General features: G+C 48.9%; 1 protein-coding gene across 2 annotated transcripts; it reads right to left on the bottom strand.

The window, feature by feature from the left end:
* Positions 1-85,062: 85,062 nt before the first annotated feature.
* LOC144728641 (homeobox protein PKNOX2-like) lies at positions 85,063-257,507 on the bottom strand. Of its 2 annotated transcripts, XM_078608205.1 has the most exons (13): positions 257,385-257,507; positions 156,766-156,870; positions 136,951-137,072; positions 134,199-134,358; positions 130,928-131,149; positions 119,286-119,418; positions 115,679-115,773; positions 111,780-111,917; positions 104,652-104,762; positions 97,604-97,680; positions 96,343-96,513; positions 93,909-93,997; positions 85,063-91,997 (listed from the first exon to the last, which is right to left on the bottom strand). In XM_078608205.1, the coding sequence occupies exons 2-13, from the start codon at positions 156,847-156,849 to the stop codon at positions 91,789-91,791; spliced, it is 1,611 nt and encodes a 536-aa protein (XP_078464331.1). In that variant the 5' UTR covers positions 156,850-156,870; positions 257,385-257,507; the 3' UTR covers positions 85,063-91,788. The 2 variants fall into 2 exon arrangements, with proteins under 2 accessions (XP_078464331.1, XP_078464332.1); XM_078608206.1 differs by lacking the exons at positions 156,766-156,870; positions 257,385-257,507 and adding an exon at positions 150,418-150,808.
* Positions 257,508-288,358: the final 30,851 nt, after the last annotated feature.

Genomic DNA, 288,358 nt, shown 5'->3' with positions numbered 1-288,358 from the left:
CCATCGGGGCGGGTCAGAAAGTTACAACAATACAAATACATTACAGGAGTGCAAAGTATAGGAAAGGTAATAAAATGACCAATATCCAAGCTTGAGAAAGGCAGCAAACAACAGCAAAAACAGTCCCAGACCACACCAAGATAACACGCAGTTCCTCCATAAAATCTCAGGTTTAAATGTTAAGCACTGTACAGTAGCATACAGAGTGCAATACAACTCAAAAGAATGCGTGAACAAAAAAAACACGTTCTGTGCAAACAAGAGTACAGGACAGGCGGTAGTCCACATTAATACAACAGATTTTTATTTTTTGGGGGAAGGGGGGGGGGCAAAAAAACCGCAACCCACCCTAAAAATATTTCAGGCTGCATACTTTCCAAACAACTACAATACAGTGCAAAATAAACAGTCGGCTTTTGGTCGACGCTCAGGCTAGCCTTTCGCGTTGCACGCACGCTGCGCTGGAAGGAATTAATAACGCGCTGAAAAGCATTACCCCCGGTTCTCCAAACGCTTCGGACTATCGCACAGACGTACGGCGCGACCTTTGGCCTTCATGGACGAGGCATGAAATCAAATCGGAGCTGAGAATTTGTGATCACACGGACGGCCTTAATGAATACGTACACCGCCGCCGTGGAAGGAGCGGTGTTCCTGACGGTGTTCTTCAGCGATACTGTTCCCACAAAACCCTCTCCAGTGCGATCCAAAGAGCCTCTCTCTCTCTCTCTCACGCGACCGGACAAAATACTCAGGGCCACGCAGCGCCTAAACCAACACAGACAACAGCTAGATTTGAAGCTTTCGTGACTGCAAGGATTCATATTCTTAGGTTTTTTCGGTAAAATCACGTAGGTAAAAAATTAAAATTATTAAAAGTAAAATAAAAATAAAATAAAAATCACGACGTTTCGGAGGCAACACGGTTCCACCTGAAGACGGAAGCTTGTGTTGCCTCCGAAACGTCGTGATTTTTAATATTAATTTTTTACCTACGTGACTTTAACGGAAAAAACCTAAGAATACAGACAACAGCATCAGCCACGGTCGATTCACTGCTGAATGAAGGCCTACTCAAGCCGCTGTTAACTCTCACGATCCTACGGTGGAATAAATCCACCCGGTGCCTGCATCGTCATCATCACGATCCATGGGCAGATAGCCCGTGAGTGTCCACTGCACATTTCGTCATTGGTTCTCCACTTTCCTCTCTGTCTTGTGCCAATATGCTCAAGTAGTGGCCACATCGTGGCTGGCACCAATCTCTTCTTATGTCGTCGTCAGGCCGTTCTCTGTTAGGTCTTCCTCTCTTTCCGGTTCCTTCCATTTTTCCCAAACCAGCACACACTTCGACGTACTCGCTGACACGTTCCACCCCTTGGCTGCTGCTCCATTATAATTCTTGACCTGCGTCTACCATCCCTTCCAGCGGCCGCGTCCCACCCAAGCTACCGCTTGCTTTTCTTAACAGTTTGAGTGATACTCTTAGGTTTTTTTCGGTAAAGTCACGTAGGTAAAGAAACAAAATAAAAAATTTCTAAAAGTAATAATATTTTTATTACTTTATTATTTCCATTCTACGTGACTTTACAGAAAGAACCAAGAAGATGAATCCCTGCAGTCACGAAAGCTTTAAATCGAAAAGTAATAATAGAAATAAAATAAAATAATAAATCACGACGCTTCGGAGGCAACACAAGTCTCCGTCATCAGGTGGGACCATCACAGCTAGATTTGCAGGCCTCACTTGATACAGCAAATCTAGCTGTGACGGTCCCACCTGATGACGGAGACTTGTGTTGCCTCCGAAACGTCGTGATTTATTATTTTACTTTATTTCTATTATTACTTTTAGTAATTTTTAATTAATTTGTTTACCTACGTGACTTTACCGAAAAAACCTAAGAGTATGAATCCTTGCAGTCACGAAAGCTTCGAATCTAGTTTGAGTGATGTCACTGACCTGCATGTGTTTCTGTAATCCATGTGTTCCTTGTTCTGTCCGTCAGTGTAATTTGAAACATGCATCTCCCCGTGGTTCTTTGCCCGTCGCAGACGTACATACACAAATTACAATTACTCTCACAATAAACAAGGTCCGCATACTTGGAGCACGCGAGTAAACTGTGTATGCCACATGCAACATTCCGGCATTCGTGCTTAAAGTGACACTAACAGTGTTAAACTCTGGACAAATAAACTGGAACAAAGTTATCAAATTGAAACCAAATATGCAACAAATATAGTGTGCTCTGTCATGCACAGCAGAATGATCAAATTCAATGGCCCCGAGCATATCAAACACTGATGTTTAGGAGTGGTGCAAAAATTGGCTTCGTGTGGTACAATCCAGGCAGGTAAAAATGCAATAAAAAGCTGGAGCTTATAATGCACCGCCTTAAAACACAACACTGGTGTATCAACGTTGCGTAGAGCACTGGCATTTTCAACTGTGCTGCTCAATATAGAAGACGCGTTTTTCTTATTAAGCCGGCAGAAGAGGGGGGGGGGAGAGGCGGGTGACATTTTGTTTGCTTACAACACCGTAAACCTTGTCATTATTTAAACAAAACAAAAAATGGGGCTCGAACAAGCGTGATGCCACATCCTTTCAGTGTTCGTTGCCAGGCGCTAAGTTTGGTCGAGGGATTTTACGGCGAGCATCAAGGGCAACGCGAGTCCCGCCTCGCCCTCTTTGATGTGTGGGGCTTTCACATCGTCCGCCTCGACGGGTCTGAGATGACCAAAGCATTCGTGTTTCACGCGAGCCGATTCTACAGGTGACGACTTCATCACCATCACCACGTCCGCCATCCTTGGGATGTTATTTTTTTTCCTTCTGATTTTGTATTTATCACGATTGTGCCGTCACAGCGTCACGTCCCTAGAAGACAGGCCGATACGCACATATTCTTAGGTTTTTTCGGTAAAGTCACGTAGGTAAAAAAATTTAAAATAAATTATTATTTTTATTTTACTTTTATTAATTTTTTTTTAAATTACCTACGTGACTTTACCGAAAAACCTAAGAATATGAATCCTTGCAGTCACGAAAACTTCAAATCTAGAATCGATACACACATCTCTTTCGTGAATGGAAATTAAAGACACGAGCCACACTGGTGCAAGTTGTGAACATCAAACCCAAACTAAGGATCGTATAGTAAACGCAGAGACTCACGGAGATGCTTAGAGACTCAATGAGACAGACAACCATAGAGATACAGTCAAGACAAACCACAGCAGTGTGATTGTGGCCATACAACCCAAACTATGGACCATACAGTAAACCACTGTAGCATGCACTCAGCTTACAGTCAAAACCGATGGGGTTTTGTCCTCGATTTTCCGAGCTGGAGTTTAACAAAATTTCAGTGCGGAAGCAAATTTTGAGTGTGACGATTTTTTTTGCATGTGCGGTCATTGGTGACTGGGCTGAAACCACGATGAACTCATCACACTTGGATGCAAACCAAGCGTTGGGATTTAAAGCAGCATAATCACAGCTGACGAAGAGCAGAGGCTACCCCTTTCAAACAAACTTTACCCACCGCCAAACAGGGTTGGCAAACATTAAGAAATTACGACGTTAAGCATGCGCGGCAACCGACATCATTACTACGCGCATACGGTGCATCGTTTTAATCAACCGAAAGCGATAAGGCGGAACATATTATTTTTAAAATGAAAATATTGCGGAATTGTTGTGACGTGTGTGCCCCTAACCAGATCACTCGGAAGCTAGGCCAAGCTTCATCTTGGACAAGGCTTGGATGGGCCGACCACCATGCTAGCCAGGTTGTCACAGTCGACTGTTCGGCTGTGTTCTGAGGTGGGCAGTGCAATACCCACGGTCGTACCATCCTTCTATGCTTCCGTGTCTACGATCCCCGCCTTCACCAACGCACGCTACCCATCGGCGTGGTCAACATACGGCCAAATAACCATCCCAGTGACCCGCACGGTGCGGGGGGAGGGCCCTCATCTGACATTGGCTCGACAAAAGGGCCGCAGACAAACGCGCGTGTGCACACCGCGACGTGCGCACACCGCGTGTCAATGGAGAGCCTCTTTCCCCGCTGAATGAACGGCTACTCCACAGGGGGCAGCGGGCCGCTGCGACTCTCTTCGCACCTCGCAAGCACCACCGACGGGGGCCACACGACTCTTACTTTTCCAAGGGCTGTAACCTGCTAACCGCAGCAATGACTGATAAGTGCAATGCATTGGGGGCTAAGGAGGGTGACACTTTTATCCCAGCGCCCCCTCCCACCCCACCCCTGGGCGACATAAACGAGCGACAGGTGCGACGTTTCGGTCGACACGTGCCACTCCCAGCATCCCCAGGATTCAAGGGAATCGCTCCAGACAGGGCACCCTCCCCCCCCCTGCTATACGAACCGAGGGATGGGGGGGGTCGGCCAGGATCAAAGGTCGAGGTTAGGAAGGCTGTTGCTAGTGCTGACGGCGTGCGAATGGGGCGCCGAATCCTCTGGGGACCGACGACCAACAGCTGACCCGGGGCTGGTGAGAAGCCTGAAACCGAAACCTCTCAAAGTGGGTCTACACGACCAAAGCCAACAGCTTAAAGTGTGTGTTACCGTATTCTCCGAATTATAAGGCACGTGTGTCCCCCGCCTGTATTTCAAGACAACGGTTTAGGCGTGCATCTCATAGCCCGGCGAGATGTGGGAGGAAACCAGAGAAGATTTTCATGCAGACGGGAGGATAACGCTCAAAAATAATTCACTGCGCTTCTGCCATCTCCAAGTTACCGATAATACCCGGTATGCCGAGGCAGCCTACGATTCAAGTACTAACCAGGCTTTTACCTGCTTAGCTTGAGATCTGATGAGAATGGTGAACAAATGCAAAACATGTATACATCAGTACAAACATTGCTAAATATTGCACATTTTAAGTCAGTTTCTCTCTGACATGACCCCTGATTGTGTTCACTGCAGAGGGAAGCTGGGCTGAGTACAGACGGCCTAGGATTTCAAACTTACCATATTATCTGGATTATGAGGATCTATTTTTTTTAACCCTGTATTTTAAAACAAACGTTGGGCGTGCGTCTCATAATATGGAGAATAAATGTTATCTTCCAGAAGACGCGCTTTAACTTTAGAACAATATTCCGGAAGTTTGTACTCCATAGCAAATCGGTGACCAGCGCAGAGAACCAGGCATTCAGAATCAACATTGAGAAAACCAAATCTCAATATTTTTAAGCAACCCATTCATTCTAGATTTGAAGCTTTCGTGACTGCAAGGATTCATATTATTAAGTTTTTTCGGTAAAGTCACATAGGTAAAAAAATGTAAATTTAAATTAATAAAAGTAAAATATTTTTATTTTATTAATTTAAAAATATATATTTTTTATTTTTTTACCTACGTGACTTTACCGAAAAAACCTAATAATATCAACCCATTCATAATGATCTTCAGGAAGACGACTCTCCATATAATACTGCATTCTGTTTAACACGTAAGCTTTCGCGACCAATATTATCCATAATAGAGGTTTTCGGGTTAGATTGCGTAAATATAAATGTGTCGTTAAACCCGCCACCACCCGACACAGGCAATTAGTAAGGTTTGTGACGTAAACAACGTGGCCAATTTGTTACTAGTACAACACTCCGGTGTGTTGGAAAGCAAATCCACAACATTTACAATCTGAGTAAAACGTTTCGCCAGTAATTAGAACTAGAAACACAAGGCGACAGCCAGATTTGTGGAGAAATCCTCCTGTTTCAGTCGAATTGCATTGTCAATTATAAGATGCACTTTTATTCAAAATGCCTCCAACGTCTAGGGTATGTCTTCCTTTCCAAAGGGGTCTGATCATCTGGAGAATACAATGATTCCTTTCGGCCATAACTCCACACTGTTTGACCAGGTGACCTATCCCAGCCATCGAAATGCTTAGAATAGTGTAAACTGTGTACAGTATATAATGCACCCCAGAATACAATTAAGTTAATTCCTCATAAAATCAAAGGTGTTGCACATGTGACATACCCTTTGATGTTCCTAAAAGCAAAATAACAGTCAGGGGACATGCATAAAAATGCATATAATTTGATTACAGTTTATGCTACTTGAATTATTCATATTTTCACCATTTAAAAAAAATAATTCCACCAATGACCTAAACAGATGGTGTTAAAATAAATTAATCCGCACCTTTCAAATAACTATCAAATCGAACTGTTAATTAAGAGAAATTTAAAACAAAATGACTTGGCATAAAACTACCACACTTCAGAATACATATATAATTTTCCGCAAAAAAAGGTTCAAAAGTTATTAGACATTTCAAGTAGTTTATGATCTATGATCAAGGCTAAATTGTTTCTCTATGATTGTGCCATTTGTTTTATGGAATTTTGTTCATCCACTGCTGGATGAAGGCTTTCCCACTCGCATACTTCACGTGAGTCAGTGAGTTAGTGCAGAAGGGAGTGACAAATCTTGCTTGTAAACATTCTGATATGCCCCCCCCCCCTCAAATTTAGACCCCATTGTGCTTATTGGCATCATGTCACGATACGAAGAATCCAGTCGGATCACTCGCCGAGCAATGCCAACAATAAAAGTGGATATCGCAGAGTTACCACTGAGATCCTGCCAAGCGGTCCACACAGTGGAGGCAGCATTCTCCTGCCCCATTCTACCACCAGAGTAGTAATATTCGTCGCACGACAGTCCACCTGCTGTGTTTGATACTCAGAGCTCGAAGTTTGGTCAAATTAAGCGCAGAATCAAATTAAATGTGATGGGCTATTTTTTGTGTGCAGTCACTCATAACTGCAGAGACCCTCCACTCACTACCCTTGAGAATCTGGTTTAATTACAGGCTGTATACAGAACTTAAACAAGCTGAAATATTGGATTCCTCAATTCATTGCTACAATGGAATTAAATATCACAGCACGAGTTGCACATACAAAATCAATGGAGTTCATTTCATTATCTAGGGCATTTTTTACGACGAATGTTCACATTGAATTGTTTTTCACATCTAGAATACATAACATTACTGTAATTCATCTTGATTTGAAGCTTTCGTGACTGCAGGAATCAATGCTCTTTGGTTCTTTCGGTAAAGTCACGTGGGTATGAAAATAAAACAATTATTTTTTTGCTTTATTTTTATACCTACGTGACTTTACCGAAAGACCAAAGAATATTACTGTAATTAAACAATAAACTGCATGGCACTGCAATCGTATAGTTTCTTTTATAATTATTCCGTGTCAAAACAATAAAAGTTAGCACTTGGTAGATACCTAAACTTTCTTTTATTTGTTTGCCTCTACAAGTTTACAACAGGATAAACGAGCATTTGTTGACATCACCGCCAATTCACGTCAACATCACTGGCACACGGACGCACGCACACACTCACTCGGTAAAGCCAATGGTCACCCCACCACAAATCCTGGATCAGTCGCACGTTCTCTCTCGCATCTCAAAAACAAAGATCTCCCATATAGCATGTAAGGACTGTTGGAGCATCAAGTGCTGTTATCGAGCATCTGTGAAGGCCGGCACGGCACATGAGGGGTTGGGTGGCCAACACCACGCTCGGCCGCCTTTGTCTCCCCAGTGGTGATGTTTAACACTGCACCAGGTTTCAGGTTGAGTCGACCTAGGGGAGGCCCATGACCACTTCAGATAATCGTCGCTGGTGTTGGCCATGATTGGGAATCGAACTCGGGTCACAAGGTTCGTAGCGCGGAGCGCCAACTGCTACACTACCGCTCCCGCATCTCGCACGCGTACACGAAGACAAATATGTCTCGTATAGCCCCTTCCCCTGCCGCGGCAAAAGCGGGCAGCGCCACACTAGACCACGAGCACAACACACATCCGCCACCCACCTTTGTATCCCCGGCGCTGAAGTGCGCACATCCAGGCATTCATGTATGGCCGAGTCAGACGAGAGGGGCCATACGCAGGAGCAGGCTCAGGACCACTCACCACGCATGTGGGAATATGGTCAAGAATCGAACTGGGGTCACCCAGGCTTGTAGGGGCAGCATGTGAACCATTGCCACCCCCAGCACTCCACACAGACGCACGAGCTGTACCTACAATGGTGGACAGTGCTCTTTAAAACTCACTGAAACTCAACGATTATATATTTTAGCAGGTAAGGCCCACTGAGCTATATAGCTCGTTTTCAGAAGTGACCTAGCCACAAATTACTGCTCAACGAAGTGGCTTATTACGTGGAAAGTTATATTAGCCAAATACTCGAAACGCATGTTGTTTCTAAATGTGGAGGGAAAAAACCGGAGGACCCAGAGAAAATGTCACGTGACCACGGGGAGAACATGCAACTCCAAATATACAGGTGTCAGGGTCGGGATCAAACCCAAGACCTCCTGTATACCTGGTGAAGTAGTTAATATCTCGGCACCAAAAGCCAGCTTCTATCGCAATAGCATCATGAGAGGGGCGCGAAAGATATACAGCAGAAATGCCAAAGGTGTATTATTAATCGATGTTTGCATATTACAGTTACTTCAAGTTTCAGGCGGAGCGGTGGCACAGTGGTTAGCGCACTGCTGCATGAACCTGAAGACCTGGGTGAGTTCCATTCCCAGCCACGGCCACCATCAGTGGCGACTGATATCCGAATGGGTCCTGCCACCCCTCCCTCTTTGACCAACCCGCAAAGACTAGCGTAGTGAAGTATGTTCAAACAACTCTGATCAACACGGTATGGGGAGGGAGGCCTTCATCCAGCATTTCATTGTTGAAGGGCTCAAAAAAAATGAAATGTTCAGCACACATGTCTATAAATCATATGCAATGGCAATGTTACTACTGGTATCCAAGATTGGACAGGAAGACATACACCATGCATTGACATGCACCACTGAGCGAGTGCACAAAGTGCCAATTCATGTTAGTGCCCTTTTCATCCAGGTTAGAGATCTCCGAGATCCATTATCTCTTTTGCAAGAGACCTGGGGTGACCATATTATTGTAAGGCAGAGGGGCTTTTGCGGTTTTATGTTGTCTACGTTGCTATGAACAGGTTTTTTTGAATATGAAACGTGGGAACTCATGATACAGTAGTTGACAAACGCCCACTTCTGACGAATGATTCACAGGTGCGGGTGTTAAGTCACGAATTAAGTAACATGCGTTTAGGATAGAAGTCGATTATAATTCGTATTTGGCTCGCGTAGCGTCACCACTAGTATGTTGACATTGGAGGAAAACACCTCTCGTCTGAGGTTGTAATACCCGTGTGATTCATATTATCTACAGCAACAAAAACGTCATCTAGAATTCCGATAACCCACCACACAAACACTTCCCGTCATCGGCGACTATTCACATACAGTATTTCACGTCGCGTTTTTTTGACGAACAGCATTCTGTTTTCGCAGATTGGAGGAGTGGATCGTCAAATTATTACCCGCGGGGTTATCCGGTACAACGCTCAAGCTTCCGGATAATTTAAATTGTTGTCTCCGTATCTTTTTTGCGGATAAGAGGAGCCGATCAGTAAATGTATCCTTTCATTGATTGGAAAAAAATCCTAAATTCAAAGTGGTCTCATCTGAAACTCGTACACATTTCTTCATATCCCATGAACTTCATTCATAGACCAAAACAACTTCCATGCGTTCTGTGAAATTCAAATTCGAATGAACTCTTTTTTCCGTAATTTTTTTGTTAACAATATGAATCTATGGGAAAATTCATCCCATTACCAAGTATGTATGCGTATAATTTTTTTCACTCATAAAGTGAAGCCAATTTCACGGATAACCCAGCAGATAACCCAGCAGATAATAAGATCCTCCATATTTGGCTCTCAAATCACTGCGGACAAGAGGAGCTCTGTATTCCAATTGCAAAATAAACCGGGACACACATGATTAAACCACTGTACTTATTTGCCTAACGTTATGTAGTTCGCAAAGCAAGCACTGTACTCTGGTGGTATAAATTGATTGGAAAAAAATATATGTATATAACAGTTGAGTAGCTTACTTGTACAATTCGCGCAGCCGAAAAGGAGCCATTGGCAGCTAAACATCTGTGTAAACACAGTCGCTCATCCCAAAAGGAGTTCCAAAGGACAGCGGCGCTCGCCAAACCAAATGAGCTGAGCGTTTCCCATTGGTCCAAGTGCCTCTGCCCAGCTCAAGTAAACAGTACATTGCACCTTATCCCCCCCACCACCAACTTCGTTCCAAATGCACCCCACCTCCACAACAACACTCACTCACTCTGCCACAAAAAACAAAGATCCCACGTATAGCCTTAACAGACTGTTGGGGCAAGTGCTGTTAGCGAGCACCTATGAAGGCCAGCATGGCACACAAGGGGGTGGGTGGTCAGCACCACGCCCGACCGCCTTTGTCTTCCCAGTGGCGATGTTTTAACACACCGTACCAGGCATTTGAGCCCGAGTCAGCCTAGGGGAGGCCCAGCATCGGTTCAGATAATCGTCACTGGTGTTGGCCGCGAGCGGGAATCGAACTCAGCTCGCCGAGTTCGTAGTGCAGAGCACTAACCGCTACACTGCCACTCCCCACACACACCCACACGCATTACAGTGCAGTACAACGCGTACAAACTCCTGCACACCAGAGGTCGCAACCGGGTACCCGATACACGTACCCTACCCGATACCCGGCTACCTGTACCCGGCCGAGTACGGGTACGGGTACCCGTTTGCGACCCTGGTGCGGCCGGGTACGGATAGCCGTGAGTCACTGGTGAGTCACCGTTTGTCACTCATTTCCCAACGTCTTATCTCTTCTCACAATTCAAGTTCCTAGAATCAACCCACCCGCGCCTGCAACATGGCTTCATCCCAGAGGTCGCAATCAGGTACCCGATACCCGTACCCTACCCGTACCCGGCCGGGTACGGGTAGAGTACGGGTATGGCCGGGTACGGGTACCCGTTTCCGACCCTGGTGCATCCGGGTACGGGTACGGGTAAGGAATCAAAACCCGTTTGCGACCTCTGCTGCACACAGAACCAATGCCAGTGTGTGTGTGCGCGAAAGGGCCTCCCCTCCTATCGTGAGTTATTTATCCAATTTTGGCAAGCAAGCCAGACGAGCTTGGAGAGACGTGGGATTCACCCACGCTTTGCCCCACCAAAAGCGAGCCACCAACAGACCCGTGCAACGTGCCCATGGGTGGCAGCAGGTGAACCGGTGGAAAATGCGGGCGAAGAAACCCGCCGATGACTTCACAGGAGGAATTAAAGCCGACGGTTCCCATATTCCTACACCATGGGGGCTTGCGCACACACACACGCACGATAGGGCTGCCGATAACATTCGCAGCGTGCGCTTACGTTAAAAGCTTGGTGAAATATGGTCATACAAGCCCCCCCCACTCCCACATTGACAAAATCTGGAATGGGGAGGCATTCATTCATGAGGTGAGCGATCTTTTCCTGTACTTTTCAAGTTGTATTCAACAGGGCAAGGCACACTAAGGGTGGGGGATAAGTGGCGCACTGGTTAGTACGATGTGCACTAAAACCCGGTGACCCGGTGTTCAATTCCTGGCCGAGGCCAACAACAACGGAAAGTGATGTCTGACCGCCCCCACCGACTCCCCCCATCACCAACCCGCACTGGACAGCAGTGAACTTGCAAAAGGTTTCTTGGTTCTTTTGGTAAAGTCACGTCGAATGGAAATAATAAAATAATACAAATAAAACATAATAAAATAATTCTCACGACGTTTCGGCCACAACGCAAGCAGCCGTCCTCAGGTGGAGAACAGGTCTGCTTGCGTTGTGGCCGAAACGTCGTGAGAATTATTTTATTATGTTTTATTTGTATTATTTTATTATTTCCATTCTACGTGACTTTACCGAAAGAACCAAGAAGATGAATCCCTGCAGTCACGAAAGCTTTAAATCGAAATTTGCAAAAGGCTGTCAATTATGAATCCACATCATCTCCTCTGTTATGATAAAACCATGCGTGGATTGAGGCAAGATCACATGAGTTTGGTCGAATATTTGTTTGTGTTATCTTGCCCTGGAAAAACAATCGACCGCTTAAGCAATGTAAAACGTTCACCGCATTCTCTGGATTTTAAAAGACGCTCAGTAAAGTAAGAGCCACCCCACCCCAAACTCGTGGCCGGTGTCAAAACATTATACAAATCTGGTCGTGTACTCTACGTCCACACACGCTACCCCGATTGTAAGATGCTCCCCAAATGTTTTTAAACACGATAATAGGGTTTTCCCCTTTTATCTGCCAACAAAACAGGTGTTAAGATGTTAAAACACCAAACTGAAACCTTTTACAAGGAATCATGTCTGCATTAACCACTATGCTTGTGGTCAGAATGCAAACAAAAAAGCACTCTGATGATATATGCATTGTTCTTGAAACGGATTGGTCCACACCAGAGACAGCTTTCTTTTGAGCCTCTTCTCAAAGGGTTTTAGGCCAGAGGACGCCAAAAGGCGTACAGCCCAAAGACAATGCACTATCAGAGTAATGAGAGCTCGGGGTGAGGATCTACATCATAGGATCTCCTTTGCCAGTACCAAAAACACCTCTGAAAACAGCCCGTCATCCAGACAATACGATAATGATTTAACACAGCGCCATGTGCTACTGCACGTAACATTATACATCGCATATCACTCGTCGTGAACGCTTACCAACCCAAACGTTACTTTTGCTGTTACATGAAGATGCTACACTGGAATTATGAAATCATGGGGCTTCTACACAGCCGACCAATGCGCTTGTCAGGAGAAGCAACCCATGGATCATCTCCCCAAGATGTCCTGCAGCACCCACAATGCACTCCTCAACATTTGGCATGCCAACAGCAGAAGCGGTGGCCTGTGCAGAATATTTGGAGAAGACCCATATAGGTTGGATAGGAGACACGACGACGAAAAGGGACTGGATTTAATTTCTCGAAACATCGCGTGTTTCCCGTCCCTAACAGCTCCACGTTGATGATGACAAAAATAAGGAAACCTACACAAGTGTGAAAGGAGCTGTGCGAACCACAATAGGAGTGCAATCAAGCGCGACGACAAGACAAAGATCCACCGTATAGCCTCAACAGAGAGTAGGGGCAAGTGCTCTTAACGAGCACCTGTGAAGGACGGCACACGAGGGGGTGGGTGGTCAGCACCACGCCCGACCGCCTTTGTCTCCCCAGTGGCGATGTTTTAACAAACCGCACTAGGTACTCATTTGAGGCCGATCGGTACAAATAATTGTCACTGGTGTTGGCCACGAGCGAGAAGCGAACTCGGCTCGCCGGGTTTCGTAACGCAGCACGCTAACCGCTACAATGCGGCTCCCCACACACAAGACATACACACACAAGGAACCAGGTTGCGGAGCTTACAGCTGTCACGCCGGCTATAATGCAGTCGCGGCACAGCCGGAGTGAATCAATGCGGGTGGGTGTACAACACCTGGTTTAATAAGCTCGCCGAATGAGATAATGTTTAATTTTGTAGCGTGGCCTAATTGAGTAATAGTTGTCCGTATTAGGCCTGTGACCTTACCGTGCCACCAGCGGCTATATACGCGGTATATAGATCAGCGCCAAGCAACAAACGCAGAGTGGCACTGCGGTTTGCACAGCATTGGTCACGTCACAGCTGGCAGTGCTGCTCCTGAGGATGGTCACATCCAAGTTCAAATCCTAACCAGGGATGACACTGCGGTTAATCCGCCCCACCCACCCACCCACTCACCCACTGCTGCTAGAGTTGGTATAAAATGAGTACCACCTTGTTGATTTGAAGCTTTCGTAACTGCAGGAATCCACACTCTTTGGTTTTTTCGGTAAAGTCACGTAGGTATAAAATAAAATCAATCACGACGTTTCGCGCGCAACATCAGGTGGGAAAGCATGGTCTGCTGCTGAGGCAGACTGTTTTAAAAGGTTTGAAATGGGTGTAGCTCAAGGGTTATAAAGAAGTGGCCGGGGCTAGTGATGTTACATTGCTAATTTCTCACATTAGCATCACTAGCCCGGTCACCTCTTTATAACCCTTGGGCTACACCCATTTCAAACCTTTTAAAACAGTCTGCCTCAGCAGCAGACCATGCTTTCCCACCTGATGATGGACGCTTGTGTTGCGCCCGAAACGTCGCGATTGATTTTATTTGATACCTACGTGACTTTACCGAAAGAACCAAAGAGTACCACCTTGTTAACCACAAAACAGGAAATAATCGTCGAGCGTCGTTTGTGAAGAATGTAAACAAATAAATAAGCAGCCAGAGAGCATGCTTCCTTCCCATATTTGTCTACGGCCTTATGAGAGTGCATCTCATCAGCAACACTGGTTCCATGCAAGCAAACTCTGGACAAGCCTCGACATTCAACGTCTCATCAGCAGATTCAAGCTTGCTGAAACCAATGCGGAATACATGTCTGATGTGTATTAAAGCAAAGACCCTTTCTGTTAGAAACGGGTATTAAACCAATGCTTCTGACAGTCGAGGCAAGTCTCTTAAATACTCCGCCTTTGTTAACACGTAAGACTGAACGGGTACATCACACTTAGTTGATCAGTAGGTTAGTGGAGACCCTTCTGCTAAGAGTGGCGTGAGCAAGGCATTGCAGGGCTGCACCTTTACCAGCTTAAACCCGACACTGTTAAATGTTAAATTAACATTTTCATATTACAGTACATCCTGTCAAGTCACATATTGTGTCTTAGTCATCTCCTATGGTCGGGACATAATGTTACAGAATACATTCTCTCCTGCAGGTCACATAAGCCAGCAGAAAATCATCATCTTCAACATTAGCCATGGTCAATCCACTGCTGCATGAAGGCTCCTTCAAGTCACCACCATCTCTCACGATTCTCTTAAAAACCTCATCTTCCTGACCGTGTCTTTGAGGGTTTGGGACAATTTTATCCGTTTGCTTCGAATAACCCATCCCTCACTGCCACTAATGTAACTCTCCATGAATCCATTAACGTGCTCGTTACATCCCTCATTGAAAACGGTGACATCGACCGAATCAATTTGATCCCACACGCATTTGAATCTGGCGTGACACAAGCCGCGCTTCAAAACAGCCAAAGGAAGAGGGCTAAAAAAAACGAAGTGCCAGGCAAAACCAAAATAGTTCGCGTCAAAAAAATCAAGGTCAGCGGGCCCAGCTCGTTTTAGACTAAACTCTAAGCAGATGATCCGATTGGTTTGGTATTGCATCTATCTACACCATCATCTCATGAAACTTTAAATACCGACGATAATTATCTTGAGCAGCAGTGTACGAAAAATGTTGCGTTCACAAAAACAGACATTTTGCCTTCGGGTCCTCGTGTTCAACTGCCGTATTCGTAAACGTCCCTGACGCTATGGCGGTTTATAGCGCAAATTCAGTGGCGTCTACAGTTACAAAATCCTCATTTGCACAGCCTCCAATAGACCTCGGTCGAATAGTGCAACGGTAATCTGTGATCCGCAGTAAATTCACAAATCCAGCCATTAAAAAAAAAGTCCCTGGCAGCCAACGCAATCACCATCAAACCATTATTATTTCCGCGGCGATATTTCAGCACTGCATCAAAAGAACATTTCACAATCTTCTCCAAGTGTCAAACGAACGTGGCACTTTTTATCCCCCCCTCCCAACCCGACATGCACATTCCCTTCTAAATCAATTTAATTTACGGCACTTGCCTTATCTATGTTTCCGTGCGGCAAACAACATCTGTCTGGTAAAGGTCCAATAAGATTTACAAATTCAGGCTCTGTATTTTTAAATATAAACCAAGCAGTTTTTATTCCTCCTACAGTGTTATCGGAGTATCGGTAAGAGTGGTGTTTGGCTTAAGAGTTCTAATGTTCGGCTCATAAAAGGTTAGGGGGGAAAAAACGTTGCACTTTTTCTGTGAGAATTGGGCTCCGCTATTATCGGCGAGGTACTCGGCACAAGCGTGATCATTTATTTAAAAAAAACCTTAGTTTTCTTGAGTGCGTTTTCAGAAATATCTACTGGACCAACTATCTGTTCAGCAAAAACGGAAAGACCTATTTCCTCTTTTTGCTAGCCATCGAACAAAGACGGTCACTGCATCACGCGCTCAGATTCTGCGGCTGTCCGGAACGCTCTTCCGTCCGATATTAGGAAGCCACTGGAGTTATGTACTTTTAAATCTAAATTGAAAACTAATGTCTAGTAACTTCTTTTTGTGTTCAGATTGTTGTCCTTCCCCGATTAGCACGGTTGGCTACGTACGGTGCGAAAGAAGTTCAACGTACACGCATGCATATACGTCGTGTTGATATTCATCGCATTGTGCAGTTACTCGACCAAAATATCATCAAACCGACCGTCGGAAAGCGGTGCGACATCGTGCCACCACGTCGGGTGAGATGGCTTCAAAGGATTGAACGTCGAGCACTCATCCTCCAATAGATTCACCAACTCCCCATCCCCGCCAGTCTCCGATGTGCCCAAAAAAATTACAGGCGACCACCACCTTTACGTGGCACAAAAAAAACGCATTCTTCTCTTAAACAACGCTTACCCCCCATGTATATTACTTCTGCCGGGGCCTCGACGCACAGCAGCGTATCGCCTTACAGGGGTTATTTTAGGCTATAAAAACAAGAAGCCACATTTCTCGCTTTAAAACAAAGGACGGGCAAAATATAAAAAAAATGAAATGTAACTGCTGGTCGGTTAGACAAAGTGATTATTGCTGCACACCCGGGGCGCTTAAACCCAGTGTTCGAAAACGAGATTTCACAGCTTGCTGCAAAGTTGTTACTTCTATATTACGCATACATTTGCTGCTGCTGCTGCTGTCACCCTGAAAGCCGGACGCTCTTCTTTGTTTATGAATTGCATTTATTTTCCTGCACACTGTATTACGGAGTGTCGCACTATCACTGTGGAAAACCTGCTAAATAAACTACTAACCCAGAGGCAGACCGTCAACACGAGCAGCAGCAGCAGCATAGAAAAAGTACAAACCCAACATGTTTACATGGCTTGTAAGTGCCACACACTTTGCGCCAATGCGTGGTGTCTGTGTGGCCTGTAACAATAAGTCGGGGGCATTATTTCTGTAATGCGATTCATCCACACGGCACTTCAGAACACCCAGCAACTGAGAAAACGGGCGACCCCAAGGGTGTCAATTTGGCCACTTTATTTCGCTGGGATAAGAGTACCATCCTCAAGAGACACAGAGGCAGGGGGAGACATCGCTAACAAAAGACACAGACAAAGCTCCCCCGTATAGCCTTAACAGACTGTTAGGGCAAGTGTTGTTAGCCAGCACCTATGAAGGCCGGCACGGCACACGAGGGGGTGAGTGGGCGGCCAGCACCACGCCCGGCCGCCTTTGTCTCCCCAGTGGCAATATTTACACACCGCACCAGCTACTAATTTGAGGCAGAGTCAACCTAGGGGAGGCCCAAGACCAGTACAGATAATCGTCACTGGTGTTGGCCGTGAGCGGGAATTGAACTCGGGTCCCCCTGGTTAGAAGCGCTAACCGCTACACCACCGGAATGGAATTATTACCGAACGTGCGGTAACTGCCTTCTCACGATCAAACCACAACAAAAAAGCGCCTCACCCTAGAATTTCTCGCGTTGCTAGCACGCACGTTTCTTGAGAAGCAGCCACTCAAACAGGGTGTGTGGCGGGCACCCCCATGACCCGAAATGCCTCACAGATGCAGCCCTCCACAGCCCGCAAGAGGTGCTGCTTGCTGGCTTCCATGTCAAGCTGAACGCGTGTTCATACACGAACAGGGCAACATACATAGTGCGCATTGGGCACGTCTCTAGTTTGGCTCACTTGCAAAGTTTAGTGCGTGCGGTAATGTTGAAGGGCCACCATAACGTAAGAATTGTCTATATATGGGGCGTAAAGGAATTTACTTGCAGCGGCGCGGTATGGTGGAGATGAAATGCTTAATCTCAATCGTGGAATACAGACCCTAATCATTCTGATTTTCACAACGAGAGCAAAAAAAACGGATTTGAAGAATTTCTGAACAATTAGCCTCTTAACACGAACATCAAAATCATGATCTTTATTTAGACTGGAGGAATCCAATGATAAGCATAGAAAAGAAGACCTACACAGTGTATTAAATGCATGTGTTTTGTGTATGTATTGAATTAAGGTTACCTTTGTATATTTCTTCATTGCTGTACTATTATTGTACTATTCTGTATATTTATGTTCGCAAGCATAATGTGGAACTGAATAACGTGCATTCCGAATGCAAATCAATCACGTAAGATTCAGAAAAGAAAGTTGTGTCTACCATTGAACAGATATATACTCTCAATCCAGACAAATGGACATCAATGATTCCTGACGTTTATAGACGATGAAAAGGCGTTTTCATTCAGTTGAAACCGAAGCTGTGTGCCGAGCTCTCGCAAATCCGAGGGCATGAGTAAAAAAACACGTAGAAATTATCAAACTCATTTAAAAACATGGAGAAAGTATCGAAACCCATTTGTAGGCGTTGAACCGGTACACTGAAAACATCAGGATAAAAGTGGTATAACACAAATCAGAGGAGGAGTAATAGCACAGGAACATTAGCGGACATTATACAAAAATTTGATTGGAGAAGTTAAGGCATGAACCTAGTATTAACCATCTCATTTCCCGATGGTATAATCATTATAACAACAAATGAAAGCGAAATACAGCGATTGATTCAACAATTGAACAAAGGGTATGAAGTTGGCTTCAAGATAAAGTGTATGAACCCAAGACAAAAGTAATTTACAAGTTTGCTCAGTTAAAGGGTTATAGTTGTTGTGAGGTCACTGTAAGACAACAGAGAATGTGTTGTATAGCTAGGGCAATCATGGATGGAGGATTGAGTTCACATTGATCAAACAGAGGTGAACTTGAACAGGATAGCGTTTTTTTGTAAAACTGCTTTTGAACATAAAAACACCATATCAATGTGAAGACCATTTTAAATCGGTACATATAATCCATTATAACATGAATCAGAGATATGGAGAGAGTGACAAGTAATATGGAACAAAATATTGTTTTTCAGTGCACAAAGTGTGGAGTAATGCATGATCGGAATGACAATGAAATATGAGCAAGTGGATCAGGAAACAAACCCAAATCAGAAACATCGACTGGTAAGGAAGGTAAGTCGGCTTGAGCAGGACACAATGCTAGGGACAAGGCTGGCCATGGGACGACACTGGTGATGGAATGGCAACCAAAGGAGATAATGAACTCAACGGGAAGACCACCGTAGAGATGGAGCGATGAGATCAGCTCACAAACAGCAGCAACGGCGAGAAAGATTGTGGCATTGCAAGTGGCCACGCGGGGGAGGGCCCTTCATCCAACTGTGGATAAATATCCGATAATAGCTTTAAACAGTACATAGCGTAGCATTATTTAAGTATGTAAAAAAATCGTAAGTGGGATTAAGTTATGCATATATTTTTAGAGATTCAAATTATGTTTGCATTCATATCTATAGCAGTGCCTTAAACTACAGGATTTTATTTTCTTAAAAAAAAAATACGAATCTGTGTCCTTTATTAAATCAGGTGAAAAGCCCTCCGAGAAGCGATATCACTTTTGACAAAGGACATGCCCAGGCTGGCAGTGGTGGTTGCCAGTCCACTCGTGAAGGCCCTAAGCATAAATTATATTTGCGTGCATCACATCACTACAAACATCACAAGCTTGACAAGATACGTTACGTGTTTACATCACAATTGTGTTCAATAATTAAGTGAACACACCGAGAACTATTACTTTAATGCGTGGTGTTATTAGTATTATGAGCTCTTGATGTGTACTGAATTCAGTTCTACATTTCCAGCTGATGACAGTAATTATTTGGTGCACTCACGATTTTTTTGCCACGAGTTCACTTGGGGAACCCCAAGGGCCTTCTTTAGTGCTTAATTTCTCATGCCGGACGGTGATGACGACTAAACATTACAGAATTATAAACAACACCACCGATGGACAACGCGCCAGCTTGCTTGAGCAGCTCGAAGTCGTGAAACGTTGGACAACATGGAGAGGAGGGGGGGAGGTGGAGGTGGAAACCCTCGGTGGCTACGCAGAAGCAAAAAGAAGAAGACAGCCAAGCCAGTGGCATAAATGTCCTGGTCTAAAACCAAAATACACGCCACTTATCTCCTGGCCGAGTGGACTTTGGTCTAATGGTGTAAACAGATACAACGTTAAGCTCTCGACGGGTTCCATTTGTCGAAGCGAAGCGCACTGTTTGGGGGGAGTCCCATGTGCATCTTGCCAGTCGCAATCTCTTGGCTCGTAACGAGAGCGGGCAGGAGAAACGAAATGCTTGAGCGTGCACTGCGTGGTGTCGTATGTTCTTCATGTCAAATGGAGAAATCACAATGAATTCAACAACCACAACAACAACAAAGGCCACACACACAAACAAAGTTGTCACGGTTTTCAAACTCTCGCTAGTCAATTTAGGGAGTGTAATGTTTTAGGAGTTTAAGCGGCGGGCACGGCACTCACTAACTAACCCTGCTGCCAAAATGTAACGTTTTAGTGTCCGGTTGTATTATTATAAATACAATGGAACATTTGTGTCGCAAGTTAGTGCTAATAACTTCCCTTTACCACGAATACACAGTATATACGAGCCGTGTGTAAACAAGCAAGATGTAAGCACACAGTATATTACAAAGACACACAAACTATGCACACAGTGTGGACTGTACTTTAAAGACAACATTTAAATCGTGGATGTACAGCCAAGACATTGTGAAAATCCACTGCTGGATGAGTGCCTACCCACGCCGTTGTGGCTTAGTAGCAATGTTTGACCATACTTCACCACGCTGGTCAATGGGGGGGGTGGGGGGTAGGTGAAAACACACTGTCTTGAACAGGATATGAATACTTGCAACACACGATATACCCCCAGTATATAAACATAGATTTAATGAGCGTTTAATAAACAAACGCTCACAATTAGCAGCACACAGACTTAGCAGCAGAGGGAGGTGCCTTTCAATGCGTTGTCTCTCGGTGCCGTTCCCGTACTGCGATTGTCATGAGCAATTATTGACAACATTCCAACATTACTGTACATTAGTGGCATTGGCACGGCTTCGCAAAGTTTTAAATAACAACAATGATGATGATGCTACGTGGAGATTCTATGACCTTTCGTGAAATTATCCACGTGTCCTGCTTAATTCGTGGCATTACAGCACCGAGATGACCCATACGGAGTCAGTCATCTGACACGCCACGGACATCATTACAATCATTACAAATAATCTCATTAAACATCAGCCCGAGCAAAACAATCATCTCCTTTATAAAACAAAAACACTTTGTTTGCTGCTGTTGATGTGTGAGCGAGAGACGAGCAAATATCCCAACATTGTTAACGTCAATAGCTAAGGGGATGATGATGGTGGTGGTGGTGATGATGATGGTGGTGGTGATGATGGTGGTGGTGATGATGATGGTGGTGATGATGATGATGGTGGTGGTGATGATGGTGGTGGTGATGATGATGATGGTGGTGATGATGATGATGGTGGTGATGATGATGGTGATGATGATGATGGTGGTGGTGATGATGATGGTGGTGATGATGATGATGATGGTGGTGATGATGATGATGGTGATGATGATGATGGTGATGATGATGATGGTGGTGATGATGATGATGGTGGTGATGATGATGGTGGTGATGATGATGGTGGTGGTGATGATGATGGTGGTGATGATGATGGTGGTGATGATGATGGTGGTGGTGTTACTCACAGACTCCCAGTGCACTGCTGGAGGGCAGCAGCAGCAGCACTTCACATGACGCAGGGCAGCTCCTATCCCTGCTGCCCCCCTCACCCTCAGGGCTCGCTGTCCTTCTTCCCCTGTGTGCCTTGCTGCCCTATATATAGAGACGACCATACACACACACGCGCGCTCCTTCCTATATAGACTGTACGTATAGACCCGTGCCTATAGGTTATAACATGAGGGCTACTACGCCGCTGTAAACACGACACCAACACTAATAATGTCCTAGCCCTACTATAACTACTACTGCTACATATGGGGGTGGTGGGCAACCTTTCTCCTTCAGTTGAGAGGGCTGTCGGTAAGCAAGCTCGGCTCGATAGCTTGCCCCACACACTCGGGGGCCCGAGACGACTGTGTCAGTGGTACGAGTGTGGAGAGAGAATCGCCTTCCGCCCTCAAAGCGTGCGTCTGAAGCTCTCTCTCCAATCCCCTCTCTCCCTCACTCTCTGGGAGGTTTCACGCCCCGCCCACTCTCAGACACGCCCCGCCCCCTCTCTCACACGCACCGCCCCCTCTCTAACACGCCCCGCCCCCTTTCTATCACGCCCCGCCCCCTCTCTCTCACACGCCCCCGCCCACTCACCACACACGCCCCGCCCCCTCTCTCACACGCCCCGCCCACTCTCTCACACGCCCCGCCCCCTCTTCCACACGCCCCGCCCCCTCCCTCACACGCCCCGCCCTCTCCTCCACACACGCCACCGCCCATCGCGTACACGCCGCGACCCTTTCTTTTTAGCCCCTCCCCCTCATTCCCCTCTAGTCCCGCCCCCTTCTCGTTAGCCCCGCCCCCTTCTCATTAGCCCCGCCCCTTATCATTAGCCCCACCCTCTTCGTGTTTAGACTCCGCCCACCCTCGGCAGTCTGGCCCCGCCTCTTCCCTATTGTCTTGCCACTTGGAGAATCACACGGATCGGTAACTAACTCACGACCCTCCTGTATTCTTATGCCAATTATACAAACAAATGTTCATCGGAAGGGAAACATAACTGCAGTATTAATTACTATCCGCCCCCCCGACCTCACGTTTAGTGTAAAGTCTCCAACTCTTAGTACCCACACGGTCTCACTGGCTTAATGTGTGTGCTCTGAAGAAGGGCCAATTGCCCGAAACGTCGTGCCAGTTATACATTTCCCCGTGTTAAGTCCACGGTCTCATTGCCACGGAACGTGTTGAGTTGAATGTGGGGTGAGAGGTGGGGGGGGGTATATGTGCTTGTGCATCACCGACTGCCACGCAGTGTCACCAAATCACTGCCAAACGAGTATCGTCTTTGCATCTCACCGTGGGAATAACCCTCCCTGCTCATCATCACCATCCTCCTTGGGAAGCCGCCCCGTAGCTTCTCCTCGCTTCAATCTCCCCCCCAGCCCCCCAAAAAAATATGCAAAAAATTCTTCATCAATAACTAACTGCCTTTTAAATATATATAATTGGCGACGTTTCGGGTAACAGCCCTTAATTACCACGTAAGATTCACAGCTGCTCTTGATCTCCGGACCCCAGCCCGCATCCCAGGCACGCCCCGTGGCCACGCAAGCCTCGGCGGACCCGCTTCAGCCCGTCCGTCTTTGTCTTCCCGTCTCGCCGGAGAGGCGTTGTTGTGGTCGTTGGAGCACGGGGCTGGACAGCCTTGTCCATTAACCCCACCCTCATCCTCCTCCTACTCCACGCGTGTGCGTGCGTGTGGTTTGGTGTTCGTGTGGACGGATGGTTGAGTGAATGTTGATGGGGGGGGGTGGGTGTGCGTTTCGTGGATTAATGGGTGTGTGTGTGTGTCTCTCGATACACTGGTCGGGTATGTGGTTGCGTGGCTCTGTGGGTGTTACTGTATGTGTATGGGTAGGTGTGTGTGTGTGGGTGTATTCTCGCTCACGGCCAATACCAAATACGATTGTCTAAACCGGTCCTGGGCCTCCCTCTAGGTCGACTCAGCCTCAAATGAGTTCCTGGTGCGCTGTGTAAACATCGCCACTGGGGAGACAAAGGCGGCCGGGCGTGGTGCTGGCCACCCACCCCCTCGTGTGCTGTGCCGGCCTTCACAGGTGCTCGCTAACAGCACTTGCCCCCAACACTTTGATCAGGCAATACGGAGTGATCTTTGTTTGTTCCACGAGTATGCACAATTGAGGCTCTGTATATGCGGATGACCGGTTGTGTCTGCGTGTGGGTGTGCGTTACATGAAAGCCACCGTGTGTGTATTGAACATGCGGATGTCTGGGTGTAATGTGAATGAGTGTGCGTTGTTGGGTAAGTGTGTGCGTGGGTTAGTATGTATTTTTGTGGATGGGTGGTTGTGTGCGTGTGGGTGGTGATAGGACGTGAGTGTGATGGGGGGGGTGATGGAGGGGAGTGGAGTTGTGTCGTCACTGAAGTGGGATTGGAGGCTTTGAGGAAGGCATTCATTACCACGTATACACTCAATACAGCTTGACGTATCCTATGGATGTACTTGCTACACAACATACAGTATTTACCACGTCTTATACAAGCATTTTAAGTGCACTCAATATTTCATATCGGATGTAATGAGGTCTTCCACGTCATGTTAAATACTGCATAATTCTCGTGTGATTATACCCTTTGTATAATATGAAGATGCACGTGTACACACGTGCCTTGCTGCTACGAATGCCGTATTTTTAAGTTACTGCACGTGCCAGTCATTCACATTATGACAGTCATGTGTATAGAGTGCGGCATATGCAAACAGCACACGTGCATTACGTGCAATTTATGCGTACAATTTGTACGCAAGCAGCAAATATGCGCTTGCAATTATTCTTATTTTTTAACCAAAGCTACAACAAATGCACGCGTACTCCGTCGGTGCATTAATCGTCTAATAACAACACGCGCTTATAAAGTGCGACTGTGTGCACTGAAATATTCATCTAATACGACACTAAATGCAAAGCGAGCTTTAACAAACCCCTTTGAATGCCATTCCCACCCCGCGCGCGTGCAATACCTATCGAATATGTATGCTGTTTATGGGCCCCAGCCTTGCTTTGCTCATTTGGAGTGGACGAGAGTGATGTCTGGGTTCCTTGTGGCTGTGTCGAAGTACCTCACGGCTGGCTGGCTGGCTGACTGGCTGCTTGTGATCGCTTGCGGTTCTGTGGTGACATTCCATGGAAGCCAGCCACGTCAAGCTGCTGAGCTGTCTTTATATTTGCATCCCTGTAAGCCCCGTGTATACTGTATTGCACACAGTTATACAATGGTTGTTTAGGGCGGGTGTGTGCAGATTTATTATAATAAAAAAAATACAGGATTGAGGTGCCTGGTTTACAGAATGAACGGCACTTCGATGTTACCAATTTTAATTTCTTGTTTAATTCGGTGGCAGCCGAGTGCATCGGGAATTGGTGAACGTGTGAAACGCCAATCACAATCACATGGCATGGCAAACCGAGGCATTATTACCGGAGATGTTGGTGGCAGGCTGCCTCTTTGGCGAGGCAGGGATATAAATCAAATGACATACAACCCGAGGAAATGCAACAGCTGTATCACGCCACGAATTGCGATACGTGGGGTACAGTGTATTATTATTATTAAATGCATGGCTCAGGATTGCCATGTTGACTTGCTGCGGTCTTTGCATTTCGCTTGTGCTCCCCGCCAATTAAAGCTAAACGTGTGCTTATAACCGCGTTGTGAAATACGTGGCAGGCTCGTGAGAGAGCTCAGCCCCACAGTGTGTGGGTGAAAAGTCAATAGTGTGCGAGAGAGATAAACGCAGAAATTTAGAATGCATGCGAATTAGGACGTAGTGTTGGTTCAAAGAACAGGGCATGTAAACTTATTTCATTCTTTGTTACAATGTGGGGTCGGTGGAACGGGTGGTGGGGTGGGGGGCGGTTTCCAAGTCTGGCGTTTCAGGGAAGCATGATGGTTTGGCTTCAACATTCACTTCTCTTTGCTCACCAACAAAAACACAATGAAACTGTACGACTTAAGTGTTATTGCTCCTTTCTGCAATATTCATTCCCGCTGCTGCAGCAGCAGCAGCCGCAGTATCAGGGAGACATCCATTTAATGTGTTACAGTGCCGTGTGGACTGCGTTTCACTGGGCTTGCCACCTCTGATTTACACAGGGTGGTCCAGTTGTCATGTGACCTCCCCCGCCCCCCCCCCCCACATTTAATTGTCTAAAACGTAATATTTGTTTAAAGTAAGGTTTATTTAAAAATACAACAGAATATGCAAAGGGAAGTCAATGTTAGGGGTCAATTAATTCGGGGGTCACAAGATATCTGGATCGCCCTGTACAACCACAAATTGGGACATATGACGGGAAGAATAATATCTCGCGATGCGAATATTGTACATTACTCGACTTGCGTGTTGGTGTATTATTATTATTATTTAACGCGACTGCCAAAACAATGTGACTTTTAACGGCCCTGCGAAGACTCAACGATTTCCCAGGACAGCGACCTCAAATAGAGAGCCATCCGAGGGAAAATCATTACAAAATGTAAAAGTCTACTACAGAATGTACCCTGCGCTTGTAAACAGTGGGCAGACTATATGTGTGAGTGCATCATCCGTGCAGTGCTAAACGCACACTCCGTAGTCCATAAGGCGAATGCGTTGTTACTCTGTGGAATGGCATTCTTTATTTGCATAAGTGACAGCGAATAAATGCTACTAATGGTGTTTAGACATCGTGCAGCGGGCACTAATCTGATAACAACAACAAAAGTGTATAAGCATACTTTACAGAATTAGAATAGTACAGAAATACACATTTTCTATGGTAGCAATTAAGTACGTAATTGCGAGGCTGATAAAAAAAACGTTGTGGGTTCTAACATAAACTGGTGGTTACGATTACTTCATCGTTATATGCATGTACCGTAACTGTCCATCACACGAACGCTATTTCTTGGATCCTCAGACACTCTTCTTACTGTTGTCTTTAAATAAAATATTGGGGGGGGGGAGGGGGTGCATCTTATAATCCGACACGTGTGTGAGAGATAGAAAGACAAAGGCGGTCGGGACGTGGTCCTGGCCACCCACCCTTCTCGTGTACCGTTCCGGTCTTCATAGGTGCTCGCTAACAGCACTTGCCCCAACAGTCTATAGTAAAGGCTACACGGGGGTCTTTTGTCTAGAGCGAAAGACAGCGGATTTGTACAACTTTATTATTGACACCGGGCAAACGTTTGGGGTGTGTCTTGCTTTTTGCACAGCGTCTTATAATCCGCATTGTACGGTATCACATCACACTCCTGCCAAATGCAACCCCCCCCCCCGATGCCTTGTTTGAGTGTGGATCATATACCAGTGCCTACCTGATTACAGGCCAATTCAGACCTTATGGGTCACCCCGTGCCCTTATAAATCTCAACGTTCGTCCTACAAAGTCCCATAGCAAGGCAGAAACACAAACAAGTAGGCAAACAAAACACGTTGCCCGAATTGAAACGGCTGTGCGCCGTATGGACCTGAAAACTCAATTTCCCTGGACAAGAATACGGGCTAAACCGTATGGGTTGACAGGTATGGGATCGTGTACCTACGGCGGATGTATCCCGGGCTTCGTCGCATCTTAAATGCTAAGCAGCGCTTGGGCCTGTGGTTTAGCACTTGAATTGGGGCAGGCTGCCTGGGGAACATTTCAGGGTCGATTTGAAGCTTTCGTGACTGCAAGGATTCATACTCTTAGTTTTTTTCGGTAAAGTCACGTAGGTAAAAAAATAATAAATAAATAAAAATGTATTTTTTTCATTCATTATTCTTTTTTACCTACGTGACTTTACTGAAAAAACCTAAGAGTATTCATATTCTTGTTTATTTCGGTAAAGTCAAGTAGAAGGGAAATAATAACATAATAAAAATAATAAAATAATACAATTCTCACGACGTTTCGGCCACAACGCAAGCAGACGGTTGCTTGCGTTGTGGCCGAAACGTCGTGAGAATTGTATTATTTAATTTTTATTATTGTATTATTTCCCTTCTACGTGACTTTACCGAAAGAACCAAGAATAGTTGAGGGTCGGTTTGAGCTGTCGGAAAGGCCCAGGAGATATCAGCCGTACGGCAACGTTATTCATGAATTTATCTGTGTGGAGATGTGAGCGTTAGTTATCCCCCCCTTTGCATGCCCTGTTTTTTTGGTTGTTGCTGGTCCTCCGGTTTCCTCCCCACGTGAGGGCTGGTTGACGGAAATGACCAAACATTCCACAATGCAGGAGCCTGTCTAAAAGGAGCTTTTGAGGCTCGGTGAGGCTTTTTGTGGGCATTAACATTGTTGTTTTATGACAAAGTCATTACAAATGTTCTTTACATTTCAACTCAACTCGGGGGGGAAAATGGGATTAGCCATATACAAACAAAACATTGTACACGGTAAACTCGATACTCTGCATATGTACAACCACATAAAGCAGTGATGTTAAAATAGAGAGTTAAATACCGTGTATTTTTTGATTAATAAGAAAATAAAAACTTGACATTTGGGCCAGTTGATATTTCCAATAACATGCCTCGTGTTTAACAGAGTTGAGGCTTCAGAGCGTGAGCGGTCTAGTGGGCTGCTGTCTTTACGATAGAGAGGAGGCAGGCGGCGTTTCGAGATTGGTATCGGAAAAATGATCCGGTCATGACACCAATGCCGCTCAACCATTCAATAAGTTAACAACGGGGTATTTTCACAGTAGTGGCTCTGGTTTTAAGCCGTTATTTTCCTTCACCTCCGCGCAATCTTGAACGGCAGCACTTTAAACATGTACACACACACACAGAGAGAGAGTAAAACGTCGTATATAAACAAAGACACAGACCACACCGTGTCCTTTTTTTCAGCCTGTTCTATTTGCGAGCACCTATTAAAGCCGCCACGGCGCGCGTACGAAAGGGGTGGTGTGGCCGGGTTAAAAACAAAAAACCTCGCCCAGCCGCCTTTGTCTTCCTCCAATGCTGACACAGTAATTACACACACCGCGCCAGCTACTCAATTAGACGCTGAGTCGACCTTGGGATTGGGCCCAGCGGCCCCCAGGCACTGCTTTGAAATATTCGTCACCCATAGTTGGCCGTGAGCCGGAATCTAACTCGGCGACCGAATACATTTGTGGCGCAGCGCGTTAACCACTGCGCCACCGCTACATACAAGTTATAGAGATACCCCGCGTAGCCTGAACAGACTGTTGGGGCAAGTGCTGTGAGCGAGCAGCACCTATGAAGGCTGGCAGCGGCACACGAGGGGGTGGGTGGCCAGCACCATGCCCGGTCGCCTTTGTCTCCCCAGTGGCGATGTTTTACACACCGCACCAGGTACTCATTTTAGGCTGAGTAGACCTAGGGGGGCACCGAGACCGGTTCAGATACTCGTCACTGATGTCGGTGGCCGTGAGCGGGAATCGAACTCGGGCAGCCGGGTTTCGTAGCGCTAACCGCGGCACCACCGCTCCCCACACACACGCACACAAAGACCCACCCACACACAGTTGTAGCCACCTATGTAGTTCTAGGACAATCCCAGCCCAAGGGCGCTGTGTCGCCGCTGAGCAGTTTATTTACATGGCAGGGCTGACAGAGAGGCACCACACGCCTCAAAGCGGCGGTGGGCTGGCTGGCTAAGGAGATGGTGGAGGGCGCGGGGGGGGGGGTCCTGTCGGAGGAAGGGGAGGTGACGGGAGAAAGTGGGCAGCCGTGCGGGGTATAAGGGCTTGGTGGCGGCGATGGTGGTGGGGATGGGGTGATGGGGATGGGTGATGTGATGGAGGGGCGGCGGCAGCGGGAGAGAGAGAGGGGGGGGGTGCTCACGTTCTGTGCAGGAGCGCCCACGACGAGCATGACAACAAGCGTGCGCACGCACGCGCGCGCACGCATGCTCCCATAGTAGGCAGCTCACACCACTTATGTATGCGATGTGCAACCCCGGTTTGGTTGTGGTGGTGGTGGTGGGGGAGGTTTGTGGTGGTGGTGGTGGGGGGGGGAAGGTTGGCTGGTTGAGGATGGAGAGAAGGGTGGGAGTCGGGGAGGATGGGGGATGGGGCACGAGGTGGATTGATTGGAATAAGAGGGTCGTGGGATTCGAGTGGGGCTAAGCTTCGATGCTGAGCAACATTCATCGGACCCCTGCTTGCCTAGGTCTATGGAAACTATACAGTGTCTTTGTGTCTCCGAGTGTAAATATTCCCGGGCAAGTCCCAGGATAATATGGGGGAGGGGGAGCGTTTATGTTTTCGGTAATCCTATATTGCAAGAGTTCGGAGATTTCAATCGCGCCTTTGTTGTGTTGGCATTACCAAGCTGTGCTCGCTGCCGTGGAGTCAATGGTCTAAAGACCTTGCGGTGAGCACTCAGCGGACCTGTTGGCATTGCCCCACTGCCGTGACCGTGCAGATTTTGGTATCGAAGAAAAGAAAAAAAAACGTCAACCGCAGTTGCTAAAATTAGTCAACCCTAAATAATAATATTATTCATCCGTCGTACGCTGAGTGGGATAAGAAGCAATTGAGTAGTCTCTGTGAGCAGACTGCGCGCGGGTATAATTGGTGCAGAGATGAAGAACGCGTTCGTATGAATCCCCAACAATGCACGTTTCTGTTTTGCTGCGAGGCTTAACCCAGACGCTCGGCTGTTTTAATGGGAATGAAAAAATGATATCACAGCGCAGTACGGATTAAACGATCAGACATCGGCCTGTGCGTTCACAGCCCTGCCACGCGCGAAACGATTTTCAAATCGACATCAGAGGGTCAGTCGGTCGGTGGCTTATTTGGGTGGGTGGAAACAATGTGAACCCTTGTTTTTGTTTTGTGTGTGTCATGGAACAGAGTGCATTGGTGCTCTTTGAATCGACTGATCAGGGATAGGTTCCTGTGTTATCGGGTGCTAACCTTGAATGAAGAAGAGATCCACAGTAAATATGCTTGTGTCAAAATCAAGAAGGCTCCCCAGTCAATAGTTAACATGGAAGGGTAAATATAATTATAGATTGTACAGTTTATATATGCGTATGTCACGCGTGTGTATTTACAGCATATTAAATTGTGAATTCCACCAATGGTTGTTTAAGAGTCAAATTGCTCCTTTGCTGAGCTCAGAGGGTCTCCGAATCTGAGTTATTATTTAAGTGACTTTAAATCTCGGTCGGCAACCTGACGTTTGCGGGAGGAAAATGATTGCCTAATTTGTGTGGACGTAAAATATTTCGCGGGCGTGATGTTCGCAAAGATGCAGAAATCGTGCGGGAGAGGCTGCGTGTGAATACGGCACGACCGCCTCGCCACGGAGACAAAGTTTTCGCTCGCGATGCGTTCCGATGTCGTCCGCTCGGTCACGAACGAACTTGCAAAAGACACGAACCTTCCCGTGACTTAACTGTGCCTTCTTCTTGGTTCTTTCGGTAAAGTCACGTAGAAGGGAAATAATAAAATAATAAAAATAAAACATAATAAAATACAATTCTCACGACGTTTTGACCACAACTCAGGTGAAGAACAGGTCTGTCGGAAAGACAGCGACAGACCTGTTCTTCACCTGAGGACGGCTTCTTGCGTTGTGGCCGAAACGTCGTGAGAATTGTATTTTATTATGTTTAATTTGTATTATTTTATTATTTCCCTTCTACGTGACTTTACCGAAAGAACCAAGAAGATGAATCCCTGCAGTCACGAAAGCTTTAAATCAAAATTTAACTGTGCCTTTAAATTGGCCGTTCGCAGGTTTCCGAGGGCTCGTTCTGAACTGCAAGCCCGTGTTGCCTCTGAAACGTCGTGATTTATTATTTTATTTTTGTTATTACTTTTAATAATTTTTAATTTAATTTTTTTACCTACGTGACTTTACCGAAAAAAACCTAAGAGTATGAATCCTTGCAGTCACGAAAGCTTCAAATCTAGAACTCTATCCTGAGGTTGTCGTCTTGAAACAAATTATTCGTTTAGATTCTTGCGCTCTCCGACCGTACCGCGTGCCGTTCGGCAGGATGTCAGACGTTTCGCTTTATTCGGGAACTAAAATTGGTAATCCGATATTGCAAGAGTTTAGAGATTTCAATCGCTGCCTTTGTTGTGTTGGCATTGCCAAGCTGAGCTCTCTGTCGTGGAGTCAATGTCTTGGTTCCCGCTCATGACCAACACCGGTGAATATTGTCTGAACCGGTTCCCTGGCCTCCCTTAGGTCGGCTCAGCCTCAAATGAATACCTGGCACGATGTGTACACGTCTGCACTTGGGAAGACAAAGCAGGTCGGGCGTGGTGCTGGCCACCGACCCCCTCGTGTACAACGCCAGCCTTCATAGGTGCTCGCGAACTGCACTTGCCCCAACAGTCTGTTAGAAAGGGCTACACGGGGGATCTTTATCTGTGTGCGTCAATTCCGTTGCTGAAGCGAAACTTGGGGCATTATCCCAGCTACAAACACATCACAGAGAGATAAATATATATGGCAGCGTGACCTCTAAAACCTATGCAGCAGTTCGGTGTGGTACTCTTCTTATAGATACGCCAAAAGAACATCAATCTCAATGTATCTGGAACACGGTAGGCACGTAAAGGAAAACAAACGTCAGACTGCCATCTGGTATTGTTTTCATACAAATGAACATTATTGGAAAAATGTTATTTGTAAGTCAGAGCTGCGTTAAGAGGAGAGATACTGAGGATAATGCAGTAAATACCGAGATATACGATGTCAATGCCTTCATGGAGCTTCGTATTTAGAAACTTCGTATATTGAATCACTTGTAACATTAGTACTATGAGGATGCGTTCCCAGCCGTCGTAACTCACGACTTCATACTATAAACACTTCACAACTTAGCATTCGTATTGTACACAAAGACAATTTATATTGAAAATAATATTGTATTGTATACTGTACAGTATTAAAATTAAAAGCTGACGTAAGGTAAATGAAACGTAGTGAAAAAACGTCGTTTAATTCTTCTTTATATATCGCACCAGACATCGATACATGTATTAATCATTAAGTAATTTCCGTTTTCATTTATTATTTTACTTAATTTGTATTACCATTAAAATAATGGTGATCAATCCAAAGTTCGTTCTACTCTCAAACTACTGATATCGAATGTTCGCATGTCGAAGTATTACTGTATAGTGAAATGAGAGAGTATATTCTTAGGTTTTTTCGGTAAAGTCACGTAGGTAAAAAAATTAAATTAATAAAAGTAAAATAAAATAAAAATCACGACGTTTCGGAGGCAACACAAGCTTCCGTCTTCAGGTGGAATCGTCACAGCCCGACAGCTGTATCAAGTAAATGAGAGATTCCACCTGAAGACGGAAGCTTGTGTTGCCTCCGAAACGTCGTGATTTTTATTTTATTTTACTTTTATTAATTTAAATTTTTTACCTACGTGACTTTACCGAAAAAAACCTAAGAATATGAATCCTTGCAGTCACGAAAGCTTCAAATCTAGAATTAAATGAGAGAGGTTAATTTCGACAGGAGATAAAAATGTGGAGTTCGTTGAGAGAACCCATATTAATTATATATTTTTCCATATCAACGATCACTGTCATATTTATTAGGGTTTGAATTCCGAGCTGATATTTGCTTTGGCCCTATTATTTTGTATGGATCCGTCATACCCCCTCGGCAGCCGCTTTGGGAACCCGTAGAACGTGGCTTCGGTTTGTCCGTGGCGAGACACTGACACGGATTGCGGCCTCTGCCGGCGACCGGGAGCACGTGCAGACGGACAAGATCAATAGGCCGGAGCCAAATCTGCGGTGAGAGAGAGAAGAGTCAGAGGTCGCAAACGGGTTTTGATTCCTTGCCCGTACCCGGCCGCACCAGGGTCGCAAATTGGTACCCGTACCCGGCCGGGTACGGGTAGGGTACGGGTATCGGGTACCTGATTGCGACATCTGGGATGAAGCCATGTTGCAGGCGCGGGTGGGTTGATTCTAGGAACTTGAATTGTGAGAAGAGACAAGACGTTGGGAAATGAGTGACAAACGGTTACTCACCAGTGACTCACGGTCTACCCGTACCCGGCCGCACCAGGGTCGCAAACGGCTACCCGTACCCGGCCGGGTACGGGTAGCCGGGTATCGGGTACCCGGTTGCGACCTCTGGGAGAGTGTGGGTGGTGATCTTTGGGAAGAGAATGCGGAGACAGCAGCAATTCACGGGGGCTTCACTCCAGGGCACCCGGGTCTCACGGAGCCACTCACTGACTCAGCCGCGTCTGCAGAACGCTCCGCGCACCCACAGACAAAGATCCCCCGTATAGCCTTAACAGACTTTTGGGGGCAAGTGCTGTGCGCGAGCACCTATGAAGGCCGGTACGGCACACGAGGGGGTGGGTGGCCAGCACCACGCCCGGCCGCCTTTGTCACCCCAGTGGCGATGTTTACACAGCGCACCGATGGGTGAGTGGGTGGGTGAGTTGTGTTGTGACCTGCAGTGTGGTTGTTGGTGGGTTGAGTGAGCGAGAAGGTGAGTGGGTGGGTGGGTGAGTGTGTCGTGACCTGCAGTATGGTGGTTGGTGGGTGGTTGAGTGAGCGAAGGGTGAGTTGGTCGGTGAGTGAGTGTGTTGTGACCTGCAGTGTGGTGGTTGAGTGAGCGATGGGTGAGTGGGTGGGTTGTGACCTGCAGTATGGTGGTTGAGTGAGCGATGGGTGAGTTGTGTTGTGACCTGCAGTGTGGTTGTTGGTGGGTTAAGTGAGCGAGAAGGTGAGTGGGTGGGTGGGTGAGTGTGTTGTGACCTGCAGTGTGGTGGTTCGTGGGTGGTTGAGTGAGCGATGGGTGAGTGGGTGGGTGGGTGAGTGTGTTGTGACCTGCAGTGTGGTGGTTGAGTGAGCAATGGGTGAGTGGTGTTGTGACCTGCAGTGTGGTGGTTGAGTGAGCGATGGGTGAGTGGTGTTGTGACCTGCAGTGTGGTCCTAGATTTGAAGCTTTCGTGACTGCAAGGATTCATACTCTTAGTTTTTTCGGTAAAGTCACGTAGGTAAAAAATGAAATAAAAATTAATAAAAATAAAATAATAAAATCACGACGTTTCGGAGGCAACACAAGCTTCCGAGTATGCAGTGTGGTCGTCGGTGGGTGTTTGAGTGAGCGATGGGTGAGTGTGTGGGTTGGTGAGTGTGTTGTGACCTACACTGTGGTTGTTGGTGGGTGGTTGAGTGAGCGATGGGTGAGTGAGTGGGTGAGTGTGTTGTGACCTGCAGTGTGGTTGGTGGGTGAGTGTGTTGTGACCTGCAATGTGGTGGTTGAGTGAGCGATGGGTGAGTGGGTGGGTGAGTGTGTTGTGACCTGCAGTGTGGTTGTTGTACACACTGTGTATGAGACGAAACAGTCGATCTGACAAACCGAGTTCTCAACACGGGTGCGTGAATTCATGAGTGAATCAATGATGGTGCTACTGAGCATTACTGCTTGTATGGATATTGGATTCAAAATGACTCAGTTACGTTCTCACTTAGATATAAAGTAAACACATTTAAGACCGTTCAACTAAAATAAATTAGAGGAATGAGAAGATAGTTAGGTATTTTTTAAACCCCACTAAGACATTGTAATCAAGTTTCTGTTTGGTCTGTCAGCCTATTGGTTTTCCAGAACAATACTCATCACACAGCATTTGCTTAAGGATACAACCTTTGAACCTGTTTCGACTTTTCTTGGGTTTATTTTACAGAGTCAGCCTTGTTAAACAAATGCCAGCACCTATCTGTGAAAACAAATATATATAGAATTTCGTGGCTGTTAAGAGTTCACGGAAGGTGAGATGACGATGAAAATAAGACGCAACCAAAACATATCAGGAGGACTTAGAACTTGAAGGTGCATTGAAAAATTATAATACTCCGATTGATGCTCCTGCTGTTGTGGAGTGACTCATGCAGCCAGCTATGGCTGCAGGGTTTTGGTAGTAAATGTTGTTTGTCGTTTATTGTGAAAATTCCGTCACAGTTCCCATGATCACTGTTTCATTGCTTTATTTTGGTGATTTAGAAAAGTTTACTGGTTTGGCCATGTTTGTTTGTTCTAGTACGAAGTAAGACTGATGGCCTTAATTTAAGTTGTCTTGTGGTTGTTGTTGTTGTTGTTTGACTTGCATCCCACTGGGATTTTTGCACACAGCGTTGGTGTACGGTGTTTTTTTCCTGCAATATTTTGCTGTCTTTTCTTGGATTTTCTGTTTGCACTTAGTCACATATTCACTTGAAGATGTTTTCTTGTTCATGTTTTTGTTTTTTGTTTGTTGCGGTTGCACCCGATTCAAGAGCCGAATGGCTCACAGGGCTATACCTCCTAATAAATGAACTTGAACTTGAAGACTCAGCTCAAAGTGGCGACGTGCTGGAGGCATGACCACAGCGAGGTGGTATTCAAGGGTAGAATGATGACATTAACATCACCACGGCAACACGAGCACCACCACAGTTTAAAGAAAACACAGAATGCTGAATCAATATGCCTGTTTCCCCGCGTGCGTTTCCTGAATCGCACCTCTGCGGGGTTGCAGCTTTCTGCCCGTGGCAGACAACGGTACATTCATGAGCATCCTTGGCACTGACGGGAGCTTAGTCGAGGTCTGTAAGCGACCGAGCCATCGTAGCTCCGAGCTAGGCAAGTCACCACATCGGGTGAGACAGCATCTACGGCACTGGTAGCGTCGCTGGCGAGCAGAAGGCATGACCGGCCCCTCTAGACATGTTCTTCCCTGCGTGAGTGGCTCCTCTGAAAGGTCATTGTGAGCGATCAAATTAGCACACGGTACGAAATACAATGTCTACGGTGTATCTGTGAAGCCGCATCTCGAGATAATTTACAATGAAATAAAAATTGAGAAGACTAAATGCATAGTGTACAATAAACCGAATACAGTGGTGGGATTTCTACATTCAAATGGTAGGGGCAGGTACCTAAATAGTACAACCACACGACAAAGTGGTACCCCATCTTCTTGGTTCTTTCGGTAAAGTCACGTAGAAGGGAAATAATAAATATAAAACATAATAAAATAATTTTCACGACGTTTCGGCCACAACAAGCAGCCGTCCTCAGGTGAAGAACAGGTCTGTCGGGAAGATGAATCCCTGCAGTCACGAAAGCTTTAAATCGAAAAGTGGTACCCGTTATATCGACCCCGAAAGGGATGATGGGCTAAAGTCACCCCACAACGAGGATTACGCTCCACTGGTCCGACCGCTGAGCGACTTGGCGAGGCGGTAGTACATCAAGGTGTGCTGATAAGTGGAGTTTGTGATGCACTGTTCTACGAGTGTTTTACACAAACACGTGGGGTGGGTTAATGGGTCAATTGATTAATTGGACTGCAATTTCGATGTTTAATTTACTGCGGCTTCACTGGGTCCTCACAAGCAGCAGGATCTTCGGAACAGCTGCCTGACTTTCAATTAAAAGGCTCATCCCGGCAGTGATCCAGCTGTGATGAAACTACCGCTATCGCTATTCCCTGTCCCTAACCTTTTAACCCAGACTCAATTTTCTCCTTGGCCAGGCTTTCAGAAACATTGGATTGATTGGGCAATTTATTTTTTCCCACCCGCTGGCAGCGGCTGTGATTGGGCCAGATTCTAGCGACTCTAATTATTCGTCATATCTCGACACTTCATAACCCTTCTAAAAACACACACACACACACACACAAAACCTGGGCAGAGGCTTTAAGCTAATCAAATAATTTTACTCGAATTGGAATTTCATGAGGCACGGGTGCATGTAAACAAGCTGTCATTGGGTTTGCAATTGTTGATTATGTGCATAAATATGGTCTCATTTTTTAGCCATGTCTGCATGGCTAAAAACAATCTTATATTTTTAAAAGTGCACAGCGTATCTTCTTGGTTCTTTCGGTAAAGTCACGTAGAAGGGAAGTAATAAAATAATTAAAATAATACATAATAAAATAATTCTCACGACGTTTCGGCCACAACGAAAGAACCAAGAAGATGAATCCCTGCAGTCACGAAAGCTTTAAATCGAAATGCACAGCGTATCTCGCGCAATGCCAGAAAATATATTTTAAACGTCCCTTTTTATCCCCCTGAATAAATGCATTTAAAATGCAGTGAATGAGAATATAATTAAGTCCCAATTACTGCATAAAATTACACCAGTTGTGATTTTTGTTTTGTTTGCAGGTATTAACATTCTTTCTTTATTGGCTCGGTATAATTAATTTTGGTTCAATACCAGCCGTGCGTTTATATCTGCCGTGGTTTCTCTGTTCCTGTCCACTTCACTCATCGATTCCTCTACCCTCTTAGCCGGTGATGAGGAGTCGGCCAACCACCGCACTGCAGGTCACCTCACTTCCCTTTGAGCTTCTTCCATCCCTCACAACTGCTCCACTCTGGAATTCCCCACAATCGTCCCTATCCCATTCCAAGCTCTCGCGACAACAATAATGTTGCTCAATTCAACAAACGTGCTACACTCTTTCGATTTAAAGCTTTCGTGACTGCAGGGATTCATCTTCTTGGTTCTTTCGGTAAAGTTACGTAGAAGGAAAATAATAAAATAATACAAATTAAACAATAAAATTCTTCCATCCCTCGCAACTGCTTCACTCTGGAATTCTCCACAATCATCCCTATCCCATTCCAAGCTCTCGCGACAACAATAACGTTGCTCAATTCAACAAACGTGCTACACTCTTGTTCGTGACAACTTTGACAGTGCTCCAAAATAAATATAAATGTGTCGTTAACTCACTTACCACCCGACTCAGCCAATTAGTAAGGTTCCGTCACGTAAACAGAATGTGCCAATTAGTTACTCATTCAGCACACCGGCGTGTTGGAGAGTAAACGTACAATTTGAGTACGACGTTTCGCTGGCGATTACAACCAGCTTCATCAGGCGATTTTCCAGAATTGTGAAGAAGTCCTCCTGTTTAGGTCTTAAATAGAGCAATGGTGATGTCATCGCTGTCAGCCTATCAGGTGCGAATACTAGAGTGGGGGGTTAATGCAGTCATGTACATTACAATGCATTATATTAATCTATACCTACAATTATTATCGTTTGGGTTATCGGTTGGGTTAGTCACATAACAGTTTGTTGTCCTTCCCCCGCACCTCCGATTAGCACGGTCGGCTACGTACGGTGCGAAAGAAGTTCAACATACATACGGACAACCCCTGTTGAATCCCCCACAAAGCGGTACCTATTTTAGCGACCCCCCTGGGGGAATGATGTTGCTGGCCATTTCACATTTTGGGCCTTTTGGCCTTTGGGACTTTGCTCGGTAAATGTGTTTTTTTTTAATCCATCGAATATTGCTGCGATTTTGTTGTTGTTGTTAAATGTTGACGTTGAAGCGCTAGAATAAAAAAACAACCCTCCCTCCTTCCTGCTATCACGATTACCAAAGTGGCACGCATTGCGGAGTTGGTGCACAATGGGCAACGGTTCCCCATCACCCCATGCAATGGGAACCACGTTCCTGCGGAGGGCGCTGGTAGGAACGTTGGGTTGCTCGGTCAATGGCCAGGGTCAACGGCGGCGTGGTGTATTCCGCAAATATGCCCGACTGTGAGGGCGGGCACAAGCCGGCGTGAGTAGGTTAAACGTTGAGTTTTATAAGGGCACCACGGGGTGACCAGCCCCTCCCCACCCAGCCCCCACCCCTCCCACCCCCCACCGAGCCCCACCCTCCCCACCCAGCCCCTCCCCACCCAGCCCCTCCCCACCCAGCCCCTCCCTGCACGACGGACGGACACAATAATCCCATGTGGGCTGGTGTAACCAGGAGGTCCCTACCAGTATAAAGTGTCGTCGGTTACCGCGGTGATATTACGATGGCCGTCGTCGGAATGCCATTGGTATTCGGTGACCATGTTGGAAAAATGAACATGCATATGTTGACTGGGTTCCCAATTTTGAAGGGGAAATTACTCCCCTGCTAAGAGGATGGCGACGGATTGGATGAGGCCTTTCATCCAGCAGTGGATGTAGGACGGCGAGGATGACGATACAGAGTGCAGTCAACAAAACTGCGATGAAAGCGGCACGGCGATTACACACGGCAGTGCTAATATCGCACACGATAGACGCTCATTTAGTTTCAATAAACATTACAGCTTCATACTTGGATTGTGTATTCCACTGTTATACAGCTTTACTAGGCTGACAATACATCATGTACTTCATAATGCAGTCCTGCACTTGACTGTGAGTGATTGCTCGACTAGGCAGTCACCAAATGGCAGAGACACTATATGTTATTGGTATTTGATTAATGATGGAACATACATAAAGTCACGCCGTTGATGATAAAGTGTGCATGAAGACTTAATTTGGCACACCGCTCTATTGATTTTTATTTGACGCGTATGAAAGGAGAAACATGAAAAGATTTGTACTCTGCCACTGAGCACACACACTCGCTCACGCCGCCTCTAATCCGGCTATTAGCATGGATAATGAATTAAAGATTTCTCATCTATAATGTGGATTTATTCCATTGTTATCCCACATATTAGCCACTATTATTTAGGTATACCAGGTGCCTTCCCTTTTCACGGATACAGTGAAACAGATGCTGGGCTCAGATTGAAATTCTGTTCATTAATTCGGAATCCTTTGCATGTGTAGTGAGTCCAATTGAGTCGCAGACGTTGTCTCGGGAGCAACACTATTTATGACATCAACTCAACACACAACATCACGTGACCTACACTCGGGTGTTGAACGCCCATCGAACCACGCTACGGCAGAACTAGACACGGTTCGCTATCCCGGTCTGGACCACGAGCTGGGTCCCGGACCACGTGGCTACAGGCTTCTTCAACCCGACGTGGATCTTCACTCACCAACAGTCAAGAACCCCGAGCCCCACACGGGGCCCCCCTTATATCGGCCCAGGCTGGGGCTGGCCCCGCCTCTCGCTCCGCCCACCTTCTAGATCTCTCTGGCCCTTTCCCGAAGGCTCCCGAGAGCTCTTCTATACCACGTGACCACCCAGCGGCCCCCGTCCACCGGTGGCCCCCCTCCAATATCATCCGGTCACGTGTCGGCAGGTCAACCAGCGTATCATGCCCCAACGTAACCCTGGATGGCTGACGCTCCCTCTCGCTCCCTCACTGGGAGCCCGCACCGCACACTGTACGTGGTGCCTCTGCGCTGACCAGCGCTCACCCAAGCCCCGCTAGGGCTGGTACTACACCCAGTAACCGGGCAGTACATGACAACATATTATCCGCCGTGGCCTCGCAAGCCCGGCACCACACAGTGACATGCACAGTCACTACACGTGTAAGTGTGGCGGTCTCGGTTAGACAAAAACAACGGCGGAAAAGGCAGTATGAGAGTAAATCATAAAAATCATCGGCCTTGGTCAATCCACTGCTGGATGACGCCCTCCCCAAGCCACCACCACCTCTCACAGTGGCACGATGCAACGATGCAACGCAGCCACCTGCACGAGAGTTGATTCCATCGCTCCATCTCCGCGGTGGTTCATCACCTCGGAGCCGTTCCGTTCCTTGGGGCCGACACTCCGTTATCATTCTCGACCATGTGTTCCAGCTATGAGCGTTGATAATGAATTGAAGATTCATATTTTGTGAGGGGGGGGGCGAGAAAGCGAATATATAAAGTGAGGCTGCGTTGATTGGCGGTGGTGAGTGCACGTCGCCGTGAACGCAGTGACAAACAAAAAACACAGCTCGGATAATGTATGCACTGTCCTTGAAGTTGATTGGTCCAATACCTGCATTATTGCTGCAGGTATTATGGTCTATGCAAACATGACTCCTTGTAAAAAAGGTGTCAGTTTTGTTGCCAGATAAAAAGGTAAAAAACCAATTATCATATTTTTTCTTCTGGAAAATGAGGTTCCAATGGTGCAGTGACAAACGTTCAATTCCACGCCGTTGCCGACATTGATGGCAAGTGGTATCTGAACCGGTCCTGCGGTACCTATTTCGACAACCCACTCTGACCATGGTGGCGAAGTGTGGTCAGATTATCCCTCCCCCAAATCGACACTGCATTGGGAGGTCTTTTAGCCAGCGGTTGATTGACAAATGGCAAAAAAAAATTGTGGGTTTACTCTCCAATATCCCGGTGTGCTGAAGTAGTAACTAATCGACACGTTTTGTTTTTTCGTGACAAACCTTAATAATTGACTTTGTCGGGTGGTAGTGGGTTTAATTACACATTTATATATACGTGATCTAACCCCAAAAAAAATCTTTGTTATTGATAGAGACCCATAGACTAACCTAGATACCCACAGACTAACATAGAGGTCTATAGACTAACATAGAGACCCACAGACTAACACAGAGACCCACAGACTAACACAGAGACCCACAGACTAACATAGAGACCCACGGACTAATATAGAGACTCACGGACTAACACAGAGACCCACAGACTCACATAGAGACCCACGGACTCACATAGAGACCCACGGACTCACATAGAGACCTATAGATTAACATAGAGACCCACGGACTAACGTAGAGACCCACAGACTAACATAGAGACCCATGGACTCACATAGAGACTCATGGACTCACATAGAGACCCACGGACTCACATAGAGACCCACGGACTCACATAGAGACCTATATATTAACATAGATACCCACGGACTAACGTAGAGACCCACAGACTAACATAGAGACCCATGGACTCACATAGAGACTCATGGACTCACATAGAGACCCACGGACTCACATAGAGACCCACGGACTCACATAGAGACCTATATATTAACATAGATACCCACGGACTAACGTAGAGACCCACAGACTAACACAGAGACCCACAGACTAACATAGAGACCCACGGACTAATATAGAGACCCATGGACTCACATAGAGACCTATAGATTAACACAGCTCACGGAGTTTCCACCAATGGTGGAGCAGCAGATCTTGGGGGCGAGGAGGAGGAGTCTGTGGAGCGGAGGGAGCGGAGGGACTGGGCTGCAGGGACGCGAGAGTGGAGATGGTTAAACTAAACAATTAAACTAGATTTTTTATTTTTTACCAGGTAAGGCCCACTCAGCTCTATATAGCCCTTTTTCAGAAGCGGCCTGTCCACAAATGATAGCTCCACATAATGGCTTATCGTGTGGAAATTAATAGCAGCCGAGTATTCTTAACACACGTTGATTCTAGATGTGGAGGGGGAAAAAACCGAAGGGCCTGGAGAAAAATCCACGCGACCACGGGGAGAGACACGGAGACTCCAAATACACAGCAGGCATCAGGGTCGGGATCGAACCCATGACCTCCTGTATACCAGGCGAGGTAGTTAACATCTCCTAGCCACCGTGATGATGATGAGAGACAGAGACATACACAAACTCCAAATATACAGCGGGCGTCAGGGTCGGGATCGAACCCACGACCTCCTGTATACCCGGCGAGGTAGTTAACATCTCCTAGCCACCGTGATGATGAGAGAGACAGAGACACACACAAACTCCAAATACACAGCAGGCGTCAGGGTCGGGATCGAACCCACGACCTCCTGTATACCAGGCGAGGTAGTTAACATCTCCTAGCCACCGTGATGATGATGAGAGACAGAGACACACACAAACTCCAAATATACAGCGGGCGTCAGGGTCGGGATCTAACCCACGACCTCCTGTATACCAGGCGAGGTTGTTAACATCTCCTAGCCACCGTGGTTTCAGAGGTTGGGAGGAGGATAGGCAAGGCCGGGCCGGGTGGATTTGAATGCCACGTCATAGAAAGGGACATCTTGATTATTGGCACTTTAAACAACAATAGATAATGCAATCTCAGCGATATGATGTCAATGGCACTGGTAAACGCCTCTGCAGTGAGAAACGCCGCCGTCTTAAAGTGTTTTCTCACCCCAACTCTATCTTCTTAACGTGCTCCAGTTACAGCACTAAATGCGTGCTTTTAAAATGTACATGGCGACTAGCCTTTGTTTAATCGATGATATGAAGCACGGAGTTAGTGCTACAGAGCACACATCACAAGTTACAGTATTTTGCAGTGGTGAAAATACATTTTTGCACATTAATATTTAACATGCGTTTGTTTTACACACGGTCGATTGTACTAAACTGTGCTCGCAAGGACAGAAAAGAAAACGTCTAACGAGGTTTTATATATATATGTTTTTTATTCATGCTGCATTATAATAAAAAAAAAATTCTCGAATTCTATTAGCCTTCGGCAAAGCAGATTGGATTAATGTGACATGTGTTGGAATTACTGTGAGTATGTTTGCATGCCCTACATGGAGTACTACTTGTGTAACAGTTTATTCACAGAAAGCCTTCCAGGATAGAATGGATGCCAAGCGAATTGTCGGGCAGCAACAGGGCATTGTGTTCATTCTCGTCGTTTCAGTGGCAGCCTTTACAAGCAAACAAGTAAAAAATTTTTTTAACCATTACTTATTCTCTTGGATTATAAGACGCACCTTTGCCACGGCAGGTGAGTGCGTGTGTGTAGTAGCGGGCGGCAGTGTAGCGGTGAACGGAGTTCGATTCCCACTCACGGCCAACACCAGTGACGATTATCTGAACTGGTCCAGGGCTTCACCTAGGTCGACTCAGCCTCAAATGAGTACCTGGTGCACTGTGTAAACATCGCCACTGGGGAGACAAAGGCGGCCGGGCGTGGTGTTGGTCACCCACCCCTCGTGTGCCATTCTGGCCTTCATATGCGCTCGCCAAACAGCACTTGCCCCAAAAGTCTGTTGAGGCTATACGGGGAATCTTTATATTTGTAGTCGGGGGCACAGCTGGTGCCATCTGCCAATCATCTCAGTCGCTCAACTTATGGCACCTGGGTCTGTCCCGTGCACCTGGCCTGGCACAGGCGCCGTGATGACGTCACTGCCACTTAGTGCGTAGGTCGACTCAGCCTCAAATGAGTACCTGGTTCGGTTCGTGTTAACATCGCTACGAGGGAGACTAAGGCAATGCTGGTCATCTACCCCCTCACGTGCCGTGCCAGCCTTCATAGATGCTAGGGAAGGCGTTCATCCAGCAGCAGATCGACCATGGCTGATGATTATGACAGCGCTGTGATATGGCTAATACAAGTGATGATTATGCGGTAATTCGGATCTGCAGCCGCCGAGATTGTAACAGTAATGTCCGGCACGTATCCATTTCCCAGAAAGTTCATTGTCTACGCGCAGGCCTCTGTCAGTCCACTGCTGGATGAGGGCCTCTCAAAGCCACGCAGCTCCTGGGGTTGTTTGCTTTTTGTTCACTACCGCAACCCACCGCGGTTGGCGCAGGCTGGAAACACAGAGAGATGGGAGCTTAGAAGTACAGTCCAACAAGGCAGGCGGCTCATTGCTGCACCGCCCTCTGCTGACCACAGCATAGCCCCTCGGCTTTAGCAATATGTCGTGCAAAGTGCTAACCCATCCAAGCACCTATCATCCTGGCTCAACACCTGCTGAATCTACGAAACCTGACGGCATCGGGCACAGCCTTGCAGGTGATTTGGTCAAATACGACGATGAGCAACAGTGCTTATTCGACTCAGCCCATTTAGCCCATAGACCAGGGGTCGGCAACCAAAATAACAAGAAGAGCCATTTCTTTCCAATTCGGTACAAAATTCAGTATTTCAAGAGCCGCAATGCATCTGAGTACATACTGTACATACGTACTCATCGTCAAGAAGCAGCCCGTAAAGAGCCGCATGCGGCTCCGGAGCCGTAGGTTGCCGACCCCTGCCATAGACGGTCAACTGCATTGCGAGCTTAATTCAGATGCGTTTCTGCGGCCGTCTCGAACGCTCTTCCTTAAGATATCAGTGAAGGCACTGGGAGCTATGCACTGTTAAATCATCGAGATTTAAAACTCATTTCTTTAGGACTGTTTTTTTTTGCGTTTAGTTTGATGTCCTTCCCCTGCACCTCCGATTAGCACGGTTGGCCATGTACGGTGCGAAAGAAGTTCAACACACGTAACATACATTATGAAGCCACTATAAGCAAACTCATCTACATTGAAAACTAATCCGTCAGAACTGCTTTGTGTGTGTTTAGTTTGCTGTCCGTCCCCCGCACCTCCGACAAGCACGCTTGGCTACGTACGGCGCGAAAGAAGTTCAACATACAGACAACACAAACATAACCCCGTCTCAGTTGTCCATCCGTCCAAGCGTCGGGGCCAAATCTGAGCCCCTGGCCGTCGTCGGAGAGGCGATGGAGCGCTCGCTGCAGGCCTCCGAATGACAACACCGGCACCTGCCACGCGCTAACGTTGAGGGTGCAGGGGGACCAGTTCCCATTCGGCGCGAGGGTGATTATTGTGAAATTAACCCGGCACGAATCGGCCCGCACGTGGTCTCGTCCGTGAATTGTCAGGAGATGGGAAGCGACGCTTCGGACGCGAGGTGACTTTCAAGCGGCTCTGCCCTGGGCGGCTCAACGTTGCCTGGGAGTCATATTCTTGGGTTTTGTCGGTAAAGTCACGTAGGTAAAAAACTTAAATTAATAAAAGTAAAATAAAAATAAAATAAAAATCACAACGTTTCGGAGGCAACACAAACTTCCGTCTTCAGGTGGAACCGTCACAGCACGATAGCTGTAGCTCTTACTTGATACATCTCTTACTTGATACAGCTATCGTGCTGTGACGGTTCCACCTGAAGACGGAAGCTTGTGTTGCCTCCGAAACGTCGTGATTTTTATTTTATTTTTATTTTACTTTTATTCATTTAAAATTTTTACCTACGTGACTTTACCGGAAAAAGCCTATGAATATGAATCCTTGCAGTCACGAAAGCTTCAAATCTAGAGTTGCCTGGGAGCTCTGACGGTTCGAGCCCCCCGTCACCGCGCAGATATTGAAGTGAAATTGAGCGGATCGCTAAGTGACAAAATATTTATCATTCTCCGAAGTGAGCGAGAGAAAAAAATGGCCTGAGCAAAAAAAGGCTCGTATTAAACCGGCAAATCAAAACGTGGGCAAAAAAGTGCCGGTCGAAATGAATTGTTTTAATTACGTTACTTTTAAATTGAAATGCGTGTCATTTGTCCATAAAAGTCGGGATTAAAATGCATTAAAATAAGCTTTCGTTAAGTCATCTGAACAGGCGGTATACAATAAGACTGCTGCGGGCTCAAACAGCATGAGCGAGGGAGAGATAAATCAGCACCACTCCGTGGGCATTTGACGCTGTTCAACCCATGGCAATAATGCTGACCCGTCACGAAAATGTGGAATTTTCACCATTGGACATCAACAGAAGGTCACCAACGAAACTCATCACTGCCCTTGTTGTTCGGCGCCGACAGTGGAGATAATGAGACTCTTTTTGTTTCAAGATAAGCTCACAACGCCACGTGTTATTTTGTCTCTTGATTTGAAAACATCTCGAACCAGACATTGTACATTCAACAACAAAAAAACACCGTTTTGTGCAAGGCTCAAACAGTTTGGAGAATGCAAATGGTTTACAAGGAATCTGCGTGGAGGAGGGGGGGGGAGTTTCTTCCATCTATGGAGTCGAATGCTGGTGGGAAAAAAAAATCTATCAAATGTTAAACAACTCGATGGTGGAATTCAAAAAATCCAAGGGCCCGCATTTTCCTCAGGAAATACGTCTCGTCTGTTTTCTACCTCTTCTCCTGCTCGTAAGGCACGGAGAGCTGCTCGTGCTTGACTCTGCGCAAGGAATTTTTCCACAACAAGGGCGGGGAGGCATAACAGGAATAAGCAGTTTTTTGTTGTTGTTGTTATAAAAACGCGATTACGCAATGCATGCGTTCATATTTATTTTGCGGTGCAAGTTATTTTCATCGCGCTTATTAATGTTCGTCACGTGCCAAAGTGTTGCGTGGTTTTGTTTTGAACGCCTCAATCAATCTGTGCGTCATCTGTCAATTAATCAATTAGTGGAAATTAATTAGGTCCAAATTAATTCCTCGTTTGTTTTCGTTTTCCAAGGGGGGGGCACTCGGATGTCAATGGTAGTTTGCGGCTCTTCATCAACGTCAGCCGTTTGGAAAATATATTTTTTTCCGTGTATTTTGAGGCGACAATTTGGTCGACGACACCCCCGGCATTGAATGACTCTTGACAGTATGGTTTCAACGACAAACTAAATAAGACACGATGAATAATTGGCAAATAAATAATTTATCTGACCGTGCTCGCTGGAATGCGATGGGCACTCACGCAGTTGGTGAAGTCATCAGCCAGTCGGGGCACTGTCTGCTCAGTTATATTATTTATATATTTTTTTTTTGGGGAAGCGATGTTACGTACATTTTTACAATATTACATAAAACGTCGTCGGCCCGACATTTTGATGGAGCCACGGGCTGCTCTTTTGTGCCACGTGGCATTGGGTCCACATCTACCGCCATCACCGTGGTATCGTAACTCACCTGACGCTATTTCACCTCCGTATGACCAAGCGCTCTCGTGCTTGTGTGCTCCACTGCAGGATTGGAGGCATCGTTCCAAATTATTGAGATGTCTTCTCGCGGCAATGATCCATTAAGATTCGAGCACCCGATTGGCCATGTTTCAGTGGCCATGCTCCCCCCCCCCCCGAGCCAAAACGTAAACGCAATGGAGCAAAACACAACCACTACGTTGATAAAATTACTATTATTGTTATTAATTATTTGAAGTTCACATTAGCCATATTTGTTCACTCGCTTCACTGTGATGTTGGGACGCGTTGTTAGAGCTCGCATTGATTTTTTTTTAGGCGATAATAACGTCAACATTAGTTTTATGACTCAAATATATTATAAAGGTCACGTAAAAAATATACACCACGTGTGAATTAACTGGGTTCTCGTGTGCGGTGAGCTGATGGTGGTCTCAGCTCGGTCACCAATGGCCGTGCAAAGAAAATAAAATAATTTGGTTCCATTTCTGAGAATGACATTTGTTAGTCTCACGACACGATGCCGATGGCACGATCAGGATTAAAATTGAGGATTTATTTTCAACTTGTCATAAATACAGCAAGTATCAAAGATCAAAGATCCCCCATATAGCCTGAACAGACTGTAGGGGCAAGTGCTGTTAGCGAGCACCTATGAAGGCCGGAACGGTACACGAGGGGGGTGGGTGGCCAGCACCACGCCCGACCGCCTTTGTCTCCCTAGTGGCAATGTTTACACACCTCACCAGATACTCATTTGAGGCTGAGTCGACCTAGGGGAGGCCCGGGACCGGTTCAGATAATCGTCACTGGTGTTGGCCGTGAGCGGGAATCGAACTCGTGTCGCCGGGTTCATAGCGCAGCGTAGCGCTAACCGCTACACTAGCGCTCCCCACAACAGCAAATATGAACACACACACACACGCACAACATATGCAGGGTAACAGCTAAAGGTGCAGCCCTGCAAATGCTTGATCGTGCCACTGCTAGCCTCCACTGGAGAGAGCAGAGAGCCTGCCAATCATCCAACTGCGGTGTACATATTTATACTGGCTGGGTGGACAGAGGCTCGGGTGGTGTAAGAAACTGCCGCACCGCAGATCGAATTGGAGTGGCAACCTGTGGGTTCATATTCTTAGGTTTTTTCGGTAAAGTCACGTAGGTAAAAAATTAAAATTAAAATTTATAAAAGTAAAATAAAAATAAAAAATAACGACGTTTCGGAGGCAACACAAGCTTCCGTCTTCAGGTGGAACCGTCACAGCCCGACAGCTGTATCAAGTAAATGAGAAACTTTTGGGTTGCAAGTCCGACGTGCTCACCACGACACCGCGGCAGCGTCCCTGCGTGCATCGCGCGCGTATAAAACGTGACGCGCGGTGTATGCTGTCTTCCATTAGGGAGAGACTAAAATTGAACTAATGGTTCTCCCCCAAAGGCATGCAAATCTGTCAGCCACCAGGGTCATAGTGGAAGGGGGGGGGGAAGTAAATTTATTTTAAATAAATAATTAAATGCATATTATTTCCCCCCCCCCCCCCCCGGCGGGAGAGGCCGAGTGGAGGATTCCGAAAAGGAGACCTTTAGGATCCCATTAGGATGTTAACATTCACACGAGATGACCGACCGTCCTTTGAGCAATTCAGGATTTGCCTCCATTTTTTTTGTCGAATCGCATCCCGTGGTGTCATTTTTAATAACCTTAATGCACACATAGAATCCCGTGGGATTTTTTTCTGATTATTATTCTTCATAAGGGATTGTGCGTAACTTAACCTTGTCCAACCCGGGATCGCGTTTGAGAGCGGATGTTGATCCACTGCTCGGAACGGGCTTCAACGCGTGGGGATAGCCGCAAGCCCAATGTGGCTTAATAACAGCGCGAAAGGGATAGGTTAATCTGCCACGTCTAGCTTGAGCGGTTCATTATACTGGTAGGAACGAAGTGGACCAGACCACCAATAGATTAATGTGTCCGTCCGTCCGTCCGTCCGACTGTCCGTCTGTCCGACAAGATGGCCGCCCGCTCCCCCTGCGATCCGTGAACTAAATGAACTAAACAAGATGGCCGTCGCATCCGGCGCAGCCAATGACATCGCCTGTTGCAATCCTTGCTCTGTGGGCGCGCGGGTCAGTGGGGAGGGGGGTGTGGACGTCATCGCTCACCCCCCATGCACAAATCATTTTCTTTTTAACTCCTCTATACCCGGTCGATATCCCTGTACCGGTATTAGTATTATTCCTACCAGCCCACCCCGCAGGGTCCTGTTCGCTCACGCCCCACAGCTACAGCCCACGTTCAAAAACAACCACTGGCTTGGCAGAAAGCGCCCCACGGTACTCAAGAAATTGTTGCTGAGTAATTGAAAGCCCCCCCCCCCCCAGTCCGTTAGGCTGTATCTTTAAAGGCGCCATGATGGCAAGATGTTAACTACCTCGCCTGGTATGCAGGAAGTCGTGGATTCGATCCCGACCCTGACGCCTGCTGCTGTATATTTGGAGTTTGCGTGTCTCTTTCTCACCGTGGTCGCGTGGATTTTTCTCCGGGTCCTCCGGTTTTTTTTTCCCGCTACACGTTTAGAATCAACAACACGCGTTGAAGAGTATTTGGCCGCTATAAATGTTCACACGATGATATGCAACTTTAGCTGAGCTGTCATTTGTGGTGGCCAGGTCGCTTCTGAAAACCAGCTGTATAGCTCAGTGGGACTTACCTGGTAAAAAAATTTGGAAAAGTTTAGTTTTAGTTTAAAGGGCAATGCTCCGACTCCTTTTTTGCTTTAATTTATTTACTCGTAGACCAACTACAGAGAGTTTATTAAACAGCCAGCAATATATTTAATTTATTATTTTGGTTCTGCTTCGTCTGTTTAATTTATTTGTTTGTTTCCGTTAGATTTTTTTGGGGGGGATATTTCCCAATACCACGTGCCCCCATAGTTACGCCGCTAATGACGTCTCAGATCGGACGTTCACGGCACGGCTAAACGCTCTGTACATAAGACTTCGAATTGTATTTAAACAAAAAAATATATTATTGCCGCACTCGCAAAATGCAGCTTTTATAACTGTACGATAAAAAGGAATGCGTACGTACGCGGGTTATGTAACTCTTTCCAACGTGCGTGTATTGTCAGATTTATTTAGTCGGCAATAAAAACGACGTTACCTTTGCTAGACGCGCAAGGGAGTTGGTGCCTTGGCCGTAGAGACTTGATCCGTACGACGATGGCTTTTTTTTTGGGTTGTTATCGGAAAGTTTCTGGCAAACAATTTGGTCAATGTGCCTGGATTTCTGTAGGCGAAGTCCCCAATTGTAACGCGATTTATTCAAAAGTTTAACTCATATTGGATCGTTGCTACGAGAGTTATAGTGACCCCACGTTCTAGACGGACGCAGCTAACGCATTAGCGCTCTCAGCTTTAGTCGGATGGCATTTTTTTGGGAGGACCCCTCAAAATATTATCCACAATAAAGGGTGGTTTGGAGTTAGTTCGGGTAAATAAAAATGTGCCGTTAAATCCGCCAATTAGTAATGTTTTTCTCTCCTTTTTTTCAACTGACAGCTCCCCTCGTATTGTTTTTCTTTACACGTTCCTTAGCGCGAATGCTCTCGATCTAATAAGGGGCCGTCCATAAATGACGTCACGCACCTAGGGGGAGGGGGTCAGACATTTGTGACGATGTGTGACGATGGGGGGGGGGGAGAAATGTGACGTCACATAAAAATGTGCAACTTTAAATAAATATAGACAACACGTTCTATTTTATTAAATAGACTTTAAAATAAATATTTTCTCCTACAACATCAGAGTGCAGCGCCACATTAAATACGCACTACAATGACAATAGTTTTTTTTTTGGGGGGGGGGGTAGAGCTTTGTGACGTCATACTTGAGGGGGGGGGTCTGACTTTTTGTGACGCCGTGTGACGAAGGAGGGGGGGGGTCAAAAATCGTCCAAAATCGCGTGACGTCATTTATGGACGGCCCCTAACTCCCACGGACAACGAAGAGCCGAGCCGAGGCCCCTTTTGTCTTCTCGTTCGGCTGCTACTTTGCAATGCCCCCCGGAGGCAGGCGATGACATCACGTGATGTACGGTTGCCATGGCGATGGAAATCGGAGCCCCAGATTTTTTTTTTTAACGCGGTTGAGAGGCCAATTTGTGTTTGTGGCCGTCTCTTGATTGCAAACCCGTCCAATGCGAGCGATAAATTAATGCGATTATTAATCGGGATTTTTTTGTTTGTTAAAATGTATTAATGAGGAATGGGCTCTCCCGATGCAATTGTCGTCAACGTCTAAACTTTATATTGAACCCGGTGAGGATCCACTGAGATAATAAGATCGTTTTTATTACAGGGAAGGAATGGTGCATTGTAAACGGAGGAAACACGCCTTCGTCAAATTTGCCCTTAACCTTTGATTTGTACGATAACAAAACAAACACATTTGTGCGATACGTAATCGATGGTGGTGAGCAAAACAACCACAATAACAGTCATGACGGGAACACCCTCCCCCCTCCCCCCGCGCAAATGTCATTATCGACAATTTAATTCGCCACGGAATCCCATTGCGACACTAAAACACACTCGCGCACACGCGCGCGCACACACACGCGCACACGCGCGCACACATATGACCCAGATTATTGAAACAATCGTGTCGGAGGCCCTTTCTCCCGATTTCCCTGCCCGCAAACAACAGCCTCGTCGTTTTCAGTCCCAATAAGCCAACGAGAGACCCGTTCGGCGGCACCAGCCATCGACTTGGCAGCAGCCAATTGAATGAACATCAAAAAACACACAGAAGTATGGCTGCCTCGACGTGTGATAAAGTGAAATTGTGTCAACAGTGACACATTGTGAGTGCGTGCGATGTTGCGTGTGTTCATCCCCCTCTGTGCCTAAGCAGTTTCCCTTCGGCGCCTTGTGCACGTGTAGTGGTGGTGCGGACGCGCGCCCGCAGTGAGAGATCACGGGGCGGCGCGGGGTGCGTGGTTGTGCGCGCTGACACAAGGTGGGAAAGAGGATCGTGGGCAGCGCGCAGTGATTGGTCAACTGGGGTGGGTGCTCTCAGCGACGTCCGCATGAAGGACTATAAAGGGGGACGCGCGGGAGCACTCGGGGAGTTGTTAACCAGTCGAAGACCGAAGACGGAGTTCAGAGGTAGGCCCTGAGACCCCTAGTCCCGCTGTCCTTGTGAGGGCCGGGGCCCTGTGTGGCTCAGAGGCGAGACTGTTGGACCCGTGGTCTGACGTCCCTGTGGACCGAGACTGTGGGACCCAGAGTCGAGACGGACACCCCGGCTGGGTGTGTTCCGAGAGGCTACGGGGCGTAAGAGCCCGTGTGGGTGTAGCCGGGGGAACCCTGTGGGTTAAGGCTGGAGTTAGCCACCCGTGTAATATAAGTTGGTGTTAATAAAAGAGTGCGCTACCCGTAAGGTTGTCTCCCGCCAAGTTCCTACATTACACACGCACCACCCCCCAGCCCGTAAGAAACACGTGGAGGGTTTTGTTTTTCTTAACCCGGTCAAGAATTCAGGAAAGAGGCAGCTGAAAGAGAGAAACAGGAACGAGAGAGGGAAGAGCCTAGCAGAGAATGGCTTCATATTCTTGGGTCTTTCGGTAAAGTCACGTCGATAGGTTCAAAGAGAATAACAAAAAAAAAACTACGACGTTTCGATCGCAACGCAAGAATTCGAATTCCTGCAGTCACGAAAGCTTTAAGTCAAGAGAGAGACATCGCAGATGTGTGGTCGGAAAGATGTGGCCGCTACTTGAGCATATTGGCACTACAAGACAGAGAGGAAAGTGGAGAACTAATGACGAAATGTGCAGTGGACACCCACGAGCTATCTGTCCATGGATCGTGATGATGACGATGCAGGCACCGGGTGGATTTATTACACCGTAGGAGAGTTAACAGCGGCTTGAGTGGGCCTTCATTCAGCAGTAGATCGACCGTGGCTGATGCTGTTGTCTGTATTCTTAGGGTTTTTTCGGTAAAGTCACGTAGGTAAAACATTTTAATTAATAAAAATAAAATAAAAATCACGACGTTTCGGAGGCAACACAAGCTTCCGTCTTCAGGTGGAACCGTGTTGCCTCCGAAACGTCGTGATTTTTATTTTATTTGTATTAATTTTAATTTTTTACCTACGTGACTTTACCGAAAAAACCTAAGAATATGAATCCTTGCAGTCACGAAAGCTTCAAATCTAGCTGTTGTCTGTGTTGGTTTAGGCGCTGCGCGGCCCTGGGTATTTTGTCCTGTCGCGTGAGAGAGAGAGAGGCTCTTTGGATCGCACCGGAGAGGGTTTTGTGGGAACAGTTTCGCTGAAGAACACCGTCAGGAACACCGCCCCTTCCACAGCGGCGGTGTTCGTATTCATTAAGGCCGTCCGTGTGATCACAAATTCTCAGCTCCGATTTGATTTCATGCCTCGTCCATGAAGGCCAAAGGTCGCCGTCCGTGCGATTGTCCGAAGCGGAAACAAAGTGGAAACAAGTGACGAAATGTGATACTGCTATCGTGCTGTGACGGTTCCACCTGAAGACGGAAGCTTGTGTTGCCTCCGAAACGTCGTGATTTTTATTTTATTTTATTTTACTTTTATTAATTTAAATGTTTTACCTACGTGACTTTACCGAAAAAACCTAAGAATAAAAATGTGCAGTGGACACCCACGGGCTCTCTGCACATGGATCGTGATGATGATGATGAGGGATTGTTACTGAAAACGTGCGCCCTCTGTAATCGCTTGCTCGCAGCACTGATGGCAAAACGACTCCAACTAGAAGGAGCTGTGAATAACCTCCCTCACGTGGTATTTGTGAGCTACGGATGGAATCACTATGGGTGCACCCTATATAGATTTGAAGCTTTCGTGACTGCAAGGATTCATACTCTTAGGGTTTTCGGAAAAGTCACGTTGGTAAAAAATAAAAAAATAATAGAAATAATAATAGAAATTAAATAATTTTCTTTATTATTTTATTTCTATAATTTGTATTATTATCTTGTAGTGCCAATATGCTCAAGCAGCGGCCACATCTTTCCGGCCACAAATCTGCGATATCTCTCTCTTGACTTGAAGCTTTCGTGACTGCAGGAATTCAAATTCTTGCGTTGTGATCGAAACGTCGTAGTTTTTTTTGTTATTCTCTTTGAACCTATCTATATATATATTTTTTTTTTACCAGGTAAAGCCCACTGAGCTATACTGCTCTTTTTCAGAAGCGACCTGGTTACAAATGATTGCTCAACGAAGTGGCTTATCACGTGGAAATGTATAGCAGCCAGACACTCTAAACGCGTGTTTCTACATGTGGAGGGAAAAACCGGAGGACCCGGAGAAAAATCCACGCGACCACGGCGAGATAGACACGCAAACTCCAAATATGCAGGCATCCTTCAGGGTCGGGATCGAACCCACGACCTCCTGTATGCCAGGCGAGGGAGTTAACATCTCGCTTCCGTGTTGGGTGGAGTTAAGCCCCCGGGAGATGGAATCGAACCCGCTACCTCTGGATCGCAAGTCCAGTGCGCCGATCATTCGCTGTTGTCCTTCCCCGCACCTCCGATTAGTACGGTTGGCTACATACATGCATACGTCTCACCACTGTGGCAGTGTCCCTCGTTATTGTATAACGAGTTGAATTTGCTCGGTTATGAGCACGGAATGCCCTTCCCGCTGAGCCCTTTAGCCTTGAATGAATTTGAAGGTTTCAAATCCAGGAATGTCTGTCTGGCTAAATGTGAGGCATTATATTGCAGTGGAATATAAACCATTTGTTTCATGTATCAAGTTGATGGCTTGGCTCAGTCACCAAAGAATGCACACACAAATCACATTAAACTTTGTTTACAAATAAATGCTGGCATCAATTTGAGCTACGAGACTAAAACACTTCATCAACACGGCAATGAACATCAGTATGTCACGACGAGTCTCTGTGAGGCATTCACGCGCCTGTGCGCCAGATGTAGTTCTGCAACATAATCTTCCGTAGCTGCTTTCTGAGACACAGGGTGATGCACTGCTAGCTGCAGCGTTTGAACATCTAAATACAGTCGCCCCAACGGTGTGATGACGGCAGGACAAAAGGATTACAATGAGCAAAGATCAAAACTTTTTGTTGCCCTGACATATTGAAAACATTTTCTGAGCAGGACTAGGCCATAAAAGAAAATTGAGGTAAATTAAATTAAACATTTTAAAATTACCTGGAACAAGATAGGAGAGTATACTCTTAGGTTTTTTCGGTACCCGTTTTTGGGGGAAATAATAAAAGTAATAAAAGTAATAATAATGTATTATTAATTTTAATTTTATAATGTTTTTACCTACGTGACTTTACCGAAAAAAACATAAGAGTATGAATCCTTGCAGTCACGAAAGCTTAAGATAAAGATAGGAGTTGCAACATCAATGGCCACCCCTAAGCGAAATACCATTTACGCAAGTCTCCCTCACCAATAGGACAATGAATCTCAATGGGCTCTCACCTGGCATCATAAAGGGACATCGCTCGGCGAACGCGGTTCACTTTAGTACACAGGGGACATAATCGCGGCGCGCGCGCGTGTGTGTGGCCTGCTTGTCCGCGTCGATGTCACGTGGGCCTTTGATTGAGCACGCAGCAACTTCATGCGCGTCGTTACAATTCGACCAGGTGGCTGCTCAGATGTCGCAGGGAGCGGGCTCGCGATCGGGAGGTTGCGAGTTCAAAAATCCTGGTTGGGAAGTCGGCTCGACCCATCATCCCTCCGAGGTCGATAAAACGGGCACCACTTTGCGGGGAAGTCAACAGCGGCTGTGCTATGGATAGAAAGCTAAATGAAACTACTTTTTTTTATTTACCAGGTAAGGCTCACTTTTAGGTGGAGCTATTTTTCAGACGCGACCTGGCCACAAACGATAACTCAACCAAGTGGCTTATCACGTGGAAATGTATAGTAGTAAAATACTCTAAACGATACGTTGATTACAAGTGTGGAGGGAACAATGTGAGGACACGGAGAAAAATCCACGTGACCACGGGGAGAGACTGTTTGACTTTTAAACAACTTTTATTGCCGCCAGCAGCAACAGCACTGGAGGCGATTCCGATACGAAATACACAAAGTCACCAGCAAACAAATGAAAATAAACGCTACAAATCCACGCGCTGTGGCGCTAAAAGCACCGCGCACAACACAAAATAAAAGTCACGTGGTGGTTGTGGTGGTCATCGCGCACGCCACGGTGACGAGCGAGCGCTTCAGAAGGTGAACACGAGGGTGCCGTCTCGAGAGAGAGACGGAAACTCCGAATATACAGCGGGATTGAATCCACGACCTCCTTGCATACCACACTCACTCACCTCTGTCACAGAAATGCGGAATTTCCACCACTGGCTCAGGGCTGTAAAATGGAGATGAACACCAGTGCCTCAATGTTCATTGAAGCAGCACATCGCCGTGAAATCGAGTCAGGGACGGGAGTCGAACGAATGAATTCGAGCCGTGTGGTGACCCCCTCCATCAGCAAAGGCCACCAGGGGGCTGTACAGTCGCGCCCGCATTATACAACACGAACAACATGCTTTATTTATCCTCAATGTCTCCTTTTAATATTCGACGCGTTCATCTGTAAGACTGCCCGAAGAGGACTTTGTCCATCCCCTGTTCAAACTCCACACGAAAGAGAGGAGGAGGGGGGGGTCTGTCAGTGGTCTTCTGCGTGTCCTCTCTACCATGAACGTTTGCCATCACCCCCCCCCCCACTCTCCAAGATGCTGCGTATTACGTACATCAGTGGTTCTTCATCTTTATTGCAGCCTTGCAACCCGTTTGATTCTCAATCGTAGAAAAAAAAGTATGTTAAAAAATACGTAGAGTTTGATGAAGCAAATAAGTTGTCATTGCGTGCCCGTGCTAAAAATGTTTTACCTTCTAACAAAATTCTGGCCATGTCTCGTACCCCCAGAAAGGGCATCTCGCACCCCCAGGGAGTGCATGCACCCCCCAGGTTAAGAGCCACTGATGGATATACATATACAGGGTTCACTCGTTATTCGCGAAGGATACGTTTCGGAGATGCTCGCGAATAGCAAACTTGTCAGATAGTGATATTGGCCGAATGAATTACGTTAAATTAATGCGTAAATAGGCTATTCAATACGTAAGAATCATAACACGAATTTTTTTTTAATAATAAACATCAATTTAATACATATTCACGTATTGAATATAATCGTTTATTAATGAACTTACCTTCAATTATGATGATGTTGTGCATCACCTTTTTATCCCATCGCTTTATCTCATCACCTTTTTCGCATCACATTCTCTCTCATCACTTGATCTCATCGGTTTCTTTCTGTCTCTTTCCCTCTCGATGCAGCCGTGAAGAGTTCCAGATACAATTAGCGGACAGCAAGCTCGTGATTAACGAGGGAGCACCGTACAGTATGTAATTGTTTTCACTTTAGGGCAGTGTTGTTGATAAATGTAAATACATTTTTATTTGTGCTTGTGCACCGGTGCCGACATAGTGCCACATATTTTTAGTTTTGCGTTTACTTTTGAAATTACTTTATTTCGCGTCTTAAACACTCTTGCCTGGAGCATTGTTATATTTTATGTAACTTATTTGTGTTGATGTAACTTGCCCACTCACCCCTACTGGACATGTAAAAAAAAACTTCATAGCTCATCAGATTCCTCCAGGATAAATACATATTATGATTCTGCTCATGCTATACTTATATAGCCTATGTTTTCAAAAATGCTGTGAACAGGTTTATAAACAAATATGTTATAAATTATAACGTCAAAATTATTCCCGGAAACAGTGTTCCAGAGCACTAGCACTGTTCCAGCTGATATTAAGCAATTATGCATATAGCCACAATCTTACACTGGGCCAAACAGGCACCAGGCAACACTTGGCACAATGACTGCGTCGACTACATATTTGCATGCGCGTCCCTTTGCGAATCCCAAACTCATAATACGCGTTTAACATTCTTGGCTTCACATCCTGTTCACAATGCCAATACCAATACAACCGCCATTCACCACTAAGCGACGGTAATGTCACCACGGCGCCTGTGCCAGGCCAGGTGCACTTTGAGGCCACCACGTGAAGTTTCGAAGGCTCGCGGCTGACAGGAGGAGGTCTCGGGACAGACCCAGCAGGTACCATGGGCTGCTTGGTCCCATGCTGACAACACAACGGCCCAGACCATTATTTGATGCGGCAATTTACACGATCTGAGTGAATTGCACTAACACAGCGTTATGCTACTCGACGAAAGGAAACGCTGTGATGCGATTGTACGAAAAGTCGGCGCGGTCGTTTTTATCTGCACCCCTCTCGGCCCATTCAGCCGTCGTCACCGGCGTCGCAATCTACGTGGGCCAAACAGTCAACAAATTCGTTCGTACGGTATTTGAAAAGCACCTGGCAGAACGTTAGAACTGCACGGTGAATCTGGTTATTCGTCCGACGGCGTTCCTGGGCAGTGGTCGGCTATGCGATGAACACAGAGCAGAGATCACAAGTCGCAATAAGACCGCTCAAACAGTTAATTAATAACTGTAATAATATACGACTTGGCTAAGTGACGTAAAACACTTAACACCACCGCTAACTCGGGGTAATGTCTCAATAAATAAAGTACATTAATACTCGTACCAATAAACTCGGCGAGGTAATTCCGTGGATGTTTTCACTGCCATTTCACCGCCTCGAGTGCATAATCGCAATGTCGTCTTTCTTTCCTCCAGAGATCCTTGCAAAACAATCTGAAGGTAATTACTTTGTTCCCTCACTAATTAGCCATTCGCCTAAATTATCACTAATTATCTTCTTGGTTCTTTCGGTAAAGTCACGTAGAAGGAAAGTAATAAAATAATACAAATAAAAATAAAAAAATTATTCTCACGACGTTTCGGCCACAACGCAAGTAGCCGTCCTCAGGTGAAAACCAGGTCTGTCGAGGCGACAGCGTCTGAATGTTTTATTTTTACAGTCACGAAAGCTTTAAATCGAAATATCACTAATTAATCTAGCATGTCCTACTTTTTGGGAATGCGTTACACCTCATCCGTCGAAAATACAACGTGCATGTACAAAAGACGAAGATTTCCCACCCCCTCCCACCACCCGTATAGCCTGAACAGACTGTGGGGGGCAAGTGCTGTTTGCGAGCACCTATGAAGGCCGGAGCATCACACGAGGGGGGTAGGTGGCCAGCACCACGCCCGGCCGCCTTTGTCTCCCCAGTGGCGATGTTTACACACCACACCAGGTACTCATTTGAGGCGGAGTCGACCTAGGGGAGGCCCAGGACCGGTTCAGATAGTCGTCACCGGTGTTGTCCGTGAGCGGGAGTTGAACTCGGGTGGCCAGGTTCGTAGCGCTCCCCACCATGTATGCAATAAACAATTCAATTAATGACTTGTACGTTCTGTCTGTTCTAGTTCCTTCCCCTGGCAGAATGACAGATCTGGACAGGGTCTCATTTCTCACTCAATATTTTCCGGAACACTGCTCGGCTGTTTTGGAGTCGGGATTGTCGGCCCAAGGCACTGTCATTGGAATACCAAGGCACCTCGATCATTAATAACACTGTGTCACTTACACTTTGGGTAGCAAGTGTTATTTCCTAATTGCGTATGCCTCAAAAGTACAGAAAATGGCTATTATTCCCCACAAACTTTGCTTTTGTGACCAGGACAGTGATATTTTGAAATTTACTTATTTATAATGAGAAAGCGTGGTGTGCATTTGTGTCATTCCTACACATAAAGTCCTGGTCACAAAGCCAAATTTTGTGGGGAATAATAGCCATTTTGTATACTTTTTAGGCATAAGCTATTAAAAAATAACACTTTCTACCCAGGGACAAAAATCGTGTTACATAGTGTAATCCTGTACGATCGCACTCTATGACGCCATGCAGTGTTATTGTACAATCTGGCAAATGATGCCGTGCCAACATTTCGCAGACCAACCATCCGGACTGTACCGGCTGGGATTAAACCCCGACTTTCACTGTGTGTTGTGTGAGTGCGCGACTTTTGTGAACGGTGGCAAACGACACAACGGCTTAACCCGCTCACAGGATCGAATCAATGCTTACGATCTGAATGAAAGGCGACTTTCAGAGTCCAAGGGTCCTTCTTTAACGATTTTTTAAATCTAATAGCAGTAAGGTTTATTTTTCCTCTTACCAAAGTCATCCTCCGTGCCACGATCAGCCCAAACGTCGAAAATGATGGAGCCCCTTGTCTCTCCTCTCTGCTGGGCGCTGCCGCCAGAAATAAACAATTGCATTGGTTTGTTTTAACACCCGGCACTCGCCCTGCACACATACACACACACACTCGCGAAATGGAGCACGTTCAAACAACATAACGATGGTCCCTGCGAGTGTCGGAAGGAGCGTAAACAATTGACAATCTCTCGAAGCGAAATGATTCGGTTTGATTGTGAGCAAAGCAAAGGAGTGGGGGGCACATTTAGCCCGCAGATAACCCACTCCTGGAGCCCCCCCCCCCCCCATCGCATCAGATCTCAGTAAAATAGACACGGCTCTGACTGGGGTCTCTCTCGCCGGCATCAGTTTTAGTGTCCGTGTCTTGTCCAGAATCTCATTACGCGATAATAAAACACCCCAAAGTCCCGGCGACATTCACCGCTCGCGGAATTAATTCTCAAACCGACGTGCCTCCCCCTACAAATGAGAGGGCTCGGTGTGCGCCCTTAAGAGCGCTTCACGTGAAGTGTAGCGGAGAAATCAATTTGGGGTTACTTTCGAGAAAGAAATAAAAACAAGGCAGCTAGCCACGCGATGGCCTGGGCCGTTTCTCCTCCTGCAATTACACTCGTCTAAAGGCTGCCTGAGTGTGGCTATTTGAGCGTTGGTATTACCCATTGATTGGTAAATGTCTTGGTTTGGCCCAGTCAAATTGTGGTGACTCATGGCTCTTTAAAACACCACGGCTGGAGACGGTCACATTTTATGCATTGTATTTGTTTTTATATCCAAATTTTTTTTTTTCAAATCGTGCTTTTGTCGTGACGACATCAAATGACAAATACATGCGTTATGGATTCGTCGGTACGATGCGATTGTAATGGCGACTTGACACACTTCTCTTGAGATGGCACTTTATTGAAGACACGTTCACTTAACATCAGGCTGAGATCACCACTGCAACAGCCCCGAGTCTCCCGCGCATCTCGCTTTTATATACCGACACGAGGCCACGCCCCCTTCTCCATCATTCTCACTGACTCTGGACGCTCGCTCCACCGGCAGACTCCACCGTCCTCTTCCGTCACCTGACCACGCCCCTTCTCCAACATTCCCGTGGCCACCAGTCCCTTAGCACTTACAACTGACTCCCCTGTGATTACCTCCCATGGCCACCAGTCCCTTCACACTCACAAATGACTCCCCTGTCATTACCCCCCGTGGCCACCAGTCCCTTCGCACTCACAACTGACTCCCCTGTCATTACCTCCCGTAGCCACTCGTCCATTCGCACTGCACGCTGACTCCCCTGTCATTACCTCCCGTGGCCACCAGTCCCTTCGCACTCACAACTGACTCCCCTGTCATTACCCCCCGTGGCCACCAGTCACTTCGCACTCACAACTGATACCCGTCATTATCTCCTGTGGCCACCAGTCCCTTCCCACTCACGACTGACTCCCCTGTTATTACCTCCCGTGGCCACCAGTCCCTTCGCACTCACAACTGACTCCCCTGTCATTACCTCTCGTAGCCACCAGTCCCTTCGCACTCACAACTGACTCCCCTGTTTTTACCTCCCGTGGCCACTAGTGCATTCACTCGTGGCCACTAGTGAATGAAGAGTCCTACTATGTTTATTCTCTCGCCTGGTATCCAGGAGGTCGTGGGTTCAATCCCGACCCTGACACCTGCTATATATTTGGAGTTTGCATGTCTCTCCCTGTGGTCGCGTGGATTTATCTCCGGGTCCTCGAATTTTTCCTTCCACGTTTAGAATCGACACGCGTTTGGAGTGTTTGGCCGCTCTACATTTCCACGCGATGATGAGCCACTTCGTCGAGCTATCATTTGCGATGGCCCGGTCGCTTCTTTATTTTACCAGGTAAAATTAAAAAAATAGTTTAGTTGAGTTTAACTGTGGACATCATAAAATAAGCGAGACCAGGATGGAACAAAACGAGCGGGCTTGTTCATTGAAACAAAACGTCCACACAAAAGTTAAATACTCACGACAAAACAATAACATATTAATACACAAGTGACAAGGGGAAAATTCCGTCACATGGGGACGACGCAGGAGAGGCGATGGCCGCTGGTTTTGAAATTGCCACGAACGGACCGCGGAAGGAGGGCACAATTGGTGACGCGCGGTTGGCTACGTACGGCGGTGCGAAAGAAGTTCAACTGCTCTAGAGGAGTTGTACACCTCTAGCTGCCAGTGCTATTCAGTGGCCTAAAATAAAATGTTTCGCTCCGGATGATCGCTACAAAGTATGACCTGTGTTTTGATTTAGTGTACTGATCTTAAAGGTGCGCCTCTGAGTTGCGGCCACTACGTTTGCAAATTTGCGCGCGTTACAAATTGAACTATTATTATTATTGAAAAATTATAATACTCCGATTGATGCTCCTGTTGTTGTGAAGTGACTCATGCAGCCAGCTATGGCTGCCGGGTTTTGGTAGTACATGTTGTTTATGCCATTTATTGTGAAAATTCTGTCACAGTTCCTATGATTGCTTTTTCATTGCTTTCATGGCTTTATTTTGGTGATTTCGAAAAGTGTATTGGTTTAGCCATGTTTGTTTGTTGTAGTACAGAGTTAGACTGATGGCCTTAATCTAAGTTGTCTTGTGGTTGTTGTTGTTGTTTGACTTGCATCCCACTGGGATTTTTGCACACAGCGTTGGTGTACGGTGTTTTTTTTTGCAATATTTTGCTGTCTTTTCTTGGATTTTCTGTTTGCACTTAGTCACATATTCACTTTAAGATGTTTTTTGTTCATGTTTTTTGTTTGTTGCGGTTGCACCCGATTCAAGAGCCGAGTGGCTCACAGGGCTATCTAACCTATATAATTCATTTTTTGTCTGTCTGTCCGTCCGTCTGTCCGTCTGCGTACGCTCTCTACCGGGGGATCTAGCTCTCGGACCGTGGGGTTCGCCGAGATTAAATTTTGCAGGTGGGCACGCCCCCGGCCCTGCGGTAAACTTAGGCATTTCCGATTTTTCGTCTCTAAACTTTAAATCGGACCGATTATCTATTTAGTGCGATTTCTCTTTATTTATTTATTTACTATTGCCGACCAGCACGTAACGAAACACGCCGTTGCGCATGTGGGAAGGCGGTTGCCCCTGGCAACGGTCAGCAACGCTGTCGCTGCGGGGTGGACGCCATTTTTTATTCCCGTTAAAAATATGCGCACGCATTAACACGCGACTCTGAGGTAAATCCTCTTCACTCCCCCCCACCCCAATGTGTGCAATTACTATTATAGGGTCGGTAGATAATACAATTATAGCGATTAGACAGTATTATTGTAGCGCGGGGGGGGGGGTAACGGCCCCAGTACCCAGCCTCAGCCGAGTGGGCAATCTAGGCGAGGCCGGAGGCTCTGCACGGTACTAGGCCTCGACACGCAACTCTGTCAGGCGACGACTTTGTGGTATAAACTCGATTTACCCAGCGTTGCCCGGGGGAAAAATACATTTAAATTCTTCTGAAAACTTTAAAACATAACATACCAATGAAAATACAACTGTGTAATTAAAATTCTAAACCCGACCGCGCCAAGAATCGATTCTCTGAATTTGCGAAAAGGAATCGAAGGTTGTAGATTAATTTAGAATCGCCCTGTTCCAGTTTAATATAAGTTTGTTATAGAGTCGATGTAAACTACTACGAATGGGAAATATCCGGCGTTGACCGGGGCAAAAATATAATTAAAAACTCCTGAAAACTTTAAAACATAACATACCAATGAAAATAAAACTCTGTAATTAAATATGGAAACCTCCTACGCGCCAGGAATCGATTCTTTGAATCGCGCAAAGGAATCATCGAAGGTTGTAGATTCCTTTAGAATCGCCCTATTCCTGCCACGTTTGCTTAACATTTCCCACACACACATTCACACATTTAGCTTTTACATTTAACATACAAAACGTCAGCATGTACTGCTGTCATCATAGGTAAAAATATATACACCTTCACCACTCTCCCTCACCACTCTCCCTCACTCACCATCACCACTCACCCTCAACACTCACTATCACTCACTATCACTCACCACTCACTATCACTGACCACTCACCATTCACACTCACCCTCACCACTTACCCTCACAACTCACCCTCACCACTATTCCTCACTACTTACCCTCACCACTCTCCCTCACCAATCACCAATCACCCTCAAGCATACTTGGTGACACGTAAGTAAGTTTTTAAAACGGGAATAGGGTGAGTGGTGGTGGTGAGGGTGAGTGTTGAGGGTGAGTGGTGAGTGGTTAGGGTGAGTAGTGAGGATGAGTGGTGAGCGTGAGTGGTGAGCGTGACTGGTGAGGGTGAGTGGTGAGGAAGAGTGGTGAGGGAGAGTGGTGAGGGAGAGTGGTGAGGGAGAGTGGTGATTGGTGAGGGTGAGTGGTGAGGGTGTGATTGGTGAGGATGAGTGGTGAGGGTGAGTAGTGAGGGTGAGTGGTTGTTGTGAGGGTGAGTGGTTGTTGTGAGGGTGAGTGGTGAGGGTGAGTGATAAGAGTGAGTGGTGAGGGTGAGTGACGGTTGTGAGAGGTGATTAGTGAGTGGTGAGGGTGAGTGGTGATTGTTGAGGGTGTGATTGGTGAGAATGAGTGGTGACGGTGAGTGGTGAGGGTGAGTGGCGGTTGTGAGTGGTGATTAGTGAGGGGTGAGTGGTGAGGGTGAGCGTGAGTGGTGAGGGTGAGTGGTGAGGGTGAGCAGTGAGGGTGAGCAGTGAGGGTGAGTGGTGATTGGTGAGGGTGTGATTGGTGAGGATGAGTGGTGAGTGGTCAGGGAGAGTGGTGAGGGAGAGTGGTGAGGGAGAGTGGTGAGGGTGAATGGTGAGGGTGAGTGGTGAGGGTGAATGGTGAGGGTGAGTGGTGAGGGTGAGTAGTGAGTGGTGAGGGTGAGTGGTGAGGGTGAGTGGTGAGGGTGAGTGGTGATTGGTGAGGGTGAGTGGTGAGGGTAAGTGGTGATTGGTGAGGATAAGTGGTGAGGGTGAGTAGTGAGGGTGAGTGGTAAGAGTGAGTGGTGAGGGTGAGTGGCGGTTGTGAGTGGTGATTAGTGAGGGGTGAGGGTGAGCGTGAGTGGTGAGGGTGAGTGGTGAGGGTGAGCAGTGAGGGTGAGTGGTGATTGGTGAGGGTGTGATTGGTGAGGATGAGTGGTCAGGGTGAGTGGTGAGGGTGAGTGGTGAGCGGTGAGGGTGAGTGTTGAGGGTGAGTGGTGAGTAGTGATGGTGAGTGGTGAGCATGACTGGTGAGTGGTGAGGGAGAGTGGTGAGGGAGAGTGGTGAGGGTAAATGGTGAGGGTGAGTGGTGAGTGGTGAGGGTGAGTGGCAAGTGGTGAGGGTGAGTGGTGATTGGTGAGGGTGTGATTGGTGAGGATGAGTGGTGAGTAGTGAGGGTGAGTGGGGAGGGTGAGTGGTGAGGGTGAGTGGTGAGTGGTGATTGGTGAGGGTGAGTGGTGAGGGTGAGTGGTGATTGGTGAGGATAAGTAGTGAGGGTGAGTAGTGAGGGTGAGTGGTTGTTGTGAGGGTGAGTGGTGAGGGTGAGTGGTAAGAGTGAGTGGTGAGGGTGAGTGGCGGTTGTGAGTGGTGATTAGTGAGGGGTGAGTGGTGAGGGTGAGCGTGAGTGGTGAGGGTGAGTGGTGAGGGTGAGCAGTGAGGGTGAGTGGTGATTGGTGAGGGTGTGATTGGTGAGGATGAGTGGTGAGTGGTCAGGGTGAGTGGTGAGGGTGAGTGGTGAGCGGTGAGGGTGAGTGTTGAGGGTGAGTAGTGATGGTGAGTGGTGAGCATGACTGGTGAGTGGTGAGGGAAAGTGGTGAGGGAGAGTGGTGAGGGTGAATGGCAAGTGGTGAGGGTGAGTGGTGATTGGTGAGGGTGTGATTGGTGAGGATGAGTGGTGAGTAGTGAGGGTGAGTGGGGAGGGTGAGTGGCGGTTGTGAGTGGTGATTAGTGAGGGGTGAGTGGTGAGGGTGAGGTTGAGTGGTGAGGGGAGGTTGAGTGGTGAGGGTGAGTGGTGAGCGGTGAGGGTGAGCAGTGAGGGTGAGTGGTAATTGGTGAGGGTGTGATTGGTGAGGATGAGTGGTGAGTGGTGAGGGTGAGAAGTGAGGGTGAGTGGTGAGCGGTGAGGGTGAGTGGTTGTTATGAGGGTGAGTGGTGAGAGTGAGTGGTGAGGGTGAGTGGTGAGCGTGAGTGGTGAGGGTGAGTGGTGATTGTTGAGGGTGTGATTGGTGAGGATGAGTGGTGAGTAGTGAGGGTGAGTGGTGAGGGTGAGTGGTGAGTGGTCAGGGTGAGTGGTGAGCGGTGAGGGTGAGTGGTTGTTGTGAGGGTGAGTGGTGAGGGTGAGTGGTGAGGGTAAGTGGCGGTTGTGAGTGGTGATGGGTGAGTGGTGAGGGGTGAGGGGTGAGTGGTGAGCGTGAGTGGTGAGGATGAGTGGTGAGGGTTAGTGCTGAGTGGTGAGGGTGAGTGGTGAGAGTGGTTAGTTTTGAGGGTGAGTGGTGAGGTTGAGTGGTGAGGGTTAGTGGAGAGTGGTGAGTGGTGATTGGTCAGTAGTGATTGGTGAGGATGAATGGTGAGTAGTGAGGGTGATGTTGTGTGGTGAGGGTGAGTGGTGGTTGTGACGGTGAGTGGTGAGGGTGAGTGGTGAGGCTGAATGGTGAGGGTGAATGGTGAGAGTGAGTGGTGAGTGGTGAGGGAGAGTGGTGAGGGAGAGTGGTGAGGGAGAGTGGTGAGGGTTAGTGGTGAGGGTTAGTGGTGAGGGTGAGTGGTGAGGGAGATTGGTGAGGGAGATTGGTGAGTGGTGAGTTGTGAGGGTGAATGGTGAATAGTGAGTGGGAGTGGTGAGTGGTGAGGATGAGTGGTAAGGGTGAGTTGTAAGTGGTGAATGGTGAGGGTGAATGTGTGTTGAACTTCTTTCGCGCCGTACATAGTCAACCGCGCTAATCCGAGGTGCGGGGGAAGAACAACAAACTGAACACAAAAAGTAATTCCGAACAAATACGTTTGTGACGATTTTAAAGTGCACAGCTCCAGCGGAAGAGCGTTCCAGACGGCCGCAGGAGCGCGTCTTCGTTCGGACTTGTCGTGATGACGGGTCATGATCCTTGATGAGATTCAGCACTTGTTGCGTAATGAGTGTGAGCCGATGACAACGTGTTCGTTCAGCAATGCAGCTCGGCGAGCACGGGACGGACACGGTCGGATCTTGCAGTGCCCGTCACGACGCGTGCCAGAGAACGTTGTCCATGTAGCCACCGATGTTCCAAGACTTTAGTCTTTGTATTCTTAAGTTTTTTCGGTAAAGTCACGTAGGTAAAACATTAAAATTAATGAAAGTAAAATAAAACAAAATAAAAATAAAAATCACGACGTTTCGGAGGCAACACAAGTCTCCGTCATCAGGTGGGACCGTCACAGCCGAATTAGCTGCATCAAGTGAAGCAATGATTCAAGATGTAATCCCTTATAAGCAAGTTGAAGGGAGGTGGAGAGGGGGGGTTTGGAGAGCTTATCAGACTGTGGTAGCCAATGAATGGAAACGAATTGGGAGGGAGGAGGAGCGGTGATCAAAGACTGCACGTAGTGCTCAACACAATGAATGGACACGTGTCGGGAGGGAGGAGGAGCGGTGATCAAAGACTGCACGTAGTGTTCAACACAATGAATGGAGACGTGTCGGGACGGAGGGTGAGCGGTGATCAAAGACTGCACGTAGTGCTCAACACAATGAATGGAGACGTGTCGGGACGGAGGGTGAGCGGTGATCAAAGACATCACGTAGTGCTCAACACAATGAATGGAAACGTGTCGGGACGGAGGGTGAGCGGTGATCAAAGACTGCACGTAGTGCTAAACACAATGAATGGAGACGTGTCGGGACGGAGGGTGAGCGGTGATCAAAGAACAATGAAGAGATTACTGTTAAACACTGGGGATGTTAACATTCGGTGAAGTAAATTAAAATAGTGCCTGTCAGATAAGATGGTCCAAAAAGTGTAATTAAGTCTTTTTTGCGTGGTTAATAACATCTTTCCAGTGATTACTAAGTTTGTACCCATCATCACGGTTGAAATTGTGTCTGTGTTTGTATATTTGTATGGCTTCGTGTACAAACCTTTGATGGTAGCCAGTAGGTTTGCAGAGAACCTTGGTATCGGAAAAGACAATTTCATGAGAGCCCACAGAGTTGTAGCAATGATCGGCAACGGCCGAAGAATCAGTTCTGCCGTGTTTCAGATCTGACTTGTGCTCGCGGACACGATCAGAAACATGACGTTTCGTTTCTCCAATGTAGCAATCACCACAAATGCAACTCAATTTGTAGACTCCAGGATACTGTAAGTCAGGAACGACATCCTTCACAGATGGAATCAGATCACGGATTTTATGCACTGTACTGAATCGGACTTGGATCTTATGTTTGTTTAGAATTTTGGAGATCTTTTTGGTCACGCCTGCTATGTATGGTAACGTGATAGTTTTGGTCAGAGTTTCATGTGGTTGTTTCTGTGTGGTGGGAGAGACAGCTTGGCGGATAGTACGGTCAGAGTATCCGTTCATCCTGAGGGCCCGATGTACATGTCTTAATTCATCAGTCAGGTGGTGTTGGTCAGAAATGCCATGGGCTCTGTGGTATAGCGTTTTGATGAGAGAATTCTTTTGAGATGGGTGGTGGTGGGAATCCGGTTTCAAGTAGGAATCTGTGTGGGTGGCTTTCCTGTAGACAGAATGTCCCAAGGATCCGTCAAGCCTCCTCTTAAACAGAATATCCAAGAATGGTAGTTTACCGTCTTTCTCCACTTCCATGGTGAATCTGATAGATGGGTGTCTAGAATTGATGTGGTCCAAGAAGTGGTTCAATGCTGGGAGGCCATGTGGCCAGATGACGAAAGTGTCATCCACATATCTCTTCCACAGGGAAGGACGCAGGGTGGATGTCTGGATGGCGTCTGATTCAAACTTTTCCATGAACATGTTGGCTATAACTGGTGACAAGGGGGAGCCCATAGGGGTACCCTCATTCTGTTTGTAGAAGGTGCCATTCCAGGTAAAATAGGTGTTGGTGAGGCAATGCCTAACCAGCGCAGGTACATCAGAATTCAATCCATGTTGGACTAAGTCCTCAATTATTGTTAGGGTGTCCGGTACTGGGACTTTGGTAAACAAAGATACTACATCAAAGCTGACGAGGATGTCATCAGGAGATAGTACCATGTCCTTAACCATAGAGACTAATTGGGTTGAGTTGAGTACTGCCGAAGAGGTCTTGCCTGTGAAGGGGAGCAGAGTATCTGATAGAAAACGGGCTAGTTTGTACGTCGGAGAGTTTATCGTCGACACGATGGGTCGTAGCGGGGTGCCTTCTTTATGGATTTTGGGAAGACCATAGAGTCTGGGAGGTCTTGCCGCCGATGGTTTTAGAGAGGGACGTTTGCTTGGTACATAGCTGGCGTGACCAAAAAGATCTCCAAAATTCTAAACAAACATAAGATCCAAGTCCGATTCAGTACAGTGCATAAAATCCGTGATCTGATTCCATCTGTGAAGGATGTCGTTCCTGACTTACAGTATCCTGGAGTCTACAAATTGAGTTGCATTTGTGGTGATTGCTACATTGGAGAAACGAAACGTCATGTTTCTGATCGTGTCCGCGAGCACAAGTCAGATCTGAAACACGGCAGAACTGATTCTTCGGCCGTTGCCGATCATTGCTACAACTCTGTGGGCTCTCATGAAATTGTCTTTTCCGATACCAAGGTTCTCTGCAAACCTACTGGCTACCATCAAAGGTTTGTACACGAAGCCATACAAATATACAAACACAGACACAATTTCAACCGTGATGATGGGTACAAACTTAGTAATCACTGGAAAGATGTTATTAACCACGCAAAAAAGACTTAATTACACTTTTTGGACCATCTTATCTGACAGGCACTATTTTAATTTACTTCACCGAATGTTAACATCCCCAGTGTTTAACAGTAATCTCTTCATTGTTCTTTGATCACCGCTCACCCTCCGTCCCGACACGTCTCCATTCATTGTGTTTAGCACTACGTGCAGTCTTTGATCACCGCTCACCCTCCGTCCCGACACGTTTCCATTCATTGTGTTGAGCACTACGTGATGTCTTTGATCACCGCTCACCCTCCGTCCCGACACGTCTCCATTCATTGTGTTGAGCACTACGTGATGTCTTTGATCACCGCTCACCCTCCGTCCCGACACGTCTCCATTCATTGTGTTGAGCACTGCGTGCAGTCTTTGATCACCGCTCACCCTCCGTCCCGACACGTCTCCATTCATTGTGTTGAACACTACGTGCAGTCTTTGATCACCGCTCCTCCTCCCTCCCGACACGTGTCCATTCATTGTGTTGAGCACTACGTGCAGTCTTTGATCACCGCTCCTCCTCCCTCCCAATTCGTTTCCATTCATTGGCTACCACAGTCTGATAAGTTCTCCAAACCCCCCCTCTCCACCTCCCTTCAACTTGCTTATAAGGGATTACATCTTGAATCATTGCTTCACTTGATGCAGCTAATTCGGCTGTGACGGTCCCACCTGATGACGGAGACTTGTGTTGCCTCCGAAACGTCGTGATTTTTATTTTTATTTTGTTTTATTTTACTTTCATTAATTTTAATGTTTTACCTACGTGACTTTACCGAAAAAACCTAAGAATATGAATCATTGCAGTCACGAAAGCTTCAAATCTAGAACTTTAGTCTTTGCCCAACGCAATGTTTAGCCTCGCCCATCAGTTTCGCGTGCACTGTGCGCTATGAAGAAGCGCCGTTGGCCCCCAAAGAGGTCGCCTGTTATATCATTTTCTCTTTAGGCCACAGTGTTATTATTGACGAATGTGTTGAGCCGTTCTTGTTGTTGTTGTTGTTGCTAATTATGAGGGCGCATATCGGTCGCGTACAATCACACTCAACAAATGAAGGCCGCGGAAAGTGTTTGACCCATTCGCTAATGTTACAAAATAAATCCCTTAGTGGTCGTCATCGTTACCGACAGACGTGTCGCGTTTTGCATTACAAGGGTGCTCTTGCTCTTGCTGCATTCCACAGTCCGCGCTGTGCCTATCACTCGCATTGGCTCCACGGCCAAAAGGGAAATCGATGTGGTTCATTATATCGGATCGATATCTTTCTCCCGACGACGCGGTGGAAATTTTCTGAATCGCATTCAAATAACTAAATCACACCACGAGCGGCGAAACTGCATTGGCAATGGCGTATCCAGTGCGCCCTGGCTTTGGACGGGAATAATCCAACTCTTGATTCGTGTTTCTTTTAAAGACGGCTCATCTTGCGCAGGGCTCTCATCTCTCTCCTGGACGTCTGTGACAAAGAGCTTCATAGCTCATCGGATTTGGGATTAATAAATACTGATTCTGATGTTTCAAATATAATCACAGATGGTCGCGTTTAAACAAAAAAAGCCATGTAAATGTGTTAATGTCCGTTAAGTTTCAGATTGTTTTTTTGTTTGTTTGTCGGCAGTTGGTGCACAAGCACAATAACAACAACATCAACACAAACTCAGCACATCCGTCAACAACACCCCGCGTGCGTGCGCGTGTGTGGCCTGAAAATAGAATATATAAAATCGACGACGTTTCGGGAAATTACCCTTCTGCATGTTTTTATATATATATATAACTTGGGATCGTTTACATCGCGTGCCGTACTTCACGCACAATGTCCTCGCGATTATGACCATCGTGTCGTCCTATTTGGACGGGACGAAAAAAAGTTACCCGTGAAAGTGACCTCACAGCAGCCCTGTTCTCGGATCAATCCGATCAACAACAACAACAACAAAAAGCACCCCTTTATTGCCCATCTGGGTGTGTAATGATATTATCTGAGAGTATATTTTGGATTAATCTAAAGAATCCGGAGCACGTCCCCATGCGAGCGTCAATCACTTCACAAGCAGGCGCCGCATGTATTTGTGTTTTGTTGTTGTTGTTTAATCCACAGCGACGAATCGCGATTGTGAGTCAATCCCGCGCGCTGGGTTAAATTCTGCGTTTCAAACTTTAATCCCACGACATTGAATCAAATCGACTCGCAGGCCAAGTTTGTTAAGGCCATAAGCAGCCAAGTCTCCACGGGTCAAATTAAATAAAAACAATTGATTTTTTTTTTTACCACGTCTGCTGATGGTTCTCACCTGCTGAATGCTGAAATAAAGCATCTATTGATTTTATTGTTTGGGAGGCGAGATTGTTCGACGTCGTAGAACGGGATTCGTGCGCACACACAGCCAAAGATCCCCCGCATAGCCTTGAAGAGGCCGATGGGGGCAAGTGTTGTTAGCGAGCACCTATTAAGGCCGCTACGGCACATGATCGAGGGGGGGGGGTTGTGTGACCAACGCCACACACAGACACACCGCACCGGGTACTCATATGAGGCTGAGTAGATCTAGGGGGGGGGGGCACAGGACTTGCATGGGGAAAATCGTCACCAGTGGTTGTTTGTGAGCGAGGGAGTCGAACTCGGGTTGCCAGCCGTGGCACTCAACCGCTCTCCACACACACGCGGGGCACTCGCATGAAAGACAACACAGAGAGAGAGTTAGAGACGAAACCGCACCATAAATTTTGCCATCCGTAAACAACAAACAAAAAATCGTCCTCACCTCTATTGTCACCACCGTAGCGTTGAATTGTGTGTGCCCGCCAGGGCGCTGTGATATACTGGGGGTCGCGTTCACACTCGCCGATGGAACCTAACGTCGGAGAAGTGCCACGGGTGGTAAACATTCGAGTGCCTTTTCTGCGCGGCGAGTCCGCTGGGCTGCCTCCAAAACAAGTTGGGGGGGTCCCAAGGACGTCCCGTGCACCGCTACCGCTCTGCCTTGCACCACACTGCAGGTCACAACAACTCACCCACTCACTCATCCCACTCAACCACTCATCCCACTCATCCCACTCAACCACCACACTGCAGGTCACAACAACTCACCCACTCATCCCACTCAACCACTCATCCCACTCAACCACCACACTGCAGGTCAAAACAACTCACCCACTCACTCATCCCACTCAACCACTCATCCCACTCATCCCACTCAACCACCACACTGCAGGTCACAACAACTCACCCACTCACTCATCCCACTCAACCACTCATCCCACTCATCCCACTCAACCACCACACTGCAGGTCAAAACAACTCACCCACTCACTCATCCCACTCAACCACTCATCCCACTCATCCCACTCAACCACCACACTGCAGGTCACAACAACTCACCCACTCACTCATCCCACTCAACCACTCATCCCACTCATCCCACTCAACCACCACACTGCAGGTCACAACAACTCACCCACTCACTCATCCCACTCAACCACTCATCCCACTCATCCCACTCAACCACCACACTGCAGGTCACAACAACTCACCCACTCATCCCACTCAACCACTCATCCCACTCATCCCACTCAACCACCACACTGCAGGTCACAACAACTCACCCACTCACTCATCCCACTCAACCACTCATCCCACTCATCCCACTCAACCACCACACTGCAGGTCACAACAACTCACCCACTCACTCATCCCACTCAACCACTCATCCCACTCATCCCACTCAACCACCACACTGCAGGTCACAACAACTCACCCACTCACTCATCCCACTCAACCACTCATCCCACTCATCCCACTCAACCACCACACTGCAGGTCACAACAACTCACCCACTCATCCCACTCAACCACTCATCCCACTCATCCCACTCAACCACTACACTGCAGGTCACAACAACTCACTCACCCACTCATCCCACTCAACCACTCATCCCACTCATCCCACTCAACCACCACACTGCAGGTCACAACAACTCACCCACTCACTCATCCCACTCAACCACTCATCCCACTCATCCCACTCAACCACCACACTGCAGGTCACAACAACTCACCCACTCATCCCACTCAACCACTCATCCCACTCATCCCACTCAACCACCACACTGCTGGTCACAACAACTCACTCACCCACTCATCCCACTCAACCACTCATCCCACTCATCCCACTCAACCACCACACTGCAGGTCACAACAACTCACCCACTCACTCATCCCACTCAACCACTCATCCCACTCATCCCACTCAACCACCACACTGCAGGTCACAACAACTCACCCACTCACTCATCCCACTCAACCACTCATCCCACTCATCCCACTCAACCACCACACTGCAGGTCACAACAACTCACCCACTCACTCATCCCACTCAACCACTCATCCCACTCATCCCACTCAACCACCACACTGCAGGTCACAACAACTCACTCACCCACTCATCTCACTCAACCACTCATCCCACTCATCCCACTCAACCACCACACTGCAGGTCACAACAACTCACCCACTCTCTCATCCCACTCAACCACTCATCCCACTCATCCCACTCAACCACCACACTGCAGGTCACAACAACTCACCCACTCACTCATCCCACTCAACCACTCATCCCACTCATCCCACTCAACCACCACACTGCAGGTCACAACAACTCACCCACTCATCCCACTCAACCACTCATCCCACTCATCCCACTCAACCACCACACTGCAGGTCACAACAACTCACTCACCCACTCATCCCACTCAACCACTCATCCCACTCATCCCACTCAACCACCACACTGCAGGTCACAACAACTCACCCACTCACTCATCCCACTCAACCACTCATCCCACTCATCCCACTCAACCACCACACTGCAGGTCACAACAACTCACCCACTCACTCATCCCACTCAACCACTCATCCCACTCATCCCACTCAACCACCACACTGCAGGTCACAACAACTCACCCACTCATCCCACTCAACCACTCATCCCACTCAACCACCACACTGCAGGTCACAACAACTCACCCACTCACTCATCCCACTCAACCACTCATCCCACTCATCCCACTCAACCACCACACTGCAGGTCACAACAACTCACCCACTCACTCATCCCACTCAACCACTCATCCCACTCATCCCACTCAACCACCACACTGCAGGTCACAACAACTCACCCACTCACTCATCCCACTCAACCACTCATCCCACTCATCCCACTCAACCACCACACTGCAGGTCACAACAACTCACCCACTCACTCATCCCACTCAACCACTCATCCCACTCATCCCACTCAACCACCACACTGCAGGTCACAACAACTCACCCACTCTCTCATCCCACTCAACCACTCATCCCACTCATCCCACTCAACCACCACACTGCAGGTCACAACAACTCACCCACTCACTCATCCCACTCAACCACTCATCCCACTCATCCCACTCAACCACCACACTGCAGGTCACAACAACTCACCCACTCACTCATCCCACTCAACCACTCATCCCACTCATCCCACTCAACCACCACACTGCAGGTCACAACAACTCACCCACTCATCCCACTCAACCACTCATCCCACTCATCCCACCACACTGCAGGTCACAACAACTCACTCACCCACTCATCCACCACACTGCAGGTCACAACAACTCACTCACTCACTCACCCACCACACTGCAGGTCACAACAACTCACTCACCCACTCACCCACCACACTGCAGGTAACAACAACTCACTCACCCACTCATCCACCCAACCACCACACTGCAGGTCACAACAACTCACCCACTCACTCACCCACCACACTGCAGGTCACAACAACTCACCCACTCACTCACCCACCACACTGCAGGTCACAACAACTCACCCACTCACTCACCCACCACACTGCAGGTCACAACAACTCACCCACTCACTCACCCACCACACTGCAGGTCACAACAACTCACCCACTCACTCACCCACCACACTGCAGGTCACAACAACTCACCCACTCACTCACCCACCACACTGCAGGTCACAACAACTCACTCACTCACCCACCCACTCACCCACCACACTGCAGGTCACAACAACTCACTCACTCACTCACCCACCCACCCACCACACTGCAGGTCACAACAACTCACTCACCCACTCACCCACTCACCACACTGCAGGTTACAACAACTCACTCACCCACTCATCCACCCACCCACCACACTGCAGGTCACAACAACTCACTCACTCACTCACCCACCACACTGCAGGTCACAACAACTCACTCACCCACTCATCCACCCACCCACCACACTGCAGGTCACAACAACTCACTCACCCACTCACCCACCACACTGCAGGTCACAACAACTCACTCATCCACTCACCCACCCACCACACTGCAGGTCACAACAACTCACTCACTCACTCACCCACCACACTGCAGGTCACAACAACTCACTCACCCACTCATCCACCCACCCACCACACTGCAGGTCACAACAACTCACTCACCCACCCACCCACCACACTGCAGGTCACAACAACTCACTCACCCACTCACCCACCCACCACACTGCAGGTCACAACAACTCACTCACTCACTCACCCACCACACTGCAGGTCACAACAACTCACTCACCCACTCATCCACCCACCCACCACACTGCAGGTCACAACAACTCACTCACTCACTCACCCACCACACTGCAGGTCACAACAACTCACTCACCCACTCACCCACCACACTGCAGGTCACAACAACTCACTCACCCACTCACTCATCCCACTCAACCACCACACTGCAGATCACAACAACTCACTCACTCACTCGCTCACTCACCCACTCACCCACCACACTGCAGGTCACAACAACTCACTCACTCACTCACCCACTCACCCACCACACTGCAGGTCACAACAACTCACTCACCCACTCACCCACTCACCCACCACACTGCAGGTCACAACAACTCACTCACCCACTCACCCACCACACTGCAGGTCACAACAACTCAACCACCCACTCACTCATCCCACTCAACTACCACACTGCAGATCACAACAACTCACTCACCCACTCACTCACTCATCCCACCCAACCACCACACTGCAGGTCACAACAACTCACTCACTCACTCACCCACCACACTGCAGGTCACAACAACTCACTCACTCACTTGCTCACTCATCCCACCCAACCACCACACTGCAGGCCACGACCCTTCTCTTTCCGCTCCCTCCCTCCACTTTGGAATTCCCTCTCATCGTCTCTTTTGCCAATACGTTGTTACAACCTCGTTCAATTCAAGCAAACGTGTTAACTCCCATCACAACCTTAAACCGTGCTGTTAGCTGTTGGCCACTTGGCGTATTGGACCGTGCGCCTTGCAACCACGATTCTAACAATACCGCATTGCATGAGCCTCGCTTCTCCACTGCCGATAAATCATTTTCTGAAATTGATCCCACTTATTGTACTGTTGTGTTTATCCTCCTTCCAGACTTGTACAAACATAATCATTCACAGCCATTGGGTCAGTCGACTGCTTAAAGGAAGCTTCATGGATTTACGTTGAACTTCTTTCGCACCGTACGTAGCCAAACGTGCCAATCATCATGCCGTGTTTGTTTCGAGGACTCTTTGACCATACTTCACCACGCTGGCCATTGTCGATTGGTGGCGAGTGTTGGAGGAGGAGGAGGTGGGAATGTTTGGGTCAAATAGCGAGCTTCACGTACGCTGGGTCCACACAGCGCAGCACGTTAACCACCGCACCACCACTCCACCATCGACAGTGTTGTGTACAACAAAAACAACAACCCCCTAATGGCCGCGTATAATTACAATCCACGGCTCTCTCAGCGCTGTGACGTTCCTTCGTTTGTTTACCCCTCGGTTGTAAAGAGTCTTCAAGCGAGCTTGTGAGTGGACGCTTCATATAAAGGCAACGTGGAGTCGAGCAGAACATCCGAGCGCATCCTCATCGGCGGTCCCTTTCAGAGCTCATAATGGAATTCCTAAATGAGAGACTCGCAAGTACCAAACCGAGGGCACCTAAATAATGCGTGTTTTTGTTGCAATACCTCGGCTTCAAAAATAAATAAAGCCACGCGCCTCTGAGACCGTGCAGTCCTAACAGCTCTTCGTCGGCAACAAAAATCAATGTCACGGGTGAAAGCGCAGCCCTGCAATGGCTCGCTCACGCTGCTGCTGGTGGAAAGGCCTCGACTAGAGGGCAGCTCTCCAGAGCCCATCTAGGAGGGGATTTTTTGGCTCTACTATTCGAAAACATTAATTTTTTATTTTACCAGGCAAGGCCCACTGAGCTGTACATCTCTTTTTTCAGAAGGGGTCTGGTCACAAATGATAACTCAACGAAGTGGCTTATCACGTGGAAATGTACAACATCCAAATACTGTACACGCGTGTTTCCAAATGTGGAGGGGGAAAAAAAACCGGAGGACGCGGAGAAAAATCCACGCGACCACGGGGAGAGAGACACGCAAACTTCACACATGCAGGCGTCTGGGTCGGGATTGAATGCACGACCTCCTGTATACCAGGCGAGGTAGTTAACATCTCGCCGACAGCACTATCCGTCATCTCTTGTTATCTGTCGCCCTCGGCTTTAGCCTCCACCGAGCCTGTACATGTATTTGGTTTACATCATTTCGATATTCGTTGTCGCACCTTGCAGGAACGCATCCCCAACGTAAACCGAGATGTTGTTGTAACTCGCCGCGGACAGGGGGTTGTTTGGGGTTGCACAGCCCCGTGGTGCCGTTGCACTCTCGTCGATTGCCTTCGCGAAGGACGCGTGTGTGACCGGACTTGGCCAAGAAACCTTTCCCCCATTCAAATTACTTCATCTCTTTCTCTCTCTCTCTCGCTCGCTTTCCCTCTCAAGTCAGCCGAGTCGCTCGACACTGTGATGTTCTAGAATCAAACAACTGTTTGGCCGGTTAAGGGTGCACAAGCACAATTATTTGGAACAAAATAAAGATTTTAATATTTCTAACGCATTCATCAATGGCACAGGCGGTGGAACGAGCGACTCGCAGTCGGAATTGCCGAGTTCGAATGCTGGATGAGAGTCGATTCAGCCCACCATCTCACGAGGGTCGATACAATCCGTACCACTGAGGTGGGGAAGTCAAAAGTGGTCGCCTTATCGATACTGGCCCCCGCCACGGGAATCAGGAATTTCCAATATCGGCTCAGGACCTGGAAACAGGAGATGGATGGCCATCACCACAACGATTGTCACGCATGCAAATCCCGTTGACGATGAACAAGAAAGCACCACCTAGTAGCAAACGTTTCAGGCGATGACCCTAGTTTAACACATTCCTGCGGAAAGAGCTGGTAGGAACGTTGGGTTGCTCGGTCAATGGCCAGGGTCAACGGCGGCGTGGTGTATTCCGCAAATATGGCCGACTGTAAGGGCGGGCACAAGCCGGCGTGAGTAGGTTAAACGTTGAGTTTCATAAGGGCACCACGGGGTGACCAGCCCCTCCCCACCCAACCCAACCCCACCCCTCCCACCCCCCACCCAGCCCCACCCTCCCCACCCAGCCCCTCCCCACCCTCCCCTCCCCACCAGCCCCTCCCCACCCTCCCCTCCCCACCCAGCCCCTCCCCACCCTCCCCTCTCCACCCAGCCCCACCCATCCTATTTTTTGATGCACGACGGACGGGCACAATAATCCCTTGTGGGCTGGTGGAACCAGGTGGTTACTACCAGTATGAGTGTCTCTCGCCAGACTGTGCTCCCATTGATAACGAGACAGCTTGAAATCCTGGAGAGGTCCATGAAACAACAAACGGCGTCAAGGCAGACATCGCCACTGATAAGAGCGAAGCATGTCGATTTGATAGTGGAACCACGTAACATAACCATCCTGCACACTGCAACTAATACTGCCGATACCTTAATTAAAAAAAAGTAGTTTCCTGCCCAAATGAACATTGAGGCAGTGCTCATCGATTTACGGACTTAAACCGGCGGTGGAAATTCCACAGTCCTCTTGTCAGGGGCGAGTTTGGTCTAGCAAACTCTCAGGCAGTCTTCTTCACTAAGCATTAAGGGAGGGAGGCCACTTTCAGTGTGACGACTGCCACACATTTGTAACCCCATTGGGGGTTTGACAGCACGATGATGATGATGATGGGGGGTGTTGTCACGTGTTGTGTATTGTCGGGGGCCACACTAAAGGCCACTAGTAGTGGCTCGCGGACCTTGCGATGAAGAACGCTGCGATAGAGGGGAGTTAAACAAACCATCACGAAGCACCGACACCAGGGTTTACTAAACTCGAGTCCTCGAGAGCCACCACGCTTCGTCTTGCCGCGTTTGACAATTCACTCCTCCCAATTCAAATCAACTCGTTCTACGCGACCGATGATTGTTAAACACGACTCACGTGATGCGGTAAGCGATTAAGAGTCTGCGTTTGGGATCTCAGTGTGCGTGTGCACCAAGGGTGGCACAGTCGGGTTTTTTTTACAATCGGGTTTAATTGTCTTTTTATATTAAACCCGATCATCTGAGATTGGGAGAAATCCGGTTTAATTGGTTCTAATTGCAGAACCGCACTTCGCCAACTTCTCAACGATGGGCTTCATCCATTCCAAGCGAAGGAACTCACTGGCGGCGCCCACGATTGTGGAGGAGAAGCTCGTGTTCATCAAGACCAACCTGCCCGCCGCATTCTACGACTACCCCGTGCCCGACGGCCCCCCGAGTACGATAGCAGCACCGACGAGGAAGCAGCCTAAGCCTTGGATCAGAGTTTCATATTCATTAAACCAGGTTCTAATTCCCCGAAATCGGGTTTAATTGTATTAAAGAAAAAACCCGATGCCTGCCGCTGGAAAAATCGGGGTTTTTTCCCACCCATGGTAGATGCACGCGTTCAACGCGACGCAGGCGACAATTGCTTACGGCGTCACGTGGTACGTGTTTAACAATCATAGGGCGCGTGCCGCGTGGAACCAGTTAATTTATATTTGGATGGGAGGGGCGGAAAAGTTACGAGGACTGGAGTTTCGCGGAACCTTTGAGACCAATGGCGTAACGGTGGTGAGATGGTAACTACCTCGCCTGGTATGCAGGAGGTCGTGGGTTCGATCCCGACCCTGACGCCTGCTGTATAGTTGGAGTTTGCATGTTCTCCCCGTGGTCGCGTGGATTTTCCCTCCGGATCCTCCGGTTTTTTCCCTCCACATTTAGAATCGACACGCGTTTTTTCGAGTATTTGGCTGCTATACATTTTCACGAGATGATGAGGCACTTCGTTGAGCTATCATTTGTGATAACCAGGTCGCTTCTGAAAAAGAGCTGTATCGCGCTCCGTGGACCTTACCTGGTAAAATAAAACAATTAGTAAAACAACTAAAAGCTCGATGCCATGACTTGTACGCACAACGCAGAGCACCAGAGCCATCTGCTGGTGTCACACGAGACGTTGGTGTACCAACCTTTCCAGAAAGCGGAGAGAGAAGGAAAATGTAGAGAAAAACAATATATATAATTGTTTTTTTACCCTTTTATCTGGCAACAAAACTGACACCTTTTTTACAAGGAGTCATGTTTGCATAGACCACAATACCTGCAGCCATAATGCAAACAAAAAACATAACTCTGATAATATATGCACCGTCATTGAAGTTGATTGGTCCACACCTGAGACAATCAACTTCATGTTATGTTTTTTGTTTGCATTATGGCTGTAGGTATTGTGGTCTATGCAAACATGGCTCCTCGTAAAAAAAGGTGTCAGTTTTGTTGCCAGATAGAAGGATAAAAAACCAATTATCATATTTTTTACTGGCAAATGAGGTTCCAATAATATATATAGGCAGGGCAATCGTGAGCATAATTTATTTCAGCTGTCAATTAAACAAATCGCCATGGCAACCCCCCGCAATATGTGTCGACTTCACCAGCAGCCACGACTGGCAAAGGGCGAGGCATTTTTGCATGTCCAGTCTCAGGTGGACAGAGTCCGCGTCTTGGCGTCTCTCACTTCGACAATGTCCAGTTAACGTGCAGCATCCAACGCTAGACCCTCGCTGTCCACCCTCGGTGTCACCCACCTTCGCTGTCGCCCACCCTCGGCGTCACTCACCTTCTCGTTGGCGCTGTTCACTGGCTTGCAATTAAAAGTCTCAACGAATTAGGTGAAAATGAAAAACAAGACACGGAGCCCAGACGTCTGGCTCCAAAATAACACGTTTGTCTACACTGGGTCTGGATCCAATTTGGACTCATTCTCTCTGGAGCAGTTCCCAATCTCGCTCTTCCCTTTAGAAACAACATAATGCCGCCACCACCCCACCCCCGTCTCTCTCTCTCTCTCTTATAGTCGCTCCAATCTCACAATTCACAGTAATTCACGGCTCTGTGAGTTTAATAACTTTAAATATACATTTTTATGGTGTAATTATGCTGTTGTGCCTCCCTTAGTCTGCTACAGCGGCATCTGCCAAATATGTCTCTTCGAGAACTGGGGGGTTGACGTCTCACACGCAGCGAAAGTCAGAGATTCTCAAGAGTTTATCAAACAGGGGAAATGTACGTATCAGAGTGTAACCTTTACCCTTTGACACCTGCCGTCTGCCATTCTTTTCACCGTGCCCGGTTTGGTAAGTTGTGTAGCAAAACGAAGTCCATGGGCCAAAGCAGAGATCATTGCCACCCAGAGCCGGCCCAGCCACTAAGCGACCCTTGCAATTGCAAAGGGCCCCGTGGCCAGCAGAGGGCCCCCTAGAGTCACTGCTAGCTAGTAGGTGAAAAAAAATCATACATCAAAGGGGCCTCCAACCAAATTTTGCTTAGGGCCCCCAAAGGTCTAGGGCCGGTTCTGTTACCACCTAAGGCATCCAAACGCTTCAGGCGTGTCGATGTATTTGTATGGCTAATGAGTGGCTTATCCGATAGCCCACTCATTTGAGATGGCAATCACCCATTCTAGATTTGAAGCTTTCGTGACTGCAATGATTCATACTCTTAGTTCTTTCGGTAAAGTCACCATGTAGGTAAAAAAAATGAAATTAAATTTACTTCACCGAGTGTTAACATCCCCAGCGTTTAACAGAACTCTACTGTCAGCCAACACTGGTATAAACATGGGCATTTTCGTTTCTTTTCTATCATGTGTATCCACAGTGATTTGCGCACAAACACGTCCACGTCGACGACGCCCACGAGTACCTCGTGCCCTTTTTTAGCCCCGCCTCCCCTCCCGATACGTTCCATTCATTGGCTACCACATTCTGATAAGCTCCTCCCCCCCTTAACTTGTATTTAAGAGCTTGCATCTTGAATCCCTGCCTCACTTGATGCAGCAAATCTGGCTGTGACGGTCCCACCTGATGACAGAGACTTGTGTTGCCTCCGAAACGTCGTGATTTTATTGTTTTATTTGTATTAATTTTTATTTCATTTTTCGACCTACGTGACTTTACCGAAAAAACTAAGAGTATGGCCATCACCCAATTTGTGTGCTGTTGGCCGTGAAGATTTTGAAACCTCTTCAGTCATGCCACGAGTACCGACAAAGTGAAATATCTGGTCTGGGGCTCACGGACCAAACGGGCACTTACAGGCCGAGTGTCAGGTCGAAGGATGGTGAGAGTGAGTGTCATCGGAAGAAGGCATGACAGACCGAGGAGTCGTCTCACCAGATCAGCGGAAAACAACAAGTTTCGGGGGTGGAAAGCGCGTTTACCAAAAAACGGAAGCCATTTGAACGATCCACTCCCATGAGATCATAGTCTCACGCCCGCGTTACAAATAGACAAATCATCAAGACCAGCATCGAGTTTGGTTCCTGATAACAGTAACAGTAGAGTACTTGCCGTATTTATTTTTATCTGGATCTTAAGGTGGGGAGGGGGGGGGGGGTGCTGGGATTTGCGAACATACCAAGTTACTGAGAACCATAGCATATACGGGAATGAAATCGGTCAAAATATATATTTACTGCGTATATATGTAAACTTTTGTAAACAAATTTTATTTTACCTTTTTGCACTTTGCAATTTTAAAACTTTACATGCTGCAAGTGCAAAACGCGTTTTTTAAATTTTCTTTCGCAAAACTCGAAGAAGTTTTCACATTTTAAATGTGTGCTTGGAAAATGAGCGTGACACGGGCACCAGGAGATTACTTGTACAGCATATCGAAACAAGTCTCAGAAAACACCAAAACTTTTGACAGTACACCATCGTCAAGCGAACACGAAGATTATTTTTGTAATCGTAAGATCAGCCGCTTACCCTTTTTTTCTGTTCTGGCTATCGTTTGTAAATGAACGTTAGGCCCAAGATGGCTGCATGTTGGAGCGCCACTCCACTGTTTGATTTCCTAACCCCACCGCAAAGTAGTGCAAGCAACAAAACCAAACACGCCAACACATTTCTCTGATCACACTTTTTTTTCTGAGCAGAGCACAGCAGATTTTTTTCCTCGCTCAAATTTAGCTCAACCTCTCTCCAACGGAACGGGAACCAGACCCCGATCACTTTGTGCTTATCCTCAGCCTCTTGCGTTTTATTTTCGTCCCTTCATCGCGTGGAGGACTGCTCCGTCGTTTAACTTTTCACGTGGAAAACACATTTTTACGGCGACTTATCCATTAACATCGCGGTCCAATCGGATGGAATTCCAAAACATCTTTATCAAACAGGGGAAATGAAATCGTTCAAAAGCACAAAGCATTTCGCCTCTCGAATCCACCGTTAATTAACGATACGGACGAACAATCATTTACATTTTTTGTTAAAAAAAATTGGTAAAGTTGATCTATTCTCCACATTGCAACACAACTTCGGAAAGTAAGACTCTCCCCAAAATATCTTGTACTCATTTTGAAAACAAAGCGTGTGTGTTTTATATTTCGGGAAGAATGCACGCGACACTGCTACCAGGGGGCTCTGCCATCCAGAGGATGATGGACAAACGCGCCGCTTTAACATGGGGAGATGGTGATATCTTATGGAAGATGATTTCGAACGGCCAGCGAGCGGGCGGTCCTTCTGCACCCGGGGCTGGCCACGGATTGAGTTGGAGAAAACGTCTTCAGGCAGGACGATCCTCATAACCAAAATACGACAGATCTTGCGGGAAGATGATTTTTGACGAGAATAAAGCGGCACACACCGCCCTGGAAGACGCAAGTGTCCTTCCCCGGACTATGAGACGCAAGCCCAACAATGTTTTTACTTAAAAATTCGGGGAGGGCTTCGGCACAGCCGCACGCGGCTCTTTAAAAAGGACCGTCTCGTGACCGTTATTTATTAAGGACCAACGCCTCTCGTATGCACACGCATTGCGGGACTTGAAATATTAATAAAAAAATGTTTTTACCGAATTCGAAAATAATGTTTATCTTGTTATTTTGGTCACCGACTCCCCCCCTTCGCCCGGAGATCGCTACGGCGATTGTGGCTGCGTTGGTTCCCATTTGGTGAGCAAGGCTGCCCCGACTGCGCAAAGTTGGAAAGACGAGGCACTGAGCCCACTGCATTCCCGGTGGCTTTTGCGAATGCCTGGAATCAACAAGGGTGTTGAAGGCCATAGAGCAGAGGTCGCAAACGGGTTTTGATTCCTTACCCGTACCCGGCCGCACCAGGGTCGCAAATGGGTACCCGTACCCGGCTGGGTACGGGTAGCCGTTCCATACCCGAACCCGTACCCTACCCGAAATGAGTGACAAATGGTTACTCACCAGTGACTCACGGCCTACCCGTACCCGTACCCGGCCGCACCAGGGTCGCAAATGGCTACCCGGGTATCGGGTAGGATACGGGTATCAGGTATTGGGTACCCGGTTGCGACCTCTGCCATAGGGTAGGATACGGGTATCAGGTATTGGGTACCCGGTTGCGACCTCTGCCATCGGGTAGGATACGGGTATCAGGTATTGGGTACCCGGTTGCGACCTCTGCCATCGAGGGAGGGAGGGAGAGGGGGTTGTGGCAGCTCCAAGGACAACAAATTAAAAACCGAACCAGACCGTATGGGCAGGCGTAACACACAAAAAGAAAACCATTCACACATTTTTCTACAAACTTAGAAAATTGGCGACAAAATAAATACTCAACGTAACATCATTACAAGCCCAACTTAACGACTTATAATATATGTGTGTGTAAAAAAAAACAAGAATGCTCTCATGTTTCCACGTGTCACCCACGTGGCACACAGTAAATTATAAAAGCGGCAAATCAAACCAATTAAAGCTGTTGAGCTTACACGACTGAGAATCATTACAGCATTGGCAGCTCATGGTGGCCCAGCGGGGCAGATGCTGCACATTTGGAAAGTTGTGTGCAATTTGTCTCCATGCAATTGTCCTTGTAATAGCACGAGGAAACGTTTTCTGACCACGGGGAAACGTTGGATTCCGAGAATGTCTTCAAACACGAATAACTGTCAACGTACAGGACGAGACTGTAACATGTGGTGGGGGCACAGATTGGAGGTGTGCAGCAAAATACACAACTGTACTGTACTTCTATGCTCCCATTTCCACATGCTCCCCCGCCTTTCACCAACCCGCGTGCCGACCAGTCCGGCGAAGTATGCTCGTATATTCCCAAAACGTTCGTGATGCTGTGACGCCTGACAAAGGAGCTGCATGCACGTACGTGTCCGTAATGGCAGTGCACGAGATTTGCACACCGATTATCGTGCACAGAAGCACAACGCTATCATTCGCGAAAAAGAAAAACTGGAGCGCGCACGATCTCGACGCTCTCAATTTTCCATCCGAGTATTTCGCCACGCTGCCTCTTCGCGGCTGTGTTGCATCGCATCGCCCGCCGCGGTTTTGTCGCGTCGCGCCGCCCGTCCGTCGTTTCGGCGGCGGCGTCCGACGTTTCGCCCCCGCGCGCCGGGAGCTTCTTGGGCGTCCGAAGCGGAGAAGACGTTCCCCCCCCCCCCCCCGCCGAGAAGTTCCCTGGCACTCGGAGGAATCATCGGATGCAACGGCGAAGCGAGTGGTGCTCGGCAACACCGGAAAAAAAACATGTCGTGTTGTTTTTTTTTTAAACCAAAAGAGACGAGCGGCTTTCTTCGCGCGAGCCTCGCGGGGCACACGAAACGTCTTCTTGTGCGGAAAGAAAAACCACAACAACAAGGCGCGTTAAGTCAGCGGTCACAAAAATCTGGCTATTGCCTGATGAAGCAAATCTGGTTGTTGCCTGAAGCGAGTTGTAACTACTGGAAACACGTCGTACTTAGATTGTAAACCTTGTGGCTTGGCTCTCCAACAAACCAGTGTGCTGTACTAGTAACGAATTGGCCACGTTCTGTTGACGTGACAACCCTTACTAGTTGGCTGTGTCGGGTGGTGGCGGGTTTAAACGACGCATTTATATATTTACGCGATCGAACCCCCAAAAAACCTCTATGATGAATTACGGGTCACAGAATCTCCGTCGGATGCGCCTTGACGCACCAGGCAGAGCCACGTCGCGTTTCCAAATGACACCGCAATCTCGCCGCGTGGGGTCTTCCAAGTGACACACGTGCGTCCGCGTTGCGTCAGCGTCGTTTTGTCGCGTCAACGCCATCTCGTCCTTTCCAACTACAGACGGGACGTAGTTCTGAGGGATCCCATTTTGCTCCCAAAGGAGTTCTCTAGATTTGCTGAATGCCGCATCATCTTGTGCCAACGTATCTTACACCAGTTATACATACACATATCAAAAAAAGAAACGTCTAATTTGTCGTAGAAAAGAAAAAACCAAGCACAGCATGTTACATCGCACATCCCACCATAGCATGCATAGTCTCTTCATCCCTTCAGCCGACACGATGTCAAATGCGTCTCTCGAACCTTCCGAAACATCCGCCATTCTTCATCGTCAAACAACAAGTGCTGGGGGTGGCCACTCGCGCTTTCGCAACAGTTCACCGGTGGGGGGCGGGGGGCTGGCGCGTCTCTCGTCTCTCTATGTACATCAAAAGTTGAGAGATGCGCGGAGGAGTCGTCCGACCCCTTCTCCCTCCACTCCCCGCACGAGTTTAAATCTCCCCCACCCCCGCCGCGTCGTCACGAATGCCGCGAGTTCGAGCGCTTTCTCGGGGAGCGTTGCGCGAGCGGACGGACAGACGTCCGGTCAGGGCGGAGAACGGCGGAAAGCGACGGTTCCACTGAACGCGAAGGTCGTCGCAGCCGCTCTCGCGTTCGTTCCGTTCGTGGCCGCGCGTTTTTCCTTCGGTGCGGATGTCCCGGACGTTTCGGGAGGAGCTTCTTCGGTTCCTGAACTTAAAAAAAAGTTTCCCAAGAGGATGCCGTGACGTGGGGCGAAACGCCGGACGTCGTCGCGCCTAACAACACGAAATGCAACCAGGAAACGCATCGGAGATAGGCCGTTAAAATGTGGCCTTCCCCCCACAAATCCGAGTGTGGTTTTCCAGGTCAGGCTGCAAGTTGACCATTTCTTCTCTCGAGCTTTTGCCACGCGCTATTGTGGGTATCTCCAGGAGTTAAACTAAACTTTTTTTTTTACCAGCTAAGGCCCACTGGGCTATGGAGCTATTTTTCAGAAGCGACCTGGCCACAAATAATACCTCAACGAAGTGGCTATTCACGTTGACATTTATAGCGGCGTGTCGATTCTAAATGTGGAGGGAAACACCGGGGGACTTGGAGAAAAATCCACGCGACCACAGGGAGAACACACAAACTCCAAATATACAGTCGTCCGGGTCGGGATTTAAACCCACGACCTCCTGCATACTCGGCGAGGGAGTTAACATCTCGCCACCGCTGCAAGAAGTTACCTTCAAGTTGACCTGAAAGGTGCCCCGCAGTGGTGCGTCGCGAAAGCTCCAGAGAAGAGATGTTCAACTCGCAGCCTGACCCAGACCACCGCACTTGGACAACCAATTCCGTTTGCCCATGAGCCAAGGAGGTTGGTCGGTACCACCTGAGGTGACAAGTACTACCGGTATCCAGCTGAGCAGATGTAAGTGTTCTTCATTGCAAGGCCCGCGGGCCACTGGCGGCCCCTGATGGCCTTTAGTGCGGCCCCCGACAACAAATGTGTAAACACATCCCATCATCTTCTTGGTTCTTTCAGTAAAGTCACGTAGAAAGGAAATAATAAAATAATACAAATAAAACATAATCAAATAATTCTCACGACGTTTCGGCCACAACGCAAGCAGCCGTCCTCAGGTGAAGAACAGGTCTGTCGGGAAGACAGCGTCTGAAGACGCGTCTGAATTATTTTATTATGTTTTATTTTTATTATTTTATTTCCCGTCTACGTGACTTTACCGAAAGAACCAAGAAGATGAATCCCTGCAGTCACGAAAGCTTTAAATCGAAATTTACACCCCATCATCATCGTGCTGCTGTCAAAACCCCCCAGTGGTTTCAAATGGTGTGGCGGCCCTCGCACTGATGATGTCTTATCAGCGACAGTGGGCCCCTCCCCCCCCTCTGAAAATGAGTGAAGAACACTGATGTATAACGTTTGTTTTATATGCACATGCTTCGTGTTAATATTCCATAGATGCTTTATATATATTAAAACAAATATTCTCCAAAACAATGTTCTCTGCCAAACATACTAGGATACCTCTCCTTAATGACCTTTTTTATATCATAAACAGCTACCATGGTGACCTTACTATTAGATGCATTTGTAATGTAGAGATACAACTCTTCACGAAAATCAAAGTCAGCATTTGCCACCCTGAGTGTCACTGAAAAGCCAAATTTGGGCCAATGGCTCAAGGGCTAAGTTCGAACCCACTACACAACTCCCAAAACATGGGCAAAGGTCACAAGGTCAGGATCACACGCACGGCCAATCAGGCGGCAGGGCACCCATTTGTGACCACGTGACATACCTGAGCCAATCAGACTCGTCATAAAAAATATATAAATCATGCACATTATCCTGCATTTCGTTACAGAACATGTTTACAAAGCAACATATTTATAAAGCACAAAAAGCTTGCATGTGATTGACGGAGGAGTCCATTATGTACAAACCAATGGTCAATTCTTCAATGACCACTGTAGCGTGCTAGGTACCTCATAAATGTGTCAAAGATGCTAAACGCTGGGGGTCACGAACCCTCGAAACAAAAGAAGCTTCAAACGTTTCATTTTACACACTTTTCTCTCTCGCAATGTACATACTTCAACATGACACTGGCCGTCGCCGTGACTACTGCCGAGTAACATCCGCCCGTGCTGACATCAGAGCGGCGTCACACTGGCTGGGGCTAATTAAGGAGCCCCTCATTTTTTTTGAAGCTCAAATTTAAATAAACAAAATTGGAAATGAGGCCCACCCCTCCTCTCCCCGCCGCCACTTCCGGGAGTACTATCTTGACTCGTTGCGGCAATGGGGGGGGGAGTGGGAGGAGTTGGGTGGTGGTGGAGGGTACAGGCAGAGGGCGCTAATCGGGGGACGGGCAGCCGGCAAGCGTGAGGTCGTGAGCGGTGCCGCTGCTGCCCTCGTCGTCGTCGTCGTCGTCGTCGTCGCCGCCGCCGCCGCCGTCATCGTCGGTGCCGTCCTGGGAGTCGTCGGCACCGTACCCGACGCTGGAGCCTGGGCGTGGGAAGGGGGGCTCGCTCGGGTCGCCCCCCGTGGCGTGCCCGTCGCCACCTGGGCACAACGCGCGCAGCGGCAAAGCATGGGAAAGGGTAAGCGAATCAATTAGAATGTGTACGTAAAAAAACCTTAAACTATTCTTTTTCTTCTAGATTTGAAGCTTTCGTGACTGCAAGGATTCATATTCTTACGTTTTTTCGGTAAAGTCACGTAGGTAAAACATTAAATTTTAATAAAAGTAAAATAAAATAAAAATCACGACGTTTCGGAGGCAACACAGCTGTCGTGGCTGTGACGGTTTCACCTGAAGACGGAAGCTTGTGTTGCCTCCGAAACGTCGTGATTTTTATTTTATTTTACTTTTATTAATTTTAATGTTTTAACTACGTGACTTTACCGAAAAAACCTAAGAATATTCTTTTTCTATCTTACCAGGTTTAAATAGTTTCTCCGATTCTGATTGTGAACGCCAAGAGATGCCTGCAGTTGTGCGAGAGCTTGAGAGAAGATACGCTCATCACGCAGCCCCGACACGGAAAAAAAAAAAAAACTCGGCGGCCACGGGAAACGTCCACGTGTTGCATTGGCGCGTTCTTAGAAATGAAACGATTCGTGGAGAATTGATTATATCTAACGCAGCTTCTCTCCAAGATTAATATTTCCGTTTAAGGATAAACATGTAATGTCCATGAGTATCAATTTGCACGGTCATTATCGTTGAAATTTCAATCGATATAAACACCATTTTTGTAACCGAGAACTCATGTGAGACCGCGAGTCTTTTTTTTTTTTGCAACAGATTGCACACACCAGTGATTAAATCTATATTATTTAATATCGCTATGAGAGTAAATGGTACGGGGAGTAAGTTTTCACAAGTAGAGGTGCCCTATAAAGATTGAATCGCCGTTCTTAAAACTGTTCTGCTGCAACCCCACGGTAGGCAATGAAGCACGATGGGAAAGTAAGGGAATCGGGATTCAGCCATGCTAGATCCACGGCTGGATGAAGGCCTCCCGAAGCCACCGTCACATCCTCACAATTCTGCGTTGTAATAATCTACCCGGCACCCGCGCACGAAGTGATGTCATTGCTCCATCTCCCCAGTGCACCCGGTCTGTTCCTTGGGTGCCACTCCGTCACCTTTCTAAAGAAATTGGGATTACGTCGCACTCCCCATGGTACGGCACCCCAGGGCTGTTTAAGTTAAATTAAATAAAAACACTTGTCTGCACAATAACTAAATACAATAAGGCAAATACACTGGCCAACCCATTCCCACTCAAGGATAAAACACATTCCTGCAGAGGGAGCTGGTAGGAACGTTGGGTTGCTCGGTCAATGGCCAGGGTCAACGGCGGCGTGGTGTATTCCGCAAATATGCCCGACTGTGAGGGCGGGCACAAGCCGGCGTGAGTAGGTTAAACGTTGAGTTTTATAAGGGCACCACGGGGTGACCAGTCCCTCCCGACCCAGCCCCACCCCTCCCACCCCCCACCCAGCCCCACCCTCCCCACCCACCCAGCCCCTCCCCACCCAGCCCCTCCCCACCCTCCTCACCCTACCCACCCAGCCCCTCCCCACCCTCCCCTCCCCACCCAGCCTCTCCCCACCCTCCCCTCCCTCCCCTTCGGCACACTCCCCACCCAGCCCCTCCCTCCCCACCCCCTCCCTGCACGACGGACGGACACAATAATCCCCTGTGGGCTGGTGTAACCAGGAGGTTCCTACCAGTACCAATGCAAACAAACGTGTGTTCACATTGGACTTCAAAAGATTCGAGTTGCAGGAGCTGGCAACTATACGTTGAAATCGCGGAACACAGAGGAGCCCCCCGGAGGATGTGTCGGTCTCCAGCGAGGGCTCGCCGCACGGGAACGGACGTGGGGGCCTGCTGGGTGGGTGTTGCCCCCCCCCCCGCCCCCAGCCACCCACACCCCCTACGCCCCGCGTCCCCGTCGGTACCGTCAGCGTTCGATCCCGACCGCTGAAGGAGTCTCCTCGCCTCCGCTTCTCCCGTCGCTCCCGTCGACGCCAGCTGCTCCGGCCAGAACCTGGTTGGGGGGGGGGGGGAGAGACCGACGTGAATAGGAAGCGTCGCAGCGCCACGTCGGCAGCCGGCGGCAGCTGGTGGTGTGGGCCCCCCAAAAAGGCCCCCCTCTCCCTCCCCGCCGTTCCTATAAATTACTTTTGGAGGGACCCCGACTCCCCGTCCCCCCCCCCACCTCTCTCCCTGTGAGATGAGAGATACCGACGAGGGATAGAGATGTAGTGAGATGGGAAGGGAGATACAAATGAGACAGATGCGGTAAGATGAGATGCGGACAAGGGAGAGATGAAGTTAGATGAGAGGAATGCTGCACAGACAAGACAGGGATGAGAGATACATGAATTTGTGTGTTTATTCGGATTGGAATTAGAACTTATTTTGTACACTCATATTATTTTAGGATTACTCGATACTCTACCATGCTATTATATCATCATTCCCTCACTATTATACCACACTATATAAGAACAAATATTAGAGGGAGGTGAGAGTGGGAGATAGAGGAAGGAGCAGGAGATGGAGAGTAGACAGGTGGGGGAGAGAGAGTGAAAGGGCATGGCACGGAGAGGAAAGAGAGAGCAAAACGGAAAGAGAGAGACAGAGAGGGAGGGCAAGCGACAACCAAGAGAGATTAGCGGGAAAGGGAGAGATGAGAGAATAAGGAGAGCGAGGGCGAAAGGTGAGAGATGCGGGGAGAGGGGTGGGGAGAGGGAAGAGGGTCAGAAGCATTGGAGGGACATGATGGGTCAGAGGAATTGAGAAACGGATAGAAACAGAGACAAAGTGAGAAATAGCGATAAATTGCGATATATAGCACAGAGAAGGCAATTTAAAGGTGGAAAGATAGAGGGCTCTTTAAACAAATAAAACAAGAAAGTTTTGCCGGCTGGCTGGGATGTACGGGTTTGAGATTTTGAGAAAAATACAGTTTCTAATTGCTCTTGACAATATACTCCCAGGGTGGGTGTGCAAATTATTCGATCGGTCTCAGGGTTTTGCGGAATTCTCCGTTTTAAAACCTCACCACCCCCATTCCCCCCCACCCCCCCTCTGGCCGGCAACGAGCGCCGTGCACCGCATTTCAAAGCGAACGCCGTTATTCAGCGAAGACGTACGGCCGACTCTGCCGACCGGTCCGAAACCCAATGGGGAAAAAAATCCACGGGAATCACGGTCGCATTAAGCGCGCGCGATAAAACACTTTTTTCTCTGGAGCTCGTAAGCGCAGATGAAAAGCGCTCCGTGGAATTGCGGACCTTCCTGCGACCAGTGCGTTTCGCAGTACGCGCATATTCTAGTTTAGTAATTTAACCAATTATTTTAAAAAGAAAAATATATACCTCAAGCAAACCGAGCGTGTCCCATAAATGATGAACGTGCAGAGACATCACTCAGAGCAATACTGAAGGGTACCATATACATGAATAAAAAAGACCAGTCCTTCCATAAATAGTTCACATAAATAAATTATAGTTTTTTCTTGGCAAGTATATACGAGTGTGTGCGAGATATGTTTGGCGGAGCGGTAGTGCAGCGGTTAGCGCACTGCGCTACAAACCCAGTGACCTGAGTTCGATTCCTGCTCACAGGCAGCACCAGTGACGATTATCTGAACTGGCCTTGGGCCTCCCCTAGGTCAACTCAGCCTCAAATGAGGACAGTACTTGGTCCGGTGTGTAAACATCGCCACTGTGGAGACTAAGATTGCCGGGCATGGTGCTGGCCACCCATCCCCCTCATGTCCCGTGCCGACCTTCATAGGTGCTCGCTAACAGCACTTGCCCTGAAAGGACACTTATTATTAAATCGACACCGAAGTCTTGGGGTGAGGTCTTACTTTCCGTGAGCTTCGCATCATCCGAAGAATACAGCACAAGAATGAGCCGCTGTGCACACGGTAACCGTCCCCTTCTTCACACGGCCGCAATGGGTGGAGGGCGCCGTGGTAGCCGATAATGCGTGGCAGGGTGTGGCTATTCATGAATCCCATTAATCAGTATATTGACTCTTTCCCGATCCGATGACATACGTGTACATTATATCAGTTTTCCTTCTGGTTCCGAATCGGGGAAAAAAAACTTTTCTTCCGATTCCAGAAGAAAAACTGAAATAAAATAATTGTATCGGTACCGAGGCTCCCACAAGGCCGTGCGGGAGGGCGTGTGGCACAGTTTGACCCCAGCTATCAAAGGATGCGGTTGTGTCATTATAGTTTTCTGCGGTGAATACAATGTTTTGAAAAAATAACGGCGCTATGCCTATCATAATAAAAGAAACGCTAACCGTTTGCGCGTTCCGTGATTCGGCGGATGTCTTTGAACGGGAAAGGGTTCATCGTCAACCACCCACCTGAGCAAGGCTCTGGGTGCCGCCTTGCCTCTCCTCCCTCTCCCGCACCCGGCGGAACCTCCCTCTGGATTTCCGGTGGCATTCCCGACGGAATTCCCAGTCGGATTTCCGCCGCTTGTGTTGCCAGCATCGAGCATCGGCTGCAGGATCCGCCGGCGAGCGTTGATAAACCTGCCGCGACGGGAGGTTGGGGGTTCAGGTCGGGGCGACGCGCGTCCACGTAGAACGACGGCGAGAGGCGGGTGGAGAGGAGAGCAAAGTTGGAGATACCGGCGATTCAGGAAAAATGAGTAGGGGGTGGGGGGCTCAGGCAGAACGCGTTGTTGTGGGGGGGCAGGGGGGGGGGGGAGCGATGGCCGGTGGTCGGGACGTACGACGGAGCGGTGGCCAAACGATGGAAGACGCGGAGGATGGAGCGGTCGGATCAGCTCGTGCGCAGGACCTCAGCTTTCAAAGGCCTCCATCCAGCAGTGGGTTTATCACGGCGGACGACGACAGATGCAATGCACACCCTCACGCTTGATTATCACCAAATACATACGTTTCGGAGCGCGGTTTTTCGGGTGATTGAAGGATCAGATGTATGTGGGGCGTATGCGTTGCAAGTGAGGGGTTTGGCGCAAATTGTGGAGGATGTTGCTGGGACGCTGAAGGCAGCCACCTGTCACAATGAGCAGAGCGCCGGGTGGCACGGTGTGGAGAAACAGGTGGGGCATCTACCAGTCAAGCCATTCAGTTAAACCAGAACAACTGCACACCTGTATCGTGACCTTCTGCCAGCAAACCTTCGACACTACAAAATATTTAAACTATTTTTATTGATCCAGGTAAGGCCGACTGAGTGAGACAGCTCTTTTTCAGAAGCGACCTGACCACAAATGATAGCTCAACTAAGTGGCTTATCATGATGAAACTTATAGCAGCCAAATATTCAAAACGCACGTTGATTGTAAATGTGCAGCGAAAAACTGGAGGAGCCGGAGAAAAATCCATGTAACCACAGGGAGAGAGACACCGCAAACTCCAAATATACAGCAGGCGTCAGGGTCGGGATCGAAGCCACGACCTCCTGTATACCACGCGAGGTAGTTCACATCTCGTCACCGTAGCGGCATGGTTTACAACATCTTGACGTGGACCTAGCCTGGCACAAGCGAAGCCAAACTCTCTCGTTCGTCTCGACCACTGCCCATCGGGGTGACGAGTCACTTAGTGGTGAATGACGATGACCCGATGCTGTGTGTGTGATTGCGGAATTCACCAGTTGTTGACCTGGAGGAGGGTGAGGTTCGTCTGGGCGGCAATCTGCCTCTTCTCGTCCTCTGTGGGGTATGGGTGCTGAGAAAACGACAAAGACAAATATCCCCCACATAGGTTACAAAGGCTTTTGGGGCAAGTGCTGTGAGCAAACACCTTTGAAGGCCGGCACGACGCACGAGGGAATGGGTGGCCAACATCACACCCGGTTGCCTTCGTCTCCCCAGTGGCAATGTTTACACAAGTTCATCAGGTACTCATTTAAGGCTGAGTCGACCTAGGGGAGTCCCAGGACAGGTTTAAATATTCAACACTATTATTGGTCACGAGCGGGAATCGAACTTGGTGTCGCCGGGTTCGCAGCGCAGTTCGCTAACCGCTACACTTTGTTGCTGACAGCTCGCACACACACAAAGACAAAGATCCACCGCGTAGCCTTAACAGACTGTAGGAGCAAGTGCTGTTGGCGAGCACCTATGAAGGCCGGCACGGCACACGAAGGGGGTGGGTGGCCAACACCACGCCCGGCCGCCTTTGTCTCCCTAGCGGGGATGTTTACACATCGCACCAGGTACTCATTTGAGGCTGAGTCGACCTAGGGGAGGCCCAGGACATGTTCAGATCATCATCACTGATGTTGGCCGTGAGCGGGAATCGAATCTGGGTCGCCAGGTTCGTAGCGCAGCGTAGCGCTAATCGCTACACCACCACTCCCACGAATACACAAGCAGACGCATACCGGACAGATATACAAAATGCACCGTTCAAGTTGAATTGCTTGCTTGAACAATTTCTGTTCGATAACATTGGTCCGAAAAGCCAAAAGATAGGCTGGTCTCTACTATTATTATTTTTTATAGGTGAACACGCATGGTAAAGTTCCACTTATGTTCACTTATGCACATATATGAACACAGTGGATACAAATTTTGATTTAAAGCTTTCGTGACTGCAGGGATTCATATTCTTGGTTATTTCGGTAAAGTCACGTAGAAGAGAAATAATAAAGTAAAATAAAAATATTTATTTTATTATTTCCCTTCTACGTGATTTTACCGAAAGAACCAAGAATACAGTGGATACAAATTGAAATTATTAAATCAAATAAAACTTCGGGATAAAAAAAAATGAACGCAAACCTTTTTACGCGGTCACAGCATTTAGCGCGGGGCCCTTGAAAGTACTGGGCCCGTAGCTACTACACATGTAGTAGCAACTTTTGCCACTAGGATAATCCGGCACTGCCGCATCTCCGATTAAGCAGTCTGGCTACCTTACGCTACGAAAGAGGTGAACGTACTACTACATATATGTAGTAGCTACTACATATATGTAGTAGCTACTACATATATGTACTAGGATAATAACCTTACGCTGCGAAAGAGGTGAACGTACATGCAACACAAATACATTATAGGAAGCCACTGGAGCTACGTACTTTTAAATGCTCCAGATTGACGAAGCCATTTCTTTAAAACTGCGTTTTTTTTTATTTGTTGCCCCCCCCCCTCCTACGTACGGTGCGAAAGAAGTTCTACATTATTGGAACCTCATTTGCCAGTAAAAAATATGATAATTGGGTTTTTACCCTTTTATCTGGCAACAAAACTGACACCTTTTTTACGAGGAGTCATGTTTGCATAGACCACAATACCTGCAGTCATAATGCAAACAAAAAAGATAACTCTGATAATGTATGCCCTGTCCTTGGCGTCATCTGGTCCAACACAATGTGAGACTAGGCTCTGAGGAAAGCTGTCTCGGGTGTGGACCAATCAACTTCAAGGACAGTGCATACATTATCAGAGTTATCTTTTTTGTTTGCATTATGACTGCAGGTATTGTGGTATATGCAAACATGACTCCTCGTAAAAAAAGGTGTCAGTTTTGTTGCCAGATAAAAGGGTAAAAAAACAATTATCAAGTTCAACATTGTGCAAGTTCACGCGTGCAAACGGCGTTCTCGTCGCGAGGACGACGGCTCACGGAGGGGGCGCCACCGCGTGGCCACTGCCCGCCAATGTCAAGCCCTGCGACTCGAGTGGCAAACCAGCAGAGGGCAGTGCCACCCCGGGGGAGACAGCAGAGGCGAGCCCAGCTCCTCCTGATCCTCCTCCTGCTGCTGATGATGATGCCACTCTCTCTCTCAATACGGTATGGCTTACAACACAAATAAGCAAACAATAATCCTACCCGCATCCCGCCCCCCACGCACCCATATCTGTTCCACTTCGGAATGCCCTCTCCCACCGTCTCCTCTCCAAAGCTCTTATAACAACAATAATAAAAGCCGTGCTCAAATTCGAGAAACGTGTCAACGCTGATCTAGCTAGAGGTGGGAGGACGGGGGTGGGGGGGGCATTTTCCCCGCAAGAACGCAACGTTGGGTCAACGTTGACATGTGGTTGGAACCGTTGGGCCAATTTTTCGATTTAAAGCTTTCGTGACTGCAGGGATTCATCTTCTTGGTTCTTTCCGTAAAGTCACCGAAAGAACCAAGAAGACGTTGGGCCAATGTTGGCCCAACGGTTTTCTATGTTTCAGTGGGTCGGCCCTCGCACTTGCAAGCTGGCCCGGCCATCAACGACGAGGTGGGGGTGCCCACACTTTACCCCCGTCGCGTGCCGGTCGACCCACCGTGGGGCGAACGCATCGTGTACCGCTTGGGCGGACGAATCGAACTGGCGACCTCTGCATTGCGAGTCCGGCGTGGTGCCCACTGCAACAACGACAGCACGAATTGAGTAGCAATTATAAATATATATAGGACGCCACGGTGGCTCGGAGATGTTAACTAGCTCGCATGGTATACAGGAGGTCGTGGCTTCGATACCGACCCTGACGCCTGCTGTATATTCGGAGTTTGCGTGTCTCTCTCTCTCATCATCATCAATGTGGCGAGATGTTAAATACCTCGCCTGGTATGGAGGAGGTTGTGGGTTCAATCCCGACCCTGACGCCTGCTTCTGCTGTATATTCGGAGTTTGCGTGTCTCTTTCTCTCCCCGTGGTCGCGTGGATTTTTCTCCAGGGTCCTCGGGTTTTTTCCCACCAGATTTAGAATCAACGTGCGTTCATAGAGTATTTGGCCGAGATCAATTTCCACGTGATAAGCTACTTCGTTGAAACACCATTTGTGGCCACGTTGCTTCTAAAAAAGAGCTCTATAGCTGAGTGGCCCTTACACTGGTAAAAAAAAATACACACATCCACGTCCAAGTTGTAAATCCAGCTGCTGGCTAAGAACACATTGAGTAATTGTACATTTCCATAATATTTTAAAGCGCAAATGAATGGGGTTTTTCTTTCCTATTTTGAATGGACATTTGTTTTAATTAAAGTACATTTTCTTCCCATGAATAAAATAAAAACGTGCTTTCTTTTTACGGCCCAAATCTGACAAGCGGGGAAAGTGTTCCAATATGATGCCATTCATTCGTTAGTTTTTTGTTGTTCTTCCCTTTATCTTGTCGTATAAAGTGTTTGAACCATTACCCTCGGATTAATTGCGACACATTAACTCCTAAATAATTCGCCTATTAGGAAACGGTAACAATTTCTATCCAAACTTCGCTGTCACTTTACGAAACAGGGAACACATTCATGTGGACACTGTGATGAATGGGAACTACACACAATACCTTTCTGGACATTCCCTCCGCTAACTCCCACGATTTATTCCCATTCCGCCTTTGCAGACGCACTTATTTTTAAGGGCTTTTTCTATTTATGTTGAATAATTTCGTTTTTGATGGTTGGTTTTAGTTGGTGCGAGCCCGCACGCTTTTCTGTTTTTCACTCCATAACGCCGCCTCGTGACCCTCCGGATGAAAGGCGCTTTAGAAGTGTCAATTATTATGATTGTTAACACGTACGACAGGCATTGTTTCGTGCAAACGGCACTTATTCCTCGCACGGAAAAGTTTTCTTCAAGCAAATCACCTGCCGACAGCGTTTGCGATACGAGCACCGCCGCGGTGTTTCTTCGCTCGACGATGCGACGGCCACGAAATAATAAGAACAATGCACAAAAGAGCCGCCGTAACGCGAACGTATTTTTCACGAGGCCGTCTTGCAAACGCAGCGGCGGGTCGCACTCGCAGCGACCGCACCGGCAAGACGCGGCGATTCGTTGTGATTACGGCGCACAAGTTAACGACGACAGCCCCCCCCCTCCGCCTCCTCCTCCTCCTCCCCCCCACCCGCGCAACGCCGCTCTGTTCAAAAGACGCATTTTATGAACAATTTATCTGAAAGAATCGGCACGCCGCTGTGCGGTAGCCAAAAGCAGGCGCTTCATTATATATGTAAATGTTCTGTTCTCTCCGGGGGAAGCCAGGCAAAAGATGCGGAGAGGAGGGAGGAGGAGGAGGGAGTGGGGGATGGGGGGGAGGGTGTGAGATGTGGGGGGGAGCCAGGGGGGGGTGAAATGTGATGGGGGGGAGAGAGACAGAGCACTTGGCAAATGCACAATGCCACAAACAACACATTAGAGTTAATTAAAATCACAAACCATGCACGGCCCGGCACGGCACGCTTTCTCAGCTGTTACAAACACACATTATGCTTTGCGATGTCTACTGAGCTGGTAAATGAAATAACAAATGTCTTAATTGCACCCTCGTCATTTTGCCGGCGACGGCGTAATTTGTGAAACCGCCGCGCCGTAAACTCCCACGCCGCCTCGCGCTCCCCTCGCTGTCGATCTTGACGCGGCCGTCGGCGCGGTCACTCCATCAACATCGCGTCTTAATGTTCACTGTCGAAGAGCTTTTTTATTTATTTTTTTACTCGCGGGCTCGACGACACACGCACAAAACACCGGGCAATGTGTTGTCGTACAGCCTTCCTCAACCATACGTGGCCGATAAAGAGAAGCAGACGTGCCAATGTTTTTTTTATCGCTTCAGCAAACGCGCAACAACGCTGGTTGCAGCTACCGCCGAAACGTCGTTTTGGGTTCGGTCTCCGGCAGTCCGCCGTGCTGAAGCAACGCTAAAGTGCCGCGTCAGTTCACGCGACGGCGTTGATTCATTGGCCCATGTTGGGTGGAGGAGGGTGTATGACACACATTGCATTTTGCGCGATCCGACACGAACAATAAATTACCAACGAATGTGCATTTCGTTCTTAAAACACCACCCGGCGCCTCCATTTCAAGTCACCCAGCGTGCGACTGTGCACGTGGTTATTTTTGTTTTAGTCGCGTGCACGTGACCTAGCAGGGACCCTCTCTTTTAAGTTGACAGATGTGTCAGAAAAATAAATGGCAAATACAAAGCACAATCGTCAAGACACCGCCCTAAAAGGGGAATTTTTTCCAAATAATTTTTGCGTAGAGCTCCTTCTTTAAGTCTGTGCGATGAATAAGGGTTATTGCATGAAACGTTGTCCATTGAGGATTTATTGTGCGTGCCTGTGACGGAGTTTTGTTTTTGTATAATTTCGTCCGAAAAAACAGGGAAATCTTTCAAAATGCAGCAAAGGCCATCACTTTGAATGAATGCAGATCACGTAAAAAATTGCAACATCTCAATTTATTTTTTGTTTGTAAAAACAAAAAAAACCGACCAACAAAAGAATAATGTAAGGATCCTTGTTCACTTTCATCTCTCTCCGCCCTCAAAAACAAAAACAGCGACAGCTTGAAAATGAAGGCGGCCGGATGAAGCAAACAAAATTAAGCTTCACAGGCAACGGAGAGCAAAAATATCCCTCTGTTCAACGGGCACGGATCGCTCAGGAAAGAGGTGATGCATCAACAACTACGTCTCGAACGACACAAGCACAGCCCACATGCTTTTCTGGATTTCCTTTCTAAACTCAGCAATATTTCCAACTGAATATTTTTTTTATTTTACCAAATGAAGGCCCACCGAGCTGGATAGCTCTTTTTCAGAAGCGTCCTGGCCACAAATGATAGCCCAGCAAAGTGGCTTATCCGCACCTCCGATTAGCACGATTGGCTACGTACGGTGAGAAAGAAGTGCCACGTACATACATCATGTAGAAATGTATAGCAGCCAGATACTCTAAACGCGTGACGTTGATTCTTCCAGATGGAGGGAAAAACCGGAGGACCCAGAGAAAAATCCACATGACCACAGGGAGAGAGAGAACATGCAAACTCCAAATATATAGCTGGCATCAAGGGTTGGGATCGAACCCACGACCTCATGCATACCAGCACATTCATGCCCTCCCCCCCGCCGCCCCCCAACCCTCTCCTCCTTCACTTGCGTCGGCATTCCCGACGGCTTGACCTCACACCGTGGCTACCCGCCGCCCTTCCCTCTACGCCAGCGCTTCTCAAGCCGTGGGTCACGGGCCCCTCGGAGCCTCTCACAAAGAGCGGGGCGGGCACGGACGCACGCAGACTGCCGGCGTGGCATGGCGGGGTCACGAAGCCTGGGGTTTGCTATTCGACCGCACAAGCTGGGCCCCCCCCCCCCCCCGTGCCCCCCAAGTGGTGTACGACTCGCGGGCGTGTGGAGGCGACGCCGCCCACGCTGACCGCGTTAGTTGCACCGACTGACATCAACGTGGCTGTCCGTCTGATGAAGCTGGTTGCAATTACTGGCGAAACGTTGTACTCAGATTGTAAGTGTTGTAGCTTGGCTCTCCAACACACCGGTGTTGCTGTACTAGTGACGAATTGGCCACGTTCTGTTTACGTGACAAACCTTACCAATTAGCTGTGTCGGGTGTTGGCGGGTTTGACTACGCATTTATATTTACGCGATCTAACCCAAAAAAACCTGTATTATGGATGACGTTACACGGCACTGCACGCACATTGCAACACCCCCCGCCCCCTTGCTTGGGCCAGATTCAGACGCGTTGCGAGTCCACCGTCGCACGGCTCCGATCCGGCTCGGCTCGGCAAATAGCCGGTGGGGGGGAAACAACCACCCGGGGTGCGCCGGCCCCCCACGCTGCCTCGGATGCGGCAGGCGGGGAAAAAAAATTTGTGTACGTCAGGTGCGGCCCGCATACGCGAGCGAGTCCCCGCCGGAGCCGGCGTGGACGAGAGGAGAGGGGAGGGTGCCTCACCACAATGTGCTGGAAGAGCCAGGAGCGCATGATGCCCGTGGCGTGCTTGGGCAGCACTCCGCGCTTGCTCTTCATCTTGCGGTCGTCGCTCTCCGAGAGATCGCACTCCGCCTGCGCGCCCACCCACGGACGAACACACGTGCAGCAGAGACAACAACAACGCCCCCCGCGTGACCACGGCTTGTTAGCAGGCTCGAGCACCGGCGGTGGCGCTGCTTCGCTCGTCCTCTAGTCCAGCGCCGTGATGACGGTGAGGGATCGGTGGATCGCAATCACTCGCGGAAACTCCCGATCCCGCGGGCGTCGAGGTCGCCATCGCCAGCTTTGCCAGCGTAGGGCGACCCAGGCGATGTGCAGGGAGCGTTACACAAAGCTACCCCGGTTCCCTCCCAAACTTCCCAAGATAGGACCGCAGAGCTTAGGCAATTGTCGGCACTTTTGTCCGTGGTTTCCAGCGCCTCCGAATATAAATGTCTCCCTCCGAGAGTGAACGAAAACTGTGCGCGTTACAAATTATAATATTTTCTATCTTTTTTTTATCGTTGTGCCGCTGACCGTTGGGAAATTTTCGTTAAGAAACAACTGTTAAGGGCCGGCACGGCACACGGACAAAGACAAAGATCCCCCGTATAGCCTTAACAAACTGTTGGGGGAAGAGCACCTATAAAGGCCGGCAAAGCACACGAGGGGGTGGGTGGCCAGCACCACGCCCTGGCCGCCTTTGACTACCCGGTGGTGATGTTTACACATCGCACCAGTTACTCATTTCAGTCTGAGTCGACCCAGGGGAAGCCCAGGACCGGTTCAGATAATCGTCACTGGTGTTGGCCGTGAGCGGGAATTGAACTCGGGTTGCCGGGTTCGTAGCGGAGCGCAAGAACCACGACACACCCGCTCCCCAAACGCACACACACATGCGCGCGAATCGTGGGGAGGTAAACGTTGTATTTACTCAATGCTGTGCGTTTTGGACATGAACGGTGTGCGATGCGGGATGGGATGCTGGCCTGCTCGACGTGGCCTCAAGTTACGCGCCCGCACCAAAAACGCCCGCAAGATTCCTGGAGCACGGGAATTAAACGAGGACGCTAATCCCGACAGTGACGTCCGCCACGCGTGGAGTCTGCGCGTGGAGTCCGCGCGGCGCTTCAAGGCCGACCGCTCGGCCTGAGGGCCGGCGTTAAGGAGATATGCGTCAACAAAATCGAGCCGATCCTTCCGCGTTCCGAAATAAGCCGGCCGGGGATTTGGAATGAGCGCGGCGAAATGTCAGAAACGGGCCCGCTTTAGACGGGCCTGCCTCCGCGCAGATTAACGGCGCACAACGGCGAGCGGAGCGCGCGAGGAGCAAAAAAAAAGAGACGACTTGTCTTGTCGACGGTCAAAGACGACGGGGGGTGGGGGGACATCAAAGGCTCCTTCTCGGCTGCACGTCGACTCGCGCCGACGGGAAATGTTTAGATTCCGATGAAAATTCCCGAGCGGAGCACCCTGCCGGCCGGCCGGCCGCCTTCAAAGCCGGAGCTATTCGCAGCGCGCGGGGGGGGGGGGACACAGTGTTTGTTGTAGAATTAACTCCTTTTGCGGGACCAAAAAACGCGGCCGTGATGTTTCTTTTCCGAAGAGCGCCTCGCGTTGCCGTCCGTCACCGTTTGTCCGTTTCAGGCCGCGGGATTGACGTTCCTGCGACGGTCAAAATCCGCGAGGGCGTTCCCCCCGTGGCTGATGGTGAAACGGGCTTCCCGTGAAGGAGCTTTAAGCGAGTGGCAGTTAGGCTTTGTGTTTTGTTCGGTTGTTAAAATAAAAAACAAGTGAATTGGTAATAAAGGCGATGGTGGTAAAGTATGTTGTCCAGACGTAACAAATCGCGTGTGGGATGGCTTAACCCGCCGCAGCCCAAATGCCAAGATATCATGAGCAACGAAAGCCTGCCCACACAGTGCCATTACAGTCCAAAAAACTCAACACATTCGTCAAAACCACAGCCGCGAAGAGGAAAGATAACACGATAGACAAGACGTCGGTCAATGATCCTTCTTCATAACAGGTAATAACAAAATAACTTTCTTTACCGAGAAGGTAAATTGCCCAAAATATCACCCATTATATATTTTGTTCCTCTTGAGGGCAGCGTAATTGACAATCGTTTCGTGTCGTTGCTAACATTGCTTGTGCACCACTGCCAAAGCCAGTGTGACGAGGCTTTCCATTACAGATCGAGACATTTTATTTCGGCACTTGAATCACGCATTATACTTTCACTGCCATTGCTCCTTGTCGACTAGAATAACATCCTCACTGACTCATCACGTGATGACAGAAGCTGCATTTTTTTTTGCCTGCAGAAACGTAAGAAAAAGGAACCTTGAAAATGTTGACTTGGCTTGCCTTCTTCGGTGAAGGGAGAAATAAATGTTTTAAAAAAATCAAGGAAAAACCCTCCTTTTTCTACTTCCGTCTAATCGAAACCGTGTACGATCACCGATGCGACAACTTTTCAAATCGTTGACACAATATCCTCGGCAGACAATATAATCAACGTCGTGCTCAGGATTTGTCATCGCCGTTGAAAGCTTCGTTGCTCAAGGAGGTCGTCGGCGCCTCTCAGGGACAACGCGGCCTTGGCCAACCCCGACGCGAGATTAAACCACGAGTGGGCCCGTCGTCGCAGCTAGGAGCTCCTCCGTCATGTTCTCCGCATTCACAAAACAAAATAGAAGGGAACTCGCCCAACCAAATTCGTGAATTCGTTAGACACGGGCGCGACGCCACTTCAACGGTACGTTATGTATGTACGTTGAACTTCTTTCGCACTGCACATAGCCAACCGTGCTAAATATCTATCTTTATTTTATCAGCTAAGGCCCACTGAGCTATGTCGCTCTGTTTCAGAAGCAACCTGGCTATCACAAATGATAGCCCGATGAGGTGGCTTATCATGTGGACGTTTATAGCAGCCAAATACTCCAAATGCACGTTGATTCTAAACGTGGAGGGGAAAACCGGAGGACCCGGAGAAAAATGCACGCTAACACGGGGAGAACATGCAAACTCCAAAAATACAGGTATCAGGGTCGGGATGGAACCCACTACCTCCTGCATAGCAGGCGAGGTAGTTAACATCTCACCACCCTGGCGCCCCTAGTCAAAGGTGCGATGGCCGAGAAATCCCGTCGCCGCTTGGCCCCTCGCCTTTCGCGATTTACCTCTGCCGCGTTCGTGTAAAAACCGGGCTGTGTGCGGGTGACCGTACGCAAATGGAGCTGAGTCCATGCTCTGCCGCGGTGTAACGGTGAGCCGCCACGGGCTTTGCCGGTTCGGTCCAATCTCCCGGCGGGCCAGGTGAAACCCTTTTGGGTTTCGTCAACCCCCTCCCTGCCCCAACAACTCTTCCCCAATCTCTGTCCATACCGTAAGTGGGTACACCGCAGGGAGTTGCAGTGCGAAGGTCACGTGTGGTGTCCGACCACCACGGAAGAGTCGGCTCTCCAGTTGAGTGGTGCGAGCAAGCGATCGCAGGGATGCAACTCAATCTGTGCCACCTTAACACCGAGTCTAAAACTATGAATACACATCTTTACAAAATAATAAATTAAAACTCGATTTTCTTTTTTCTTTTCGTAAAAGCGTCACTTTGATGCAGAGCCGCACGCTCCGGTGTGAAAAACCTCTATCTTAAAAATGGCACTACGTGGGCAGAGGTGGCCAATTATCACCCGATTAATGACCCTTAATCAAGCCTGTCAAGACGAGTCTGACGAGCAGCCTGCCGCTATTGCGAACTGTGGCCGCCACGTTCCTGCCGCCGCCGCCGCCGCTGCCGCCTCCGTGAGAATTTTCGGGCGCCTCTCGGATGGGATTGTGTCGACGCTCAGTTGACGCCCGTGGCAACGGCTCGACTCATTAATTTTGGTATCTATTTTATTTAGAGAGAAATGGGACTCGCGCGTGGCCATCAGCAGCTGGGTTACAGCGAGCCACCCGACCCCGCAGGGGACCGGGGGGATGGGGTTAAGAGTTGCGGCAAAATGGGAAAAATGCTGAAACGGGAAGTTAAAAACGGCGACGCTATCGTAATTCGCACCTGCGCATCCCCGCAGCAGCAACGGTGCTTGTGGGAGGGCGAGCGACGGTAATTAGCGGAGGATGGCTGACGCTCCCCGTCACTGTAAGATGTTTTTTGTTCATGTTTTTGTTTTTTGTTTGTTGCGGTTGCACCCGATTCAAGAGCCGAATGGCTCACAGGGCTATACCTAATAAATTAACTTGAACTTGAAGAGCGGCGAGCTTGGATCTCGAAGGCTCCGTTTTTCCCAGTTCCTCCGTGCCACTCGCAACAGCCTCTCGGCTTCACTTAACCACGCGGATTACGACTCTCCAGCCACTTGCGAAGGATAATTTTCTGTTCCTGTGCGTTGCAATTAACGTGACGAAATCCCCCACCCTTCCTCTTCTTGTACAGAAAGCATAAAGTAATCATCGTAATTGCTTACCGACTCCTACTTGGCAAGCTCATTAAAACGCATTATTCTCTCGCGCGCTCTCTCGCTCTCTCTCTCGACGCAAGCGGCCGTTGGTACGGGCGTAGTTTGGTGCTAAGCTTTGCACAGCGCTCCACGGTACGTGTAGCCTGCGAACACGTCAGCGTCAGTGCCGTACACACACTCGTTACGTTGACAACATCGCCGCAACAGGTACTCATCTTAGGCCAAGTCAACCTAGAGATTGCCCACAACCACGTGAGGACAGCAGCTGCCACTGATTTTTGTGCCAGGAATTAAAACTGGAACGCTGCGATCTTCATGGCAGTCCACAAACGACAGACAGTTGGGGCAGGTGCTGTGAGCGAGCGCTGATGAGGGTCGACACGGCACACACGAGGGGTGGGACGCCTTTGTATCCCGAGTGCTCACGTTTACACACCGCTGGTTCCAATATTCGCCGCTGTATTAGTCGCGAGTGGGAATCGAACTCGGGTCGCCGGCTTTTTGTGTGCAGTGCCGCAAACCATTGCTCCACCGCTCTTCAAACACACACACACGTTCACGTACGTACGTACGTACACACGGAGCAATGCGCACACAGATACAGAGCAATACTAATACTAACAAGTCCGCATAGCTCATAGAAGAAGCACTCGCTCGATACAGCGGTCAACACGACACCGGGAAGATTCAGTGCTCAGCGCGATCATTTCCTCGCAGAGTCAGAGTCTGGGCATTAAAACGTTCATCACGGAGGGACAGGGCACCCGTGCCAGTGGTTGCCTGGAGACCGAACGCCTGCCATTCTAACACTAATGAAAAGCCGCGATCGGGAAATCTGGGGGATTTGGGGCTAAAATCTCGCGTAATTAAAGGTCCTGCACCCACAGTGACCTCCCCAGTTTCGGCAATAAAAAACGTGCCAGAATATATTCTTCGCGCTTTGCGAGTTTGGTGAATTAATATCGGCGAGGGTTTATTAGGGCAATAAGGGGGGGGGGGGGGGGGGAGGACGCGGTTATGAAAATTGACGACGACCGAGGACGACAAAAAACAAAGGCGTCGACGGGACGCCGGCAGGGGTAAGTGGCCTCTAACAGCGGGATTTTGATTGTTTAGTTTAATTAATGGAAGATTGACACGGGCTCAATCAGAAACAACAAATGTTTCCACCGCCAAGTTGGGCTGGGCTAATTATCGCCAGCAGAGTCGCTTCGTCGTCCCGAACGAGTGTCGGGGGGGGGGGGCAGTGGATCGCAGGAGCCGATATTAAAAGCGCGACACCGCAGGGGCGCCAATCAGCAGCACGCAAGGAGCGTGCCCCGTTGCTCTTTTTAAAAATAATAATTATTGTTGTTGCTGTTGTTGTTACGAGAACAACGTTATTACTATTATATTTTACCCAGGGAAAGCATCGCCGAATCTCCGGACTCAATTTTCGGGAGGGCCTCGCGAAAGCGTGTCGCCTCAGAGGACGACGGTGGGCGCACGCGTTTTCTAAACGGAGGCAATTCTTTTTTTTCTCTCCCATGTTTGGCAAAACTCGGGAGCGCGACGCCGGCACGCGGCTTCTACCCTCGTACGGAACGACGTTGCGGCAACCGCGGTGAAACGGACAACGCGCCCGCGTTGGTGAATGCGCGCTGCACGCAGGACAAGTGTGGCACAGCAGCTCTGTGAGTTAGTAACTCAAAACAAACTCACGTCCTGTTTACAGCCCCGAAGCAGCGTTGGGAAATACACATTCCTATGGCGGGGCCGAGTCTTTCCAATAGGACAACCTGCGATTACATCCCTAAAAAAAGTGGTAACTATTTTATCGCCCCACTACTCTGCGAGAGTTCCAAACGGATTCTTGGTCTCGTTACATGGTGCCCAGAGCACAATCAAGATATAACTGGGCCATAAAGACAATAATGCCATTAAGCAGTATTTGTTAACTGAGCCCGACACTGCCGATGAGACGCAGAAAGTCGAAACCATATCCAGAGTTTTCTCACTTCAACAAATGCTGTCTGGAAAACCAACGGTCTCATGGAATCCAACGTATTTATTTTTACTTACACGGGCCCACTGAAACGCCTCCTGCATGTATATCCTCTACCCACGTGTACACGTACAGGGATACCCCACCCCCCCCCCCCCCCCTTGATTTACGTCTCCCTATTTTACATAGTATCGCAAAATAACACCGTCGTTTCATTAACACCGCAACCCGATTTGTGTCGCCTCAACCCACACTCTCTCCACGCCGACAGCATTGATGCACCGCGTTTTGATGTACGTGTTAAACTTCTTTCGCACCATACGTAGCCAACCGTGCTAGTTGGAGGTGCGGGGGAAGGACAACAAACTAAACACAAAAAGCATCCCCAGACACAAACCGGCGCATTACTCTGCCTATGTAAATACACTTTACGCAGTTGATGGGTGCAGGGCCCCAAAAGGTACGAAACTCCAAGTGCCTCCCAGCAAACCGCACGATCGAAGCTGCAGCAACGATCGACAAGTGCGTAAAGCGTTTCCCTCTGCGTCGAGCGAGGCAAATTTACGAGAGAGCGCGGCAACGCGGACGACGCTCCGCGGACACGGGAGGAGCGCTGCGCGTGTGTTGCCGCGTGTTGCTGCGTGTTGCCGTGCCAACCTGGTGAGCCGTGGGCGAGGGGAGGTGGCCGAGGTGGTTGAACGCCTCGAACCTCTCCTGCGGGGAGCGCGTGCGATCGCCCGTCATGCCGCACTGGGGGCCCAGCGACAGAGGCTGGAAGCAGGAACGGGAGCCCCCCTGAAAAACAAAATGGAGATGCCCGCCCCCGTTGACCCCACCAATTAATGATTATATTACATGCATTGGAGAGGTTTCCACGTGTCCCAAAAAGCCTAGCAAAGCCAGATTGGTGGGATAGCGTTGGGGGCAAGATCTTGGAGGTCGCTGCGTATCTGCTGGACAGACGCTGGTGGATCTGGTGGAGGAGAGAACGCGTTGGCAATGGAGGTGCGGTCGGTGGTGGTGGTGGTGGTGGCGGCGGCGGTGATTGTGGTGGTGTTGGTGGCTTCAACGGCTTTGGCCACGATATCATCTTGATCCGATGTTTCTGTTCAGAGCATCTCTCCACGTGGACATTACTTGGTGGTGGGCGTGTCTGAAAACACCACCCAAGTACCACCCCCTCGGATCGCCATGGTTACTCCCCATCAATTTTTTTCGTTGATTCCTCCAAGCACTTTGAGGACTCGGTCCACCAGACACCGACTGTTTAGTCTCGTCCTGCACACCGCGTTCAACCACCACCACCGCCGCACCGCAGGTCACAAGGCTTCTCTCTCTGCATTTCCTTAGCAGCACTACGCTTTGGAATTCCCTCTCATTGCCTCCTTTTCGAAGTTCTTATAATAACCTCGCTCAATTCGAGAAATGCGGAACTCTTATCTGCTGCAGCAATGGATAAACAACGGTTGACGATAATGATGATTGATAAAGGTGGCGGAGTGATGACGCAGTTAAATTTCGATTTAAAGCTTTCGTGACTGCAGGGATTCATCTTCTTGGTTATTTTGGTCAAGTCACGGTGAATGGAAATAATAAAATAATAAAAATAAAACATAATAAAATAATTCTCACGACGTTTCGGCCACAACGCAAGCAGCCGTCCTCAGGTGGAGAGCAGGTCTGTCGAGAAGACAGTCTGAATGACACACCCCAGGCTTGGAGCGACTATTTAAGCTGGGATGGAGGGGGGAAGAGCGCCTTGACAAAATAATTTGCATATCAAGATATGCAAACTCTGTCTTCTCGACAGACCTGTTCTCCACCTGAGGACGGCTGCTTGCATTGTGGCCGAAACGTCGTGAGAATTATTTTATTATGTTTTATTTTTATTATTTTATTATTTACATTCTACGTGACTTTACCGAAAGAACCAAGAAGATTACGCAGTTGTCAGCGCATGACGCCCAATTACTGGTCCCGGGCATCCCCAGCCGCTTCACAAACCCGTGATCGCCAAAATGGTGAAGTATGGCCAAACAATCCCCCCACCGCGACTGACGAATCCTGGGGAGGGGCCTCATCCAGCAGTGGATTGACAAAAGGGCCATTGCACAAACCGAGCGAGACGGAGATGAAAAATTGATCTTCTTGGTTCTTTCGGTAAAGTCACGTAGAAGGAAATAATAAAATAATACAAATAAAACATAATAAAATAATTCTCACGACGTTTCGGCCACAACGCACCAACGGACGCAGCGCGCCTCGAACAAGTCGAGGCAATGTACGTTGAAATTCCTGCGCACCGTACGTAGGCGACCGTGCCCATCAGAGGTTGCGGAAGAAGGTTTTGGGTTGTGGTCGTGTCCGATTCTCGGCCCGCTCCCGGAGCGTTGGTGGAGTTTTGTCTGTATCCAAGGAGACGCTTCCTTGCGTCTGTATTCAGGGCAGCCGCATCGGTGCGCGCGTGTGTGTGAATCTTTGTACGCGTACAGCCGCGATTGCTAATCACTGCTAGGCGAGGGACTCCCCACGCCACGTGGGTTCAACGAAGAGAGGGGGCGTAAACCGGGCAGCAGGATAAAGCAAGATAAATGAGGAAGCCACTTGAGCAATGGACTTTTAAATCTATATTAAAGTAATTTCTTTCGAACTGCTTTTTGCATTTAGTTTGTTCCCCTTCCCCCGCATCTCCGATTAGCGCAGTTGGCTACGTACAGCGCAAAAAAAGTTGAACATCCACACATACAGAAAAAAGTTCAACATCCACACATACAGAAAAAAGTTCAACATCCACACATACAGAAAAAAGTTGAACATCCACACATACAGAAAAAAGTTCAACATCCACACATACAGAAAAAAGTTCAACATCCACACATACAGAAAAAAGTTCAACATCCACACATACAGAAAAAAGTTGAACATCCACACATACAGAAAAAAGTTCAACATCCACACATACAGAAAAAAGTTGAACATCCACACATACAGAAAAAAGTTCAACATCCACACATACAGAAAAAAGTTCAACATCCACACATACAGAAAAAAGTTCAACATCCACACATACAGAAAAAAGTTCAACATCCACACATACAGAAAAAAGTTCAACATCCACACATACAGAAAAAAGTTGAACATCCACACATACAGAAAAAAGTTCAACATCCACACATACAGAAAAAAGTTCAACATCCACACATACAGAAAAAAGTTCAACATCCACACATACAGAAAAAAGTTCAACATCCACACATACAGAAAAAAGTTCAACATCCACACATACAGAAAAAAGTTCAACATCCACACATACAGAAAAAAGTTCAACATCCACACATACAGAAAAAAGTTCAACATCCACACATACAGAAAAAAGTTCAACATCCACACATACAGAAAAAAGTTCAACATCCACACATACAGAAAAAAGTTCAACATCCACACATACAGAAAAAAGTTCAACATCCACACATACAGAAAAAAGTTCAACATCCACACATACAGAAAAAAGTTCAACATCCACACATACAGAAAAAAGTTCAACATCCACACATACAGAAAAAAGTTCAACATCCACACATACAGAAAAAAGTTCAACATCCACACATACAAAAAAAAGTTCAACATCCACACATACAGAAAAAAGTTCAACATCCACACATACAGAAAAAAGTTCAACATCCACACATACAGAAAAAAGTTCAACATCCACACATACAGAAAAAAGTTCAACATCCACACATACAGAAAAAAGTTCAACATCCACACATACAGAAAAAAGTTCAACATCCACACATACAGAAAAAAGTTCAACATCCACACATACAGAAAAAAGTTCAACATCCACACATACAGAAAAAAGTTCAACATCCACACATACAGAAAAAAGTTCAACATCCACACATACAGAAAAAAGTTCAACATCCACACATACAGAAAAAAGTTCAACATCCACACATACAGAAAAAAGTTCAACATCCACACATACAGAAAAAAGTTCAACATCCACACATACAGAAAAAAGTTCAACATCCACACATACAGAAAAAAGTTCAACATCCACACATACAGAAAAAAGTTCAACATCCACACATACAGAAAAAAGTTCAACATCCACACATACAGAAAAAAGTTCAACATCCACACATACAGAAAAAAGTTCAACATCCACACATACAGAAAAAAGTTCAACATCCACACATACAGAAAAAAGTTCAACATCCACACATACAGAAAAAAGTTGAACATCCACACATACAGAAAAAAGTTGAACATCCACACATACAGAAAAAAGTTCAACATCCACACATACAGATGGCGATGTTACCATACGCAATCCAAATTGAGTAATCTTTTGCATCGGGATGTTTTGGCCGATGCCAATTAAGACTGCAAGAGTTGTCTTATCTATGGCAGGAAACCAGAGGAAACCCACACAGAACAGAGAGGTTAGAACATACAAACTCCACGCACAAAAGCAACCTAGTAGGATATAATCGAACCCAGAAAACTCTTGGCGGGGAGGCGCAGGTCTTACGGGAACACGAACGTCTCACCGTGGAGTGTTGCCGTCGACTCGCTCCTCCGCCGGCCGGGGTGGCGGGGCTCTGCAGGGTGAGCACCAGCGACGTCGGGAAGCCCCCGTCTCCTCCTGCGCACATGGCACAGCGCCGGCCGTTACTCGCTCGCTCGCTCCGACGGTCCTTAACTAATGACGTCACGAAACAGCCCTGCAGCTCCGGAGCCGCAGGTGACCGACCCCTGGTCTACCCGTAGACAAACCGCCAGAGGTGGGACAAAGTCATTGTTATGCAAGTCCAAGTCGAGTCGCAAGTCATCAAATTCATGACTCGAGTCTGACTCGAGTCCAAGTCACATGACTCGAGTCCACATCTCATAGGTGGGACAAAGTCATTGTTATGCAAGTCCAAGTCGAGTCGCAAGTCATCAAATTCATGACTCGAGTCTGACTCGAGTCCAAGTCACATGACTCGAGTCCACACCTCTGCAAACCGCTGTTGTAAACCCTCTATCGGGCAGGGGGGGGGTGGGCGAGTTGCACCCCAACTTGGATGTAAACTTGCGACCTTCCGATTGCGAGCCACCAGGCAGGATTAAAGAGAGGCGCAACATATTTCAGGTGCTATGAGACATCTCCTTTACCAGTGGCAAAATATAGTAGTAGGTTTTTACCCTTTCAACTGTACCAACTGTACCAGTTGAAAGGGTAAAAACCAACTACTATATTTTGCCACTGGTAAAGATGTCTCAGTGTAAATGCTTACCCCGAGCTCTCAATACTCTGATAGTGCGCTGTCTTTGAGTTGTACGCCTTTTGGCGTCATCTGGTCCAACACCAATGGAGACTAGGCTCTAAGAAAAGCTGTCTCGGGTGTGGACCAATAAACTTCAAGGACAGTGCATATCATTACCATCATCAGAGTTGTTTCTTTTTGTTTGCATTTTGACTGCTTGTGTTGTGGTTATTGCAAACATGATGCCTTGTATAAAGGTGTCAGTTTTTGTACCAGTTGAAAAGGTAAAAACCTACTACTATATTTCAGGTGATTTATGCAAAAGGGTTGTATCATCATGAGAAACACGTCGCACAGAGCTGAATCCGTCTACGCTTGATGATCGAAGCAGCCATGATGGCAAGATGTTATCTCCCTCGCCTGGTATGCAGGAGGTCGTGGATTCGATTTCAACCCTGACGCTGTATATTCAAATCTAGATTGTATATTTGGCGTTTGCATGTTCTCCCCGTGGTCACGTGGAATTTTCTCCGGGTCCTCGGGTTTTTTCCCTCCACATTTATAATCAACGTGCGTTTAAGAGTATTCCTCTGCAATACATTTCCACGTGATAAGCCACTTCGTTGAGCTATCGTTTGTGATAGCCAGGTCGCCTCTGAAAACGAGCTACATAGCTCAGTGGGTCTTACCTGGTGAAAATTCAAAAAATAGTCTAGTTCATAGCTCAGTTTAGCCGAGCCAATCGCTGGCGAAAAACCAAAACGACGAACTCCACAAAAAAACGAGCGTAGCTTTATTGACGCTCGTTTTTCCGGGCGGTACGCGAGGTTTGGCCAAAGAACGACCCCCCCCCCATCCCTGCTGTGACCATTTAGTTGCCACATTGTATGGTGCAGCCATTAGCCATGCACCGCTTATTACCATGATCTAAACATTCCCTTCTTAATTACTTTGCTCGCAGCGTCCACAGTCTGTGCAAGAAGTTCACCTCCTCGATTACCCCCGTATAACCACGGCTCGACGTCTCGCCTGAGATCTCCCGGAGTGCCGCTCGCGTTGGCTTGGAGTGGGGATTATCGGTGTTCTTAGGTTCTTTCGGTAAAGTCATGTAGGTAAAAAAAATATTAAAATTAATAAAAGTAAAATAAAAAAATAATAAAATAAAAATCAGGACGTTTCGGAGGCAACACAAGCTTCCGTCTTCAGGTGGAACCGTCACAGCACGATAGCTGTATTTACTTGATACAGCTATCACAACACTTGATACAGCTATCACAACACTTGATACAGCTATCGTGCTGTGACGGTTCCACCTGAAGACGGAAGCTTGTGTTGCCTTCGAAACGTCGTGATTTTTTATTTTATTTTTATTTTACTTTTATTAATTTTAATATATTTTACCTACGTGACTTTACCTCAAGAACCTAAGAATATGAATACTTGCAGTCACGAAAGCTTCAAATCTGGGATTATCAGTGTTCGGCACTGCCACTGCAGAGTAACAAGGCACGTGTCTATCTGTCGTCACTTTTGTTTTTGCTGTTGTACCCTATATTCCTATAATGCCATGAACAGGTTTATTACAGTCACAATGTATTTTATTTTTATTTCATTTTTCCTTGCAGTCACGAAAGCTTCAAATCTAGAATTTCCACCTATCTGTTAGAATTTTTAACAGACGAGACAAGAAGTCACAGCTTCTCAGCAAATCTGGCTGTGACGGCCCCACCTGATGACGAAGACTTGTGTTGTCTCCGAAACGTCGTGATTTTTTCTTTTTTTTTTTCCTTGCAGTCACGAAAGCTTCAAATCTAGAATTAGTCACAATGTAGTGCGTGAGGGATCTGGCTGGGCGCTGAAATAATTCCCGGAACAGCGTTCCGGACTGTCCCGGATGAAATTAAGGCACTGGGCAAAACCGCACACGGTTTATGAGCTTCACCCGTGGTCCATATACTTCTGGACGAAGGCCTCCCGCGTAAAGCTGCCATCCCCGACGGTTCGGCAGTGCCCATCATCGACCTCGTTCCCCCGCGCGTGGGCCGATCTCGCCGCTTCACGTCTGCGAAAGCCACACCCTTGGGAAAGTTCGGTCCTTTCGGCCCCCGATCCCATCACCGGTGTTCTTCAGCGGCCATCACACCTGATCTCGCCGCGTCTTGCCCAAGCCCGCTTTTACTTTCCGTCGCAGTCATTACGAATAAAACTAGGGCAGCAACACAGCCCAAACAAACAAAAAAACTGGGTCGATGCAACTGCAACATTAAAACGAGGGCGATTCGGGGGGAAAAAAAAAAGATTGAAACTGAGAAATTAAGAGGAACGCGTGACGTGCGCTCAAGTTGTACTCACGGACACAGCAGCATGTGACGAAAATAAATGGTTAAGCTCGCCCCTGGCCTTGCTTGACTACCAAAGTCAGATTCAGATGTCTTGGAAGGCCAGAGTTTCATGGTTTGCTTCTGCCGTGGCACGGCAAAATAGCCGCGGTGGAAACCCACCTGTATGTATTCAGGGCCGGTGCACCGGCTCGGTTGTGCCAGTGGAAAAGGACTTGATGAGAAACTAAAACTAAACTATAAACTATTTTTTATTTTCGTAGGCAAGGCCCATTGAGGTAGATATCTCTTTTTCAGAAGCAACCTGGCTATCACAAATGATCACTCAATGAAGTGGCTGATCACGTGGAGATGTACAGCAGACACATACTCTCAATGCACGTTGATTCTAAATGTGGAGGGAAAAAGCGGAAGACCCGGAGAAAATTCCACGCGACCACGGGGAGAACGTGCAAATTCTAAATGTACAGGTGTCAGGGTTGGGATCGAACCCACGACCTCCTGTACACCAGGCGAGGTAGTTAACATCTCGCCACCGTGCCGGCCACACCTGCCATTGGAAACCACACCTGCCATCGCCGCTTGCGCTGGACTCATCTTCGCATTCCCATGATGCATCGCGGCTCCCACGACTCCCTGGCGGTGTGGAGGACCGAGGCGGCATTCGTTGGAGCTGGCGAGGTTGGCCAGAACGTTGACCGGCTGGACGCACACACAACACACACACACAACACACACAACACACACACACAACACACACACAACACAACACACAGCATGCAACATGCAACACACACTACACAAGTGCAAGGATCGCCACCTGTCCCGGGTTTGACCCGGTACAGTCTGGGAATCGGCATCCGTGTTCGGGCGGCCGAAATGTATTGGTACCGAGATCTGGTACCGGAATTACGATAGTGGATCGCACAGTTTTGACAATAGACCTGGTGCGACTGAAAAATAATTCCGGTTTGGTCTACAGTGAAAAAGGTGGCAGCCCTACACACCCCACAACACACACATCAGAGCTCGGGCTATTGGTCAACCAAGTCGATTCATTGACTCACAATCGTAATCAACTACTTCTTTTGTGGTCGCTTTTCGGGCCAATATAAAATGGAGGCCACCCCCAACCGACCTGCCTCCTGAAGGCAGGAAACCCCCAACAAGCCACGGCCAATGGTGACGCATTTGATGATGCCGGTGAGGTCGACCAAGCCCCACCCATCACCTCCCGTCCAGCAACACGCACTGGTAGGAAACGAGGAGAGACATTTTCTTCTTCAACCATTCTTGTGTTCCCTGATAAGTAAAGTCATCAATCTGATTATCAAGAGAATAATCCACGAGTTCAAGAATCGGATGGCCCAGCTCCTCTGGGTAAGTGTATGAAATAAGGGTAACCGTAGAGTCAATATGGCAAAGCACAGCAAAACGTACGGCGAATACCGTGTGTGCGTGCACGCGCGCGCTTTAAATACGAACTGCTGATGGTGGGCGTTTTCTTACTACGGTACTTTATTATCCCAGAACATACTCTCCCCCTCGCACCACACGCCCCATTCATCACAGTTTTACTTTTAAACCCGAGACATTAAATCTGCAAAACAATTCTCGTTGAATCACCCGAACCGTTTTTATTTTAAATACAAATTCATTGCCTCCGAGCTGCACGTTATAGATTCATACTGGGCATTCCACTCTTATAAAGTATTCCAAACTGAAATCTTTCAATCTACATCGCGATCAACTTCACACCCGTAGGCCCACAGCTTGCCCAGGGGCTTCGAGTATAATTTACAGGCCCGAACAGCTTAACCCTTTGCCGTTACAAGACATCTACAAGTGGCAGGGTGAGAGTCCCCTTCACCTCTGAATCTCGGAACGCGCAAACGGTTCAGTGCCATTGTTTTTAAAGACATTGCGCTCACCGCAGAGAACTGTAGTGACACGACCGCACTCTACCTGCGTCAAAACTGTGCCACACGCCCTCCCCGCATGGCCTTCTGGGAGCCTCGGTACCGATAAAGAAAAACTGATGACGTACACGAACGTCATCGAAATGGGAAAAGGGTTAACAGACTGACACAGCCACCCCACCCCAGCACTCCCCCCCCGCCCCTCTCCAAATACCTCGCGCGAGGCTTTGAACACACGACCAAGGTTCTTAAGCCCTCTTCTGGGCGCGGTGGCAGCCTCCCCACACTTCATTTTGAATATTCGCCAAACCCCAGGCCCCTTGAAAGGTGAACCGTGAGACGACCTCCGTCGTGGGTGCTGACCCCTCACCCCGTGGGTCACCTCCGAGGTCACGGCTACTGCCCGACGGCAACTCTGCGCTCGTACGGTCCCGGCGCGGCAAACGACACGCGCTGACGATTTGCGCGCGCAACTCCTTCCCGATGCCGCCTCATGTTTTAAAGGGCCCCAGACACACAACCCGGCGACGTCCAACAAACTTAAATTTTTATTTTTTATTTTACCAGGTAAGGCCGACTGAGTTGTGGCTCTTTTTCAAGAAGCGACCTGGGCTCAAATGAGAGCTCAACGAAGTGGCTCATCGTGGGGAAATTTACCGCAAACAAATACAGTAAAACCTTGGATTGCGAGTAACTTGGTCTGCTAGTGTTTTGCAAGACGAGCAAATTTTTTAAATTAATATTAATTTGATAAATGAGCGAGGTCTTGCAATACGAGTAGTACGTGAATACGCTTTGTCTGCCGAGCGTCACGTGATCACAACTGATATACGAGTGCTTTGATATACAAGTGCTTTGGATTACAAACACGTTTCTGGAACGAATTATGCTCGCAATTCAAGGTTTTACTGTACTTTGGAGGGAAAAAGGAAGGACCCGGAGAAACATCCGTGCGACCACAGGGAGAACAGGTAAACACCAAATATATCTAGCCGTCAGGGTCAGGATGGAACCCACGACCTGTATACCAGGCGAGGTAGCTGACATCTCACCACCATGGTACCATGACGAGCTCTCGTGTGTAACTCTGTTTCACAAAGTATATTTTGAAAAGGTGTCATTTAGAAACGCATTTCTCTGGATTACAAGATGCAGTTTTTTTCCAATAGTTTTTTAAGCAAAAGTTTGGGGTTGCGGCTCATAATCTGCTGTGTGGCCTGCAACCTGGAACCTGGCCACGAAGGTTACCACTGCGCTCAATGGACACGCCACTCAGTTCTACACGCCACTCAGCCTTCGTACGAGCCAGACCGCGCGTCATCACCCGGCCTACGTACCACCGCTCATTCCGCCCAGCGGATTTTATCAGGTGGCTGGAGAGAAAACTGTTTGGCTGGTACGCGACACAAACTCATTACAATTTAATTAATTTATTTACACGTGGAGACAGAACGGAGTTCCGCTTATACCTGCTTTGACCGGCAGTGTCGCGGTGTTGAGACGAGCGGCGTTGTGCATCATCCGTGAGACAATACAACGTTGCTGCTATATTTCGATTTAAAGCTTCTTTCGTGACTGCAGGGATTCATCTTCTTGGTTCTTTCGGTAAAGTCACGTAGAAGGGAAATAATAAAATAATAAATCATAATAAAATACAAAAATAAAACATAATAAAATACAATTCTCAAACATAATAAAATACAATTGTGAGAATTGTATTTTATTTCGATTTCAAGCTTTCGGACTGCAGGGATTCATCTTCTTGGTTCTTTCGGTAAAGTCACGTAGAATGGAAATAATAAAATAATAAAAATAAAACATAATAAAATAATTCTCACGACGTTTCGGCCACAACGCAAGCAGCCGTCCTCAGGTGGAGAACAGGTCTGTCTTTACCGAAAGAGCCAAGAAGTTGCTGCTATATTTTGTCCTGGCAACTGTATTCCACTCGGTCCCGAGTGATGATACTGCAAATTTACCCGCGCCGTATTTGCGCGTATTTAACGTTCTAAGTGCTTTCAAAAGGACCCGAGGGTTGTGGGGCGCGTCTTACTTTGCGGTGCGTCCTTTAATCCGCACGGTAGGCAAATGAAACGGCGACAAGAGAAGACCGATGAACTGCGAAACAAACACTCCTGCCGAGAGAGTGTCAAAAAAGGTCGCTTTCCGATATTAATCTCTACAAAGTAAATTTCACGGCCCAATAGAATCAATCGATCGGTTGTCCTCACCACACCTCGCATGAGGATTTCAGAAAAACCCAGGCCGCAATATTTCTCCCCACCGAGTGACGTTTGCACAAGTGAACGCAAGGCCCGATTAACCGTTAATAACACAGCTCGCCTCCCACGTGGGGCCGTGGGAGATGGTGGCAGCCTCAGGGAGGACTCGTTACACACAAAGCGCTTTTCCCAAATGAACCACAATACCTTGCTGATCTCGTCAAGGAGCGTAAACCATCACACGAACTCCGGTCGTCCTCGCAGCAGCGGCTTTTGGCGAGCCGTCGAACAAAGACGGTCGCTGCATCGCGCGGCGCTTTCAGATGCGCTTCTGCAGCCATCCGAAACGCTCTTCCTTCCGATATTAGAATGCCGCTAGAGCTATGTAATTTTAAAGACAGCAAAACCTTGGATTGCGAGCATAATTCGTTCCGGAAACGTGCTTGTAATCCAAAGCACTCGTGTATCAAAGCACTCGTATATCAGTTGTGATCACGTGACGCTCGGCAGACAAAGCGTATACACGTACTACTCGTATTGCAAGACCTCGCTCGTTTATCAAATTCATATTTATTTTAAAAAATTGCTCGTCTTGCAAAACACTCGCAGACCAAGTTATTCGCAATCCAAGGTTTGACTGTATAGGTTGAAAACTAATTTCTTTAGAACTGCTTTTTGTGTATAGTTTGTTGCCCTTCCCTCCGATTAGCACGGTTAGCTACGTATGGTGTGAAAGAAGTTCAACATACATACATCCAGCAGCGGACTGATAACGGCTCACGATTATTCAAATTCACGTGCAGTGTTTGGTTCAACTTATTCAATTCGATGTCGATTATGGGCCATAGCCGGAGCCAGGGGAAGAGGCATGGAAATGTTAATCCACACCTGCCAGAGCAAGCGACGTTCGGCCAATTCTCTGGTGTGGCAACGCTCGTGTCTGCCCTAATCAAGGACAGAATGAGTGCGGCAAAAAGTTAATTTTCAATTTCGAGAAATTCTAATAAGCAGTCTTAAAAAAAAATCACTTGAGTGCGAAAGTTAATTATAAATTATAGCCCTTGATTGTCTTAAGTTTCACAATTACAATGTGGCACAAAAGGAGACGCTTGCAATTTCGTGGTGTCTTCCACAGAGCAAAGCCCCCTTTTAAAAGAAACGTTTTGCAGAAAGCCATAAAACAATTACACAAAACTGCATCTTAAAGGAAACGCGTGAAATCAAACTGTTTGGCAAATCACCGTAATGAGTTTGTTTATTAAATCTGTCCGCACGGCTTTTTCTTTAAGTTGCATCCAATCTAGGCAAACTCAACTAAAACTTAATTATTGTATTATTCTACAGTACCAGGTAAGCTGTGTAGCTCTTCTTCAGAAGCAACCTGGTCTCAAATGATAGCTCAATGAGGTGGCTTATCATGTGGAAATTTACAGCAGACAAAAACTCTTAACACGTAAGGATTCTAAATGTGGAAGGAAAAACTGGAAGACCCGGAGAAAAATTAACGCAACCACAGTGAGACAAAGACACGAAAACTCTAAATATACAGCAGGCGTCAGGGTCGGGATCGCACCCACGACCTCCTGCATACCAGGCGAGGCAGTAAACATCTCACCACCCTGGCACCCCTAATCGGAGGTGCGGTGGCCGAGAAATCCCGTCGGTGCTTGGCCCCTCGCCTTCCGTGATTTACCGCTGCCGCAAATACTCTCTAAACGCGTGATTCTAAATGTGGAGGGAAAGACCGAAGGACCCGGAGAAAGATCCACATCACCACGGGGAGAGAGACACCACACACTCCAAATATACCAGGCGTGAAGGTCGGGATCGAACCCACACCCTTCTGCATACCAGGCGAGGGAGTCAACATCTCGCCACCGCAGCGCCCTTGGCTTCAGACCAGCGCACGCTGACACCACAAACCACGAATTTAGTGCAAGCATTTTAATTGCCTCGAATAAAAAAAAATGCCGATAATTAAAGGAGCCCTGACTGAGTGCATCCCTCCTGGGTAAAACAAAGCCACGTCGCCACTGAATGAAAATTCCTCGGAAGCAAAAGCTCTAACAAATTGCTGGTCGAGAGAATGATTTTTCAATGTATATGCTTGAGATTAAAAACTAAGGGAAAGAAAACACATTAGATGTGCAATTTGTTCATTTTCCACCGGTGCACAACATGTACCGTAGCCGTAAGTGGGCATCACCCTGTATGCCACTTGTGTTTGAGACGAAGTAATTTTTCAAAAGGCTCGATTGAATCAACTGCCGTCAGCTCCGCAATGTGACACCACGTGAGGTTTCTGGCACAGAGGGGATCGGCACACGGAGAACATATCATTACTACTACTACTCTGTGCCCAAATGCTGAGAGCACAACCAAGTAAACACCAAATCCTTTTTGATAAAGCGTTCAAGAAGTGTTCGTAATGAATGCCGAGCGGTATACAAGATCGCGCAGGCAGCCGAGAGCCCGAGCCTAATCGAGGGAACAACCACAACCGCTGACATCGCCACCTGCACTGCCATCGTGACCACCGGCCACCAAGATCGCCACCGCCACTCGTACTATCACTGCGTTGGCCATAACCACTGCCACCACGACTAACACCGTCACCGCCACTGCTAGCACCAATACCGTGACCACCACCATGACCGCCACCGTAAACACCACCATCACCAACGGCATCATGACCATCACCATGAGCACTGCCAACAACAACAGCACCACCACCTCTACGAGAACCATCCCCAGAGCCGTCACCACCACTGACACTGTCACCATCACCACTACCACAAGGATCCCCCATATAGCCTTTAACAGACTGTTGGGGCAAGTGCTGTTAGCGAGCATCTATGAAGGCTGTCATGGTACACAAGGGGGTGGGAAGCCAGCACCACACCCGGCCACCTTTGTCTCCCCAAAGGCGATGTTTACACACCACACCAGGACCGGTTCAGATAATCGTCACTGGTGTTGGCCGAGAGTGGGAATCGAACTCGGGTCGCCGGGTTCATCGCGCAACGCGTTAACCGCTACACTTCCACTCCCCACACCACGGTTACCACCACGAATACCACCATCGTTACCATCACTACCCCAATCACCACTCCATCACCGCCACCAGCGCTGTCACCACCACAATCACCGTCGTCACCCCCACCACTGCCACCATCACTACCACCGCCACCACCACCGCCGCCGCCACCCTTCAATACGGAGTCCGCATGATAAACGGCGGAACAATTTTGAAAGCCGGGGGGGGGGGGGGGGCGAAAAAAAAACGCAGCGCGCATTTCACGGCGATGGCCGCAGCGGCTCGCGGCTCGCGACGGTGCCGTCAAGTAAACAAGGCGTAATGATTCGGAGCGAGGGGAGCGGAGGGACCCCTCCTCCTCCTCCTCACGCCCGCCGCGAGGACAGTGGCCTGCCTCCGCACCTCCCGGGAGCGGCGCAAGGAGTCGGGGGGAGGAGGAGTGAGGGGGACGGTCGCGTTCCCGTGGCGACGAGACATTAGCGGGCTCAACCCCCAGCACCTTGCCTCCTCCGCGTGCCCACCGCCCATGGGCAACCGGCGGCACCCCGCAAGCATCCCCCCCCCCTTCCTAATGTCCTCTAATGTACGAAAGCGAAACTGCGGGGACGTCGGCGTCGCAGGTCACGTATGGAAAGTTCAAAACATTATATTACACTGCGGTGACCAAACGGGTGGTAGCAATTGAACGCGCTCCGTGATGGAACGCGCACGATCTTGCTCGCTGGGCTGGACGGGCCCTCCCGCCATGGCAGGCTGCAACGAGTGCTACTGCCTGTAACGTCCGGGAACAAACCCAGCGGCAGTTGTTTATTAGCAAGGCCGACTCTGCCGATGAGACCCAAGAACGTTGAAACCCCGTCCAGACCATGCTTACTGTTAATTTAACAGTGACAGCAAGAATGGTGGAAAAAAAAAAACTTTATTATGCATGCTTACTGTGTTTACGTTATTTGAAATGACATAAGTTCGTGAACAAATCACCAGGAATGTCCCCAATATTGTGAGATCAGGGAAGCCAAGCCGGTTCCGAGCCTGGCGAGTATCTTACTTGCACGAGTGATGCTCGCGAGGTGACCAGGAGATGACAGCACAAAAATGTAGTCTTGAATCTATCTATAAGGAGCCTGGCATGTTACTACTTGGCATACGGGGGGGGGGGTAGGTTTCCTCAAGGTACTGCGGTGTCCTCCCACATGTCACGGAATCTGTACAAACATCCCAACACTGGCTCCTAAAGAGGAATCCCGGGACTCGGCCAGTGTTTCCTGTGAATATAATTGGCATCGCGATGAAAATAATTCAGGGGTATATCTCCCAAGATCAATGGGGGACTAGTCTATGACACGCAAGTCACGGCTTTGAATTAAACCTGAAATTAAGAGTCACGCGCAACCTTTTGAATTTAATTTAAGCACTTTTCACAACTGCCTCTTCGAATAGGTACACATGCGCTACACTTTTAAAGCGCTATTTTTTTTTTAGTATTTTTTTTCCGCTGTGTTGGGACGCGTGCTGTGTGTGTACGGGAGCCGTAGTGCAGCGGTTAAGAGAGCTCCGCTACAAACGCGGAGACACGAGTTCGATTCCTGCTTAAGGACAACACACGTGACAATTATCTGAACCCGTCCTGGGCCTCTCCTAGGTCGTCTCAGCCTCAAATGAGTACCCGGTGCTGTGTGTAAACATCGCAAAAGAGACAAAAGCGGCCGGACGTGGTGCTTGCCACCCTAAACTATTTTTTATTTGATCAGATAAGGCCCACTGAGCTGTATAGCTCTTTTTCAGAAACAACCTGGCTACCCCAAACGATAGCTCAACGAAGTGGCTTATCACGTGGAGATTTATAGCAGCCAAATACTCTGAACGCCCAACCCAACCCTTCGTGTGCCGTGCCGGCCTTCACTGGTGCTCGCTAACAGCACTTGCCACAACAGTCTGTTAAGCCTACATGGGGGATCTTTGTCTTCGTGTGTGTTGGGAGCAGCCATTTGCCGAATTTTTCCGTGAATGCGTAACAACTCCTCGCCCTCAAAAGTTTGCGTGCCCATCACTAATGCACTCGCAAACTTAATGCACTTTTAATGCCCCTCACGCTAATGGCTTTTTTTTTGTCCGAGTAATTAATATGCAAATCCCAACGATTCTATTTTCATCAAGGCAACCGTTTTAATTGCCTTTTGCCGAAAATGGTGTAGCGTTAGTCCGAAGTGATTTCACATGTCATTGACCCGCGATTGGTAAAATCGAGCCCAACACGCTGACACGAGCCTTCGCCACAAGACAGCCTCATTTGCATATGCATATCGCGTGTGCGGCGGGATAAATCACCGCCCTGCCCGGGCCCCCGAGAATGCTAATTTTCGACTAATTCATGCAAATTGGCGCACGCACCGCGGCGTTTTACACACGCGCCGGGGGTGGGGGTCAGCCGGGGTCACGTAGTCCTTTCACTCATCCTCCTATCCCTCACCTTTATCCCGACGAAAAGTCAAACCACTTACACGACGCCATCCGGGCTCCTTGCCCGCGGGTGACGGCTGCCCCCCCCCCCCCCCGTGCTTTACACGAACACGCGACGCCGCGTCCTGCCTGCCCCCCATCCCAAACAGCCCCCGCCCCCCCCCCCCCCCGCTAGCGCGGCGTGTCTCGCTGTCGCCGAAAGATGCGCGCAGCAACGTGTCGCACTCGCGCCACGCTCGGGGATACGCGAGCGGTCCGCAACTTTGCCGTCGGACGACGAGAGCGACGTGTAACTTATTTCTGCGCTCCCTGTAGTCCGTGAGCCCCCCACAACCGGGTGTCTCTCATGTCGCTACCACCACCTGAGTTGGCATGGCGAACCGGCGGGTTACAATGTCTCCCTGTGGCCAACAACAGTTAATTATTTTGAATGGCAATTTAAAAGGAGCGTTGGGGTTATCAAATCATAAAACACGTAAATAAATGGGCACCACTAAAGATGTGCCCTGCCAACCATGGGTGGTGCTAATTTCTCTGCGAGCGGCTCGCAACTGAAAGGTCACAAATTGAAATCCGGGTTGGGGCTGGGGTTGGCTCTCTGCCCGTGCGTCGATCCAATGTCGAACACGTTCGCCACGGTGCCCAGAAGAAGGAACGGAGACGGCCAAGAGAGAGCGCAACCGCATCTTTAGCACAAAATGAGGGTTCAACGTGAATCTCCCCCCTCCGGCGTCAAAAATAAAACGACGCGACCAAAAAAAGCGCTTCCCCCATTTCTATCGCGGCAAAAAAATTGCCGCGTCGCAACGTGCAGCGTGAGTTTCACTCGAGCGGGCGAGTTGGTCTGTGATGCAGGGGAGATGTGTGCCGCACACAGAACGTGATTCGCCGGTTTTAATACCACCAACTTTTGAGTTAATTAAAAAAATATTTTCGCATCAAACGGCACGGCGAGATAATACTCGCGGCGATGTTTGATGAACCCCAAACGTTTGGGCGATAACCAAAATGTTTTAACTCGCTAACAGATTCCCCCCCGCCCCCCACCTTTATTGAATGAGTTTGTTATGTAATTTATTAATTAACCAATTTAACGCCTTTCATTTATGGATTGATAGAGGAACACACATGTGGAAATTACACACGAGCACTTTGCACAATTAGACTTCCAAGCAAAAGGTCATTAAACACAACTGTACTTCCGGTTCTATTGGACAGTTTACTTTGAAATGTCGTCTAATTAACAGTGTTGGATAGACTGAAAGCGCTGGCATACACAATCCACACCAAATGGTTGCAGCGCATCTTCAGCAGTACCAATTCATCAAGCCGTTGAAACTCGCAAATTCGTCAGCTGTGCGATGCGTTTTCCGATTGGTACCGCTGTGTTTGCCCGGCACGACGTCCGAAGTTTAGCTCTAGGTGCCGCCGAGATTCTTCAGGAGCACAAGACAGCCCCAGCATCACCAGGTAGCAGAGCCCGCCCCCTATCTAGAGATCTAGCGGACAGAGACCTTTTTTTTTTACGATCAGTGGAAACAAGAAGATGCTCGGTGTAGTCGGCACTTTGCTTCGTTCATCATTTCGTTGTTTTTTAAAAATATAATTTGCTTCATGTAAACCCCCCTCTCTGTCGAGACTCCGCTGCCTCTGGGCCAACACCCCTCGACCCAGTCTAATTCAGACATTTAGGCACATTCCCCAAGACACACCCCAGCCCCCCAGGTCACTCTTATCCTCCCCGTCCCGTAGCCCGGCCAATCTCACAGTTGTAGACGGCATGCATTTTCATTCCTATGCAATAACAACGCGCTATGTGGACTCATAAAGCGAGCGAACGTGATCCCAATTCTTAAGACACACGATTTGACGCATGCATCTTGAGCGCAAGAACAGAACCATCAATCGACTGATGCATTGTTACATGCCTAAAATTTACTCCACAGAAACCGATATTGTCACTCGATCTCCCAAGTTGACGTCCTCCCCGACACGTCCCATTTCCTCGGCTGCCACTCCCTTGCTCTTCCTGATCATCGGCCATCATCATCCATCTCGCGGCGCGTCCTGCCCAAGCCCAGCTAAAATGTTCTTAACAATCTGAACGACGTCACGAACCTGCACACGTTTTCCGATCCACGGGTTCTCCTCTTCCCGTCCCTCAACGCAATTCCAAGCACACACTTCTCCACGCTTCTTCACACACCTCCCAGCGTAGGTTTTTTTGTTCATGCTTCCGAACCACGTGCATCACATAGCAGGTTGCATACGTGAATAACATTGATGTGGTTTCGTTACTTATGTTCCTCTTCCCTTAACTCCCCCCCCCCCATACAAACACACCTATGTTCCCGCTCGCAGTCCCTACACGAGTGGGGCGGTGAGCCCAATCTTCTCCCCTTGTCCGTGGAGTTTCTGTGGCGCCCTCCCCTTGTTACGGTTTGTTCTTTGTACCGGGCTCTTAAGTAAAAATGTTATAAAAATAATTATTTTGGTTTTGGCATATCGTGCCCTAAGCTACAGGGATGTCTTAAAAGCGTCGACAAACAAAAAACACGCGCACAGCTCCTCACCTGAGCCCGGTCCTGTCGCATGTCGTTGCCAGGCGAGTGCAGGGCGTAGAAGGCCTGCTCCAGCTGCGAGCTGGCGGGCCCCGCGTCGCCCCGCAGGAGGTTGTCGGAGCTGAGCTTGCCACGCAGGCAGGCGATGTACCGCTCGCAGAAGTCCTGGCAGAGCTCGCGCACCTTCTCCAGCTCCAGCAGGTGGATGCGGAGCACCTGCACGGCCTTGAGCATCTGAGGCGCCACGCACGCACGGGACAGCGAGTCAGGCACGAGGGTGTCACGCGAGAAGGCGCCGTTGTTGCACGGATGTGTCGAGAACTTCTCTCGCACCGTACTTAGCAAGCCGTGCTAATCAGAGGGTACGGTCTGCGGTAGTTTTTACAGTCGGGGGCGATGTTGCCATTTTACATTTTCATGGTGTAATTCGCCGTAATACACTGCGCGCCGGTGTGTTACGTCACAGAAACATTTTGCAATAAATGCAGCATGTGCCAAGTCTCGCGTGTGGAACCCAACACGCAGACACTTAAGCTGAAGGGTGTGTAACCAGGATGCGGCGTCAAGCATAGGTAGGGCTTAGGTGTGGTCAAGCCTCTGTGAGTGGAGCCCTTACTAGAACCAACTTCATTTTGTACTTTGTGGTTATATACACCCAGATAGTTGGTGCAAGTGCTGTTAGCGAGCAACTATGAAGGCCTGCACGGTACACGGGGCGTGGGCAAGCAGCACGCCCGACCGTCTTTGTCTTCGCAGTGGCGATGTTTACACACCGCACCAGGTACTCATCTGAGGCTGGGTCGACCTATGGGAGAGACCCACGACCAGCGCACATAATCATCGCTGGTGATGGCCGTGAGCAGGAATCGACTCGGGTCGCCGGGTTCGCATCGCAGCACGCTAACCGTTTGCACTACCACTCCCCCTCACACACACACGCACACTCTCTCACGCAATTAAATGCCACACATTAGGAGAGAATGCGCTTACTTTTTCCGTGAACCGTTGCTCACGGAACAACACGGGAGAATAAATCCGCCACAGGTGCACACAAGTACCTGCCCACATCGCCGGCCGAATAGCCGGGCCGCGTAATTGTGGACTGGTGACACGCTCACATTATGCTCTCTTACGCAGAGCCGTCAATTATGATAACTGGGGTCATGCCGTCTCCATGGTTACACAACGTTACCCTGGTGGGGGGGGGGTCAAGCCCTCTGTGTCATTACACGTGGCCCCTGCCGTCGCAGAAGGGCCTGGCGCAACCAATTTTGCTGGCTGGAGGAAATACGGCACCAATAATTAGGCTTCCAGCATCACCTACATCATTATTATTATTATACACGTTTTCATGAATGTCCTGTAGGACCTGGTGAGGATTTAAATTTCCGTGAGGCCCCCTGTGTACTTTGCAGTCGGTGCAGCCCTCCCGCCTTGCCACAAACCCCGACATTCTATTGCAATTCAAATGGGGGGGGGGGGGGGAGGCTGGGGTTGGGATTTTTGGTTCTGGTTTCGAAACGCGTCGACTGCGGTTGTACGACGGCGCAAGCCGTGATTTAGTTTAATTGGCTTTGTTAAAATAATTGCAAACTAATTTGGAGCGTAAGTTTATGGGGAGTATCTAGAAATGGAGTTGAAATCTTAAATGGTTTTATTTCAATTTCATAAAAAAAATTACTTTTCTTTTTATGAATTACCACCACACATTTTTTAAACACTCCGAAAATATGCGCTCGTAATATTGCGAGGAATAGTGAACGCAGCCTTGCGCACTGGCAAGCCACGGACTTGTGGTTTCAAAGGGCATCTTAGCCGATGTACAGTATGCATATCGCAGAAGAATGCAAAGGATTAACTACAACGATGCCCATAGTTTGGCACTGGACACTTCAGGATGGAATAACTTAATTAGCATTCAATAAATCATGATGGCCTGCTCACTAGAGACACCTAATGAGATGAGATTGGAGGATGAGACAGACGATTGGTGCCCAATTACTGCCTTGCCAACGAAAATTAATGGCAAAAATAAAAGGGCAAATATATTACACCTTACATACATCACCCGTGCTCAATCAACTGGTGGGTGAATGCCTCCTCATAGCAATTAGGGTTGGTTTGCTTAAATTGTATTTATTCCAATTCTGCTACTGGCATCATGTCATGAGATGAGACTCCACTTGGAAATCTTACAGAGTCAGTGCGTCAACCCGCATGTCAGAGAGAAGGGATTTTTCGTCACGGGACAATGTGGAGGAGAGTCACAACAGAGGTTGGTTGCCCTCGGCAGAAACTGGACCCACCATGGAAACGTGATATTCCGTCTTCGGCTGCAAGCTTTCCGAACGTGGATGATCAACTTTTTACTTTCTTTAAAGCCGAAGGAGTCACGGAAAGATTTGCATACGCCGCCAAAAAACGACAGCAAGATGGACCCGCACAAAGAGTCTAAAGGACAAGACAAGCGGGGACGACAGCTACCCCCACACACTTTGACATTGGACTTTTAAATTGACTCCACTCATCAGTCGGGCGCCACGGTGGCGAGATGTTAACTACCTCGCTTTGTATACAGGACGTCACACTTCGTTGAGCCATCATTTTTGGCCAGGTCGCTTCAGTGAGCCTTACGTGCGGTAAAATAACAATAGCTTAAATGTCAAATCTTGACTTAAAGCTTTCGTCACTGCAGGAATTCATATTCTTTGGGTCTTTCGTATATAGAAAAAAAAATAACAATATCACGACGTTTCGATCGCAACACAAGCAATCGTCATCAGGTGAAAAATAGGGGGCGAGGCAGCTAATGTTAATGTTCATCTTCTTGGTTCTTTCGGTAAAGTCACTTAGAAGGAAAATAATAAAATTAAACATTATAAAATATGATAATTGGTTTTTTACCCTTCTATCTGGCAACAAAACTGACACCTTTTTACAAGGAGTCATGTTTGCATAGACCACAATACCTGCAGTCATAATGCAAACAAAAAACATAACTCTGATAATGTATGCACTGTCCTTGAAGTTGATTGGTCCACACCCGAGACAGCTTTCCTTAGAGCCTAGTCTCACATGGTGTTGGACCAGATGACGCAAATGAGGTTCCAATGGCATAATAAAATTGAGAATTATTTAATTATATTATTTTATTACCGAAAGAACCAAGAAGATGAATCCCTGCAGTCACGAAAGCTTTAAATCGAAATTTAATGTTAATGTTGTTTTGTTTGGTTCAGTCATGGAACCGCGAGATCCCAAGCAGCAGCACCCGGGTTCCTACCAGGCTGTCCGTGTCTCCGTTGCCACTGAAGAGCTCGCTCTGCGTACCCAGCATGGCCTGGATTTCGGCGGAGAGGCCTGCCGACGTGATGCCCTCGGCCCCCTGCGTGGCTTCCTCGCAACGCAGCATCATGAGCCGCAGCAGCGGGAAGAGAGGGTGGCTGGAGTGGGGGGGTGGGGGGCACGGAGACACAGCCACTCGATCGCTGCATCCATTGTCCATCCGTCAATTCGTCTGTCGATCTACTCGAGTATCCTATGGTGTATCTAGCCATCAAGTCTGTCTGTCTGCAGCATCTATCGATATGTCAGTCTTTCTGCAGGGACTGACGAGACTACATCTCCTCTAATTTTGTATTTATAGAGGGCGGCCTTCACCCCAACGAGGCACTTGATATAGTTGGAAAAAATGGTGACCGAATAGAATATTTTTCATACGCTTTGGTTTTTTCGGTATAGTCACGTAGGTAAAAAATTAAATTAAATAAATGTAATTTTGTTGTTTTCATTTATTTTATTTTATTTTTTACCTACATGGCTTTACCGAAAAAACCAAAGAGTATGAATCCTTGCAGTCACGAAAACTTCAAATCTAGAAAGAATATTTTTCGTTTAGATGACAGGGGCGTGCAACGACTGAGGAATGAGCGGATTTTTACAAAAATATGAATTCATGAATTAATTGTATAATCCCGTGAGATAGTTAATCTTGTTATGTCAGGGTGTTCACGATGTCACATGACACAGCAAACACTCAATGACACATATTACAAACATTTTAAAATCTACAACATACGCAGTACAGATGTGAACGATGCCAAATACGTGTATGCAGTGACAAGCGCAGCACCAAGACAAGCCAAGGCAGTGCGCATCAACATCACACAGCATTCACACAAATCGTTATTATTATCACAAAACTTGATTACCCAGGAAAGCCTCACCGGGTCTCAAGAGGACCCTGCCAGGTTTTTGCATTAGGGGGCAACGTTGCTCTGTGTAATCCCAATTGAGTAAATTGCAGGTCATTTTTCAGCATTGGGATGTTTAACCAATACCAGTTTAGTTTATTTTTGTAATTTTAACCATGGGAGGAAACCGGATAACCCAGGGCAGGAGTCGGCAAACCTGCGATTCCGGAGCGCAATGCGGCTCTTTAAGGAAGGCTTCGCGACGTCGTTTATTCAGGCCCACCAGTCTCGTGGTCACCCCCACAATGCATCGCTGCGGGCTCTTGAAATACTGAGGGTTTTGTTAACCGAATTCGAACACAAAAAAATGGCTCTTCTTGTTATTTTGGTTGCCCGACCCCTGCGCCAGGGCAAACCGACAGAACAGGTGGAGAGCATACAGACTGCCCGAGTCGGCAACCGAACCGAGGCACGTCTTGCGGTGAGGCACGAGTTGGTACAACTGTGCCTCCCTGCCGCCCTCCGAGATCCCTTAAAGCAGAAATCGCAAACGGGTTTTGATTCCTTACCCATACCCGTACCCGGCCGCGCCAGGGTCGCAAATGAGTACCCGTACCCGTACCCGGCCGGGTACGGGTACCCATTCCCTACCCGTACCCTACCCGAAATGAGTGACAAACGGTTTCTCACCAGTGACTCACAGCCTACCCGTACCCGTACCCGGCCGCACAAGGGTCGCAAACGGCTACCCGTACCCGTACCCGGCTGGGTACGGGTAGCCGGGTATCAGGTAGGGTACGGGTATCGGGTACCCGGTTGCGACCTCTGCCTTAAAGTGACCTCTGGCCCACGCAGTAGAGGGCGGCACGTTCCCACCTGCTCTACACGTGACGGTCACGTTCGTTGCATGGACAGTCAAAGTCACGTGTTTAATTCTCATAGGGATGGAATTAGCCAAATTAAGTGCATAAGCAAATCTAATGTCAGGAGTTTTTTTTTTACGAGCAGTCATTGGGTGACGATGGCTGAGTCCATCAACTCACTGCACTTGAGAACAGAATTTCGGAATCAGCATGTTTATTTCTACTGGAGAAATGCGATGGGCTACAATAAGCTATCTTTCACAGATGTCCAGTAATCACAGGCGCCTTGGCCGTCTTGGACCTGTTCTTGTCTCTGTGTACACATATCACAGGCGGCTGAAACCTCAGGATCTCAGTGGTGCCATCTCGGTGTATAATTGGAGAACCATGAGCAATCCTCCACAGGGACCGTGGTACCTTACGGTTTGCAATGGCCAGGTCACAAACGGCAGGAGATTCATCACGTCTCAAAGTTAGCAGTTTTGGGCGTCCTATCACATTTGCAAGACGCATCGTTAATTGAACTGCGTGTGGTTCATAGCGGTCACGACCTCAGTTTGTCAACATTAATTAGACATTAATTGAATTATTCACATTAAAACAGCTGCACATGACCCTTACTATCTATGAGACCGGCTCTAACCCTCCTTCTTTAAGGAATCAATAAGGTGTTTTGCTTCAAATGAATTATTGATTTTTGAGGAATATTACGATCTTTTAAACGTGCAGCAAGGGCTGCGATTGTAATGGAAGACATTACCGCACACACACCATGGTAACACCTTCCACAAATGGTGCCACCGCATCTATTTATATCAAGGTGAAATACGAGGTGCGTAACAGTGTCTGACTTATCGATTCAAAAAAAACCTTACAGCTGAACCTTGACCTGAGGACCTGACCTCGACAGATTAAGTGACTGTTTCTCATCTGCAGAGTCAGGAAATCTCGCGGAGCTTCATCGCCACTCACCGGTTACCTGTAAATTGAGTTCTTGTCTGCGTCCATCTGAGCTTTTGGGTCCAAAGGCTTGGTGGAGTCCTCGCTCCTGCCCAACATCAAAGGCGCGTCACTCGCCGACTCCTCCATTCGCGTTGCGTCCTGCCACGCAGCGGGCCAACGGGAGGGCATCAAGCGGGGCACCACAGCTCGCCATCACTGCTCATCCTACGCTAGTAAGATGGCGCCACCATGGCGAGACGTTAACTACCTCGCCTGGTATGCAGGAGTTCGTGGGTTCGATCCCGTCCCCGATGCCTGCATATTGGGAGTTTGCATGTTACTCTCCCTGTGGTCACGTGGATTTTTCTCCGGGTCCTCCGGTTTTCCCCTCCACATTTAGAATCAACGTTGCGTTTAGAGTATTTGCCTGCTATAAATGTCTACGTTATAAGCCACTTGGCTGTCATTACATGTGGCCAGGTGGCTTCTGAAAAATAGTTAGAAAAGCTCAGTGGGCCTTACCTGGAAAAATAAAAAAAGTAGTTTGGTTTAGCTTCAGTGGTGGCCAATACGCCAAGCACTGTGATCCATTGTGGTGGATCATCTCAACGGGTACCACGATCCACCAAAAAGCTACGACCAAAATTAGCCCGATTGAACCCTATAGTGCCCATGGCACGCTACTTTGTTCAATGAGATTCCTTTTCTTTTACAAAAAAGTTTTCCCCCTCCTGCTCTGCCACACAATGCACGGCGTTATGTAACAAACGTGCAATTGAAGCGTGTGACGCAGAAACCCGCCGTCACTTTTGACAAGTATTGAAACCTGCTAACGAGTTGCCCATGAACAATCTATAATTATTATTTAAAATAAACTCAGTCATTGCAAACACGTGTCCTGTGTTTGTGTTCCTTAAAAGTTTTTTTTTATCCGAATGCAAAAAGAAAAAAGTGAAAGAACATCAGGGATGCATCGTGTTTTATTGACATTCAGTGCATCATTAGCTGGGCCTGACTTAGGCTTCACCCTGTGCATGATAAACTCTTTCCCATTCCGTACACGTATGTACACGTACGTCATCATAACAGAATCGTAAGAACACATAAAATAAAATAACTTTATTGGGACGTCTTCAGGTCCCACAAGGCCATGCGAGAGAGAGTGCGACACAATTTGTCGTGCCGCTACGGTTCTCTGCGGTGAGTACAATGTATTTAAAAGCAATGGTGCTATGCCTCTCTGAATAAAATTAACACGAACCAATTGCACGTTCCGAGATTTAGCGGCGAACGGGACCTACCCTGCAACTTACAGATGTCTCGGAACGGGAAAGGGTTAATTATGCCCGGGTGCAGGCCCGACCATGTGCATGACTAGCTAGGCCCGACACGAAGGCTCGACACCACTCAGGACCGACTAGGCCCTGGCACAGGTCACGACAAGGCCCCCAGATACAGCACGCCTTCTTCCCCACTCCATAACAAAGGTCTACTCAGCCTTGTGTTGTGAATGTTAAACTGTTCTACATACTTAAAATCGTCATTATCAAATTCAGCAAATAATTAACATTTTGGCTTTAGCAACTCTAGGTTTATGTTGTAGAAGACAGATATGTGATTTGAGGTACAGATGACAATGGATAATTCAAATATCTGAGCTCCACGGTACACACATCTCACCGCTCGGCACATTACACAGCAATCCACACGTTGGCCACCATTGTCTTATGCCGTATTGACTGGCATAGCCCAGATATGAGCCGGCACGAGGCTCACTTGGCACAGGTGGTTTTCCACTGCTACTTGCTGTGCTCGGCCAAAAATCTAAACCATGATAGCTGGCCTCACAAGACATCTGTATCTGGCTTGGTGCCAAGCAAGGTTAAGGGGCCAGGTTAAATTTTTTTGTAATTACCTGCAACGTCAAACGGTGCACTTGAACGAGAGATGCCGACATTGTACGTGCATCACGTGCGACATTACAGTAGCACGGCTTCGGTTCTGAAGTGGGAAAAACAACCTGATGCATTCTGAGACATTTTTTACTGGCTTAATCAACATGGCCCTGGCACGCCTTGGTTGCCGTGGAAAAAAAGAGACATTCCAGGTTTGGTCCGGCCTCAAGTCTGTAGATCATTTGAATAGCAAGCCAAAGGGGTTGGTGTGCCGCTACCACATCATAAATCTGGCGGGCATGCCCTAAGAGTGACGGACGTCTTTTTGAAATCTCAGTTCCAATGTTGGGAAATCCCGTCGGATTCTCTGCGGCTTTGTAAGTGATGCTCATACCATCGCACCGACATCAGAGCTTAGGTACAAACACAGCTTCTCACGTGCAGCGAGCTTGATAATCTCAGCCCAGCCTCTGATGAATGCATGGCGCCCTCGGCTGCTCCCAGATTCAAAGGGGTCATTAATCTGTGTCAGATTCCCAACAAGCCAAATGCTCACGCGCGCAGATATAATTCAAGTTTTAATACAGTCCCAAATTTAATATTGCATTACGATCATTTACATTTGACATCAATGGAGGCTTTATTTTAATATTTATATAGTCCTGTAATGAAACTGATGGCACAAGCCTCGGATGTGAATTTCTCCAAGCGTCAACCATTGCTTAAGTCTCCGTGATAATTCGTCGAATTGAAATTTTCCACCTCTGTGGCTGCTCTGTGTCTTTTAAAAGAAGCGTCGCTTTACGTCTTTTCGCAACAGCAACCCCTTTTTTCCATGGACGGGAGAATTGTCTGCACGGAGCAGTGCCACCTCGTGACACATCGGTGCAGGAAAGTGAAGGGGGAGAACGCCTGATGTCACCTCGGGCGCAGTCGGGAATTTGAGGAAAGGTTCCCTTTTTAAATCCTTTATATTAAGTTCACTTGCTTGCTTGCTTGCGCGCTTACGACCGTGCAAATCTTTCGGTCGTTTTTTTAACCCACTTCCCATGATCCAATCGAGCTGACATTTTGCACACAGACTCGTTGTGCGTGACAATTTATTTTCGTGAAAAAAAAATTCCAAAATTTTCCACTTTTTAGGAAAAATGTTTTTTCATATTTAATTTAAAATACTAATGTGATAAAAATGAAACTCTTACTCAAAAAAAACAGAAATGAATAATAAAATAAAACCGATGCCACGCATATAAAGGATTTATAGTGAAAAACTTTGTTTTTACGGGTTAATTTTTAAACTCTCGTGCGACACCTGCGATGCTACGAAACCGACCCACTCAGCGTTAAGACTTTTGAAACGTTGTTCTGTGCGGCGTAAAACATTCTCACGCCCAGTGCTCCCTATTAACCAGTCAAATTAGTAATTCGCTGCTCAAATGAGTACTGCATCGAGGTGGTGCCACTAGCAGAAGTTCCACGTTACCATGACGGGAACATGTCTCTCCATCAGACGACAGGTTCACTTCTCCCCCAACAACGTGGCGCTCATTTTAGTCACGAGTCAACTGCCACAAAAACCAGGACTTGAATTCGCAACGTCGCTTCCCCTTTCCTATTGACAATATACACAGATTCGACCTTCAACGATCTATCCGATGCGTCACAATTCAGAAGGTTTTTTTAGTTACCCACATTACACCCCACCACAGGCGAACCTGCTAAATTGCATCAGGAGCGGTCTCATGGAGCAGGTACGCGCAGAACGGTAACCACGTGGATATGCTCCGGACTGCAACTCTTAGTGAGGCAATTGATTAATTGACGGGGCCAACCTGACGCATCTCACTTGTTCACTTAAACTAAGCCGCTGCGTTTATTTTCCAATCGCTGGGAGGTCTGCGCCGTCACAACGAATTGGACAGGCATCAGATCAACACGACGACGTAACGTTAAAAAAGGACGACGGTTTTAGACGCCGGGGAGAGTTCGGGTGCGTGTGTATGCGCATGTGTGTGGGGAGCGATAGTGTAGCGGTTAGCACACTGCGCTATGAACCCGGCGACACGAGTTCGATTCCCGCTCACGACCAACACCAGTGACGATTATTTGAACCGGTCCCGGGCCTCCCCTAGGTCGACTCAGCCCCAAATGAGTGCCTGGTGCGGAGCGTAAAAACATCGCCACTAGGGAGACAAAGGCGGCTGGGTGTGGAGCTGGCCACCCACCCCCTCCTGCGCCGTTCTGGCCTTCAAAGGTGCTCGCAAACAGTCCATGCCCCAACAGTATGTTAGGTATATACGGGGGATCTTTGTTTCTGCGTGTACGACACACAACACACATATTGACAACACGTTCTACGTTCTCCTTTGCAGCGCAGCGGTAGAGAAACGTGGCCATTAAAACTTAAAGGTGCGCCAAGAAGCGTGGAGAGATGCACGCATGCTTGGAATTACGTTGAGAGCCAGGAAGATGTCGATAATTATAAAACATGTGCAGGCTAATGGCTTCAATCAAACTGTTCGTAAAGTAAGTGGGCTCGGGCAGGACGTGTCATTGGAAGGGACGATGTTCCAGTGGTGAAGAATAATCGTGGAGTGGAAGCCACAGAACGGAACGTGTTCCAAAGAACGCTCACCGCAGAGAGATGGAGCGACGACGTCGGTTCCTGTGCAGGTGCTCGGTGAATTTTTGGACATCGCAGGATCGTTAGAGGTGGCGGCAAGGGGAGGCCTTCATTCAGCAGTGGATTGACCATGGTTGATGTGTTCATGAATTGATAACAACTTGATAGTTCTGTAATTGCTTTCGTGTGCACAAACTACGTTTTTAAGTTATGCATTTTCTAATATCGTGAAAAACACTGCGCTGCATTTGCGCTACAACACGCATTATACTTAGCTAATGGATTTCTCATTTCATGTGTAGATTGAATGTCCACTTAGCAGTCGCATGCGTGCATTCGCGTGCGAGTTTTTAAAGCGTCGTTCGCATTAGGACGCCCGACGCCCGAGCATCAAACACGGAAGCAACACGGCGCTCGCGTCTGCGAATTCCGTTTGATGGCGCGTAAATATAATGACTCATTTCTCCGTGTCTCAAAAGTCGCCCACAAATGGGGCTTAATGGCGTAAATGAGGGGCGCTTAACACGCGACCAGTGACCTCAATTAATGGATGGGCCACGCCGGTTCACTCTCGCATGGCAGATTGATTACAGCTCACGCACAATGGCGACGGTCAAATCTGCCGAAGGGGTAAAAACAAAACGAAAAACCAATGCGGCTTTGATCGCAGCCCCGCCACAGTCATTAGAACCCAACCATGCATCGGCCCCACGCGGCCGGTGCATGGCTGGGCCTCGCAGTTCAGCGCGCACCGCCAAAACATTCGATTCGGCAAGCAAAGAGAAAGGTTTGCCCGCCTCGTGGTAGCGTGAAGCCGTGGCTGGGCGAAACAATTGTTCGGAGCGCTGCGTTGGCGATCGCCGAGGTCCTGGGTTCGAATCCTGGCAGCCGCCCGCGATAAAACCGGACCTCAAGCTTTGATGAGCCGATGGTTTCAGCCCCATTTTCAATTATTGCGGAAAAAAAAAAAATTCGTCGAGAGAAATGCGGTTCTGCAATTACTTTGGCTGAATTCCAGCACCGGGGAATGAAAATATTGGTTTGACCGTCGTGCAACGGGATCCTCACTGTTTTATAGGGCGGACTGGGTGGGAAAATGCTGCCCCCTCTACCATGTGTATGTGTGGACCAGAAGTCACTGAAAGGGAAACTCGGAGGTAGATCGGCGATATCCACTTCCGTGGGCTGTTTGTTTCCTCCAGCACGACGGGTCGCGCTCCTCTGCGAGAGATTCAAACGGATGCTTCGCCTCGTGACGACGTGATGCCGATTAAGAAGTAAAAACATTGCTCAACAGCGTGTAGGGGATGCCTGTAAATTGGTAACTTTTTTCTCCAAAGCAGTCACACTCGCGAATCATCCAATTAAATGTTGATTTTTTTTTTCTCCCCCACTCCCCCCAACTTGCATTTCGTTGCAGGGCTTGTTACAAAATGTCTGCAACATGCACGTTGTTATGAATGCTGTTGGGGTCTTTGCACACCACTTCATTAAAAAGAAATGTTTACATTTACGCTTTGCATGCGTATTGCAGCACGTGTCTACATACCCGTACACGCACGCGCGTATCACGACAAAGGGATTTATTTGATCGACTTAGACCAATATTTCGAATAACAAAAGCGTTCGCCACGAACACTGCCTCCAAAAGGAAAAATAAATATGTATAAAATACTGTGATAGGCGTCGTTGTGGGCAATGCCCCTTCTCCATAGCACAGACAGCAATCAAGACTGCTGAGTTTTTGTTATCTGTGCCTGTGCACCACTGCCGATGCAGCATCACAAATCTGTATTTTAAATATTTCGCTTATATATAATATACTAATTCTATATTTTGAAGGGTTATGAAAAGTGACATATATATAAAGAGATATGCGATAGTATTTATTTCAATGGGAATGCACTGCAGGGAATAAACCTAATGGAACAAGATGGCTGCAAGAGTTGGGCTTCAGATAAATACAGTGATACCTCGGTTCACGAACGCTTCTGTTCACGAACAACTTGGTTCACGAACAGAAAAGTTCATAAAAATCTGCTCCGGTTCACGAACTCCGCTTCTGTTCACGAACAACTCGGTTCACGAACAGAAAAGTTCATAAAAATATGCTCCGGTTCACGAACTCCGCTTCTGTTCACGAACAACTCGGTTCACGAACAGAAAAGTTCATAAAAATCTGCTCCGGTTCACGAACTCCGCTTCTGTTCACGAACAACTCGGTTCACGAACAGAAAAGTTCATAAAAATATGCTCCGGTTCACGAACTCCGCTTCGGTTCACGAACAACTCGGTCCACGAACAGAAAAGTTCATAAAAATATGCTCCGGTTCACGAACTCCGCTCCGGTTCACGAACAACTCGGTCCACGAACAGAAAAGTTCATAAAAATATGCTCCGGTTCACGAACTCCGCTCCGGTTCACGAACAACTTGGTTCACGAACAGAAAAGTTCATAACAATATGCTCCGCTTCACGAACTCCGCTTCGGTTCACGAACAACTCGGTTCACGAACAGAAAAGTTCATAACAATCTGCTCTGGTTCACGAACTCCGCTTCGGTTCACGAACAGGAGCCGCGGCCATTGTAATGCTATTTCCAGGCTGTCACATGGTCGTGACTTCCTGTAGGAAGATCGTGGAGAGAAGAAGAGACACAGAAAGAAGTACTGTGAGTACTGTGAAGACACTTTCAGTGACTTTTAGCTTTTTGGTGTACTTTTTAGCACATACAGTACTGTACTGTACTACTGTACTGTACAATACTGTACTTACTGTATTGTACAGTTCACCCGTTTGAGTGCTTACTGAAGTCATCTCAAGCAAGGTTAGTGTTCTCTCTTTATACATTACTATACTGTACAGTACTAATGTGTATTGTAATTTGTTTCATATTTTTGTGCTTCAAAAACTAAAAAAAAAGGTCCGAACGGATGAACCGGATTTACATTGAACCCTATGGGAAAATGTGCCTCGGTTCACGACCAATTCGGTTCACGACCAGAGTCAGTTCACGAATTAAGTTCGTGAACCGAGGTATCACTGTAGGTGCAAAAACAACGGCCATATCCCAATAAGTTCGCTGAACAAAGAAACATATCTGGAGGGACGTAACTGGGAAGCGCAACTGACCGAATTCGTCTAGGGCAGGGGTCTGCAACCTTTAAGACATAAAGAGCCACTTGGACCCGTTTCCGAAGGAAAAAATAAACTGGGAGCCGCAAAACCATTGCAACTATTAAAACAAATATAACACTGCATATATTGTTTCTTACCTTATTGCTATATACAGGATCGTGCAGTCAGCTGTCAATCTGAATAAAAAAGGACTTTTTCACTTAACAATGTAAAATATATTTTTGCAAATTAATAGCTAAATTACCTGGTTAATGGGATTTTTGCTCCTGAACCTCAGTGCACAGTGTCTGCACATCAGGGCTGTAAGACGTCACCTTCATTTTCACACAGGCTTGCAAGCTGTCATCTGTGAGGCGTGATCGATGTTTGTTTTTAATATAGTTCATGTTGGAGAAGACCTGCTCACATACATATGTGGAGCCGAAGATCGACAGGACTCCAAATGCATACTTTTTCATGTTTATATAAGTGTTGGGGATGGCATTCCATGTTTCGAATACAAGTTTGTCCTGTTTGGGAAGGTTTTCAATATCACTCCATTTATGATTCTGAGCCAGAATGGCCTTCTGACGGGCAACATCCTCAAGAGTAGCGGTCAAGCATTTGAACTTGGACACCCATATATCTTTGTCGGCTATATCGGCCAGTTCCATCTCAAGATCAGGTTGACTTACACCTGCAAATGCAGTCATATTCAATAGGGATGGATCGATCGCCAGGGGAGTGACAGGGAAGGATAATGTCGTTTTTTCCTCTCTGCACTCACAGAATCGTTTCCCAAACGAACTTTGCATTGTGGTGATTGCAGACTTGAAATATTCCAAATTTATCGTATCATGACTTTGTTTGAACTCTCTCAAAGAGGGAAAGTGAGACAGTGTACCTCTCTGTAAATCTTTGACAAACACTGTCAACTTGCGCTCGAATGCCAAAACCTCCTCCAGCATGTGCAGGGCTGTGCCTCCTTTCCCCTGAAGGGTTGTATTTAGCGTGTTTAGATGTGCTGTCATGTCTACCATAAAATGTAATTTTTCCAGCCACTCTGGCTGTTCCAGCTCAGCAAAGGTGAGCTCTTTGCTGCCCAGGAAGGTTTTTACTTCTTCCAAACATGTGACAAAGCAACGGCAACGTTATTGCCTGTCACCGGGCGGGCAGTGTGGAGCGGAGCGGCGACCTGTCAGCAGCGGCAACGCCAGAGCAGGTGTCACAGTGCACCTCCTCCCCTCGCTAGCATCCGCCCCGGAGCCGCGGTCAAGGTTCAAAAGAGCCGCATGCGGCTCCGGAGCCGCAGGTTGCCGACCCCTGGTCTAGGGCAATCGCTAAACGGCAATATGCGATGAATGTGATGACGCAAAGAGGTAACAGCAGTGTTAGAAAATGTTAATGTGATCCTGTAGGCAACACACCAATGGGCCTAAACAAGAACGGTTTCAATCAGTGCCGATTGCCTGCGATGGAGACATGGATCAGAAACATGTACAGTACTCTGACAGAAAGGTTTTTTTCTAGCGACCTGCAAACGATTGTTTAAGGACGCTTTATAAATGATCATTATTGTTAACACACATTGAAGAGAACAAAGAATCGTGGAGAAGTGCATGCTGGAAATTACACGGAGATACACGGAGGAACACAAATGTCAATTAGCGACGACACATTCACTGATAATTGTTTTTTTACCCTTCTATCTGGCAACAAAACTGACACCTTTTTTACGAGGAGTCATGTTTGCATAGACCACAATACCTGCAGTCATAATACAAACAAAAAACATAACTCTGATAATGTCTGCACTGTCCTTGAAGTTGATTGGTCCACACCCGAGACAGCTTTCCTTAGAGCCTAGTCTCACATGGGTTGGACCAGATGACGCCTTTTGGCGTCATACATTATCAGAGTTATGTTTTTAGTTTGTTTGCATTATGACTGCAGGTATTGTGGTCTATGCAAACATGACTCCTTGTAAAAAAAGGTGTCAGTTTTGTTGCCAGATAGAAGGGTAAAAAAACAATTATCATATTTTTTACTGGCAAATGAGGTTCCAATGGTGACACATTCACTGTTTAGATAAGTGGGGCTTGGAGGACGGGACGCGTCGCTGGAATGGACGATGGCTGACGTGAGAGGCTGGTGATGGAGCGGCATCCAAACGATGGAACACAACCGAGCCCAGAGCCGACGGTACCAGGTCACGCACGCAGGAGCGAGATGGATTGTGCTGTTATTGCAAGACTGCGAGGATGGCGATAACGTGAGGAGGCTTTTTTGTATCCAGAAGAAATAATGAATCATCGCTAATTATGATGATGAACATGCTCGTTGCATTTCACCGCTTTATTTTCACAGCCGAAATCAGCGCGTTAACTCTTCACGAAGAATACTGCGCACACCACCCACGGACCTGCCGATCGACTAATAGCGACGAATCCGGTTGCAGTGCTAGCCAGGAGATCGGGTCGAACCGGTGACCTCCGGATCGCGAGCCCGGCACGCTGAACCACGACGCCGCGGGAGCACGCCGTGCATCGTCCGAATCATCTGAACATTTTCGGATTCCAATGACCGCATGCCAACGCTGCGCCAACGCTGGCATGCGGTTGGAACCCTTGGCCCAGTGTCTGTCCCAGAGTTCACGTTTTACTGCGTGGGAAGACTGCATCGTCAGCCGCAGCCTTCTTTTCTCCCTCGCTCTCTCTCCTCCAATCCTCCTCGTGGAATTTCCATCCCAGGACCCGCACGGCGGTCACCGAAAGCCCTCTGCGGCGCAAACCCACAATGCACCGTGGCTCGCCAAGCCGTGCGCGGCCTTGGCTTGGTATCGGTTCAACAACCCGTGCAAAGCAATCATTCCCCAAACTTCAGCCTAATAGGGGGCCAGTGCTGGGGCTGATGAATTCACACCCCATTAATCAGCAGCTAATGGCTTATAGCAAGTCTTCTCCACTCTCCAAAACCGCCCATCACCCACCCTTCTCACGCCCCCTCCACCCACACCCCACACGCCCCCCCTGCCCACCCCACAACCCCCACCCCTCACGCCCCCCCCCCTACCCACCCCACCACCCCAGTCTCGCTCTAACGAGCAGTGGAGGTGACTCGATCCACTTAGACTCTTCTCTGCCACGACTGGAGACACCCGTGCGCACACACACGTGTGTGTACACACACACACACACACGTGCACACACACGTGTACACACACACACGTGCACACACACACACACGTGCGCACACAAACGTGCACACACAAACGTGTACACACAAAGACAAAGATCCCCCGTATAGCCTTAACAGACTGTAGGGGCAAGTGCTGTTAGCAAGCACCTATGAAGGCCGGAACGGTACACGAGGGGGTGGGTGGCCAGCACCACGCCCGACCGCCTTTGTCTCCCCAGTGGCGATGTTTACACTGCGCACCAGGTACTCATTTGCGGCTGAGTCGACCTAGGTGTGTGTGTCCTTGTCACGGTGTGTGTGTGTCACGGTGTGTTTGTATCCCGGTGTGTGTCACGGTATGTGTGTATCACGGTGTGTGTGTGTCACGGTGTGTGTGTGTCACGGTGTGTGTGTCACGGTGTGTGTCACGGTGTGTGTGTGTCACGGTGTGTGTGTCACGGTGTGTGTGTCACGGTGTGTGTGTGTCACGGTGTGTGTGTGTCACGGTGTGTGTGTCACGGTGTGTGTGTGTCACGATGTGTGTGTGTCACGGTGTGTGTGTCACGGTGTGTGTCACGGTGTGTGTGTGTCACGGTGTGTGTGTGTGTCACGGTGTGTGTCACAGTGTGTGTGTGTCACGGTGTGTGTGTGTCACGGTGTGTGTGTGTCACAGTGTGTGTGTCACAGTGTGTGTGTCACGGTGTGTGTGTGTCACGGTGTGTTTGTATCCCGGTGTGTGTCACGGTATGTGTGTATCACGGTGTGTGTGTCACGGTGTGTGTGTGTCACGGTGTGTGTGTCACAGTGTGTGTGTGTCACGGTGTGTGTGTGTCACGGTGTGTGTGTGTCACGGTGTGTGTGTGTCACGGTGTGTGTCACGGTGTGTGTGTGTCACGGTGTGTGTGTGTCACGGTGTGTGTGTCACGGTGTGTGTGTCACGGTGTGTGTGTGTCACGGTGTGTGTGTGTGTCACGGTGTGTGTGTGTCACGGTGTGTGTGTGTCACAGTGTGTGTGTGTCACGGTGTGTGTGTGTCACGGTGTGTGTGTGTCACGATGTGTGTGTGTGTCACGGTGTGTGTGTCACGGTGTGTGTCACGGTGTGTGTGTGTCACGGTGTGTGTGTGTGTCACGGTGTGTGTGTGTCACGGTGTGTGTGTGTCACGGTGTGTGTCACAGTGTGTGTGTGTCACGGTGTGTGTGTGTCACAGTGTGTGTGTCACAGTGTGTGTGTCACGGTGTGTGTGTGTCACGGTGTGTGTGTGTCACGGTGTGTGTGTGTGGTGGGGAGCGGTGGGGTAGTGGTTAGCGCGCTGATCTACGAACCTGGCGACCCGGGTTCGATTCCCGCTCACGACAAACACAGCCAGTGACGATTATCTGAACCGGTCCTGGGCCTTCCCTAGGTCGACTCAGCCTCAAATGAGTACCTTGTGCGGTGTGTAAACATCCCCGCTAGGGAGACAAAGGCGGCCCGGCGTGGTGTTGGCCACCCACCCCCTCGTGTGCCGTACTGGCCTTCATAGGTGCTCGCTAACAGCACTTGCCCCTACAGTCTGTTAAGGCTATACGGGGGATCTTTGTCTTTGTATGTGGTGGCGCTTACACAACGCGCAAATGTCTCCCCCCCCCACCCCGTTTGGAACAATGTATCAGCAATGTTGATTTGAAGCTTTCGATAAAGTCACATAGGTAGAAAAAATAATCGATCACGACGTTTTGATCGCAACGCAAGCGATCGTCATCAGGTGGGACAATCGTCATCAGCAGTTTTAGTTCTTGCTGTGGTTGTCCCACCTGATGACGATTGCTTGCGTTGCGATCGAAACGTCGTGATCGATTATTTTTTTCTACCGACGTGACTTTACCCAAAGAACCAAATGTGAGGTTCATGATGCTATCAAGCGACTAAGCGAGGCACCGTAAATAAGTTGGTTAGCGAGCCAGAAGTTAATTAATTGCACGTGGCCACCGCCCCCCTAATGGGGCTTTCTGGCTCGATAATGAACTCACATTTGATTTCATCTTCTCGGTTCTTTCGGTAAAGTCACGTAGAAGGGAAATAATAAAATAATACAATCAAAATTCTCACGTTTTTCGGCCACAACGCAAGCAGCCGTCCTCAGGTGAAGAACAGGTCTGTCGGCCTGAGGACACGGGCTGCTTGCGTTGTGGCCGAAACGTCGTGAGAATTTTTATTTTATTTTCTATTATTTTATTATTTCCCTTCTCCGTGACTTTACCGAAAGAAACAAGAAGATGAATCCCTGCAGTCACGAAAGCTTTAAATCGCAATTTTATTTCATGTTTTTTTTTTGAGTGGCGAAACAGACCCCACACCTCTATATTTCATTGTTTCCTGAATATATGACCCACCAGGACGGCACGTACCACGCACAAGTATGATACAGTATAATTGCCAGCTCCCAATTAAAGCCGAGAATTAACGCAAATATATTGAGCCAGGCAACCAGTAATTGCATAAATCCCAGACAATTGAGAGATGACACTATTCAAACCAAAGACATTTTCAGCTTTGAATGTGCAAATTTTTTTTCAAAACTTTTCTGAAATAATTAGCTAAAAACATGAATTTATATCAATCCCAGTTCAATTCCTCCACAATTGCTTATCTGGCAACAACAAAATAAGTAATATTTTTTTTAACTTTTTAAAAAATGAAATGTACCGTACGAGTAATGGCAGAACTCCACGACTCCAGGAAGTGACCACGAGGCTTGCCACAACGTAAGGGACCGTGGTGATTTACAGCCAACGTCAGTTGAGCGTGGACAATTAGACCCAAGTCGAAACATAAGATATAAAAAATAATCTCAAATTTTTTTAAAACTATTTTTATGATAGAATATAGTATTGTCATCAGTATGACATAAGCAGAGGTGGGACAAAGTCATTGTTATGCAAGTCCAAGTCGAGTCGCAAGTCATCAAATTCACGACTCGAGTCTGACTCGAGTCCAAGTCACATGACTCGAGTCCACACCTCTGGTCACATAAGTTTACCAAGTTTGCAGTCGATACCACATTGAGAAGTGGGTTAAAATTGAGTTACAAGATTTGAGGATACAACAACAATAACAGACAGAGTTAAATAAAAGCGTGTAAATAAAAAAAAACACGCGACTGTGGGAGGCTGCATCACCGACTGTGGTCCATACAGATCCACCCACACACAACCACAGTGCTCACATTACCGACAACTACAGCTCCCAGGCCTTCGTGTGTCCCCTCGACATTGTCTCGAATGCTGCTAGGCTGGCTTGCAGTAGAGATTATGTGAACATTATCCTGGTAGGAACCCACCTGGTTCCACCAGCCCACAGGGGATTATTGTGTCCGTCCGTCCATCGTGCATCCAAAAATAGGAGGGGTCTGGCTGGGTGGGGAGGGGCTGGGTGGGGAGGGTGGAGAGAGGCTGGGTGGGGAGGGGCTGGGTGGGGGGTGGGAGGGGTGGGGCTGGGTGGGGAGGGGCTGGTCACCCCGTGGTGCCCTTATAAAACTCAACGTTTAACCTACTCACGCCGGCTTGTGCCCGCCCTCACAGTCGGCCATATTTGCGGAATACACCACGCCGCCGTTGACCCTGGCCATTGACCGAGCAACCCAACGTTCCTACCAGCTCCCTCCGCAGGAATGTGTTTAATTGCCCGATAACACACTGATATACAGAGAGGATCACAGAGCTTTGGCAAATGTTGGCGCCGGATCACCGCGTGGCTGCCTTCCCCAATCGTCTGTGGTTCCTTCTCGCCACTCAAGTCGTTCTCTCTCAACGAGAGTGAGCGGATGCTGTGCGCGTTACAAGATGAACATTATTATCGGCATAAGGCACTACCACTAGAGATCAAAGCATGCTTATCCATAATAACCTCACATCATTGTTACTGTGCCGTATATTCCCAAGCATGATCCTCGGGGGACGTGTGGTTACCTTGAGAGCTATTCGTGGCGTTGTCTCGCACACCACCGCACACACCCAACAGAGTATCAGGAGAACAGAATACGGCACCGTGATGGTTGTCGTTGGGCCAAAACATTTGCCTGAACAGCATTTTCCACTGTTCCGGCTGAAATTAAGCACAGGCAGTCCAGCGCACGCGATTCCGACGGCAGCCTACCGCAACCGAGAAACAGGCCAGGTGTAGACCATGCCTTGTGGGCTTGTAAGTGTAATGCCTTTCAAAACCACGATTGATCGTTTTTCCTTCGTGCTCTGTGGGGCGGACAGATCTATATGGCCAAAAGTCACGGCTAGCCAAGTTTTAGCTTTGGCATTCACCACGCGAGCGATCTCTAGCCACAAAACAACCAACCGCTGGCAGTCCTGCATAACTTAGGCCAGTGGCGGCTCCTGCAAAATCTCTCAGGGGGGGCAAATGTCTGGATGATTGATAAGGATAAGGTCCACCCATGCAATGGATAAATTAACAGCTTAAGCATGTAAAGGCAACTTCACTTCTTTAATATTAATGAAAAATAAAGTGACTCTTACAATACATCTTGTTTGTTTCTATACTCACTATTAAAACAAACCACTCAAATTTATTTTATTAAAGATTCCACTAAGTGGCGACAAATTATATTGTTGGATGAAACGTGCTTACGTATGATGACGTAAGCACGTATGATGACGTAAGCACGTTAGGGCGAGCCCTCCCGGAAGCCATAGAGAATGCATTGCAGTGCCCCCGTTCGAAAAAAAACATAGTTGAATGTAAGTCTATGGGGCTACTCGGGGCGATTCTCAGCCGGAGTGAAATCGCCCAAAAAGAGGCGGTACTCCACAGAACGTAGCATGACGCTGATTGGACTATATCCAGAGGCACAGTGACGGCTAGCGTGACTCTGTGGTTGAATGACATTGGTGGTGCGTCGCCCAATCGCCCTAATGAAGAAACCGCCCCTGACTTCGGCGTATATTCAGCAGCGAGGCTTCTTGCTCATAACCCATCTGGCAGTTGACCAGCATTGCTTTAAGCAAGTCTCACTCTGCTGATCGTGACGATGAATGTCGAAATGGGTCCCACCAGGGTTTTCTTTGTCACAGGCCCGTGCCTGGCCCAGACATCACGGAGCGAAAGAGCAAAATGTGCCGAGCTCCGTGCCAGCGGGCTGGCGAGCGTCACTGGGGCTCCCCCCCCCGCCCGTGAGCTCCTCTCAATGAGAATCTTTATTGAGACATGGAGGAGGAATCCGATGAGCCACGTGTGCAAAAATAGAGACCAATCGTAAGCGAGTTCTGAGATATAAATTAATTAAATACGAATCAATTTTTACCAAGATTGGGAAAGGCGGAAAAAAACAACAACAAAGCAGTCCGAGACCACACCAAGATAACATCACACAGGAGTAGTCCCTCAACAGCATGGCCACGTGAACATTGGACTATCGACAAACAGGTAATGGTCAAAGTTACAAAATCACATTTGCAAATGTGACCGATGCATCCAGCGCTAATCTTCTGCTTGATGATATTTTTTTTTTCAAGGTGGGTTTACGATCTTAAGGGTATCGAAAACAAGGTTGTTCCAATCAAGCACAGATATAATCAACCAATGTGGCATCATGATCCAACAAACAGCCCTCCACTTGCACTAATGGCCATTACGTTAACAAGAACGGCAACAAACAAACCCAATAGATCCTTCATAGACCGCTGTGGGGCAAGCACTGTCAGAAGGGTTGCCACCTTTTGCACTATAGGACCAAACCCAGATAGATGTCAGTCGGTCTAGCCCAGGGGTCGGCAACCTACGGCTCCGGAGCCGCATGCGGCTCTTTACGGGCTGCTTCTTGACAATATGTACGTGAGTACAGTATGTACTCAGATGCATTGCGGCTCTTGAAATACTGAATTTTGTACCGAATTGGAAAGAAATGGCTCTTCTTGTTATTTTGGTTGCCGACCCCTGGTCTAGCCTATGAGGTCGCACTCATTACACACAAAGGGCTTGCCACAAATGAACCGCAGTGCCTTGCTGATCTCGTCAAGGAGCATAAACCACCATCACACGAACTGCGGTCATCCTCGCAGCAGCAGCGGCTGGCTTTTGGCTAGCCATCGAACAAAGACGGTGATTGAATCATCACGCGCCTTCAGATGCGCTTCTGTGGCCGTCTGGAACGCTCTGCCGTCGGATATTAGGAAGCCGCTGGAGCTTTGCACTTTTAAATCTAGGTTGAAAACTATTTTCTTGACAACTGATTTTTGTGTTTAGTTTGTTGTCCTTCCTCCGCACCTCTGATTAGCACGGTTGGCTACATATGGTGAGAAAGAAATTCAACATACCTACATATATAACAAACGCTGTGCAGTCTACTGCAATAAAATTCAACACAATAATGGTACCGGATCGCAGTACAAATACATATTTCTGTGAACCAGACACAGATTCCAATCCTAGGAAAGCTGGCGATCCTAGGTGTGAGGAACTATTAAGGCCATCGCAGTACCATACTCGACTTGAAGGGGTGGCGATGTTTACACACTGCACCAGCTGCGGTACCCATTTATGGCTGAGTGGACGTAGGGGAGGGCCCAGGACCAGTTAAAACATACGTGACTGGTGCTGACCCGAGAGCGGGAATATAAAACGGGTGACCAGGTCCGTAGTGCAGTGTCGCTACCGCGCTTTAGGAAATGCGTACGGTGCAGGGAAGAGTTAAGGCGCAAAAAGGTAAAAGTTTAGGCTTTTTTGAAGTGGCAATAAAAAAAGTATTAAAACGTTTGTGGGTGCTTCCTCAACCCTAGCCTGGGATAATTAAGCAAGCCATACCGCGCTTTGCTCAGGAGGCGGGATATTTAATCTTGATCTGACGCGGAGCGACCGGCAGCGAGGGCAAAGACTTCCCCATCCCTCCTTCTCCATCCCCATCCCTCCATCTTCATCCTCACCCGTACCCCCCCCCCATTACCACTCTTGGCAAACACCCCCCAATGTATACAGTATCTGAACTGGCTCTGGGCCTGTACTTTGTGCGGTGTGTCTACATCGGCACCCATTGAGAGTACAGTAGTGTGATGGCCTTCTTAGGTTCAACAACAACAACAGCAGCGCTTCACCACTGAGTGGCGGTGACTTCACCACGGTGCTTGTGCAAGGCTAGATGCACTTTCAGGCCATGGGAATTGTGGAAAGCTCGCTGGCAGGAGATCAAGGGCCAGACCTAGGTGCCATGGGTTGACTAACAAAGACAAAGATCCCCCGTGTAGCCTTAACAGACTGTTGGGGCAATGCTGTTAGCAAGGGCCTACGAAGGCCGGCACGGCACACAAGGGGGTAGCTGGCCAGCACCAGATCAGCTTTGTCTCCCTAGCGGCGATGTTTACACACCGCACCAGGTACTCATTTGAGGCTGAGTCGACCTAGGGGAGGCCCAGGACCAGTTCAGATAATCGTCACTGGTGGTGGCCCATGAGCGGGAATCGAACCCGGGCTACCGGGTTTCGTAGCGAGCTAGCTTTCTTTGTGCCACCAAGTCCCAGACTTGGCATCTCCCCGTGCCCCTTTTTGGAGGGCAGTTGTTTTGGGAGCGACGCTCCTGCGTGGAGCTCGGAGGCTCTCTTCGGGAGCCCAGTTGAGCATCTCACTTTCTCTCACCCTCGATGACAGAGCGTGCGTCCCCCGAAACGTCGGACGCCGTGCGCAAAAGGGACACGCGGTGGGACCCAAAAACACATTCGATGGCTCGGCTCTGACACCGCACCCGCGAAAACTTCCGTAGCTTTAGAAAGGCGCGTATTTATTTAATTACTTATTCAATGACATTACAATATTTCTTTGCCACCTCACCAAGCTATATTGACAGAGCCATTGAGGCCTATGACCAAAGCGCCTGGGATGCACCGAGTTTTCCCAGGATCGTCCTTCACCGAGGCAGCTGCTGTCTTCCTAGAGCAATTCTATGCCATCACATTTACGCTCCCAGCGTTCACCGACCAGCACGGTGAAGTATGGTCAGATAACATCTACGACCCACACGGCAATGGGCAGGCCCCTAATCCAGCAGTGGATTAATGGACGAACACGGGAGTACCAATGAGGCGTGGACTGTGGATACAGCGATATCGCTCGGTGGTGCATTGTTGTAAATTTCGAGAATCCGCAATAATGTTCAGTTGCACTACAATGCGGGCTACTTGAAAAAAAATACAGAATTGTATTGTTTCAGATTTACTTTCATTGCACGTTTACTGTACAGCTCAAGTTACAGCTAACCGTGCTATCAGGATTCATCAAAATTCCAGATTTGTTTTTACGTAAAATATCACTGCAGTATACATTATTAAGACTACTCTGCTTGTTTACCCGGGAAATCCTCACGGAGTCTCAAGACTTTTTTTTCTAGCAGAATTTACAAAATGAGCTACAATCCAGTACTGTATTATTGTACCCTGTATTATTGTGAAACTTTCAGCAGTCACACATATTCAAACAATCATCTAGTTGAGGGATACTATTTTTAAGAGTTTTGTTTTTAGCTCCAATTAAGTTTTTGGTGATTTCTCAGTTTCTAACGGAAGCATTAATTTCCTATTACAAGATCATATTGGTTTCCTTAAAACTTCAACATCATGAATCTGAACGGTGGTGGTGGTGGTGGCTGGCCAATTGGGTGCGCCAAAGCAGAAATCATATTAGGGGGCCTCCCCTTTCATTTTGTAACTGCGAGTGAGATGACAGCAGAGATGTGGGCAAGAGATAGAGATGTGGGGCAATGAGAGAAACATGGAACATTTTAGAGAAATGTAGACATAAGATACAGCTGTAGTGCATTTAAAGAACATAGATATAAATGAGACAAATGTATGTGCAATGAGAGAGAGATAGACACGAGACAAATATTAAATTAGATGAGAGACGACTGACAGACAAGATAGGGAATTGAGAGATGAAGTAACTTTTGATGTTAATTAGCTTTTGTTGTTGCGTTGGATTCAATTTTTTTCATGAACTCAGCGTTTGCTGATGCCTCGCGCTGCTGTTGGATGTGGAAGATGGATGACCGAATGCAAGCCCACCTCTGGTCGCTCTTGATTGGACGAATGAGCCATGCCCTGCTGTGACATCACTTCCTGTACTGCCAGGCATGAGGCATGTTGCATTGTGGGATATCTTTCAGAACCCTGGAAAGCACATACATTCACGACAAGGTTAATCACACGACAAAGACATTCATCCCATCCACATGCGTGGTCATGAAGAGGCATAGAATTATACGATATGTTACCAGATTCTCTGGATTATAAGATGGACTTTTTTTGCCTGTATTTTAAAGCAAAAGTTGTGGGGTGGTGTACTTTAAAATCCAGAGTATCTGATAACCTGGAGAATGTGTTACAGTATAGTTGTGAGCACAAATACATTTTAAATGAGTAACATCGGGCAAATGGTGCAAAAAATCTGGAAAACATATAACATTGTTCTTAAAAATACGAAATAAAAAAATATTTTTTTTATCCGAAACTCACCGCTACTCTCAGTAGATATTTATAATAATGAAAAACAACCAGAAGCAGGCGTACATAAGAAGGCCACCACTAGACGTATCTATAACTGTGTCAGCCCCTGGACATGTCAGTGGTGTATAGTGGCTTGCCGACTCAGTGGTATTTCAGATATGTTGAGAATTGTGCCAATGGTAGGAGGCAAATGGAAATAAATTTCAGTCTTATGATGAGTAAAACAAATATACATGTAGTATTGCGCTTGCTTAGTCAGCCAACAAGATCAAGTTTCACCCAACTCAATGCAATCAAACATAACAGAAAATTACGGCAAATAGTTTATTTTTTTTACAATAACATCCACTTCTTCAAGCGGTGATTTACATCTTCATGCAGTGGTTCTGCAAGGCATTGAAAAAAACTAAGCGAAGCGTATGGCCCCAAGTAGCTCATGGGGGTCCCCCCCTCCCCTGATTTCAGTTGAGCAGCCAAAGTCGCCCAACTTAATCATTGCCCCTTGCAACTACGTTGGCTACACCGAGGAAACTGAAATGGCGTATTCAGAGGATTGTAACGACCAATCGCGTGACGAAAGACTCCGCCGCCACACGTGTCGCCGAGCAGATCGACGCTCTCTACTGTGAACAACCAGTTGCGCAACTGCCTCGCAACCGGTTGCAGAGACGTCCACACACGAGCGATTCACAGCTGCGTTGCGACTTACGCACACGCCTCGCCGGTGCGCCGACCGGCGCTCGGGATGCTGGCTACTAAACCAGGCTCAAACGTAGCCCAACGCTGGCGGCGTAGAGTCCACGCACAAACATCCTCCGAACGCGCGTGGTTCTTCTTGTCGGAGTGTTTATTGGCCGTGTAAAAAAAGCCCTCGCTGTAACAAGTAGGCCTTAAGCCAATTTTCTGCAAAAAAGGGGGTTATTTTTCAACTAAAGCAGGAACGCCGGCTTTAATAAGGCCTATCTGTATTTTAACCGTGCAACCATTATGCCATTAGGTCGGCTCTCGCTGCTGTGCACCGTAGTGCCGGGGCGAAAGTAATTGAAGAAATCTCACAGCAATGAAGTGACCACACTGTGGCTCACACGTATGGGCGGGCGGTCCATCACCAGCCTGCTCAATACTTGTAAATAATGACCCAGTGCTTATATACGTTTTGGGGGGGTTTTTGGGGGGAGGTTGAGAGGGGGAGGGGGAGGGATTCTGAATTCCAAGTGTTTTTTCTTCTCCGAAAACCACTGAGCAAAGCAGCCTCGGCATCATATCAACAGCCACGCACACCAGCGACATCTCCTCGCCATTCATCACTTAACCGATTTCTCCCGAATTTATCTTGCTTACATCATTACCTTTGCTGTTCATTCACTTAATGGTAACAATTAAATGCCACCTCCATTCATTTTAATTCTTCTTTCATACGTTCTCACAGCTGGCGCGTTAACGGCTTGTTCGCAATTCTTGGCATGGCAACGTGCGTGAATGGTACTCGTCAACGTGTTCGACTACTTTTCCTATTCAGGATCACCCTTGACACGCTGGCCACAAAATGACATCGTTCATTAACGCAACACGGTAATTAAATTCGATACCCCAGCGATGGAGCAGTTATTTCCCTAACTGGAGACAAATTGACCACGCCAGCAAAATGCCTCTCGTGTTTCATAGCAAAGCTGCCACTCGGCTACATCAGAATCAGAAAGGGTTTTATTCGCCATGAAAGTTCGCACAGACAAGGAATTTACTTTGGCAGGAAGGTGCATACATTCAACATATAGGAATCTTAAATCTTAAATAAGTGGTGTACAAGTCTAACTATACTAAAGGTACAAAGTCTAACTAATACTAAGGAACTAAAGTATGTAATAATTGAATTTTAAAAAATATTAAAATATACAATAGCTATAATATGCAATATAAAATAACAAAAATGCAAATAGGGTAACAAAGTGCAAATATGGCAGGGTGTCATTGTACAGATATATTGTTAAAGTCAGTTTGAGTGTCAAAGTCAGTTTGAGCCCCTGGCCTTGTTGAAGAGGCCAGCAGCGGATGGGAGGAAACTGTTTTTGCAATCACAAATAGCCGACCCGACCTCAGGGAATACTAGGACCGGTTCAGATACCACTGAACTGGTCCTAGTTTTCCCAGCCACAACAGTCTGGTAGAAGAAATAATAGATCACGACGTTTCGATCGCAACACAAGCAACCGTCTTAAGGTGAAAAACAAGAAGACGGTTGCTTGCAATAGATCACGATCAAAACGTCGTGATCGATTATTTTTTCTACCCACGTGACTTTACCGAAAGAACCAAAGAGTATGGATTCCTGCGGTCACGAAAGTATCAAATCAAGATTTGTCTGGAACAATGTTTTCCGAAAAATTATTTCGCCACACCGCATTCGTCAATTCTCATTTCATCCTCGCGACACCACACTTCGCCCTCACAGGTTTATAGGGCACATGACGGATCGGCGTATGTCGTACCCCGCAGCGGTAGTGCCGCATGCAGGTAATCCCTGCACCAGTGCTGCCCCCGGCAGACCTTCCGGAAAATATCGAGAGTGAGAAATGAAGGGCAATGTCCAGCGGCCGTTGGCTCGCGCACTGCGATTGTGTCGGTGCACCTCCGTGAAACGTCAAACTGCGACACTGACACCCTCCAGTAATGTGTTTTTTTAATTCTTCTTCAACTTATTCTTCCAGATAACCAATACAGAAGAAGACAACCTGATGATGCAGGCAGTGATGAGAAGGAAACTGGCACTGTTTGGACACACGTGTAGGATGGACAAGAACAGGAAAATGTAAAGTGAGTTGTTTCGGAAAAATGGAAGGAACCGGAAAGAGAGGAAGACCTAACAGAGAACGGCTTGACGTCGACATAAGAAAAGATCGGTGCCAGAAAGAAGTGGTCACTACTTGAGCATATTGGCACAAGACAAGAGGAGAGTGAAAACAAATGTAGAAATGTGCAGTGAACACCTATGGGCTCTCTGCGCATGGATCATGATGATGATGACTACATTGTAGGAATCGAGTTGCGATTGAAATCCGTTATTATATGGAGGAATCGATCCTGGTGAGAAAGGATTAGAATGTATATTTATACTGGGAGAAATACGATGAGCTATGAGGCTCACAGATGCTGTAACAGATTCTGGGACACACGGCAGTAAAACTTTGCACACACATGTGGTTGCGTGCGTTAAGAGCCGATAAAGTTGTTGTTCCTGCAGGTTTGCATTTGTAAATTCATTCCAGTCGTCCCACAACGCTCAACATTACGGGGGGGGGGGGGGGGGCTTTAACCTCACAGATTTCCCTTAACGCTACGGCATCGAAAAAAATTCGGGCGAATTCTTTCAACGATGGGCGCTTTATTTTTGGGGGGGGCCCGTAACCACCGATCGCCGTGGGTTGCTCGTCGCAAACCTCCCCCCAACTCGCGGAGGCAGGGTGAAGGTCCATCAACGGTGGCGTTATTGTATTTTAATCTGTTTTCCTATTGGGGGGGGGGGGGGGGCGGAAGGGGACGCGTGACAGAAGCGCAAGAATAAATTGACTAGAATCATACGAAGACAATGAGGCATATAATGGTCTGCTTGAGTCCAGGTGAAAAACACACGCGCGCGCTATACTGTGGCGCACACTCAATGCTCACCGTTCACTTACACTCATATCTACCCAACAGAGACAATGGGCAGCTCACCAGCATTGATATGAACCAGCCTGACTCTGCTGATGAGACGATAACATGTCGAAATTTCGATTTAAAGCTTTCGTGACTGCAGGGATTCATCTTCTTGGTTCTTTCGGTAAAGTCACGTAGAAGGGAAATAATAAAATAATAAAAATAAAATATAATAAAATAATTCTCACAGCCCATTCAGACGCTGTCTTTCCGACAGACCTGTTCTTCACCTGAGGACGGCTGCTTGCGTTGTGGCCGAAACGTGGTGAGAATTGTATTTTATTATGTTTTAGTTTTATTATTTTATTATTTTCCTTCTACGTGACTTTACCGAAAGAACCAAGAAGAACATGTCGAAACGTGTCCAGATTTTGCTTGTTGTTGAAATGAACGCCGCTGGAATTATGCACTCCCAGAAGGCCCTGTGGCCAACGTAACGTGCGCAAATAAAAACCTCCTCTTCTTCTTTTTTTAAGTAGACAGACGGATATGTGGAGGTGTATTGTTTACGTGAGACTGCTTGTTCAAATCATCATCAGGGTTTAACCCAGCCCATCATCATTAGTGACCCTCAAGCAAGAGTAAAACAAGTACCACAAAGCGATGACCATAGCACTCTGTGGGAATATAGAAGTGGATGTTCTATCATCTGTTCCCTGCCGTGGGAATGTGACATTTGCATCATTTGCTGCTCAGCACCACAGAATGCTTGCTTGAGCATGGGACCACTTTGATTGACAGTCTGATTTAAAAAAAAATCCATTTAACTTGTTTGAATAAGACACATGCCGTTATTAGCACCGTATTGAGTGTATTATTATTTTATTATTATTGTTTGGCTGGCTTTCTACGGGTAATCCATGCAGCTGCTCATTCGCATGCCCGTGCCAGTTCATCACTCACCCAACGGCCCCCCACAATTCAATACCGTCCGCACTGCGGTGGACACCGACGCACCGAGAAAATGAATTTAGAATCTTGGTTTAAACGTGCATAACTCCAGCGGCTTCCTAATATCGGCAGGAAGAGCGTTCCTCCAGATAGCCGCGTAAGCGCGTCCGAAAGCGCCACGTGATGCGGTGAGCGTCTTTGTTCGATGGCGAGCCAAAAGCCGCCGCTGCGACGGTGACCGGAGTGCACGTGACGGTTTATGCTCCTTGACGAGAGATCAGCGAGGGATTGTGGTTAATTGGTGGCCAGCGCTTTGCACGACAACGGACGGCACGGCAGAAGCTCAACGTACGTACGATGCACCACCGATTAGCACAGTTGGCCATGTACGGTGGTGCGAAAGAAGTTCAACATACCTACATATATATAACAAACGCTGTGCAGTCTACTGCAATAAAGTTCAACACAATAATGGTACCGGATCACAGTACAAGTACATTTCTGCGACGAACGTCTCGATCGTCGACCCCGACCGGATTGTTCCGTGGAGCCACGCGAAGGCCCAGCAGAGCACCTGACCGATCGTCGACGTCATCCTCGAACCCGAGGCATGGGAACGGGAGACCCCGGGGGCGGGGGGGGGGGCAAAAAGGGCATTTTAAGCCCTGCTTTGCCCGTTTTGTTCGAAAAAGTGTTGCTGTAATCTCGGTGATGTAAGTATATGATAACAAATAGCATTTTTTTTGTTACATCGAATCATTTTGATGAAGGTTTCAACTTAGGGGCCATCCCTTTAGTACGTACGCAGAGAGGGGGGAGGGGGGTAACCCAAATGCGTACGCTTGCGTATGGGGGGTCTACTGCCAATGTACGTACGCATAGGAAACGGGGGGGGGTGGGGGGTGAAGCCTCGATAATAATTTTTGGCCTTCAAATGAGTCAGAGAGTCCTGCGGTGGACTATCTGTTTGCTTAAACAGGTTAATATTACTGAAGTATTGGAAATGACGGCAGGAAACTCCTTGACGGGAACACACTTCTTTTATTAAATCTTGACTTGTAACAATACAACGCGTGGCCTCTCTTCTTCACAATGCGCTTCTCTTGACTCTGGATTCTGTGCTGCTGGCTCTCTGTGCCTCGTGTAGACTCCGCGCCTCGGCTACACTCCTCTCTCGCCTCGTGTAGACTCTGCGCCTCTGCTACACTCTCCACTCGCCTCGTGTAGACTTTGCACCTCTCTCGCTGGCTACACCGTACACATTACTCAGCTCGTGTAGACCGTTCTATCTCGCTGGCTACACACTATACATTACTCAGCTCGTGTAGACCGTTCTATCTCGCTGGCTACACACTATACATTACTCAGCTCGTGTAGACCGTTCTCTCTCGCTGGCTACACACTATACATTACTCAGCTCGTGTAGACCGTTCTCTCTCTCTGGCTACACACTATACCGTACTCTCCTCTACTCTCCATTACTCTCCTCTCCGGGCTCTATCTCTGCACCTTCGTCTTCATTCTTAGATGGTTCCACTTCTGCCCCCTGCTCCTCTGTGCATCACCTTATATACCCCTTCTTCCCGGGAGACGGAGCGGATGCGGACCTCAACGTCGGCACCGCTCCTCAGTTACCCAATCCCCACGCGCTATCCCTACGATCCGGTTCCGCTCAGCGCGTGTTTCCACTCCCCGACCAATCACACCGCGCTGCTACCCGATCACTCCTTCTGGGCGCGTCACCGGCACACAGCCAATCAGCAGCACTACCCCCACCCGCGCACTGACGCCTGCTCCTCCCCGTCAGCGCGCGTCACCACACACACACCCGTACATACGCGCTGGCACACGACATATACACCCAGCGCGTATCACCACTACATTACTAATCCTTGATCGTTTCTGCGTGGATTAAATATCGGCCGTTCTATAGGATTTGGGGGGGGGGGTGCGTCAAGCGTACGTAAGCAGGTAGTGGTGGGGGGTAAAAAGTCCGCGTGCGTACAGGGAGGGGGAGAGGGGTCAGGTTTTGACAGATTTTTGCGGACCTACTCAATGGATGGGCCCTTAGTGGCTTGGTGGTAATTACCCGCCACCCCCACCGCCCCCCACTCGCGCACGGCCATGAGGCATTCTGACCTCGAGGAGTCCCTGGGCGGCCCTGACGAGAGGGCACAGCGGCGGCGCACACCGAGGCCCGGTGCTCACATCGATTAAACAAAAAAAAATTCAGCAGGTAAGGCCCACTGAGCTATGAAAGCTCTTTTTTTCAGAAGCAACCTGGCCAGCACAATTGATATCTCAACGAAGTGGCTCATCACGTGGAAATATCTAGCGGCCAAACAGTCTGAACGCGTGGTGCCGATTCTAAATGTGGAGAGGAAGACCGGAGGACCCAGAGAGAAAATCCACGTGACCACAAGGGGAGAGAGAGACACGCAAACTCGAAATACACAGCAGGCATCAGGGTCGGGAGCGAACCCACGACCTCCTGCATACCAGGCGAGGTAGTTAACATCTCCTAGCCACCGTGATGATGATGAGAGAGAGAGAGAGAGATGCACAAACTTCAAATACACAGCAGGCGTCAGGGTCGAAAACGAACCCATGACCTCCTGCATACCAGGCGAGGTAGTTAACATCTCGCCGCCGCCTTCATCCTGGAAGGGAGCCGCGGCATCGTCACTTCTCACACCCAAGCGCGGACCACTCTCCCCGCGGGGGTCCATCGATTATGTGCTCGCTCTCTCTCGATCTTGCGGCCGCTGCTATGTAATGACCATCGCTAAACCCGCCGTCAAGCGCGCCGCAACGCCAAGCCACACCTTTGATCTTTAATCCGTCCGGCGGACCGCTGCCGCGGCTCACTTCAAAACCAATATCACGCAAGTCCCCCCCCCCCTCCTTCACTTCTCCACACAGAGCGTAATCCATAAAACGGCGGGGGGTTGCCTCCGAGGGGTTTTTGTCTGTATGAACATTTCTCGTCGTGGCAGTCTGCAAACAGCCCAGATCATTATTGTGCTTTAATCCCGTCAATCTAAATTTCACCAGTCACCGCGGCAGACGTACATCCCGCCGAGTTAACCCCTCGGCTGTAACCCACGACGGACGGACGGCTTTTGCTCCAGTGACACTGCAAGGAAGAGGAATTGCTGGAATGTTTCCGGTAAAACATACACAAGGCGTTCGCACAACCCAGAAAACGGCTGTTACACGACGATTTCTTCCTCCGGCGCCCGGACACAAGGGTCAGCGAATCGCGGCGGAGGGTACAGAGAATTTGCGACGATTCTGAAATTAGCCGGCACAATAACAGTAAAACATTCGAAATCCTCATTAGCTCCAGCATGATGACATAGTTTATTAAAAGTGCGCTCCGCCTTTATTAAAACTTCGCGGGTTCTTTACGACCTGCGCGACCGCGTGCTCGTTATTCAAACGAGCAAGCCGCCTCCACCACCACCCTGACTGCGACCGCGGGGATTGCGCTCGCTTGAGACCCCGAGGTCCAGTGGGCCAGTCGGGACAATGACAAGAGGGCCCTGCCCCGATAAACACTTGGCCTACGTCCTCTCGAAACCACTCCGTGGCTATCGCCGATTGTCGCCCCCAAATGGGTTAATGTCCGAGCAGTGTTTGGCAGAGAGTCCGCGGGATTAATTGCGGGCAGGACCCGCCAATGTTCAGTGCGTTTAACGCATCTCGTATTGCGTGGCGGGCGCGCGCAAACCCGTCCGAGCCGTAATATTGGACGCGAGCCAGAGCGAAAAGTGGCACTCGAGTTTGGAGAAGGGAGTTCTCGTCGCATCGAGAGATGAACCGAGACGGCCGTGCCGCCACCATCGTCACGCGCGCTGCCACTCACCGCGACGCTAAGTGAACACAGTCTGGCCTCGCATGGCGCAGTCAGTGGTAGTTGCGTTACTGAAGACCACCAAGTCATGGAGAGATCGCGTGGTAATTAACAAACATTGATTCAATGTGAATCAAGGGGTTAGGGGTAGTCGAGTTTAGAAAACGTCGCTGACATTTTTCGTGATAATTTGTTGTGTTATTGATTTTTACGTGTTCTTTTATAATTATTACAAAGCGAGATAAATAACAGATATAGGCACGTGGTTAGCATCCCGGAGCATCCAGCAGCATCCCGCCTTGCGTGATGCTACGCCGAGGCAGCCGCCCGACTGTTTATTAATGCTCGCGCGATGTAGTTCTGTTCACTCAATCGCGTTATGTATCCAATTCGCATCCGTGCTGTAAAAAAAAAAAGTGTTCCCTAATACATTCAATTGCGTTCTATCAAATTCGCGTCATGAGAACGCGATGATTCATGGGATGGCTGGAAGGTGAATCTCGTTCCACTTCCATTGTCTATGAACAATTTCGTGTGCAGATATGAAACCCATTTGTGTTTGTATAACAAGAGCCACATTTCAGGTGTTTTAGCATTGAAAGAGTTTGTATCCAATGATTAAGAATCCTCCAATGGAATAAATGTTTTTAAAATATGTATGAAGAGTAACGGAGTGGCAAGCCAAGGATTCAGAATCATAATCTTGAATGAAACTGGATGAATCTGATGAGCTACAAAGCTCTTTTACACAGATGGTCAAGTAGGGGTGGGTCAGAACGTTACAACAACAAACCAATACAAAAACACGATAGGATTTCAAAGTATAGGACTAGAATGCATTTCAGAGCCCGTCCACCGAGAAGATGGAGCGAAAAATGCTTAAAAGCTCATGTGCAGGTGCTTATTGTATCGCGGGATCATGAGGGATGGTGGCGGCCTTGGGGTGAGGCTTCATCCAGCAGTGGATTGACCATGGGCGTGGCGACGATGAAAAACTTCAAAACAATCCGCGAAAATGAGCTGCGCTCGGACACCGTAAACATCGCGAGACGGATCATGAATCTTGACGGCCCTGCTCCCGCCGATTATACAACACACGCTGAAGTGGACATTCATTTTAATTATCATCTAAATGTCAAACATCATTGCTTTGCGCCAGTTTTGCTCGGCTCTGTGTGTGTGTGTGCGCGCGCCGAAGGATATCTCCCAGCTCGCAAGCCAAGCGCAAAGAATAACGGACCCCCGCCGCTTGATATGCTAACCCGTCCAACGACAGCCCGAAATTAAGCCACGTGGTAACTTTATGTTTAGGCTAAGGGTTAATGTCCGTGTGCTGGGGTTAGCATTAGGTTAGTAAACCCATTTAGAATAAGCGTTTGGGTTCAGTGTGGAGGGGGGGGGGGTGGTTGCTCGCCGTACCCAATGAAAGAGAATGGGTGTTGGGGGGGCGCGTACGGACCGCAACAGCGCAAAAAAGCAGCCACTTGTCTTCTTGGTTCTTTCGGTAAAGTCACGTAGAAGGGAAGTAATACAATAATAATAATATGTTTTTTAAATTATTTTATTACTTAATAATAATATGTTTTTTAAATTATTTTATTACTTCCCTTCTACGTGACTTTACCGAAAGAACCAAGAAGATGAATCCCTGTAGTCACGAAAGCTTTAAATCGAAAAGCAGCCACTTGGTTAAGCGTGAATATTTCCGGCATCAGAATGCAGCCGGAGGCGGCGTTTCCCTTTTCAAACGAGCAATGGAGTGACAGCCATCTGTCCCCGCCACTGGAGGCCCTTGAAGACTGCTAGGGGTGCCAGACTCTGGCTCGAGAGGAGAAGGCAGCGCGGCAAGTGGACTTATCTGTACGGGGGATGTAGCGTTGGCCCTTGTGTGCGGTCCTCCCCCCCCCCCCCCCACGTGTGACAAGCACTCGTCATTAATTAGGTGGAAGAAAAAAAACATCTAAAAATGAAAACCCAATCAATGTAGGCAGGAACCTCCTGAAAAAGAGTCCTTGGGTCTCAAGTGTGGATTTCCTGGATAGCTAATTAATTACTAACTGGATAAACAAACAGGTTTAGCAATTCAAAGACACACCAACCCATTCTTACAATTGTACATCGCAGCACAAAGCTTTCTCGGGTACAGAACGTGAAACTGAACTCTCGTGATTCAGGGTCGCGATTCCACTCAAGAATCGACGGCTCTTAAACATTGTGATGCACCGTGGCACCTGCCATGGCTGCAGAGATTGTTGTACGCAGATGACAGACGGCATGTACGCGAACTGGAAAACATCGATGATTAAGCAGTGCGGTCGGACGCATGTGCCCGCTCAGCTCAAGAAATTTTACGAATCAATGACTCGGTGCATTGTTCGACCGCTAATGTAGTTTAACAATTCATAATGACTGACTTTACCTGCTTACCTGCTGTTAAAAAAAAAACACATTTAAAACTCAATGTGATTTCCCTACTCAAACGAGCATTGAGTGGTGAAATTCCACATTCCCACGGCGGAAAAAATGGAGTCTATCTACAGGACAACGCCCTGTTGACTTAACCCCCCACAAAGTGGTCCTCGTTTTAGCGACCCCGCAAGGATGATTGGCCAAGCCCACCAAGAGGATATGAACTCGCAAGCCGCTCACTCTCTCGCCGAGTCATTCGGCCAGGTTTTAATGAAGCCAGCAGCCCGACAATCGGGCGCTTGAGTATCTCGCATACGCAAAACACTTTTGTTTTTTAAATGGGGCTATAAATTGAATGAAAATATATGCAAGCGCGGCATATGGTTTTTAATTCTATTTTATTGTCGTTGAAGTGTAAGCGGGGGGGGGGGGGTTATTTGTATTTTCTCCAACGCCGATTCTTTACAATGTTTACAAGTGGAGCCCCGCAATGAAATTAAAAGTCTCGCGAAAATGCAAACACCCAAACATTTTTTACGGACAACATTACGCATAAGCACCGTGCATGCCCTTATTTCGCAGCCGGTGCCTTATTAACCCCCTGGAAATTAAAGCAGTAAACATCGGGGCTCGCGAGCACTGCCAACGGCGGCGCGAGAGGCGCGGACATTAGCGAATATTTTCACGCGAACGCTTCGGTCGTGACGCGCGCTCACGAGGACGCTTTATACCGAGAGGCGCAAAAATGTGCGGCATCAAAAGAAAACCTCTCCCCGTCCAGGCGCGAGCACCTTTGTCGTGCCATTCTTTGTAACTGGTCCTGCCCCATCGGCCATCGCCTCCCTCCTGCAATCCATCCTGGCAAGGCGCGCTAACTTTTCATTCTGGAAATATGTGCCGTTTTCAATTTACATTTGCTCCTTTGTCTGAAGAATCCATCCATCCCTCCACGCTGCTTTGTGCGTTCTTCAGTTTTTGTTCCGTTTTTTTGTGTTAATGACCTCGTTTCTGAACTAGAAACGCGGCAATAAGATCTCTCTTATTTTCCGCACACACACCGACGCGCACACACACACACACGCGCAAAAAAGACAAAGATCCCCCGTATAGCCTTAATAGACTGTTGGGGCAAGTGCTGTTAGCGAGTCGCACCTGTGAAGGCCGGCACGGCACACGAGGGGGTGGGTGGCCAGCACCACGCACAGCCGCCTTTATCTTCCTAGTGGCTATGTTTTTACGCACCGCACCAGGTACCCATTTGAGGCCGAGTCTACCTATGGGAGGCCCAGGACCGGTTCAGACAATTGTCACCGATGTTGGCCGTGAGCGAGAAGCAAACCAGGCTCTCCAGGTCCATACCGCACCACCGCACACACACCACTGCCACACACACACACAAAACACCACCGCAACACACACACCACTACGATGTGGCTGGGCGCCAAATTAATTCCCGAAACAGCATCGCAGCGATAAACTAAGCACCGTGTCCAGCAAATCTAGGCCCCCCATCTCTGAGCGATCCACCATCTCTATCTAATGTCGCCACCGTACGCCCAGGCAACTGTAAAAACGAATTTTTTTTTTTGCACTCGAAGGCATCACAACCAAACAAAGAACACGATCCAATAAACAAGTGAATCAACTATAAAACACGCGCATCCTCCTCCCCGCAGACACCCTCCGCCCCCTCGTGTCTGTTTCATTAAATAAAATCTTTAATTAGGGTCTCTCCTCCCACGTACGTTTAGAGATTTCAAATCACTTAAACCTATTGTTCCCAATGCTCTCATACCGCATTATGATGCATTATCTGCTCTTACAAGTCTATGCCCCACAAGCCTATCGGAGGTTACATTCACAACGCCGTGCAGCCTCAACAGACTGTTGGGGAACATTGCTGTTAGCGAGCACCGCGCCCGACCACCTTTGTCTCCCCAGTGCCGACGTTTCACACATCAAACCAGGTACTCGTTTTGAGGCCGAATCGACCTAGGGGAGTAGGACCAGGGCCGGTTCAAGCAATCGTCACCGGTGTTGGCCGTGAGCGGGAATCGAACTCGGGTCGCCGGGTTCGTAGCGCGGCGTAGCGCTAACCGCTGCACCACCGCTCCCCACGATGTCCGTCAAGCGTTGTAACGGACACGATCACCGTCGCCTCACGGAATCAGCGACCCGAGTTCAGTTCCCGGGCGCGGCCGACATCAGCGGCGAGTGATACGCAGGCCGCTGCTGGGATCCAGCTTCACCAACCCACGCGGGTGAGCGTGGCGAAGTATGGCCAAAACGATCACCGTGGCCGAAGCGGCCGTGGGGGAGGAACAGCGGATTGACCAACGGGCTGAAAGCTCGTGAACATCACACCGTGGATGTCTATTTGTGAAGAGGAGACTTGAGATGGTGCAAGCAGGGTCTTTCTTCTCGAGGCAACTGGCACCGTGCTTCCACCCACCATCGAAAACCAACCGACCTCGAACCCTCCAAATCCCGTCTCCCGCCCGTTTTAAACACTCATTCCCTTAATTCTAGATTTAAAGCTTTCGTGACTGCAAGGATTCATATTCTTAGGTTTTTTTCGGTAAAGTCACGTAGGTAAAAAATTAAAATTAATAAAAGTAAAATAATAATAAAATAAAAATCACGACGTTTCGGAGGCAACACGGTTCCACCTGAAGACGGAAGCTTGTGTTGCCTCCGAAACGTCGTGATTTTTATTTTATTTTTATTTTACTTTTATTAATTTAAAATTTTTACCTACGTGACTTTACCGAAAAACCGAAGAATACTCATTCCCTTCTCGGGTTTGCTGCTAATCCTCCTGGGGGCAAATCCGTTCAGTGTCCTCCCCTCAGCAATCGGATTGGGTGGCGTACAGGGCAGCGCCACCGTGACCCCTAACCCGCGCTCCCGTGACCCTTAACCCGTGGTTGTGTGGCATTTGTGTGCGAGGATGTCCCGAACATACTCGACATATGTATGCTGAACTTCTTTCACACCGTGCGTAGCCAACCGTGCTCATCGGAGGTGCGGGGGAAGGACGACAACAAACTAAAACACAAAAATCAGTTTTAAATCTAGATCTAAAAGTGCCCAGCTCCAGTTGCTTCGTAATATCGAAAGAGCGTTCCAGACGGCCGCGGAAGCACAACCAAAAGCGCGCGACGCGGTGCCCGTCTTTGTTCGATGGCCAGCCAAAAAGCCGCTGCTGCCGCTGCGAGGGTGAGCCGAGTTTGTGTGATGCTCCTTGGCAAGATCCCCAAGTTGGTTCATTTGCGGCAAGCACTTTTGTGTGTGTAACGTACGGTGCGCAACAGAAGTTCAACCTACGTGCATGCCAGGCACCTCCGATTAGCACGGTTGGCTGCGTAGGGTGCGGAGGCAGTTCAACGTCTGTACGACACGTTACATCTCCGCAGAGCGTCTGCGAAGATGCTAGCGCTGGGACCAAGGGTGCAAAGCGTGTGCTGTGACGTTCAGGGCGCGAATTAAACGCTTTTACTTGGGGTTTATTTTTTTATTTTAAGCTCGTTTCACGTAAAAACGCTTTTTTTTCGCAGACGTAAGAAGATGAAAGGAGCGACGATTCACTCAGGATGTACGGGAATGCTGCTCTGCGGCACGACCCTCTGGGCCAAATTTCGCACGTTAATTACCTTTCCCAGCGCACGGAGCCACACGCAACGCAGACGGGCACACGCACCAACAACAGCCGCAATTCGCCCCTAAGCGACGGCGACGTCACCGCAGCGCTTGTGCCAGGCTAGGTGCACTTTGAAGCCGTCGCGTGAAGTGTCGGAGGCTCGCTGCTGGCAAGAGGTCACGGGGACTGACCCAGGTGCACCGCCTGCGCTCCCCTACTGCGCGAACTCGCTGCGTTTTATCCGCCTGGCGTGCCACTCGTTGTTGCGAGCATCGCTCCCCCTATACCCTTCATTGCTGAAGGGCGACTGCCTCCAAATACCCAGTCGTGTCCTCTAAGAGCCTCCGCCGCAACGGCTGATCTTGACACCACGGGTATCGGTCATTGCCGTAGTGTAGCGGTTAGTGCGCTGCACTATGAACCCGGCGGCATGAGTTTGATTCCCACTTACGGCCATAACCAGTGACGATTATCTGAATCGGTCCTGGGCCTCCCCCCTACGTCAACTCAGCCTCAAATGAATACCTCGGTGTGGTGTGTAAACTACGCTACGAGGGAGACAAAGGCGGCCGGCCGTGGTGCTGGCCACCCACCCCCTTGTGTGCCGTGCCGGCCTACATAGGTGCTCGCTAATGGCACTTGCCCCAACAGTTTGTTAAGACTATACGGGGGATCTTTGTCTTTGCCGTCGCTACACACACACACCGACATACGTGTGTGATGGCTCCCCTGGTTCAATTGAGGAGCCTCGCCTTCAGATGCCACGTGTTCCCTTCTCTCTTTCCCTGTAGGCATCAGGACACTGGTTTTAATTTGGCCCGCGGAAGTGGATATCACAGATCCCTTCCAGTGACATCTGGTCCACAAAGTAGAGGTCAGCTCGTTGCCACCCGCTCTGCGTATGACAGCAATGTCCGTCGCACGACATTTCATTCCCAGAGCTATTGGGAGGAGCTGCCAAGCTCACCAACGTGCTCCGGTTGAGCCTCCGAGAAATGCCACTTCACAATCGCACCGCCCGACATCATCGATTCACATCCACACGGGAGGTCTACCTCCAACGTCGGTGAAGTCACTTAAACGCCGCTTCATTAACTAAGCCTCATACACTCGGAGCGCTGTGCCGCAATGGATGCGAGCTGCAATCGGCAGCAGGATACGATGATGAGCGACAATAAGGAATGCACACACGGCAGCTCTGACAAATCCCACCGCCCCCCGCCTCCACCGATCGCTCATACCCCTCCGGCTAACGTCTTGAGAGAGCGTGCGTGTTTATCTAACACCCAAGGGCTGTGTGCACCTTCCTCCGCAGGGCGGGCAGCCGGCAACGCGCACTCCCCGTGTGTGTGGGTGGCACGCGGGCATTGTGGAATATCTCAGTGGCAGGCACTACGTCAATGGCCTCCCTACGAATGTAAACAGAATTGACGAGATCCAGATGAATGGATCCCTCTGTAGGACGTGCAATGTTCCACCGAGCTGATGTGTATTATTATTAATAGAGCCGTGTTTTTGTCTTCATTTCGGCCTTCATTGCCTTGTTGAAGCTGCTGAGTTTTTGAAAAGAAAAAACCCTTCCTGGCTTTCACATTGGGTGAGCGCTGCACGTGAGAATGGTTGTGGATGGGGAGCGGTGGTGTAGCAGTTAGCGCTACGCTGCGCTACGAACCTGGCGACCCGGGTTCGATTCCCGCTCACGGCCAACACCAGTGACGATTATCTGAACCCGTCCTGGGCCTCCCCTAGGTCGACCCAGCCTCAAATGAGTACCCTGTGCGGTGTGTAAACATCGCAACTAGAGAGACAAAGGAGGCCGGGCGTGGTGTTGGCCACCCACCCCCTCGTGTGCAGTGCCGGCCTTCATAGGTGCTCGCTAACAACACTTGCCCCAACAGCCTGTTAAGTCTATACGGGGGATCTTTATCTTTGGACCCCCTCCACCCCCCCCCCCCCCCCCGTGAAATCTTAGAACTCCGTCCTCATTTCGGTTATCCCAAATGTCAGAATTCCTTCCCGAATTTAGGCGGGCAATGGGATGACGACGCGGCGGCGTAAGGGTGCGCTACAACAGGGGGCTTGCGATGCAGAGGCCAGCCAGCTCGAATCGAGCTCCCAGCCCAGCGGTTGAAGCAACGGTGTAAACTCACCCACTCATGCACCCAGCCACTCACAGAGCCATCACTCACTCACTCACCCACCGACTCCCTTCACCCCCTAAACCAGGGGCGGGGAACCTTTTTTCTGCCAAGGGCCATTTTGATATGTATAACATAATTCGCGGGCCATACAACATTATCAACTTAGAAAATTAGCCTGTTATATTTGGTCAAACATTTAATTAACTCACCCCTAATGTGATGGCTGGAACTGCTTCTCTTTGGCGAGGCGTGTGATGTTAGCTGGCATTGATGATGTTGCTACTCGCAACTGCTTCTCCAGGTTTGCTCCTAGATTTATAGAATTTCGAGTCCCGCCTGCGGTTGCCTTGGCAGGGTCAGAGCAAATGATTTTGCGGGCCTTGTACGGCCCGCGGGCCGGACGTTCCCCACCCCTGGTATAAACAATGGGGTACAAATCACAGTTGGGTTGACCGGCAGATCCACGTGTGGTGGTGGGGTAAAGTGTGGGTACTCCAAACCTCTCCCAAGACATCAGGCCGGTGGTGGCAAAGTGGGCCACACACAAATACAGAGGAGCCCTCTAGAGCTCACGTTAGTGGAGGCACCTTCTACCAGCAGTGGCGTGAGCGGGCAATTGCAGGGCTGCGCTTTGTGCCTTTCCATTTTAATGTATATATGTATTTTCCCAATGTAACACTTGAGGCACACACCACAGCACGATTGGTAGACGCACCGAGCTCAAGTAAATTTATCCCCCCCCCCCACTACGCTGGGAGAAATGCACGTGAATGATGACACCTCTGTTGATGACAATCCAATTCACAATTATCCCCGGAACGACCTGGCCGACTTTCTCAACTCGGAGCTCGGCCGAGTGGATGTTCTTGCCGGTTCCGTGGCGCGTGCAAGTAAAGCGGAGCGCCCGGAGGAAGCTCCCCCCGGACAGGTACGAGAGCGCGACGCCGTCTCTCTTGGGATCGCGAGCTTCACAAATATCTGTGGGGGACCCAGTGCCGGATTATCCGAGTAGCAAAAGTAGCTACATGTGCTACGGGCCCCGCACTTTCAAGGGCCCCGCGCTAAATTCTTTCAAGCTGTCAATTCTGGTTCAGTGATTCTGCACTTGCTCTATTACTATAGCACTATACTGCCTTTTATGAACGACTGGGTGTTTAAGGTTAGCGGTTTGTCGTATTATCTGGCTGTATAGCAAATGAAAAAATACAATAACTTTACTGTAAAAAATGTTTGTTTTAATATTTACGTGGTTTTTTTTTATTCAGGGTTCCTTTATAACATCATGCTACAGGCCCCGCACTAGCTTCATCCGGCACTGGGGGGACACCACCGTGCCCCCCCCCCCCATCTCCAACATCTGCATCAGAAAGGCCTTCACACCGCCAGCTTGCACCGTCTGCGATCGAATCAGCCGCAATGAGTCCCCATCTCCTGAGATCTCGGGTGGCGGTGGTATGTACATTGAACTTCTTTCACACCGTACGTTGGACAACTGTGCTAATCGAACGGGTGACAGGGTGTTACGGGCTGTGCAGGGGGGGGGGGGGCTATGTGCTGGACAACAAACGGCAGAGCACGTCGTCATCTACTGCTGGACAGTACTTCTACGCCGACATCATTGTCCGTGCGTCTCGCCTTCACCGACCCGGGCTACTCAAGTGTGAAGTGTGGCCAGGAAAAACCCAGCACAGCGGCAAATTTCTCAGATAAGGATGTCAACCTATTGAATGGCCTTAAAACAAATACGTAAATAAGCTATTAAATACACGAGTATCATACTAACATGAACAAAAAAACTCGTAGATCAAAGCAAATATTAAATATGAAAGTATCTCATCACATTATCTCCCATCACTTTCTCTTTTAATCTCGATGCAGTCGTTGTAGAGTTCCAGATGCGGTTCGTGGTTAGCAACTATCGCGAAGAACGAGGGCGCACTGTACACCGTGCAGTATTGTCACCGCGACCCCGACGCTCCCGCAAGCACGTTCACATTTCTCCTGCACGGTGCGCGTACCGCAGCCTTATCACGCAGCTTAAGAACCAGAGCTCGCAACCGGGTACACGATACCCGTACCCTACCCGATACCTGGCTATTCGTACCCGGCCGGGTACGGGTACCCGGCCAGGTACGGGTACCCGTTTGCGACCCCGGTGCGGCCGGGTACGGGTACGGGTAGACCGTGAGTCACTGGTGAGTAATCGTTTGTCACTCATTTCCCAACGTCTTGTCTCTTCTCACAATTCAAGTTCCTAGAATCAACCCACCCGCGCCTGCAACATGGCTTCATCCCAGAGGTCGCAATCGGGTACCCGATACCCGTACCCTACCCGTACCCGGCCGAGTACGGGTAGGGTATGGGTACGGCCGGGTACGGGTACGGGTACCCGTTTGCGACCCTGGTGCGGCCGGGTATTGGTACGGGTAAGGAATCAAACGGTGACGAAGAAGTTTGCGGGACAGAGACACGGCGTTATTCCCCCCCAGGGGGATTTCTGTCCCTTGCTTTGCTCAAATCTGAGCTCGTTCGTTCAAAAACAGGGAGCGCGTGTGGAGGCTTGGGAGACTTGCGAGATTTCTCAATGGGACCGTGTAAATATTTATACTTTTGTGACATTGAATTGTACATCATCCGAAGTTCAACACCGAGCCAAAACGTGATCCAAAGCATGCAGCAGCAGCAGCGCCAAAACAAAGTTAAGATGTTCTATCTGCCCTTGTTAGGTTAGGTATATAGTTTGGATTGCCGCGATGTAAATTTGTCACAATATGTCACAAATAATCACGTTCACAGTTGACACCAACAGCAACTTATGGCTTTATACCGCGCCAAATAACGTGACAAATGACTCGGAGCGCATGTCGCCATGTCGGTTTCCCGTAACTTTGCCATCGCCATTCACAACGCGATTGTATTTTGTTTGCGCTTTGCTGTGAAAATCCAGGCTGCTTAAAGAGAGTTCTTCAACCGCAGTTCGATTGAAAGAGGCCTCCTGCCTGAAGTCGTCCCATCACTGTAACTGTGCAACGCGACAGTGTTTGTGCCGCACATGCTTCGTCTGCGAGACTGAACGTAACGAATCAAATGACATCAACTCTGAAAATTGTTGTTTTATAACCATCACGCCGTCCATTACTGCATTTTACAAAGTTCTGTACGTACTAATTTACTGGGTATAGTATTAGATATTTACTTAGAAACGAACTATTATGCTCGTCTATTAAATAAAATGTCTTAAAAAAGAGCATCCATAATAATCACAATGTTTTAAATAGCGGATGACATGATTAGTGAACGACATGATCAAGCATCGCGCGCTTTCAGATGCACTTCTGCGGCCGTCGTAACGCTCTTCCCTCCGATAGTAGGAAGCCATTGGAGCTATGGACTTCTAAGTCTAGATTAAAAACTAATTTCTTTAGTACTTCTTTTTGTGGTTAGTTTGTTGTCCTTACCCCCGAGTAGCATGGTTGGCAACGCACGGTGTGAAAGGAGTTCAACGCAGAGGTGGGACAAAGTCATTGTTATGCAAGTCCAAGTCGAGTCGCAAGTCATCAAATTCATGACTCGAGTCTGACTCGAGTCCAAGTCACATGACTCGAGTCCACATCTCATAGGTGGGACAAAGTCATTGTTATGCAAGTCCAAGTCGAGTCGCAAGTCATCAAATTCATGACTCGAGTCTGACTCGAGTCCAAGTCACATGACTCGAGTCCACACCTCTGGTTCAACGTATATCTTATATCGTCATATCGTGGCAACTCTAGTAGGTTGGGAGACGTTGCAAGTTTCATTTGCTGTATTAAAAGTAGGTGACATTGGCCTTTTCCAGGACGCATCGCTAGAAGGGATTACACGAACGACGGGTCAAGGACAATAACGGAGTGGCAGCCAAGGCACGGAACACGTACCGGGAGAGTACATCCATCGAGGAGATGCAGTAACAAAATACGTTAATGAATGGTTGCGCCGCAAGATGACAAGGTTGAGGAGGCTTTGGGGAGGCCTTCATTCAGCAGTGGATCGATCATGGCTGATGATGATGGTACATATCCAACAGACATTATGTTGTGTTCACGTCCGAACAAAGAACTCAAACTGGCCGGGTGGCTCAGAGGTCAGAGCTCCAAGCCACTGAGATCCTAAGTTTGAATCTGCGAAACCACTCCAGATTAAAACCTGGGTTTCAAGTGCAGCAGCATCTTGATGGGCTCAGCCCAGTCACCAATGGCTGAATTAAAAACAAATTCAAAACACACTTGATCAAATTTCAGCTACGATAAGTAAAACGAAATATTTCGCGACTGCCATGCAAAAGATATTTCTGTGTCGCCACGTGTACGGGTAAAGGAGGTTTATGTACGTTGGTAGAACCTGGTTCTACGGGAGTCGTTGCCAGCGACTACAGCTTTGCCCTGTGGACGCTGGCAACGACGACCAAATAACGGAGTATCATCCATAAGGTTTTTTTTAGGGTGAGATTGCACATATAACGTGTCATTGAACCCGCCACCACCTGACACAGCCAATTAGTAAGGTTTGTAACGTAAAATAAAACATGCCAATTCGTTACGAGTTCAGCACACCCGTGTGTTGGAGAGTAAACCCAGGACATTTATAATTCGAGTCCCGTGACGTTTCGCCAGTAATTACAACCAGCCTCGTCAGGCGACAGCCAGAGTTGTGGAAACATCCTCCTGTTTCGGTCTTAAATAGAGGGGTAAATGTGATGTCGTGACCGTGAACCAATCAGGTGTGATGAACAGAGGTGGGCGGTTAATGTAGTCGTATAAATTAAAATGGATAACTTTTATTGGTTTGGTTATTCAAAGTTCATTATGTATGTACATTACTAATTTTTGGGCCTAAAAATCGTCTCAAAGATGGGCCCCTCTGCCGTTTTTGGGCCCAAAAAGAGTCACAAATTTGGGCCCAAAGAGCATCACTTGAAAGTAGTTCTCTCTCCTCGCGTGGTGGGTCCCCTAACGCAGTGGCGCTCCAACACTTAGCACGGTTGCCTACGTACGGTGCGAGAGAAGTTCAACATACATCCAACACATTGCTCATTGCATACTCCCCACTACCAGACCCTCTCTCCACCGTCCACACCCCCCCACCCCTCGCAGCGTAGACTGAAAATAATTACAAAATTAACATTTTGATTACATTCACATGTAATTAACACCTACGACACTTAATAACTTAACAAGTTACGAAATATTTACAATTTCACATCGGCTCGGAACGGTGACCCCCGCGCTTCCATACCCAGAGTGACCACTGCCCTCCCCCCGTCCCCCCTCTCCCACTCCTCGTGGCATGCGCACCACAGGCTGGGGGCCACTGACCTAAGAAACGAGGTTGCGCATTGCTGTCCGAGAGTTCTGGATGTTTCATCTCATTACAGGAAACTTTCCAGTGAAATTGGGAAGTGTAAAAAACATGTAAATAAAAATCAAACTTTTCATCATCAACAACAATGTCTCACGTGCCCCCCCGCCCGCCCCCTTCCTCTCTCCCCCCCAGAGGTCGCAACCGGGTACTCGATACCCGTACCCTACCCGATACCCGGCTACCCGTACCCGGCCGGGTACGGGTACGGGTACCCTTTTGCGACCCTGGTGCGGCCGGGTATGGGTACGGGTAAGGAATCAAAACCCGTTTGCGACCTCTGCTCCCCCCCCTTCCCTCTACTCCATAACTGAAGATCTTCCTCCCTCATATTCCCCCCTTCCCCACAAATAAAAGTACAGGTAACCGTGCCAGTGAGCCCAATCCCCCTCCCTCATCTAAACCCAGGAGAGCACAGAGTTCGAGCCTCGTGTCCCGCGGAGTTTTCTGTACCCGCTCCTCTCGTGGAAATACAATGAACAAAAAAATTCGAGAAAAAAATAGATGTCTCAAGTGATTTGATGTGAAGGGTGATGCGGTGGCTAGGAGATGTTAACTACCTCGCTTGGTATACAGGAGGACGTGGGTTCGATCCCGACCGTGACGCCTGCTGCTGTATATTTGGAGTTTGCGCGTCTCTCTCTCACCCGTGGTCGCAACGATTTTTCTCCGCTCGCTCCGGTTTTTCCCTCCACATTTAGAAACACGCACTTAGAGTATTTGGCTACGATACATTTCCACGTGATCAGCCACTTCGTTGAGCTATCATTTGTGGCCAGGTCGTTTCTGAAAAAGAGCGAGATAGCGCAGTGGGCCTTACCTGGAAAAATAGAAAATAGTATAGTTTTAGGAACACATGAAATCCACTATTCAGTGGCTCGGATATCCCCATGGGACCAGAGTAGGTTGCATAATGAGGATAATACCATACACCCAGGTGTTACAGACCGACGGTCGGGTACATAACAACGTATCTAGCAGGGATTGAGAGAGGTGTACAGGACGTGGGTTCGACACCGACGCTAACGCCTGCATATTTGGAGTCGGCATGTTTTCTCTCTCTCCCCGTAGTCACGTTAATTTTTCCACAACGCTAAGGCACCCCACAGTTGAGAATCGAACCCAGGTGCCTTCTTACGGCGAGGCACGAGTGTTGTCACTGTACCACTCCACCTTCGCGCCCACATTTTTTAATAAATTCGCAACGTGTACACTTTGAAAATGTGACCACGGCGAGGATGGGTGATGATCATTACATCGGCTTGTAATGACTCATCAATTAAACTGGATCCTTTAGCCCACGACACCTGCGTTAAGTCGGCGCGTGTACGGTTCAATAATTTACAATGTATGCAAATACCGTGCTAAATTGCATGCGGGAATGTTCCTTTAGGCCCAAATAATTAATAAGACAAAGCAAACACGACAGTCTGCACGAGGGGGCAATAAGATATCAACAAATGAGGCGAAACACAAATTCATTGTTGAAAATTAAGCCGAAGCGATGTTCCTGCTCCAACGAGCCGAACGAGGCGCGGCTCGTCTACAGCCCTGAGCGAGTGGCTGGGGATTCCACATTCCTATGGCCGAGTCCTGTCCACAGGACGACCACTCTTGACCTCGAATTGCAACAATTCCTCAAAACACCGAGGAGGGGGCGCAGTGACTCACGGCTGACCTCATAATAATAATCATCATTCACTGATGAGGACGATGATAAGACGACGATGTTGATCGCTGTGTGGTGTTGTTGGTGTTGTTGTTGCTGTTGTTGACGATTGCATCGCGACGGCGGCGATACTCATGGCAACAACAAGAACAATGATGAATCCCACCCCCCACACCTCCCTCTGGGTTGACTGTTCTGTCTTCAACAGACCGAACGCGTCGAGGACGTAGGCCTGGCGGATACCCGCGTATCGTTGGGTTTTGTTCGCGCCCAGAGCTTTGCCACAGTCCAATGTTCTCGCGCACAACAAAAAACCTGGTCAACATATTATTTTTGAAAAGAACAATGATGATGACTATTTTAATACAGTTTTTGTTGCATTGCCATTGGTATAGCTGCAGGCCTCTGCAAAGCAAAGTCTATTTATTTTGTTACTTGTATTCTCCACAACGACGCTAACGATTGCTTTGTGTTTTGTATGACATAGGTTTGCGTCCAACTAGGGCCCGTATCTAACAGAGAGGATCCTTCCCTATAAACATCTGGCATTTCATACCAGCATCGGTTCAAGTAAAGTTGGACGCTGCCGACCGAATGTCAAAACCGCGCCAGAGTTTTCATCATGTTCAACCCAACGCCGCTGGAATGATGCACGCCCAGAAGGCCGTGTGGCTAATAGGATCTGTAAAAAATAAAACACTTGATTTGTAATGCGGAGGGCACAGACGCGTTTAGGAGGATGGGCATATTGTTCTAAAGCAAAGTGTATTTAGTGTGCACGGCAGCACGTAGCGAAAGCAACCGTGTGAAAGGCGCCCGAGTCTTTTTAGCATTAAACTTGTAGGATCTCACATTTTCAGACGAGCGATCAGACCAGAGGGAGGCATGATCACACATGTAAATTAAAAATAAACATCTCTCGCCATGAATCTGTACATCAAAGCACTGCTGGGATGATTAAGCATTAACACTTTTGCCCACAACTCCCTTTCCATCCGGCACAAGTTTAAAAGACTGCGACTTCCCGAGCACCAATCGCCGTTGACCACCCGGTCAAGAAATGCGCACGCAGCACCACATGGCCGGTGCCTTCTCCTCCCCGCCTCCTCCCCCCGTCGCAGACTGCAGCGACGATCGTGGACTACAACATTGAAATGCTGGACACCTCGAAAACGATTCCCCTTCCGTTCCGTAACGGCACGAAACTCAAATGGCGATATGTATGGAATTCATTTGTGCGCGCACACCACTGTGTAACAGTAGAGATCGGCCTTCAGGGTTTCTTTTATTGGTGTTGTGCAACGGTGCAGCAGCTGTTAACCTCTGACCCCACCCCCCCCCCGAAAAAAAGGATCAGACCCAGATTTGTTATTCCAAATTGTCCCTGTGTGTTCAGCAGTACGGCCCACAGAGAATTTAAAAAGCGCCCCATATGTGAAGGAGTTAATGTTTTGGCAGAAGATGAGTCAGGTTGGAGTGTTGTGCCTAAGGGTTGGGAGAGTGGGGAGGGGGGTGGCGGAGAAAGGATAACGTAACGGCGGCAGGGGAAGGCTGTGAGGAATGGGGGGGGGGGTGCCACAGAAAGCAGCAATCGGCATCGTCACGCGTGCACATTTGCGAGTGCGCGTGCGTGCACATCACATCCAGCGGTGCAAGCGGTTGGTGCGCCACGCTCGTGTAACCGGCGACCCAAAGTTCAATTCCTGGCCACGGCAAACATCGGTGGCGAGCGATTGTCTCTCTCACACCGACGGGCACGGTGAAGTATGATCAAACAACCGGCACGGCGTAGGGAGGCCTTTGTCCGGCAGTGGTTTGACAAAGGGCCTTAATGCATTAAACATCGCAACTGCAAAGGACACGTTCACACACTGCTGAGTGTTATTATTGGTTCTTTCGGTAAAGTCACGTAGAAGGGAAACAATAAAATAATAAAAATATAAAACAAAAAAACTCACGACGTTTCGACTGCAACACAAGCAATCGTCATCAGGTGTGAAAACCACAGCAAAAATTTTGAAAAAAGTGGCGGTTTTCAAACTTTCTTGCTGTGGTTTTCACACCTGAATGATGATTGCTTGTGTTGCAGTCGAAAAGTCGTGAGAATTTTATTGTTTAATATTTTTATTATTTTATTATTTCCCTTCTACGTGACTTTACCGAAAGAACCAAGAATATTTAATCCCTGCAGTCACGAAAGCTTTAAATCAAAATTTACACTGCTGAGTGTTAAGCCCCGTCAAAAGCGAATGAGGAGATGCAGTAAAATATTACCCTCCATCGCAGACCGCCGTGCCTGCGCAGGGCTGCCTGGGTAATTTCTCTAGACGCGTTGCGGTCGCCATCGGCAGGTCTCGTCTCATCGCCATCAACTTTCCCTGAACGCATCGGATTTGCCGTCGATCGTCTCCTCGTCGATCAGCCGCGGCGCTATTCAGTTCAACGTCCGTGCGCCCGAGTTGTAAAGCGCTCGGCAGTTCGAAACTGCACGGCGGTGCTTAAAATCCTGCTGCCCCGGCCGACAGACAACAGCTGTGCATGGCCTTAAGGTCCCCCCCCACCCCCCCGAAATGTTCGGTCTCAAAGTAGCCTTAAATCTGAGTGGGTATTATTTTTATGTTTAAAAATATTTTACCTAAATAACGCTTCGACGTAACACGCTTGCCACTCTTACAGCTCGAGAACATCCTCCGTGAACTGGCGGTGTGTGGACGTTTAATTACGTATGGATTTATGTATGGGTTTGACCGAGGTGCGATGTTCTTGAAGGCGTACCTAAATGTAAAAGAAATCTGGCTCGTCACGTATTTCACTTTCTTTTTTTAGTTGGGCCACTGAACAATACAAGCAGATTTCCGTGGTTAAGAGCATCTACCAACCGATATGGACAAAATAATGAAATGGTAACGCAGAGGAATCGCGTTTTGATGTACCAAATTGTTCAGCTCGCCGGTAAGTAGCAATCAGACGCAAGATGTTTCGCTCGAAATTGCATCAAGCATCTTCAGGTCAGAGAGGAGGAATTCAGAAAGAATTCAGACTTTGTCGATCTCTGACCTAAAAGATGCTTGAAACGTCATTACTAATTAAAACAAATATACATACACCGAACGAATAACACAAAGCATACGCATCAACAGTCAGTTAGTTTAACACGTAGACTTTCGCAACCAACATTATCCATAAACGTTTTTTTTAAGTTAGATCGCGTAAATGCCAATGTGTCGTTAAACTTCAATCGTTGCAAATTACGTGGGTGTACTCTCCAACACACCGGTGTGCTGAACTAGTAACGAACTGGCACGTTCTGTTTACGTGACAAACCTTACCGATTGGCTGTGTCGGGTGGTGGCGGGTTTAACGACACATTTATATTTAAGCAAACTACCCCGAAAACCTCCATTATGCGTCAGCAGTGCCTGCTCGGATAAGGCGAAAGCGTATAGTAAGGAGACTGCACATCGTTCATCATCCATCGAACTGCGGCAAACGCAGACATGGCCATGCCAGTGAGAGCAATGACTGCGCCACTGGGGCTTGCTTGTCCTGAAATACTTTTACACTGACACCCACGGCAATGTTTCTTTCTACTGCAAAGTGCTTGTCCGACGATACATTTAGTGGCTTTAACAAACAAAAAAGTTTGACGGGCGCATCGAAAAACAAGGGCTCTCAATTCACACGAGCAACGTTTGCTGCGTGGACTCGCAACTTATCACCCGACACGAACTTCAGTTCGCGTATAAAACATAATAAAAAAAGGATTCACAGATTGTGTTTGCGTGTTAGATGTGCACAACGGAGCATTTTGCTTAGATATGTCAATGGGAACACGGCCTGGTTTATGTATCGGTACAAAATGCCTTGCGTTCAACGGTTTGCATTGTGTGCACACTCCACAAAGGGAAAGAGATGCCTTGAGCAATAGTGGTGGAGGGTTGTACAAACAACACACAGCAAATATATCAGGCTATATAATCTAAATTTAAATTTCATATCCCCATGAAATTGCAGCAGATTTTTTTTCAGTTTAGCCTTTTACATAAGGAACACAGTTCATTATTTTATTTGTTTTATTAAAGACGTGTGATGTTAGGTGAACGTGCATATGTGCAGAGTGAGGAGCGGTGGTGCGGCGGTTAGCGCCATGCGATACGAACCGGCGACACGAGTTCAATTCCCGCTCACGGCAAACACCAGTGACGATTATCTAAAGCGGTCCTGGGCCTCCTCTGGGTTGACTCAGCCTTAAATGAGTCCCACTAGGGAGACAAAGGCGGCCTGGCATGGTGCTGGCTACCCACTCCCTCGTGTGCCATTCCGGCCTTCATTAGGCACACGCTAACAGCCCTTGCCCCAACAGTCTCCCGCTCATGGCTAACACCGGTGATGATTATCTGAACAGGTCCTGGGCCTCCCCTAGGTGGACTCGGCCTCAAATGAGTGCCCAGTGCGATGTGTAAACATCGCCACTGGGGAGACAAAGGCAGCCGGGCGTGGTGCTGGCCACCCACCCCCCCTCGTGTATCGTGCCGGCCTTCATAGGTGCTCGCTAACATCACTTGCCCAAACAATCTGTTAAAGCTATACGGGGAATCTTTATCTTTGTGTTTACGTTGTATTCAGAAGTGGGGAGTAGTACCGCAGTGGTCAGCGCGCTGCGCTACGAACCGGGCGGCCCAGGTTCGATTCCCCGCTCAATGCCAACATTAGTGACGAATATCTAAACCGGTCCTGTGCCTTCCCTAGGTCTACTCAGCCTTAAATGAGTGCCTAGTGCGGTGCGAAAACATCGGCCAAAAGGCGGTCAGGCGTGGTGCTGGCCACCAACAACCCCCTCTTTGTTCCGTGGCGGCCTCAATAGGTGCTCGCAAACAGAACTCGAGCTGACTATCTGTTGAAGGCTCTGCTGGGGATGTGCGTCTTGCGCTCCTGCAGTGCTTGTACGAGTGATTTTTTTCGGACACATGCAAAATCATTTCTGGGAAGAGAGTTTCCCGGTACGTCAAGCGTTTTTTTTTGTGCGAGGCCGACTGCTCCTCACAAAACAGTGGGCCCTGAGCCAAAACATGCGGAGAAATAAATTTTATCCCCCCCCCACCACCACCACCAACCTGTTCTGGTTACAGGCATTTTCATTAATTCCACCAAATGGGCCCCTGTACAGACGCAACGCAACAACGCACGCAGAGTCACAGCCCCGGCGTGAACCTCGGAGATTCTAAACGTCGCGGCGGCGGTCTTACGGTGAGCGCCCGCCAGGGGCCGAACGTGAAGATCAAAGCGCACGTCAGCCTTCACGTTCATTTCACCCGGGACGAGAACCGCATCTGGCAAAGGACTCCCAGACTGCTTAAAAAATACCGGTCAATTTCCGACCAAAAAATATAAAAAAAAACACACTCGGGCCAATTCCGGTTATTAGTTCCGAACCTGAAGCGCATCCAAACAAAGTTGTTTAAAACGTTTGGCAGGAGCTCCTGCACGCTGCTCGACAATGCAAGAAGCAAACGGTTGCGGAACAAACAGTGCAGGCCCCGGCAATTTAAAAACAAAAAAATCTGTTGAAATGCCTTGCGCACCGTCAAGATAGGGACTCGCCGCCGATGATTTGCATTCGACCCGATGGCTCCCATCGTCGTGGACGAGCCCAGGCCAGACGCGTCAACGTGTCAGTACCACCTGAGGGTGGCGTCACTTTCGCAGTTCCGAAATCTTATTCTTCACGTGGTCAAGAAGAGTGTCAAGTGATAGCCACTTCAATCGTATTAATACATCGGTACGACTACCAGTTTCTACTCTGGCCCATGGACTATTTAATATGATCTCACCGTGTTGCCGTTTAACCATTTAACACCTTGCTATTCCTTTCTATGCTACCCTCTCCTATCCTTCCCACTCTCTTCAATTTCCCTCGACTCACCGGGGTGGGGGGTGGGGGAGGAACGCTTCGAATATCCCACGAGCAAAGTATTCGTGTGTACCGTTGCTGGAAAGCATGAATAAAATATATTTTATTTTAAAATCGTTGACCCCACTTGTTGTCGTGGGAGGGGGGGAAATACGGCGCTGTAATCCGACCCTGCCGTACGCCACCGAGCGGGGCGGCCTGCGGTGTTCTCCGCGGGGTCGCGGGGGTTAACGGCACTCGCGTGGGACTCCGGCCGTTTGCTCGATTCCGTCGCTAAACAAGCGGCAGCGGCGGGGGGGGGCGAGAAGACCCGCTGGCGAGAAACCGCGGCCAGAGAGATTACGGTCACGGTCTTCGCGCGAACCGCACGGCGCAGCGCAACAGCAGGGCCGGATTAGAGGCGGCCGCGGGAATGAAGCCAAGTTCAACAGCCATCGAATTCACGTGGGACACGCGCGCGTGCACGCGCACGCACACACGAACACAAGTGTGAGCTCCCACACTCACCCGACAGCTTTCATAAGCCGGCAGGGCACAGCAATTAATGCCGCGTACAGTGGAAATGGTTGTGGGCTCGGCCTGCCAAACTTAGCTCGTAAATTATAATCTCGCGACGGCTCTCCGGTGTCGCGTGCTCGGGTTGTGCTGCGTGTTGTTCGGCAACGACGTGACGACGTTTCGAACCCTGAGCTTGGCAGCTTCTTCAGGGAAAACCGAATTCTAAAAATATGCATTTTCTGAAAAAGTCCCCAGCACGCGGAGTAAAATGTCAGAGATCATACTGAACTGAAATTATAATATTAATTTTCTCGCTTTGATGTTTTGGAGCGTTTGCATTATAGGTTACAAATGGGACCTAGCCAAAAACTACGCGAAAGGTCATGTTCATCTCGTCACGTCAGATGACTCAAACAAATCAAAGAACAAAAACATTGGGATCGTCTGAAATCTAATATTTAGGCTTGCTTTGGTGAAATAATTAGTAAATGTTTTCTGCAAGATGACCCACCTTGGCCTACAATCACCTGCCCCACATACAGCAACGTTGTCCCATAGCAACGTCGTCTTATTGCAAAAAAACCTCAATCAATGGAGCACACCTGTGGCTGGCAATTTGATCCGCCGTAAATGACCGAGGCTGTTATGCAATTCCGGCTTCAGTACAATGTTCTCCGGTCCATCCTCACGCCCTGGCAAAGTGACACAGTATGTCACGGTAAAGGTGAAGCTACGAGCGAGGTAGTTTAATTGACCGCCTTCTGTCAAACTAACGACTGTATGTATCTTAATTTTGGAGCTTTCGTGACTGCAGGAATTATTCTTTGGTTCTTTTGGTAAAGTCACGTATAAAGATAAAATAATAAATTAAATAATACCATAATACGACGTTTCGATTGCAACACAAGCAATCATCATCAGGTATAAAAGAAATAGCAACAAAAATCTAACCAGAAAACTATAGACAGACATATAAGCAGACAGATATCACAAAGATACACAGAGAGAGAACACGTATCGGCACAAAGAGAGAGATCGTCTCTGTGACGAGGCCTTAAATATAGAGAGGGGGACTGTATGTATGTTATGTTATGTTGAACTTGTTTCGCACCATACATAGCCAACCGTGCTAATGGGAGGTGCTGGGGGAAGGGCATACTCAACACAAAAGCAGTTCTAAAGAAAAAAAAATCAATCTCGATTGAAAAGTGCATAGCTCCAGTGGCTTCCTAATATCAGGAGGAAGAGCGTTCCAGACGGCCGCAGAAGCGCATCTGAACACGCACGATGCAGCGACCGTCTTTGTTTGACGGCTCGCCAAAAGCCGCTGCTGCGAGGACGACCGGAGTTTGCGTGATGATGGTTTATGCTCCTTGACGAGATCGGCGAGGTATTGTGGTTCATTTGTGGCAAGCACTTTGTGTGTAACGAGTGCGACCTCACGATAACGTTTTCGTTCCGTAATCAGAAGCCAATGCAGCTCGACGAGCACTAGATGAAGGCCGCCTTCCCTGTGCCACGTCAGTCACAAGCGTTGTTTGACCACGTTGGTCAGTGCGGGTTCAGTGAAGGCAGGGTTAGAGGTGTAATATGAGGCTATATCCGGCTCACTGACGGATCACAACTCGTCATGGTGATTGGCTCTGCCGGTCCTGCTTTACAGCCAATGGGGTAAGCTTGGGGGCATGGCCCTGACGTGATGGAGAGGTGACAGCTAGGGAGATTGGTTCTGCTGGCTTTGGCCTCAGCCAATGGGGAGATGAGTCAGGGGCGTGGTCCCGGGAGCTGAGGAGAGAGCCTGGAAGATTCGAGGCAGGCTAACGAGGATTGGCTGAAGCGTATCACGTGACCCGGGTATTAAATAGGGGTAGAGAGGAACGACACGTGGTCAGAACAGGAACGAAGGAAGGAAGGGGCCACGCGTGAGCGGGGCTCCGAGTTGCCACGTGCCCGTGCGTCTCTCTCGGTCCATCTGTCCACTTTACGTTGCCTATCAGCAGCGGGAAGTAATTGTACCCTAAGTAAATAAAAATACGGATTCCAGAAGTCGTCTCCAAGACTGTTATTACAGAGGGGTGGGGGGCAGGACCTGATGGGAAATCACTCGCCATTGACGTCAGCAGTCACGACCAGGAATTAAACTCAGGTCGACGAGGTTTTCAGCACGCGACCTTCGCCACTCAAAACTTCACGAGCAAGGGACCGTGTCTTAAATGCACGTAGACCCGGGGAGCGGGGGGGGGGTCCGTGGGCGGCCTGCGGCAGTTGCCGGATGTAGCAGCAACCACCCCCCCACCACAAACACGACACACAAGCACGCACATATTTCAATCGTGCGCAGGAATCCCAACAATGTTTAATGCTGATCAGACACTCAACGTCCTTTCTGACCAGAACACAGTCCCTCTTTTCCACATTCGCCAAGGGGACAAGTGCGAGGAGGGAATTCATAATTGATTGTTACGTTAGACCAGTCAAATTTGTGCCGCCAAGACCGACAGAGCCGGACAAATTTAATCATCGGATTTACAAGCATTTATTAATCTGCCAATTTTTATTGATTAATCTCGCCAGTAAGTTGGGGAACAATTAATTCTCACAACCGAATGTAGCAATTGGGTCAGAAGTTTCATCTGACACCGCGCCAAGCATCGTCAGAACAGAATCCTATGGAGGGTCTTACAACATAAATTTGGCCAGATCATTACATGGCCCAAGCCAAAAATCTATTATAAATCATAATACTATACTCTTTGGTTCTTTCGGTAAAGTCACGGAGGTAGAAAAATAAAATAAAATAAATCACGAAGTTTCAATCGCAACAAAAGCGGTCCTCCTCAGGCAGAAAAAAATAATCCAGCAGTATAACTGCTGAACCAGGAAGAACAAAGCGAGAGAGCTGTTACAACAAGACGTTATATATGTGGCGAAGGGCAAACAGGCGGGATCTGAGCTGGAAAGGAATTCCATCCCCACACGCAAGCACGTCAATTGTGTTCATGGGGGAGATTAGGGAGAGAGAGATTAGGGAGAGAGATTAGCATGAAAGAGCTTCCGTCGCCGCATAAGAGTATCGTCCCCGCATATGCGCACAGCAGCAGTGTTAATGGAGATTAGCACTATGTTGATGGGAGAGATTGGGCAGAGAGATTACGGAGATTAGCAAGTTAATGTCATGTCTATGTGTAACACAAGCTGCGGCGCTGCCAACTGCGCTGTGAGAGGCAAGCGCGTCCACGCAAGGGAACCACCGTAACGGTGGTCGTGCCAGTGAGACACACACAGCCCATCACACAGCCAGAACCATCGATACATCGAGGCTAAGGGAGCAGAGGTGGCCATGTTAGTGAGACCCCAGCCCGTTAATGCAGCGGCACCTAACAGGGCAATGCAACTCAGAGAGTCGGAGATAACAGCCAAACGGCAGGGAAGAATGGAAGCACCACAGCAAGTTACGACTTAGCTTGGTTAATGACGTCCTTCCAATGATTGTTCAGCTTATACCCATCTTCTCGGTTGAAATTGTCTCTATGTTTATATATCTGGATGGCTTCATGGACAAATATTTGATGGTAGCCCGAAGGTTTGCAGAGTACCTTGGTCTCAGAAAAAACCAATATCTTGCGAGCCCACTGCGTTATAACAATGATCAGCCACGGCAAAGTTATTGGTTCTGCCGTGTTTCAAATCTGCCTTGTGTTCGCGACCATGGTTCGAGACATGTCGTTTCGTTTTCCCAATGTAACTGCTGCCGCAGACACAACTTAGTTTGTAGACACCAGGGTATTGCATGTCAGGAATGACCTCCTTCAAACACAAGATCCAGGTCTGATTCAACTGTATTTAATCGGACCAGGATCTTGTGTTTGTTTAAGATTTTGGAAAATTTTTGGTAACACCTGCTATGATGGTTTTGATTGGGTCCTCAGATGATAGTCTCCCCATGGTTGGGGATACAGCTTTGCGGATTGTGTGGTCTGAGTATCCATTCATCTTGAGGGCTTGGTGTAGTGCTCCAGTTCACTGGCTAGGTGGCGCTGTTCAGAGATTATGTGGGCCCTATGGTGTAGTGTTTTGATGAGGGAGTTCTTCTGGGCCGGATGGTGGTGGGAGTCAGGCTTTAGATAGGAATCCTTGTCGGTGGCTTTCCTGTAGACAGAATATCCCAACGAGCCATCAGGCCTCTTCTCGATATAAACATCCAGGAATGGTAGCTTGCCATCATTTTCCACTTCCATGGTGAATTTGATGGATGGGTGTATGGAATTGATGTGGTTTAAAAATTGGTTCAATGCTGGCTGGCCATATGGCCAGATGACGAAAGTGTCATCTACGTATCTCTTCCACAGGGAAGGACGTAGGGTGGATGTCAGGATGGCATCTGTTTCAAATTCCTCCATGAAAACATTCGCTAACACTGGTGATAAGGGAGAACCCATCTGGGTACCTTCATTTTGTTTGTAGAATTTACCATTCCAGATTAAGTAAGTGTTGGTAAAGAAGTGCCTCACCAAAGTTGGTACATCAGGATTCAGTCCCTGTTGGACCAAGTCTTCAAATGATTCCTATGGTGTCAGGTACAGGTATCTTGGTGAACAGAGAGACTACATCAAAGCTGACAAGCAAATCATCTGGAGACAGTGAAATGTACTTGGTTTCTCTCATCAAGGAAAAAGAGCGAGATAGCTTAGTGGGCTTTACCTGGAAAAAAATAGTTTAGTTTTAGGAACACATTAAATCCACTATTCAGTGGCTCGGATATCCCCACGGGATTTGTGCCAGAGTCGGTTGCATAATGAGGGTAATACCATACACCCAGGTGTTACAGACCAACGGGTAGGCACATAACAACGTATCTACCAGGGATTGAGAGATTGGATGAATTGAGACTGAGATACTAGAGATTGGATTTGCAGCAAATTCAATGCAAGAGCCATATTTTGTCTTGTTTGTACAGTCTTGTATGCGGTCAGAGTTTAGTCGGCATTTGTAAATGTGAGTCATTGTCTTAGTCTTGCGGGTGGCAACCTCTGAAATTCCCGTCATGCCTGCCTACTTTAAAACTATAGTCCACTCTTGGTTATTAAATGTTGGTTTAGTCAGACAGAGTCTGAGTCATTGACCAATAATTTTGTAACTTATAGTCCACAGATGTTACAGTGTGGTGCTACCATTACAAAGTTAATGTCTTACTTTATTACATACTGCAAAACGTTCCTGGCCGGTGTAATGTATCACTGCGTACTTTATTTTTCCTCAATGCCCAGGACAGCCCGTTTTGTCTCGTCACGCTTATCTCTATGATCGAGAGTCACAGTCACCACCACACGCTTGACGATTTTCATTAAATCGACTAAAATAAAAAAAAATACCTGAAGCAGTATTTTCCTCGGCAATTTCGTGAACAAAATGAACACTGCTTGTACGTTTGTGTGTGTGTCGCGAACACCGTCCGCTTTTGTTTATACATTAATCGGTTTTCCTCGGGCATCATTCTGTTTTGTTCATCGCCCGTCTCGTTTGTAACGTCTCGCTCATTTGTTAGATTGGCCTAAACGGAACAGTTTCACAAACAGCAAATAATCGATTCTTACATGCACATTTGACGACCGCATCGTGAGCGCGCAAGATCAAGTTTAAGCGACAAATCTATGCGTCATTGCTCGCCCAACAGGCCAGAATGATTGACAGACGCACGCTCAATTCCACATGGCTGAATTTGCTTTGCCTCAAGCGATTCTTTGGGTTCCTCTGCCTTCTCCCCATGGCTGCCGCAAACGTAGTTGACGCTCGAGCCCAAAAAGAGGGTCTCTTCTTGTTGACCATGAGCCTTGTTGCACCGCTAAATGTTGACGGCCGGTCGTAGGCTGATGATGGGGAGCAGAAAGTACTGTGAATAGCTTTGCCAAACTATAAGAATAGGTGTTACCCTTTCTGGAAATAAAACAGTTGAGTTTGAGATGTTAAAACACCAAACAGCGACCTTTTGCAAGGAATCATGTCTGCATTAACCACAGATACTTGTGATGAACATGCAAACAAAAAACATGCTCTGGTAGTGCATGATGCATTGTCTTCGAAACAGATTGGTCCACACCAGAGACAGCTTTCTTTAGAGCCGAGTCTCAGTGTTAGACCAGAGGACGCCAAAAGGTGAACAACACGAAGACAATGCCACTATCAATCAAGACATTGAGGGCTCGGGGTGAGTAGCTTGTTCACCACAAGTATATGTGGATAATGCAGACACGATTCCTTGCAAAAAGGTTTCAGTTTGGTGTTTTAACATCTTAACACAACTGTTTTATTGCGAGAACGGGTCAAACCAATTCTTATACTTTGATACTGGCAAGGGAGATCCCATGATGTCGCATGCCAAACTGTCAATTTCCCAAGCAAGCGGTGAAGTCTTGCCAGGTGGTACTCATTTCACCAACCCAAGAGAGATGATGAATGTGCCAAATCAACAACATTCAGGATGTGAACCGACACATTTTTGAAGGTGAAGATTTTGATCTACCCACCGAGCTGCAGCCTGATCACACCGCAATTCATCATCGGCAATGCTCAATCCACTGCTGGATGAAGTCCTCTCCAAAGGCATCACCACCTCCCATGACCCCACGAGACAACAATCCATCCTGCGCCTGGGCTTGAACTTGAGAATGTATTGCTCCATCTCCTCAGCGGTCGTACTATTCGACACGTTACATTCCTTCGCTGCCACTCTGCTATTGTTCTTATCCATATGGTTGTTGTTGTTGTTGTGTGAGGCATTATGGGTACAACCAAATATAAGCAGACCTCCACTCTGCATCTCCACGTACGAAGAACGGAGTTCTGCTTACAGAGTATCTTGCTAATTTCGCTCCGCAATGAGTTTAAGTAAAAGACTGTACAGGGTGTGCTTCAAAAAATTGTTGACACTTCAAGAGAATTTGCAACAACACCACAAGAAATGTGCCTCCGGGCTCTGGAGACCGCCTGGAGAAGATTCCAGGCACGCGTTGACAAGGATGGCAAACAAACGGAGACTCTTTGACTTTTTAAAGCTATTAACATACATCTGTTATCATGCTACAGTGTATTATCCGTTCTTTTTACACCCTTTTATTTAACTCACTCTGTCTGTTGTTGTCGTTGTCGTATCCTCAAATCTTGTAACTCAAATTTAACCCACTTCCCAATGTGATATCGACTGCAAACTTGGTATACTTATGCCATACTGGTGACAATACTATATTATATAAAAAAAAAAGTATTTTTTAACATTCATTTTTATATGTTATGTTTCGGCTTGGCTCTAATTGTCCACGCTCAACTGACGTTGGCTGTAAATCACCACGGTCCCTTACGTTATGGCAAGCCTTGGGGCCACTTCCTGAAGTAGTGGAGTTCTACCATTACTCGTACGGTACATTTCGTTAAAGCCTGTTTAAAAAAAGAGTATTTTTTAAATATTACTTATTCCATTTGTAACGCGATAAACTGGGTACTTACCTGCGCTAGCAGACACCCACCAGCAGGGTGTGATGTGTGGGTCACCAAGGTTCCCCAGACCCCAAGAGGGGGGCTGGGGGAAGATTCCAGGTCCTTCTGGAACTCTCTGGAAGGGAGGCGTGGCCAGGGGCGTGGCCAGGGGCGTGGGGACGCCTGGCAGGTGTACGAAGACTGAAGACCGGGCTTCAGAGTAGGACCCTGGGAACCCCAGTCCCGTTGTCCCTCTAAGGGCCGGGCTGAGTGGGCCAGTGGTCAGACCCGTTACCTTGGCTGGGTCGGGTCAAGATAGCCTCTGCTAGGGACCCTAGCCGGAGGGCTGAGTGTACGTGGTCCCAAGTAATAGGACACGATAGCCCGTAGGACATACCTCCCCAGGTAGCGGGTGTAAGGGGCCGTTACCCCTTTGTGTTAGGGACCCTGTACATTAGTGTCGTTGAATAAAAGTGTCGCCTCAACTACCGGCTACCTCTCGTCCTTGGGATCACGACACGTTAAAAACATTTAGGTGTTAACATTTTTTTGAAGCACCCTGTATTTATTATTGCGTCGAACAAGTCCCGGTGATCCTTGCCATTAACATCTGCGAAACCAACTCCTGCTGACGAGTCGAAACTGGTCCCGAAGGGTGCTTTGTTGAAGCAAGTGCTGCTGGTTAACGTTGGTCTGGAAAACCAAATCGGCCCCGTAACTTTTGTTTTTGTTTACGTAAGTGTTATGTGGAGACACAGAATCAAGTTCTGCTTATACGTGGCTTTGAGAAACTAAACTGATCAATAGTCTCGTGCACTGAACGGCGAGTGATTAACAAACTGGCGTGCACAAATGGACAGATCTTCTCAAATCCAATTCTGAACCGATTGTTTATCCTGGGCGTGAGCGAGCACACGCACACGTACACGCACATACACGCACACGCACACACACACACGCTCACTCGCGTCGAACGAAAGCCCTGCTCGCCAACACAGAGTAATTGCCTCTCATTTAGGGCACTGGAAAGGAAGTAAATTTCCTTTCTTTAAGAAAGCCATTAAACCATTCCAGAACTGTTAAGTCATACAGTCTTTGGCAGTTTCAAATTACCCATGCATTCAGCACAGAGACGTTGTTTAAACCAAAAAAAACACAAGCTTGCCCAGTCGCAGGGCGCCACAGATGCCGTGTAAAGATTTCACGTCAATCGAACGAAAGGGCGCGACGGGAGAGGGCAGATGAGTTGATAAGTTGCGTTTAGGAAAGGGGCCCCGTCCCGTTATTTGCAAGCGGAGATCTTTGTGCGCCCGACACGCTGGTCACACTTGCGTGAACGATTACCCACAATTACCCACATTTGCCATTAGCGTGGGCTGCAGAGAGATTCCTCGCAAATGAGCTGTACGCAGTCAAGCAGAGCTACTCGGCGGGACAATTTTTTTTAATTGGAAGAGGCTTTCCTTTACGTCAACTCAGCCTGAAATGAGCACCTTCTTTCAGGGTTGTTTCCCTTCGATCCACGTGCAACTCTTTTTTAACACGTAGGCTTTCGTGACTGGCTGTCGCCTGATGAAGCTAGTTGTAATTACTGGCGAAACGTCGCACTCAGATTGCAAATATTGTGGCTTTGTTCTCCAGCACACAACCGGTTAGTGCTGTACTCGGAACGAATTGGCACGTTCTCTTTACTAATTGGCTGTGTCGGGTGGTGGCGGGTTTAACGACACATTCATATTTTTACGCGATATAACCCAAAAGACCTGTATCATGGAGTAGCTCTTCGTGCTACTGCACGGCAGACCCGCGTCAGGGGGGCCCGTGCCGAGCAAAATCGGCGTGTCTCAGGAGGTGCCATGTTGCCCCCCCCCACCACCGCCCCCCCCCCACTGCAACAAGCAAGCCGCCCCTCCGACGTCACATGCAACCAAGGAGTCAAGACGGTCCCTCAAGCTGCATCCTCGGGAGTCTACGGATCGATTGTCGCGCGCGACGAACGCGTCGTTAGCCCAGTGACCGTTATCGAGGACGCAGGGGGTGGTCATCAATAAATGATTAAATAAAAGTTTTGGGTAGTGTAACTTCACGCGCTGTTTTCCTGGCTTCCGCTGCGCGATCCTCTTTTTCGTCAACTGCGACACGACTCTCGCGCTCTCAACACCGGCGCATGCGCACGCACAGGGACTTTCTGTGGGGGTGACGAGGTTCCAAAACGGCACCTTTTTATTTGTACGGCTCCCAGGACTCGGGCACGCCAACGCACCTGCAATATCAGCGTGCTGGCGTCACCGATTGGCCCTCAATACGGGCCTCCCTCTCGTCAAGATCCCTCGTCCAGCGGTCACGTGACGAGCCACATTCAGGCATCTTGTGAGGCCAGCGAATCACGGTGGGGTCACGACGCGTCAGAGGGCAATTAGCCAGCGGGGAAAAAAAACCCACCCGTACCGTGAGGACCCTGTACTGGCACGGTTCGAATTTTTGCCAGTGGGGGAAAAAAAGGTACAGGTTTTAAATTATTATTTTCTGAGACCCCCCCCCCTTCCCCCACGTAGGCCCACCCAGCCCAAAAACGAGTACTTGGAACTGCGAGCATTTCTGGGAAGGCTGTGGCTTACTGTACACCGAGCAAGAAACAAATAACTCCAGCAGCACACGCCTCTTGCGATCCTTAAAGAGCGTTTAATATATCATCATCGTGTATTTATTTTTCTCCTTATCGATTGCATTTCTGGGTTTTAATAGACACCATCAATTCGGCGCCCATGCCTATTGGCGTCACGGACTTGGCGGAAGAGTTATTAATGTTTCCTTCTCTGGAGTTCGGCGCACACGCCTGGGGAACGCACGGTCCTGCTGCTGCTGCTGCTTTAGTGGATGCAGAAGTGAGTCAACCCATGGGCCCCTAGGTTTGTCCCGTGACCTCCTGCCAGCGGGCGGCCGACACTTCGCGTTGCCTTAAAGTGCACATAGCCTGACACATGCACCGTAGTGACATCACCGCCACTTACGTGTGTATTCTTAACACGTATGCATTCGCGACCAATATCATCCATAAGAGTTTTTTTGGGTTTGATCGCGTGAATATATAAATGTTGTTAAACCAATCACCACCCGCCACAGCCAATTATTAAGGTTTGTCACGTAAACATACTATGCTAAATCGATACCAGTACAGCACACCGGTGTGTTGGAGAGTAACGACATATTCATATTACGCGATCTCACCCAAAACAACCTGTATTATGTGTGTATGTTACACTTCTTTCGCACCGCACGTAGCCAATTGTCCTAATCGGACGTGCGGGGAAGGACAACAAATTAAAACACAAAAAGCAATTCTAAAGATATTAGTTTTTACTTTATATGTAAAAGTACATCGCTCCAGTGGCTTTCTAATATCAGAAGAGCGTTCCAGACGGCCACAGAAGCGCATCTGAAAACGCGCAATTGTGGCGAATTGGCAGTTGTTTTTGTTGTTGGTGTAGCAGCCAAGGGCTTTCACCCATCTCATATTCAATACCATACAACTCTCCAATTAATGGCCACGCACAACGCACATGTCCAATCAGTGCTCATAGTGCACACGCGTGTGGGGCTCTTTGTTTACACGGTAAAGGCTACGGAGTGATTTTTTTCGTTAAAAAAATCACGGCCGAGATACTCGGCGACTAAATTGTAACAGTTCAGAAACGTGGACGCAGCCCCCGCCCCCCCCCACATCCCGGACCCCCCTTCCCCCCGCAGACATCTTTCCGCGTGCTGTACGGCATGTTTAAAAAGCAGGTAAAAGGAAGCTCCGAATCTAATGTGTTCCGACAGCCAGTCCCAAGATTTCACCTTCGGACTTTCGAACAAAAAAAAATCACGATTTCCGTGACCTCGGGGGAAGGGGCACTGCATATGGGACACTGGTGTCATGAACAAAATGGAGAGCACCCGCACCGAATGCCCCGACATTCATCCCACCCTTAGTTGCTGCTCTACAAATAAAAATGATAAATAATAATTTACAGATTTTTACCAATCCGTTGTTGGATGAAAGCTTCCCCAGACCGTGTCAGCCACGTGGGGATTTTTGACCGCTTCACGAGCCCTCGCCGGTTGTTGAGGGCTCGTGAAGCGTGGTGGGGCGCCCAGGATTGGTTGAGATGTCGCTCGCCAACGATGTTATCCGTCGCCCGCCAACGATCGAAGTCAGGCGCCTGGGTTCGTAGCGCGGTGTGCCAATCCCCGCACCGCTGCTTGCCATTAATCAGAATGTGTTGTGTTTATTCAGATGTCTCCTTGGGTCAGACATCTCTGTGCTGAGTTGGCATTATCATAGTTCGTTCGGCCTACTGTACGCCGACAATTTCCTATGGGAAATGATGACGATAATGTACACTGCTCACACACACTCACACACACCATCTCCCACAGCACACACAGAGCATTTATATTTAATATTACGACTTGCTGAATACGAATCGGAAAAATACGCGATCCAATTAAATACGGTACGTAAATACATTCGCGAATATCCCTTCGCACACGAGGCGAGGTTTTGCCGCTGGCACGAAACCTGCAGGGAACCTAAAAACCGCGCACGCTACACCAACGATCAATTCCAACAACGTAAATAAATAAATAATAGCTGCACCAGCGGTCAGTTCACAAACACGCAACGCGTTTCTGTAAACCACGCGGAGCACTCAACCAGTAATGAGGAGAGCGAAACGGAATTGGTAAAAGGTCGACGCCACTGCTGATGGCAGGGGCCTCCATTCGGAAGAGAGCTCTTCAAAGAGACCCACTCACTAAATGGCATTTTGGCCTACTCACCCACGCTGATAAAAACATAAAGGTGCAGCCCTGCAATTTCCTGCTCATGCCAATAACACTCCCCCCCACCCACCCCACTAGCAGGAGCTCTAGACAGCCCCCCGTCAATCATGTATTTTTCCTACTCTTCCACGCATGGCCAGACGTTCCGGAAGAGGTGGCAGTAGCACACTTTACCCCCACCATAAAATGAACAAACTGTGCTTGTACCCATTATCCTACTGCTGGGTGGACAGAAGCAGGCAGGATGGGGGGGGGATTTGTGAAACTTGCATCATTGTTTGAACTGCCATGCCGCCAGGCCAATGGAATCTAAACTAAACTATTTTTGTTATTTTACCAGGTAAGGCCCACTGAGCTATTCAGCTCTTTTTTTAAAAAGCTACCTGCCAACAAATAACAGCTCAACGAAGTGGCTTATCACGTGGAAATGTATAGCAACCAACTACTCTAAAACCCACGTTGATTCTCAACGTGGAGGTGAAACACCGGAGGACGTGGAGAAAAACCCACGTGACCATGGTGAGAGAGAACAAGCAAACTCCAAATAAGCAGGCATCTGGATTGGGATCGAACCCACGACCTCCTGCATACCAGGCAAGAGAGATCACATCTCGCCACCGCAGCGACGCCTCTGGATCGCAAGCCCAGTGGCGCTTAGCAGAAGAGTGCGGCGGCAGCAGCAGCGTTGCCTACACAGCGTCAAGAAGTAAAGCCGAAGCAGTTTTCTGCCCGTTCCCCTTGGCCCCAGGAGCACGCCAGGATGTTGCCGCCTGCTGCCACGGCGCCTCCCCTGGTCCAGGGAGCAGAAAAACGTTCCCCTTCCGGTGTGTCCGGGCCGCGGGTCCCAGCGCCCCTAATCCCTAAAGCCAGCGGAATTGAGGCTGTGTAAACACAGCATTGGGTATCTGCTGCCAACAGGTGCTGAGGGTTAACCGCTCTCCCTTTAGGGATGGAGGCGCAGAGGAAGGGAAAGAGTGCGTGTGTGGTTTTTGTGTGTGTGTGGGGGAAGGTGGAGGAGATGGGTTCAGAGGGCACAGGCGCACTGGGCATGGAGGGGATGATCGCAAAGGGGTTTTGAGCTCTTGGTCTGCACGGCTAAATTCAGGCCTCATTCTCTTCCGCTGCATACAGGCGTATCACCCCTAACTTACCTGCAGCCCAGGATGAGCAATGGAGTAATAGACGCAAAGGTGGTGAGATGAAATCTCCCTCGCCTGGTATACAGGTCGTGGGTTCGATCCCAACCCTAACGCCTGTATATCTGGAGTCAGCATGTTTTCGCTCTCTCCCTGTGGTCGCGTGAATTTTTCTCCGGGTCCTCCGATTTTTCCCGCCATGTTTAAAATCAACGTGCGTTCAGAGCATTTGCCTGCAATGAATTTCTACGCGATAAGCAACTTCGTTGAGCTGTCATTTGTGGCCAGGTCACTTCTGAAAAAAAGAGCGATATAGCTCAGTGGGCCTGAACTGGTAAAATATAAATAGTAATAGTTGGTATAGCGTGAGAGGTGCAGTCGTGGCATGTCTTGCACGTGCCACTGCTGGCTGAAGGGCCTCCAACTAAGAGGGAGCTCTGGCCTAACTCCTCCATGCTAGCCAGACGTCTTGATAGTGCTGGGAATAGCCATACTTTAACCCCATCACACGAGACCTGCCCATCGACTGTGCTCTACCCATCTATCCTGATGGGTGGACAGGGGGGAGGGAGGGGAGGGGATTTCATAATCTCGCACCATCGTTGCGACTGCAGCGCAAGGCGATGGAATCGAAACCGACGGCGTGCGAAACATCACACCACAGAAGCACCCTTCGTTTATCAATTGAAAAAAATGTTGTTACGTCATCTGCTACATTTCGCCACTTGGTTTCATGCGGTTACCGGTAACACAACTAAACTCACCTGCCATAATACAGATTTTTTTTTGGGTTAGCTAGTGTAAATATAAATGTGCCGTTAAACCCGCCACCACCCGACACAGCCTATTAGTAGTAACGAAAACAGAACATGCCAATACGTGGCGGGTGGCCTGAAAGTGGGCATGAGGAGTCTGCCAGTAGGGGGCAAAATTTGCTCTGTGCTCTGAATTCCATGGACATTGAAGTGTTTATTTTCGCGCGAGCGTCAACAGTGGAGAAAAAAAATCCACACGCGTTAGCTAACCAACTCGCACACAATGCGTGCGACATAATAGGTAGGCCACCTAAAAGCTGATTATACCCCCCAGATAATTCATCCAATTGCTATCGATGCCTCAGGATAGGGGCTACGTTGTCTGGGAAGCTGAAAGTGACGCAGCCAGACGCATTACACTGGTCAACACACGTTTTCTGGCATAAGGTATTCTAACGGGTTTAAGGTAATTTTGGGGTGCTGATTCCAAATCTGGCATCAGTTTTTGTCTACGCACATTCGGTTTTTGAGATATCAAATATTGCATTTTCAATAAAAACTGCAGAAGAAAAAATATTTAATAAATGTGGATATCTACATAAAATGATATTATAAACACACTATCCTAAATATACAGCACCATATTTTAACACTAAAGCAGTCGCTGACTCGCAACAACTTGCAATCAATCATAAGTGACAGAGTTAATTTCGGGTAAAATCAATGAAAATTGGGTATGCCGCAGAGGTCGCAACCGGGTACCCAATACCCGTACCATACCCGATACCCGGCTACCCGTACCCGGCCGGGTACGGGTAGCCGGGTATCGGGTAGGGTACTGGTACAGGTACCCGTTTGCGACCCTGGTGCGGCCAGGTACGGGTAAGGATTCAAAACCCGTTTGCGACCTCTGGTATGCCGATAGCATACAAATGAGATGTGATAGAGCAAATCTGAGATCAGATTTGGAATCAGCACCCTGAAATTAGTCTAAAACAGCTGCAAAAGTCCAGGCCAGAAAAAAAAAATGTTGTTGACCAGTGTTATTGTCGTGTACGAATGCTCCCACGTAAGCCCTTCCCACCATCAACCACCCACAGTGATCAGCATGGCACTACCCCACCAAAAAAGTCCCTTAATATTTAGATTTTTTATTAAAAAGCATAGCGATGTTTAAGTAACTAAAAAACTGACGGCAGTATAACAACAACGCCGCGTTGTGTGCATTGCTCTATAAACAAGGTGACCTGATTTCAATTCCCGGCCACGGCTAACATCAGTAGCGAGGAATAATGATGACGTCACCCTGCTGCTGCTCTATATAAGAACGGGAGACACAGCAGAGCCTCACCATTCTGGCGAATTGCCCGATGATGCTGGATGCAATTACCAGCGAAACGTCGTACTCAAATTGTAAATGTTGTGGTTTCACGCTTCAACACACCGGTGGGCTAAAGCAGTGAACTATTTGTTTTTTGTCAACGTGACACTTTTTACAGATTGGCCGTGTCGGGTGGTGGAGGGTTACGACACATTTATAAATAACGCGATCTAAACCCAAAAACGTTGATTATGAATTGATTCAACATCTCTGCTCTCCCCCAATCCCACACACCTTCCCGTTGTAAAGTCCGGTCGAGGCACTCATCCAGCAGTGGATAGACATGTGCGCCGGATGATTGGCAGATGGGAATTTGTGCCCCAGTGTACGGAGGAAAAGTTTAATGGGACTTTGGATATTAATTTTTTAAAAATAAGCACTTGCGTTGCCAATGCTAAACATCATTGTTTTAGTACAGCCAATAATGCATTTAAAATGCATTTTATCGAGTGAAGGTGTTTAATTTATTTCTTCAGGCATTGGCGACAATGTTTAATAACCGAATTCCATGTAAACAAGTGAAGCTGATATGTTTTGCAGGAAGGCTTTTGGGAATGAAGATCAATACTGCGTGTTATAATAATTCAGGGCTCTTCTGCCTGCAACTGCCAGAATCATAGCCAGACTCTCACTGGGAGGAGACGTCTGTCTGGGTTTACACAGGCTTTAGTCTGGAGAGAGTTTGATTGTTCCCTCCTGATTGAGTCTGTTTGATTAATGAAATGAGCATTGAAACAGTTTCGCACAGTTTGAGTAATCAGTGCCACAACAGGGTAGAAATATAAATCTATCCAGTTTTTAGAGCCTGTCAAAACATCCTCAGCATGGTCTCAATTTTCCTTGCTCTTTAATTAACCTGTCAGAAGTCAGTTACCTGGGACAGACGTGCTACATCATGTCATCGATGTATTCATAAACAAAACAACAACAGAACAGATATTATGTTATTTTAGATTCGAGTGCAGGGTTTATCGGCTAACTGGGAGCACAAGGTTGGGATGTCTCAGTCCAACTGTACTGATTAACCACAAGGAGGCACGTGGGATAAAAGGATTTTTTTTTAATCCGCATGCGGACCAATTAGCTCACTGGGAGGGCAGCTCTGTGCGTGCCTTTGACAGCGACGAGGCCGACAAGCAAGATGGACGATGCAAACACAATCGAGAGGAATTGATAAATACTAAGTGGTGCGTGTCCCCCAAATTTTGTATTTATTACCATTAAAGGAAGTCCAGTTGGCATGTGGCCGCATCGGCGGCGCTAAAGCCACGCGGCCCCACTGCACGTTTTTTATTCTATGCTTTGAATACATTGAAAATGCAGCCTCTGTAGGCTCTGCCCGCTTCCCTTTAGGCCCTGCCTCTTCATGGCCCTGCTCCCTCGTTGCTTAGACCCCAACCAAAGATAGACTCCAAAGAAGACTCCAACCCTTTCTTTGACTCCGAGCCTTTCCTTTTTTTTGGACCCGCCCCCAACCTTCTTTAGACCCATCCTTCCAGACAAGGGAGTTGGGCTGGTTTGGGAAGTGTTGGCGGTTCATGGAAGGTGCGGAGGGGGGGGGTCCATAGCCGTCAACCCATACGGTTTAACCCATATTCTTGTACAGGGAGTTTTCAGGTCCATACAGCATACAGCCGTTTCAATACAGGAAAACATTTTTATTTTTGCCTATTTGTGTTTCTGCTGTGACTTTGTAGGATGAACGTTGAGATTTATATGCGGCACGGGGTGACCGATACGGTCTGAATTGGTCTCTAATAGGGTAGGGCACTGATAAGGGGTTGACAGGTGTGGTGGGGCCCATGCACTGCGGTGGTCGGGGCGGACAGGGAAAGTGAGGCCTAGGGCTGGGGCGGCTTCAAGATCACGACCATCATCCCTCCGAGAGCAGCGATATCATCATGGGTGTGATGCAAAAACAATCGCCGCTTATCTTGCGGCTACGAACTTCGCAGTGACGTGTTCCAATTTTGTTTGATTCATCGAAAATAATCAAAATTTGGGCCGAGAAATAATATTGAACGATAGGATTTTATTTGTATATACTGATCCGATATATAACGTCAGCTGAAGCGACATCACTTCTTGCGTTGTCACTCCCATAGGTTTTCACCAAAAGTGGCATTGGATCATGTTACTTTTGTAAGCAGAAATACGCGGTTCAGTATAAATGATCTGTGCGGTTTATGTTCGTACAAAAAACTATTACTTGCCCAAATAAAACAGAGCAGCACAATTCAGAAGCTTTGGTGTCATACTATACATACTAAAACAAAGTTTTGCTGGCTGGCACACGGACAGCGTAGTGCACCAAGGTGACATCACATTGTAGAGCAGGGGCAGTGCTCGTTTGTTCCAATTTAAAATATCCCTGGTGCTAAGGAGGGTGGCTAGGGTGGGCCCTGCACCACAAAATGTCCATTTGGACTGCCCCCCCCCAGTTCACCGTTCTTCACGGTGTATCACTGTTATGGTGCCCCCCCCCCCCACCAAACAGCTCTACTGCCCCCCCCGCATCCGAGGCAATCGGGAGCTGGGCGAGTTTTAAGACCAACATCAGTAATGTTGTGTGGATTGCACCAGGTGCCCTGCACACCTGTACACACATCATCGCGGTGTGAAGCCTCGCCACATTTATTTTTATATATATCTGCGCCGAATAAAAAAACCACACGCTCGCAATAAACTGCCGAGGTTTTAACATCTGCTTGCCTTGTAAACGTACAATTACGGCGCAGGGCGGTGAAACGAGGCACGCCGTGGTATCGTTGTCACTCATTTAAAAAAAAAACTAATTACGAATAAAAGTTGCTTGATTAAAAAAATCACGGGAAACCGATTCCCCCACCCGCAAAAATAGTCGGGCACTCAAGCGACGAGGCGACAGCTCGATTGAGCAATCTGCGTGCAGCTTGAAGCCACTTAATAAAGATCGCCGCCGCCACCGCGTTTATTATTTCCTATCCACCCACCAAGCCCCCCCCCCAGCTTCCCCCCCCACCCCCTTCCTCGCCCACAGCTTATTTATTTAAAATCTTTGCACGGGGGTTAACTTCATTACGTTGCAAACCGCTCGTTTACCAAGAAAGGGGCTTGCGCTGGTGTCTTTTTATTGGAAATCTTTACGCGGCGTTAGCGCCATTAAAACCGCGTTCGTATTATTTACAAGGAGACACCCCCCGCGTTTTTTTTTCCGGAGGGTAGGCGGGGAGAATCACTCATTTAGCACGGGCGATTAAATTGCGCGACACCCTCCTCTTCCTCCGACCCACACCACGTGACCACCCCCAGGGCCCCCAGTGTCTCCAGAGCCCCCCCCCCCCCCGCGTCGTCGAGGGTTATTCTCCGCGCTGCGATCGCAGCGCCGATGCCTTGGGGCTCCGCGCGTGGATCTCGGGAGAAAGATGCCCCTTCGATCGCACTCCATCCTTGCCGCACGATGCCAATACGTCCAGGAGTCAAACGGCAGTGTTGGTCGGATACGTACGGCGCCAAATAAGTTGAGGTCTGCGAGCCAGGATGAGAGGGCTTGAGGAGAGAGAATTCGTGTAGATTTGGTTTATTCATGGACTGTAGTTTGGGTTTCGTGGCCACAATCGCACTACACTGTGGCTTGTGTCTTTGATTTTTCATTGATGAAAGAGATGTGTGCCTCGGACAATGGTCCCACCAGTGTTTTCGAGGAGCAATGCTTAAGCCAGGAGGGTGCGATGTTTGGATCTCGAGTGAGGTGTTTATTCTGGACGTGCGCGTTGTGCCGCTCTGTTTGCCAGCTGCCTCTTCTGGCTCTGGATGCGGTTCTAGGATGGTGACAGTGTGAGCCCAGAAGGAGCATCGGGACTTGAGTCGGCAGCGAGGATTATTGTTGAGGTCACGGTTGGTGCTGGGTAGGTGCTATTCATTGGCAAAAAAAACCGTGCCAACTCCCCTGCGGTTTGCGCGACGTCTCTGCGGATATCTGGTGACAGAATGTTCACCAGCACGGGCAGCCAGGGGGGTTGGCGTCAGTTTCAGTGTACTGGTTACGATGGGCATTGCGTTATTTAATTGCGCATCGAATCAGTTTTGCGTATGAGCTCCCTGTGACCGGGCCGAAGAGAGGGCGGCGGTTAGCAGCACATGAGCCGAGGTCGTTCGTGAAAAAAGTTTCCGTTGAAGGGTGACTCTCGATTTGTCTTTTCAAGGATCTGTTTTATGTGAGGCTTGAAGGTCAGCCTTCTATCCATGAAAACTCCTAGACATCCCAGAGTGGAGTTATAGCAGACTGGGCTAACACAGAAGGACATATCAAGGATGGCATCTGCTGCATGATTGTATAAGTTTTGAAAGGCCTAAATACAAAATACAAATAATAGTTTTGTTTCAATTGATCCTAAAGTACGATGTCATGGGAAATGACATTCACATTACTTCCCTGTTTTGCCCACAAACGGTGGTGCCCTCTTGGTTATCGGATGATGTCGCTTTGTTTGTATAAAAGACACGTTAACACGGCTCCGGAAATCCAAGAAAACATCCAAAATTGTCCTGAAAAAAAAAAACTCAAATGTTTAAACCTGAAACTCATGCAGACGCTGTCTTTCCGACAGACCTGTTCTTCACCTGAGGACGGCTGCTTGCGTTGTGGCCGAAACGTCGTGAGAATTATTTTATTATGTTTTATTTTTATTATTTTATTATCTCCCTTCTACGTGACTTTACCGAAAGAACCAAGAAGATTTATCATTTTAAATCAACCAAGAGCCCCCCTTTCTCTTCCTTCCCCCCTGGCATTTCCCTTCAATTGCTACAGTCTTGTTCACTTCTTGGTGTCCTGACAAATTTCCACTAAATGGCAACAACAAAAGATGGCACTGGAAAATTCCTGCTCCTTGCTTAATTCACAAAAAAACAAAACGAGAAAACTCAAGTCCCCTATTGTGAGAACCTGGCTTCTCACCCGATGGCGTGCCTGCACATCAGGGGAATATTTCCATTTGTAAAATGCATTTATGGAAATGCTCTGCGTGCCACTGAAAGTTGTTTCAAAGAAAGTAAATCGCACAATGCTCCCTCTTTCTCTTTCTGTAGTCAGGCCATTCGCAGATTTTGTTTTCCTTGGAAGGAAAGGCTCTCCCACGTATGCCTAATGCCCACCAGCCCTCGTATCCCAGAGCATCTCGACGTGTACATTTGTTTTATTTATAATTTCCACAAAAGGTGGCCCACTGAGTCACAACAATGAGCCGGGTAATGTGGACAGAACCTCGGTTCGAGTTCAGGCAGCTAGCTACCCCCCCCCCCCCCCCGATTGATCAAGCCAAGTTCTCATCAATTATAGTGAGTTATCGATGAGTGTAACAAAAACAAAACCACTCGTCAAATTAAATTGCTTCCACGTGCGGTTCTCCCCCGGATCGGGCTTTAAGCACGTGCTGTTGCGAGCATTTTCACGAGTTGTAGGAGGTTATCCCGCTACCCGTGTTCATGATTATTATTATACTGGTTGCCTTGTAGTCTTCTGACTTATCAGATGAACAAATGCCAAACAATCGATTGCTCTGTGTCGGTGTCATTATCAGGTGGCCAATTAATGGTGTACTGTCTACTCAATGAATGGTGTACTGTCTACTCAATTAATGGTGTACTGTCTACTCAATTAATGGTGTACTGTCTACTCAATTAATGGTGTACTGTCTACTCAATTAATGGTGTACTATCTACTCAATTAATGGTGTACTGTCTACTCAATTAATGGTGTACTGTCTACTCAATTAATGGTGCACTGTTTACTCAATTAATGGTGTACCGTTTACTCAATTAATAGTGTACTGTTTACTCAATTAATGGTGTACTGTTTACTCAATTAATGGTGTACTGTTTACTCAATTAATGGTGTACTGTCTACTCAATTAATGGTGTACTGTAGGAGTCGCCCAGTTCCAAGTTCAAACGCGCAGGCCAACCTGGGAAACCCCGCACTTGGGTTAAAAGCGGCCGAGGAATCTTACACGTGTGGAATTAAAACACCGTATCGCTTTTCAACTTCATTTGGATTATTCCTGGGGCGGATCTAGTAACTTCCCAAGGGTAGAGGCGGTGGTGGTGTTCGTCCACCTGGCACTTGCACACAAATGGGATTTCGTCGCTCCATCTCGTCGGGGCGAAATTCTCTAAGATCGCGTTCCACTCCTTGGCTGCCAGTCGCCGTCCCTTCTGTAGGTGACGCGTCCTGCCTAAGCCCAAATCACTTTTTTTAAACACTTAAGGCACAGAAAGGAACACGTGGGATTTGCAAACATACGCAGGTTAATTACCTCGTTTGAGTAATCCATTATCTTGAATTAATTGTTTAGAGTCTATTTTTTTTTACGTGTTTGTAAGATATGGAGACGATTTCTTGTTCAAATGAGCACCGCTGCGGCAGTGATTTGATTTAGTTTCTAGCCCTGAGCTGGTGGGTGTAAATATCACATTCCTATGAGAATGGGGCAAGTATATCCACAGGAGAGAACCATTCAAAATAAAAGGTGTTTTTGGGTTAGATCTCGTAAGTATAAACGTGTCGTTAACCGGCCACCACCCGACACAGCCAATTGGTAAGGTTTGTCTTTTGTGGTTTTTCACCTGAGGACGGCTGCTTGCGTTGTGGCCGAAACGTCGTGAGAATTGTTTTGTTATGTTTTATTTTTATTATTTCATTACTTCCCTTCTACGTGACTTTACCGAAAGAACCAAGACGATGAATCCCTGCAGTCACGAAAGCTTTAAATCGAAATTTAAGGTTTGTCTCGTAAACAAAAAGTGCCAATTAAGTTACCACTTCAGTCCGCCGGTGTGTTGGAGAGTAAACGCACGACGTTTACAAGTGTGCCGTAAACTCAGAATTGAATTCTGGAAGAAGAAATAAATCACGCATCGATGATGCTGGATGTAATTGCTGGGGAAACGGCACAGTACTCAAGTTGTAAATGTTGTGGGTTTACTCTCCCACACTCCGGTAGGCTGAAGTGGTGACTCAATGGCACGTTTCGTTTACGTGACAAACCTTACTGGTAGGCTCTGTCGGGGTGGCGGCAGGTTAACGACACATTTATATTTACGCGATCGAACAAACACACACACACAAAAAAACCTTAATTATGAATAATATTGGTCGCGACAGCCTACTGCGTGTTAAGAAGAACACACTGTTGACTTACCAAAGAAGTGGCACTTTTTATTGATCCTGGAGGGATGGTGGGTCGAGTGAACGCACAACCTGGAGTTGAACTCAGGCGGTTCCAAAGAGGACCCGCTCACTCTACCACCGATCCACTGGGCCAGGAGTAGAGTACTTTTTTTTGCAGGGGACCTCATTTGTATCTTTTTTTTAAGAACCCCTTAAATCCAATTTATTTTAAAGAGACTTTTTTTTTATCTCGCTAATATAAACGTCCCAATGAACCTGTTAAAGGCTCGGGGTTTTAAAAGCCCTCTTATTACTTAGTTGTTTCATTATCGTTGTTACTCAATTAAAGACGAAATCGTATTAGGGTGATGGCTAATTCAAGTGGCTTAATCAGGAGCTTAGCAAGAAGATCTCCCAACCGTCATCGACTCATCAAGACTCTTAATTTGTGAGTTAATAGTGTTAATAGCTGCGAACCGATGATTGTCGTCCTGAATTAAAAACACTTAAGCACTAACATTCGTTGGACCGATGGATGGTGTTTTGGACCAGATACGAACACGATTGCCGCCTTTCGGTATATCCTGCTGACTGTCGAGTAGTTAATCTTGAAAGGTGCACGTTAATAACTATAAGTGTTCATTTTCACTCAGCAAGTGCGGTTAAACGTTTAGTGACGTTTTCCACCAACACTCTACTAAAGAAGGGAAATAAAAAAAATCACGTATGCTTGCAATGTGTGACCGCTTCCCAACATACGTTCCTGTCCTCAATGTATCTTTCTTTCTATGAGCGCGTGACTTGTGAATCCATCAGAAGCACGGACACTCGCGAAGATAAGAGAACAGGAACTGAAAGGTGCACAAAGAGTTGTAGAGAGATGCGTCAGTTCCCGTGACCATCACCCCCCCCCCCCCCCCCACAGGCACAAGATGGACACAGCGAAGGCACCGAACGCTTTCGACCTAACAGAAGTTCAACTTTCTCAAATATAACCGGCACGCGAAGAGGCATGGAGACTTCGTCAATGTCCATCTTTCAGGGTGCCACGGTCGAAAGATGTTAACTACCCCGCCTGATATACAGGAGGTCGTGGGTTCGACCCCTACCCCGACGCCTGCTGTATATTTGGAGTTTGCATGTTCTCCCCGTGGTCGCGTTTGTTTTTCACCTCCACATTTAGAATCAGCATGCGTTTGGAGTATTTGGCTGCTGTACATTTCCACGTAATAAGCCACTTCGTTGAGCTATCATTTGTGGCCAAGTCACTTCTGAAAATTAGCTATACAGCTCAGTGGACCTTACCTGGTAAAAAAAAAAAATGGTTTGTGAACCGATCAAAACAGGTAGTACGGCGTGCAGAAATAAATACAATCTTCCAGCCTTAGACCGGCATGTTGGGAAGCCTTCCAGTACTCTTTCTTTCCCCTACCCGTTAGCACATTGCGGCAGTTGCTGCTGGAGGTATTTGCAGAGTAAGCGGGCGGCTGTGAGACAGGCGGCAGGGAGAAACGTGTCTGTGCGAGGAGAGCGAGAGGGACTGGGAAGGGAAGAGGGGGGGAGAGACGTGGGAGGCTTAGGGAACGATGGGGGTGGAGGAGAGGAGGGATTGGGCCGGGACTGTTGAGAGTAAGGCCGCCGCCGCCGGAGCCGCCGCGAGATTTGGCATCGCTGAGGAACGTGACCCCACGGAGATCAAGGCGGCTCAGGAGGCAACTGGCACAGCCCACGGGGAAGACGGAAAACTACAAACAATTTCTCAGTGCGGAGGCCGTGTGGCAGGGGGGTCCGCTCTCCCTGCTGCAGCCTGCCCCCCACCACCAAAATCCCGTTGGGGCAACCGTGCCCCACCACACACGGAGGAGCAAAGACGTCAAGCTGCATTTACTTGTCACGCATCGACCCTCGATTATAACGCCGGCGCACAGGCGCGCGCCCCCCTCCCGCACCCCTCATTCCCCGTCAAAATGTTTCAAAATGCAGGCCGCTCTTTCAAAAAAAAAATTGCTGTAGACTCGTGCTTATTGGTTTGCTTCTTCTAATAAAATAAAATCTACCGAGGCTGCTCGTTGCAATACGGCTCGGGTTTTTTTTTTTTTGCAAGGACGGCAGTCGCCGAGAATGTAAATTCAAACCTCAGCTGAGGTTGACCCATCATCATCATCGTCGCCGTCGTCGCCGTCGTCGTGATTTTAATTCGTCTGCAGTTGGCTAAATTAGCCCCACTTAGCGAGGCTGCAACCAATTGGAGGGGATTCGCCAAACCATCCAGCGGGGGGGGGGGGGGGGTCGTCGGTTCCTCATGACTTCTCCACTTAGCGGCAGAGAAGATTCATTTTGTAAACATCGAACTTCTTTCGCACCATACGTAGCCAATCGCGCTAATCACACCGTAACCGCGCGCATTGATAATGCACTGCTGTATAAACTTGGGCAACCGGAGTTGGATTCCTGGCCACGGCTAACAGCAGTGGTAGAGGTGATATCCGAACCGGTTCTAGACCTCTCCCTTCTGCACCAAAATCGCATTGACTGGCACGGTGAAGTATGGTCAAACCCCTCCGACCAACGTGGCACGGATAATCCTGCATTCAACAGTGGATTAAAGAAAGAGATGAGAATTATCCTACATTTTTACGCAAACTCAGGTCTCTCGGGCTAACATTGGGTGGGTAAAGGTGCAGCCCTGCAATTGCATGCTCACACCACTACTGGCAGAAGGGCTACCTAAACCATAAACAAACTATTTATATTTTACCAGGTAAGGCCCACTGAGCTTACAGCTCGTTTTCAGAAGCGACCTGGCCACAAATGATCGCTCAATGGAGTGGCTTATCAGGTGCAAATTTATAGCAGCCAAATATTTTAAATGCGTGTCGATTCCAAATGTGGAAAAAAAAACGGAGGACCCGGCGAAAAATCCACAGGGAGAGAGAAAGAACAAACACACAGCAAGAGCCAGGGTCAGGGTCAGGAATGAACCCACAACCTCCTGCATACCAGGCGAGGGAGTTAACATCTCGCCACCGCGGCACCAATTGTAGGAGCTCTAGACATCCCCTCCAGAAGGTATTTGTGGACCACTCTTCCATGTTGGCCAGATATTTTAAGAAGAGGTGGTAGCCCCCACACTTTACCGCGCCACACGGCGGAGCCATCTATTATTTCTGGGTGGACAGAGGAGGTGGGAGGGGCGGCTCATTCAACCTGCAGCACTGCGTGGACTGCCGCACCGGGAGGGGGGCGGCGACCGAATCGAACCGGCGGACCTGTGGATCGCACGCCCCGGCGCGGTCACCGTTACTCGACAAATGACGGCGCGTCGGTGTCACGCCACCCGGGGGTTGGCGCGAACACGACGGCGTCACGTTCCGGCTGCGCCGCCGACGGAACGATTTGTTGCGGCGGGAGGCACCACCGCTGGGCCCAAGTCCAAGAACAACGATGACAACGTTTGGCATGCCAGCCAACCCCAACGCCACGGGGGGCACCTGTGGAACGGGCAGAGAGCGGGCCGACGTTTATTACAATCTCCCAAGAAACACCCGAGAAGGGATGGTGACCCCCCCCGCCCCCCGCCTGCCGCCCTAACTCAGGGCGGTCAAGGCATCTCACGTCCGAGACGCATCGTCGTGATCACGCAAAAATGTATACAAACACGGCCCCACCAGCGCAGATCGACAGCGCAACGGGCGTTGTCGTTTGCCCCGTGGCAAATGAGCATTGCCTTAAAAACACAGCCTGAACTAAAAAGCTCTCATCGGCAACATCCACATCATAAGCAACATCGTTATCGTCAGCAACGTCATCACGAGCATTATCATCATCAGCAGCAGCAGCATGACCAGTAAATATGCCACTCGACCAGACGATGCAATGTTAAGACAAAACCCAAACATCTCCGCTCAGCAACCGGTTTGTTCGATTGGTCGGTTCGTGCGTTATTCAGGAGGCGGTTTCCTGGCGCTAAAATAGTTATTTGCACTTACTGTTGAAGGGAAGCCTTCGTCCAAGTGACGATTTGTACTTAGTTATTATTGATTCAAATACTCAATACACTCGTGGTGTTGACGAGTTGTTTGCAAGTAACAAGACTCCACACCGCTAGACCACACGAGTTTCCGATATTGTTATTGTGCTTTTTAGTTTCTCAGATCTGACCACAGTACTGTATTAAAATAATCCTGAGCTAAAAAAAAATACTCATCTTATATTTTTGTATATTTCATAAATAATTTACTGTTGGCATGGATTGTAACGTGCGGATATACTCCCTTATTGTTTATTGTCAGTTGTCATTTTGAACCCAGGTCTCCCGTGATAGATAAAAAATGAGCTGTCAACTCAGGGACACCTCCGATGTAGCACGGTTGGCTACGTATGGCGCGAAAGAAGTTCACCATACGTACGTAACGAGTTGGAGTACAACGCACCTAACGCCATTGGTGCTCAGGCAGGGCCACGTCTACCTATCTTCTGATTTTACAAAGCAGACCCTTGGCTTCCATCTGCTCGGCACTGTCGTCTTGATACTGTCTTCATTTGACCAGGCCAGGCCCCACCGAGCTATACAGCTCTTTTTCAGAAGCGACCTGGCCATCACAAATGATAGCTCAACGAAGTGGCTTATCGCGTGGAAGTTTAGAGCAGCCAAATCCTCCAAATGTGGAAGACCTGGAGAAAAATCCACGTGACCACGGCGAGAGCGTGCAAACTCCAAATATACAGCAGCAGGCGTCCTGGTCGGGATCGAACCCACGACCTCCTGTATACCGGGCGAGGTAATCGACATCTTGGCACCCACGTGAATCGTCCTTACCGTCACAGGAAGAGCTCTTCAAACGTCGCCGCAGATCGGGCCGCTCAATGACTTAACGGTCGCGGCTCGTGAACGCGCGGGCAGACGGTGTGATAACATTCCTCCAGCTGACGAGGAGTCTGCCGACGGGCCACGGCTATCGGAGCCCGAGACCACCCATCCACTCCGAGTCACGGCTGAGCATTTAAACACGCGCCTTGCGCTTCCACGAGAGGTTACGAGCGGAACCGCGAGCCCCGCGCGATAACGGCCCTTGACTCCGCTGTGACAGGCGGCTTAAGCTACAAAATAACAAATGGCAAAGATCCCCAGTACAGCCTTCACAGACTGTTGGGGAAAGTGCTGTTAGCCAGCACCTATGAAAGGCTGGCACGGCGCACGAGGGGGCGGGTGACCAGCACTATGCCCGGGCGCCTTTGTCTCCATAGAGGCGATGTTTGCACACCGCACCAGGTAAGCATTTGAGGCCGAGTCGACCTAGGAGAGGCCCAGGACCGGCTCGGATAATCGTCACTGGTATTGGCCATGAGCAGGAATCGAACTCCGGCAGTGCACTAGCCGCTGCACTACCGCTCCCCAGACGTGCACGCACACAATATCTGTCTTTAATAGTATGCCCCAAAAGCGCACCTTTAAAGAGCCCCCAACCCATCGGTAAGAGAAGACACAATGCGGCGTTTTAAATTGAAGCGCACCTCTCTTGCCTGCGGAGTAGCAGGTGGTGGACACAACTGCCGCAGAGCTTTCCTGGAACACAACATCTGACGTCCCTTTATTTAACCGGCGGAGCGCACCGAAATTCATTATCGACGTCGCGCGATGCGAGCCACCGTGGTTACACACGAGAGAGTTATTACTCCTTTTTCCAATTTAGCCGCGAGGAAATATTCTAATTTGCGGTTCGAAGCTGCGGCGTGTCCACCACGGTGCACAGATGTACGTAAGGTTTACACGTCCACCAAGCTTCTACTTAACTTCCATTCGTATGTCGGACAACGCCTGACCTAACCCTACCAGTGGTCTCTGTAGAGCAAATTACTTGCACGTATATCTTTCAATTACTCTTTCATTCCTTTAAGAATCAGTTTTTTTTTTTATCCCATTTGGAGGAAGCCGGGGGTGGCTTGGAGGTCAAAGCGCTCAAGCGAGCAACTAGCCGAGATGCTGGCGTGGAAGGAATCCAGCCGGGCCGCCTGCGATTGAACCGGGTTCTCGAGCACAGGGAGTGTGATGGGGTTTGCGGACTCAGTCACCGATAAACGACACACACACACAAAAAAAGCCACAGCCGTCACATTATTGTGTTAAATTCCAGCTCTGAGAATTAAACTACCACCGGTTTGACTGTCACGTGATGATGAACGTTGCTCTCGTTGGTTCGTGCGGCTGGGGAAGTGCTGCCCCCCCCCTTACCGTGCGGGCCAGAGTGCACTTGAAGCGACCTGAGAGGTAGCTCTGTGACATCTACTTACGAGAGCCATTCTCCAACGCACGGGGTGACGCGCTGCGCTGCGAGAGATCCAAACGGGTACTTGAGTCCTATGTTGAACCCGTTTGACGTTGTTATATTTTGCCTAGATCTGTTAAATGCAAGCTGTTTTTGAATATGTATTGTGTACCTAATGTTACTTGGTGTAACACAGGTTCACCCTGACAATAACATGGGCATTGTTTCACGTCTCAATGGCTCTTTATTGTCATCTCCTAGTTGAATAAAGGACACGTGTGTGACGGGATAAAATTGCAGAGGAACACAGTGATGACATCACCTTCACTCTATTCAAGACCTCAGCAAGAAAACGTCTGCACAACTGTGGCAAGTCGCCTGATGAAGCTGGTTGTCATCAACAACTAATTGGCACGTTTTGTTCACGTGACAAACCTGACTAATTTACCTGTGTCGCGTGGTGGGTGGGTTAACGACACATTTACAATTAACCCAAAAAAAACGTTACTATGGACGCATTTATCTATTCGCGCGATCTAACCCAAAAACCCTTTATTACGAAGAGAATAAAACGTATACTTGTGAATTTTCCCCCAAGTCTGCGTATACATCTTCGTGCGGCACGTGTGAAAGCGGCGAGGGGCCGACTCGCTTGATTTGTTTGGACGTGGGTAACCACCCCACCACGCACGCGCGCGGAGAATTATTTAGCTAGCCCAGGGGTCGGCAACCTACGGCTCCGGAGCCGCATGCGGCTCTTTACGGGCTGCTTCTTGACGATGAGTACGTATGTACAGTATGTACTCAGATGCATTGCGGCTCTTGAAATACTGAATTTTGTACCGAATTGGAAAGAAATGGCTATTCTTGTTATTTTGGTTGCCGACCCCTGAGCTAGGCGAATGGAAAACGGCGCCGGACAGAAATCTCTCTGTGTGTGTGTGTGCCTCCCCCAAGGCTGCAGAGAGCAGGGAGATGGGGGGTGGAAAAAGAGTTGGACCCAACAAACATCAGCTCTCCAGCACGCCTGCGTCACAGGGCAGCAAACAAAAAGTTGTTTTATATTATTTGGTTCTTTCGGTGAAGTCACGTAGGTAACCGCCTGTGTTGCGATCGAAACGTCACGAGTTTTTTTACAAATATTTTTTCATTCTTTTTATTTTATTTTCTATCTACGCGACTTTACCGAAAGAACCAAAGAATAAGAATTCCTGCAGTCAGCAGCGACGACGATTATATGAACCGGTTCTAAGCCCCCCCCCGCTCCTAGGTCGACTCAGCCTCAAATTAGTACCGGGTGTGATGTGTAAGCATCGCCACTGAGGAGACAAAGGCGGCCGGGCGTGATGCTGGCCACCCACCCCCCTCATGTACCGTGCCCGTCTTCATTATCCGCAGCTCTGATTGGCATCGATGGCTACATACGGTACAAAAGAAGTTCAACATACACGGGTTCTTGCTAACAGCACTTATCCCAAAAGTCTGTTAAGGCTATACGGGGGATCTTTGTCTTTGCAGAGACCTCTCCACCTCCTAACCCCCCCCCCCACTGCCTCGCTCACTCCACATCAAAAACATGAACCACAAAACAAAGGCAAAGATCCCCCATATAGCCTGCACAGGGAGTAGGGGCAAGTGCTGTTAGTGAGCACCTATGAAGGCCGGCACGGCACACGAGGGGTTGAGGCCAACACCACGCCCAACTGCCTTTGTCTCCCTAGTGGCGGTGTTTACACACCGCACCAGGTACTCAATTTGAGGCCGAGTCGACCTAGGGGAGGCCCGGGACCGGTTCAGACAATCGTCACTGGGTATTGGCCGCGAGCGGGAATCGAACCCGGGTCGCCGGGTTCGCAGCGCAGCGTAGCGCTGACCGCTACACCACCGCTCCCCACGGAGAGTAAGAAACAAAGATCCCCCGTATAGCCTTAACAGACTGTAGGGGCAAGTGCTGTTAGCGAGCACCTATGAAGGTCGGAACGGTACACGAGGGGGTGGGTGGCCAGCACCACGCCCGACCGCCTTTGTCTCCCCAGTGGCGATGTTTACACACCACACCAGGTACTCATTTTAGGCTGAGTCGACCTAGGGGAGGCCCGGGACCGGTTCAGACAATCGTCACGGGTATTGGCCGCGAGCGGGAATCGAACCCGGGTCGCCAGGTTCGCAGCGCAGCGTAGCGCTGACCGCTACACCACCGCTCCCCACGGAGAGTAAGAAGCACACACACATCCACACACACGCACGTGCTTTCAATCACTTACAGTCCGACAAAGACGCATAAAAACACGCAACATACTTTCCGTGTAAATCATTACATCTCCCAGTCCACCACCACCAACCCGACTCATGTCGAACCCCAACTGTTCCCCCGTCACTTACAAGCACACACACACACAGACACACACCATCCACTCCTCCCTCTCCGAGCAGACAACCTCCCGACACAAGCAGAACTCTCCACTTACATTCCAAGTTGGAAGAGTGCCCACGACTCAAAGGCCAAACAAACTGTTGTGTTTAAGCTTCGTAAGCCCGCTTCTCGCTCGCCCGCATGGGATCCATCATTCGCACTCCGTGAAGGAAAAAAGAAAAACACGTACAGTCATAGGCTGACGTTTCAGGCAATGACCCTTCTTCAAAGCAGAAGGGCGGCGTTACGGGGCGGGGGGAGAGTATTGTTCGTGTCTTCAGAACTCTGTCCCTCTTTCCATTCTGGACACTTTCACAAGGCTGCATGTGTACCCAGTTGAGCAGAGCCGTTACGATGCATGACGCCGAAGAAGAATGTGCAGAATGTGCGTCGTTGGGAACAGAAGTAACAAGCGAAATACGCAGACAAGACGCCTCCTTCGCATAGCGGTCCCTCCACATACAGACACACGTTGAAGTGTTGTCGTTGTTTTTTACTTCAATACACAAACCCATCATCCCGTCGGCAGCGTGGCCTTCTGGGAGCGCAAATCGTTTCAGCAGCGTTGCTCTAAGCTAAAAGAAAACTCCTGCTTGAACTTAAAGCAGCCATGTCCAAACCAATGAAGGCCACCGGTCAGCTGTGTCTGGTCAATGTGATTGTCTTAACTCTCCTACACTTTGCACTCCTATCCGGTTTTTTTTTGGGTATCGTTGTTTGAACTTTCTGACCCGCCCCGACTTGACATCCTGTGAAAAAGAGCTTCACAGCTCATCGGATTTGTCCAGGATAAACAAAAAAACTATTCGGAGGTGGCAGGTTTTAGCGCAAAAAGAAGCTAACATTTCCGGAGCGACGGCTCAAATGTTTATTTGTATAAATAGTGCGGATATAAAATCAATTAGTGAGGCCAACGCGCAGCGTTCGACAATAACTGTTAGCGTGCAACAGCCACTTACATGTACAATGCTCCCACAGCGTAGCAGGCGTCTCAGAGCAGCGCAGAAGCACGAAGTGACGAGACGAGAGAGGATGGGAGGGACCGAGCAGGGGACGGATGAAAAGAGAAGCAATTAACCCTTTACCGTTTGGAGATGTCTGAAAGTTGCAGGGTGGGGGTACCGTTCACCGCTGAATCTCGCAACACGCAAAGCGATTCAGCGTTAGTTTGATTTCGAGAGGCGCAGCACCGCTGTTTCTAAAAGACATTGTACTCACCGCAGAGAACTGTAGCGACACGACCGCACTCTACGACAGCTGGCGCCAAACTGTGCCACACGCCCTCCCGCACGGCCTTGTGGGAGCCTCGGTACCGGACAAGTTATTTGATCTTAGTTTTTTCTTCCGATTCAGTCCCGACGACGTACGCGCATGTCACCGGGAAAGGAGTCGGAAGAAAAACTGATGACGTACACACGTGCGTCATCGCAACGGGAAAGGGTTAAGGTTGGTCTGACGGCACGGGGCTTGAAGGGGGAGCAGAGAGAAGAGGGGGCCAGCCAGGGCTGCCCCCCCGTGCAGGGGCTTGGGTGTCATCGGCAACACACCGAGCCGCCTTTGTCTCCCCCCGTGTCGATGTTAAACACACGGCATCATGCACTCATTGAAGGCCGAGTGGCCCTAGGAGCGGTACAGAACTGGGTCAGGTATCACTTGCCCCGGATGTTAGCCATGGCCAGGTATCGAGCTCGCGTCGCCGGGTGAGCAGTGCGGTGTGTTAACCGCTGCACCAGCGCGTTCCCGCTGTATACAAAGACAAAGATCCCCCGTACGGCCTCAACAAACTGTCGAAGCAAACGCTGTTCGCGAAAAGCACGTGACAGCTGACACGGCGTGCGAGGGGGTTGGCCAGCGCCACGCCCGACCGCCGTTGTCTCCCCAGTGGCGATGTTTTTACACAGCGCAGCAGGTACTTATTTGAAGCAGAGTCGACCTAGAAGAGGCCCAAAACCGATTCAGATCATCGCCACTGGTATTGGCCGTGAGCGGGAATCGAACTCAGGCCACCGGGTTCGTAGCGCAGCGCACGCTAACCGCTACACTACCGAACACACACACGCCGCATACGTGTATAGAGATGAAGCATCGACATTGTTGAGAGTAAGTTAACACCCAATCAATGAAATGCGCTCAAGTAGTATCAGAGGCATGTGAAATATTTTGGAACAAGTTGACCATGAACGGCAGAGGTAAAGAATCACCTCCCTAGGCATTCTTCTTCGGTGCCAACTCGGTTACGGTCATCGTTGCTTTAATGATGCGCAAGGAATGTATTTTCAACCGGCGAACAAAACTCCGCAACACAAACTACATTTTAATGATGAAGCTGAAGGAAGCAACCTCGCAGAAGTGCAACCACAGATTTCCTTTGATAAATGCGTTGACCGAGCATAGGAAGGGGGAAAAATACGTTATTTGTCACGGTTTTATCATTTTCCTTGATCGCTCAGAAATGCTTCCAAGGCGTGTAAAGGAAAATACCGTACACAATGTTGAAAAGATGTGAGAATACACATCACCGATGAATACGAGCACCGGCCACTGCATCCACTGCTGGATCACGATCCCACTCGGCAGTGCGACATCAACGACCCCCGTTTGACTCCCGCACAGTGACCCGACCTCGTCGCTCAATCTCAACGGCCGTCATCCGCACAAGCAACGTTCCCCATCCTTGGGCTACCATTCCATCACGAGTCTTGTCCATCGGCCATCGTCCGTTCTCACGATGTGTCATGCCCAGGAACCTTTTTACTCTTTGTTCCTGAAGTTCGCAAGTGTATTTGAGAGTTCAGCTGCTAAAATCGAGGGTTCACACGATGCCCGATTTGTTTGCTCTCTGATCCGTGTATGAAACCCCTCTCTTGTCTCTCAATTGCTAACTCCCAGCATGCACCTCTCCACGCGTTTTTTGTGCACTTTTCAGCTTTTGTTACATTTCCTTGATCAGTGGTGATGCTTCTCATCTCCAGGTCTGAGCTCGAAACATTTTCCAAAAACTACACCGGAGAAGTGACGGTAAATATGAAAGAAAAAAGCATCGGTAAACATTGACGTCACAACTGTTGGCATCATCGTTTTGACAGCCAATGCACTACAATAAATCAATGAGGAACTGCACAAAAAAAGCTGCAATGTTGGACTCGAGACCACGAAAACAAAAGCCATGTGCAACAACGTTCACTGAACAAAGTGCAATTGTTGGAGAGACCCAACTCAAAAGGTGGAAAATAATTTAAAGTGGCTCAGGATCAGACTGATGATACAAGTGGGTCGGAGTGATTTTGGGAAGCTTCCGTTAATAAAAAACAACGCAAGCATATTGAACGCCTGCCCTCATAACCTTTTCTTCATAGATTAACAAAAAATAAAAATCCGGCGATGAAGATTGGCAGCGTGATTTAGTAAAGAATGTCTCAACACATTCTGAAATGACAAGTGCCTACGTGCCAGCGTGGAAACACATTGAACGTGCTGGCTTCTCTAAGAGAGTTGGCCTGATTGAAGCCAGACTGCTCTCAATGCTGGGTCAACGCCAATTACCAGCTCGTGGACTTGTGCACGTACAATTGCACTGGGGAAAACGGTCCACAAGGTTAAGGTGCAGGCCTGAAATTGCTTAATCGCATCAACTACTGGCAGAAGGGTCTCCACTCGAGTGGACTCAAGAGAGATCCTCTAAGGGGGTAATTTTTTCCTACTGTTCCACATTGACCAGAACTAAAAAATAAAATAAACTATTTTACCAGGTAAGGCCCATTGAGCTATTTAGCTATTTTTCAGAAGCGACCTGGCCACAAATGAAAGCAGCCATATACTGCATGTTGCGTTTAAATGTGGAGGGGAAAAACCGGAGGACCTGGTGAAAAATCCACGCGACCACGGGGAAAATATACAGCAGTCGTCAGTCGGGCTCGAACCCACGACCTCCTTCATACCCGGCGAGGGAGTTAACGTGTCGCTAACGCCGTGGCCCCAATAGGTGCGAGTTACCCACACTTTACCCCACCACACGCAACCTTGTCGATCGTTCAACTGCAGTGAACCCATCCTACTGGGCGGACAGATGGGGGGGGAGGGGTGGGGAAATTAAGAAACCTGCCCCCACTGTTTCAGCCGCTGCGTCGCAAAGACGAAGTTGAACCAGCGACCTCTGGATTGCAAGTCCAGCGGTGCCACCAAGCGTGACGTCACGGCAGCTCGAGCAAATGGCCCTATGAAGTGGAAACGCAAGTCCCCCACGTCGCCCAGGAGAGCCAGGTCGCTTCTGAAAAAGGAGCTATTTAGTTCAGTGGGCCTTACCTGCTAAAATAAAAAAGTAAAAGTTTCGTTTTGTATAGTGCGCGTTGGTGAAGGGAAAGGGCCCCCCCCCCCCCCCCCCCCGGATAAAGTTCCGATGTCACTCAAGATGTCATTGTGCCAGTCACGTGAACCATGGGCAGGACTCGAATTCAGGTGGCCGCGTTTATAACGCAGCGTGCCAACGCCACCACTGCGTCCTTACTGGCCCCATAATATTATTGTCCGTACATACAATGGCTTTGAGAGTGCAGCCTTAATTTGAAAACATCCAATCTCAGTGTGGCTTATGCATAATGACATTTCCCCGCACTCCCCCCCCCCCGCTCCCAATAAAACGTCCTTGGGTAAAAGTGAATGAATCCATGGCCAAATGTGATTGGGAATTGTATGTACTGTGGAACCAGCAATACCACACCATTAAAAATGGATTTGTCTGAGCGACAAGTGTCGGCCTACGTGTGTGTGTCAATTACACTCGCGTGCTTCTTCTGTGCGCGTGCGTGTACCTGTGCACGTGGGGAGCAGTGGCATAGTGGTTAGCGCGCTGCGTGACCCAAGTTCCTTCCCGCTCACGGACAACCACCAGCGGCAATTATCTGAACCGGTCCTGGGCCTCCCCTAGGTTACCTCGCCCTCAAAGGAGTACCTGGTGTGCTGTGTAAACGCAACTAGAAAGACAAAGGCGGTCGGGCATGGTGCTGACCACCCAAACCCTCGTGTGCTGTGCCGGCCTTCTTCGGTGCTCGCTAAAAGCACTTTCCCAAACAGTCTGTTAAGGCTATACGGGGGGGGGGGGATATTTTGTCTTTGGTGTCGTGGCAGGGTCCACAAACTGAACTCTGCAAGTCCCATGATCTGGATTTGATTTGACTACATCTCCTAAGTCACGTGCGTCTCTATCTACGTGCGTGTACCTGTACATGGGGGAGCGGTAGCGTCGTGGTTCAGCGATAAGTGTGTAGCGGTAAGCGCACTAAACCCAGTGACTCGAGTTTCATTTCCACTCAGGCAACGTTTGAACTGGTCCTGGTTCTCCCCTAAGTCAACTCAGCCTAAAATTAGTTGAGCAAATGCCACAATGCACACATCATCAACCCACGATCGAACTATGCATGTGCTTTAGTTGCTTTCAATTCGAATAATACGTAGATTTACCGGAATTGAGCAACCATCGGGTGTCAGGTTTTCTTAATTTGCATTCCTCCCGATAAGGTTACCACTCCAGTCTCGTTTTAGAAAAGCCAACACCTTCCTCCACACTGGCTCCATACAAAAGAGGCACATTCATCGACTCGTTAAAGAACAAGGGGGCACACCCTTCACCTGGGACTTGTGTCGCGGGAGGGGCGGGAGGGAGGGGGTCAATTATTCGCACCCTTCTTTCTCTCCCGCTCCCACCTGCAACACCATCTCCTCCCTCCATCTCTCCCAAATCCTGCAGAGCATCCGATGCTTCCCGCTCAACAACAACAACAACGACGACGACAACGACGACGTTGAAGGACGTCGGCACGAGCGGCACCAAGGGTGCCCGTCCGCCAGAGCGGAGCGCTCTGATGCGGAGCGCGCGCAAGTGGAAAGTTTTAGGGGGGTTCAGCTGGAAGTCATCCAAAGGAGCGGGGGTGGAGGGTGGTACGGAGAAGTATGGAGGAAGGGGGCGGTAGGGACGATAGAGGAGTACCCTGGTGGATTGTGGGTGGGCGGTGGAGCAGGGTGTGGAGGAGGGCAGCACTAAAGGGCACACACGTTGGGAGGAGGAGGAGAGAGGAGACGAAGCACGCCAAGTTGACCCTGATAACGGACGTGCCGGTTTGCCCTCGTCACGACACGCCTGAGCAGCAAAAGGTGCCACATGGTACGGGCGCGGGGTCAAAGACCCAAAGACAAAGATTCCCCGTATATCTTCTTGGTAAAGTCATGTAGAATGGAAATAAAAAAAATAATGACAAAAACATTATTTTATTATATAATATTCTTTTATTATGTTTTTTTTCCATTCTACGTGACTTTACCGAAAGAACCAAGAAGATGAATCCCTGCAGTCACGAAAGCTTTAAATCGAAAAATAAAAATTCCCAGTATAGCCTTAACATACTGTTGGGACAAACGCTGTGAGCGAGCACCTATGAAGACCGGCACGGCACACGAGGGGGTGGGTGGAAAGCACCACGCCCTAGTGGCGATGTTTACACACTGCACCACATACTCATTTGAGGCTGAGTCGACCTCGGGGAAGCCCAGGACCGGTTCGAGATAATCTGGGGTTGGCCACGAGCGAGAATCGAACTCAATTCGGCCGGGTTCGTAGCACAGCGCGCTGTTACACTACCACTCCCCACGCACACACACACACATACAGATCGTCGCTCCACCCCCCCCCCCAAACCAAACCTCCCAGAAAAAAAATACCGTGAACCAATGATACTCGCTGCGACAAGGCATTCATACGATAGGAAAAGGGCCCACAGGCTCGCGGGCAGTTTCACGCAATTTATTGCAGGTCAATTAACGGCACGTGAACAGGTGAAGGTGAAGCCCTGCAATTTCTCTCCCGCTCATCCCACCGCTGAAGGGCCTCCCCCCCCCCCCCCCCCTCTGTTCGAGGCGGCTCAAGACAGATTTCCCTCTCGATGGTATTGGCCCTTACTCGTCCACGTCGCATCTTGGAAGAGGTGGGAGACCGGAACCCACGCTTACCACGCGTGGCCTGCCGATCGACTCACTCCGGCGGGGACCCATTGAAACGGCGGTCAGGTGGACAGAGGCTGGGTGGGGTGCGTGTGCATTGAACTGACCCCGTTGAATTCCAAAGTCCGTTTTTGTTCGTCTCATTTTCACCACGTCGTGCGAACGCTCGCGTTCCCCGTCTCGTTTCCACAGATTTGTTACTTCCATTGGGCTAAACGTGAAATTAGCATCTCATTTCCATACAACTTGAGCATGTCGTAAATAATTGATTCTCACATACAATTTGATGCGCGCTTTTGTGAGCGGGAGAATTGAGATTTTTTATTTTTCGAAAAAAATTATTTAAATCAATGAATCTACATGTAATTACATGCCAATTTATATTCAAAAAACAGCATCAGCCATTGGTATAATCCACTGCTGGATGAAGGCCTCCTCCCCTAAGCTACCACTGTTGCTCGCCACGATCCCACGTTGTAATATGATCTGCCGAGCGCACCTGCACACGAGCCAATTGCATCGCTCCATCTCCTCGGAGGTGAGCCTTGCCATCATTATTCCTGACCAGTGGCGACCGCCACCCTCGCCACGTGTCTGTCCTTATAAAAACTGTTCATTCATATTTTAATCTTCCTCTGTATAATAACCACTGGTACAGTGATAAAAGCACTGCACTATGAGCCCGGAGATCTGAGTGTGATACCCAGTCACGACAGCCGTGAGTGCTACCTGACCTGGTCCTAGCCCCCCCCCCCGCGCTTCATCAACCCATGTCGACCAGCATGGTGAAGTATGGTCAAACAACCCTCACGGCAGACATCTGTGGAAAAGAGCCTTGTAGCTCAACGGATTCCTCCAGTATAAATATATTTTCTGATGGGGAGACCTTCACCCAGCAGTGGATTGGAAAATGGCCGTAATCAGATTAATATTAATTACCGTACATTTTTTCATGACAGACACCTGTTTTGTCTGTTATTGCAGTGACTATTGTTGTGGGTATACAAAAATATTTCCAGTAAAGAGTGAAACGTGATTCATGCAAAGAGAAAATCAATCGACATTTCTTGTAGGGTCAGGACACACGCAAAGATATCATTATTAATGTATGTGTCAACGTGACGATCTCATTGTCAAGGAACACAAGCCATCACGCGAACTCCGCTTATCCTCGCAGCGGCTTTTGACTGGCCATCGAACAAAGTCGGTCACCGCATCGCGCGCTTTCAGATGCGCTTTTGCGGCCGTCTGGAACGCTCTTCCTACCGATATAAGGAAGCCACTGGAAGCTATGCACTCTTTAATCGAGAACGAAAACTCATTTATTTAGAACTGCTTTTTGTGTTGAGTTTGTTGGCCTTCACCCAACACCTCCGATTAGAACGGTTGGTTACGTACGGTGCGAAATAAGTTCAACACACATACAGATGGTGGAGGGTTAACGACACGAATTTTTATTCTTAGGTTTTTTCTGTAAAGTCACGTAGGTAAAAAATGTAAATTAATAAAAGTAAAATTAAAATAAAATAAAAATCACGACGTTTCGGAGGCAACACAAGCTTCCGTCTTCAGGTGGAACCGTCACAGCACGATAGATGTATCACTTGATACAGCTATTTTTACTTTACTTTTATTAATTCTAATTTTTTACCTACGTGACTTTACCGAAAAAAAACCCCGAAGAATACGAATCCTTACAGTCACGAAAGCTTCAAATCTAGACACGAATTTCGGCGTAAAACCACCACCACGTGGCGGACCCCATAAGCGAACGATGTGTCACCTGCATTGGCTCTGGAGACCTATGTTTTAAGTTAAAAAGATGATTACTTAGCACACATTTCGTAAAAGTGCTGTTTATTCTCTCGTGTTCTGTACAAACGCTGCCCCTTTTGATGTGGGGGGGAGGGAGGAAACATCCTTGAGCCCCCTCCACAGAGGGATGAAGGGGGTAAAATGAAAGAGGCGATGAAATCATCACATCAGGCCCCATGTAGGAAGAGATCAGTCACAGATGCACTGAACAGTGCAAGTTTCTTAAATCCCCACCCCCGCCCCCATCTCTGTCCGCCCAGCAGTACCAAAAACAGAATATTTATTTATACTGCAGGAGGAATCCGATGATATATAAAGCTCTTTTTCACAGATGCCCAGTAGGGGAGGTTGTCAGAACGTTACAACAACAATCAATACAGAAACAGGATAGAAATGCAAACTATAGGAAAGGTAAACAAATCATTAAAAATATATTTTCATAAATCAAACTACATTATTTTCGTTTACCAGGTAAAGCCCATTGAGCCATTAGCCTTTTTTCAGAAGTGACCTGGCCACAAATGATAGCTCAACGAAGTGGCTTATCACCACGTGGAAATGTATCGCTGCCAAACAATGCAAATAATTCTAGATTTGAAGCTTTCGTGACTGCAATTTTCATACTCTTAGGTTTTTTCGGTAAAGTCACGTAGGTAATCTTCTTAGGTTTTTTTCGGTAAAGTCACGTAGAAAGTAAAATAAAATAAAAACAAAAATCACGAAGTTTCGGAGGCAACACAAGTCTCCGTCATCAGGTGGGACCGTCACAGCCAGATTAGCTGTATCAAGTGAGGCAATGATTCAAGATGTAATCTCTTAAAAGCGAGTTGAGGGGGGAGGGAGAGGGAGGGGGGGAGCTCATCAGACTATGGTAGCCAATGAAAGGAACGTATCGGGAGGGAGGGGGGGCGAGGCCAAAAGGGTGGGCGATGGACGTGGAAGCGCTTGTGCGCAAGCGGCCAATTACTGCACACGCCAACACAATGGAGAGAGAGGGGGAGGGGGGTCTGATACACATGATAGACAAAAGAACGAAAATGCCCATGTTTATACCAATGCTGGCTGAACAATGAAGAGAGTACTGTAGATAAATAGCTCTCTTCATACGCCACAGTAATTATACTGGAGCAGTTACACCTGATGACGGAGGCTTGTGTTGCTTCCGAAACGTCGTGATTTAATTGAGTTATTTTCATTTATTATTATTTTATTTTTTATTATTTTTTTCACCTAAGAGAATGCAAATAATCTATAAACGGGCACGCCACAGTCGGTGGGTCGGAAGTTGGCGGAGCGATGGGGCAAAGTGTGCGTACTCGCTGTCTTCTTCCAAGACATCTGGATGGTGTGGAAGAGTGGGCCAACAATGCCCTCTCGACAGAGGTCGCAAACGGGTTTTGATTCCTTACCTGTACCCGGCCGCACCAGGGTCGCAAACGGGTTTTGATTCCTTACCTGTACCCGGCCGCACCAGGGTCGCAAACGGGTTTTGATTCCTTACCTGTACCCGGCCGCACCAGGGTCGCAAACGGGTTTTGATTCCTTACCTGTACCCGGCCGCACCAGGGTCGCAAATGGGTACCCGTACCCGGCCGTACCCTACCCAAAATGGGTACCCGTACCCGTTCCCTACCCGTACCCTACCCAAAATGAGTGACAAACGGTTACTCACCAGTGACTCACGGTCTACCCGTACCCGTACCCGGCTGCACCAGGGTCGCAAACGGGTACCCGTACCCGTACGGTAGCCGGGTATCGCGTAGGGTACGGGTATCGGGTACCCGGTTGCGACCTCTGACTCTCGACGAGGATTTCTAGAGAGTGGCCTCCAGTGGAGGTTGCCCTCCTCTTTCCACTATTGGCACGAGCAAGACATTTCAGGGCTCCAACTTCACCTCTAAACCGAGAGATGCACAGGGATGTATAAATTGGCAGACAAAAAAAAACTGAAAAAATCAAGAGACAGCAATGATCAATTGCGATGACGGCGGCCACGAGATGGTGTGAAGACGTGAAGCAAAAGGGGGCTCGGTTAACTGCATGGCTTGCCCCAGTTGTAACCGTCTACATTTACAAACAAGTCGCAAATGAATGCCAACATTTGTGGGTGGTTGCCGTGTGGAATGTTTGGCTCATTTAAAACACTCCGGGCACAAGAGCATTACAACTGTGAAGTGAGCACTGCCATCAACTTGTTTATTCAGGCTGAGAGTGGATGGTGTGTTTTTTTTATCCTCCTCCGTAATGTTTCTACAGTACACAAGTTAATTGTTACACAGTGGCAACATTACGCAAACTGCATTCCAATGTCAATTGTTCCTTTGCAGCAGTTTGGCTGATGGAAAACTGTAATCCACACAGCCCAAGGAGAAGAAGAACAATAATAGTCGCATGAATAAAAGTCACGTTTAAATATGTTCAACTCTCAAGTATAACAAAACTGAAGAAATCCTTTGAGAATTCTAAGATTGCCGGAAGTGGGATAAATGTCAAAATCCATCCTGCCCGACTGCCTCGTTACCCAACGAGTCCCCTCGACAATTAAAACCGTTGTACAACTTGCCTTGCCCTGCATCAGCGTTAACTTGACGTGGTTATTGCTTTATTTTAAATGTATTTTGTGTGTGCGCACGTCTTCACTAAACTCAAACTGGAGGCCACAGACTAAGTAAGAGGCGCGCTCTTAATTCCAGTCATCATTACCGCTTCCATAACGGGGATCTCTCTCTCTCTCCCTCCCTGCTGGGGGCTGCACGCCCGCTGCATTCGTTATTACCTAAATAGCGACGTTAACTCGGCACCGCCCGCCGCCGTCGTGTCGACAGAGCGAGGAGAAGGAGGAGGGCTTCCTCGCTCCCTGCACTCGCAGAAACAAAGGCCGCGTGAGCCCGCAGAAGCAATTAAAAGCGAGGCCATTAGCGCCCTTCACCACCCGGGCCCCCCTTCGGATTTTCTCACTTTTCTTTTTTCCCGCTTCTCTTCACTCACCCCTGCTCCCAAATTAAAATCATAAACAAACTGGACGCGACTTCGCGACAGACGCACGGTTTATCTGACCCGTTGCTGGCTTCGGCATCATGCCCCCGCGCGACCTCCTACCATCGCCCAAGTCACTCTTCTCTTCTCACCTTGCGTCTTCTCTCTCGCGCTCGCTCTCTCTTCTTTAACGATTCAATTATTCGATTGTTGTCCTTCCCTGCTGCCCACCACGCCCGCCGCACCTCCGATTAGCACGGTTGGATACGTACGGTGCGAAAGAAGTTCAACGTGCAGTACAATCGGATGCGTGCAACGTGAACCAAATTTCCATCGTCATCTGTACATTACTCAATTGGGATTACACAATAGCAATGAATGCACCCTGCCCGACCCCCCACCCCACCCAGGGACTGGCAGACCAGGTGTGCTGGGTCACCTTGGGCTGCACTAGGACAGCTGCCACTGGGGGTGGCCCTTCGATCGTTTGAAACTACATGTGAAGGTCTACGGGATATTTGTTTTTGTTGCCGGGCTCAATATGACGAAACAAGCGTGTAAAAACAAAATGTCCACGTTTTTGCCACAAAGTACGTGCGGTCAATGCAGACTTGATGCCTCGCAAAAAGGTATTGGTGTTTATTGCCAGAAAAAGGGGGGCAAAGCCCTACTCTTGCACGCATGGCGCCTGTCCCGTGCTCGGGATGCCCCTGGAGTGAAGGGTCGTGACACTCGGAACTTTTCTCTCCCCGCTTTCCCTTTCCCCTGCACCACCACCACCACGTGAGTCCTTGCACCGCCACCAGTTGCCGCAATTCTTGAGAGACCATAATAAAACAACCGTAGAATAGAGGCCGCTCTCCTCCTATCTTACAGTTACATGCTAATCTCTCACATTAACATCATGCTAATCTCTCACATTGACATCATGCTAATCTCACATGAACATAGCCACTACCGTGCCCTCGTAGAGGAGGCCGCTCTCCTCCTATCTTACAGTTACATGCTAATCTCTCATATTAACATCATGCCAATCTCTCACATTAACATAATGCTAATTTCTCACGTTAACATCATGCTAATCTCTCACATTAACATCATGCTAATCTCTCACATTAACATAGCCACTTCCGTGCCCTCGTCCAGGAGGCCGCTCTCCTATCTTACAGTTACATGCTAATTTCTCACATTAACATCACTAGCCCCGGCCACATCTTTATAACCCTTGGGCTACACACATTTCAAACCTTTTAAAACAGTCTGCCTCAACAGCAGACCATGCCTTCCCACCTGATGACGGACGCTTGTGTTGCGCCCGAAACATCATGATTTATTTATTTTATACCTACGTGACTTTACCGAAAGAACCAAAGAGTATGTAGAATAAACGGTTTCCAAACTTGGCTCGGAACTGGAAGCGAGTTTTGTTTTTTTTCTATCGTAGAAATCGAAGGTGAGAAACTGTAACGTGAGAAAAAAAAAACGCCCCAAAAACCGCACGCGAGAAAACCCGGTGGAAGTGTCGATGCGAGATGCCCCTGCAGTTGCGGTGAAACGTTGCCCTGAGGCGAGAAAAGACAGCCAAAATGTTCTACAGGGTGGTCCAGATGTGTTGGGCCCCCCCCCCCCGCCATTTTTATTATGTAAAATGTTTAAAAAAACATTTCAAGTAAAGTTTATTTAAAACAGAAATGAATGGGCAGAAGAAAGAAAATGCTAGGGGTCAAGACATCTGGAGCCCAACCTGTACAAATTTGTGACAGGCGTCACAACACAAGCTCGCTGTGACATGTAACTATCTGATATGGCTGCAATGGAAGCCTGTTTTTATAATATTGTTATGCTGTAAACATTGTTATGCCGTCTGTTAAGGCTATACGGGGGGAGTCTTTGTCTTTGGTGCGTTGGTTTTTCAGTGAAAGGCGTGGAAAGAATATCCTTGCAGTCACAGAAGGCGTGGTCATCTAACAGAAAAAAGAAACCTCATTAATACAACACAACCAACCCAGCTCAGGCCTACAATGCTACAAACGTGGCTCCATTAGGTGCAGGAGGTGGGTACACACACACACACACTCTCTGGGTTTTCCACAGAGCCAGCGTGCATGAGCATGCACACATGGATTCCTAATTGGCACCACTCTCAATTAGCGCCGAGCTTGTATAACTAACTGCCTTCAATTAAGGATCTTTGCCTGTGCAATATAATCATAATTAAGAGTGCAGGTGCACAATGCCAGCATGTGTTACAGCGGGGCATGGACACAACCCCCGGGAGTATATCTCCTGCTGGAAATAGGATGACGCGGGAGGGTGGGGGTCCCCCCCCCCCCCCCCGTTGTCGTATTCTCTCTTTCCACTGAGCGAATACATTTCTGAATTAATTCTAGATTTGAAGCTTTCGTGACTGCAAGGATTCATACTGTTTGGTTGTTTCGATATAGTCACGTAGGTAAAAAAAATATAATAAAATAAATGAAAACAACTAAATAAAATCACGACGTTTCAGGCGCAACACAAGTATCCTTCTTCAGGTGGGGACAACGTAGCGAAAGCACAACCGCTTAAGTGTCTAAGAGATGGCTGTGACGAGGAGTTATATAGTCGCGGGGGATGGAGGGAGGGGGGCCATGGTGAGTGTGGGGGCGGGCTGTGGACTGGGAGGCAACGATGTGAGGAACGGGGAGGGCGTTGGGAGGCAACGCATGGAGTTCAAACTGAAGCTTTGTGATGCAGGGGGCGGAAGTAGATAAGGAAGCTAAGATTAAGCAACCTTTTGTTATGCTGCCGGGGGGTGAATTGCGCAAGCTGAAAACAACGTGTGGTGATGGTGCTGGTAGTGTGTGAAGTACATTTATGAATTCCCAGCGAACTGAGAAAGAACGCTGGGAATACCGCACCTCCGATAAGCAGACAATACTCGTCCCTTTGTATATCCCGTCTCTTGAAGTAAAAAATAATGAAAATGATTTCTTAGACAACCCATGAGCCGCACAACCTTTTGGGAGTGCATAATATCAGTGAGCGTTGATTTAAAGTCAACCAAAACTCTTTTGACATACCGTGTCTCACCAGCAGAACTCGGGCTTGCTCGAATCAATGCTGGTGAACTGCCGATCTTACAGGAGGGGCTAAGGGCCCTCTCTTTTCGACATTCGTCGTTCTTCAAATGGGGTCAAGTGGCGGGCCAGTGGCTCAAACCTGGGCAGTTCAAACACCCCTCGATCAAGGCAAACTCAAACACCCCTCATCATGACGGAACTGCCGAATGTGCTTGGCCACCCACCGCCAGCTGCCAACGCAGTGGGCACAAACATTTGCTGTAAATGTGTCTCACCAATGAACGTGCCGACTACCCAAAACGCGACATGAAGAGTGTGCACACTGTGCATACGACGGATATACGCCTGTAAGCACAGCTTTACTTGTTTTCATCGCCGCTGCGGCGATCCGTGCCCATGAATTGCCTAGCTATCGTCTACACCGGGCACGTGGTGATCAATCAATCAATACATTTGGCAATTAAAACGAATTCTTAAATTTGTGATCCATTCATCTCATTAGGCGAGAAATAACCGTCGGCTGCGTATGCAAATTACTTGCGACCGTTAGCCGCATGCTAACGGTCGGGGCGAGACGGAACGGACGTGAAAAACTGCAAAACAGACGAAGAGGAGAAAATGACAACAACAAAAATGAAGTTACCGGTACGGAATCATTGCGAGTCACCGGATCACGGCTTGAGTGGAGCGGGGAGAGAATTGTCTAAAGCCGAGACGTCTAGCCGGCGTGGAACAGTAGGCCGAATGCCCTCCAGGTCAAGGGGTCAACAACCAAAATAAACGAGAAGAGCCATAGTAATAGGTTTTACCCTTTGAACTGGTACAAAAACTGACACCTTTATACAAGACATCATGTTTGCAATAACCAGTTTTTGTACCAGTTGAAAGGGTAAAAACCTATTACTATATTTTACCACTGTTAAAGGAGGTCTCGTAGTGAGAAGAGCCATGTTTGTTCGAATTCGGTCAACAACTCAATTGTTTCAAGAGCCACAATGCAACGCGAACACGGGACGTCACGAAGCGGTCACTCAAATGGCCGCACGCGGCTTCGGAGCCGCAGGTTTTGCAGATCCTCCGGTCGAGGAGGAGGAGGCTCTCTAGGGCCCCCTCTGCTGGCAGAAGGGCCTCTACCTGCTAGGTGGCGTGGGCAAAGCAATTGCAGGGCTGCACCTTTACCCCTCGTCTTAAAGCCCAGGCGAGTTCGACCGCGGATCGGCAGCTGCGTGCGGATGCGCAGCCTCGGCAAACGTCGGGACCTTCGGGTGAATGTGTAATTACAAGCGTCTCTTCAAACAAGCCCATTTCATTTGCAATATTTACATAAACAGGGCTTTAATGTAGCGCACCTCAAATCTGTTTCCATGAGCCTCAAACAAACGAGGAGACTTTTTTTTTTAACCGGGCCCCGAAGCACTGGGTACTTCCCCCCCTTTTGAAAACACGAAGCTTTGTACCCAGAGACGACCCCCCCCCCCTCAAGGACAACCACAGAGACGAGATGGCACGAGAGAGAGGCCAATGTTTACCACAAATGGCGCACGGAAATGTGGGTCACCGCAAAAACAAAGCCACCCGAGAGCGACCTTTAAAAAAAAATGTTGTACCCACGCCGCCACAGCCTCCGTCCCCTCCACCCGCCCACAATTTTATCCCGATTGCGCTTTGGGCGTCACACCACGAGCCGTAGGATGTGTGTGGACTCCCTCCAACCCCTGACTCCCGCTGCGTTCGAAATCAGCCCCGTAGAAATACACTTCACAGAACTGCTTCCGAAATCCCTTCAAGTGACATTTTTTTTTCATCTGCACACCAGGAGGTGTTGCTTTAAAAAAATTTAAACTATAACTGGAGTTTTATTCAAAAACTTTCAACAGCTGGAACCTAAAAAACAACCTAAGTGAAAACCCTAATTTAATGAGAAGGGTTTTAATGTATTTATTTTAATTCGTTCAGTTATCGGCAAGCATGCCGAAACCGTCGGCTCACTTGACTTGAGGACCCGGTTTGATCAAAGGCATCAAAAAGAGACGCGGATCAGGACCCAGGATCAGTCAGCGGTGGGCGGCGCGGATGCCTGGCTGCCACGAAATCTCAATGAGGCATCGTTAATTTCTTCGCAAGTTGCACCGCCATGCCAGTGTTTGTTCATTTCGTACCGGGCCTGCCTCGAGGAGGGGTTCCCTTAGCAGCTGGGACAATGACATTAAGTCCGGCTCTTTGGGTCGCATGCATAGCATGCTGCGTCGCCCGCTCTGTCCTGTATCCCATCAAAGGACAAAGAGATCCCCCGTGTAGCCTTAACAGACCGTTGGGGCAAGTGCTGTTAGCAAGCACCTTTGAAGGTCGGAAGGTCACACGAGGGGGTGGGTGGCCAGCACCACGCCTGGCCATCTCTGCGTCCCCAGCGGCGATGTTCACACACCGCACCAGGTACTCATTTGAGGCGGAGTCGACCTAGGGAAGGCCCAGAACCGGTTCAGATAATTGATACCGAAGCTGGTCGTGAGCGTGGAATCGAACTCGGGTCGCCGGGTTCGCAGCGCAGCGAGCCGCCCGCTACGCTACCGCCCCCGACAACATCCCACCAGCACCACGACTACCACAACAGGACGCCGTGCAACTCAAACCGTCTCCGAGCACAATCGACGCACGGCAAGCGCAGCAGGCCAAAGTCGTCACGCAAACTCCCTCTGGGGGACTGGTCGCATCACTTCCACGACCTTTATCCGCAGGCACGCTGCCCGGTGGATGTGACTACTGGGGCAGCACTCAGCTTCTGCCCTGAAGGTGCTTTGACTCAGTTTCAGAATCAGAATCTTTATTTACACTGGAGAAATCCGATGAGCTATGAAGTTCTTTTTCACAGCTGTCAGGCACGGGGTCGGAAAGTTACAAACAATATAAAACACGATAGGAGTGCAAGTTATAGGAGAAAAAAATACAAACAAACAAAACTCAACTACTTTCATTTTACGATGTTAAAAAAACCCGCTAAGCAATTAGCTTCTTTTTGAGAAGCAACGTGGACGTATTACGTGCACGTCATCGGAACAGAAGCATAAGTGAAAGGCCATGCAGGAAGACACGTGGCACAGTTTGGCACCAGCTATCACAGTGTGCGGTCTTGTCGCTACAGTTCTCTGCGGTGAGTACAACGTCTTGAAATTGATGGCGCTACGCCTCTATAAATACAATTAACGTTGCGAGATTCAGCGGTGAACAGGAACCCAAAGCCTGCAACTTGCAGACGTCTCAGAACGGGAGAGGGTTAATTGTGGCTTCTCAAACAGAGCCGGAGGAGAGAAGATGGCACGCTGCTCACCCCACCTATTTATCAGCTTGTCATGTTGCACGTCTACTGGTGGCTCTCGCATTTTCTCCGACTCTTTTTCAAAGGCCGCAACACAGAATTCTAATGAAATTGAGTCAACCAATTATTTTTTATTTCGGTAATTGCGTGGAGATGCATTAATCGTGATTTGAAGACGGCGGCGGCGGGGGGGGGGTTGCTGCCATGGCGTAACGGCTAGCAGCGGCACCACTGGATTTGCAATCCAGAGGTCGCGGTTCGATCCCAGCTTCCGGTGCGGAAGATAAATCGGTGGTAGCGAGTTTCTCAATCTCCCCCCGCACCCTGTCGACTCCGTTGACCCAGCAGTTTAAATGGGTTCACCGCAGGCGAGCCGATCGGGAGGACGCCTGGTGGTGGGGTAAAGGGTGGGTACCTCTTCCAACACACCCTGGTTAACGTGTTGGGAGGAGTAGGCCAATTACCCTCTCATGGAGGCCCCTCCGCCAGCAATTACAGGGCTGCGCATTTGATTTTTCGTAAAAAGTTCTGTACTTAACAAAACAGGAAACTGTTTTAAATGCCATTGCCGGTAATAATAGATTTTATTTTCTTCTCTCCAGACTATAAACAGTCACATTTGCAGCATCAATAGGCCTTGTTGTTGAATCGTTGCTAAAAACTAATTACGTAAATACATTCACGCCACGAAAAAAAACTTTTCGTTCTCAAGAATAATTACCTAATTATCGGCTCTGGTTGCCGCGTTTCTGACACGCGACGCTGTCACGGTGGCGTCTTTGTTACAGCTCGGTGGGTGTCCTCCCAAACGATGTTGTCGCTGAACTGGCAAATTATTCCTACGCGACAAGAGCCACCGCGAAGACACCCAGACGACTGCACAGTATTTCCAAATGCGGGTTAGAACATTTTAAATAATTTGGCTCCTCCATTTATTAATGAGATCCACGTTGGCGCATTTATGGTTCGGTGCTCTTTTCAGGGTGGCACGAGGCGTTTGTAGAATGCAAATTCGTTTTTAACATCTTTCACTAAAGGTGGAAAAACTGTGTCGTAGACTAAGTTGTTCTTTTACTTGGATTTTTAGTTTTTTGTGGAGCGCTGCTCATGCACGTTGGCAATTCTGGGCACGGGTTTGGAAACTCCACTTTCCCACGTCGGGGACCAGTGTCTTACGTACGAACACATTCCTGCGGAGGGAGCTGGTAGGAACGTTGGGTTGCTCGGTCAATGGCCAGGGTCAACGGCGGCGTGGTGTATTCCGCAAATATGCCCGACTGTGAGGGCGGGCACAAGCCGGCGTGAGTAGGTTAAACGTTGAGTTTTATAAGGGCACCACGGGGTGACCAGCCCCTCCCCATCCAGCCCCACCCCTCCCCCCACACAGCCCCACCCAGCCCCTCCCCACCCTCCCCACCCAGGCCCTCCCCACCCTCCCCTCCCCACCCAGCCCCACTCTCCCCAACCAGCCCCTCCTCACCCTCCCCTCCCGGCCCCTCCCTCCCCACCCAACCCCTCCCCACCCTCCACCCAGCCCCACCCCTCCCATGCACGACGGACACAATAATCCCCTGTGGGCTGGTGGTAATCAGGAGGTTCCAACCAGTAAAAGGTGCTCACCAACAACACTTGTCCGAACAGACTGTTCAAGCTATACAGGGGATCGTTGTATTTGTATATACACACTAGCAGAAGTACCCGGCGTTGCCCGGGTGAAAAATATATTTCTTAATAACCTTACATATATACACAGATGAAATAAATAAATAAAGTTGAATAACACTAGATCGATCATTAAACCACTTTAAAGGTGACGGATAAAAAAACTGACATGCCTATTCCCATCGCGGGGCACGGGACGTGCCTCCCGGCAAATCCCTCGCAAGCGAGCGTACACAGACGGACAGACAATTTTTGAGTAAGACGTTTCGCTGGTAATTGCATCCAGCATCAGCGAAACGTCGTACTCTGACATGGTAATTGTTGTGGTTTCACGCTTCAACACACCGGTGGGCTAAAGCAGTGAACTATTAGTCTTTTATCAACGTGACACTTTTTTACTGATTGGCCGTGTCGGGTGGTGGAGGGTTACAACACATTAATAAATAAGGCGATCTAAACCCAATAACGTTGTTTATGAATAATGGTCGCGAAAGCCTACGTGTTACAAATTGACTCACTTTACTTAATAACCAGGCTACAGTCCACATTATAGACTGCCAGTACACCCACCCAGCTTAATAACCAGGCTACAGTCTACATTATAGACTGCCAGTACGCTCACCCAGCTTAATGACTATTTGTACAGTCAACATTTAAAGAATCGATTCTTGGCGCGTCGGGTTTAAAAGTAATTACACAGTTGTTTTTTCATTGGTATGTAATGTTTGAAAGTTTTCAGAAGATTTTAAATGTATTTTCCCCCCGGGCAATGCTGGGTATATCGAGTTTATACCACAAAGTCGTCGCTTGACACGGGTGGGGTGTCGAGGCCTAGTACCTTGCAGAGCCTCCGGCCTCGCCTAGATTGCCCACCCGGCTGAGGCTGGGTGCTGGGGCCGTTACCCCCCCCCCCCCCCGCGCTACAATAATACTGTCTAATCGCTATAATTTTATTATCTACCGACCCTATAATAGTAATTGCACACAGTGGGGTGGGGGGGGAGTGAAGAGGACGTGAAACTTTGATGAATTTACCTCAGAGTCGCGTTTTAATGCGTGCGCATATTTTTAACGGGAATTAAAAATGGCGTCCACCCCGCAGCGAATGCGTCGCTACCCGTTGCCAGGAGCAACCACAGTGTTTCGCGCCGGTCGTCCAATGAAACTGCATATGGTCCGGCGACACACAGACAGACAGACACACAGACAGACAGACAGATTTGCGATTTTATATATATAGATGTATGTACTGCATGTTGGACTTCTTTCGCACCGTACATAGCCATCCGTGCTAATCGAAGATGTGGGGAAAGGACAACAAACTAAACACACACAAAAATGTGTGCGTGATGATGATGATGTAACTGTCATTTTCAGATGTTTACATATCTGCCTATACCTTAGTCCCCGGCGAGTTGGATATACGATGTTTATTCTGCATCCACCCAGCGTTACAGACAAACGCGTGTGTTCATATTACAGCACGAGCATTGGCAGTGCTCTAGAGGCGATGCCTTGCAAGAGCAGACCGTTCGTATAGGGCAGCAGTGGACAATTGGGGTCTCCCTAGCTGCATTCGGTGGCTCTTTATTAAGCCACCGCATGCGGCTCTATCGAAGGGCCATAACGAACCACACACTATCACAGAAGCAAAGAATAATGAATTAAAGTTTTATGATAGATTTTATATATTTCCTTGGCTCTTTGCAGAACTCACGAGTATTTTGTGGCGCTTGTTCTGTCACAGATTTCCCACCCCCGGGCATCATCTTGCTCTTCTTTTCATTCATAGCAAAATAATGTACAAAAACGTGTCTATAAATCAATAGTGGTACAAAGACGATGACGACGACGTGTCTTCTGGTTGTGGGACACGCAGCGTGACATCAGAGCTGTACAGCACAAACATGAAAACCTACGCAGTCGCACGATGGAGAATGATCCGTAGTTGTATTTTGGTTCTGCCACGTGGTAGTCTAATGCCAAGATACTTGTAATTACTGTCGCCAAGCTCCTGACAAGGTTGTGACGTTTACAAAGACATTCATCACAAGTGCCAGTGTATCGATCAAGTTCTGGCCAATCAGGATCCTCCTAAATGGGGGCTTAAGCCTTTTTCACAACTGACCTTTGGCTCAAACTGCTTTGAGCTTCATCAGCTAATGAACTCGGGAACCGAGTGATGATGACACGAGGTATATACAACTAATGTCCCGTGGCCCGACCCAAAAACAAAAAATTCGGAGCATTGCATTGGCTACGACAAAAACAAGATGTACACCATGCCCAAAAAACCGTAAGCACAAATTGACCGAAGCACTGCAGCTTTGATCTTGTGACGAAGATGTGAAAATTTAAAATTAGGCATGTTCATAGATTAATGGTACGAAAAAAATCTAAAGTAGTCGATTCGTCAAGAAAATGTCTTTAATTTTCTTAGCCCAAGGGGCACACTCACTTTGAACCACCCCTGCAGCTAAACTTTCTACATTTTTTCGCAGAGTAAATTGCCGTGCAATTCAAGCGGTTCCCGCTTCATTGTAAGACCAAGCACTCTCTCTGCCTGGGAGGTCATTACATTTATCATGGCGCCGCCATGTGAGAGAAATAACGGTGATAATAACAAGGAATTAAAACCGGCTTGATGGAAAACAGAAAAAAAATGCTAAAAAAATGAATGCCTTTCATTCTGCACATTCCGTGCACATGTGATCTGTGTATCATCGAAATGTGTCAAGTTAATCTGCCCGGTTATTTGTGACATAAGCACGATAAAATGTCTCAGACAGCATAAGGAGGCCAGGGCGTTAGATACCGTGTACTTTTGTATCATTCCCAGGCAGGCACACTTAGCCGTTTAAGTCTAAAGCTCTTGGGTCGAATTAATCAAGGCCTCCATCCCCACGAGTCTATTGGAGGGCGGGATTGTCTGGCGTGTTCGAGGCAAGGGTTACAGAGATTGTTTGTGCAACTCCCAAACCTGCTGGACTTGCAAGGTTGCCAGGTAAATGGCAGTACACAGAGTGGGGTTCACAATAACCCATCTGTGTGCACCTCTAAGCATCATCCCCTCGTATCTGTGTGGATTGTCTCCGGATAGTCAAGTTTCCTCCCGCACCCAAAACTATCCTTAAAAATGGATTCATACACAATGCCAGAAAAAAGAGCATTGCGACTCAGTGAGGCTTTCCCGGAAAAAGTGCTCAATGGTAAAATAACGATTAATGTAAATTATCTCCAATGGAAAAGCTAAAAAAGATAAATAAAATAATATTACAATGAGTAGAGAGATATTCCGAGTAGGCAAATCAGTTTTAAGGCTATAATCAATATTTTAAGCCCATTGTCAATCTACTGCTTGATGAAGGCCTTCCCAATGCAATGCCCGTCATGACCCAGTATGGGGATTGTTTGACCATACTTCACCACGTATATAACTGTGGGATGCTGAAGTGAGGGGGTGGGGAGGAGGGAGGCAGTGAGATGCCCATGCCCAGTGATCGACAACCATTTTTTTCGAATTGGTTAAAAAAATCCTAGATTTGAAGCTTTCGTGACTGCAAGGATTCATAGTCTTAGGTTTTTCGGTAAAGTCACGTAGGTAAAAAATGGAATTAAAATTTTGACGTTTCGGAGGCAACACAAGTCTCCGTCATCAGGTGGGACCGTCACAGCCAGATTTGCTGCATCGAGTGATGACGGAGACTTGTGTTGCCTCCGAAACGTCGTGATTTGTATTATTTAAATTTTATAAATTTTAATTCCATTTTTTACCTACGTGACTTTACCGAAAAAACTAAGAGTATGGTTAAAAAAACTCAATTTCAAGAGCCGCAATGCGCGTGAACACGATACGACGGCCATTACTAAAAAGCGTCACGGGGCGGTCGTTGAAGAGCCGCACGCGGCTCCGGAGCCACATCTTGCCGACCCCCCCCCCCCCCCCACTTTTCCCCAAGACAGATTCGTGATATGCCACTCGCCAGCGACGTTAGCCTTGGCTGAGACTCGAACTTGGATCGGCCGTTGTGAACCACAAAGAGAGCGCCACCACTCCCACACCCTTGCCGACTGAAACCGATCCTTGAACATTCCCTCGTAGGCGACGGGGAGCAGCGTACGAAACGGCCGTGTCCGCCGGCACGCGGCACTTTCGACTTTCGAAGCTCTAACGTCCCGGTGGGGGGACGGGGGGCGGGGGGGGCGAGCGAGCGCAAAGCAGCCTTCAAACGAGGGGCGATAAAGTTGATTCGCGGTGGTGGCGGTGGCAGCGCCATCGGCTCGCCCGCCGGCTCGCCAGCGAGCGAGCAAAATAAAATCCATGGCCGTGTGGTGCAAAATAAGCACCTGCGCGCGCGGCGGTGGACCGGTGGCCTCTTTGTCGACACGCGGACACCACGCTGGGCCGCACAGATGCACGCACAGGTGGGGGGGGGGGAAGGGTCGTGGCGGGGGGAACTCGGTGCGACCGCTGCCGGCGCCCCTCTACGCACGACACCGAATTCAAAGTGGCCCGCTTGCGTGGGGCTGTTTCGTTTTCGTAGGCTGGATTGTGCCGCTGGCCTGCGGCACCTCCAGCGCTCCGCGGAGGCGGCCGCTGACATTTTGCGCAAACATCGCTGCCCGCGCGACGCGCGCTGCGGAACAGAAGCAGAGATGTTTCAGACCTACCCGTGTCGAGTATACACACATACCGTACTGTATACGTCACAAAGCGTTTCTGTACCGTACGGTCACGTACGGATCCCGCCCTTTGTTACAAGTTTGCTTGTTGAATTGTTTCCATCATCGGCCATCATCCATCCCCACTGCTGAATGAACCGGCCGCCCGCCCGCCGAGCCATCGCCGCATCTCACGACTCCATCCCCTCTCGAGCTCCCGCGCACGAGCTCATCTCACCGTTCCGTCAGCGCAGTGGATTCCCTCCCGGGAGAGAGATCGCTCCGTTGGATGCCACTCCAGCGTCGGTCTTCGCCACCCGGCCATCATCGCCGTCTCGAGCGACGCGTCCTGGTCAATCTCACTCGCGCTTCTTCAAAAAAGTCGGTGACGTGTCTAGCTTGAGTATGTTTTTAATTGTTTTGCAATGAGTAATCCCTTTTTTTGCCGAATGGTGTAATTGTTTTGTTTTGTTACCCAGACAAGAGACTTTAAATCAACCCATCATAATGTACGACGAGTCTGGGGGGAGGGGGGGGTGGAGATTAAGTGGCAGGACAGCAAGCGGGTTGCTGGACATTTTTGAGTGTTATCAACTCCTGAGGTGTAGGTGTTATTCCGCGTACTCACCAGTTAACTCGCCTGTGCAAAACACAAATTTAAAAAAAATATACATTGCCCATGCATCCAAAAGGAAGGAACTTGCTACAACAAAAGAGTCCTGAGACTTGCTGGGCATTTCTAGGATTTTTTTGTTGTTGCCGTGCAACTCCCCAGTGCCACGGTGGTCAGATGTTAACTCCCTCGCCTGGTAAGCAGGAGGTGGGGGGGGGTCGATCCCAATCCTGATGCCTGCTTGCATGCTCTTCCCGTGGTCGCGTGGATTGTTCTCCAGGTCCTCCTGTTTTTCCCCTCCACATTTGTAAACAACATGGCTTTAGAGTATTTGGCTGCTGTACATTTCCAGATCATGAGCCACTTTGTTGAGCAATCATTTGTGGCCAAGTCGGCTTTACCTGGTAAAATTTAAATAGTTTCATAGTTTTAAAATCCTCCTCCCGCATTCTCTTCCACTCCCACCTTTCCCCAGTTGCTCTGCTGCAGTCGTGACCTCTGAACTCCGTGATGTCACCGTCTCGCTGCTGCCATCCCTTCCGCTCCTGTCTCACCTCTGCTTCGTCTACTTTCTCACGTGTCTCAATTTCTTGGCTGAAGAGACACTGTTAATTTAATCACCGAAAAAAGAAAACTATTACGTGACATTTCCAGTGTGTATTTATTTACTTACTAATGTGTTGAACATGGGTGTGTGTCTGCAATTGAATTGAAGTGGAGAATAATTACTTCAAAAGACTACGCACGTAATTTGTCTCTGGTCACAGAACAGATCTGGTTACGTAAATTACGTGGATTCATATTATTAACGAACACCAACCTTAACCCATTACCCTGGCTGACGCTGCAGCAATACACCAGCGGTTGCTTGAAAATGCACACAATTGAAAAACAAAGTTAATTGATAAGAATAAAAATATATATTTATGCCGGCGAATATTCAAACTCACCTTCACGCAAAGGTGAGTTTAAAAAATATGGGTCCCGCAAACCTCAAAAGGCGTTGCACAACATTAAAAGATGAGAGTGGGCGCGTATTCCTCAAACACATTCGGGGCTGGAAACAAAAGGCACCTTGAAACCCCAACCGCGAAATCACTCCCATCAGAAGCCACAAAACAGCCTCAAGCACCAATACCAATACCTGCCATTCACCACTAAAACTAAACAAAAAAATGCAACTTTTTTTTTTACCAGGTAAGGCCCACGGCGCTGAAAAGCTTATTTTCATGAGCGACCTGGCCTTAAAATACGAAGTGGCTTATCGTCGTGTGGAAATTTATAGTAGCAGCCAAATACTCTGCGCGCATGTTTCTAAATGTGGAGGAAAAACCGGAGGACCCAGAGAAAAATCCACGCGGCCATGGGGAAAGAGACACGTGACGGTGACGTCACCACTTTGAGGCGAGGTGAAGTGTCGAAGGCTCACTGACAGAAGGTCACGGGACAGACCCAGGTGCCTTGGGTTGGTTGGCTGACTGAGATGACTGGCAGATGCACCAGCTGTACACCTTGTATTGTGTGAAATTTCTGAATTTTAACCGCCCGGTGTTCCGTCCGCACACAAGCGGCTTACCATCCTGCGCTCCCAATTCCTCGCTGGCATCACCACCAAGTCCGACATGGTTCTCGTGACGAGAGCTGCCGCGATATTCTCTTTCATGATACGATACCAACTTTTCGCCACGTTGACGACTGTCAAGGCATCAGTTTCACCTAACTTGTAGGGGTTTTATTGCGGAGAGTTTTAGTGCAACGTTTTCGTGTTTTTGGTATGCTTCCAGTACAATGAAAAAGAGATAATGAAAAAGTTCTTCAACTGCATAGCGCACTCCTGCCGTACATCTTCTAACCATTAAGAGCGATAACGCCTCTAACGCACGTGCCGTCAGTTACACTAAAATCACGATTTTACAATTACCCTGACTACAATTACATCATACAATTGCCATTCCGCCAATTACTCTGCAAAGCGATTCGCAAAACATCCGTTCACGTCGCTATTTACGCACAGCTTTAATTACCGAGTTTGTTATTTCCTAAATAACTTTGTCGCGATATGACGATAGTTTTGCTAAACGGACGATACGATCCTGGCGAGCTAATACATCGCCACATCGCAGAAACCCAAGTTCCGTCACCTGTGTTCTGAAAGCTCTCATTTGTTTGCCCCGAAAATGTTTTAAGGGTGAGACGTTGCTTTTGGCAGCACCCATCGCTAATTGAATAATGAACGATGCTCGCTTTAACGTCTATCCCAAGCGGTACAAATTGACTTGTGTTTGACCTCGAGCGGAGGATATGTGTGTGCGTGTAGCAGTTAACACACGCGCTACATCAGGAACCCAGCGGCAAAAGTTCGATTCCCGCTCACAGCCAACACCAGTGACGATTATCCGAACAGGTCCTGGGCCTCGCCTAGGTCGACTCAGCTTCAAATGAGCACCTGGTGCAGTGTATAAACATCATCACTGGGGAGACAAAGGCGGTCGGGCGTGGTGCTGGCCACCCAGCCTCTCGTGTTCCGAACAGCACTTGCCCCAACGGTCTGTTGAGGCTACACGGGGGATCTTTGTCTTTGTGACTTTTATGGGCACTTGAGCGAGTTTATTCACATGAACCTGGTGCCAAGCAAACCAAAATCCCTTGCAGTGTCCGACTAGTCATCTGCTCCGAGCCAGAAGCTAGAGTCACTATTGTTTACCAGTGTCTTCAGTTACAAACTAGCACGGGCTATTGTCCATGTCCATAGAGCTTCTCCAACTCAGAACAATCAGCACTGCCAAGCAAAGCACAGATTTGCCCGAAGTTGCAACACCGGTTTCATGTCTGGGGTGAAGGACCCAGTTCCGTCCTAACCACGCCGATAGAATCGACCGTACAGGAGACGGGGTTGATTCGGATCCAGCCCTCTCCCGATTCAGGCCAGGCACTCGCTAATCGGTGGTCAGTCGCCCATTTATCACTCTTGTATCGCTGCTACTACGACCCACGGTTACTGTTCCGGTGACATTCACTCGTCGATTGCTTCGCCAGTGTTGAGGACTCGGTCTACCAAACACCGACCGTTTTGTCTCATCCCGCACACCGCATTCAACTACCACAACCACCACCAGCACAACCACCACCACAACCACCACCACCACAACCACCACAACCACCACCACCACAACCACCACCACAACCCACAATGATTCTCTTTCTGCGTCTTCTCTCGCTCTGCTCCACTCCAGAATTCACTCCCATCGTGTTACCTCTTAACTATTACCACTTGTAATCAACAACTACAGTATTAGAATGTGATGGTAACCAAGATATGAACCGCGTAACATCTGCACCGTCGCATGATGCCCATTGAATAGCGCCTAACAGCTGAATGGGCCCTTCTGCTGAAATAAATAAAATCTATATCTGTAATAGTGCTGTTTGTTGCTGGTCACTGAGCATTGTGGACAAGTGGGCCTGCAGCCTGTGCTGCGATTTTAAAACAAACGTCCTGTGAGCTGGCAGGGTTACAAACCCCCACAGGTTTGTAGATCTTCTTGGTTCTTTCGGTAAAGTCACGTAGAAGGAAAATAATAAACTAATAATTTTTACATAATAAAATAATTCTCACGACGTTTCGGCCACAACGCAAGCAGCCGTCTTCAGGTGGAGAACAGGTCTGTCGAGAAGGCAGAGTCTGACAGACCTGTTCTCCACCTGAAGACGGTTGCTTGCGTTGTGGGCGAAACGTCGTGAGAATTATTTTATGATGTTTTATTTTTATTATTTTATTATTTTCCTTCTACGTGACTTTACCGAAAAAACCAAGAAGATGAATCCCTGCAGTCATATTCGATGAGGAAGTCACTGGAGATATGCACTTTTAAATCTAGATTGAAAACTCATTTCTATAGAACGACTTTTTTGTTTCTTTAGTTTGTTGTCCTTCCCCCCCGCACCTCCGATTAGCATGGTTGGCTACAATGCAAACGAAGTTCAACATACATATGCATAAACACATGCAAAGTGCATGGAGATACTCAAAAATTTTAAATTACATTGTATCTGCTGCAAATCTGACTTTGCAGCCCTTGAGGGATGCACAGCAGACTATTTTTTTTGCACCATTTAGATTTTTGTTTGTGGAACTCACAGGCAAGAAGCCATGCCTCACTTTGTGTACACACGAGATGACCCCCGGAGGCCATTAGCAGGGAATGCGATATCGATATTCAACTTAAAACACTAACGACGATGCCTCTCGACCAACCCTCATCAAACGGCGCTCAAAACAAACACAGCTCAAAACAAACACAACGCACGCCTTGAGCCGCAGCCCACCATCGCACATTTCCATTTTGTGCCGTCGCGTTTTCACTGCAAGGAGCATTTCGGATCATTTATGGGGAGCGACAACCGTAAGTTGTTCTTGGATTTCCCCAAAAAAAATGTGGAAAATCGTTGTCTTCGTCATTTCAAACCGTGCACGCATGAGATTCATTCAATGTCGTATATACAGAGCAGTCCCTAGCGCGCGGTAGAATGGGGCGACTGCCCCGGGCCCCGCACTTTGGGGGGCCCCGCGCTTCTAGGTCACGGCGTCAGATGTAATACTTCCGCTTTAGTCTGAAGGCATCAAGGGGGGGGGGGGGCTCACACGGTGTGGTTTACCCCGGGCCCCACACCCCCTCCCTATGGATGGGCCCTGAGTGTATTTTTTTTTAAACCCTTGCCCAATTAAACTTAAATCACCCAGAATACACCTGATCCTGCCAGATCTCGGTAGATAAGCTGATTTGCGCCTGGATAGTGCTTGGATGGGTGGCCACCATGCATAGAACAGGGGGTACCAGCTGTCACGGGGGGCTGTGTCATGAGCAGCCGAGGGCACTGTAGTGAAACACACATTGTGGTGCTGTTCTCACCCACACGTCTGTGATCCGCATTTTCACCAGCCGACACGAAGTCAGCCGACCCCGCAATCCATGACATGCGGGGGGGGGGGAAGGCATTCTCTCATCTAGCAGTGGATTGATAAAGTTATGTACACGTATCGTGGGTGGCGTGCTGCATCGGGCTCGCGTTTTAGTTCAAATAAAACCACACAGATAAAATAAGAGTTCTGTACACGTACAAACGTAAATTGAAGCGGACACTTTTTTTTAGATCTCTTGCCAAGCAAATTAGAATCCGAGTACGGGTGCTTAAACCCGCCTGCTTTGTCGCTTGCTTTAAATTCATAACTCCCCCTCGTCTGTGTTGATGTGGAGGACCAATATTGCTGATCCTATTATATATGTCTGCAGGGTCAATATTCCTACTATCTGCGGACAGTAGCAGTTACAAGTGAGTAGTAGGGAAGCGGATAATAGGATTGTGTGCGGATGCTGCAGCTCCAGCGGATAATAGGACTCTCGGGTAATAGGGTCACGGGACAAGAGGAGTTTTCATGCAACGCGCGCACACATCAAGGTGTTACCTGCACACATACCGAGTTGGCGAATAGAATTCAGAACAAGTATAACCCGTAAAAACAAAGTTTTTCACTATAAATCCTTTATATGCGTGGCGGCTAGAGTCATCTCGTCCTCTGGCTTGAGATGGCTGCCACCTATGGGTCAGATGATTGTCTGGCAGCATTAAACAATTGGTAATTAAATTTTTTTCTTCCCTAAACAGTGTAAAATTTTGGAAATTTTTTTTCACAAAAATGCATTGTCACGCACAACGAGGGTGTGTGCAAAATGTCAGCTCGATTGGATCACGGGAAGTGGGTTAAAAAACGACCGAAAGATTTGCACGGTCCTAAGCAAGCAAGCGAACTTAATATAAAGGATTTAAAAAGGTGTGTCCCTGGTTTGTGCCTGAAATATGATCAAGAATTCTGGGTAACTGTAAAGAAAATAAAGCTTTTCCTCACCGCCCGATCACGACGTGCTTGTAAACAACAAATACGCAAGCTCAAATCTCCCAGGTGACCGACCACGTTACCGAGGCACAGAGCTTCAGCTCTCACTCGATGTTTTCTGGAATCCTGCTGGCAGGCTTTGGAGCAGGGTAGTGCCTTACACCGATAATAATTATCGGTGTAAGGCACTACCACGAGAGTACAAGGCACGCCCATCTATAATAATCATCACATGTTTTTGTGGCCTGCTATTAGATACCGTCATTCGGGATAGCTGGCAACTCGAGCAACCATTCACGCACATCTTTTGCACACCGTAGCGCGCACACACACACACACACCGCTGCACACACGCAAAGACAAAGATCCCCCATGTAGCCTTCACAGACTGTTTGGGCAAGTGCCGTTAGCGAGCACCTATGAACGCCGGCACGGCACACGAGGGGTTGGGTGGCCAGCACCACGCCCGACCACCTTTGTCTCCCCATTGGCGATGTTTTTTTACACGCCGCACCAGGTAATCATTTGAGGCTGAGCCGACCTAGGGGAGGCCCAGGACCAGTTGTTCAGATAACCGTCACTGGTGTTGGTGGCCGTGAGCAGGATAAGAACTCGGGTCACCGGGTTCGTAGCACAGCGTGCACACTGCTGCACCACCGCTCCCATACACACACACAACAACACCACACACACCACACACAACACCACACACACCACACACAACACCACACACACCACACACAACACCACACACACCACACACAACACCACACACACCACACACAACACCACACACACCACACACAACACCACACACACCACACACAACACCACACACACCACACACAACACCACACACACCACACACAACACCACACACACCACACACACCACACACAACACCACACACACCACACACAACACCACACACACCACACACAACACCACACACACCACACACAACACCACACAACACCACACACACCACACACAACACCACACACACACAACACCACACACAACACCACACAACACCACACACAGCACACACATACACAACTCCACACACACACACAGCACCACACCACACACACCACACACACAACACCACACACACCACACACACAACTCCACACACACACCACACACACAGCGGTATCAAAATAAGGCAAGATGAATGTGGCATACCAAAATAATGCAGGAACAGCATTCCGGACTGTGCCAGATCAACATAAGCACTCACTACTTAGACAGCGAGACTGACTAAAGATCTAGAAGTTAATTGGCTGACAACCCATTGAGATAAGGATATCTCTTATACATGCAAGAGCTGCTATCTCGTGTGCTTAGACGATCGTAGTTGAGCGAATGGTTGATGGAAATTCTGATAACGTTCTAAAAGAGCCACAAAGCTGAAATTTGGCACAAAATAATTCAGGAGATGGAGAATTGTAACTATTAATAAAATTGACAGGCTTGGAAGCAAGTCGTTACAAGTTAAATATCCAGTTAAATATACGTTATATAAACATTTACAGATTTAACATATTTAAACGATTAAAACTAAAATGTTCAAATTTGGCCCCCCAACAATTCCCGTCTGCACGTTTTACTTGTGTGTGTGGGAGTAATGTTGGATGCCAACACTTAATGCGGTTCCCCATCATCAGCAAACCTAGGAATTTAACACGGAGATAGATGGAATGAGACAAAAAAAGCCAACTGAAAGGACCAGAAAGATATCCGAGTAGATTGGCACAAGACAGAGGAAAGTGGAATCAAATGACAGCATGTGCAGTGGACACCCCGATGGGCTTTCTGCCCATGGATCGTGATGATGATGAAAGGCACAGACTCTCACTCACTGCCAGTTACGAGTATGTTGTATTTAATCAATCGTAATTTTTTTTTTTAAATAACTTCCACGACTGGAAAAATGGGCCCTCTCCCACGCCATCCATGCCCTTTATGGTGGACGTTTTGAACATACTTCGCCTGCACGAGTCAGTGTGGATTTAGTTTAGATCTTAAGCTTTTGTGACTGCAATGTTCCATACTCTTTGGTTCTTTCGGTAAAGTCACGTAGGTATAAAAAAAAAATCTTTTTTTTAATTTTAAAACTTTTTTTTACCTATGTGACTTTACCGAAAAAACCAAAGAGTAAAGAGTCAGTGTGGATTGGTGAAGGAAGGGGGGGTGGGGGAGCTGGGCTGTGTGGGTGGGTGCAGAACCAGGTCTGACACTGTACCACTTGCTCATGACAGCAGCCATTGCCGGAAATCCAACTCAGGTGGGCCACGTGGGAAGCTGTGTGCGACTGTAACTTCTGCAAGCACCGCTGCGAACACGTTGTAAGCGCATGCTGCGAGGTATATCTGGTGTGTATTCGCACGCTGTGCTGCATGTACATCTAGCATGTGAGCATGTGCATATATCTTGCACGTGAAATCCAACTGTCCAAACACGAGGACTTGATGAAGTTCACCTCCATTGATGATCCTCAACCAACGGAAGTCATTCCACATTCCAATCACTGTGTGTAACCAGTTTCAGTACTTGTTGGCACATGATGATACCTGAATCCCAATCTTTTCTCCACCTAGGTCACCTCAGCCTAAACATAATTCCTGGTGTAGTGTATGTCAACGCCAACATTGGGTTGGCTCAACCCATCGTGTCCTCCTACTGGGTAAAGTAAACATCAGTTGGTGGGGAAATCAACATTTCCCGTCCACCATGAGAATGTGGAATTTCCACCACTTGCTCAGGACAGCGGCCAAGAGAGATGAAGACATCAGAACGCTGGTTTGGGGACGACTCGCTTTTACAACTGTTTCTAATCCCATCACTAAATCGATCCGTGACGTTTACTTAAAATCAGATGACAGAGATCGGAGGCAGTAAAAAAAAATCCCTGCACCAATGGAGCATTGGGGTAAAATAGTTTGAATTAAAATATTTGAAAATGTAAGGTTTGGTGGAGGGACAACCCATTTCAATAGTAACACGGCGAATAATTCAAAACTCCTTACAACAGTATCATGAAAAACAACCTAACAGCCAAAATCAATCGATGATAACCACTTATCCATAATGATATCACACATTTCAGCAATGAATGAATTGAAAATATAGCATTATTTATTTGGAGTCATACGTGTGTGTGTACGTCCTTGGGTGGTCCACATGGCCCAGTGGTAGCGCATTCACTGCTCGTTTCACAGGTTCACGGTTCGATTTCAGCGGCCACCCCGATTAATACTGCTGGTACATCATACTACAGTACCCTTAAAAGTGATCTATGCCTCGAGTTTCCAAGCTGGCTGCTGGCTGGGCCCCTTCTCCACGCCAACAACAACTCGGATGTTAGTGTCCGCGCGCCGTAGCCACCGAAACTAGCTTGGTGACTGGCTGCACGAATTTTCCGTGAAACAATTAGACATTAAATGCGATTGAAACGGCGGAAGAAATTCAGAAGACATCGATAGCTACACCGAAGAGGCGTGAGTAACGGATACAGAAGGTCAGTTAATTTAAAATCGTTATAACGTTTCGATCTGTGCTATTTAACAAAAAAACTCAATGTAAGTGTGTTGAATATCTTTCGCACCGTACGTATCCAACCGTGCCAATCATCTTGCCACTTACGTAATAAGTAGATTACCTTTTAAGTGCTCTGAATACAGGATTGTGGGAAGAGGAGGGCCATGAAAATGACAGCTCTATTAATTTCCCGTTGCAGAGCGGCCGGCCCTCCCTGGTTTCTCTTACTGGTTGGCCGTAACAAAAATTACTTTATAAAAATTACTCCTCGCGATCTGCTTAGAAGTGGACGTTCAAGGTCCCGTGCCGTCATTCACAATAGCGAGCCATTGTGTGTGTGTGTAGGCGTCATGGTCCACATTTTGCTACATTTTTTTTACGACCCGCACATTAACTCGGTCGGGATGTGATATACATCAATCATCATCGCCAATTACTGTGAAACGTTTTGCAGGATTCCTCCTAAATAAGAGTAATGAGACTCAGGAGATGTTTTTCGTGGGTTAGAGCAAGCGTCACAATAATAATATCATATCCGCACCGACCACGTTTGACATATACATAGGCAAAGGCAGATTGGATCATGAACTTTTCTCTCGCATCAGGTAACTGACACGCGCTCTCGTCGTGAAGAAGAGACAGGTCCCATCTTATTCGGCTTACACACAGGAAGACGCACATCCTTTGCGTGTGAAGACAGTTCAAAAAACACTCCAGATTCAAGTTGTAAGCGTGACTTTGAGACAAACCCAATTGGCATACGTCGAGATCCTTTTAAACAGCACCAAGGCTACACGCCGTCATATCACAACGTTCAGCAATTGCATTCAAATACGATCTTCCTAATTACGTGACATCTTCTTCTTGGTTCTTTCGGTAAAGTCACGTAGAATGGAAATAATAAAATAATAAAAATAAAACAATAATAAAACATTTATAATGTTTCCTTTTTATTATTTTATTATTTCCATTCTACGTGACTTTACCGAAAAAACCAAGAAGATGAATCCCTGCAGTCACGAATGCTTTAAATCGAAATACGTGACATCTGTATTCTTTCTCAGTCGGGGAAAAATATACGTACACTTTTATTTTAACTTATAAACCAAAACCATGGCATGTTCTATTAAAACGATCCGAGCCGTTCCACGATCAATTCCTCTGTATGTAGCACAAGGAGTCGGGCAAAAACCTGCGGCTTCGTGGCGTGATGTATTAAAGACCCATCGTGTTGTATTCACATACATTGCTGCTGCTGCGGCTCTTGTAATGTTGAGTTGTTTTTTGTTATTGTTACGGAATTCGAAAAAAAATATTTCTTGTTATTTTGGTTTTCGACCCGTACCGTAGAATAATGCACTTCGAATAGGGATATAACCCATTTTAACCCGAAAATAAGACGCACACCACCCCCAAGACTCAAACAAATCTTGCCGGACGCAAATGAACCCGTGCAGTCCTACCCGGCTTACGTTGAGACGCAGGACAACTTCTCATTTAACAATTTCGTCGGGGAATTGGGGTGGTGAGCGTCTTATAATCCGGAAAGAACGATACGGCCTTGAAACAATAATTTCGGTTCTCTCGATCATATATTGCGTTGCGTCGTAGTGCGAACAGAGAAAAAGTTAAGTTTTTTTTGTAATCAATTAAATTGTACATTGTCGTGTTTTTTTTAAAATCGTCTTACCTTAAACTACCGAGAAAATAAATAACCTTTGTCAGCAATACTGTACTGCTAATGCCCTAGGCCAACTTACCCAAAAATGTGGCTATTAACCACACGGGGTTTCTTTTGTTGCGTGATAAATAAGAAAAACTCAACGCACGTGTCAATATCACTGCCCCCCCCCCACCCCCCAAAATGAGAAACAATGGATGCGACGTTTCGAGCAATGGCCCGTTTTAATAGCACACACAAACATTTGCCATTATTGTATAAATGTTTTTCCTTTCAGGGCAAGTGATGTTATGGACACATTGAGAGTCGGTATTAACTGCGCCACGGGTCAACTTCCATTGACGCACGCGCAAGAGAAAAAGTTGTCAGCGACTTCGCTGCGTTGCCGATAGACAACTTACAAGACAAGGGACACACACACAATGCTTTCATCAAAGTTATCAATCGCATATGCTGTTGTCCCTCTTAACGTTTAAAAGGGGGATTGATAATCATCGAACGTAAGCAGGACGCATGGCACCGACAGTATTTGAATCAAATAAAGACGATTTCTTGGGAAGCCGCATGTTTTTTTTCTTCCCAGTAGTAATTACACATGTATAAGGGTCTTTAACGTTTGTGTAAAGGTGTGCTTCGAATCCATGTTGTTGTTGTTCAGTAAATACGCTAATTGTCACAGCCTATGTGTACAAGTCACGATGCTATAGCGTCATCTCAATCATCCCTGCGTTTGGAACGCACGCTGCTGCACTCACTCACACAACAAACTTTCCTCGTGTCGCCTTAACAACATGCTCTTGGGAGCAAGTGTTGTTAGCGAGCACCTATTAAGGGTCAGCACGGTACACAATAAAGGTGTGGGTGGCCAGCACCGCGCCCGACCGCATTTGTCTCCCCAGAGGGGATGTTTCCACCCCACACCAGGTACTCGTTTGAGGCCGAGTCGACCTAGGGGAGGCTCACGACAGGGTTCAGCTAATCGCCACTGATGATGGCCGTGAGCGGGGATCGAACTCGGGTGGCCGAGTTCGGAGCGCGGCGCGCTAACCCATGCACCACCGCTCCCCACACAGACGAGACTAACACACACACAGACACACAGACACACACACTACCACACACACACAGACTACCACACACACACAGACACACACACACACTACCACACACACACAGACGACCACACACACAAAGACTACCACACACACACACAGGCACACACACACTACCACACACACACACAAAGACTACCACACACACACACAGGCACACACACTACCACACACACGCACAGACTACCACACACACGCAGACTTCACCCAATGCACAACTGTTGCTCTTCCGTCCCAACCTCCCCCCCGCACCTCCACACAGAGCGCCGTACCTCTCCTACTTACACACACACAGACTAACACAGACTAACACACACAGACTAACACACACACACAGACTAACACACACACAGACAGACTAACACACAAAGATAAAGATCCCCCATATAGCCTTAACAGACTGTAGGGGCAATTGCTGTTAGCGAGCACCTAACACACACACAGACTAACACACACAGACTAACACACACACACAGACTAACACACACACAAACAGACTAACACACACACACACACAGACTAACACACACACACACAGACTAACACACACACACAGACAGACACACACAGACTAACACACACACACAGACAGACACACACAGACTAACACACACACACACAGACTAACACACACAGACAGACTAACACACACACACAGACTAACACACACAGACAGACTAACACACACACACAGACTAACACGCACACACAGACTAACACACACACAGACTAACACACACACACAGACTAACACACAGACTAACACACACACAGACTAACACACACAGACTAACACACACACACAGACTAACACACACACACAGACTAACACACACACAGACTAACACACACAGACTAACACACACACAGAGCGCCGTGCCTCTCCTACTTACACACACGACGACAGTGGCACAATTCCATCCCTACCTGTGTACATCATTCAACATTTCATTCATGTGTCCACGACCACGCACACGACAACAACAACAACTACAGTAGACACACACACACTGCATATGTAACAAAACAAAAAAACCCAAACACAAATCACACACACACACGCTTGGACAGTTTAAACGCAACTCGTTGCGTAAATGCAATCTGCTATACACTAAAATCTTGACCCGTAACAGCAGCAATACAATACAGCGGCCACGCGAATTATGAGAAATAGCCTAAGCCATGAATGAATAAAACGTGGGTGGATGTTTGTGAACAGAACGCCAGTTAAAAGCCATCACCACCAACATAACCCAAGCCAGGCATCATCAGCAGCAGCAGCAAGCACAGCTGACTGACTGCTCCTCCTGGCTCAGCATTGGCGGTGATGCGATCTCTCACAGCCAGCCAGCTTACCAGATGTGATGCCAATCTCGGTTGGGATGGGAGCTCTCGAGAGAAGTGACCGCCACGACAAGCACTGGCAGCAGCAGCAGCAGTAGCGACGATGATGATCCTCCTCCTCCCACCACCACCACCTCCTCCTTCTCTCCCCTCCAATTTGTTTCAGCGCTGCGTTTTCTGACCACCATCAGCATCACATCCCATTGCCATTGCACCTCCTCCCTCCCCTCCTCCTCCCTCCCTCCCTCCCTCCCCCTCTCCCACTCCCCTTACGCGAGCTTCGCCCTCATTAATATTAAGCGCGGAGTCGCCTCGTACGCAAATAGCCTCGTGAATATGAATGAGGAGGCAGCGCGCGAGAGGCGCCGCGGGTTGCAGCGGCGGTGGCGGAGGCAGTGGAGGAGGAGACGGAGGAGGAGGCATCGTGCACGCGCGCAAGCTGGGGATGATGTTGATGCGACCCGTGCGCTGTGCGCTGTGTGTCTGTGTGTGTGCGCTGTGTGTGTGTCTGTGTGCGCTGTGTGTCTGTGTGTGTGCGCTGTGTGTCTGTGTGTGTGCGCTGTGTGTGTGTCTGTGTGCGCTGTGTGTCTGTGTGTGTGCGCTGTGTGTGTGTGTGTGCGCTGTGTGTCTGTGTGTGTGCGCTGTGTGTCTGTGTGTGTGCGCTGTGTGTCTGTGTGTGTGCGCTGTGTGTCTGTGTGTGTGCGCTGTGTGTCTGTGTGTGTGCGCTGTGTGTCTGTGTGTGTGCGCTGTGTGTCTGTGTGTGTGCGCTGTGTGTGTGTCTGTGTGCGCTGTGTGTCTGTGTGTGTGCGCTGTGTGTGTGTGTGTGCGCTGTGTGTCTGTGTGTGTGCGCTGTGTGTCTGTGTGTGTGCGCTGTGTGTCTGTGTGTGTGCGCTGTGTGTGTGTCTGTGTGCGTGTGCGCTGTGTCTGTATGTCCGCTGTGTGTGTGTGTCTGTGTGTATCCGCTGTGTGTGTGCGCTGTGTGTGTGTCTAGGTGCGCTGTGTATAAGTGCGGTGTGTGTGTGTGCTGTTTGTGTGTGTGTGTGCGCTGTGTGTGCGCTATGTGTGTGCGCTGTGTGTCTGTGTGTGCGCTGTGTGTGCTGTTTCTGTGTGTGCTGTGTGTGCGCTATGTGTGTGTGCTGTGTGTGTGTGCGCTGTGTGTGCTGTTTCTGTGTGTGCTGTGTTTGCGCTGTGTATGAGTGCGGTGTGTGTGTGTACCATGTGTGCAGTGTGTGTACTGTGTGGGTGAACAGTGTGTGCCGTGTGGGCATGTGGACCGTGTATGTGTGCTGTTTGTGTGTGTGTGCGATATGTGTGTGTGCTGTTTGGGTGTGCGTATTGTGAACGGTGTGGGTTGTGTTGTGTGTGTGCTGTGTGTGTGTGTAATGTGTGTGTTGTGTGTAATGTGTGTGATGTGTGTGTTGTGTGTGATGTGTGTGATGTGTGTAATGTGTGTAATGTGTGTAATGTGTGTGTTGTGTGTAATGTGTGTGTAATGTGTGTGTTGTGTGTAATGTGTGTGTTGTGTGTAATGTGTGTGATGTGTGTAATGTGTGTGTTGTGTGTAATGTGTGTGTTGTGTGTAATGTGTGTGTTGTGTGTAATGTGTGTGATGTGTGTAATGTGTGTGTTGTGTGTAATGTGTGTGTTGTGTGTAATGTGTGTGATGTGTGTAATGTGTGTGTTGTGTGTAATGTGTGTGTTGTGTGTAATGTGTGTGTTGTGTGTAATGTGTGTGTTGTGTGTAATGTGTGTGATGTGTGTAATGTGTGTGTTGTGTGTAATGTGTGTGTTGTGTGTAATGTGTGTGTTGTGTGTAATGTGTGTGTTGTGTGTAATGTGTGTGATGTGTGTAATGTGTGTGTTGTGTGTAATGTGTGTGATGTGTGTAATGTGTGTGTTGTGTGTAATGTGTGTGTTGTGTGTAATGTGTGTGATGTGTGTAATGTGTGTGTTGTGTGTAATGTGTGTGTTGTGTGTAATGTGTGTGATGTGTGTAATGTGTGTGTTGTGTGTAATGTGTGTGTTGTGTGTAATGTGTGTGTTGTGTACAATATGTGTGCTGTGTGTAATGTGTGTGCAATGTGTGTGATGTGTGTAACGTGTGTAATGTGTGTAATGTGTGTGCTGTGTGTAATGTGTGTGCTTTGTGTAATGTGTGTAATGTGTGTGTTGTGTGTGCTGTGTGTAATGTGTGTGCTTTGTGTAATGTGTGTAATGTGTGTGTTGTGTGTGCTGTGTGTGCTTAATGTGTGTGTTGTGTGTGCTGTGTGTGCTGTGTACAATATGTGTGCTGTGTGTAATGTGTGTGATGTGTGTAATGTGTGTGCTGTTTGGGTGTGTGTAAACTGTGTGCGTGTACTGTGTGTGCGTACTTTGGACTGGTGTGTGTGTGTGCTCTGTGTGTGTACTGTGTACAATGTGTGTACAATGTGTGTGTTGTATGCGGAGCATGTGGTGTACATTGTGTGTCCCTTCTTTAAGCAGGAGATAAAAACAAAAACAAACCTGTCGAGACAGCGGCCTTTAACGAGCTGTGTAAACATCACCACTGGGGGAGACAAAGGCGGCCGAGCGTGGTGTCCCACAGTCCTGGCTTCAATGCGTGTGCTCGCAAACAGCACTTACTCCGCAGCAACGACAACGCCACAATGTTCAGCCAGCTCCCCTTTGTTAATCCACTGCCAGATGATGGCCTCCAACCCCCCCCACCCCCCTAAGCCGTTGTCACTCACAGGGATTGTTTGACCATACTTCACCACGCCGGGCAGTGCGCGTTGATGGGTGAGATATTATCGCGGTGGTTTGGGAATCGTGCTCCGGGTCCACACGTTCACAGAGAGGAGGGCCCACACGTTCACAGAGAGGAGAGCCCACACGTTCACAGAGAGGGGGGCCCACACGTTCACAGAGAGGGGGGCCCACACTTTCGCCGATAAGACATCATCAGTGTGAGGGCCGCCACACATTTGAAATCATTGGGGGTTTCACAGCAGCACGATGATAGTAGGGGGAGGGGGGGGGGTCACATTTGTGTGTTGTCCGGGGTCGCACTAAAGGCCACCCAGGGGCCACACTAAAGGTCACCCAAGGACCGCACTGAAGGCCACCCAGGGGCCGCACTAAAGGCCACCCAGGGGCCGCACTAAAGGCCACTCGAGGGCCACACTAAAGGCCACACAGGGACCACACTAAAGGCCACTCAGGGGCCACACTAAAGGAAACACAGGGACCACACTAAAGGCCACTCAGGGGCCGCACTAAAGGCCACTCAGGGGCCGCACTAAAGGCCACACAGGGGCCACACTAAAGGCCACTCAGGGGCCGCACTAAAGGCCACCCAGGGGCCACACTAAAGGTCACCCAAGGGCCACACTAAAGGCCACCAGGGGCCACACTTAAGGTCACCCAAGGGCCACACTAAAGGCCACCAGGGGCCACACTAAAGGCCACTCAGGGGCCGCACTAAAGGCCACTCAGGGGCCACACTAAAGGCCACTCAGGGGCCACACTAAAGGCCACCAGGGGCCACACTAAAGGTCACCCAAGGGCCACACTAAAGGCCACCCAGGGGCCGCACTAAAGGCCACTCAGGGGCCACACTAAAGGCCACTCAGGGGCCACACTAAAGGCCACCAGGGGACCACACTAAAGGCCACCCAGGGGCCACACTAAAGGTCACCCAAGGGCCACACTACAGGCCACCCAGGGGCCGCACTAAAGGCCACTCAGGGGCCGCACTAAAGGCCACCCAGGGGCCACACTAAAGGCCACCCAAGGGCCACACTAAAGGCCACCCAGGGGCCGCACTAAAGGCCACTCAGGGGCCGCACTAAAGGCCACCCAAGGGCCACACTAAAGGCCACCCAGGGGCCACACTAAAGGCCACTCAGGGGCCACACTAAAGGCCACCCAAGGGCCACACTAAAGGCCACCCAGGGGCCACACTAAAGGCCACCAGGGGGCCACACTAAAGGCCACCCAAGGGCCACACTAAAGGCCACCCAGGGGCCGCATTAAAGGCCACTCAGGGGCCGCACTAAAGGCCACTCAGGGGCCACACTAAAGGCCACCCAAGGGCCGCACTAAAGGCCACTCAGGGGCCACACTAAAGGCCACTCAGGGGCCACACTAAAGGCCACCCAGGGGCCACACTAAAGGCCACTCAGGGGCCACACTAAAGGCCACTCAGGGGCCACACTAAAGGCCACCAGGGGCCACACTAAAGGTCACCCAAGGGCCGCACTAAAGGCCACCCAGGGGCCGCACTAAAGGCCACTCAGGGGCCACACTAAAGGCCACTCAGGGGCCACACTAAAGGCCACCAGGGGACCACACTAAAGGCCACCCAGGGGCCACACTAAAGGTCACCCAAGGGCCACACTACAGGCCACCCAGGGGCCGCACTAAAGGCCACTCAGGGGCCGCACTAAAGGCCACCCAGGGGCCACACTAAAGGCCACCCAAGGGCCACACTAAAGGCCACCCAGGGGCCGCACTAAAGGCCACTCAGGGGCCGCACTAAAGGCCACCCAAGGGCCACACTAAAGGCCACCCAGGGGCCACACTAAAGGCCACTCAGGGGCCACACTAAAGGCCACCCAAGGGCCACACTAAAGGCCACCCAGGGGCCACACTAAAGGCCACCAGGGGGCCACACTAAAGGCCACCCAAGGGCCACACTAAAGGCCACCCAGGGGCCGCACTAAAGGCCACTCAGGGGCCGCACTAAAGGCCACTCAGGGGCCACACTAAAGGCCACCCAAGGGCCGCACTAAAGGCCACTCAGGGGCCACACTAAAGGCCACTCAGGGGCCACACTAAAGGCCACCCAGGGGCCACACTAAAGGCCACCCAAGGGCCGCACTAAAGGCCACTCAGGGGCCACACTGAAGGCCACTCAGGGGCCGCACTAAAGGCCACACAGGGGCCACACTGAAGGCCACCCAGGGGCCACACTAAAGGCCACCTAAAGGCCGCACCAAAGGCCACCCAGGGGCTGCACCAAAGCATCACAGAGCCTGGAGACACTGTTCAGCAGGTCCCTGCTACATTGTACTGGACATCTGTGAAAAAAGAGTTTCATAGCTCATCGGATTTCTCCAGTCTAAAATATTCTCATTGGATTTATTATTAGGCTTGTGCACAGGTCCTAACAGGTCCTGGGCCTCCCCTATGTCGACTCAGCCTTAAGTAGTCGTTTGTGTTTATACGTCAGCACTGCTCGTCACATCACGTTCGTGCGCGCCACGTGCCGCTGAATATAAAGGTGCTCGCGGTGTCGTACTTACTCCTTGGCGGAGAATGAAAGACTTCACTGGGTGGGATCTTTTGTCTTGTATATATGTGAAGTATTGGAATGACGGCAGGAAACCACTTGACGGGTAGCACACTTTTTATTAAACCTTGACTTGTCACGATACAACGTGTGGTCACTATTCCTCTGACTACACACACTTCACTTGACACGTGTGGTCACTATTCCTCTGACTACACACACTTCACTTGACACGTGTAGTTACTATGCCTCTGACTACACACACTTCACTTGACACGTGTAGTTACTATGCCTCTGACTACACACACTTCACTTGACACGTGTAGTTACTATGGCTCACACTGCATTCCGCCCCGTAACGTCCGTGGAGCCTACAGGCCCACCCCAGCTTGGGCGTGGGCCACAACCTCTGAGTCCCAAGGGCCGGCCCTCTCACGGACGCTCGGGCCCGGGTCCCAGGGTTCCGCCTCTGGGTCACACAGAGCCCCGGCCCCTACAGGACAGCGGGACTAGGTACCCCAGGGCCCTATCTCTTCCTCCTCCGTCTTCAGTCTTCGCTGGTCACTCGCTCCCCGTGCGCCTGTGCGCACCACCTTATATAGCCCCCGCTCACGGGAGACGGAGCGTATGCGGACCTCGACGTGAGCATCCCCCTTAGTTGACCAATCCCCGCGCGCTTGCCCCAGGATCCCATCGCTGTCAGCGCGCGTCACTCATACCCAACCAATCACTGCCTCATAACCCCCGACCCCGCGCTGACCCCTGATCCTTCACCGTCAGTGCGCGTCACCAACACACACAGCCAATCACTACGCGCTGGCACACGATCCCTACCCCAGCGCGTATCACCACTACATCACCCCCTCCCACATAGCTCGCAGCCGGCCCGGCTGCTAAACAACACAACACAACGTCAACACAACAAAAACCCCACCCCCCCAATGTGCCCCGTAACGCAACAACAACACACAACACCTAGACAACAAGCTATGTACAGCCCGATGAACAACACACTAAAAGCAAATCCCAGAAAATGAACGTGTCCAGTGTCTCTGTGACTATTGATCCCTCCCCCCTCCGCTCGCTCCTCCACCGGGGTGATAGAGCGGTCGAGCGGATGAGGAACGCAGTGACGAGGCGCTCCGGCCGCATCGGCTCCTCATTCGGTTGGTCATGAAAAGTAGCGCGACTTAGCGCGAGTCCGCCTGGCCGGTCCATCGTATGGGACGGGACGCTGACGACCGTCCGGTGGCTCCGGCAGCCCTGGACGGCGCGGATCGGGCCTGGAAGGACCGGCCGCGCCGCGAGGATCCGGCCGCCGGTGGTCGGCAGCTGTCAGTCCCGAGACACCTGGGAGCGGATCAGGCGGAGACATGTGAGGATCAGGCGGAGACATTTCCCCCCTTGGGTCGTCGGTCACGTCACATGCTCGGCCCTCACGACACAAAGGGAGGCCATATGGAGGCGAGAACGGTTTCAGTCGGGAGGGATGGACATACCAACGGCGCTTTCCCCATTTTATTTTAACACACTGGGGGCGTGCAACCCGCACGACCTCCACGGGTCCCCGCCATGGCTTCAACAATTTAGGCGACGTAGCCAAAGGTGCCTGAGGGCAGTGCAGCCAGGCCCTATCGCCTGGTTTCCAGTCGTGCACGGACACCTTCCGTGCACGCTACCGCTCGTTGGCAATTTGGCGAGCCCGCGAATTAAGCCGTGCAGCCTCCCGTGCCTCGGTCAGCTTATGAATGTTAAATTTAATATGCTCTGCCAATTTCGAATTTGTTCGTGGTGCGGACAGTCCCAGATGCGTTTCCATGGGCGGGTCGGCTTCCCGACCATACATCAGATAGAATGGGGAAAATCCCGTTGCTGCATGGGGGGCCATTCTATACGCGGCGAGGACCCCCGGGACCTGCAGGTCCCAATCAACATGTGCCTCACACACCTGCTGGCACAGCATAGAAGTCAAAGTCCTGTGGAGTCGCTCCACCATCCCGTCTGTCTGTGGGTGGTACGGGGAGGTACGCACCTTCTTAGTACCCAATAGGTCGCACACCTCTTGCAGCAATTTACTTGAAAAATGTTTCCCTTGGTCGGTCAGCAAGCGTTCGGGAGCCCCCTTGTCCAGGACGTAGCCCTGGACAAAGGCGTCCGTCACAGCCGCCGCCGACTGGTTGGCGAGTGGCCACGCCATAGGCCACCGGGTAAAGTATTCGACACCAACCAACAGGTACTTATTACCCCTAGGCGTGACTGGAAAAGGCCCCAAAATATCGAGCGCAACGAGCTCGTTAGTGCGCGAGACCTGAATAGATTGCAGCGGTGGATTTGATGCCATGGGCGGCGGTTTCCGTCTGGCGCAATCAACACACCCCTTTAGAATATTCACCACATCACTCCCCATCCCCGGCCAATAATAGTCACGCTGAAGCAGAGCAAGCGTTTTGTTTACTCCCAAATGCAAGAGGCGTTCATGTGCGGCCAGGACAACTTTCCCCCACACAGCGGAAGGCACCACGAGTGCGTGCCGCCGGGACAAATTGTCCCATCTCATTAACAGGCCCTGCTTAAGTACCCAGGAGCCAGTTCGCTCCCGGCCCTCCTTGGGACCCCCCACCCTGCGGCGCAACGCTAGCAGGGAGCTGTCAGCCATTTGGAGACGGCCCCACTCAATCAGCGACAGTGAGAGCAGCGAGTCCTCTCCCTCAGGGGTAGCGGGAACATCCCAGATTGGTGCATCCGCGGTCGCAGCCAACGCCCCCATACTTTCCGCAGCTGGCGGTTTACAGCGCACCGATCCCATTAAGCACGCACATTTGTGACAAGGCGACAATCGCGACAGGGCATCGGCGTTAGTGTGGCGCAACCCCTTACGGTATGTGGTCGTGAACTGATAGTCCTGGAGGACTTCCAACCACCGAGACAATTGGCCCGAGGGTTGGGCGACCCTCAATGAATACTGAAGCGCCGCGTGGTCCGTCCGGACCGTAAAGTGACGGCCATAGAGATACGGTCTAAATTGCTGTACAAAAATAACAATAGCAAGCAACTCGCGACGGGTGACGCAGTAGCGCTGCTCCGCCGGCGACAAGACCCTGCTACCATAGGCGACCACCCTTTCGACTCCCCCAACGACCTGTGAGAGCACCCCCCCAATGCCCGTGTTGCTAGCATCCGTGTCTAGCAAGAAGGGACTTGTAAAGTCAGGATAACGCAAGGGCGGGGCACCCACCAAGGCGTCCCGGAGGGAGCAGAACGCGGCCTCCTCCTCTGGTCCCCATCGGAACTTGACTCCTTTTGCTGTTAGAGCGTGCAAGGGTTTTGCAATGGTGGCGAAATGCTCAACGAATCGGCGGTAGTAAGAAGCAAAACCGATGAAACTGCGCACGTCCGAAACCGACGTGGGCGTTGGCCATGAACTGACACAGTCCGTCTTCGCGGGATCGGTAGAGATCCCCGAAGAATCGACAATGTGGCCCAAGTATCTCACGGACTTACAAAGAAGGTGCATTTGGCCGGTTTAAACTTTAATTTAGCCGATCGCATTCGCAAGAACACCCCTCTCAATCGCTGGAGGTGTTCCTCAAACGTTTTACTGAAAACAATGACATCGTCAAGGTAAATCAAGCAAGTATCCCATTGCAAGCCCGACAAAACCAATTCCATAAGGCGCTAAAACGTCGCGGGGGCGGAGTGAAGTCCCATGGGTAACCGGTTAAACTGGAATAGGCCCCCTGGAGTCCGAAATGCTGTCTTAGGTTTAGACTCGTCGTCGAGTGGCAGCTGCCAGAATCCCGATAATAAATCAAGAGTAGAAAAATATCGCGCACCAGACAATGCATCGAGGGACTCGTCCATTCTGGGGAGCAGATACGCGTCAGCCACGGAGATTTTATTCAGGCGACGGAAATCTACGCAAAATCGCAAGGACCCGTCTTGCTTTTTAACCAGCACAATAGGTGCTCCACAAGGACTGGAAGAAGGCGAAATAATGTCGGCCGCCAGCATATCGTTGACGGCCGACTGAACGTGTTCCTTCTCAGCAGGACTCAGCCGGAAGGGATTTAGCCTGACCGGTGCCGCATCACCTGTTTCAATATGGTGGCGCAACAGGTCCGTGCACCCAATGTCATATTTATGCTTACTGAACACATCAGAAAATTCTATCAGCAACGCACGCAGCGCACCCAACTGTACCGTTGACAAATCGTTCGAGTCCGCGCACAGCGAATCGACCCATTCAAGGTCCTCCCTCACTGGATTGTTCTGCGTCGGGCTTGGATCAACATGCACAACCAGCCGCTCTTCCGCAGGGACCCGTGCCGTGTGAGCTAGCACAGTGCCCTGCTGAATAATGGCCGGCCACGACCCAGCGTTTAAAACCATCACGAACGGGTCCTTGTCAGCCCAACCAAAGTGTGAGCCACCGACAAATCGAGACCTCCGACAGCCGTATTTGAAGGACCCAAAAGCATGCTCTGTTCCGAGGTCTCCCCCACCCATGGTTTCCTCAACCGAAGGGGAATTAACATCTGTGAACCCGGGAGCACGTGCACGGTCTGTGTCGCCAGCGCTTGTATCGTAGCGCACGCCGTCCGAATTTCGGTAGGGTTCGTCAAAAATGAAATACGGCGACCCGATGGTAGTTCAATGCAACGCTGATCGATGAGAATTTTAATGGGCATTTTAGCCAAAAAATCTGTGCCCAACAGACAAGGAACCGCCAAGGAAGAAGAAACGAAAACGGGTCCCGACAATTTGATATCTCCAAAGCAAATGGACGCCCTAATCTGACCGACAATGCCCAACGAGCCCCCATTAGCCGCGTAAAATGGCACGTCCACCGGGAGCAGAGGTCGACATTGGACGGGGAGAATGTTGTAAATGAGGTCCGATATAATAGTCGCCGACGCCCCCGTGTCCACTAACACCCTGACCTCGACCCCGTCAATGAATCCCGTAACGACCGATGATCCCGCCGACGCAGCCACTATCCTGTGCCCCAACTCCGACCATTTAATGTCCCCTCGGTCCCGCACGAACCCCCCTCACCGAACCGAATCCCCGATCCCTAACCGGCTCTCCTCCGCCGCAACGCGACGGCCCATGTGTGTTGTGCATGTAGGCCGAGCATGTGAAGCGCCGCGACTTGCCGGGGTTAGTAGGGATGACTTGGGGCCTTGGTCGTCGTCCAGCCGAGGTCCCATGGCGCGCTGACGTGGAGCGCGGCAACCGGACGCCACGTGGCCCCGGAGGCCGCAGTTGTAACACGTGATGAGGGTCGTCGGAGATCTCGGTTGCTCCAGCTTGCGGGCCGATCGCAGAGGCAAACGACCCCTCGACCTCCAGTCCCCCGGTCGTCCCGCGGTGAACGCCTCCTCTCGTGGGCTGACGACTTGGGGCTCGGTGACCACCGGGCCCGGAGCTGAGGCCACGGCAGCATTGCAGACGACCCCCTGTTTACGCTGGAGGACCTCGTGCGCCTGTATACTTGTTGCGACCCGCAAAGAAGAAATATCGACCTCGTCGGCCGTGTTGATGGGGACCCCCAGGTCCTGCGCCAACTTGAGCAGTTGCTCCAAGACCATCGCGTCCTGGCCCTCCTCGTCCATACGAGGGAACGCGGCGTCGGCGAGAGCCAACAACGCCATGCGGTAGGCGAGCGCGGTCTCCGTGTCCGCCTTCCGCCGGGCGTAAAAGTGATGGCGACATGCCGAGGGAGGTCCGTAGACCTTGGCCATGAGACCCAGCGCAGCCTTAAGCGTGGAGCGGTCCGACCTCTGTGCGGACGTGAAGGCCGCGAGCGCGTTGTCGTCCAACATGGCAGGCAGTGCCCGCAGCGCCGTAGCGTCGGACCAGGCGGACATTTCCTGATGCGCCAGAAACCTGCGCTGGAATGCGCCCCAGTCCCCGCCTTCCGCCTTGAAGGCTGACAATGTGGGAAGGCGCTGTTGAAAGATGAAGTCGTCCTCTGCCTCGTGGTTCCTCTCCGCCGCACCGTCGGTGTGCGAGATGGCGGCCCCAATGGCGGGTGGCTGATGGCGGTCCGGAGCGCGCGTTGATGACGTAAGCGGGCGCGCTTGGAGAACCGCCGCCACGTGGTGCTCGCCGTTCCCGCCAAAAGATGTCCGCGCAGTTGAAATGGCGGGAATCGCCCAGTCATTTTGGCGGGAATTTGCGGGGCGACCCTGTTGAATGTCCGCCGACGTCCCCACTCCTCCCGACGTGCTGATTTCCGCCAGGATGGACGCGGCGGCGAGCAGCAGCTCTGCCAGACGGGAGTGCGCCTCGCGGAGCACGGCATCGGTCCCCAGGCGCTCGTCCGGCGCCCTCGGCGGATCCTGCGGCGTCGGCATTTCTTCGTCCTCTCCCCCCGATGCCAGCTGGCCCGAGTCGTCAAGGTTATCCTCGCGGTCAATCCCGTGAGTCCGACGGGTCTTCCTTGTATCCATGCCTGGAAGACTGTTTCACTTCTGACGCCAGTTGAAGTATTGGAATGACGGCAGGAAACCACTTGACGGGTAGCACACTTTTTATTAAACCTTGACTTGTCACGATACAACGTGTGGTCACTATTCCTCTGACTACACACACTTCACTTGACACGTGTGGTCACTATTCCTCTGACTACACACACTTCACTTGACACGTGTAGTTACTATGCCTCTGACTACACACACTTCACTTGACACGTGTAGTTACTATGCCTCTGACTACACACACTTCACTTGACACGTGTAGTTACTATGGCTCACACTGCATTCCGCCCCGTAACGTCCGTGGAGCCTACAGGCCCACCCCAGCTTGGGCGTGGGCCACAACCTCTGAGTCCCAAGGGCCGGCCCTCTCACGGACGCTCGGGCCCGGGTCCCAGGGTTCCGCCTCTGGGTCACACAGAGCCCCGGCCCCTACAGGACAGCGGGACTAGGTACCCCAGGGCCCTATCTCTTCCTCCTCCGTCTTCAGTCTTCGCTGGTCACTCGCTCCCCGTGCGCCTGTGCGCACCACCTTATATAGCCCCCGCTCACGGGAGACGGAGCGTATGCGGACCTCGACGTGAGCATCCCCCTTAGTTGACCAATCCCCGCGCGCTTGCCCCAGGATCCCATCGCTGTCAGCGCGCGTCACTCATACCCAACCAATCACTGCCTCATAATCCCCGACCCCGCGCTGACCCCTGATCCTTCACCGTCAGCGCGCGTCACCAACACACACAGCCAATCACTACGCGCTGGCACACGATCCCTACCCCAGCGCGTATCACCACTACATATGTGTAGTGGTGATACGCGCTGGGTGTATACGTCGTGTGCCAGCGCGTATGTACGGGTGTGTGTGTGGTGACGCGCGCTGACGGGGAGGAGCAGGCGTCAGTGCGCGGGTGGGGGTAGTGCTGCTGATTGGCTGTGTGCCGGTGATGCGCTGAGAGGGAGTGATCGGGTGGCAGCGCGGTGTGATTGGTCGGGGAGTGGAAACACGCGCTGGGCGGAACCGGATCGTAGAGATAGCGCGTGGTGATTGGGTAACTGAGGAGCGGTGCCGACGTTGAGGTCCGCATCCGCTCCGTCTCCCGGGAAGAAGAGATATATAAGGTGATGCACAGAGGAGTAGGGGGGGAGAAGTGGAACCATCTAAGAATGAAGACGAAGGTGCAGAGATAGAGCCCGGAGAGGAGAGTGATGGAGAGTAGAGGAGAGTAAGGTATAGTGTGTAGCCAGAGAGAGAGAACGGTCTACACGAGCTGAGTAATGTATAGTGTGTAGCCAGAGAGAGAGAACGGTCTACACGAGCTGAGTAATGTATAGTGTGTAGCCAGAGAGAGAGAACGGTCTACACGAGCTGAGTAATGTATAGTGTGTAGCCAGAGAGAGAGAACGGTCTACACGAGCTGAGTGATGTATAGTGTGTAGCCAGAGAGAGAGGAAGGTCTACACGAGCCGAGTATGCATACGGTGTAGCCAGAGAGAGAGAAAGGTCTACACGAGCCGAGTATGCATACGGTGTAGCCAGAGAGAGATGCAAAGTCTACACGAGGCGAGTGGAGAGTGTAGCAGAGGCGCAGAGTCTACACGAGACGAGAGAAGAGTGTAGCCGAGGCGCGGAGTCTACACGAGGCACAGAGAGCCAGCAGCACAGAATCTAAGAGAGTCCAGAGAAGCGTAGGGCGGAGAGAAGAGGTCACGAGTTGTACCGTTGTATGGTGACCGCATTGTGAAGAAGAGAGGCCACGCGTTGTATCGTTACAAGTCAAGATTTAATAAAAGAAGTGTGTTCCCGTCAAGGAGTTTCCTGCCGTCATTTTCCAATACTTCATCTGGCGTCAGAAGTGAAACGGGCTTCCAAGCATGGAGACAAGGAAGACCCGTAGGACCCACGGGATTGACCGCGAGGAAAACCTGGACGACTCGGGGCCGCTGGTGGCGGGGGGTGAGGAGGAGGACTTGCCCACGCTACAGGATCCGTCGACGGCGCCGGCCGAGCGACCGGGGACCGATGCCGGGCTTCGTGAGGCGCACTCCCGACTGGCGGAGCTGCTGCTCGCCGCCGCGTCCATCTTGGCGGAGATCAGCTCGTCGGGAGGAGCGGGGACGGTGGGGGACATTTTACAAGGTCGCCCCGCAGATTCCCGCCAAAACGAATGGGGGATTCCCGCCATTGCGCCTGGGCCTACTTTTGGCGGGAACGGCGAGCGCCACGTGGTGGTGGGTTCCCAAGCGCGCGCATCGACGTCATCAGCGCGGGAGGGGGTCCGCCATTTTACGTCTGCTGCTGGAGCCGCCATCTTACACACCGACGGAGAGGCGGAGAGGAACCACGAGGCGGATGACTTCATTTTTCAGCAGCGTCTGCCCACGTTGTCAGCCTTCAAGGCGGAAGGCGGAGACTGGGGCCAATTTCAGCGAAGGTTTTTGGCGCATCAAGAGATGTCAGCGTGGTCCGATGCTACGGCGCTGCGGGCGTTGCCCGCCATGCTGGACGACGATGCGCTCGCGGCCTTCAGGGCTGCACGGAAGTCGGACCGCTCCACGCTGAAGGATGCGCTGGGTTTGTTGGCCAGGGTCTACGGACCTCCCTCGACGTGCCGCCATCATTTCTACGCAAGACGGAAAGCGGCCACGGAGACCGCGCTGGCCTATCGCACGGCGTTGCTGGCTCTTGCTGATGCTGCGTTCCCTCGGATGGACGAGGAGGGGCAAGACGCGATGGTTTTGGAGCAGCTGCTCAAGTTGGCGCAGGACCTGGGGGTCCCTATCAACACAGCTGACGAGATTGATATTTCTTCTTTGAGAGTCGCCACGAGTATTCAAGCGCACGAGGCCCTACAACGGAAGCAAGGCGTTGGTTGCAACGCTGCTGTCGTCGCAGCCCCGGGTTTGGTGGTCGCCGAACCCCAAGTCGTCAGCCCACGAGAGGAGGCGTTCGCCACGGGACGACCAGGGGACTGGAGGCCGGGGGCCCGGTCGCCTCTGCGATCGGGCCGAAAGTCGGAGCAACCAAGATCTACTCCGACCCTCGTCACGTGCTATAACTGCGGCCTCCGGGGCCACGTGGCGTCCGGGTGCCGCGCTCCGCGGCAGCGCGCCATGGGAGCTCGGCTGGACGACGACCGAGAGCCCAAGTCATCTCTACAATCCCCGGCAAGTCGCGGCACCTCACACGCTCGGCCTGTTTATTCGGCACACGTGGGACGCCGCGTTGCGGCGGAGGAGGGCCGGTTAAGGTTCGGGGATTCGGTTCGGCGAGGGGGGTTCGGCCGGGACCAGGGAGACATTGAATGGGCGGAATTGGGGCATAGAATTGTGGCTGCTTCGGCGGGTTCGTCCGTTGTTACGGGATCTATTGATGGGGTTGAGATTAGGGTGTTAGTGGACACGGGGGCATTGGCAACTATTATATCGGACCTCATTTATAATATTCTTCCAGTCCAATGTCGTCCGCTGCTTCCAGTGGATGTGCCATTTTACGCCGCTAATGGGGGATCGTTGGGCATTATCGGTCAGGTTAGGGCGTCCATTTGCATTGGAGATATCAAATTGTCGGGACCCGTTTTCGTTTCGTCTTCTTTGGCAGTTCCGTGTCTTTTGGGCACTGATTTTTTGGCTAAAATGCCTATTAAAATTCTTATCGATCAACGATGCATTGAACTGCCATCGGGTCGCCGGATTTCATTTTTGACGGGCCCTACTGACATTTGGACGGCGTGCGCTACGATACAAGCGGTGGCGACGCAGACAGTGCAAGTGCCCCCGGGTTCACAGATGTTGATTCCCCTCCGGTTGCGGAAACCATGGGTGAGGGAGGCTTCGGGACAAAGTATGCTTTTGAGTCCTTCTAACAAGGCTGTCGGGGGTCTTGATTTATCGGTGGCTCACACTTTGGTGCGGGCTGACAGGGATCCGTTTGTGATGGTTTTGAACGCGGGGTCGCGACCAGCTGTCATTCCGCAGGGCACCGTGCTGGCTCACGCGGCGCAGGTCCCTGTGGATGATGGGTTGGTTGCGCAGGTGGGCTCGAGCCCCGCGCGGAACGTTGAGCCAAGGGAAGACCTTGAGTGGGTCCATTCGCTATGTGCTGCCTCGGACGATTTGTCGGCGGCGCAGTTGAGTGCGCTGCGCGAGTTGCTCATTGAATTCTCTGATGTATTCAGTAAACATAAGTATGACATTGGGTGCACGGATTTGTTGCACCATCACATTGAAACGGGCGATGCGGCGCCGGTCAGGCTAAATCCCTTCCGACTGAGTCCCGTGGAGAAGGAACATGTTCAGTCGGCTGTTAACGATATGCTAGAAGCCGATATTATTTCTCCCTCCTCTAGCCCGTGGGGAGCGCCTATTGTGCTGGTTAAGAAGCAGGACGGGTCCCTGCGATTCTGCGTTGATTTCCGTCGCCTGAATAAGATCTCTGTGGCTGACGCGTATCCGCTCCCCAGGATGGATGAGTCCCTCGATGCATTGTCTGGTGCGCGATATTTTTCGACTCTTGATTTGTTATCGGGGTTTTGGCAGTTGCCGCTCGACGAAGAGTCGAAACCTAAGACAGCATTTCGGACTCCAGGGGGGCTGTTCCAGTTTAACCGGTTACCCATGGGACTTCACTCCTCTCCAGCGACGTTTCAGCGACTTATGGAGCTGGTTTTGTCGGGCTTGCAGTGGGATACATGCTTGATTTATATGGACGATGTCATTGTTTTCAGTAAAACGTTTGAAAAACACCTCCAGCGGTTGAGAGGGGTGTTCTTGCGAATGCGATCGGCTAAGTTGAAATTTAAACCGGCCAAATGTCACCTCCTTCGTAGGTCGGTTAGATACTTGGGTCACATTGTCGATTCTTCGGGGATCTCCACCGATCCCGCGAAGACGGATTGTGTCGGTTCGTGGCCGACACCTACGTCCGTTTCCGACGTGCGTAGTTTCATCGGGTTTGCTTCTTATTATCGGCGGTTCGTTGAGCACTTCGCCACTATTGCAAAACCCTTGCACGCTCTAACGGCGAAGGGAGTGAAGTTCAAATGGGGACCGGAGGAGGAGGCCGCGTTTCGCTCCCTCCGGGACGCCTTGGTGGGTGCCCCACCCTTGTGTTATCCCGATTTTGCCAGTCCCTTTTTGCTGGACACGGATGCTAGCAACACGGGCATTGGGGGGGTGCTATCCCAAGTCGTTGGGGGTGTCGAAAGAGTTGTCGCCTACGGTAGTAGGGTGTTGTCTCCGGCGGAGCAGCGCTACTGCGTCACCCGTCGCGAGCTGCTTGCCATTGTCTTTTTTGTGCAGCAGTTCAGGCCATATCTCTATGGTCGTCACTTTACAGTCCGAACGGACCACGCGGCGCTACAGTATTCATTGAGGGTCGCCCAGCCCTCGGGCCAGTTGTCGCGTTGGTTGGAAGTCCTCCAGGACTATCAGTTTACGACTACGTACCGTAAGGGGTTGCGACACACAAATGCCGATTGCTTGTCGCGGTTGTTGCCTTGTGATGAATGCGCGTGTTTGTCGGGATCGGCGCGCTGTAAACCGACGCTTGCGGGGGAGATGGGGGCACTGGCTGCGACAGCGGGCGCACCGATCGTGGATGATTCCACTGCCTCTCAGGGTCGGGACTCGCTGCTCTCGCTGTCGCTCAGCGAATGGGGCCGCCTCCAGATGGCGGACAGCTCGCTGCTAGCATTGCGCCGCAAGGTTGGGGGTCCCGAGGGGGACCAGGAGCGTACCAGCTCCTATGTACTTGAGCAGGGCATGTTATTGAGATGGGACAGTTTGTCCCGGCGGAACGCACTCGTGGTGCCTTCCGCTGTGAGGGGGAGGGTTGTCTTGGCGGCACACGAACGCCTCTTGCACTTGGGAGTTAACAAGACGCTTGCCCTGCTTCAGCGTGACTATTACTGGCCGGGAATGGGAAGTGATGTGGTACATATTCTGAAGGGGTGCGTTGAGTGCGCCAGGCGTAAACCACCGCCCGTGGCAGCTAATCCACCGCTGCAATCTATTCAGGTCTCGCGTACCAACGAGCTCGTTGCACTCGATATTTTGGGGCCCTTCCCAGTCACGCCGAGAGGGAATAAATATTTGTTAGTGGGGGTCGAATACTTTACCCGATGGCCTATGGCGTGGCCTCTCGCTAACCAGTCGGCAGCGGCTGTGACGGATGCCTTCGTCCAGGGCTATGTCCTGGACAAGGGGGCCTGCTGACCGACCAAGGTAAAAATTTTTCGAGTAAATTGTTGCAAGAGGTGTGCGATCTGTTGGGTACCAAGAAGGTGCGTACCTCCCCGTACCACCCGCAGACAGACGGGATGGTGGAGAGACTCCACAAAATTTTGACTTCCATGCTGTGTCAGCAGGTGTGCGAGGCACATGTAGATTGGGACCTGCAGGTCCCGGGAGTCCTTGCCGCGTATAGAATGGCCCCCCATGCAGCTACGGGGTTTTCCCCATTCTATTTGATGTACGGTCGGGAAGCTGACCCGCCAATGGAAACGCAACTTGGCCTGTCCGCTCCACGAACTAATTCTAATTTGGCAGAACATATAAAGTTTAATATTCACAAGCTGACAGAGGCGAGGGAGGCCGCACGGCTTAATTCGCGGGCTCGCCAAATTGCTAATGAACGGTTGCGGGCACGGAAGGTGTCCATGCACGAATGGAAACCAGGTGACAGGGCCTGGCTGCATTGCCCTCAGGCACCCTTGGCTACGTCGCCTAAATTGTTGAGACCGTGGAGGGGACCCGTGGAGGTCGTGCGCGTTGCACGGCCCCAGTGCGTTCAGATAAAGTGGGGGAAAGCGCCGTTGGTACGTTCACCCCTCCCGACTGAAACCGTTCTCGCCTCCATATGGCCTCCCCTTGTGTCGTGATGGCCGGGCGTGTGACGTGACCGGCGACCCAGAGGGGGAACTGTCTCTGCCTGATCCACACGTATTTTCGCCTGATCTGCTCCCAGGTGTCTCGGAACTGACAGCTGCCGATCACCGGCGGCCGGATCTCCGCGGCGGGGCCGGCCCTTTCAGGCCCGTTCCGCGCCGTCTGGAGCAGCCGGAACCGCAGGACGGTCGTCAGTGTCCCGCCCCATACGACGGACCAGCCAGACGGACTCGCGCCAGGTCGTGCTACTTTGCATGACCTGCCTCGTGAGGAGTCGGGGCAGTTGGAGCGCCTCGTCACTGCGTGTAGTCGCAGGGACGTGGGGCGCGTTCGTTTTTTTTTGGAATTTGCTTGTATCGTGTTATTGTTGACTTTTCGTGTTCATTGTCAATCTGTACATAGTTATTCTTGTTGTTGTTGTTGTTGTTATGTTACGGGGCACACTCGGGGGGTTACGGGGTTTTTTTTTTTGTTGGTTGTCGTCTTATCGTCGCGGTTGGTTGTTGTTAGCAGTCGGGCCGGCTGCGAGCTATGTGGGAGGGGGGTGATGTAGTGGTGATACGCGCTGGGTGTATACGTCGTGTGCCAGCGCGTATGTACGGGTGTGTGTGTGGTGACGCGCGCTGACGGGGAGGAGCAGGCGTCAGTGCGCGGGTGGGGGTAGTGCTGCTGATTGGCTGTGTGCCGGTGACGCGCTGAGAGGGAGTGATCGGGTGTGGCAGCGCGGTGTGATTGGTCGGGGAGTGGAAACACGCGCTGGGCGGAACCGGATCGTAGAGATAGCGCGTGGTGATTGGGTAACTGAGGAGCGGTGCCGACGTTGAGGTCCGCATCCGCTCCGTCTCCCGGGAAGAAGAGATATATAAGGTGATGCACAGAGGAGTAGGGGGGGGAGAAGTGGAACCATCTAAGAATGAAGACGAAGGTGCAGAGATAGAGCCCGGAGAGGAGAGTGATGGAGAGTAGAGGAGAGTAAGGTATAGTGTGTAGCCAGAGAGAGAGAACGGTCTACACGAGCTGAGTAATGTATAGTGTGTAGCCAGAGAGAGAGAACGGTCTACACGAGCTGAGTAATGTATAGTGTGTAGCCAGAGAGAGAGAACGGTCTACACGAGCTGAGTAATGTATAGTGTGTAGCCAGAGAGAGAGAACGGTCTACACGAGCTGAGTGATGTATAGTGTGTAGCCAGAGAGAGAGGAAGGTCTACACGAGCCGAGTATGCATACGGTGTAGCCAGAGAGAGAGAAAGGTCTACACGAGCCGAGTATGCATACGGTGTAGCCAGAGAGAGATGCAAAGTCTACACGAGGCGAGTGGAGAGTGTAGCAGAGGCGCAGAGTCTACACGAGACGAGAGAAGAGTGTAGCCGAGGCGCGGAGTCTACACGAGGCACAGAGAGCCAGCAGCACAGAATCTAAGAGAGTCCAGAGAAGCGTAGGGCGGAGAGAAGAGGTCACGAGTTGTACCGTTGTATGGTGACCGCATTGTGAAGAAGAGAGGCCACGCGTTGTATCGTTACAAGTCAAGATTTAATAAAAGAAGTGTGTTCCCGTCAAGGAGTTTCCTGCCGTCATTTTCCAATACTTCATATGCAAACCAGCGTTAGCTTTTAACCATATCAAGAGTATGTGTACATACACAAACACGAGCGTTATGCCCAACTCTCTTACGATGCCACTAAACACGTGTGTTGCTTTACACGTGTGCGTACTGAATTCATCTCCTATTCCGGGAAGTAAGACGCACCCAAAAACGTGTGCCTGGTGTCAATAAAACATATTTACAAATCTTGATCACTTATCAAATTTTAAGTCGCACCTTCCAACTTTTGCTTTAAAATTCAGTGGGGGGGGGGGGGGGGGGGGGGGGGGGAGAGACGTGGTGCGTCTTATAATCCGGCGGCTAGGGTACCTCTATCTGTAATATCACTAAGAATTCGGTCACATAAATAACACTGATTCAATCCACATGAATGCATACACACAATACCAATTAACTCATGGAAATATTCACGTGTGTGTGTGTGTATACATCCGTACATGTGTAGTAGGTTCAAATTAGGTGCACACACACGCAACTTGGAGGCAACACTATTTATTAAACGGTAAATAATATAACACTCTACATGAGGTGGTGACCACCTTCCTCAACTCACTAACACTCTGGAACACGACACAGACTGGACCAGGCAGGCAACGGCCTGCCTGGCCCAGGACGACGACTCGGGACTTGACGACCGAAGATGTCTTCACCTTGGAGTATAGTACAACAGCCGCCTCGCTCTGCGTTCACACCACGCTTATATTTGGTTTGGCGTGGCTGGCTCCGCCCCGGCGTGGCTGGCTCTCTTCAGGCCACGCCTCCCTTCCCAGGACACGCCTCACTTCCCCCACCTCTGGGAGGGTCCGGATCCCTCCACCACGCGACCCCCCAGGCACCCCCTTGGGGCCCCCCAGCCTTCGTACGGGCCGACACAGTAGTGACCTTTCTCTGTCACTACATCACCCCCCCGTGTATAAACACACAGCCGTCCCCGGCTGTAACACAACTGTGAAACATCGAAAAGGTGTGCCTCCGAACCAACAACATCAATAAATGACCGGCGACCGATAAGAAATACAATCACGTAATATATACAGAATCGACGAGGGTAAAAGGGAACCGCATAGAAAACGGGGAATTAACAACAATTATACATGAAAACTGGCTAACCCACTTACGCTCCAGCACAGCCCCCCCCCCCCCCCGTTAGAATCACGCATGCAATGACAGTCACCCGTTAGCACCCCCCGCCTTTCCGACGTGGCGTCACAACCAGTAGCACGCGTCGGCCATATCGGGGGGGGAATTTCCATGTTACCACCCCACCGCCTTTCCGACGCGGCGTCACAACCAGCAGCACGCGTCGGCCATATCGGTGGGATTTTAACCCAGTCTCTCTCCAAGACTCGCATCGCAGCATATAGCTGTACCGACCAAGCCGAGACGACCCATCGTTCACTCACTGCACAACATACACCCTAACAACTGAGGGATACAGTCTCAACGTAACAGGACAACTCCACCTGAACCTTACGAATCTCCAGCCCACTGTTTCAACGCACCTCGGAGTGTCTCACTCTCCGGGCCGTCAGGTCAAGCCATCAGACACAGCATGATGGGACCACACTCTCTGAGCCATGTGAGCGCACAGCCCACTTGGCTAGACAAGCCACGGAGTGTCTCGATCTCCGGGCTGTCAGGTCAAGCTGTCAGACAGCATGACGGGACCACACTCTCTGAGCCATGTGAGCGCACAGCCCACTAGGCTAGACAAGCCACGGAGTGTCTCGATCTCCGGGCTGTCAGGTCAAGCTGTCAGACAGCATGACGGGACCACACTCTCTGAGCCATGTGAGTGCACAGCCCACTAGGCTAGACAAGCCACGGAGTGTCTCGATCTCCGGGCTGTCAGGTCAAGCCGTCAGCCATTGCATGACGGGACCACACTCTCAGAGCCATGTGAGCGCACAGCCCACTAGGCTAGACATACCACGGAGTGTTTCAATCTCCGGGCTGTCAGGTCAAGCCGTCAGCCATTGCATGACGGGACCACACTCTCCGAGCCCTGTGAGCGCACAGCCCACTAGGCTAGACATGCCACGGAGTGTTTCAATCTCCGGGCTGTCAGGTCAAGCCGTCAGCCATTGCATGACGGGACCACACTCTCCGAGCCCTGTGAGCGCACAGCCCACTAGGCTAGACATGCCACGGAGTGTTTCAATCTCCGGGCTGTCAGGTCAAGCCGTCAGCCATTGCATGACGGGACCACAACGTTCATGTTAGACACGCAACACTCACTGGGCCATCCTGGTCAGGACCTGCGCCCCAAGATAGGTGACAACCAGCAGCACAATTCCAAATCCCTGGCAGCATGTCCCCATCGCAATTTAACACCATCACAACACATACAATTTGAATTATGATCCCCCACAGAACTGATCCAATGCCGAACAGGTACGCACAATTTGTGACGATCCCGAATATTCAATGGTCACAACAATACACCTCACATCCCGTATCCGTACACATCATCTCCGAGACTCGCATTGCAGCATGCAGCTGTACCAACCGAGTGGAGAGAGCAACGCAATTTGACGGCAATTAAGGGAAACGCACCCCCGATCCATGTAGAACACAAGGAGCATTCTCGCACAAAAGACATCTGTGCAACAACGGACAGGAACCAACCAGTGAGTTTGAAACAAATCGAACCTGTCATTTCAAAATCTCCTTCAACATTAACCATGGGACTCAGGGCATTCGAATTTTGAGAGCAAAAAAACTATACACAAACCCCAAGAATCGCCAAATTGATTAATACAGTATATGCAGTATATGAAATTCGTACAGTGAATCATTTGGCGCAATGCTCCATCCAGTCCCCACATGGCAACACACACAATCAATACTCCAGACAATCCGTACATAGTAAATAATTACAAGCAAGTACCCAACATTCCATACACTGTAAACAATTCCAAGCAAAGCTCCATACGGTCTGTACCTTGGCAACAATGACGATCAAAGTTTCTTACAGTTACACGTGGCAATCACGAGCGAAACTCCATACAGTATACACAATAACAACGGCGATTTCGCAACAAAACGATGTAACAACACGAGTCATTAACACGGCAACATACAGGATATCAACGGAGCTCGGGACACCAACACGAATTAATCATTAACTACACCCAGAAGATACCGATCTCGACGCCGTATTTAACAACAACACTTGTTACAAGCAGAAACCCGCATGGTCGCCGCGTCACTTTATCACGCACACAACCGGACGAACACGCTCCGCAAACCAGCGAGTTAAAAAAAACACACGCGATCGCAACCCGGCGCACGTAAGATGGGTGAAGATTATTATTATTTTTCTTGGGGCCGGGTGCTTGTCATGTCACGACTCGCCTGGCAAACTGTGAATAGCGGAGGGCGGCAAGGTGGAGCACTGGAACGGCCCGAAGAATCTTTCATGGTGAACACGGCCTGCTCTTGCGAACCCATCCACCTCTCGCGCTCGAGCAGAAGGCTGGAACTCCCCCTCTGCAGGCGTTGATGTCGGCGGGAGCGGCATTTCGGCAGCAGGAGCGGCGTTTTGGCGGGAACCGCGCCCCGACCAGCCCTCGAGTTGGCGGGAACCGCGCCCCGACCAGCCCTCGAGTTGGCGGGAACCGCGCCCCGACCAGCCCTCGAGTTGGCGGGAGCGGCGTTTTGGCGGGAACCGCGCCCCGACCAGCCCTCGAGTTGGCGGGAGCGGCGTTTTGGCGGGAACCGCGCCACGATCAGCCACCGAGTTGGCGGCCCCACCGCGTGGCCCGCATGCCTGGGCCTCCCCCCGCCAGCCCCCGCAGAGACGACGGTGTCCTCTCCCCGCGGCTCCATCGCTCCGTTCCCGATGGCGGCGAAGCAGCGGTGCGATGACAGTCCCGCCGCTCCGCGTGCAGCGCCATCTCTCTCCCTCTGTCACCGGGGCTGCCATCCCCGGGGCTGTCCGAAGGATGGTCGTCACACCATCCCCGTCGTACGAAGGCGTCCAGATGAGTTTTGTCTTTGTTTTTCGTGTGCCCATTTTACTTCCCTAGGATAACACCTAGCAATATTTATATTTCCACAACTTCTGACGCCAAATGTAGTAGGTTCAAATTAGGTGCACACACACGCAACTTGGAGGCAACACTATTTATTAAACGGTAAATAATATAACACTCTACATGAGGTGGTGACCACCTTCCTCAACTCACTAACACTCTGGAACACGACACAGACTGGACCAGGCAGGCAACGGCCTGCCTGGCCCAGGACGACGACTCGGGACTTGACGACCGAAGATGTCTTCACCTTGGAGTATAGTACAACAGCCGCCTCGCTCTGCGTTCACACCACGCTTATATTTGGTTTGGCGTGGCTGGCTCCGCCCCGGCGTGGCTGGCTCTCTTCAGGCCACGCCTCCCTTCCCAGGACACGCCTCACTTCCCCCACCTCTGGGAGGGTCCGGATCCCTCCACCACGCGACCCCCCAGGCACCCCCTTGGGGCCCCCAGCCTTCGTACGGTCCGACACAGTAGTGACCTTTCTCTGTCACTACACATGCAAGGACCACTCATAATTCACTCATATCAATACTTGTAACACGAAACCTACACACATACGTAACGAACACACAAGACCAATAAAGGCAAGACAAGCAAGTTTGTGGATATAGGTTATCGAAGGAAAATGCAGCAAATGTCCACGTTGGTCTAACCCGGAGGTCGACAGACTGCGGCTCTTTGAGGACCGCATCGTCTCATTCATCACGTACATCGCTGATGCTCTCGAAATATTGAGTTGTTTTTATTTTTTCCAAATTCGAAAAAAATTTCACTTCTTGTTATGTTTAGTTGTCGAACCCCCCAGGGCCTAATTAACCCAACCAACTCTCACCTGGTTGAACGATGACGACACGATTGTTGGGAGCAGGTGTTGTTAGCGAGCGCCTATTAAGCCCGGAAAGGCACCACGCACGAGGTTGGTATGAGTGGGGGTGGGGTGGGGGGGGCAGCTCCAACGCCTGGCCTCGCCTTTAGTCCACCCGGTTGTACTTCGCTCCAGGCACAGGGTAGACGTGTCGAGGACGTGCACCGGTTAAAAACACTCAAAATAAAGGTGCAGCCCTGCAATTTGCATGCTCACGCCACTGGAAGGTCCCACTCGGGTCTCCATGAAGAGGGAGCTCTAGAGAACCACACGAGAGGGTCTTCTTGGTTCTTTCGGTAAAGTCACGTAGAAGGAAAATAATAAAATAATAAAACATAATAAAATAATTCCCACGACGTTTCGGCCACAACGCAAGCAGCCGTCCTCAGGTGAAGAACAGGTCTGTCTGTCGGAAAGACAGACCTGTTCTTCTGTCGGAAAGACAGACCTGTTCTTCACCTGAGGACGGCTGCTTGCGTTGTGGCCGAGACGTCGTGAGAATTGTATTTTATGATGTTTTATTTTTATTATTTTATTATTTCCCTTCTACGTGACTTTACCAAAAAAACCAAGAAGATGAATCCCTGCAGTCACGAAAGAAGCTTTCAATCGAAATTCACACGAGAGGGTGTTTGGTCTACTCTTCCACGCTGGCCAGACGGATTGGTAGATATATAATCTCGTATTAGTTTTATAATAGACCACGAGCTGACGGGCAGTCTGTGAGCGCGCGACATACACACGCGCGCGCGCGTGCGCGAGCCTTAGCAATAGCTGCATTAGGCCATGCAACGGTGTTATAAAATATTTAGGTACAATTTTAAAGTGGCGAGGCTGAAATTTACGAATGTTAATTTACGAAAGCTTGTTTATACCCTCCCTGTTTCATTTGAATATTTTTTTCAATATCTGTTTTATATAAACAAGGCCAAGTAAACATTAACGAATTTGCACGGTTCCAGTTTATGCAATTGACTGCAAATTACTTTTCTTTATTCTTTGATTTTAATTGAAAACGAGGAAACACACACACACACCCTGGTAGTAGTAATACTGTAATGAAATACCCATCCGTAGCCGTTAGTCTTGTTAGATAGACCGTTTTGTTGGGCAAATTTTGCCGCGTGATAATTAAGCACCGACAACATTGTGACACATTCTAAATATTCAAACGAACCATGATTTACTCCTAATTAATAATTGCTTCTAAACGCAACTGAGTTTAAAAAATATATATATTCCAAGGACAAATACGACTGTCAACATGGGATTGAACGGCGATGCTCGCGTTTGTTTATATAAAATATATTCTTTAATTAGGTATTGTTAATTGTGTTAGGGGTTTTCGAGCATTCACTGGCACTGCTATTGTCTCTCACAGACGAACGAGAATGCACGTGTTTGCAATCAGTGCTGGGATGAGTTGGGAGGGGGGTGCCTTGGGGTTGAGAGCTCTCTTCGGGAGCTCTGCTCGTGGATGGTCATCACTATCATCATTCCACTGCTGGATTGAAGCATCCCCAAAGCCGTCGCCACTTCTCACGTTCCTAAGATGTAGTAGTTAGCCCAGCAGCCCGTGCACGTGAACTGATTTAATCGCTTCATATCCTCGGTGTGGTCCTTTCGCAAGCCTCGAATTCTTTAGCTACCATTCCGTGTTTTAGTATTCTTAACCAGCGGAAATCATCATCCCCTTCCAGCGACGCTCCCTGCTCAAAGACCACTCTTCTTCCCAGCTGAAATGACGTTTGAATTATGTCATTAACCTCGGTATGTTCTCTAATCCACGCCTTTCTCTCCCTGTACCTCAATGTAATTTCAAGCACGCACCGTTCCACGCTTACCGCGTACGATCCTGCACAGTGCTGGTTTAGGAGTGCATTGTCCTGTGGCTCGCAGGGCGATACCTAATAAACGAAAAACTTGAAAGCTAAGTTCTATTCCCGCCCACGGCTAACGCCGGTGGCTAGTGATATTCGAATCTGTTTTGCCCGCATTGCAACGTAACAAAAGTTAAATTATGTAAACTATTACTGGTAAGAACCTCCTGGTTACACCAGCCCACAGGGGATTATTCTGTCCGTCCGTCGTGCAGGGAGGGGCTGGGTGGGGAGGGAGGGGCTGGGTGGGGAGGGTGGGGCTGGGTGGGAGGGGTGGGGCTGGGTAGGGAGGGGCTGGTCACCCCGTGGTGCCCTTATAAAACTCAACGTTTAACCTACTCACGCCGGCTTGTGCCCGCCCTCACAGTCGGCCATATTTGCGGAATACACCACGCCGCCGTTTTCCCTGGCCATTGACCGAGCAACCCAACGTTCCTATCAGCTCCCTCCGCAGGAATGTGTTAAAAGTTAGTAGACAGTATCCTCCCGATGTAAAACACCTTTCCCGCCTCCTGTAGGCAAATTTTGAGGTGCGTCTTATAATCCGGTAAAAAACGAAGAAACGGAACGCGCTCGTTAATGGCATATAATAGGCGACGGTTCGGGCAATGACCTTTCTTCGTAGCACATACTGCAGTAGATGTGTGCGACTTACTTTCCGCAACGTACAATATTACAATCCTGTAAACCGAGTGAGTTGCAGGACTGTACTACAACAGTGGAGGATGCGATCCTGGAATATATATAAGGCAAACTTGGAAGACCAGTGAAAACTATAACTGTGTTTGATTCGAGACGAAATCAAAATATGGCAATACTTTGTTAACGTATGAACTGGAAATAATGGGCATTAAAATATATAATAATAAACAATTCGTCCAGACAGCTGATGTCTCCATTTACAGACGGCTAAATGACACGCACCGTGCAGCATACCAGATAAACAAGCCATGTAGTAAAAACATTAGGACGCTGTCTTTCCGACAGCTCTGTTCTTCACCTGAGGACGGCTGCTTGAGTTGTGGCCGAAACGTCGTGAGAATTTGTATTATGTTTTATTTGTATTATTTTATTATTTCCCTTCTACGTGACTTTACCAAAAGAACCAAGAATACAACTCATGTAGAAGCTCGATTTGAAGCTTTCGTGACTGCAGGAATCCATACTATTTGGTTCTTTCGCTTAAGTCACTTAGGTAGGAAAAAATAATAGATCACGACGTTTCGATCGCCACACAAGCAATCGTTTTCATGTGGGAGAGAGAAACATGCCGCTGAAACAAGTCATTATATTGTAGCCTTCTTGTCTCGCAGTCTGTTAAATTGTTAAAAGATCTAACACTTGTGTGAAAACCCTCCCCGTAGAGGCGGTTCACCTGCGGACGACCGCTTGTGTGGCGATCGAAACGTCGTGATCTATTTTTATTTTTCTTCTACGGACTTTACCGAATGAACCAAGGAGTACTCGTGTAGTACGCTGAACGTTTTTCGCACCGTACGTAGCCAACTGTGCTCGTCGGAAGAGCGGTGGAAGGACAACAAACTTTACAACAAAAATCAGTTCTAAAGAAATGCGCTTCAAGCTGGATTTAAAAGTGCATAGCTCAAGTTGATTCCGAATATCGGAAGGAAGAGCGTTCCAGACGGCCGCAGAAGCGCATCTGAAAGTGCGCGATGCAGCAACAGTCTTCGTTCGATTGCAGCAACCAAACTTCGCTGCTGCTGCGAGGATGACCGCAGTTCGTGTGACGATGGTTTATGCTCCTTGACGAGATCAGCGAGGTATTGTGGATCATTTGTGGCAAACACTTTGTGTGTTCACTGCTGTGATTGACGGGGTCTCCACGAGCTTATGTGAAATGTTCTCGCCACGAACATCTACCCATCCTAAAAAGCATTTGGTGAACAAGCCTGACTCTACTGATGACACTCAAGAGAGTCAACGCCGGTCCAGAGTTTGCTTGAAACAAAACGCTGCTTGACAACATTCAATTGGAAAGCCATTTTAGGCTGATGGACTAAAAACGGAGTGATACTTATAGCGTATGTATATGTTTTACTGGTAGGAACCTCCTGGTTACACCAGCCCACAGGGGATTATTGTGTCCGTCCGTCCGTCGTGAATTTAAAAATGGGAGGGGTGGGGATGGGTGGAGAGGAGAGGGTGGGGAGGGGCTGGGTGGGGAGGGGCTGGGTGGGGAGGGGCTGGGTGGGGGTGGGAGGGGTGGGACTGGGTGGGGAGGGGCTGGTCACCCCGTGGTGCCCTTATAAAACCCAACGTTTCACCTACTCACGCCGGATTGTGCCCGCCCTCACAGTCGGGCATATTTGCGGAATACACCACGCCGCCGTTGACCGAGCAACCCAAAGTTCCTACCAGCTCCCTCCGCAGGAATGTGTTGTATTCGCAATCAGAATGTTTGATCGAACATTGTGGCCACAATCGCCCGTCTCTGTATTCATCCGTGAATGCTGCAATTAAATATTTCCTTGATCAACGGCGCTAGAATGAGCCTGACACGTACTGTACATCTCTGCGTGACCTTTACACAATGAGGCATCACATTCCTGTATTTAGCATTGAACCAACGAATGTCACAGCACGCGAATTTGAGAAAAGTTAAAGTTCAAAATATAATAATTTACAGCCCTTTGGGGTCGTACATAAATGACGTCACGCGATTCTGGACGATTTTTGACTCCCCCCCCTTTCGACACACGACGTCACAAAAGTCAGACCCCCCTCAAATATGACGTCACAAAGCTCTGCCCCCCCCCCCCCCAAAATAAACATGCTTCAAATCGCTTTAAACTATTGTCATTGTAGTGCGTATTTAAAGTGGCGCTGCACTCTGATGTTGTAGGAGAAAACATTTATTAAAAAGTCTATTTCATTAAGTAGAACGTGTTGTCTATATTTATTTAAAGTTGCGCATTTTGATGTGACGTCACATTTCTCAACCCCCCCCCCCCTCGTCACACATCGTCACAAATGTCTGACCCCCCCCCCCCCCCCCGGTGCGTGACGTCATTTATGGATGGCCCCTTTGTAAATTCATTGTTGGGCGCGGATCTTCCCAGACCCTTTCGGTAATGGGAGTTGGCTGATCATACTTCACCACTCTGGTCAATATGTGTCTCCGTGCGTGGAGGCGAGAAGGACCGATTTAGATATCACTCGCCACCGATGTTAGTCGTGCTCTGGAATCGAACAACTGTTGGGTTGCCGGGTTCATAGCGCAGTGCGAAAACCACTGCGCCACCGCTCCCAATGGTGGGGAAGGAGTGGGGGGGGTTATAAGAACACAGGAGGGGCATGACACGGTCATGGTCACTAATATTGTCACCACCATCACCCATCAATATTACCATCATAGCTGTCAACTCTATCCCCGTACAGATGGAAACAGATTACGATTAGTCCACCTCCGCAGAGTTTCACAGCCAATCTGCGCGATGATCCACCAACTCTCGCCGTCTGCCTCCACAGTGCAGGATCAAAGGCAATAGCCACGTGCAGCAGAGTAGCCACCACCACCGCCCAGCATTACCACCATCATCAACAGCAATGGCGATTTTGTCATGAGATTTGGCATCAATGTACCACCACCATCGTCATCATTCTGTAATGAGAGCCTATGTCCGGCTCACGTGGTGATCGGCTCTGCCGGTCCTGCTCTACAGCCAATGGGGGGAGAGCCTGGGAACATGGCCCTGGCGTGATCGAGGGATGTCAGCTAGGGTGATTGGTTCTACCGGTCTTGGCCTCAGCCAATAGGAAGACAAGTCAGGGGCGTGGTCCCGGGAGTTGATGGGGAATCTGGAACATTCAGTGCAGGCTATTAAGGATTGGCTAGAGCGTACCACGTGACCCAGGCATTAAATAAGGGAAGAGCCGAGGGACACGTGGTCAGATGAGGAACGAAGAGAGGGGCCACGCGCGAGCGGGGCTCCGAGTGCCAC

This window comes from Lampetra planeri, chromosome 29 (genome assembly GCF_965212315.1).
Source record: "Lampetra planeri chromosome 29, kcLamPlan1.2.h2, whole genome shotgun sequence".
Lineage (NCBI taxonomy): Eukaryota > Metazoa > Chordata > Hyperoartia > Petromyzontiformes > Petromyzontidae > Lampetra > Lampetra planeri.
Note: the sequence above shows the minus strand (reverse complement) of the source record. Positions and strands in the feature narration are given on the sequence as shown.

Excerpts from the sequence above, each read along its gene's own strand:
- LOC144728641 (XM_078608205.1), bottom strand. The coding sequence starts at position 156,849 with ATGCAACATGCCTCATGCCTGGCAGTACAGGAAGTGATGTCACAGCAG. Across the intron at positions 115,774-119,285 it reads AGCGCAAGCGGCGATGGCAG|GAGGAGACGGGGGCTTCCCG; the intron begins GTGTGGTTTCCA and ends CCATGTGCGCAG. Across the intron at positions 96,514-97,603 it reads CTCCTCCAGGTCAACAACTG|GTTTATCAACGCTCGCCGGC; the intron begins GTGAATTCCGCA and ends CCGTCGCGGCAG.